Below are 228,487 nucleotides of genomic sequence, written 5' to 3' on the forward strand. Positions count from 1 at the left end.
TAAGGAGTACCACAGGGCAGTGTACTTGGGCCACTCATGTTCCTTCTGTTTATCAACGACCTACCTGACTACGTACAGTCATCAACAGTTCGTTTATTTGCAGATGACTGCGTTTTGTACAGAAGGATCCAAAATGATGCAGACTCAAAACTTCTACAAGAAGACATGAACATCTTACTTGGCAAATGGAATTCCATCCCAGTAAATGCCAACTTCTACGCGTAACCAACAAGCGCAAACCACATCCCACAAGTTACAACATTCATGGGCATAATTTAGAATTGGTTGACTCAGCAAAATACCTAGGCGTAACAATCCATAAAACCATAAATTGGAACACACACATAGAGAGCATTGCTAAAAAGGCAAATTCAACCAGGGCCTTCATCCAAAGAAACATGCACCACTGTCCCCAACAAACAAAAGCTGTATGTTACACAACGCTAGTTAGACCATTGCATGAGTACGCATGCTCAGTTTGGGACCCGTTCACCAACCTTAACATACAGAAACTAAAAAGTGTGCAAAGGAAATCAGCCCGGTTTGTAATGAATGACTACCAACAAACCAGCAGTTTACCAACCTTAACATACAGAAACTAGAAAGTGTGCAAAGGAAATCAGCCCGGTTTGTAATGAATGACTACCAACAAACCAGCAGTTCACCAACCTTAACATACAGAAACTAGAAAGTGTGCAAAGGAAATCAGCCCGGTGTGTAATGACTACCAACAAACCAGCAGTGCAACATCAATGCTAAAAACTCTAGTGGCAACCACTAGCCGAGAGAAGGGCCAGATGTAAAGCAGTAATGATGTACAGAAAAGTACATGGCCTCGTAGCAATACCAACGCTAGAACCACTTAATACATCATCAGTAGCTAGAGGACACACAACACGATTTCTTGTATCGTATGCCAGAACTTCAACATACGGGCATTCCTTCTTTCCAGACAGTATGCGAATATGGAGGAACAGCCTTCGGTGGATAGTACCTCACTAGATGCTTTCAAGCAGGGGGTGCTGAGCTGCAGCATCCCTTAATCGCACCATCAGACTGTTTTTAACTTGCACCTGTAAATATTTTCTTGCACCTTTGTTGTCACACTCAGCATGGGCAATAGAGCAACAATACTCAATTATGCACTGTATTGGAAGAAGAACACCCGAGATCATCCCGTTTTGGTGGGGTCTGTGTTGCTCAATCTTTAGTTTTTTGTGAAGTGTTTTGTAGACTATTATAATAAGTTGCTTTTTTTCTTGTCTTTTTTTTGGCCAGGGTGTTGTCTGCTGGTTATTTCTTTGGTATCTTCTGTCTCTTTTTAAAGGGGCATTAGCTGCCATTTAGACAAAAAATTAAAATACGACTTTTGTATTGTTTCAAACAGTTATGAAAGCGGTTTAATGAAGTTATATTTCGCTGTAGGAAGTCAGTTTCCTTCAATTTGGTAAAAATAAAATCAAAAACATCGCTAATGTATTATTGACTTGTAGTCATAGTTCAACCTCAGTTGAACCCGTGTTCATGTAACCCTCACTTGACCTTTAGCTGAAGATGGGTTACGCAGGCCCTAAGCGTGTTCAGTTCTTAAAAAGAAAGGAATGTCAGCATTGAAAAGTGAAACAAGGGAGCCACCATAAAAAAACATTTCTTTGACCGATTTGGCCCATTAAAAATCATTCATATCCAGGTAAAACCATGATGTTCGATTTTATAAATGTACGACATGAAATCAAACAGACCTGGAAAATCGTATTTACACAACTATACCTGCTTCACAGTATATTCATATTCACGTTTATATCGGGTCGAATGACTATCGGCAGTCTACGGAGGTAATCTCGATGGTTAATAAGATGCCGTCTAGTCTGAAATACGCATGGAATGCTGATAGATTATAACGTGTTCATGCATTGTTACTTTCTTTTAGTCTCTTTGTAATTTGGATTTATGTTTTAGAATGTTATGAATCAAAATATGAGACTTTAAGTCAAATCGGTGATCACGAATTTAGCAGGTAATGCCCTTTTAATGTTGAACATTGAATCACGAATTGTGGTCAAGATCATGTGAACCTTGCCAGACAGAAAAGTACACCTTTCAATCTTTTCATACATCAAATATAGTTGACCTATTGCTATAAGTATTTGAGTAACGGACCTAACCACAAAAGCTCAACGTTGTCCAATAAACCATGAAATGAGGTAAAGGTTAAGTGAATTCTGGCTGATCAATATGTATACCTTGCAATAATATATACCATATAACAAATATTGTTGTCCTATTAATCAAAGAAGTGATTAAATAAAAAGCGGTTGCTGAACCATGAAAATGAGTTCAAGGACAACAGACATATGCTAGATGGAAACTTCAGAACATGTGGCATCTGAATACATATGAAGTATCCAGGTCTTCAACATGATCAAATATAAAGCTTTATACTAATAGTTTAAGCTGTCACCTCTGCTGCCAAATAAGCATACCTATGTCTCACATTCTTTAAAATTCAATGCAGACAAGACAAAATTTCTATTTATAATTTTTCAAGCAACTGCACTAAAAGTTGCACTCAAGTTTACATTTTTCCATCAGAAAGTAATGTAAGGGGTCAGATACTTCTTCTTGTTACTAAATATTTACATCATATTGTTTTATAAATGTAGATCCAGTAGAAGTAAGGATCATCAATTATGATGTGTATTTACAGACCTCTAACATGCCAGAATATCAGACAAAGTCCTTTATCTAGGATGTGTGTATTTACAGACCACTAACATGCCAGAATATCGGACAAAGTCTTTTATCTAGGATGTGTGTATTTACAATCCTCTAACATGCTAGAATATCAGACAAAGTCTTTTATCTAGGATGTGTGTATTTACAGATCTCTGACATGCCAAAATATCAGACAAAGTCTTTTATCTAGGATGTGTGTATTTACAGACCTCTAACATGTCAGAATATCAGACAAAATCCTTTAACTAGGATGAATTTATTATTGAATAAAGTCAAGATCTTAATTACTTGTCATAAACATCATAGTTTACTTTCAATGTTTCAAAAGTACAAATTTGCTTTTAAATGCAGAAGGTAGGATTAACCCGCTTCACAGATCCTTTGGCGATAATAAAAGCTGAAATTTCTCAAATATTCATTTTGGCTATTTTAAAATCTGGTAAAATGTGCAAATGTTCATGGACTGTATACCAGAACATGTATAGAATCAAAACAATTTTATGAACAACTTTTAAAATAAGGATTGTGTGTAAAATAGTGCTTATAAATTCCTGATTTTCTTACTCTTCAAGATATGTCCTGCCATCTTATGAATGTGCGAACACATAAATTGTATTTATCAAAATGTGGATAGTTAATTGGAAAATAGGTATAAATTTGCTAGCTAGTAATACTAAGCTTTAAACAAATATGTATGTCATATTGGATTTATTTTACTTAAATACATGTAATTCTCAAAGAGTTTTCTACACATATCTATTTGAGTTATGTGTTAAACTAATTCCCTAATAAAATATTTCTTAAAGGGTGATATACACTTAATTCTGACTAGTGAAAGTCCATCAGAGGGATCAGGTCCATGACTGAAACCTTCCTTTCAAATTAACCTTAATTGTTTCAGTGGTGAGCAATAATTTGAACTATTAAATTCAAGTTTGGTTTAATTAGTCCAGGAAATATCAGAAAAACCCTGCACAATGTGGTAAAAGCATGAAACTTGGTATAAAAGTATAAATACCATTCTAAGCAGAATAAGATATGGAGCCAACCTAAAAAAAACCAACTTCCGGTTTTTTCCAAGATGGCGGACAAAATTCTAAGCTAAATATCAAAGAAACCGTTCACAAGGTGGTAAAACAATGAAACTTCATATATTATCTCTTTAGACCCTTCTTAACAAATAAAGATATGAAATCAATATGAAAAACTATCAACTTCCGGTTTTTTCCAAGATGGCGGCTGAAATAACAAAAAAACCCAAAAACAAGTCAATAGATAAAGGCAACAGTAGTATACCGCTGTTCGAAACTCATAAATCGATAGAGATAAAAACAAATCCGGGTTACAAACTAAAACTGAGGGAAACGCATCAAATATAAGAGGAGAACAACGACACAACAAAAACACAACATTAAAATGTAACACACACAGAAACGAACTATAATATAACAATGGCCATTTTCCTGACTTGGTACAGGACATTTTAAGAAAAAAATGGTGGGTTGAGCCTGGTTTTGTGACATGCCAAACCTCCCGCTTTTATGGCAACGTCAGACACAACACCAAGACGACAACATCACATGACAGGACCACAATACAAATAAAAGGGAGAACATATATAGGACGTTGCAATATTTACCAAAAAAATATATCAGATGAGTACAATTGAAAGTAATATATATACAGTAGCTGTTATATGCAATAACACGTTCATTCATCTTGTTTGTGTCGGTAAACCCTATACTCTGCAGTCCATCAGGCACAATCTCCACCACACTTGCCTTAAGCTGTATTCGGAAGGGCGGATTTGAAACCCTTGCATTGTCCTCGACAACCTTTCTTGCATCAACAGTGAACAAGTACCTGTAGTGAAGAGGTTGCCTCTGTCAATATTGTCAAGAACGGGTTCTTACATGCCGTTGTCTTGCTTCTTCCAACCATACAAGTCTGGGGATGGAAGAACAGACTGTAAAAGCAAACACTGTATCCAAATCAATCCAGCTTGGTACACAGAACGTTTGGCATGTTGGTAAAGTGCCTCTCGTGTTGGTGGCACAGACTCGATTGATCTACCTGTATGTGCAAAGAGTACTTTTCTAGCTTCATTTACACTGTTGGATTCACTTGTCCGATGGTACAAAGAACAACATATCGCTCCAGCAATGGTAGAATTGAATCACGGCATTTTGTACTTGGTTGGTCTGTCATCTGTCTAAAAGCAGCTGATATCTCGGGGAAAGTATTCCATGTATCCCAAGCTGTTTTCTTTCTTCGTCCTGCAAATGAAGATACAGTGTCACAACCTGTAAAGGCGTGGATTATCGGTAAAAGCATGGATTCAAGAGGACCAAAAGATTGTGCAATATCATGAATAGGAATGTTTCCCGGTTGCAAATGCTATTCATATCTCATCAACTTCTGTGTCCATAAATACAGATATAGCGATCACAATTACGTCTGTATCCACAGTTTTAATGTTGATCCTTTTAAAACCATCCCTGACTGCATCTACAACGTGAATCATAACTATCGTATCTGCTTCTTCGTGTGTGAGCGCTTGCAGTTTTGACTTGTCTATATGTGCCTGATTTGAAATCCCATTCTCTCCAACTGTACAGATAACGTTCTTTTCAATATTTGTTACTTCTGCCAACTTTTCCGATAGAAACTAAAACAGCTCCCTTTTATTCTCATAAACCCGTAGAAATTCATGCCAATTCTAAGGGATATTTGTTTGAGCTTGAACTCGCCTTCGAATTCCTTTCCCTCTATTTTCTCTAGTTGCACTTTTGAGGCTGTTTTCTACATATGTGTCCAATACTACATCAACGCGTCCAACATCGCTATTTCGGTTTACTATGTAGGGAACAAACACTTTTACCGCATAAAAGAAATAGCATTTGTCCAACCTGACGCTTCCAGCCTATTGCCAATAGTTTTTAAAATGGCCATCTCGATATGAAGACCTCCAAACAAAATGAAGAGTTTATCTTCGCCGTAACCAGAAGAATCCGCCATCCTGAGTCAAAATGAGACCATACGTCAGTGTGATAAGTCAGATCTATTAAGAAAATGTCTTGAGCCGTTAATATCTAAAACAATAGTTGACCCTCAAGTGAATGCAACAATAATTCACGGTGCAGCAGTAGTCAATATGCTCAAGCCTGGTGCAGCATATCATTTCATGATTATGCGTTAAAAGTGTTCTTCACTACATAGTAAACCGAAAAAGCGATGTTGGACGCGTTGATGTAGTATGTAGCAAACAGCCTCAAAAGTGCAATCAGAGAAAAAAGAGGGAAGGGAATTCGAAGGCGAGTTCAAGCTCAACAAATATCCCTTAGAACTCGCATGGCTTTCTACTGGTTGGTGAGAATAAAAGGGAGCTGTTTCAGTTTCTATCGAAAAAGGTTGGCAGAAGCAGCAAATACTGAAACGAAAGTTATCTGTACAGTTAGAGAGAATTTGATTTCAAACCAATCACATAGACAAATGAAAACTGCAACCGTGCAAACACGACAAAACTGTTACGAGAGTTATGCTTTACGTTGCAGATGCATTTAGGGATGGTTTTAAAAAGATCAGCATTAAAACTGTGGATACAGACGTAATTGTGAAAGCTAAATCTGTATTTAAGGACACAGAAGCTGATGAGATATGGATAGCAGTTGCAACCGGGAAACATTTCCGTTACAATCCTATTCATGATATTGCACAATCTTTTGGTCCTCTTGAATCCATGCTTTTACCGATAATCCACGCCTTTGGGTTCTCTTAAATATAGGATTTTACCAATATTCCACGCCTTTACAGGTTGCGACATTGTATCTTCATTTGAAAGACGAAGAAAGAAACAGCATGGGATACATGGAATACTTTCCCCGAGGTATCAGCTGCTTTTAGACAGATGGCAGACCAACCAAGTACAATATGCCGTGATTCAATTCTACCATTGCTGGAGCGATATGTTGTTCTTTTGTACCATCGGATAAGTGAATCAAACAGTGTAAATGAAGCTAGAAAAGTGCTCTTTGTAAATAAAGGTAGATCAATCGAGTCTGTACCACCAAAACGAGAGGCACTTTTCCTACATGCCAAACGTTCTGTGTACCAAGCTGGATTGATTTGGATACAGTGTTTGCTTTTACAGTCTGATCTTCCATCCCCAGACTTGTATGGTTGGAAAAAGCAAGACGACGGCATGTAAGAACCCGTTCTGGACAATATTGGCAGAGGCAACCCCTTCACTACAGGAGCTTGTTCACTGTTGATGCAAGAAAGGTTGTCGAGGACAATGCAAGGGTTTCAAATCAGCCCTTCCGAATACAGCTTTAGGCCAGTGTGGTGGAGATTGTGCCTGAAGGACTGCAGCGAGTATAGGGTTTACCGACACAAACAAGATGAATGAACGTGTTATTGCATATAACAGCTACTGTATATATATTACTTTCAATTGTACTCATCTGATATAATTTTTTTGTATATATTGCAACTTCCTTTTGACTTGTTTTAACATTTTTGTTATTTCAGCCGCCATCTTGGAAAAAAACGGAAGTTGATAGTTTTTCATATTGGTTTTATATTTGTATTTGTTTAGAAGGGTCTAAAGAGATAATATACAAAGTTTCATTGTTTTACCACCTTGTGTACGGTTTCTTTGATATTTAGTTTAGGATTTTTGAAATTTTGTCCGCCATCTTGGAAAAAACCGGAAGTTGATTTTTTTCAGGTTGGCTCCATATCTTATTTCGCTTAGAATGGTGCTAGGAGCTTATATACCAAGTGTGATGCTTTTACCACATTTTGCAGAATTCTGATGAAAAATTGGACTTAGCTGCTTGACTAAATTGCTTTTGAGGTAGGTTGGTATTTGTACTTATTGTTAACACTGAAGATCAAAGGATACAAATATAGAATGCTACATCACAGGTTAAAAGTCTTAGATTTCCTCTGTAAAATCATTGGCAGCTGGGGACATTTATAGGGAATGATGAGACTTAATGAGAGTAATTGTGTATTCTGGAAAACTTTTTAAAAATTACTAACATAAAATTGTATATAAATACTTCACACCATTCAAGATCTTCAAAATCAGTCAAGTGTCAGTTTATCAGAATCCTACAGACCATGGACCTAACTTCTAACAATAATTCAAAAGTGAATTCTTTTCATTTTATTTATAAAATAACAAGTTCTTGCCATTTCAATACCATGACAGTTTTGAAGACTATAGAGATCAGCATTCAATCAATAATAATAAAAGATTGAGTTACACATTATTACAGAGCAGACAGGCCTGTCTATACCAATGTAAGCATGTACATGCCTAAAAACTCTCAGTTTATAGTACATTAAATATATACACATTAAAACACAGCATGGCCAGCAGTCGTACATTCAAAATTAAAAAATTGTCCACAAAAGTAATTTAAGAATGTTCAGAATTTAATGTCAATATTTAAGAAAGAATTTAGCTGACTTTAATGAAATTGTTCAATTGTTCCACCCTGCATCAGGTTCGAGTTTTGGTTTTAGGTTATTTGTAGTCAAATCAACTTGAGACTTTGTACACATTTTCATTATGAGGTAAACTTTTAAAATTATATGTCAAATAAGGGTTTTGACACAGTTTATGGTTCACTGAACACGGAACCGCCTGATCTAATTTTCTTCTAACCTAAAAGTGTCTTCATATAAATGTATATAAAAAGGTATGGTGTAAGTGGACCTTCAGATTGAAATCATGTTTATTGTAAAGTGTGAAATTTTCCTGATTAAGATAAATTGTCAAAAAATAGCCCCTCGAGTAAATTTAATTTTAAAAGGAATTCAGTTTTAGAATAAAAAAAAATTAAACTTTCATGAATATAGTTGGCTCTTGGAATCATGAAATATAAACTGCTAAAATGAACCACATTATGGTATTAACTAATGTGGTAAATAACTTCATTTAGCAAATGAAAAATGTGTTCACTTGAAAAGAGAATATATTCACCGGTCAACAACTGATAATGGTTGATGGAAAATGTCCTTTTTAAATCAGGTGATTTGTATTAAATAAAAAAAATATCTTATACTTAAATCAACTTTATTTTTCAATCTTTAAATTAATAAGCTACCACTTACAACAGTCAAAATGATTTCCCTTTTCTCAAAGAAGGTTCATTCAATTAGTTATTTATAATTCATAAAAAATGTAACACGATACTCTAACAATACACTGCTGGTTTCATATGTGTCTGACCTGGAACTTCAGCTTTTTCAAGTTAAATAACATAAATAAGTGAGAATGTACTTCAATTTTAGAATGCCAATTTCCCATGTTTTGAATTTTCAAACTTTGCGCAACACAAATAAATTATAAATGTCCTTTTGTTGATAGCTTAATTTTATGGTTTTCTTGTTCCACGTACACAACAAAAACTCATTTCATTTCGTTTCAACAATTCTTGTATAAGAAGATTTGTACCAGCCCAGCAAATCTTTTTTAAGCTAAAATGTCAATAACAGGAAAGATTGAGATATCATTAACGTATGGTATGTTGATGGGACACGCCCTGCTGCTATTTTATAACAGAAGGACAAATAAATAATGAACATAAGGTTATCACAGACACAGAATGGGGGTTAACATGCTCCTTTATCTTTCTTCTACCATTAATGTCTCCTGAGGATAAAGTTTTAAATCTTGTAATGTCCTTTTATCATCTTCTTGTGAAATCTGAAAATAGACAAGCAGAATAAGTTTAATAATTAGATTACATTGGATTAGAGTTTCTATTACAGTTTCTGACTGATGATTTTGGCCATTTTAAATTATTTAAATAATGCCTAGCTGATTATTTTTTTTTGTTTAAAGCATTTCGCTATCTATTTTTAGTTTTCAAGATAAAAGCCAAAAAAACATAACAAAATTGGTAAAAGAAAAATTACTAATGGACAATTACTCTTATAAACTATTAATTCTGATCTTGCTGCCTTTTGAAAATCTTACCTCACTGATTATTTTGTATTTTTAAGATTCTCTCTATTTAATATAATTTTCAATATTATAGCAAAAAAAAACCAAACAAATAAAACCAACAAAAATAGGTAAAAGTATAACTCTAACTTATGATTTAGGTCACTTTCACTCTATCGCAGAATGCTGATAATTCTTGCTGTTTACAGTGTCTCTTTATCTACTATAGTTTCCACCTTAAATGCTTAAAAGGGCAAAAATTCTCATTCAAGGGCAATAACTCATAAAAAAGTTCACTGATTTAATTTCTATCTATCTATTATAGATTTCAAGAAAACATCAAAAATGGGTAAATATTGTTCTTAAAGTGCCATAACTCCTAAAAGATGTTGACTAAGGACTTACAAAATTTTGACTCATCTGTAGATATTATCCTGATGATCTTTTTCCTAGTTTTCAAGATAACAGCAAAAAAATCATAATAACTGGTAAAAATTGTCATTTAACAGTAAAATCTCCTATAAGGAGTCATCTGACATTTTTTTGTAAAAACCGACAAAAGCTAGACCTTAACATTATGAACATTGCCAATGCCAGATTTTCTCTATCTATAGCAGATTTCAAGATTCAAGCAATAACTTACATTTTAATTTTTAACCTTGTTGGTCATGGTAGTTGGCAGGCAGAATAATCATACTTAATTTTAAACTAGACACTGGAGTGTGGCCAAATTTGGTTCCAAATATCCAAGTAGTTTCAGAGAAGATGTTTGTAAAGGCAAAAGGATGACAGACCACAGACACCAAGTGACAGCAATAGAAAAAGAAAAATCCTCCATTCAAAACATTTAATTATCTGAACCTTGATTTGCTGTCAGTAAACTGTTCTACTTAACCTTCGTCCTAAACTGTGGATTCATTTATTTTCCAGGATTGAAGAAAATTTGTATTTTTCGTGGATATTTGATTTCAGGTTTTTGGCAAAGTCTGCAAACAAGCCTATAAAAAATTTGCACATGGTTTAATATTTAAATTTGTGTTTCACTTGTACCCACAAAATCTAACAAAATGAATGAATTCACAGTATTTTTCTTATCTAAGCTTGTGTCATTTTGACCATTTTAAAATGTTACTTACATCTTTCCTTGGGAAAGTGGTTAACAGTTTATATCCCTCTGTATGAAAGCCTTTTGACGTAACATAATAAATAAGGTGCTTCAATGGTTCCTCAGCTCTGAATCTCCGAGATAGCGTCTCTCCGTCTGGTGTTCGTATCCGTAACACTGTAATGGGATCTTTACAGTCTTGGCTTGGTTCGTCTGGCATTGCAATTTCTGCTGATAATTTAAGAGCCTAAAAAGAATTTCATTGAAATCAATTTCCAACAATTACATTACATGTATGTTTTATTAGAATTGGTAATATTGATTGGCTGACAACAATCGTGAGGCACTCCAATAACAAATATTATTTCTGTATAAAATACAACAGCTGTGGGTTAGCCGTAACAATGTTAAAATAATGCATTAAAAAACAACGAAACGACTGATCTAACTCTTAATTTCATGGTTGTAGCACACTAAAGTAATTATAAGAATTGAATGCTTCTTTTTATAATTTTACAGGTTTGTAAAAGCATTGATTGTGCCCACATTTATAATATGAAGCGCTTTCACGTTTCATACGAAATGTGCTTCGGTCAACACTTTTACACCACAATAAAATTATAAAAAGAAGCATTCAATTCTTAAATGTATGATGCAATGTCTTTATTAAGGTAAGTAAAGATTTCCAGTCACCATATAATCATTTGTTGATATTTGAACATTTAACAAAATGATGCCATATGATAATTATGATATAGTATCAGAATTTTGAATATAGAAATTTGACAATAAACAAATATGAACAGGTAGATACAAATGTCAAGGAAATGTGTACATGTGAGAAATACTTAAAACAACACTGGTGTTATTGTACAGTCTGTAAACCATATTTCTGATAATTCTATATGAGTTGGCTTTCATAATAATTTTTTTCAAATAAATACATAATTTTTTTTTAACTGAGCTGATTCAGAGAAGACTAAATTAAAATTTGTATCTTGAGATGAGTTTCCCCAACTGTTGGCTTCTTTTTTGCAAAGAAAATCACTTTTGAACATTCGTAAAAGTTTAAGGTTGTCTCCCACAAAAATTCTAAATGCAGAGCTTAAAATAACCTGGTAGAGACTAATACTTGTCTTCTGTTTCATATCAAAATTCAAAACATTTCTTTTGTAACTCTTGTGATTGGTAAATCTGGGATATTTTTATTTTCTAAGATTTTCTAAGAATTATCTCCCCTGAAACTGTATTGAAACCACTTAAGCTTGTTAAAATGGTTAACAATTTATGGTACTGTATAAAAATACAGAAGGATATTATTACCTTGAGTACAATTTATTCAAATTGCAACAACTCACATGTTATATAATATTAATTATTTCAAAGGTAACATTCACTTTTGGAATGATGAGATAAATTGTTCTAACCAGAACTTTTAAGCAGGCATGCATTACAAGTTTGTGTTACAAACTAATCTGCAGATAAGTTGTAGTGGAAGTACTTTTAAGTTAATATATGAAAAGTTTATTTTAAACACAAATCTTTTACTTACTTCTTGTTTCTGTTCTTCCTCTATTTTTTGTCGTTGTTCTTCAGCCTGTTTTTTCATCTCCTCTTCTCTTTCAAGTTTTAATGCTTCTGCCTTAAAGTTTAAAATAAATAATATGTTAAAATGTTTTCAATTCTAATGAACAAAGATCTGCAGTGCCATAAAAACCACAAATGAAAATGATATTGTTTGTGTGTCCACATGTATTTCTGAAATAACCTTCATCATAATATTCGTGACCAAAAGTTTGGAAAGCCAAATAAATATAGTATTTGAGAGTCAACTTTGCCTGAAGTAGTTGAAACCATAGTTTTAGCACAATAACAAAAAATTACAAACAAAATGTTTCATTCAAATCCTGCCAAATTCAGCTGCTGACCAAACATGAAATAATTGAGTAGTTTTTGAGAAAATTGTGATGAATTTTTTTTAAGTTCATTCAATATATTGAAAAATACAAAGATTCAGCTAACAGGAAGTCAGTAACAGACAAATCTGAAAAGTGCTGACATGTTACAACTCATCACAGTCATGCTGCTGACCAAATACGCAGTCATTCTGTTTGTAAGTTTGTGAGAAAATTGAGACAAAACTAACCGATAACAAACCAATGGACGGACAAAAAGCCTGACAGACAAAGTGATTTGTAATATAGGCCCCCACTTAAGGGTATAATAATGATAGGACAAAAATATGTGCTATGTCAACAAAACTGGAGGCTCTAAAGAGCCTGTGTCGCTCACCTAGGTCTATGTGCATAATGATAGGACAAAAATATGTGCTATGTCAACAAAACTGGAGGCTCTAAAGAGCCTGTGTCGCTCACCTAGGTCTATGTGCATAATCAACAATGCACTCTCTCCAACATATTGTAGACAAGAATAGAGTTCATGACAAAAATTTCTTTTTTGTTGATCTTGTATTGCTGATCATTTTGTCTGTTTAGTTTCTCTCTATCTTCTTTAGTTTTTGGTCAAACACAAATGAGGGTAAAAAAAATCCTCATTTAAGGACAATCACTCCTTTGAAGAGTGACAGTCTACTAACTATATCGGCAACATTTGACTTGTATGTTGATCTTGCCTTGCTGATCATTTTTGTTATTCAAAGTTTCTATTTATCTATTATAATTTTTATCATATAAGGCAAAATGCAAAATAAACTGTTGACACCTTTTTTGTAATTTTGATACTGCAAATGTTGAAATTAAATTACCAATACTTTAGCATGTAAGATATGCAAATATTCAAAGTCAATGAACCATGACTGAAGGTACATGGCTAAACAATCTCCATGGAAATGAGATGTGCCAATGCTAATACAACTGCATATCAAATACCATTGGCTTATCATAAGTCGTTCCCTTTAAACAAACCTAAACACAAACATTAACTTGTAAACTATGTAAAAGTTTCAAAGTCAATGAACCATGATGAGGGGGTGGGGCTATATAATCTCCATGGAAACAAGATTTGCAAATGCCAATACATTTGCATACCAAATATCATTGACTTAACATTAGCGGTTCATCTTAAACTGATCTAATCACAAACTAATACATGTAAACTAAGCAAAAGTTTCAAAGTCAATAGACCATGAATGAGGGGGCGGGCCAAATATTCTCCATGGAAATGAGATGTGCTTATGCTCATACAACTGCATACCAATTAATATTGGCCTACCACAAATGGTTCCCCTCAAACTGACCTAATCACAAACTAATACATGTAAACTAAGCAAAAGTTTCAAAGTCAATAGACCATGACTGAGAGGGCAGGGCCAAATAATCTCCATGGAAATGAGATGTGCCAATGCTAATACAACTGTATACCAAATATCATTGACCTACTACTAGTGGTTCACCATAAACTAAGACCTTATCAAAAACTAATACACTGTTGATGTGGCCTCGCTTTTTGACTCCATCAAGGCCAGGCAAAAATTGTAAAATCGTTATAAAAGGGCAATAACTTCAATAAGGAGTTATTGAAAAAATTTTCCTCCAAATGTTTTTAAATGTAGATCTTGTCTTGCTTATCATTTTTGCTTATTTAAGTTTCTATCTATCTATTATTATTTTTAAGATATAAGGCAAAAACACAAAAAATTGGTAAAAATTATCATCAAAGGGCAATAACTCTAATCAGGAGTCGACTGATAATTTCAACCATGTGCATATATTATTAGATCTTGTCTTGCTGATCATTTTTGCAACTAAATCTATTATAGTTTTCAAGATAATAGGCAAAAATGAACAAAATTGGTAAAATTTGTCATTTAAATTCAATAACTCCTATAAGAAGTCGCCTGAGAGTTTTGACATCGATGAACAATTGGTAGAGCTCAACACACTGAACATTTTTGCCCTTGTCAGATTTCTCTATTTATAACAGTTTTCAAAATAATAGACAAAACTTGCATTTTACTCCTATGTTCTATTTTTAGCCATGTCAGCCATCTTGGTTGTCAGGTGGGGTGATCGGACACATTTTAAAACTAGATACCCCAATAATGATTGTGGCCAAGTTTGGTTAAATTTGGCCCTGTAGTTTCAGAGAAGATTTTTGTAAAAGTTAACAACTACGACCGACGCCAAGTGATGAGAAAAGCTCACTTAGCCTTTCAGCCAGGTGAGCTAAAACAACTAATAATGAAACACTGACATCATGACTTATGTGAATATACAGTACCCGCAAGGTATTTCTGTTATTTACCAACCTTGCTTGTAATCAGTAAATCAAATTGACCCACAGTGATCACTGGCACTGATTTCAGGTGATAAAATTTACTAGCCAGGTCATATATATTGAACAAAGCAAAGAGGTATTTCTGAGTGAATCATCCACTAGGCAACAACTCCCAAACAGCAAAAGTGAAAATCTTAATAATTAATCTTGAACTACATTTTGTTATGAGAAACAATACATTAAAATTTTGACAAAGATTAAATCAAGCATTCTCAAGTTATCAAATGAATGGACATAAAGTGTCATTTCCAATTAAATCAAAAACCATATCCTAAAAGATAACAAGATAAAGATATAAAGATAAAACTTGACCTCCATTTTGTCATATTTACCTGGAATTGAAATCAACAGCATTAACATATCATTTAGTGTGAAATATATTTTTTCTAAATATGAATATAATGTTCTGCAATGCGCAGCTTGATACGACAGCAGAGGTCGAACCCTGAATAGTTGGAGCAAGTATGGACACTACATTCAAGCTTGATACAGCTCAGAATTTAGATTGTGATTAAATATAGGTTTCTGACACAGAATGAATGTTGTCTAAGCATTTAAAGATTTGAAATTAGACATTTACCTATTATGGTCCAATATCACAAATGTAAATACATGGTTAGATTCAGCATATCAAAGAACCCCAAGAATTCAATTTTTTATGAAATCAAACCAAGTTTAATTTTGGACCCTTTGGACCTCAATGTGGACCCAATTGATAATGAGACCCAAAATCTAAATACACAGTTAGATTCAGCATATCAAAGAACCCCATAAATTCAATTTTGATGAAATCAAAGTTTAATTGTGGACCCTGATTTTGACAAACTTGAAAACTGGGCATAAAATCAATAAAATGCTCCGCTGGGGCGCAGCTTGATACGACCGCAGAGGTCGAACACTTAACAGTTGGGGCAAGTATGGACACAACATTCAAGCTTGATACAGCACTGAATTTGGATTGTAATTAAATATTTGACACAGCATAGGTTTCTGACACAGCATAGGTTTCTGACACAGAATGAAAGTGGTCTAAGAACTTAAAAAATTTTAATTTACCTATTCAAACCATATCATTATTATTTGCTTTTATATATAAATCAGAAATAACCAATTTAAAATGGAAAATTTTAAAGAAAAAAAAATCCCCCCCCCCAAATTTTTTGAACCCCCTTATGATTCATCACCCCCAAACTCAATCCCAGCCTTCCCTTTGAGGTATGGTACCTTGCAGTACAATTTCAGAGAGATCCATACACTTGAACACAAGTTATTGTCTGGAAACTAGAAAAATGCTTATTTTTTTACCCCTTTTTGACCCCAAATTCCTAAACTTTTAGGGCAATTACCCCCAAACTCAAAGCCAGCTTTCCCTTTGTGATATGGAACCTTGCAGTACAATTTCATAAAGATCCATACACTTACACACAAGTTATTGTCTGGAAACTAGAAAAATGCTTGTTTTTTGCCCTTTTATGGCCCCTAATTACTAAAATTTTGAGGAATTACCCCAAAAATCAATCCAAGCCTTCCCTTTGAGGTATGGTACCTTGCAGTACAATTTCAAAGAGATCCATACACTTGAACACAAGTTATTGTCTTGAAACTAGAAAAACGCTTATTTTTGGCCCCTTGTTGACCCCTTATTCCTAAACTTTTTGGGCAATTACCCCCCAAACTCAATTCCAGCTTTCCCTTTGTGATATGGAACCTTGCAGTACAATTTCATAAAGATCCATACACTTACACACAAGTTATTGTCCTGAAACTAGAAAAATGCTTGGTTTTTTTGCCCCTTTTTGGCCCCTAATTCCTAAATGTTTTGAGGCAATTACCCCCAAAATCAATCCCAGCCTTCCCTTTGTGGTATGGAACCTTGTAGTACAATTTCATAAAGATCCATACACTTACACACAAGTTATTGTCATGAAACTAGAAAAATGCTTGTTTTTTGCCCCTTTTTGGCCCCTAATTCCTAAAATTTTGAGGCAATTACCCCCAAAATCAATCCCAGCATTCCCTTTCTGATATGGAACCTTCTGATACAATGTCAGAGAGATCCATAGACTTACACATAAGTTATTGTCATGAAACTAGAAAAATGCTTGTTTTTTGCCCCTTTTTGGCCCCTAATTCCTAAAATTTGGAGGCAATTACCCCCAAAATCAATCCCAGCATTCCCTTTGTGATATGGAACCTTGTGATACAATGTCAGAGAGATCCATAGACTTACACACAAGTTATTGTCATGAAAACTAGAAAAATGCTTGCTTTTTGCCCTTTTTTGGCCCCTAATTCCTAAAATTTTGAGGCAATTACCCCCAAAATCAATCCCAGCATTCCCTTTGTGATATGGAACCTTGTGGAACAATGTCAGATAGATCCATACACTTACACACAAGTTATGTCTGGAAGTTACAAAAATGCTTATTTTTGGCCCCTAATTCCTTAACTGTTGGTACCATAACCCCCAAAATCAATCCCCACCTTCCTTTTGTGGTTTTAAATCTTATGGTAAAATTTCATTGAGATCCATTCACTTAAACTAAAGTTAGAGTGCGAAAACTAATGTGTCTTCGGACGACGACGACGACGACGCCAACGTCATACCAATATACGACCACAAAAATTTTTTTGCGATCGTATAAAAATCTATATACATGTTTAGATTCAGCATATCAAGAAACCCCTTCATTCAATTTTTGTTAAAATAAAAACTAAGTTTAATTTTCGACCCTTTGGATCTAAATGTGGACCATTTTGAAAACCAGGCCCAAAATCAAAAATCTAAATTACACAGTTATTTCAGCATATCAAAGAATCCTAAAAATTCAATTTTTGATGAAATCAAACAAAGTGTCATTTTGGACACTTTGGACCTCAATGTGGACCAAAATACACATAAGATTCAGCGTATTAAAGAACCCCAAGAATTCAAGACTGAATTAAACCCCATTGAAATTGGTCTGGAAATAAGCATTTATACAAAGTATTAATAGAGAAGTATTGTTTTTTCGCCCCTTTTTTCCTAAACGTCATGGGCAATTAACCCCAAAATCAATCCCCACCATCCTTTTATAGTATGGAACCTTGTGGTGCAATTTCATAGAGATCCATAGACTTGTACTCGTTATTCTCCGGAAACATGAAAATCCTAGTTTTTTTGCCACATTTTGGCCCCTTATTCCTAATGGTTTGGGCTATAAACCCCAAAATCAATCCGAACCTTCCTTTTGATGTATGGAACCTTGTGGTACAATTTCATAGAAATCCATACACTTATACACAAGTTATTGTCCTGAGATCAGAAAAATATTTGTTTTGGCCCCTTATTCCAACAGTTAGGACAATAATCCTCAAAATCAATCCCATCCTTCAATTTGTGGTATGGAACCTTGTTATAAAATTTCTTAGAGATCCATACACTTATACTCAGGTTAATGTCAGGAAATCAAATGTCTTCAGACAACAACGATGACACTGACAACATCATAACATTATATGACTGCAAAAATTTTGCAGTCCTATAAAAATAAGTATAATATGTACTTACTTTAGCTTTATCTGCAGCTAATGACTCCTGGAAAGCTGTTTCTTGTTCTTTCCTAATCATTTCTCTTGCATCTCTTTCTGACTAAAATTACAAAAACATAGCTTTACAGACAAAACAGAGTATATTTTGTATTTTGACATGTTTGTGTCATGAATTAATACACTATATTCCTATTCCTTCTTTTTCATTACAATATCATTTTTAATGTTAATTTTGCTTAACCCACATTTCATTTTGCATGATTGCTTTTAAATGATATATTTCTATTTGATTTTTAATTTTGGCTTACAAATAATTCATGTTTTGTGTATTTACTTTTGGCTTGCAATTATTCATATGTAGTTTGATCACTTTTGTTTGACCGACATTTAAGGTTGCATGTTTTACTTCAGATTTATAATATTTCAATTTGCCTGTTTACTTTTTGTGGACTGATCCTTATAAGGCTCACTGTTTTGCTATTTTGTTTGTTTACTTTGATGGAATAATATTTTGTTCTTTATGTTTACTTTTGGTGGACTGATATTTTGTTTTAAATGTTTACTTTTGGTGGACTGATATTTTGTTTTAAATGTTTACTTTTGGTGGACCGATATTTTGTTCTAAATGTTTACTTTTGGTGGACTGATATTTTGTTTTAAATGTTTACTTTTGGTGGACTGATATTTTGTTCTAAATGTTTACTTTGGTGGACTGATATTTTGTTTGAAATGCTTTACTTTTGGTGTACCAATATTTTGTTTTAAATGTTTACTTTTGGTGGACCATTTTATTTCTTTATTGGACCTATAATTTATAGTTCTGTATGTTTACTATTATTTGACACATCATTTGCATGTATACTTTTAATAACTTAATTTTAGTTCACCTATAATTCATTTTACATTTGACCTTTGTATTACTTACCTCTTCTTCTATCTCCCTTGTTAGCTGTTGATAAAATACCTCTACTACATTTAATACTTACCTCCTTCTCTATCTCCCCTGTTAGCTGTTGATTAAATACCTCTACTACATGATTTACTTACCTCTTCTTCTATCTCTCCTGTTAGCTGTTGATTAAATACCTCTACTACATGTATTACTTACCTCCTCCTCTATCTCCCCTGTTAGCTGTTGATTAAATACCTCTACTTCATGTATTACTTACCTCTTCTTCTATCTCCCCTGTTAGCTGTTGATTAAATACCTCTACTACATGTATTACTTACCTCATCCTCTATCTCCCCTGTTAGCTGTTGATTAAATACCTCTACTACATGTATCAACCTAGTCATTAATTCATCTAATGTCTGTGAACCTAAAATAAAGCATTATGATCACTTGTTACAGTGCAAACTTAATAAAAACAATAGCAAATGATCATGCATACATCCTAGTTCAAGGGGCTCTGCAAATGATTAGAATATATTTCAAATTAGTGGAAATTATATAAGATTACAATTAAAATGACTGGATATCTTCTGACATTTGTAATACTTCTTTTGTTGGTTAATCTAAATATCTCCCTCTAATTAATATATTTGAACAGCTCTATTTGGCACTGATTTCTTCATTCTTTTGTCCTAACAGTGAATTGCAATGTTATCCCATTCTTTAATGACAATGTTTAAGATGATGATGATGATGGATGGCTGCTTAACGTCTGACAATATTTAAAAATGATTCTTCAAAAACACCATAAAGTTGTTTTGAGTCGGTCCTGTAGTAGGTTATTATATGAATACATGCTCATTGTTGAAGGTCATATCTCAAGAATATCTTTTAGTTCAGAGCTGCTGTCTCAAGGAATTTAACCCAATCTCCATATTTATAATCCACATGAGAGCTAATTAAAATTATGTGATAGTAATCACAACCAAAGTCAAAACTTTTCATTGTAAAGTCAATATATAAGACTAACTGAGCTGAATGTATTTCTGTTATAATGCTCATTGAACTACCAAACTGTTTTGGCACAAGACTTGTGTTGTAAAAAATCATTATTGTAGCAGACCTGTTTACCACATTATTTCAGTAAAATGTTTCCTATTTTGCAAAATAATTCTTAATCACAAGCTCAATATTGTAGTGCATCATTTCTAATCTGCCATGCCGTGTGACTGTTACAAAATGATTCTGCATTAGTATTGCATTTTTACTTAAAACTTATGATACCAGTCTATTTTCGCTCATGCCAGAAACAAATTGGTCAAAGATGCTGAAATGCTCCTCTATATATAATAAAGCCAAAGTAAATTTTACAGAAGATTATAACTACTACATGGCTATTTAAATTGTTAAATTAAGCTATCAAAGGTTTTTGTATTTCTTATATCTTTAAATATTAGGTTTAAAAATAACTTAATCACAATTACACATACATTTTGCAATTCATTTTCGTGTAAGAATTTACTAAACATTTTTAATATATCAATGACCTTCACTCACCATGTATGACATCAACTACTTCATTGGACGACCTTGACCTTGAGATTATATATAAGACAGGAAGTTGATCAGGTCTGTAGTTGCGAATCTGTGTTGATGCAATACTACCAAAGTGTCTTTTTGCTAAGGTTATTAGTCTGTAAAAATATGTTTAAACTTTACATGACTTACTTCACTTGACTTACTTCACATGACTTACTTCACTTGAATTCAAAACACATTGCTGCATTTACTTGAGTGGTGGTTGTTGTTTGTTGTTGTTTGTTGCTGTTTATCATATTTATTTTTTGTTTATTGTTTTGTTTAGTGTGTTCTTGTGTTGTTTTGTTGCACCACAGTCCCAGGTTAAGGGGAAAGTTTGGCGCCATCTAACTAGTTTAACCCAGCCACATTCTATATGTGCCTGTCCCAAGTCAGGAGCCAGTAATTCAGTGGTTGTAGTTTGTTGCTGTGTATCATATTTGTTTTTCGTTCATTATTTTGTACGTAAATCAGGCCGTTAGTTTTCTCGTTTCAATTGTTTTACATTTGTCATTTTGGGGCCTTTTATAGCTGACTACGAGGTATAGGTTTTTCCATTGTTGAAGTCCATACAGTGACCTATAGTTGTTAATGTCTGTGTCATTTGGTCTCTTGTGGAGAGTTGTCTCACTGGCAATCATAACACATATTCTTATTTTTATATGATGCATCTTCTTGGCTTTTTTTTATTTCAGTGTACAGGAAGAGGAAAAAGAATTGCTTCACTCTAAAAATAAGTCTAAGGTGTATGGTCTTCAAACTCTTTAACAATACATAAAGATTCTTTCAATTATTATAATTACATTATGAAATTAGTATTAACTCATTTTATATATAATAAATAATTCTATCATGTAATACATTATCACATGTCATGAAATAATTGTGTTATTTTTATTTAAATGCAAAGAAAGGCAAATAACCCTAAAATTAAGAATGTGTTAAGAATAACTCTATTATTCACTGGTGAATAACCTTTCTAACCTCTAGATTTATACACAAGTTATCCCCCACTAAAATGATGTCACAGACATATGTAAACAGAATGGTAATGGTCAGGTTATAAGTCCATTCAGGGATGTAAATTCATCAAGAGTTGAGCATTGCTTACACAAGCTTCGCTTTTCATGGCCATCAATATTTTACAGAAAGAATCTACCTTTGTTCTTCATACAGGGCATTCTAAGATACAAAATAATTCTCTAATGTAAATAGTTTACCAATCTAATATAATAGTACGGCATGTGCATCTTTACAAGGTATCTTCAATGGTTCAAAAGGCCCTTCTACTTTTCACAAATTTTCTTGCACATCTGAAGAAACTTGTCATGTACTGTGATCTTATTTAAGCGAATTCTTTGATTCAATTAAATGAAGAAATACTGGTATATTATTCTTCGACAGGAAAATACTTTGCACTTGCCAGATAGCCATTGACTCAGGGTTTGTAAATATTTACAAAATTCCAACCAGTCACAAACCAAACTTCGATATATAATTCACTCATCAAATAAAAGCAGACAGATTTGAAAATTCCATTCAATATGTTTTTTTCTCTGTATGGTTAAGATATTAGAATCAAAATGCCTTCTTGATTCAGTAATGGTTCTTATCCTGAGTCCATGTATCAAAATTTAAACCTTTCATTATATGTTTCTCATATAAGATTTGATGTAGAAACACACTGAAAATGTCTGCTTTCCATACAAATAAGACATTCATGAGATTTATAAATCATATCTACCTTGCATTATTTGTTTCTAACGAGAGATCCCAGGCCCACGTAACAAAATTATTACTGAGATAATTAACAATACTGTCACTACACAACACTTGTGAGCAGAACACATTAGATAAAATACTGTTGTCATGATGTAGATATATGGCTAATAATTTTCTCTGAAAAAAAACCAAAAAAACATTAACACATAGTTTTCATATATTTGCAATATATACAGAAAGATAAAGCAATTAATTCATATCAAGTGATATTTAAATAAAAAAAAACATATGGTGGAATATTTGCTACTTTCAACATTAGTTTAAAAAAGTTTTCTGAGGGTATTGCAGATGCGATACAATTTCACCATCAGGCAAGAACATTGGATGAGTTTACACTTATGTGGGTCACAAAATTGATTATCAGGGAGGTTTTGGGAAATTAAAATTGTTTAGCAATTTATGGTGACCATAGGCAAAAACTTCCACAAAAATGTCTTAACCACAATGAACTCAAACTTAATCTTTAACTTCCAATGTTATGACTATGTATCAAATATCAAATCAACAGATTGAAGAATTACAGAAACAAGAGGCTCTTAAGAGCCTGAATCGCTCACTTGTCAGTAATTGAAATAGTAACCAATGCTAATACAACTTGACTCATTATATATAATTGACCCACCACTAGTAGTTCCCTTTCACTGACCTTACCAATTTTAACAATTGTTGATACCAAAAACACTTAAAACAGCACTTCCAATTCCATCTCAAGACAAAAACTTAGTGCATGAATATGAATAATTTCCAAACAACATTTTTGGCAATAAATTAAATGTGAAATAACAACTTACATCTTTTGCTCTCCCTTGTAAAGCTTCTTTTAATGCATTTTCTAGGGTTCCAACAAAAAATACTGGATGATTTTCTCCATATCTGTAATATTACATAAATACAAAGCCTAATTTTCACAGCAAAATGACGGTATAAGGCCAACAGTGGCAAAATATACATTATTCAACTTCACAGTTTCACTGATTTTTACATAAGTATTAATGATGGATAGTTGTTTTACATCCAATGGGAAATTAAATGCAATGCATATTCATGGAGAGAAAATGATATTGTCATACGAATCCTGCTTTGTACTAGACAGAGAAGATGATACTGATACTTAATTATGTGCTAGTTTACAAGATAACAGTCTACAGAATATCATGTCACCTTACCTGGAAATTTATTCTGACTCCTGGGCAAAAAATTTGAAATGAATCAAACTCACGACCTCCCACACTTGAGTCAAGAATGCTATCAATATCATGAGATCACAGAGGCAGTCATTAATATTGATAATGTGTCTCTTTTTCATAAACAATTTTGTCCTGATTGTATGTCATATTTTTACTTTTTATGTGGTGTCTTGACTAATAAACAGCTGCACCATGAGCGCATGATATGCCCGTCTCATTTTCAAAGATTAAAGTTCCATTACTTCTGAATGTCATATCAGAAATTTATAAAAAAATAAAGGGAGGTTATCTTAAAAGATATAAATCAGTCACCAAAGTTTAATGAAAACTGCTCAAAGCACTTTAGAGATATTGTCAGAAAACTTGAAAATCACCCCTTTTTATGAATAAAATCCCTTAACTCGGAAACTTAAAATCTAAAATTTATAAAAATCGAATGGGAGCTTACAACAATAGATATAAACAATTTACCAAAGCTTCATGAAAACTGCTTAAAGCATTTTTGAGTTTTTGTCCGAAAACTGGAAAATCCCCCTTTTTATAATGCTTAAAACCCCATAACTCGGAAACGTATAATCTGAAATTTAAAAAAATCGAAAGGGAGCTCATGCCAGTATATATTAACAATTCACCAAAGTTTCTTGTAAATTGGTGAAAGTGTTTTTGAGTTATTGTCCAAAAACTGGAAAATCCCCCTTTTTGTAATGGTTAAAACCCGAAAACTCAGAAACGTAAAATCTAAAATTTTGTAAAAAACGAAAGGGAGCTCATGTCGATAGATATAAACAACTCACCAAAGTTTCATGCAAATTGGTTAAAGTGTTTTTGAGTTAATGTCCGACATGTTGATGACGGACAGACAAATGGACAATGGTATACCATAATACGTCCCGTAGACGAGCGTATAAAAATGAAAATAATAACTTCCCAAGAAATTATGAACCACAGAATACACAAAAAATCACTTCTTCACTGATATTTAAGCATATTTTGAAATCCCTTTATATAAAAAAGGAGATGCGGTATTCCTTTTCTTCTTCTTTTCCTAGAATGTTTGTATCATTACAAATATCTTACCTTTCACGAAATTCTCTAGTAAAATGTTCTAAAGCTTCTGTTTCGTCTTTGACAGTTTCAGGTACTGAAATGTTTTACTCACACATATAAATAAATGTATTACTGATATATATAAATCTGTTTTAAGTCCAACAAAGAAAAACACATGTATAGATTATTAATGTATCAATCTCATTCTTTCAACATATATACAATTATCCAGAATGTTTTGACACTAAAAAATATAAATACCAAGTAATAGATGTTTTGTCAATTCCCAAATGTTAGCAATTTGTCATTGCCATAAGCCCCCATTAAGAGGTAATGAGATCCCAATATTGAACATTTTTTATAAATTTTTTGTGGTATATTAACTTAATCTCTGACAGAAATTGCAGACCAATTGACAAGTTATAGAATTTCTCTATTCATGGAAGAAATCAGAATCAGATTAAAGGACCACTAGCATCCTTTTATATATGTTTAATTTAGATTTATTGGTGTAATTATTGGGTTACTGCCTCATTGGGAGTCATTGCAATTTACTCCGTACTTCCTTATCTTCACATATGAAAGATTTAAAAGGACAGTTCATGACCTAATCAAATGAACTTACTTAACGCTGTCATTTTTCGTGTCATTGAATCTTCTGATTCAAACATATCATCATCAGGTTCTGTATGAAAGGAACAACTTTGATAATCTTCTTCTTCATCACTTATATCTGCTATAACATCCTAAAATATACAAATAAGTTGAAGACTTCATAAGTTTGTAAAACTGGTGTGATTCTTGTGTCTCTTTGTCTCCTATTGAGCAAATAGTATAGATAAAAAAGTTGAACTATGAGCTTCTGCTCACAAATGACATCCCATCAATAACTAATCTGTAAAAAGGAAGTTGTTGAGCCATGCATCTAAAAAATGCATCACATAGTGTAACCCACTCACAGGAAGCGTCCTATCAAATTTCAGGCTGCTTTGATTTATACATCAAGAAAAAAGTATGACGAAAATTTCATGAGACGGGCGGACAGAGGGAAGGATTGACAGACATTAACTGGTATATCCCATCCTTTCAGTACAGGGATATACTGTAGATTTATTAATATACGTTGGATACCAATTTTCGTGGATTTCGTGGGTACAGGGGAACCACAAATTTAAATGTTCAACGAAAAACAAAATTTCTAAAGGAATGTATGCAGACTTTGCCAAAACAACAAAATTAGATATCCACGAAAATGCAAGTTTTCCTCAATCCATGAAAGTAAATGAATCCACAGTAATTAAACAAACATATATCTACTACATTTAAACTTTGGTGGATAGTAATTGTCTCGTTGGCAATCGTATCACATCTCCTTATTTTTATATGGTTATTAAAAAAAATTATGATAATATTCTTTTTCATCGTTTATATGTGCTGTAAGGTACTTAAACAAACATATGGTGAGTAAAATAAACAGACATATACTTAAACATGAAAACTTTTAAACAGTGATAATATTACAATTATTTCATAACAATAAAGTTCAATTTCTAACAATTCTATGTCAGGTGTAGTATGTAACATACTGATATATACAAAAATGTTGATATCTTTATCAAATACTTTATATGCTGTCTTGTGATTAGATTATTTTGTACAGTAGAATCTGGTTAGTTTTTTTACATCTGTCTTATCCACTTATTCTTTCTTGTTTTTTCAATACAATATGTTCTTCCTGTACCATTTATGACATTGTCTTGTCGTAATGAAATCATCTATGGTTGATTGATTGATGTTTGCTTTATGTAGCACCATGGCAAAAAGGCTAAATTGCAACAAGAATCATTATGGAGTACATCAACTGATATTAAGTATAGGATATCAAGACTTCTTATCATTAGATTAAATACTATAAGCTTCCTTTAAGTGACTGCTAGCATTTCTTTATATGGTATAATTTGTTATTTAATTGTGTTTTTGCATCTTTTTTCACGCTATTTTAGAGTTAAGAGCTTTCCGGTATTGTGTTTTTAATGTGCATTTTTTATTGTACATTTTGTTAATCTACTGATCAAGGTTAAAAAGGGTTAGGGTTGAGATCTAAAATAAATGGGGAATGTGTATATGGAACACAGATGATGCCCCCGCTTGCATATAACCTTATAAAGGGACATAACTCAAAAACGGTAATAGTGACACTACCCAAATTTGTACTTGATCGTTTTGTGGTAATAAGCATTGTGTATAAGTTTCATAACATTTGGTAAAGGCAAACTTAAGTTAGAGAATAAAAACGAGGATTTGGCAATTTTTCCATTTGTAAAAGGGGCATAACTCTAGAAAGGTAATAGTAAGGCTACTAAAATTCATACTTGATCTGTATTTTGTGATAATAAGCATTGTGTATAAGTTTCATAACATTTGGTTGAGGCAAACTAAAGTTAAAGAACGGAAACGAAAAATTCAGCAATTTTTCCATTTGTAAAGGGGCATAACTCTAGAACGGTAAACGTGACGCAACCAAAATTCAAACTTGATCTGTGTTAAGTGGTGATAAGCAATTTGTATAAGTTTAATAACATTTGGTTGAGGCAAACAAAGAGAACGGAAACAAAAAATTCAGCAATTTTTCCATTTGTAAAGGGCACAACTCTAGAATGGTAAAAGTGACGCCACCAAAATTCAAACTTTAACTGAGTTTAGTGGCATTAAGCATTGTGTACAAGTTTCATAACATTTGGTTGAGGCAAACTAAAGTTAGAGAACAGAAACCAATTTTGGGATGTATGGACGACGTACGGACGTAGATGGACAAGGGTGAAACTTAATGCCCCTTCCACTACATCAGGGGCATAAAACATAGTTAAAGTTTAACCACATAATAAAGTATGAAAAGATTTTAAACGAGCTAATTCACAAGATAAAAATCTGCAGATAGACATTTCCAAATTCAACCTACATTATTGAAAAGATACCAGAGACAAAACAAATGATGGAAAATGGTTACATATAATGCCTCACCCTTTGAATATATTTTAAAATATATAGAATGTGAATATTTTAAAATACAATTTTTTTTTATACACAGCTAAGTATGCAAATTATATATTTTAAAATAGAATGTGATTATATTTTAAAATACAATGTTTTTTTATACACAGCTAAGTATGCAAATTATATATTTTAAAATAGAATGTGAATATATTTTAAAATACAATGTTTTTTTATACACAGCTAAGTATGCAAATTATATTTCAATTGTAGGAAAGTATGATTTCATATCAACTGATCCAGTACTTTTTTTTAGCATACATTGTATATCGAAACACATGTCTATTGTTCAGCTAGATGTCTTATGATTTTTATATCATTTGTGTCATTTACTTCACCTCAAATCTTTATTTATAACTTTTCCTAGTTACCTCAACAGTCTTTTTGGCTTGTGGTCTGTGTGTTATATTTGATTTAGTGAGAGTTAATTTGTGTTCTGGGATCGATAATCCAGCACATCCTATAGTCATCTGGAAAAAAAAAAGATCACTTGTATTACCACTATAATTGCTAGCATGCCCAGCTTACTGCAGGAGCTAGAGCATTCATCAACCACTCAATAGTTAAACCAGAAATAGTTGCTTCTCCTCAACAAAAAGCCCATTATAAGGTTAAAAGTATATGTAACTGGCTTGGACTAAGGAGATATCAAATTTACAAATTTAGGAATGATACACCAAGTTTGTCAGTGACTCGCCAAAGGTGGGTGGTACTCTGGGCAACAAGACTGTGAGAAGCGTAACTACATGTCCAATAAACAGTGGGTAAAAATTGCGGCAGGGGGATCTGGGGCCGCTGAATGCACCCAGCAGGTCTAGGGTAGATTTGAGAGTACTCGAAGTTGCTGAAAGCTAGTTGATTGATTGATTGATTAATTGCTACAAATGGCAAATAGTTCATGATTGTTCAGGACAAAAACAAATTTACAATAAATACAACAGGTAGCTAGGTCCTGATCGTCGAGGACTAAGGTCTGGAATTTTAGAAATGCAATGCATAGAAAATGTGGTTTTCTTGGATAGGAACATAGATTTTGACTTTCAGTAGACCACCTACGAACCCCTCAAAGAGTTGTTGCAAATTGCTTAACTTGTGGAGAGCTTGGCATTCTCTCTCCACTAAGCGGCATCGGATTTAACGTCCCCATTCTGACCAGACGTGACTGCGTAATTATACATAACGCACAACCAAAGGAACGCCTAACTTCGACAAGGATTTTATTGTAGGTCGGATAAGGACCAAGTGGAAGGCTAGTTGAAAGTCAACAACAATTAATAATAAATGTGGATAGTGTCCACATGTGGACACAGATGATGCCCCCGCTTGCATATCATATAGTTATAAAGGGACATAACTGAAGAACGGTAAAAGTGACACTACCCAAATTTGAACTTGATCTGAGTTTTGTGGTAATAAGCATTGTGTGTAAGTCTCATAACATTTGGTTGAGGCTAACTTAAGTAGAGAACAGAAACTAAAAATTCAGCAATTTTTCTATTTGTAATGATGCATAACTCTAGAACGGTTGTGTATAAGTTTTACAACATTTGGATGAGACAAACTAAAAAATTCAGCAATTTTTATGTTTATAATGGGACATAACTCTAGAATGGTAAAAGTGTTGCCACCTAATTTCGTACTTAATCTGTATTATGTAGTAATTAGCATTGTGTATAAGTTTCATAACATTTGGTTGAGGCAAACTCAAGTTAGAGAACTGAAACAAAAAAAATGTACTTGATCTTTACTGAGTTTTGTTGGAATGAATATTGTGTATAGGTTTCACAATCTTTGGCTGGGGAAAACTTCAGTTACAGAATGGAAACTAAAAAATTTTGCAATCTTTCTATTTATAAAGGGGCATAACTCAATAATGGTTAAAGTGACACTACCCAAATTCAACTTGATCTGTGTTTTATCAGTGGTAGTCAAAATTAAACATTGCATTGTATAAAGCATTGATTGTAGTTGATTCAACTATAATCATGGTCAAAGGAAGATAACTCCAATTTTAAAAATATATTATATAAACTTGATATTTAGAAGAAAATAAAAATTTTGCAATTTTTCCTTTTATAAAGGGGCATAACTCTAGATCGGTTAAAGTGACACCACCAAAATTCAAACTTGATCTGTGTTTTGTGGTAATAAGCATTGTGTATAAGTTTCATAACATTTGGTTGAGGCAAACTTAAGTTAGAGAACGGAAACTAAAAATTATGCAATATTTCCTTTTATAAAGGGGCATAACTCTAGATCGGTTAAAGTGACGCCACCAAAATTCAAACTTGATCTGTGTTTTGTGGTAATAAGCATTGTGTATAAGTTTCATTACATTTGGTTGAGGCAAACTCAAGTTAGAGAACGGAAACCAATTTCGGGACGTACGTACGTACAGACGGACAAGGGTAAAACTTAATGCCCCCTCCGGTACGGCGGGGGTATAAAAAATAAATCATGTATATAAAAAAAGGCAGGGTTTTGAGCATGATGAGGCTAATTCAAGTGTTTGTTGATAGAAATGAAATGATCTGGGAGCTTATTCACAAAGCATCCATTAACTAACGGACCCGTTAACTTAACGGAGATATTAACGGGTCCGTTAGTTAACGGATGCTTCGTGAATAAGCTCCCTGAACCAAAGATCTAGTTTTTAGTTTATATAAGGTGGAATATAATGACATTCTATCCAATACTCAATTCACTAAGGATGATAGACTAGTGTACAAATGTCATTTGATAATTAAAGTGTTTTACCGAGTTCACATGTATCTACAGATAATGTTGTTTCTATTTTTTGTATATAAAAAAATATTTGTGAAAAAATATGTGTATAGGTACGTGCCTAAAGTGCCTAACGGCAGCTACGCCCCTGACTGGCATAAGATTATATTGAGAAAAAACGGATTACATTTGATATGATAAACAAACAAAAATTATTTATATCCCCATCACACTAGGACCACGATCCCACTATGATCTCAGAAATTATAAAATTTTGAAAGTCATAGTACGATCCTGGTAAGGTCGTAATAAGGACATGCCAAGCCTTCATGATCGTGGAGCTTTGAATATGCTCAAAACATTTGTAGTGTAGTCATGGCCAAAACTAGTTGAAGTAGAACCGTATGAACTCAGTTGTAGTAAGGACGTAGTTAGATCGGGATAGGCGTAGAAGCATCGTATTGGAAACGTGGTGCAATCGGGGTAGCCAATGGAAAATATTTCGCTGCAACCTTAGGTAGGCCTGTATGATTTCTCTGCGACTATCCCGATGTCTTAATTACGCTTCTGCAATATTGATTCGATTATTCTACGATGAGGAAGACAATAATGCGCTGCTACTTTGCCCTTGTCGTCCTCTTCCACTTCACTACGATTCTACTACGAATTGTGTTATATTTCCTAATTTGCAAATTGGAAATTTAAAAATTGCATACCTTTTTTCAGACCTCTGCTTTTTATTTAGCACCCCGATCTCTAAGTGTTTTTAATACCTTTAGTGGAAAGCTATCTCCAGGAAACTGATGTGCACAATGGGAAAGTCAAGATATTTATAGGGACTAAGAGCGTAGTGACAACGAAGTGGAGTCGTTTTTCGATCGTATTAGACATGAATTGAAATCGTAATGCGATCGGGAAGGTTTTGGAAGAAGTGTTCAGAGATAGTGTAAGTCGTGGTAAGGTCTTATTAGACGCAGCAAGAGCGTGACAAGACAGTAACTATAGAACATGTTATTTTCGTAGTGAAATCGTAGCAGGATCTTATCAGGATCATAGCAAGATCGCAGTATCAACGTGAAAAGTATGAAATAAATTAATGAATATTCAAGCCAACCATACCACGATCTCACTGCAATCTTATCTATTTTAGTTAGTAAATCACTCAAGTATGAGGTCAACTCCTTATTCATGGTCTTGGTCTAGTGTGATAGGGGCTTTACATCCACATTATTTGAACTTTGGTGGACATCTGTCTCATTGGCAGTCAATCCACATCCCTTTTTTCATTTTTTGACAACAAATTTTGATTCACGCTTAATAAAACGATGATTTTCCCGGATTCCCGGCTCATTTTTTTGTAATTTCACGTGTCCCGTCCGACTTTATTTCCCGTTTTCATGGACAATAATTTGACTTTCACGTGTCGCGCTTACAAAAATCGGCCAATCCCGCGTCACGCTTAGACCCCAATGAGACCCACTCAATAAACTAAAATTTATCCTTACATTTGAGAAATAATAGATATATATATATATATATATATATGTTGATATTTGTTAACATAATAATCTTACAGTATCATCATCAGCAACAGGAGGCCAACCAGACCATATCTGATGTCTGGCTGGTACATTGGTTATAGCATACACATCTCCTTTAATCTGGAAATAATTTGAAGCAATTGGAAAACATCAATAAATACTATCAACAAAATTAATAGTCTGATTTGGTATTCATTTAATACAAAGAAAAGAACAAGTGAAAAGCAATAGAAAGTACCAGGAAAAAAATATTGAGGAATAAATAGCCAATAATAATTGCTATTAACCAGAACTGAAGACAATGCAGCTACCACCAAATATCAGAACAAGATATAAATTGATTTCTATTTCTGAACAAAAATTTAGTAAAAACCTCAGGTAGTGAGGTTTCAAGAATATGTGTTTAGGAGGAGTTGCACGTACAAAGGAACATGAAAAGACAGACAGATAGACGGTGATTCCTATATACTCCCCCAAAACTTTGTTTGTTGGGATTATAATTACACTGAACAAAACCTGTACAAACAGTTCAAAGGAGAGTTTTTGAATTTTGAGAGCAATTTTACTTATGTCAGAAGATATATTGGATCTGACTTTTTTGTCTTTGTATTCTTGATATTATTCTCTGTTGACAGGTTGATACTAAAAATCTAAAGTTAAATGATGTAGTTATTTGCTTACCTCTCCAACAGTTTTGATTCCTGGGACATTTAAATTAAATTCTTTGGAAGTGCCATTATCTGTAAAGTTTATTACAAGTTTGTATGTTCTATTCAAGGATTCTGTAAAGCTGAAATAGTAAAACCAGACATAAGTTATATTTCTAATTTACTCATTAAAAAATAAGGACAATGAACAATTAGCGAACCTTTTTTTAAGGGTATTTAGAATGCAAATTATGACCTTTGACATTTGAAATTAAAATCTAAACCTTTATTCATTATGTATACTAAGTTTCATGGCATTTTGACCAAACTTCATATTACCTTTTTATGATGTTCACAAGAGCATACAAGACCAGACACACTGTTTACTTTTTTACTTTGCTGTCATATCTAAGCTTACATAGAATTAAAATTCTAATAATAATGTCACATTTTAAAAGATGCTTTCTTATGAACAATATCTGACAATGATAATGTTAAGTGTTTTATGGCTATAAACATACACTGACCATCAATATCTTTTCAGCAGTTTGAGAGATGACAGTATGGACTTGTAGGGGTTTAATGAGTATATGTAGGATTCATAACATAACTGTATCAAGCCAGATACAAGCACATGTTCATATTGAACTTTTGGAGTGTCAAAGCTGAACTGTAAATGTTTACTATCTGTTTTACCTTGTCTCTTCTGTAACACTTGGACAGAGATTAAAAAGAAATATTTTGCATGCTTTATAGTAAACCCCTCCTCAAATCATTGACCTTTGCTTTATAACGTAGCATTAAGTAGATTGTAGGAGCATATGAGCTTTCAGTATATAAGCAGTAACTAAAAGTAGGCAGCATAATATAATCATATGGTTTCTCTTGTCTAATCATGCTAATGAAATAGTGAGATTTATAATAAGTAGGATAATTAATTAGTTGATTTGGGTTCTAGCTAATAGTAGCCATTGATATAATTAAATGTCTATCATACCTTCCCTCAAGTTCTTCACTGTTCGTTTTCACAATCTTTTTGTTGTCTAAATGTGGTGTTAGTAAAAACAGAGTATTTTCCTGTGGCAAATGCAAATCTCGTAGAATTTTCTGCAAAAAAGGATATATCCATGAAAAATCCATTAACCTAAGAGCAGCTCTGCCTCGAATAAATAGCAATTGTGTTCTTATATGTAATTATGCAAAACTAGAAGCTTCAAGAAATATATGAACAATAAGTACGGTACCATAAGTTCAAATAAATGAGGAATGTGTCCATGGGACACAGACGATGCCCCCGCTTGCATATCATATTAAGTTATAAAGGGACATAACTGAAGAACAGGAAAAGTGACGCTACTAAAATTTGTGCTTGATCTGAGTTTTGTAGTAACAAGTATTGTGTATAAGTTTCATAAAATTTGGTTGAGGCAAACTTAAGTTAGAGAACGGAAACGAAAAATTCAGCAATTTTTCCATTTGTAAAGGGGCATAACTCTAGAACAGTTAAAGTGACACCACCAAAATTCAAACTTGATCTGTATTTTGTGGTAATAAGCATTGTGTATAAGTTTCATTACATTTGGTAAAGGCAAACTAAAGTTAGAGAACGGAAACAAAAAATTCAGCAATTTTTCCATTTCTAAAGGGCATAACTCTAGAACGGTTAAAGTGACACCACCAAAATTCAAACTTGATCTGTATTTTGTGGTAATAAGCATTGTGTATAAGTTTCATAACATTTGGTTGAGGCAAACTTAAGTTAGAGAAAGGAAAGGAAAAATTCAGCAATTTTTCCATTTGTAAAGGGGCATAACTCTAGAACGGTTAAAGTGACACCACCAAAATTCAAACTTGATCTGTGTTTTGTGGTATTAAGCATTGTGTATAAGTTTCATAACATTTGGTTGAGGCAACTAAAGTTAGAGAACGGAAACCAACTATGGGACGTACTTACGGACGTATTGACGGACAAGGGTAAAACTTAATGCCCCCTCCGCTACGGCGGGGGCATAAAAATATCCTGACACTTTGTACATTTTTTTTAAAAACTATTTTAAATAACTAAGAAACTATTCAAGTTTTTTGAAACAGATGTGAATATGGTTACTTATGATGACTTGTATTCAAGATAGTATTAGCATTTGAACCGCATGAGCAACTTTCTCCTGGTGGTATACAGAAAACAAAGGGTGATGCCAAGAAAACAAAAGTTTGATGAAAAATTTCTAGTCAAAAGGGCATTATTTCATTATTTAAGCAGCCAAACATTATTTTCTCTTACTGAATCGTCAGCTTTCATTCTCTTCCAGCCTTTTAATTCCTGATGTTCTGGAGGAACACCCAACCTTGAATGTATGACTTCCTTTATTTTACCTGAAATACAATTAACACAATAAATTTTAATAAAAATCCATTTATCAGTCAATATCAAAATCATTATTTTGATATTTTCACACCAGTAATCAGTACAGCATGTAAAGTCACATAAGTCTAAAAAATAAACTACTTCGCTGAGCTCAGCTGGATACGCCCGCAGAGGTCTAACCCTGAACAGTTGGGGCAAAAATGGACACAATATTCAAGCTTGATACAGGTCTGAATTTGGATTGTAATTAAATATTTGACATATTTTAGGTTTCTGAATAAATGTAGTCAAAGGACTTGAAATTGGTTATATGAATTGAATTTATATTCAATTAAAGATTTCTTGCTGTTGTGCAATACACTGTGCTGTTGCACAATACTTAGTAAATCTGTTGTCAGACTATAAACAAACAATAACTTCTCGATGTTATATCAGAAATTTATAAAAAACTAAAGGGAGGTTATCTTAATAGATATAAATCAGTCATCAAAGTTTAATGAAAACTGCTCTAAGCACTTTAAGGATATTGTCCAAATACTTGAAAATCAACTTTTTTTTTATGAATAAAATCTTATAACTCGGAAACGTAAAATCTTAAATTTATAAAAATCAAAAGGTAGCTTACAATAGATATAAACAATTTACCAAAGTTTCATAAAAAATGCTGAAAGCATTTTTGAGTTATTGTCCGAAAACTGGAAAATCCCCCTTTTTGTAATGAATAAAACCCTATAAATCGGAAATGTATAGTCTAAAATTAAAAAAAATCAAAAGGGAGCTCATGTCGATAGAAATAAACAATTCACCAAAGTTTCTTGCAAATTGGTGAAATTGTTTTTGAGTTATTGTCCAAAAACTGGAAAATCACCCCTATTTTAATGAATAAAACCCCATAACTCAGAAATGTAAAATCTAAAATTTATAAAATTCTAAAGGGAGCTTACATCAATACTGAATAGATATAAACAATTCACCAAAGTTTCATAAAAAATGCTGAAAGCATTTTTGAGTTATTGTCCAAAAACTGGAAAATCACCCTTTTTGTAATGAATAAAACCCTGTAAATCAGAAACGTATGGTCTAAAATTTATAAAAATCAAAAGGGAGCTCATGTCGATAGAAATACACAATTCACCAAAGTTTCTTGCAAATTGGTGAAATTGTTTTGAGTTATTGTCCACAAACTGGAAAATCCCCCCTTTTTTAATGAATAAAACCCCAAAACTCGGAAACGGTAAATCTGAAATTTATAAAAAAACGAAAGAAAGCTCACATCAATAGATATAAACAATTCACCAAAGTTTCATGCATATTGGTTAAAGCGTTTTTGAGTTAATGTCCGACATGTTGACGACGGATGGACAGACGGTCAACAGTATACCATAATACGTCCCGTAAACGGGCGTATAAAAATAGCAATGCATTACATTTCTATCACTTCACCTTTGTTTTTACATTTTTAATATTGTCTACCTTATTATCTTGCCTGGCCTAAACGGTTATGATCTTGTCATCACTGTGTGTAATACTGAATCAAGATAAGTACAAATATATGAAATTTAACTTAGGTATAACTTGAATCATAAAACTGACCAATTGTTTGTTGCCTAATGACAGTGGCGTAAAAAATATCATAACCTGGCAAATATCTCACGAACATTTAGTACTTAAAATCCTCTTAACTTACCAACAGTTTCTGAGTCATTTAAAGACACTTCAATGTTCTTTTCTCTGTATTCTATAGTGAAATGTAACATTCTTGTTTTCTGTCCTGCCCGTCTAGTACCAAAACTAGTTGAAGGCCCAATATCAAAATTTGAAGGACCAGATGCTGACCCTGGATCAAAGGCTGCGAAAGAATCAGCCACATTATTGTCAATAGGTATAGGCTCAGGGAATACACCTGGATGGAAACTATTTGATATGTCCATAGGCGATGGATCTCCTGGTTCTATATCCTGGAAAACTGGTGAATGTTGTCCTTCTGTTCCAGGCATTACATTTCCCAAGGCTCTCTACAAAATGATAAAATACCTTTATAAAATAAATAACATCTCTACCAATCAATAACTGTAAACCAACTAATTTTCATGACTTTCACAAGTATAACAAATAACAGGAAAACAAATCGTTGCAAAAAGGTCATACTTGAATTTTATTGGGAGAATACACCAAAAATTATGAAAATGAATCGCTGTGAAATTGTCTACAACTGAAACGTGAAAATAGTATCCACAAAAAATCAGTTGTTGTTATCAAACAAAACAACAACTAATGTTAAATTATCCATGAGATGAAATGCAGAATTTTAGAAAAAGGAAGAACTTTACGCATCAATCCAAACTGCTCATTTAACTAAAATTAGGTCATGAACACTATATGTTAACTATTTTTTTATATCTACACCATGCATACAAATGTGTGACATAAATTCAAGTTCATGATGTTCAGGCTATTTATAAAGAGATCACATGCATTGATATATAAGTGCAACTTACCATTAAATTCCATTCATTCTGATCTAAAATAGCTATACAAGTTTCCACATCTTCTAAATTTGAACAAGCCTGAAATAACAATAAATAGGATACATCATGTATATTTTTAATTATTATATCAGGATTTCTTGGTTTAAGATGTATATATGGACAATTATGCCATTTTACAGTAAACCATGTATACAGGTAGGACTGAAACAATATAACTGCTAAACAACACACTTGTGATTTTTTAGAAATAGATTTTCAATTGCAATAAACACAAACAATAAAATACCTAGCACATTGTATTCTAAATTTATTGTGAAAATTTAAAATTGCTTCCTACCTGATCTCTTTTTTTTTTTATTGGACTTTTTCCTACCTAAACCAAATGTGTGACTTGTTTTATATGAAATATATAGGAAAAAATTGTATGTGACGAATACTTTGTGCCATGCACTGTACCTCAGTGATTTTTTATGTGAAAGTAAATATACAGTTTCCAGCTGTGTGCAAGTTTAGAAATTGAAACTTAAGCCATAACTTGCACTTGTGTAATCTATATTTTATAAGTGATAACTTGAAGTCGCTTGTTTCTATCAAAATGAAAAAATTAATTTAATTGATTTATCAGATTTCTAGATTTTGCAAGGAAAGGTATATTTGATATTTTAGAAGATTTGGAAAGGCTCATGTCTTATTCTTAATTCTTAACTGCTTTGGGTGAACGGAGTGGTGCTGTAGACTGTAAAAAGTCTGAGGTAATTTCTAAAAATTTTCCTGCATAAGAGTTAACAGGGCGCTTTAATATTGATTCACTTATAGGGTCTTTGCATCGGAATTAAACATATTTATTCTAAAACCAGTTGTTGGCATGACACGGGTTATGTTTTTCTCATATATTTTATGACGATATAATACTAAACCCCTAACAGGAGGGATTGTGCCTGATATTCATATGATGAAGACATAATCTTTCAATCAGTTTAATTGAGGTCTGGAGCTGGCATGTCAGTAACTGCTAGTAGTCTGTTGTTATTTATGTATTATTGTCATTTTGTTTATTTTCTTTTGTTTCCTATTCTGACATCGGACTCGGACTTCTCTTGAACTGAGTTTTACTGTGCATACTGTTGTACGTTTGTTTTTTCTACATTGGCTAGAGGTATAGGGGGAGGGTTGAGATCTCAAAAAACATGTTTAACCACGCCGCATTTTTGCGCCTGTCCCAAGTCAGGAGCCTCTGGCCTTTGTTAGTCTTGTATCAGTTTTAATTTTAGTTTCTTGTGTATAATTTGGAGTTTAGTATGGCTACCATTATCACTGAACTAGTATACATATTTGTTTAGGGGCCAGCTGAAGGACACCTCCGGGTGCAGGAGTTTCTCGCTGCATTGATGACCCATTGGTGGCCTTCGGCTGTTGTCTGATCTATGGTCGGGTTGTTGTCTCTTTGACACATTCCCCATTTCCATTCTCAATTTTACTTACTATATATGGGATTCTGAAGGGCGGTCAAATTAGAAACCTCACAGAATCTAATAAGGGATTACCTGAAAGAATACTTTCACCTTTATATACATGTGTAGATAGAATTTGTTACACCAGGACTAAGATAATAACTTTTGGGATTCTGGAGTGATTTTCTGATTTGGCTGTCTCAGAATCCCTTATCAAGCCCTTTATTATATAGTCTATTCAGGAAAATTGTAACCAACTACATGTACCTCTCCTCGACCAGGCGACCTTTATGCTTATATCACCATTCTGTACATCTGGAGCAGGTTAGAATTGAATAGCAGAGATATCAGCCTTTCAGAATCCGTGGACATTTTGAAAATACCTTACCGTAAATGATAGTTACAGGTCCCGGGGAATAAGCTTTAAAATTTCACTCATGGGGCCCAACTGACAAAATGTGAAAAATTTTCCCATATGGGAATATTCTATTAAAATGTTGGCCTTCTTTTACTTTAGGGGTCCCAACATTATTATTAAATAAAATGCTCCGCAGGGCGCAGCTTGATACGACCGCAGAGGTCGAACCCTGAACAGTTGGGGCAAGTATGGACACAACATTCAAGCTTGATACAGCTTTGCATTTGGATTGTGATTAAATATTTGACACAGCATAGGTTTCTGACAAAGAATGAATGTGGTCTAAGAACTTAAAAATTTTAAATTGGACATTCACCTATTATGGTCCAATATCCAAAATCTAAATACATGGTTAGATTCAGCATATCAAAGAACCCCAAGAATTCAATTTTTGATGAAATCAAACAAAGTTTAATTTTGGACCCTTTTGACCTCAATGTGGACAAAGTTGATAACGGGGACCAAAAATCAAAAATCTAAATACATGGTTAGATTCAGCATATCAAACAACCCCATATATTCAATTTTTGTTGAAATCAAACAAAGTTTAATTTTGGACCCCGATTTGGACCAACTTGAAAACTGGGCCCATAATCAAAAATCTAAATACATGTTTAGATTCAGCATATCAAAGAACCCTAAGAATTCAATTTTTGTTAAAATCAAACTAAGTTTAATTTTGGACCCTTTGGACCTTAATGTAGACCAATTTGAAAACGGAACCAAAAATTAAGAATCTAAATACACGGTTAGATTCAGCATATTAAAGAACCCCAAGAATTCAAGAATAAAACCCCATTGAAATTGGTCAAGAAATAAGCAATTTATACGAAGTATCTTCTTTTGCACAATACTGTGCAATTAAATATTTCTTGCTATTGCGCAATACTGTACAATTGACAATTTCTTGCTATTGCGCAATATTGTGCTATTGAATATTTCTTGCTATTGCGCAATACGGTGCAATTGAAGATTTCTTGCTATTGCGCAATACTGTGCAATTGAAGATTTCTTGCTTTTGTGCAATACTGTGCAATTGAAAATTTCTTGCTATTGCACAATACTTATTATATAATAATTTACACATCCTGTTTGGTGTGTATCTCCTACCATATCATTATTATTTGCTTTTAAATATAAATCAGAAATAACCAACTTAAAATTGAAAATTTTAAAAGAAAAAAAAAAGGAAAAAAAGAAAAAAAAGAAAAAAAAAAATCCCCCCCCCCAAATTTTTTGAACCCCCTTATGATTCATCACCCCCAAACTCAATCCCAGCCTTCCCTTTGTGGTATGGTACCTTGCAGTACAATTTCAGAGAGATCCATACACTTGAACACAAGTTATTGTCTGGAAACTAGAAAAATGTGTTTTTTGGCCCCTTTTTGGCCCCAAATTCCTAAACATTTAGGGCAATTACCCCTAAACTCAAACCCAGCTTTCCCTTTGTGATATGGAACCTTGTAGTACAATTTCAGAAAGATCCATACACTTACACACAAGTTAATGTCATGAAACTAGAAAAATGCTTGTTTTTTGCCCCTTTTTTGGCCCCTAATTCCTAAAATTTTGAGGCAATTACCCCCAAAATCAATCCCAGCATTCCTTTTGTGATATGGAACCTTGCAGTACAATTTCAGAGAGATCCATACACTAACACACAAGTTATGTCTGGAAGTTACAAAAATGCTTATTTTTGGCCCCTTTTTGGCCCCTTATTCCTTTACTGTTGGTACCATAACCCCCAAAATCAATCCCAACCTTCCTTTTGTGGTATTGAACCTTGTGGTAAAATTTCATAGAGATCCATTCACTTAAACTAAAGTTAGAGTGCGAAAACCAATGTGTCTTCGGACGACGACGACGACGTCATACCAATATACGACCACAAAAATTTTTTTGCGGTCGTATAAAAATGGGAGGGTCCCACAATATATAGTGTATTTAAAATTTATACTGTTGTATTGATTGTTTATATAGTATTGGCTTGTACATAGGTTATGGGACAAGGGTCTGGAAACGGTCATATTTGCCAGTCATGACCTAAACTGAAAGCTTTTTGTCCTAAATGGAAGATTGGGATTTAGGACAAATTTATTTTTTTGATAGAAATAATTTCGGTCGTCTCATTGAGATCGGGTTTCATAATCGCCATTTTGCACTTGCTTTTGTTTTGTAATCCCTTTCCTGTAATAAAACTGCAACTCCAGTATTGTTTGATAATCCTTAGGGCCCTCCTAATAACTATATTAATGCCTCAGGGAAATATTGGCTAATGATACTAATCACTTTTTACCTGTGTTTTTAATTCAAACCTGACATTGATCACAAGCCCAGAACTAATATCATAAAGAAATTAAAATTTCATGACAATTGTCTTCAATCTTTAATTGCTTTTCAGCAAAGACAATCATCAATACTGATTTTAAAAATTAAAACTTTATTTAATTTACGTTTTCACGAGTTACATGTGAGCTTTATTTACTTTGTAATACGCATGCGTGAAATTGTCTTCAGTAGATTAGATTAGACACTTAATCATAAAATGCAAAATGATTTCATACTAAATTAAACAAGTGCACATATTATCTGTTATATTCAAACACTTTGAAAGGTAATTAAATTAAAAAGCCGGTGAGTTCCTGTCAATTTGATACACAAAAAGAATTCCGGAAATGAATCCCGAATTACTCGTACTTTAGTATTGTCGCAAAACTTCCAGTTTTAATTTCGTCTTCAAAATCGAAAGAAACGTTAGCGATGTCTGAGAAATTTACCATTTAAGAGTCATTAAAATCATTTCAATTTTAAACTGTTGCCTTCCCTAAACTGCTCTTGAACGTTTTTAGAAAAATGGTGAGAAAATTCATGAAGTAAATGCGATGAAACAGTCAATACAAGTCCGATGATGCTATGAATCTAGTGTGATTTCGACAATTTGAAAAAAGGGCACCAACATCTCAAAAAAATTTCCCGATGCTTGTTATGGGGCATTACAGCACTCTTTTACTTTAGGTAAGTGCTTCAGCAACCCATTACTTCTCATTTGTACTTTTATGGACTGGGAACCCGAAAGTAAAATCCAAAAATGTCGGGTCCCCTAAAGTAAAATCCAAAAATGTCGGGACCCCTGAAGTAAAAGAAGACCAAAAAGTTAGGGCCCAGCCAAAGTTCCAGTAGCATTGGCTACTGGGCCACTGTTAATCTTGTTCCCTGGATCGTCCATTTTGTAAAAAATATTATTTTGTTGTTCATGTTTACGGTCATATTGTTTTGTGACGTTTATCTAATTTGAATAAGAAAAAAATATTCCAAAAACTCTTAATGGAAAATCCTATAAATTTTCCTAAAGGTATCCGGTCGTTCCGGCCCCAAACCAATCCGGCCCAAGTCGATCCGGCCCCATAATAAATGATAAGGAATAAACTATATAAACATTTAATCAGTATAAATGGAATTTGTAAAAAGTATCAATGATGGATGACAACAGGTCAGTAAAGTATGAATATATTGGAGTACCAGTAAGATGAAAGATTTAAATTTTTTAAAGTCGATTCGAAAATGTTTGTGATTGTGTCTGTTTGTATAGCAGATTCAGCATAATAATATTAAGGTATTTTCCTTGATAACTTTGATTGTCATGGCGATTTTTAATTATTTAAATCACACTTAGAAGAGATAAAGAAATATTTACAATCCAATGAAACCTATAAAGTTTAACTCGTGATAATGACTTGTTTAATCAAATCATTAGTCTATAATAATTGGTTTGTTTTTTCAACTATTGTCTGATGATTGTGAACTAAGGTAATGCAACTTGTAATCACTTAATTCAATCAAATCCTGATTGATTAAAGTTACATAATCAACAAGGCCTTTATAGTTTTATCTTTTGTTTGGTGTTATGTTTTATAATAATTACTTGCCGGTATTTTTTTTTTTGGGGGTAACATCAGAGGCTTCTATAACACTTGTTTTTTTTGTGTAATATCGAATGTAGTCAATATATTTTTTTAAAGTTGACAATATTTTGAATAGTTGTGTGTAGATAAAATAAAAACAAGTTATATGAGTATCCATGATTCTTTATTGCAAGATAATAAACAAACAATTACACTGAATGCACATTTTCAGAAAGGATTCGGCAAATCAAACAACGTTTCTCAATTTGAGAAATTTTAAGAACAAAGTTTGTATGTATCAGCTTCGAGATCGTCTAGTACCATTGTATAACTATTTGTTATTACACAGGATGAAAGACTTGTAAAGATCACAGTCAGTTGAAAGAAAATGCTAATTACTGGTGATTAATGTTGATGTCTTTTGATTGTCCTAAATTCTGTTATATACGTTTTTAATATAATTATACCCAATAATTTTGAAAACTTGTAATGAAAACATAATCAACCTAGTTGTTTTATACTCATGTAAAGACAATATTTGTGAAAGGCCTTTTTTTTTTACCGTACTGCAATACACCTTTAATATTATAATAAAATTCTATAACATTTATGAATTACAATTAATATATATCTTTATTTTTATTCCTTATAAATATATTTTTATTGGGGCCGGATCGACGTTGGGCCTGATCGACGTGGGCCGGATCGACGTTGGGCCTGATCGACGTGGGCCGGATCGACTTGGGCCAGATCGACGTGGGGCCAGATCGACATGAAAGCTTCCTAAATAGTGATCGTCAACGACTACGGAAAATCAGTTTGTTGAAATACTGACGGAAGAGATCTGTGTTTTACAGTACCAATCTAATGAGAAAAACTTGAAATAACAAATTGGCTGGTTTTTTCATAAATATTCTGACAAAATGGATCTATATCTACCTTTCAAGGTTAGGTATTTTCACAATTCACAATCTTGAAAGGCTGATATATCTACTATTCAATTCTTACCTGCTTCAGGTGTAACAGAATGGTGATTCAAACATAAGAGTCAACAGCTCAAAGAGAGGTAGTTGGTAAAACTTTTCCAGAATAGACATAATACGGCTTGATAAGGGATTCTGAGACCGCCAAATCAGAAAATCGCTTTGGGACTAAGAATCCCAAAAGGGATAATAATACTAAGATAAAATTATTTGAGGATTTATGTTAATTGCAGTAATTTTATTATGCCCTCTACAACTCAAGTTATTAGTGTGTTGTCATGGTTGTTTCGTTAATTTATTTGTAGAAAAAATTATACAAGATGATTCCTGTTGCACAATCATGACTTGCTTTTTCATTTCACTGGAAAATATTCAAACGTATAAATGTGCTTCTGCCTAGTCCACTCATTAAAAAACTGATCATGATTTAGTTTAGGAACTGAATAAGACTTTTATTGTTTCCATGGGATTTGGCGAGGAGAATCACGTGTAGATTCGGATACACAGATATATAGTAACCTGAAAATCAGCCAAGATCCGTTCTCTCTCGCCATCTGCCATTGTTGACTATTTTTCTGGTTTTACGCGCATGTCTTTATTTACTTCCGTTTTCACTTTCAAAACAATTTAGCTAAATAGTATATATTGGGAATATTTAGATCAGTCAAAAACGATTGCTTTCAAAATGATATTTCTTATTATAAAAAGATAATTTTCTATTTAACGGGAAAATTTTATGATATGCATCACGTGTCAGTCACATGTCTAAAGTTTGTATAGGCATAATTTTAAATTTTCCGATTGTATACTTTCTATATTCATACATTTAGTCAATGATTTGTATAGTGTAATTTAGACCATGTTTTTATTTCAGACTACTTTACTTAACGCCAAACTTTTTTATGATTGACAGTTATTCAAATCTATTCCTTTAACTGTATCAGAGACATATGGACCCTAATCATCGTGACAAATGTATTATATGTCTCTGACTGTATGGAGGAGGCCAATTTATAGTATAATCTACTTTACTGATTACATGTCACAGGCACTTGTCTCTGACAAAAATTACCTATATACTGTTATATCAGAGACATATATATATATGTCTCTGGTTATACTTAAAGTATAAAGATCATTTCTTTTGTCGGAGACCAGTGCCTGTGTTACATGGGCGTGCGTGAGATAGCCGTAAACATGAATAAGTGAGATATATGATTTTATAATTAGATTGGGAGGAGGTAAAAAAGAGAAAACGATTTTTGCCGGGTATCCCTGAAATTACCGTCACGGTTTCAAATGATAAGAAGTCAAGAGCGGTCATCTTATGTTCATATATTCCCATCTTTTTTTTAAACTGTAGACATCTATAACATTTATACTCTATATATGTATCGATCGGTAGAACCCCTAATGACACTTGGGGACACTTGGAAGACTGAGATGATTTATTTTTTTATTTTTTAGGTTTTGGTGTGCCTGTTGAAGGTTAATCGTTACGATTACCGAAAGCGACTTATTTCTGGGTTTTACTTTCTCATGGAGTACCACGACAGGTGCCACATGTAGAGCAGAAACTGCTTAACTTTTCGGATCACCTTAGTATAATTCCCGGTTTTTTGTGGGGTTCGTGTTTCAGTCTAGTTTTCATTGCAGTGTTTGTTATTGTTGTATGTCCTTTCGTCGTATCTATACTTTACCATGGTGTTGTCTATTTTTATTGGACTTATTATGATTTTCGAATGCCCCTCTGCATGGTATCTTTTCTCTGTTTTTTCGAATCCAGCCGTTAAAGACGCTTCAGCTGTATCACAGGATAAGGTTCACTTTCGGCAAAGTATGGCCTTTAATTTCAACTTTATCATAAAATATATAAAATCCACGATTTGGTACTTGAATTGATTGAAATTCTAGGTAAAACTGACAAAACTCTTCTGGAGTACAATAAAGACCCCCAAAATCAGCATATTTTGGAGATGGTGTCAAATTACAATCTGTCACGATGGTTTTGTCAAATCTAAAGAAAACCCTTTGCCACAACCTACGATCCATGTGTTCTGTAAATATAAGGTGCTAGTCTACGGTTCTCTTTTAAACCGTAGACACAAACAAATTCTGAGTCAGGGGTTGCGAAGTTTACGCTTAAACCTGTTATAATTTATTGAAAAATAGGACCAAATTCGTATTTTATATAGTTGTTTAAACGTACTTTAAGAAAAATCGATTCATCAAAAGAGAAGTTTGAAAGTTGTGATGCCAAGTGTATACAAATTGCGGATCCAAATAGTTCAGTTTCACCGTCATACGCGAGTATTTTCAAAAAAGTAACAATATTGTTCTTGTTTCAACGTAATCGAAGCCAGTACATATTTCATTATTACCTTTCAAATCAAAATATCTATTTTTCTGGGTTTAAAAAAAAACTTATATGATAAATAATGACTGCTATGCTGCATATAAATATAACTACAAGTAGAAGTACGAGTTAGTAAAAATCGGATCCACAGATTATACTTAGTTTTGCCCAAATGCAAGGATAATTTGTTTTCAATTAACCATTGATTGCAAGACTGGAGATCTCATTCAAGTTTTTCGGCTATTTGCTCCGGGTTCCTTTGCGAAAATACAATTGTGCTATCATCTGCATGCAACAATAGTTAACAATTAGTACTAATGATAATAGTCATGCCATTTACATAATATAAGAATAAAAGTGGACCCCAAAACTCCCTTTGAGGTACTTAACAATTAAGTACCTGTTTAGATACAATATGAAAATAAGAAGATGCATGTGGTATAATTGCCAATGAGACAATTCTCCACCAGAGACCAAATGACATAGAAGTTAACAACAATAGGTCACCGTACGGCCTTCAACTATGAGCAAAACCCATACCGCATAATCAGCTATTAAAGGCCCCGAAATGTCAAATGTAAAACAATTCAAACGAGAAAACCAACGGCCTAATTTATGTAAAATCAATGAACAAATATGATATACAGCAACAAACGACAAGCACTGATTTACAGGCTTCTGACTTTGGACAGGCACATACAGAATGTGGAGGAGTTAAACATTTTAGTGGGTGCCCAACCCTCTTCGCCTAACCTGGGAAAGTGGTGTTACAATACAACATATGAACAAACTATAAAAAACAGTTGAAAAGGACTTAACTCATCAGATCGATACAAAGCAGAAAAATAAGTATTCAATGCACAGACCGGACGTGGCAGGGTATTTATACATCCATACAACAACAAAAAAGACACTAAGTACAGATCTGAGAGTACTCTCAGTTACTGATATATATATATATAGCTAGTTCAAAACCAATAACAACTAATAAAAAATCATGTATCTGAGACTAAAGTATCAATCAGCACACATCCAACATTCAATGGATTTAGTGTAAAGACGTCATTAACAGCCAGAGAAAAAAACATGACCTTGTGCAATGCCAAAATACAGGTATTGACAGATTGTAGAACCATTAAAAAGGCTGCTTTCTCTCTGTCAAATATGATTCCAACCATTCGATGGATTTAATTTTACGCCCATAGTTTATTACATAAAATAGAATGATCAACTGTACCAAACTATTTGTAGATCTAATGATTTTGAGGAGAAAAATATATAGTGATCTTAGTTTTCTCGGCCTTTGCTTGAAATATTTAGATATATACTATTCATCCATTCTCATAAGATTTTTAAGTGATGACATGTCCTAAGCATACATTTTACGGTCGAAAACTCAGTTGAGGGGACACAATAAAACCCCAAAGTATCAGCGTCTGGTCTAACTGTGAGGGGTAACGGATCTAAGCCAAGGTCCGTTTGAATGTTTGATACGGAAGCTTTATTCTCATGCTTTAGCGTCTTAAGATTTTACTACTCATATGTTCATTACACCAACATGACATGTCAGTATGATCAAGAAAAGATGCGAGAAAAACGTTAATTCGACAACACATAAAAAAACCTAAGATATAAGGTCAACATAGAATGTTAAAGTTCTAAACTGGCCAGAGTCTAGAATTAATCTAACAGAGTCTAAGCGAGACAACCAATTGTTTCATATTTTCAAATTACTAATAAAATGCTTGTACAACCCAAAAATGACAGAATGTTATATACTTTGTCAAAATGTACTTTTAATTGTTCTATTTTCTATGATAAACATTATATATATTATCAAGCATGATTTAAAGCTACAGGTTGTGAAACATTTACACATTTTAGGAATGTAAATATTGAGGTAGTATGTATGGTAATAAAAGGATTTTTATAGTAAGATTACTATTAAAACCCTTGTATTGGTGTATGATAAAAAAAAGAAAGAATTTATCATATTTTGCCAAATGTAAAGGTCATTGAGCTTGCTTTCAAGCTGCAGACAGTGAAAAATTGACACATTTTAAAAGGATCATACATAAAAAATATATTTGTATGTCAATTAACAGAAAACTTTGAAATAAGACGTGAGAATGAAAGCTCTTGCAAAATTATTTCTTAAAAAAATGGAATCACCGTACCTTTTTCTTGCTATAATGATAAAATAGAAAAATTTAAGTACTACATTCCCTCTATAATATTTTTCTTTCAATCGGCACAAAAATAACAAATTTAAACAAGGATCATTGTTGACTTCCTAATGCGATTTTTCATTTTATGATCAATGTCTTTTTAGTTGATATTTGAATACTGGTCTTAATTTTTTTGACCAATCAATACACATCCGATAATTTAAATTGATTACCATTTATTCGGCTGCTTGAAAAAACTCAACCCGGACCAGACCATTTCACCCCACGAATACTGAATGAATTTCCTCGTGAAATAGCTCCAACAGTAACTTTCCTGTTCTACAAATCAATGACTCTGGGTCAAATACTAATAGACTTGAAAAACACATTTTGGCTTTAGAAGGAAGCGACCATGCGAGACACAACTTAAAGGCCTGATACATGATCTTACACGTACAATGAACATAAATCTGGCACTTCTTAGGAATCAGTTACCGGTATTAAACCCGTAGAGGGAGATAGTAACCCCCTAATATGGTTCTCATCCAACAAAATACAAGTAAATCCAGACAAAATCCAGGCAACTGCAATAGGTTTAAACCACATTCACAAAATACAGTCTTCAATCTAAACGGAATCAGTATTCAGTGTGAGGATGAGGTGAAACATCTTTATGTAACCATAGACTTTAAACTGGATTTCAATACACACATCTCAAACATTTGTAAAAAGCTGCACGACAACTAAACGTATTAAAAAGGTTAGTTCTCATCCAACCAGACTTTCTAAACTTACCATTTATTAATCATTCGTCCTCTCAGCTATTGTCCACTTACATGGCATTTTTGCAGTGAACAACAAACCAAACCAAAATCGAAAAAAACAAGAACATTGTCAAGCATTTATATTTATTTAAGACGACTACAAAAGCTCTTACATCACAGTACTCTACTTGAACAGTCTAAATTTCCAGCACACAAAAAAAACAACAACCAGAAGGTTGAGAACTATGGCATTGGAGACATATAAAATAGAAAATAAGCCCAGTACTGATCTTTTTACATAATTTGATAAACTTTTAAGATAATGCATATAATTTTCGGTACAAAGGCATGGCTGATAAACCACGACTGAAAACAACAAGGTATGGTAAGAAAAGGTTTAGTTGTAATGCAGCAAGACTATGGACCTCCTTGACTAATAGGGCTAGAAGTCTATCAACATTTGACCAGTCCGAAAAATTTTATTTCTACCTAGTGTCCCCCCCCCCCCCAGAAAACTGTACTTGTAGCTTATGCAAGAAATATCATCTCTTGATGCCCTAGAACTAAACTTTTAATCCTACTTGAGCTTTATTTATAGTTTTTTTTAATTGTTTTTATACTTGATATATAATAGTTTGCTGTCTTTAGCTATAACTAATAAGTCATTTTCATTATGCATTAATTGTGCTTTAGCTGCTTATCATTCATATGCATGTGCTTCTACAAGTCATTTTATTTTTTGGCATGTATATTTTTTTTTATTGGTATTTCATATTTTTAATCCTGTATGTGATTTATATTATGTGACTATGCTGACCTTCTCTTTCTAGTACATGCACTTTGTTTTCTTTGATATATTATGCTTTTTTATTTCTGTGCTCGTTTTATATGCATATGTTGCATGTTGTTTTTATTTACTGTTATGTGCTGCTTGTATTGATTGTATATGCTATATTATATATACACAAGTCTAAATTGAAAACAACATTCAAACCTATGATTGCGTTGGATAAAAACCGCAATTTTTATACGTGTGCATGCAAAACAAATTTCTTGATAGAGGGGTCTAAATACAGCACAAACAACTTTATAACTTCTGAAAGTCTGAAGCTTCAAACGGCTAATAGTTTAGTAGTAAGTCAGTGTCCTCTATAATTTGAAATTTTTGGTTGCAATAAACAAACACACAGTTTTGAAAGTGGGGATAATTAAGTTTACGTGGTTAAGTCCGTGTCTCAGATACAATAAGCAATAGGTCAACTATATTTGGTGTATGGAATGATTCTAAGATGTACATGTACGAGTGGAAAGTTTCATCTGACCTTGACCTCGTGGACAATGTTCAGTTTTTGTGGTTTTATCTATTTCTCAAATACTATAAGTTATAGGGCCTCTATATTTGGTCTATGGAATGATTGTAAGGTGTACAAGTCCGATCGACTGGTAGATTTTTATTTGACCTTGACCTCATTTCCATGGTTCATTGAACAATGTTTAGTTTTTGTTGTTTGGTCTATTTGCAAATACTATCAGCAACAGGGCCACTATATTTTGTGTATGAAATGTATTCTAATTGTATAGTCAGTCTGGTAGGTTTCATATGACCTTGACCTCATTCTAATGGTTCATTGGTCCATTATAATTTTTTCCATGCCGGATTTTGTCAGCTTATCCTGTGAACAGTATATTTTACGTCAATATATAGGTTCCTGGCTTATCAGATATAGGTCAAATACATTTGGTGTATGGAATGATTGTACGGTGTACACGTCTGTGTGGCAGGTATCATATGACCTTGACCTCATTTTCATGGTTTATTGGTCAATGTTAAGTTATTTGTGGTCATTTTTGTAGGTACTATCCATGGACAGTAGGGTCACTATATTTAGTGTATGGAATGATTCGTAACTAAGGTGTACATGTCAGTCTGGCATGTCTCATCTGACCTTGACCTCACACCTTTTCATGGGTCAACTTAAGTTTATGTGATACTTAAAGCAACACCTTCATATTACAGACTGTAATAATTCAATCATAAGTTGGGCAGGCGAGACATTTCAGCGTGAATTAAATAGCGAGATTTTTTTTTAGATTTACCGTTTCGAAAACATTTTAATTTTTAAAATTATACGCAAAGGGAGGTAAGTTCAATGTTGATGAAATTCTCTAGTCAGAAGGCTAGAATCCTAAGAAACTGATTTGGACGACCGACAGTCTGTCTTGCTTATTTACCTGAGAATTATTCATTTATATCATGCTTGATGTTGTGAATTTCTTTAATAATTGTAAGTTGATAACTAATCTGCTCTTATAGCATCATATAATATTATGCGAAAATTTTGACGACAGGAAAAGTATGCCCAACTCAACTGCCTGTCTCTGCCTCTGGTTTGTTCTTGAACTATTAAAGACATGTGTGTAGTGAGTGATAAGATCGACATGTTCACCATCTGAATATGAAAAGTATTAAAAAAAAGAAATGTCTTACGATCATATAAGGTTGTGAATGACTGTATAAATATTGACAAGTAGCCTACAGATGGCATTTACAATATTTCTAACTGGAAAGTATCAGACATATAAATTCAAGAAATGAACAGTTTTTCTCCAATAATTGTTAACAGGAACTCTTTGGGGAAATATTCTTTTAACTTAAAAAGGGTTACCAAAAGTTAGGTTTAGCACCATAAACTTGTAGCCCCACCGGACGCAATTACGACTGGACACAATTACGAACGATTTCAAATGTTTGCCCTCTGAAATCATATTTATATATGAAAATTAATAAATGTTTTTATAAATAAAAACCCTACTCAAATGCCCTTGTTTTCATGAACAAATAATTCATGTGGACTTGGTGAATGTTGATGACATTGACAAAATCATTCTGAAAATATTAAAAGAACGACACTCTCGCCTGGAAATTTAAAAAAAAACAACATAAAGGTAAGTGCATATTGCCTTCTTTTGTTTATATATAGAAAGAAAAATATCTCTTGATTCTGTTCATATGAATGATGCCTTTTATCTTGCCCAAATAACCCCAAAATTAACGTTTTATCGACTCTTGTGACCCTAATCATTGTCAAAAGAAAATACGGTAACTTTATTGAAAAGTCCCGAGAGCTCCGAAAGTAATGTTGAACTATATAAAAAATCATCTAGGCGAATGCAGGATCACCAACCGAATGGAGAAATTTGAATTTAGTGCTCCTTAGAAGGAGGAACTAACATAAAAACTAAACAATTCCAAAATCTTTCCTTTACACATGACATACATTTCATCTGCAAACACAGCTGAAGTATTTGAAGTAAAATACAAACTTGCGCTTCTTATTTTCCTCTGGAAATGTGTTTGAGATTAGATTAATGTATATTTTATCAATCTAGATTGTTTTCATTGATTTCTTCTGCCCGATATATTAATATAGTGCTGTTTGGAATTGCGTCCATATTTGGCTCCCTTGACCCGTAAAACAAGGTCTCGCAAATCTTACTAAAGTATCCTAGCATGAATAGAAAATTAAGTAGGTTAAGATGCAAAATGAAAAGCCTTCATACATCATCTTAAATTCTATGGTATAAACAATTCAAGAAAAGTATTCTATAAAAAAAAAATATTAATCAAAGTTCAAAAATCGTTCGTAATTGTGTCCGGTGAGGCTACTTAAATTTCTCTTATAAACAATGAAAAAATTGGTTACAAGTATGCCGATTTTTGTAGGAAATTTTATAGATATAATGGGTTACCTTCACTTTTGAATCTTGTCATTAACTGATAAAAGATTTAATCATGACAGTGATGTTGCAAAAACAGAAGATGGTACGTCAGTGCACGAGATTCCAATTTCAATTTTACGATTGCACTGCCTTTGTTGATGAACTTTACGTGGGAAAAAACGTGTAATAGAACATTGTGAAAAACAGATATTGCTTTGTTTTGCTTCCAAAATCGCGCCGAGAACGTCTGATAGCTGTATCTTCCCACAATGCGTTTAATTTTCCAAAAATTAGGCATTTCCCTATCTTAATCGGATCAAACAAAACAGAATTTTTTCAAATGAAGTAAACATATTTGTATGAAGATAACAGCGGTCTGTTGTTTTTATGCAATGTTTCCGTTATTGAATGAAATGGCAGGTGACGATAACAGTTAATTGACGGTAACTGGTCCCCAATATGTCTATTTGCAGCCTTCTGACCAACCCTTAGGGTCAAGGTACAATAAATGGGCTCTGTCACAGATTTTGATAAAAAAAACCATCTTAAACATGTTTTAAGATCATCAAATATCCCGTTACCAATTCATATATTTTTCTGAAAAATTGATATATGGACATAATGGTTGATACAACCTTTTTTGTTTTAATGATGTAAAATAGGCATAGGATTTATAGTATACATGTACATCATTCCCAAATTCCCCTTGAATACTTGACTGTCATTTCATGGCTGTATGTTTTCAATAAGAATAGGTGTGTTATATACATATGCATGTAAATTTGAAATATTTTATTTTAGTCTCACCCAAAATTATACCTTCTCTTTGGGATGAAAAAGTCTTGGTTACCATCCTAACAAATATCATATGTATAATATATAAAATACATAAACCAAAAGACCTTTCTTCACTTTGATTTGTCAAACAAACACCTACCTCATGTAAACAGATACTTTGAATTATGAGTGTGGGTATTCTTAGCATGACTAGGCGTGCATTCTTGTTTCTCAATATTTAACATTCATACATTAGGTTCTATATTGTAACTTGTTTTCAAGATATATAACATTTCTTGCTGTTATAGATGTTAAAATTGATGCAAATGTGAATAAACAGAAGTAAGGAGCCATTACTATGGCAACAGGAGGCATTCCAGCTCCTGGACATTCAAAGAAATTACCTGAAGTCCCACTTAGAAAAGGAGGAAAACAAAAGAAACCTGTAAAAGTTTTCATCACAACATACTCTGATGAATTTTATACTGAGAGAGAATTAGTAAGAAAAGAGGTATGTAAATTTACAGCAATCACAAGAATAAAGAATAGTATATTATACACACCTTACTTTAATGTAACAAGCAACTTGATTTCATGTTAGTCAACAGTTTCCGTTATTTATACCTTTATCCAGTGGGAAATCTAGTGATCGAAAACAAAAGAACCTTCACTCTTTTTATGATAGAGTCGAGAAAGTCAATAATAAAACAATGCCTGTGACGATACTGATTAAAAGTTATTTCTAAATAATAATTGTACATATTAAAGAAATTATTTGTTAAACTGTTATTAGAAATATACATGCAAATACACAATGTTTTCTGTTCAGTATTTATCGAGATAATTGCATTAGAAGCTTGTGAAATTGAAATTTGGAAAATGCCAATCTTTGCTGCATATTGATAAAAAAAATTGGAAAAAATCATGTACATACAAAATGTAAAAATCTTTCGGGTCATAATTTTCGGAGTGTTCCACAAAGTCCTTAGCATGTTTCAATTTCCCAAAGTATACTTATTTTTGTGACCCAAGTTATGGAGCACACCGTTCTGCTCTTGTCACATGTACATTCAATAGAGAAATAGTGTCTTTTCGTGAATATAAAAATTTAAAAGTCTGTCTGTGCAGGTTAAGAAATTAAAGTTAACTATTCTTATAAAGTATGTATCTTTCTACAATTTTTTATACAATTTTAAGAAAAGGTCGTCTCGATTTTTGTACATGTATTTTCGGTCTTGATCTTTTCACATTCAATGTTTACATCGAGATAAGGTCTGTTTGAATTTGCTTAGTAACTTAATTTCAAAAGTGCCAATCTTTGCTGCATATCAATCGATTCCTTTGGAATTTTTTCCCTGACTTTCTCTGATCTAGCTGTATATATATACAAATATTTAGCATGTTCCAGAGAGGTATACAGCCAGTAAAAAAATGAGTTGAAATTGTTACTCTAGGAATTTATTTGCATAGCAACATTTTAAATCAATTTTACATCAAGCTTCTATAGCCTGCTGTACTCATTGTTTGCTACTTAAGAATGGAAATGATAACATTAAATGGAAGTTTTGTTTTTATTTCAACTTATATCTATTTTTACTATTTACCAGAACGTTTTCCCGTGAATTCATAATTGATAGCGTCCTTGCTAAAATCGGACAAACATTGAGAAGATCTAGTTTTCAGTGTTTACAGGGGAGGTAATATTTTGTCACTAGGTTTCCTACTGTATCAGTTTAAAATTATTTGATATGCCTAAATATGCAAAAATGATGAGACAAAAATAAAGCAAACTTATGTCTTCTTCTGTACACAAATTAAAGCAGTACAACATTTATACACTGTAGCATGCATACAATACAGTACAGTATATGGTAAATGTACTTGTATATTGAATTATGACATTATTTAAAAAAAATTATTTGTGATGATGTGAATGGTTTAACATAAAACAATGTAGAATGCATTTTATTATATATAGAGTCTACCACACCATCCTTGGCATACTTCGATTCATCCAAAACTCCAGTTAGTAGAGTTTGTCAAGTTTACTCAAGTTTCAATAACTCACATTTTACCAAATACAGTCAAAGAAGGGGGCTGTTAAGAGAGATTTATATTTTGGTTGTATTTTGGAATTTACAAATATTTTTCGTGTATAAATACTGTTGGTGATGTTAATCAATAGAACAGAAAGATATAATTTCGGTACTTTGAGTTACTAAGAGTAAAATGTGAATTTATAAGGAAAATCCCTTCCCTTTACCTACGGGACAACGGGGCAGGAGGATTTCAAAAATGAATATACTGGTCTGGTAAGAACTGAAAATGAATAAATGAATTAATTTAATTATGTTACAAATTTCAACATAAAGTTGTTCATTGTCGACTTCCATAAAAAGAAAATTAACAACTGCTGCTATATCTATATCTTCCATTTTGAGAGTCAACTAGAGTTTTAACTTTGATTCAGGAATAGCACTGATTTTTTAACTTTAGTTGGATGAATCGAAGTAGGCCCTGTTGATTAAGATATTTATCCACTGGAATTAGTTGAAATTGAAATTTTTACTATTGATAGTGGTTACATATTGTAACCAATGTGATAAAGTGGTACAATCTAACTGATTTGAAGGAATAGGCCAAATGCAATGCTCTGAATAGATATGGGCAGGAATTTAAATGCAAAAAGTTTAAAATATGTGCAGTGAATTTAAATTATCAAACTGGTCAGACCAGGTTACAATAAGACAAATGTTAGAAAAAACAATTTCCTCTTTGATCTGTTGATAGTTTTATGAATTTATATACATGTAGTTCTTTGAAAATGTTTTCATTTTGATCCTTAGCTAATGACATGTGTCTGGTGGAGGTTAAGACAATCAAATTTAGTGAGCAGTTCTCTGGTAACCAGATGATATAAAAGATCATTTAACAGTTTATTTCTTATACAGACATAAACAGTACTTGCTTAACATAATAATTCCATATTTTACTTTTAGGTGCTGCCTGAATTAAAGTCCTGGTGTGAATCAAAACATCTTACAGTTAATGAACAGTTTGTGAAATGGGTATGGATTATAGAGTGAAAGAAAAAGGGAAGGAGTGTTAAAGAGTACTATTGTATGAATTGTTAAAAAATGAGAATATTTCATCACACAGTGGACTGAAAATTGTTCTTTGATATGGAACATAGAGTTTTAATTTTTTATCCAGTTTGGATCAGATGTTTTTCATAAGATTTTTCTTGTTGAAGGCTTTTAAAGACATTATTTTTTGCAAAAGTAATGGGACAGTCACATAAACATGAGGAGGATTGAACTAGTTTTGGAGTACCCAACTCTAGCCCCTATACCCTGTCAGTGTAATAACAAGTGGTAAACAGAAGAACTGTCATTAAAATGTCTAGCATTTAATAGACAGTTTGCGAAAAGCATGGATTATATGGGGAAAGAAGTTTGAGTGATTTATAAAATGAGAAAACAGAAATTTTATTCTGTCACAAAGTGAGTTTCAGGAATTGCAGACATAAAAAAAAACAGGTTAAAACCTGTACAAGTAAAATAATAACACTATCACAGAATACTAACTGAAAAGCTTTTTAAAAGCACTTATCTGATTTTGTAGACATCACGCCTACTCTCTGCTATTGGCCTCAATATTTCAGAGTAGATTGCAAAAAAAAAAAGCATCATGAACACAGAAAAATAAACAGAAAAGGAACTCATAACACAGTTTAGTCATCTTTGAACTATTTGACACTTTTAATAGGTATGCTTTCATTCAGTATTTGCATTTAAGACCATATCATTCTACAATTTAAACTTATATCAGGCTTAGATATTGAAATATAAAACGATTTCATCCATGTTGAGCATGTATACATTTGTATACTTTTTCTTTGCAGGGATCTAAACATCCAGACAGACGAGATGTTACTGAATTGGAGAAAATACAGACTTGTATAGAAACTTGTTATTTCCAAGATGTAATGCCTATTTTTATCAATATAACAAGGTTAGCAAAACAATGCAATAATAAATAGATAATATATAACTTATGTAGCACCACATTTACATAGAATGATAGATAGTTCGGTTTCATCCATGTTGGATCCAATATTTTTCTTAAGATTTTAAGTAACATCTCATGCTATAAACAAATTGATAATATACATATTTTTATATATATATATTAATCCACATTTACGAAAATTTTCAAATTTGAATTACATTAGATGAATAAATAGAATTAAGAAGATGTGGTCTGAGTACCAATGAGACAACTCTCCATCCAAGTCACAATGTGTAAAAAGTAAACAATTATAGGTCAAAGTACGGCCTTCAACAGGGAGCCTTGGCTCACACTGAACAGCAAGCTATAAAGGGCCCCAAAATGACTAGTGTAAAACAATTCAAACAGGAAAACCAATGGTCTAATCTATATAAAAAACGAGAAACGAGAAAGACTTAAGAACCACATCTTAATCAACAAGTTATTGTTAAAGAATCTTTAGATACATGTATTTCAGTCTTCCTATTAAAATTATTTAATTTGTATGATATATCAGTGAGTCAGTAGGATGGGTTCCAATGTGGGATGAATGTCCAGATGAAGTTGTAGAAAATTACATTGAAGCATATGGATTAGTTGTAGAAGATTTAGAAGTTATGAATGGAGCCTTTAGGCAAGATAATCAGAACTGTAAGTCATTAATGACTAAATGTTTATTTGTTTTCTGTATGATATTCATGTGAACCACAACGTTATTAAAGCATATGTGTAGTTAAGGTCAATGAGACAGTAAACTTACATCTCTGCCATACCAAAAAACATAGGGTATGAAAAAAGGAGTTATTAAGTGTATTTCAATGAGAAGTTGACTCTATGACATTTTTACATATATATTTTTCTGTCAATCATAATACATGTATCTAAAATAGTTCCATGTCAGATGATCTATTAGAAACATATATACACAAGTACTTGATCTCTGACATTGTCTTTTCAAATGCCACTTGATGTGTCAATGATACTTTTCTTGATTGGAATATTGTTAAATATGATCAATTACTGTTTGAATTACAAAAATCAAAGATGTCTTATTAATAGCATACAATGCATTTCTTTCCTCACACGAATGAAAAAAAGAGACCAGTGATGTTGTAAAATTAAATTTATTCTATTTGTTTTATTTTATTCAAAAATAGCTTTGTTTATGATGAGGAATGACGACTTTCTAAAAAACATTCCTTCAGATGACCAAAAATGTTTTGTACAGAAAACTCCAGCAAGTGAAACAGTCATTAAAATGGGAGATAAAATTTCACAAAAGTTTCCTGTAAGTTATAACTGTATCGTTTATGTAGGAACACTAAAAAAAAGATGTAACATAACATAACACTGAAAAATTGATTGAGTACTTTTCTGTGACTATGGTAATATATGTAAATTTGAAGAATTGACTGGGATATGAATTACAAATGAATGCTGATTTCTACACAGGGTTACTACAGACCAAAAATTTTAATTTCTTACGAAAAGCTTTGAAATGTCTTGTCTGAAGTATCAAATTCAATCTGACAAAAATTTCAGTTGCGTCATTTCAATTTCAGGTTGAAATTGCCTAACAGATATATTTTTCAATTATGGGTTGTTTGCCTGTGAGAGAGCTTTCACATGTTTATTTTGCTGTTCGGTGTGAGCCAATGCTCCGTGTTGAAGGCCGTACCTTCACCTATAATGGTTTACTTTTATAAATTGTAACTTGGAGGGAGAGTTGTCTCATTGGCACTCATACCACATCTTCCTATATCTATTTACTGCAGGGTTTGTTGCTCGTGCTGTGTGGATGCAGTAGAATGTGTCCCCGTGCTTGTGGTGTATGCCCTTATATTTTTCAATTATGGGTTGTTTGCCTGTGAGAGAGCTTTCACATGTTTATTTTGATGTTCGGTGTGAGCCAATGCTCCGTGTTGAAGGCCATACCTTGACCTATAATGGTTTACTTTTATAAATTGTAACTTGGATGGAGAGTTGTCTCATTGGCACTCATACCACATCTTCCTATATCTATGTCTTTTCCCCTTCCTTTTGAATAGCCCTCATGTGTTTACAGTAATTCAGCTTCTTAATTGTTTATTTGTTATTTGTTCTTGCTACTTGTTTGATTCTTTCTCAGATTTTTATTATTATGTATTTTCAGATAAACAGAGTAGTAAAATATAACTGTGAAGAATACAAAGGTTTAAGTTCAAAGAATAAACCTAAATTAAAACTAAGTGATTCTTTCAAACAAAAGGTAATAGATCCGTAAATTTAGTATAATATGGAATGTATTTTTTCTGTTAATTAAGTCTCCCAAACGAAGTTTGGGAAGACTTATTGTTTTTGCTCAGTTCTTATTATTATTATTATTCTTCTTCTTCTTCTTCTTCTTCCGCCGCTTTTAAATTTGAACTTGTCCGCACCTGTTCTCCAAAACCGCTTGTCAGATTAACTTAGGGTTTCACAATATGTTAGACTAACATGTCTAGTGGTGCAATCAGGGTTTTGTTTGTGCAATGGGGTTATAAAGGGGTACTTTGAGGGGCAAAAAGAAAAGAGGGTTTTACTATAGAACCCTATGGGATTTTATTTTTTAAAATTTTCAAATGATTATAAATTGAAAACCGTTTGTGATAGACACAATCTTTTTAATTGAAAATGTTCTAAATGATAAAGCCCATTAAATGAAAAACAGGGTTAGTCCCCAGGGGTCACCCCCACCCCCTGCCATTTAAGAAAGTTCTAATATCTAAGTGGTCAAGATCCCCACCCCTAAACCATATATATTCTGGTTTGTCATGCTAAGATGGTTTGAATGATATACAGGGTTAGTCCCCAGGGGTCATCCCTACCCCCTGCCATTTGAGAAAGTTCTAATATCTTGTAAATGGTCGAGATCCCCACCCCTAAACCATATATATTCTGGGTTGTCATGATAAAGCACATCAAATGTTATACAGGGTTAGTCCCCAGGGGTCACCCCCACCCCCTGCCATTTAAGAAAGTTCTAATATCTTCTAAGTGGTCAAGATCCCCACCCCTAAACCATATATATTCTGGTTTGTCATGATAAAGCACATCAAATGTAATACAGGGTTAGTCCCCAGGGGTCACCCCCACCCCCTGCCATTTAAGAAAGTTCTAATATCTTCTAAGTGGTCAAGATCCCCACCCCTAAACCATATATATTCTGGTTTGTCATGCTAGGATGGTTTGAATGATATACAGGGTTAGTCCCCAGGGGTCATCCCGACCCCCTGCCATCTGAGAAAGTTCTAATATCTTGTAAATGGTTGAGATCCCCACCCCTAAACCATATATATTCTGGTTTGTCATGATAAAGCACATCAAATGTTATACAGGGTTAGTCCCCAGGGGTCACCCCACCCCCTGCCATTTAAGAAAGTTCTAATATCTTGTAAGTGGTCAAGATCCCCACCCCTAAACCATATATATTCTGGTTTGTCATGCGAAGATGGTTTGAATGATATACAGGGTTAGTCCCAAGGGGTCATCCCGACCCCCTGCCATTTGAGAAAGTTCTAATATCTTGTAAATGGTCGAGATCCCCACCCCTAAACCATATATATTCTGGTTTGTCATAATAAAGCACATCAAATGTTATACAGGGTTAGTCCCCAGGGGTCACCCCCACCCCCTGCCATTTAAGAAAGTTCAAATATCTTCTAAGTGGTCAAGATCCCCACCCCTAAACCATATATATTCTGGTTTGTCATGCTATGATGGTTTGAATGATATACAGGGTTAGTCCCCAGGGGTCATCCCGACCCCCTGCCATTTGAGAAAGTTCTAATATCTTGTAAATGGTTGAGATCCCCACCCCTAAACCATATATATTCCTGTTCGTCATGTAATGAACATTTGAATGACGTATAGGGCCAGTCCCCAGGGGTTCCTCCCCACCCCCAATGTTCTAGTATCTTGTAAATGGTCGAGATCCCCACCCCTAAACCATATATATTCTGGTTTGTCATGCCAAGATGATTTGAATGATATACAAGGTTAGTCCCCAGGCATCACTAATGCATATAACTTTACTGGACCAAACCAATTTTCACTGGACGTTGCCCAATGTCAGGCGACCCTGGGAATTACGAATTATGGGAGCTTCGTTTGGGAGACTTCGTAACAGCATCCTGTTACAATCATTTCTTGTTTGTTATGTTTTTCCTCAAGATTTGAATACGAGTCAAAGGAGATATTATGTAAATGTCACTGAGTAGTGATTTTCACACGGTTTTCAAAAGGACAGGGGACCTTTAATGAAAGCTTATGGATAAAAAACAAAGGGACGTACAATGAAGGATTTACCTTAAGATACATGTATATAGTATGAATAAGGACAGAAATGGAACTGCATAAGACAATTAAACCTTCCTCCTAAAATTATGAAAAATAATTACTTATGAGTGACAGGAAAGCAATAGCACTAGTTCAGGCCACCCTTAAAAATATGTTTGTTTGCATTTCCCGACTACCTTCAGACTGAAGGGTCAGTTGGTAGGAAAAATATTTTATTTTATCAGCCAAAAAGTTTAAACAAGCAGTTACACAAACCAAGTTTCTTGTTTATGAAAAACAAGAGGCTCTCAAGAGCCTGAATCGCTCACCTGTAATTTTTTGCTTAAATCTTTCATCAATGATTATTTTTGATTTTTAATATATATTAGTGAGTGGCTTAAAAATTCCATTGAGATGTTCTTTGTATCTGTCATATTTTCTTCAAAAGCAAAGAAATACATTTTACCCCTATGTTCCATTTTAGCCATAGTGGCTATGTTTCTTGACGTACAAGAAAATAAAATACAAAATTTATACTAGATAATTCTGAAACTCATTCAGCCCAAGTTTGGCTGAAATTGATACAGCAGTTTCAAAGGAGAAGATTTTTTAAAGTAAGCAAACTAGATGAACAAATTGTGAAAAATTGTCTTTAAAGGGCAATAACTCCTTAAGGACACACTTGACAATTTAGGTCATGAAACTTATTTGCAGATCTTACTTTGCTTAAAATTACCAATTTAGTGGCAGCAACCCAACAATGGGTTATTAAATTCATCTGAAAATTTCAGGGCTGATAGAACTTCACCTAATGAACACTTTTACCCCTGTCAGATTTGTTCTAACTCCTTTGGTTTTTTAGATATAAGCCAAAAACTGCATACTACCCCTGTGTTCTATTTTTAGCCATGGTGGACATGTTTTTTGACGAATCAGAAAATAAAACACAAACTTTATTCTAGATACCCTAAAGATCATTCAGCTTAAGTTTGGTTGGAATTGGTTCAGTAGTTTCAGAGGAGAAGATGTTTGAAATAGTTTACACCAGACGGACGATGACGACGTAAGACGACGGACGCCAAGTGATGGCTAAAGCTCACAGTTCCTTCGGAATGTTGAGCTAAAAACCTATTTTAAAACAACAAGCACTGAAAACCAACATGAAATGAACAGGCATTGTCAAATAAAAAAAAAACTTTTTAACTAAAACTGAAACTAATTCAATTTATGACATAAAATATGGCATGTATGGTATTATTAAATACTGAAACACTTATAAACAAGGAATGACTAGAACTGTTTTAAAGAAATATATTCACTGACATATATGCTTTAATTGACTAGAATGTTTTCATGAGTAGAGTATTTTCATCAGAAAAATGTAGATATTAAAGATTTATCATCATGTTTAAAAGACAATGTATTATAGAGGGTATTTTTAATAAAAAAAATATCAGCCATTGAATCTTCCTCAATTGAAAATAGGGCAACTTAAAAAAGACTGTTTTCATATTTCTAACAATATTTAATTATATGCAATAAGATTATATTTTGAAAGGTATGTTGATGCCAGGCCTAAATGAAAACCAAAGAAAACTTACTAGTTTGGGGTGAAACCCTAGCACCCCATTAAAGTACATGTAAATGGTCTGTACTGAAATGTTTTAACTGCAGAAAAAAAATTGGCACGTAGCTCCTAAGAACATGCTTTAATTCAATTCACACAGTAACTGTAACAGGCCACAAAGTTTGGGTATATTTAATATTGTAAGAAAGAGAATAGTTGCAATGAGTGGGGCAGCCCCCTTATCCTAAAGGAGCATATATACTCATTGCAATCGAAGATAGATTTAATATAGAGAGAGTATATTTATTTTTCAAGCTAATCATTCATTTTCTCTACATTGTGTATTTTTGGGTTGCTTCTCATTGATTTGGCATGGTCTCTATCCATTTACATTTTTAATGAGCTCTTTCTCCGTACAGGCATGTTTACAGGTATCCATATATTCACGGAGGAGTGGTTTCATCTTTGTCTTCTTCACAACGATTTATAGAAAATATGACATACTTCAAACTGCTGTCGAATTGTTTAACCACTGAAATTGGTTCCCATAAAGTCAGGCTCAAAAGATTCTGTACCCGATTTGTTTGAGACAGAAAGTTGACAAAGATGAATATCGTGTCGGTTGTGAATATCCGCTGCATCTTCTTCAATGATATCATCAAAGACATCATTCCATGTGCCTGAATCTGTATAAACAGTTTACTATTAAACTTTTTTTGTTTGTTATTTGTCATAAAATTGACAGAAGTCGATAGCGTAAAGTACTCCTCCATAACTTCATGGATACCTGTAAACAATTTCCATGTGCTTTATCATTAAACGGTCACATGAACGCTTGACGGGAAGGCAAGAAAAACCGAACTTAAAACGTGTAATTGACCTGGACTTAAATCAATTCCGGAAAGGACCTGAATTTCTGGATCTCGGCAATAGAAGTTTTAAAAATAATTTCTTAAAATGTAAAGCAATAAAATTTTCACAGTCGGCAGGATTTTCAAGGGTCGGTCGGTAAACTGCAAACAAACAATATTTTAATTTAAGCCTCAACCAAAAAAAGCCATTTGATTTCAGTGATTAACAAGAGCCCATGTTATGATTGATTGATTTTTGGAGTTAAACACCACATTCGGCACACAAAGCAATCACAGTGGCCAGATTTTATTTGGCAGAGAAAGGTAGAGTACCAAGAGAGATCCACAAACCTTCAGCAGGAAAACTGCCAATCTTTGTCAATTAAGATTTAAGTTGAACACTCCTTGCCCAACCTTAGTTTTAACAGGCTAGTGACCATTTTAGATGGACTACTTAGATCACTCTGCCACCTAAGCTCCTACACAACCTCAGTGTTGAAAGGCTAGTGATCATTGTAGACGGACTACTTAGATCACTCTGCCACCTAGGCTCCTACACAACCTCAGTGTTGACAGGCTAGTGATCACTATAGATGGACTACTTAGTTCACTCTGCCATCAAGGCTCCTACGTATACACAACCTCAGTGTTGACAGGCTAGTGATCACTGTAGACTGACTACTTAGATCACTCTGCCACCTAGGCTCCTACACAACCTCAGTGTTGACAGGCTAGTGATCACTATAGATGGACTACTTAGATCACTCTGCCACCTAGGCTCCTACACAACCTCAGTGTTGAAAGGCTAGTGATCACTGTAGACTGACTACTTAGATCACTCTGCCACCTAGGCTCCTACACAACCTCTGTGTTGACAGGCTAGTAATCACTGTAGATGGACTACTTAGATCACTCTGCCACCTAGGCTCCTACACAACCTCAGTGTTGACAGGCTAGTGATCACTGTAGACTGACTACTTAGATCACTCTGCCACCTAGGCTCCTACACAACCTCAGTGTTGACAGGCTAGTGATCACTATAGATGGACTACTTAGTTCACTCTGCCATCAAGGCTCCTACACAACCTCAGTGTTGACAGGCTAGTGATCACTGTAGACTGACTACTTAGATCACTCTGCCACCTAGGCTCCTACACAACCTCAGTGTTGACAGGCTAGTGATCACTATAGATGGACTACTTAGATCACTCTGCCACCTAGGCTCCTACACAACCTCAGTGTTGACAGGCTAGTGATCACTATAGATGGACTACTTAGATCACTCTGCCACCTAGGCTCCTACACAACCTCTGTGTTGACAGGCTAGTAATCACTGTAGATGGACTACTTAGATCACTCTGCCACCTAGGCTCCTACACAACCTCAGTGTTGACAGGCTAGTGATCACTGTAGATGGACTACTTAGATCACTCTGCCACCAAGGCTCCTACACAACCTCAGTGTTGACAGGCTAGTGATCACTGTAGACTGACTACTTAGATCACTCTGCCACCTAGGCTCCTACACAACCTCAGTGTTGACAGGCTAGTGATCACTGTAGACTGACTACTTAGATCACTCTGCCACCTAGGCTCCTACACAACCTCAGTGTTGACAGGCTAGTGATCACTGTAGACTGACTACTTAGATCACTCTGCCACCTAGGCTCCTACACAACCTCAGTGTTGACAGGCTAGTGATCACTGTAGACGGACTACTTAGATCACTCTGCCACCTAGGCTCCTACACAACCTCAGTGTTGACAGGCTAGTAATCACTGTAGATGGACTACTTAGACCACTCTGCCACCTAGGCTTCATCCACATTATGAAACAAGCAATACATTCTGAATTAATTCAACAGAGAAGACTGTAAATCTGATATCTAAAGCAAATTCTTTGTATCAACTACTACATACGAGTATTATTGAATTTGAATGGGATTTTCTTTTTATCATTTAATACTATTGTTGAGTATAGTGAACCAACACCTTATGTTGGAAAAATGCAGAAGGGCAAGACTGGGTGGATACCTATGTAAGCGAGAACATATTATGAATAAAAACTAAAGGTCAACAACACCAATAGTTTATTTATAGGTTTACATGTTCTATTAGGTTCTAAGAAAAAATGCTTTCCTACTTACATGACTTGTGCTAAGACACTTTTGTTATTGATGTTCAAAGATAAACACAGAAACAGAGTATGCATTGGTGAAGCAATCATTGAAAAAAATCATAATTGTTGATTTCCTGCATAATGTGATAGCTGAAAGTATTTAATCTAAACTTTCAGATATAAATGCTTTTAAAATAGACTTTTGATGCAGTACTATATGAAGACATATAACACAAACACTGCTTCAAAGTTTACGGATGGCACAATCTAAACTTAAAAAATACTGATTCCTAATTTGCAAAAGTATGCGTCCCTGGATCAAGATGTAATTATACCCAAACGGGGTATACCATCCATCTGTCCCATGAAACTTTTGTAAGATTTTCCTCTGAAGCTACAAATCAGAGCGCCCTGTGAGCATGCTATTCCATGTAATGCATTTTCACATTAATCGCTTTATATCAACATATATATTCTTACACATAATGGCCATGTATGAAATTTTTGTTGATTCTTTTTGTTAGGATCTACAAATCAGAACATTCTGATATTTGGTATACTGTGTAATGCATTTTGACATCCATGGCTTATCAACTTTCTTTTTACAAAATACTTATATAGAGGATGTATCATTTGTGAGCAAAGCTCACTGTTCAAATTGTTTCAAAAAGATAACACCTTTTTTTTTAATGACAATAGATTTTTAAAACATTGTTCTGTACAAGTTCATGTTATGTATGGTATAGTAGAAGAGACATATCTTGTTTGTTTCAGATATTAGAATTCTGTAAACAAAGAATTGGTTGTGATTACTGTGGTGATCATGTGACATCTTACAGTCCTGTTGATAATACAGTATCTCAGGAACATCTGACGTTCATGAAGAATAAAAGTTCCACTGTCATAGGCAGAGATGATATTATTAAAGTGGTCAGTATTATATTTTTTTTCCTGTTTACTGTTAGAAAGTGGCTCAAAGTAGATAGCCTAACCAAGTTTCATAAAGAAAGTATATTACAGCCAGGAGCCTGTAATTCAGTGGTTGACGTTTGTTGCTATATATCATATTTGTTTTTCGTTCATTGTTTTGTACATAAATCAGGCCGTTAGTTTTTTGTTTGAATTGTTTTACATTTGTCATTTTGGGGCCTTTTATAGCTGACCATGTGGTATGGGTTGTTGAATACCGTAAGGTGACCTACAGCTGTTAACTTCTATGTCATTTGGTCTCTGGTGGACAGTTGTCTCATTGGCAATTTACCACATCTTCTTATTTTTATAATCAAGTTGAATTTGAAAAAAAATATAGGTCATTGCAGGGCTTCCAAAATTTCCTGACGTCAGCCGGACATTTTTCAAAGAAATATTTTTGACGGTCAATGATCAGCTGGATACTTAAATGTAACTGAGAGGATGCATAAATTGATATATGTGTCTAAATAATTAGTAGTGTTATATGCAATAAAATTATTTATAACTGTTTTGTTTTCTTCATTCTAAAAATAAATAAAATATTATCCTCGGTATTGTGTCATTTTTCTGTGTATCGTAATACAGTAACCATCATTGCATCAATCAGCTTCAGTACCTGACTGTTCTCATGTTTTTGTTTCTGTTTATATAATCTATCTTCTCTCTGTGAGTACTTAACACTTTGTAAATTAAGGCCATCTTATTTGAAACTGTTGATGTTGGCTTTAATTGCAGTACAACTTGATCATCAATACACGTGATACTTTTCTTTTTGTGTATTGATTACCTGACCACGTGACTTTTACAACTGATGCGGTATTTATAGATAACATTGAGGAGGCCCAATGAAGGATATTGTTTTAAACCGTGTAAAATCTACTGAACAGTGATAACATTTTTCTTTGTACAATTTCCCAACCTGATTTAGAAAATAAGGAATAAATAAAAACATACTCAGTTGATAAATAATTTAATGAATAACAACATGATATTTTATGTAAGCATATAACAACAATAAAATATCAGAAGAGCACAATGTTGACAAACACACGCAATAAATATTACAATGAGCACATTGAAAAGAAGCACAGATCACAGCACAAGATTAGAAGTTCATTTAGTCTAATTTAAGATTTTACATTCATGAGCTTGCTAAATGCATTGTTCTGATAAACATGGCGGTTACGAACGGATTGCCATTTGCGGATAGCAGGAACAGGGTCAAAGTCTTTAACATCTACACCTACTAAGCTTATCCTCATAAGTTGATCTAAAGCGTCAATACCTAGACTACACCTTAGTTTTGTCTTGATAATGTTCTGCCTTGAAAAACCCCTTTCACATTCAACACTAGAAACCGGCAAAACACGTGAAATTTCCATTAGCGAAATTGTATTTGGGAACTGGTCTTTTCTTGAAATAATTGCAGTCAACAGATCGGCAAACGAAAGTCCCTTGTAGTTGTTGAAGATCAAATACTTAAGTATGCCCCATTCTATTTGTAGTTCTTCTTGGTTGACTATACTATAATGGTCTCCGAGACACTCTAACTGTTGTTCACCGTAGCGAGGAAGGTCGTCAACACTACTTGGAAAGTTCGACGGTTCAAATACAGAGAATGCTTCGAAAATTTTGTTGTCTGGAAATCGGTCACGAATGTTATCATGTATCAATTGGGCACATTGCACGGCTCTTGTCTTGAGATGAATGTCACGGTTGTTACGTTTAAAGGTGATAGTGTTGAAGCTGTCAGATTGGTCTGTTGATTTTAGAAATTCGGCACATAATGGTCCAAATGAAGGAATCTCGGTTAAGTACTCGGCCTCTATTGCCATAAGAAAAGAGTCAACTAATTGTTTCACTGTGGCATAAGACAAGTCACGTTTTTGAAGTGATTTGCTGAGCTGATTAATTTTACCAAACAGGTCGGATAAAAAGTAGAGCATGAAAAAGAACTTGTATGTTGTCATACTGTTGTGAAGAGAATTAGCCACGATGTCGGTGTCACTCTGGTCGCCTAACATGTTTACAATGGAGACAACAGAACGGCGGAGATTGTCTAACCATAAAAACAGTTGTAACCATTTATGAATAAAGCTTCTAGCATTTTTAGCAGATTTCGAGTTTTGATCGGAATCGTCACGTTTACGTTTGCCCATGATGGCAGATTTGTAAAGTTCAATTTGAGACAAAGTCTTTATAACAGTCGGAGATTGTCATGATTGGATATTATTCTTTATGATTTTAATTATAAAAACAGTTTTTAATATGAAAACAAGAATAGAGAACGCCCCCCTTATTTATTGGACAACTCAGCTTGGTATACCCAAGCGAAGCTATTCTCGGTGTTTTTCCTATATATTTTAGTAAATTTTCCCCTTGAGAGTACCCCAGTATTTAACACGATGTACAGTGTTAAATAAAATAATATATATCATACTTATTCATTTATAAATATCCTTATTTGAAGAATAACTTTTAAATATCAGGATACTGTTTTAAACTGGATGCTCATTTAAAATAATATCTATAAATCGTAATTAAATAGGATGTTGTTCCATACACGCTTACATGTTTGACCTCGTTTACCTGATTACCTTTATGTACATTGTTATGCATCATTAATTCTATTGATAAAGACAAGCTAAGGACACCTCATCAAAGGTAACAAACCTGTAATCAGTGAATGATTTATGGCTTCAATATAACTTATTGAAGGGATAATTGTTTGACAGCTTGTTGTTATTTAAATAAAAGAAAACGTGTTTTTTCTACTTTTTATTGATGTACACAAGCTAAAGACCAAGCCGTACATTTATGTACCCAGAGGATTAGACTAACTGAGACACTTCAAAGTATCTGAAATATGCTGCTTCTGTTTTATTAAACCCAATTATGACCGAAATATCTTTGTGAAATAGATTGCCACAATTATAAACTAAAATGCCCAAACGGACATGCCCAAAGCCCCAAACGGACATTTTTATCGATCGATAGTTGGTAAAAATTGAAATGACCGTTTCATGAAAATGCCTTGAATAACAAAATGTGGCACACCAATTCTATTTGACCGTTTGAGGCTGAGAGCAGCCGGTCATTTTATGAATGTTTCGGTCAAGTCCGGAATATATGACCGTTTTGGAAGCCCTGGGTCATTGTACTAATTTGTAACAGTCTGAAATGAATTTATCATATAGTTTATGTGAAAATCATTCTTTGGTAGAACTTATGGGTAAAACAAAAACGCCAATATGAAATAAAAGTCTGAGTTTCATAACAATGTGATTAGGTATTAATGTTTGCACAACTCATTTCCATGGAGATTATATCACGGTGTAGAATGGTAACGGACTTATCGGGATTTTTTCGGCGTTTCCGCACTAATCGGGTTCGGCAACGGACTTATCGCGTATTTACCAGTATATACCGCCCCGGACAATACTCCCCAAGTGGTCAATACTGGCAAATACTGGTCGATTGAAATTTTCATGGTAGTTTTTACTATTTATTGAAGTAAAAAAATGATAAAAAGTAAGGTAAATTTAAACTTTTATATTTTGGCATGTTTCAGATGATAAAAATGAATGAATTTGATAAGTTTTATTAATTTTTAACACTTTTACCTACTAATTTAGTCCTTATAAGTTATGATATTGCATATTTTAGATATATATAAAGAATTGAAAAATTAATTATTACAACATTTTTCAATCAAGATATTTTTTATTGAAAATGCATAATTTTTACAGGTACATAAAACTATATATAGGTAAATGAAGTTACAGGTGTCTTATTACCTTTCACCTGGCGTTGCTAGGTGTGATAATTTAATTACTATAAAAACAACAGCCCCCAATAAATGATGGCAAAACATGGTTGAAAGTAATAAAAGTGATATTTGAAGACTCACTTAAACAATAAAATATTTCCTGTCTATTAAATGTGAGACAAAAATCATCTTTATGCAGGAAATGAAAGGTATCAAGGACCTTTACTCTTATGGCTGAACTGTAATTTATGTTTTAAACCAAAAAATATATAATGTAGTATAGATTTTACCTTTACATAATCAATTTTTACATACACATAGTACAACCATCTTGACCTTAAGCACCAAACTGAAACCTGAAGACCCTATTTGGAACTTCTATACAATATAAGACAACAACAAATCAGTGCAAAATGTAATGATTGCAATGCTATAGTCAGTGCAAAAGCCACCTGATGAGTTTCCTTGCCAGGGACGAAACATTTTTATCTTATGTACTATTATAACTAATAAATCATTGTAAATCACTGTTTATTAAGAATTTACAATAAAATTAGAAATGAGAACATTTAAAATGACTATTACACTTTCATTATTTCATTACTAAAAGTAATTGACCAGGTAGAGAGTGGTTTTTATAGTAATGTCCACTCAAAATTTCAATCGACCAGTATTTGCCAGTATTCGCCAGTATTTCCCGGTATTTACCGATATTTACCACCGTCATGGTCAATACTAGTATTGACCGCTTTTTTGCCAACCTTCAGTATTTGGTATACAGTTGTAATAGCATTGGCATTTCTCGTTTCCAGGGAGGTTATTTGACCCTACACCCTCAGTCATGGTTCATTGACTTTGAATATTTTGTATAGTTTGCATGTTAAAGTATTGCTTTTTTAATTTCAACATTTGTATCATACTATCAAAATTGCATAAAGGTGAGACAGGTCTAGCTGTGTTAACAGTTTATTTTCATTTTTATAAACGATTGAACTATTTGTAAAGAAAATCAGTAAAAATCATGAAATTGTTTTCTGACAAATTAATTTGTACTGCATCATAAAAAATAACTTCAAGTAGATAGAGGAAAACATGACAAACCAAAATTCTTTTGAACATTTTAACTGTTATAACGTAAACATATGTAAATCTCTGTCACTGTGGAGGGGCCTCGGTGGCCGAGTGGTCTAAGTAGTTACTACTGTAATCACTAGCCAACTACTGTAATCACTAGCCAGTCAACACTGAGGTTGTGAGTTCGAACCCTGCTCGTGCGGGTGCACTCGACTCCAATCTTAATTGACTAGGATTGTCAGTTTTCCTATCGAAGGTCGTGGTTTTCTCCGGGCACTCTGGCTTCCTCCACCAATAAAAACTGGCCGCCACGAAATAGCCCAAAAGCGATGCTTAAAAGTGGCGTTTAAACACCAAAAATCAAATCAAATCAAATCTGTCACTGTGGTCTTTCTTTTTTAGATTGAAGATTACATATTCAAAGAAGAAAAGGATGTTCCATTATTTGTTATAGGGGAGGCAGGTATAGGAAAGTCTTCTGTGATGTGTAAAGCAGCTTATACTATTTACAACAATCTTGGACATATACCCTGGTAATTGATTCTTGTAATACATAACTTTCAATTGCTACTTCCAGAAGAAATTATTCAACTCCTTAACTTGGATGGATTTTTCATAGCACCAATATGATATAATCAGTTCTGAACAGATATATCATGTGCATGGGACCGTAAAAAGTTTCCATTCTATGTTTATATTGTAGATGTGTCCTTACTTACTATACAGTTCCACAAATTTAATTTTTAATCTATACAAAGTCAAAGAAAAAGCCCTAAAAAGTAAGTAATGGACTCCTTCTGTAAAATAATTTTCTCATCTTCAAGCATAGTCTTTGATCTTGTTTTATGTAATATTTTCAGCCCTGGAGGTAAATCTTGGACTTTGTTTTTCCATTTTGTTGGTGCTATTCCTGGTTCTTGTTGTTTAGAGACTATGTTGAAGAGATTGTTAAAAGAAGCAGACCTAGTAAATGTAAGTATTTATTGTACTCATTTTCATTTATGTACACCTTTTATAACAGTATAATTTTTGGCACTTGGCATATATATACATACTGAAGTAAAAACTCAAACTAAAAACATTGTTTCAATAAGATTTGTTCCTTTAAAAAAGAGAGAAATTAATAAAGAAATCTATGTTAGATATAGATATTTGTCTCATATCAACACAGCTGGTTTTTGTTTTTGCTGTAATGAATGGCAGTGATGGCAATGATGGTGGAAGTGGCCTTTACATGTCTTATAATGATTTTTATACTGTAACCTCAGTGTTTTTAGCAGTCAAGTATTACTTTTGTAATATACAGTCATTAACCATTTGAAGCCTTGTATGTGACGTTAACCATATGTTTGCTCAGAATTTATTGGTTGAGTTTATGTGGAAATACAAGTTCACAATATTTTGACACTGTATTTTTCAATTAAAAAAATCTGAGTTTTCAAGAGGAAAAAAAGAATTCGTAGGGTTGAATAAACCTAAACTGCCTGGGATAAAAAAAAAGAATTTTTGCACTCTACACAAAACAGGAAAAAAATGTTCAGTAATCCTCACATTCCTTCCATTTTTTTAAACTGACTTCTGATACAGGAATGATTAAAAAATATATTTATTTCTTAGTGAAGCAGCTGTGGAAATAACCACTGCACAATAAATGCACTGTGTGCAGGCAAAAGATTGTTTTTTATGTTGTAATTTATATTGCACTTTTATAGGAAAGCTGGAAACATTCTGCAAAATTGTTAATTTCAGTTAAAGAATAAATTTTCAGGGGTAGGAGGGGGCTTATGTCTGATGGGATAGGTAGCTGTAAGACACAACAAAAGTGTTTATGGACAATATTGATTCTTTCCTAAACTACATGTATCAGTTTGTTAATCTTTGTTATTTTCATTTCAATTTGATTGCCTAAAATATCTTGTATGCAGTTCATTGAATGAATGACCAGTTTTATAAATTATCTTTTTTGTTTCAGGACTCCAGCATTCCAAGAGGTGTGGAGGCAACTGCCCAGTCTTGTTGTAGTATGTTAGCTAACCCCAGTATTAAGCCTATTATTATATTTATAGATGGTTTAAATCAGGTGAGATACTTTTCTTATAATCAAGTGTAATTTCTCACACGAATGTTTACATTTTGGACATTTTCACAGATTTTATGAGCTTTAAATACTTTTACTTGTCAATTGCATGTAAGTACCAGGGAAAATGATAAGCAGGGCCCAATAACCAAGGCTACTTGATTTTGAACTGGTCCTTAGATTATAGCTGAAAATTCCATAGTCCTGATTTTAATCTTTCATATTGTGGCAGATTGTTGAAAAACAGGTCACATTCACTTTGACTTTGACAGGATATTTTTATGCCAGATGCTATGACTTCTAAAAAAAATAATCCTAAACTATGAAATTACTGGTATTAATAAATATTGTTTTGTCTCTCCCGCAAGACATAATTAAGGTTGCTAATCAGGTGGCAGGAACATTAACTATTTGTACAAAGCTTTATAGTTCAGAAGGTAGAAGATCTGGATGCTCCATACCTTCTATACAGATGCCTTATGTTCTGATGTTATAGTCTGTAAATGTCAATTGTCATTGACTGCATTTTCATTGTTCAGCGTCTGCTTAAAAAACTGTATTTTTCACATGGATTTTTCACCTATATGAATAATAGGATAACTATATTTTTCAAGATCTACATGTCCGTCAGACAGAGTTCATTTGACCTTGACCTCATTTTATGTATCAGTAATCAAGGTTTAGTTTTTCACGATCAAGTCCATATCTCAGATATTATAAGAAATAGGTTAATTATATTTGTTGTATGAATGATTGTAAGATGAACATGCCTATCTGGCAGGGTTCATTTGACCTTTACCTTATTTTCATGGTTCATTGGTAAACATTTAGTTTTAGTGGTTATGTGCATATCTCAGATACTGTAAGCAGCAGATTAACTATATTTGGTGTATGGAGTCATTGTAAGGTGTACATGTCTATCTGACAAGGTTCATCTGACCCTGACATCATTTTCATTGTCCATAAGTCAGTGTTAAATTTTGGTGGTTAGGATAGTTTCTCAGATACTATAAGCAATAGGTCAACTATAATTGTATGGTGTATGGAATGATTGTAAGGTATGTGTGTCTGTCTTGCAGGGTCCATCTGACTGACCTTATACTCATGATAAATTTTCCTTGTTAGGTCCACTTCTCTGATACTATAAGCAAATGGTCAACTATATATAGTGTATGGAACAATTGCTAGGTGTACATATCCATCTGGTAGGATTCCTCTAACCTTGACCTCCTTGGTCAATGTTAAGTGGTTAGGCCCGTTCCTCTGTACTTTACATCTACCTTCACCTCATTTTCATGGTTCATTGGTTAATGTTTAGTTTTTATACGACTGCAAAAAATTTGTATATTGGTATGACGTCGGCATCGTCGTCGTCGTCCAAAAACACATTGGTTTTGTGAATGGATCTCTATGAAATTTTATCATAAGGTTCAATACCACAAAAGGAAGGTTGGGATTGATTTTGGGGGTTATGGTACCAACAGTTAAGGAATTATGGGCCAAAAAGGGGCCAAAAATAAGCATTTTTGTAACTTGTGTGTTAGTGTATGGATCTCTCTGACATTGTACCACAAGGTTCCATATCGCAAAGGAAATGCTGAGATTGATTTTGGGGGTAAAATGCCTAAAAATTTTAGGAATAAGGGGCCAAAAAAGGGGCAAAAAACAAGCATTTTTCTAGTTTCATGACAATAACTTTTGTGTAAGTGAATGGATCTTTCTGAAATTGTACTACAAGGTTCCATATCACAAAGGGAAAGCTGGGTTTGAGTTTGGGGGTAATTGCCCTACACGTTAAGAATTTGGGGGCAAAAAAACAAGAATTTTTCTAGTTTCCAGACAATAACTTGTGTTCAAGTGTATGGATCTCTCTGAAATTGTACTGCAAGGTACCATACCACAAAGGGAAGGCTGGGATTGAGTTTGGGGGTGATGAATCATAAGGGGGTTCAAAAAATTTGGGGGGGGGGGGGTTTTCCCCTTTTTTTCTTTTTTTTCTTTAAAATTTTCCAATTTAAATTGGTTATTTCTGATTTATATATGAAAGCAAATAATAATGATATGGTTTGAATAGGTAAATTAAAGATTTTTAAGTTCTTAGACCACATTCATTCTGTGTCAGAAACCTGTGCTGTGTCAAATATTTAATCACAATCCAAATTCAGTGCTGTATCAAGCTTGAAATACTATAAGCAAAAAGTAAAATAACAAAAATACTGAACTCCAAGGAAAATTTAAATCGGAAAGTCCCTTATAAAATGGCAAAATCAAAAGCTCAAACACATAACACAAATGAAAAACAACTGTCATATTCCTGATTTGGAACAAGCATTTACTTATGTAGCAAAGGGTAAACTTTATTTGGTGTACAGAAGGATTGTAAAGTGAACATGCCCTTGGCAGGGTTTATATATCATTTACATGGATCATTGATAATGTATAGTTTATGTGATACTAAAGTAAAACCTTTATCATAAAGACTTTCAACATTAATTCAATCATGATTTGTATTGCTTTCAAGACATGTCAGCATGTGCACTCTTGTTTAGATAAAATAATGAATAGATTTTCTCTTTTTTTATATAGTTTTCTGATGATCAAGCCTCAAAAGTAATGAGTTGGTTACCTAGGAAACTAGCTCCACATGTTAGATGTATATTTTCCTCTGTTATGGACTCACATCAGTACAAAACAGTGATCAGTAGAGAATCAAAGCCTATAGAGTTACCATTAGAACCTCTAGACAGACAGTCTCGCAGTGTAAGTAAAAGTTTACAATATCCATCAATTGTTTATGGTTAGAATTCTCGACAAACAAGTAAAACATACATTACTTCAGCCAACATGGTCTACAGTTAGAACCTCCAAATGAACAGTCATGCAGTGTAAGTCAAACTTAGGTTTATAATATCCATCAATGGTTTATGGTTATTACCTCTTGACAAACAAGTAAAACACACGAAACTTCAGCCAACATAGTCTATAGTTAGAACCTCTCATTGAATAATCTTGCAGTGTAAGTAATACAAATGCTTACTACAGCCATCAGTTGTTTAATTTTGTAAAGGTTTTGAATTGCTTGAACTAAAATAAGATTATACATTGAACAACAAATTATATTAGTGGGCGTACAATTAGAATGGACTACTGTAAATTCAGAAATTATTGCGATGTTTTTATTATTGCGAAAAACAGGGTTATAATCGCAATAATTTAAACTCACATTTTGAAATTTTTTATATGAATTAAACAGGATTTTTCTCAATATCGCAAAAATTAAAATCGCATTTTAGTCTAAAATGACAAAATCGCAATAATAAATGCACGCAATAATTTCTGAATTTACAGTATATAATGCTGTCAAACAAATTATGATAAAGTGCAAAGATACCAAAGGGGCTCTAAAATATTCAGTTGTTGATAAGGCTTCATATGTATATCATCTTAATAATGTGTAGAAGGCCTCATATTTTACTGCCTGTCCGAAGTCAGGAACATCATCAGTATTTGGCCAGTGTCATATCTTTATGTTAATGTTATTTGGTTAACTTGGTGCTAGTGGCTGAACTTTTTGATAGTTTCCATTATTTATCAACACATTTTTCTAATCTCTGGACAATTTGGGCTTGACATTGTATAGACAACTGTTTACTGCTGAAGATTCAATGTTGACCTTTAAATGACTTTTGGTTATTTACTTATAAGCTGTCTTGCCCAACATTTTATTTTATTCACATTTATCCGATAGTCATTCATGAGATATTATAAGGTATATTTTATATCAGTTACTTTGCTTATTCCAATGGTTTTTACCCTTTACAATATCAGTTTGAACAGTTTTTCCAAGTTGCAAGTTCTGGGATGAAAAAGATTCGTATTGATTTTGAGGTCACTAAATCTTAATGGACTTGCAAGTGCTAGAGTACTGGTGCTTTTTAGTCCCCTACTGACGAAGTCAAAGGGGACTTTAGGTTTCCACTCTGTCTGTCTGTCCGTCAGTCCGGCAAATCAGTTTTCCACACTTTTTTTCTTCATGCTTGAAGATATTGGTTTGATATTTGGTGTATTGTTTTATCATGACAAGTTACAGGACAAGTTTAATTTTCACGATTTTAGCTTTTCTCTTTGTTCAGTAAAAGCCTTTTCCCTAGAATTAAATTTTTGATGAAATACTTATTAATTAGTAGTTTTCTATTCAAAGGAAAATAACTCATTTTTTAAAAGGCAAAATAACATTTTGAACTTTTTTCCTTTTCTTTGGTAAATTGTTTAAAGAAAATAGTGGTAAGTTTGTTTGTCATTCTTGAAGATATTGATTTGATAATTAGTATATAGTTTTATCATGACAAGTTACAGATCAAGTTGGAAGTTTGTTCCGGTCTGATGATTTTGTGCAGAGTTATGGTCTATGGACATAGAAAATTCATTTAAATAATCAGTTTTCAACAGTTTTTTTCGTCATGCTTGAAGATTTTGACTTGATATTTTTATGTAGTTTACACCATGACAAGTTATAGATCAAGTTAGAATTTCGTTCCATTACAATGAATTTTAAACCGGTAGGGGACTATGTATTGCCATGCAATACTCACAGAATGCTTGTTGTTTTTATTTTGAAAACTTTTTAATCGCCAAAAATAGAACATAGTGGTAGAATACAAGAACAATTTCTTATCTTGTAAATCATAAAGTGTGAAATCTGACAGAATCTTTCAGTATTTCAAGATATACCTACTATCTATATGTACCAAAATTATCAGATGACTTTTTATGGAATTTGTTGTTCTTAAATGATAATTATGCCCCTGCCGTAGCGAAGGGGGCATTAAGTTTTACCCTTGTCCGTCTGTATGTCCGTACGTCCGTCTGTCCGTACATACGTCCTAAAATTGGTTTCCATTTTCTAACTTTAGTTTGCCTAAACACAATGCTTATTACCACAAAACACAGATCAAGTTTGAATTTTGGTGGCGTCACTTTTACCGTTCTAGAGTTATGCCCCTTTACAAATGGAAAAATTGCTTAATTTTTCGTTTCCATTCTCTAACTTTAGTTTGCCTCGACCAAATGTTATGAAACTTATAAACTATGCTTATTACCTTAAAACACAGACCAAGTTTGTATTTTGGTTGCGTCACTTTTACCGTTATACATGTATGCCCCTTTACAATTAGAAATATTGTTGAATTTTTCATTTCCATTTCTCTAACTTTAGATTACCTCAATCAAATGTTATTAGACTTATACGCAATGCTTATTACCACAAGACACAGATCAGTTTTGAATTTTTGTGGCATCACTTTTACCGTTCTAGAGTTATGCCCCTTTACAAATGGAAAAATTGCTTAATTTTTCATTTCCTTTCTCTTACTTAAGTTTGCCTCAACTAAATGCTATGAAACGTATACACAATGCTGATTACCACAAAACTCAGATCAAGTACAAATTTAGGTAGCGTCACTTTTACAGTTCTTGAGTTATGTCCCTTTATAACATTATATGCAAGCGGGGGCATCATCTGTGTCCCATGGACACATTCCCCATTTATTTTTTACAAATTTTTGTATTTTTGGTTATCAATTTGAAAGCTTTAACAGCCCTGCGATTTTTTATTTCATCTGGCGACAAAATACAGCTGCTGGCGATATTTCTGGCGCCAACATTTTCCTATGTCAAAATTTTCATTTCTTGAATGTAACGGTAATATTATCGATCTTCATTTAAATTGGTAAAAGTAAAAAATGAATTGTACGAAATTTTACCTGGTGACAAGTTTATGACTTTTTTTACAACCACAAGCTTATCACAGTTACAACAGGTGTCATAATCTGTTGTTACAGGTAATCCGTTTATCTGATAGGTCATTAATGATCACCAACATTAATTAATTCAAATAGAATTGGTCAGTCGGCATTTGTCATTTCATTATAAGAAATTTTCATATGGCAACACAATTTGCAACGTTTATCGTAGTTTCATGAAGAAAACGTAATTGACAGAAAGACGAAAACCATAATAAACTTGTTAAATAACATCGTTTTACTTGTTTTCCGTAAAAAATGGTAAACTCAGACGTAATTTGTCTTTGCTTGCCCTCACTTTTGATACGAAAGTAACAAAACAGGCCGCCATTGTTGATCCTATCTACTTCTACTGCATTCTGTGTATTATCCTGCGAAGAAAGATAAGTCAATTTTTTTTTTCCTAGTATTGAGATACCTACTCAAGATATGTCTACATACTTCTGACTTTAGAATTTATAGGTTTAGGTCTTTTGAGTTATGGGCAAAGTTAAGAAGGTCTTGGTAGCGGGATGGATAGTGTGCTAGGGTCATCATTTTCTGTATTCTTTATATTTTTTACAAATTTTCACTGTTCTATATATCTTAACACCCATTTTTCTCTTTTCTTCATTTAATTGCTCTATTTGTCTATTCTTTATTTTTTAATTTTAAAAACATTTTCTCTATTCTGTAGCATATACAGACCATAAGCTAATTATAAGGACAGGAACATTGATCAATAATCATTATATAAGTCCCATTAGTCACTGTTTGGAGACATAAACATTCAAATAAAAACATACAATATGCGGTTTTGTGGAAAATCTGCTGCTCTGTTTTAATCTTTATTGTTATATGTTTATTCGTATACTTATGAAATACTGACAAAGAAAATAAAAGTACACATGTTTTTTTCCCATGTATATAAACCCTATGCAATAACTACCTTAGTCTATCATGTTAAATGATGTACAATGCATAACAAATTTAAATTGAACATGGTTTCAATTTTGGTAGAGGAAATCAAGACTCTAGCTAGCTCTAAAGTTGGCTCCAAGTTTTCAAAACTGGCAACAAAATATAGCAGCTGGCGATTTTTCTGGCTCCAACTTTTTTAGAGAAAAAACTGTAAACAGCAAAAATGATCAGTAATAAAAATTGTTAAGAAAGACACCTTTATTAATGTAGCATAACAAATTAGCTTTAGGTATCAGATTTATACATTTTGGTATTTTAGTGTAGAACATACAGGTTAAGTTAGTTCTAATAGTAAAGACATTATAACTACAATTTCTTCTTTCAGATTTTGGCAAAAGGTTGGTGCAAGAAATTTGACAAAGAATTAACGGGTACACAGTTGGATGCATTATTGTCAAAATCCTCTTCAGAAAACCTTTTGTGGTTGTCATTAGCTTGTGAAGAGATCAAATTGGTCTGTGACCCAGACCAAATTGATAAAAAAATCAGTGACCTGCCAGAAGGTTTACCAAAGTAAGTGAAGAAAACTATCAAATGAATTGAATTGTAGAAATTTATAAGTAGTAAGAGAGGACTAGAACTGACAGACTAGGTTATGACAGAAAGACAGAAAGAATGATGATAATAGTTCAGAATCAGATAACAAAGAAAACACATGATTGGGTGACATGAACCACTATTTCATTTATAGATGACCTATGGTGTTCCAGAAGAGTGAGCTGTTCCCCTTCTTGTAGCACTTTTTATTTACTCATGTTAAAAATTTAGTAATAAGACTTGAACATGGGGAAAATACTCAATATTGCAAGATACTGAATATATCTTTGACCATCTGTTATACGCAAATATTTAAGTGCAAAAGATGCGAAATTTATATTTTTGATCAATTCATCTTTGAGCCTTTTTTTCAAAGTAAATTGTTTCAAAGGACCAGTTGTGCGTTCATGTTCATGCTGTATCTGATGTAGCCTTTTGATTATAATTTCAGTTTATTTGAATACATGTTAATGAGACTGGAGAATGAATCTGGTAGTAACCTTGTTATAGGTACTCTGTGTCTTCTTGAAGCTTCATTTGCTGGATTATATGAGCTTGAATTGCGACAGATATTAGGTCATGAAAATACATTGATGCCTCCATCACCATTTGATGAAAAAGGTATGGAATATTTAAAAACAATCATAAGTATTATTGTAAATATGTTATATTCCAAGCATGTAGATGAAACATAATGTACATGCTTTTTCATCATTTTGAGAATAATTCTATTTTTATGCCCTTATTACAATAAAAGGGGGCATCAGATTATTTCTACTTTAGAAGGTTTACATCATAAGCCAGTCTTGCCTTACAGCAAAAACCACTCATGTGTTTACAGCATAAACCACTCTTGCATTATAGCATAACTCAGTCATGTGGTACATCATAAACCATTCATGTACTACAGCATAAACCAGTCATGTGTTATATCAGAAACAAATCATGTGCAACACCATTTACACCATAAACCATATATCTGTTACTGAATTAACAAGTTATGCATTACAGCATAAACCAGTTATGTGTTACAGCATAATCTCTTCATGCATGACAAACATTAACAATTCATGCACTCCAGCATAAACCAGTCATGTGATGCAGCATAAACCCTTCATGCGAAACAAACATAAAGCAGTCATGCATTACATCTTAAACCAGTCATGTGTTACACCTTGAACTGTTCATGTGTTACAATCATAAACCAGACATTGGTTTAAGCATAAATCATTCATGTGCTACAGCATAAAACATTCATGTATTACAGGATAAATCAGGCATGCATAACAGCATAAAACAGTCATGCTTTACAGTATAAACCAGTCATGTGTAACAGAATGAACCAATAATGTGTTACAGCCATAACCATTCATGCATTTCAGCATAAACCATTCATGTGTTATAGCATAAACCAGTCATACATTACACCATAGACCATTCATAGTCTACAGCATAAACCATTCAATCATATGGAACTGAATGATGGCAGGAAAATAGTTTGATCTATGTGAAAAATTGTTATCCACAATTTTTTTTTTACTGGAGAACTGAATAGTGATCTCAAACTTTATTTCATGATATACATAATTGTATGAAAAGAATCAAAACTGATCGAAGTAACTGTTATTATACCCCCGCTTTAAAAAAGTGGGGTAATACTGTTTTACCTCTGTCTGTCCGTCAGTCCGTTTGTCCGTCCCATGAATATTTTTCGTCGTATCTTTCTCAGGAACTACATTACAAGGATTTCTGAAATTTGTTTTCAGGGTTTATATGAGTCAGCTGTACCGTGTGATGCGTTTTCAGATTCATCACTCAACAACTTCCTGTTTACCTTATACTTTTAGCAGGGCGAGGGTATCATTAGTGAGCAGTAGCTCACAGATTCACTTGTATTTAACTATTTTTAGCTGATTACAAATTTAGATTGTTATTGTACTGATTTGTATTTTAGATGAAAAAGAATCATCTGAGAAAGAAGTTATTAAAGTTATGGATCCTGTTTCATCAAGAAAATGGAATGCTATTATGAAAACATTACAGCCCTACTTACGCTATAATGGTGAAAGTAAAGATGGCAGATTGGATTTCTATCATAGAGCACTCAGTAAAGCTGTTAGGAGAAGGTAACTTAAATATATTGTCATGCTAGTATTGATTGACTATTGAAAATTATTATAGAATTCATAACAGTTTTGACATGGACACCTGGTTTTTAAATGTTATCGTGTCTGCTACTGGCTGACGGCAACAAAGACTTCACGTAATTACAGTATGTCAGGGGCCTTTCAATGTGGATGTACATGATAACTATCTTTACACATGTCCATTCATAAAATAAAAGTTTGTGACTGCAAGTTTATAGGAATTTGTTTTGAATAGATTTATATAATCACGACACAAAGTTTCTTTTGAAAGAATAAGTATATTCAGAGGTGATATCACAGCACATTTTTATTTTATTTTTCATATTACTATGCAAATGTATTCTGACTTCAAAATTCTTGTGGTATCGACCTGTTTGAAGCAAAATCTTTTCATTTTTACTATTTTTACATTTAATTTTTCTGTATATTTTTCTCATAGAATTTCTTTTGATTATTTGTGTCGCTGGGATGCTGTCATGCTCATTATAATACTGGTCCATAATATAGCTGACATCTTTAATATCATCCTGAACACGCATGAAATATTTGCCACTGGACGTAAAGCAACCAACAACCAATCAAGCAATCTCTTTTGATTATATTCTACAGTAATCAAAACCCTAGTTCTTTCCCTAAACTTTATATACCTATATAGAGTTATTTACTTTCATAACGATAGGTCTTTCTTTTGAAGAATCAACCCGGATAATACCAAGTTTCAATGGAAGTTGCTTCAAGGCATAAAATAATGACCTGTGTAAGGTCATTATTGTTCCCTGATTAAAATGCAAACAATAATTTACTTAATTCAATTCATTTGATAGTTATTGTGTGTTGTTGCCATTTGGGATTTTACTTTTTAATTTTCCGTCTGCGATAGGTTTAAGGCAGAAAATATCTTTTCCCCCGTTTATTAGACTGAAATACCAAAAGTCGTCTTGACACACATTTTAATTTTCTAAACAATAATGTGCAGTTTTGTTAATTTTTCGCTACAATAAAGGAACGTTATGTGAGATGAATTTAATAATACAAAACTTTTCAAAACTCTTTAAAAACCAGCCAAATTTTAACACATTGAGTGTGTAAGACTTTTAAAATCTCATTGATTCACACTGTATTAGAAATCATACTTTGACCAATGGATGTTCGTTTTTTTGTGTTACATCTACATCACGATTTCTTGTTCTCTTCCTGTCAGTTCTTAACTTTTTATATTTATGTATACCTTTTACTCTATCAAATGATCAATTGACAAAGTATTCTCATTTTCTATACAATAACAGTCACTTACTTTACATGGGGTGCTCAGGGGAGGAAGGGGAGATATAATATCCAATCCTGATACTCATTAAAAAAAATTGTATTGCCAGACAAAAGTAAGAAAGCAATGATAGTTCATTAAAAATTGACATAGGGATTGCTTTTCCAGCGATGACGACAGCTCTGGATCTGGCATCAACAATTGTTAACTTTTCTGCTTAAGTTAGTTTGATAGGAACTACTTGTGATAGATCAATGAAGTTTAATGACTTTTATGAGGCTGTGCCCACTATGTCATGGTCCAGTGACTTTAAATTTATTAGCTATTTTCAATGTTAAGTTTTTCTGCTTAAGTTAGTTTGATAGGATCTACTTGTGATAGATCAATGATATTTTGTATGAAGTTGCATTACTATCAGTTCATATCAGTTTAATGACTATTATGAGGCCGCCGTGCCCCCTTTTTCATGGTCCAGTGACTTTGAATTAATTAGCTATTTTCAATGTTAAATTTTTCTGCTTAAGTTATATTGATAGGAACTACTTACAATAAAAAAAGATATTTTTTATAAAGTTACATTACTGTCTGTACATCTCAGTTTGTCGACCGTTTTCAGGCCCTGCCCTCTAGATCATGGTCCATTGACTGAATTGATAAGCAATGTTGCTGTCCATCAGATTGTCTTTTTCTGAATTTTAATGCTGATAGGCGAGACATATCTCTGTGTCAACAGTTTATTTTTAGCTCACCTGGCCCAAGTGAGCTTTTCTCATCACTTGGCATTCGTCGTCATTCGTTGTCCGTCGTCCGTTAACTTTTACAAAAATCTTCTCCTCTGAAACTTCTGGGCCCAATTTAACCAAACTTAGCCACAATCATTATTGGGGTATCTAGTTTAAGAAATGTGTCTGACAACCCTACCTTCCAACCAACATAGCCGCCATGGCTAAAAATAGAACATAGGGGTAAAATGCAGTTTTTGGCTTATATCTCTGAAACTAAAGCATTTAGAGCAAATCTGACATGGGTGTAAAAATGATCATCAGGTTTAGATCTATCTGCCCTGAAATTTTCAGACAAATCAGACAACCTGTTGTTGGGTTGCTGCCCCTGAATTGGTAATTTTAAGGAAATTTTGCAGTTTTTATACGACCGCAAAAATTGAAAATTTTTTGGTCGTATATTGGTATGACGTTGGCGTCGTCGTCGTCGTCGTCGTCGTCGTCGTCGTCGTCGTCTGGCGTCGTCCGGCGTCGTCCGAAGACACATTGGTTTTCGCACTCTAACTTTAGTTTAAGTGAATGGATCTCCATGAAATTTTACCATAAGGTTCAATACCACGAAAGGAAGGTGGGGATTGATTTTGGGGGTTATGGTACCAACAGTTAAGGAATTAGGGGCCAAAAAGGGGCCAAAAATAAGCATTTTTGTAACTTCCAGACAATAACTTGTGTGTAAGTGTATGGATCTCTCTGACATTGTACCACAAGGTTCCATATCACAAAGGGAAGGCTGTAATTGATTTTGGGGGTAATTGCCTCAAAATTTTAGGAATTAGGGGCCAAAAAAGGGGCAAAAAACAAGCATTTTTCTAGTTTCATGACAATAACTTGTGTGTAAGTGTTTGGATATTTCTGAAATTGTACTACAAGGTTCCATATCACAAAGGGAAAGCTGGAATTGAGTTTGGGGGTAATTGCCCGAAACGTTTAGGAATTGGGGGCCAAAAAGGGGCCAAAAATAAGCATTTTTCTAGTTTCCAGACAATAACTTGTGTTCAAGTGTATGGATCTCTCTGAAATTGTACTGCAAGGTACCATACCACAAAGGGAAGGCTGGGATTGAGTTTGGGGGTGATGAATCATAAGTGGGTTCAAAAAGTTTGGGGGGGGGGATTTTTTTTTTTCTTTTAAAATTTTCCATTTTAAGTTGGTTATTTCTCGTTAATATTTAAAAGCAAATAATAATGATATGGTAGGAGATACACACCAAACAGGATGTGTAAATTATTATATAATAAGTATTGTGCAATAGCAAGAAATTTTCAATTGCACAGTATTGCACAATTGCAAGAAATCTTCAATTGCACAGTATTGCGCAATAGCAAGAAATCTTCAATTGCACAGTATTGCGCAATAGCAAGAAATCTTCAATTGCACAGTATTGCGCAATAGCAAGAAATATCCAATAGCACAATATTGCGCAATAGCAAGAAATTGTCAATTGTACAGTATTGCACAATAGCAAGAAATATTCAATTGCACAGTATTGTGCAAAAGAAGATACTTCGTATAAATTGCTTATTTCTTGATCAATTTCAATGGGGTTTTATTCTTGAATTCTTGGGGTTCTTTAATATGCTGAATCTAACCGTGTATTAAGTTTTTGGATTTTGGGCCCCGTTTTTAAATTGGTCCACATTGAGGTCCAAAGGGTCCAAAATTTAACTTTGTTTGATTTCATCAAAAATTGAATTATTGGGATTCTTTGATATGCCGAATCTAACCGTGTATTTAGATTCTTAATTTTTGGTTCCGTTTTCAAATTGGTCTACATTAAGGTCAAAAGGGTCCAAAATTAAACTTAGTTTGATTTTAACAAAAATTGAATTTTTAGGGTACTTTGATATGCTGAATCTAAACATGTATTTAGATTTTTGATTATGGGCCCAGTTTTCAAGTTGGTCCAAATCGGGGTCCAAAATTAAACTTTGTTTGATTTCAACAAAAATTGAATATATGGGGTTCTTTGATATGCTGAATCTAACCATGTATTTAGATTTTTGATTTTTGGGCCCCGTTATCAACTTTGTCCACATTGAGGTCAAAAGGGTCCAAAATTAAACTTTGTTTGATTTCATCAAAAATTGAATTCTTGGGGTTCTTTGATATGCTGAATCTAACCATGTATTTAGATTTTTTATTTGTGGACCCGCTATCAAATTGGTTCATATTGAGGTCAAAAGGGTCCAAAATTAAACTTTGTTTGATTTCATCAAAAATTGAATTATTGGGGTTCTTTGATATGCCAAATCTAACCGTGTATTGAGATTTTTAATTTTGGGTCCCGTTTTTAAATTGGTCCACATTAAGGTCCAAAGGGTCCAAAATTAAACTTAGTTTGATTTTAACAAAAATTGAATTCTTGGGGTTCTTTGATATGCTGAATCTAAACATGTGTTTAGATTTTTGATTATGGGCCCAGTTTTCAAGTTGGTCCAAGTTGGGGTCCAAAATTAAACTTTGTTTGATTTCAACAAAAATTGAATATATGGGGTTCTTTGATATGCTGAATCTAAACATGTATTTAGATTTTAGATTTTTGGCCCAGTTTTCAAGTTGGTCCAAATTGGGGTCCAAAATTAAACTTTGTTTGATTTCAACAAAAACTGAATATATGGGGTTCTTTGATATGCTGAATCTTACCATGTATTTAGATTTTTTATTTGTAGGCCCGCTATCAAATTGGTTCATATTGAGGTCAAAAGGGTCCAAAATTAAACTTTGTTTGATTTCATCAAAAATTTAATTATTGGGGTTCTTTGATATGCCAAATCTAACCGTGTATTTAGATTTTTAATTTTGTGTCCCGTTTTTTAAATTGGTCTACATTAAGGTCCAAAGGGTCCAAAATTAAACTTAGTTTGATTTTAACAAAAATTGAATTTTTGGGGTTCTTTGATATGCTGAATCTAAACATGTGTTTAGATTTTTGATTATGGGACCAGTTTTCAAGTTGGTCCAAGTTGGGGTCCAAAATTAAACTTTGTTTGATTTCAACAAAAATTGAATATATGGGGTTCTTTGATATGCTGAATCTAAACATGTATTTAGATTTTAGATTTTTGGCCCAGTTTTCAAGTTGGTCCAAATTGGGGTCCAAAATTAAACTTTGTTTGATTTCAACAAAAATTGAATATATGGGGTTCTTTGATATGCTGAATCTTACCATGTATTTAGATTTTTTATTTTGTGGGCCTGCTATCAAATTGGTTCATATTGAGGTCAAAAGGGTCCAAAATTAAACTTTGTTTGATTTCATCAAAAATTGAATTATTGGGGTTCTTTGATATGCCAAATCTAACCGTGTTTTTAGATTTTTAATTTTGGGTCCCGTTTTTTAAATTGGTCTACATTAAGGTCCAAAGGGTCCAAAATTAAACTTAGTTTGATTTTAACAAAAATTGAATTCTTGGGGTACTTTGATATGCTGAATCTAAACATGTGTTTAGATTTTTGATTATTGGACCAGTTTTCAAGTTTGTTCAAGTTGGGGTCCAAAATTAAACTTTGTTTGATTTCAACAAAAATTGAATATATGGGGTTCTTTGATATGCTGAATCTAACCATGTATTTTGATTTTGGACATTGGACCATAATAGGTAAATTAAAAAAATTGAAGTTCTTAGACCACATTCTTTCTGTGTCAGAAACCTATGCTGTGTCAAATATTTAATCACAATCCAAATTCAGAGCTGTATCAAGCTTGAATGTTGTGTCCATACTTGCCCCAACTGTTCAGGGTTCGACCTCTGCGGTCGTATCAAGCTGCGCCCAGCGAAGCATTTTATTGGTTATTATCTTAAATATTATTATAGATAGAGATAAACTGTAAACAGCAATAACGGTCAGCAAATTACGATTTACAAATAAGACAATATGACCAAAATTGTCAATTGACCCCTTAAGGAGTTATTGCCCTTTATAGTCAATTTTTAACAATTTTTCCTAAATTTTTGTAATCTCTTTACAAAAATCTTCTCCACTTAATCTACTGGGCCAAATAGAATTAAACCTGGCCACAATTTTCAATAGGGTATCTGGATTGAAAAATGTATCCGATGACCCTGCCATCCAAAAAACATGGCCGTCATGGCTAAAAATAGAACATAGGGGTTTACTATAGAAGTCTATGGGAAAATTGTAAAAAAACAATTTCAAATGGTCACAACTTGAAAACTAATTTAGATAATGATAAGGGGTCTTCAGTAACTATTGTAGGACTACAATGGGATGACCTGCTTTTAATTTAACTACAGGGCCAAATTAAACCAAACTTGGCCTCAATCATATATTAGGGTATCTTATACTATTTATTATGATTTTAACCTTATTTTACGTGATTTCCAAAACCTCAGTAGATACAGGTGAGTGACACAGGCTCTTAAGAGCCTCTATTTTATTGTAACTGGTAAATGATTTCAGAAAAGAATATCCCATTTTAGTTTGATCGGTAGAATAGGATGCAAATCTTTGCAGATAAATACTGTAAATTCAGAAATTATTGCGAGGTTTTTATTATTGCGACAAATGCGACAGAGTTGTAAACGCAATAATTTAAACTGTATTTTAAAATATTTTATATGAACTAAACAGGATTTTTCTCAAAATCGTAAAAATTAAAATCGCATTTAAGTCTAAAATGACAAAATCGCAATAATAAATGCACGCAATAATTTCTGAATTTACAGTAGTATTTTTTGACGGTATATAAGTCAGATAATGCATATATTAAGGTTTTTCTTGTCGTATAACACACCTAGGGGTGTCAGGATTTCCTAAGAAAGACTGACCAGAGAAAGACCTCCATTTGGTCGGTCTTTCATTTGATCAATCCAGACACCCCTCGGTGTGTTGTAGGACAAGAAAAACCTTAAAATATGCAGTATCTATAAATTATAGTTATTACTACAACGTAACACATTCAAAATTAGGAACCTCGATTTATGTTCAATCAAAACATCAATATGTTTTTTTTTATTATTTAAGTTTTTTGCACACTAACGATTGGATTCATATGCTTCTTGAATGATATTTCCATGAGTAAAATTTTGTTAGCATGATATTTAAATGGCCAGGAAAATGTAATCATTGGAATTGTCTCTATGTTCCGTTCAAAAAATTATCTAGACCAGGGGACTGAAATGATTTTTGTGATTACAGGATCAGGGTTCTTATTACTAATAAAAATTTAAGAAGAAAATTGAGAGTAGGTTTCTCTAATGTTAAACTTGTACGAATAGATTTTTTCGTATTTTTTTTAAATGACTAATGAACCATAAAAAAAGTTTTGTGCAAGAAAAAATATATCTTTTTTTCCTGATTACATGATGATATGACCTCTGAATATAATATTTCAAATTAAACTGTTTTGGTGTGATTATATAGATCATATTAAAAAAAAAATTTATAAATTTTTATGTAAAAACTTTTATTTTATGAAAGATAGTAATTATGTACCACCTTATTAAGAGGCCACTGGCATATTATAATTGCGTGAAATCTTTGTTGTCCACAGCCAGTGACACACACTTTAACATTTAAATAACATGTGTCCATGTCCATGCTGTTATGAACTTCATTCTATATATTTTACTCTAAATGAATTTATATTTTTCTAATTTTCATCCTAATTTTGATTAAAAACATGATTACCACAGATGATTTATTGAGTGTTTTCTTATTTCTATGTAAGATAGATCGAAGAAATAAGGCTTCTTAAGACTGTCTAGCTAACTGACTAAGTGACACTGCTGAATTGTTTAAAATTGCAGTTGAAATTATTACTCAGGGTCACAAGATTTGCAGGTTGTTTTTGAGCTTTGAACAGTATTTGATAAAAGATAACTACATTATTCCGACTTTCTCCACTTCTGTGAGAAATCCAATATAATTTGCCATTTTATATTCTTATTCTAAAAGCTTGCTAGTAAATTTGTAAAAATATATGAGTGACTACTACTAGGGCTTTAGTGTAGACAGCTTTGAATGATCTATGCATATTGATTATTGTTGATGACTTGGTGATTGTTTCATTATATTTACACATCAGTCTTGTACTTTGGGATTGTTTTTATACACAATTGTTTCTGTAGGTATTTTGTGAAGTCTGAAGATAAAGGAGCAGCTGAAGAGCATTCAGAGGAATACTATTGGTGGCATAAAAAGTTGGCTGAATCATTTGAACATTCCCAAAATGATGAAAGATTTGTTGAGGTATTGTGACTTTTTAATTAAACTTAAAAGCTAAATCAGTAGTCCTTATAAACTAATTGCTCAACTGTTCAAATAAATTTGGCATTCAAAAAGAAAGAAAGAAAAACACCAGTGATTTTAGCATACATCAGTTGTCGTAGTAATAATAGATTGTAAGTGGCAGACACTGCCAAAAATCTTGTTTTGCATCTTAATTACCAGCCATGCATACCCCAGGTATCTCCATGACCTGTTTTATGATGGCACATCGCCATCGTTAAATTATCTTCCGCCATCGTCAAATGATCTTTGCTATTGTTAAATTATCTTCCACCATCGTCAGATGATCCCTGCTATTGTTAAATAACTACACTGGGATTGAAAGGTGTAGTCAAAAATTTTTTCGTTTCGCTAACCGCTCCCATTTTTGTTAGCAATTATGATTAATTTTATGTAACTGCATAACCCTTATTGTATTATAATCCAAAAGGTCCTCCTGATAACTGTTTTAAAGCCCTGAGGGATATCAAACTAACTAGCGCTTATCACTTGTACAGGTAGATCAACACACCTGACAAGAGAACACTTGATCAAGAGAAACGATAAGAGCTATTTTCCTAATGCTTGTATTTAAAAGGTATGGTTGGCTTGCTTGCTTTGTTTGTATAAATGTTTGTTCAAGCATTATAATTAAGATTGACATCTGCAATCAATAGATAGGTGGGGCTTAGCTTGAATACATTATACTTAACATCCAATAACATTTAAATATAATGTATACAAGCTGAAGCCCCACCTATCTATTGATTGCAGATGTCAATCTTAATTACAATGCTTGAGCAAACAATTATACAAACAAACAAAGCAAGCAAGCCAACCTAAACTACAAGCATTAGGAAAATAGCTCTAATTGCATAATTTAATTAATTTTCAGCAAATGCTGATGAAAATTTAGATTCAAAATAAAATTTAAATTCAATCACGAAGAAAAAAGTTTAACAGGTGGAACATATGCTTTTATTGATTAACGCAATCCGAATCCCCCTTTTTAGGTCACCGGGGCCCTAAGGGACTCATGTGAGCTTATGCCATCACTTGGCGTCCGTCGGCGTCCGTCGTCTGTCGTCGTCGTCTGTCGTCGTAAACTATTTTAAAAATCTTCTCCTCTGAAACTACTGGGCCAAATACCTTCATACTTTAACTAATGTTCCTTAGGGTATCCAGTTTATAAATTGTATCTGAAGTTTTGATCCATCAACAAACATGGCCGCCATGGCTAAAAATAGAACATAGGGGTCAAATGCAGTTTTTGGCTTATATCTCAAAAACTAAAGCTTTTAGAGCAAATCTGACATGGGGTAAAATTGTTCAATTGGACAAGATCTATCAGCTCTGAAATTTTCAGACGAATCTAACAACCCATTGTTGGGTTGCTGCCACCGAATAGGTAGTTTTAACAAAATTTTGCAGTTTTTAGCTTTTCTCATCACTTGGCGTCCGTCGTCCGTCGTCGTCGTTAGCTTTTTACAAAAATCTTCTCCTCTAAAACCATTGGGTCAAATTTAACCAAACTTGGCCACAATCATCATTAGGGTATCGAGTTTAAAAAATGTGTCCGATGACCCCGCCAACCTACCAAGATGGCTGCCATGGCTAAAAATAGAACATAGGGGTAAAATGTAGATTTTGGCTTATATCTCTGAAACCAAAGCATTTAGAGTAAATCTGACATGGGTAAAACTGATTATCAGGTCAAGATCTATCTGCCCTGAAATTTTCAGACAAATCTGACAACCTGTTGTTGGGTTGCTGCCTGTAAACAGCAATAACATTCAGCAAAGTAAGATCTACAAATAAGTCGTCATGACCAAAATTGTCAGTCGACCCCTTTAGGAGTTATTGCCCTATATAGTCAATTTTTAACAATCTTTCGTAAATTTTTGTTATCTTTTACAAAAATCTTCTTCTCTGAAACTACTGAGACAAATTTAACCATACTTGGCCATAATCATTATTAGGGTATCTAGTTTGAAAAATTTGTCTGGTGACCCCGCCTTCCAACCATCATGGCCGACTTGGTTAAAAATAGAACATAGGGGGTAAAATGCAGTTTTTGGTTTATATCTCTGAAACTAAAGCATTTAGAGCAAATCTTACAGGTGACAAAAAATGTTCATCAGATTGAGATTTATCTGCCTTGAAATTTTCAGACGAATCCGACAACCCGTTGTTGGGTTGCTGCCCTGAGTTAGTAATTTTACAGAAATTTTGCAGTTTTTGTTATTATCTTAGATATCATTATAATATCTAATATCTAATACTATTAATTATGATTTTAACCTTATTTTACATGATTTCAAAGCATCAGTAAATACAGGTGAGCGACACCCGCTCTTGAGAACCTCTAGTTTGTTATTATTTTGAATATTATTATAGATATATATAAACTGTAAGCAGCAATAATGTTCAGCAAAGTAAGATCTACAAAAAAGTTAATATGACCATAATTGTCAATTGACCCCTTAAGGAGTTATTGCCCTTTAAAGACAATTTTACACAAATTTGTTCATCAAGTTTGCTAACATTTAAAAATCTTCTCCTCTGAAACTACTGGGCCAATTACCTTCAAACTTTAACTAAATGTTCCTTAGGGTATCTTGTTCATAAATTTTATCCGAAGTTTGTATCCATCGACAAACATGGCTAAAAATAAAACATAAGGGTCAAATGCAGTTTTTGGCTTATATCTCAAAAACTAAATCTTTTAGAGCAAATGTGACATGGGGTAAAATTGTTTAATTGGTCAAGATCTATCGGCCCTGAAATTATCAGACGAATCGAACAACCCATTGTTGGGTTGCTGCCACCGAATTGGTAGTTTTAACAAAATTTTGCAGTTTTTTGTTATTATTATAGATATATATAAACTGTAAGCACCAATAATGTTCAGCAAAGTAAGATCTACAAAAAAGTTATTTTGACCAAAATTGTCAATTGACCCCTTTAGGAGTTATTGCCCTTTAAAGACAATTTTACACAAATTTGTTCATCAAGTTTGCTAACATTTAAAAATCTCCTCTGAAACTACTGGGCCAATTACCTTCAAACTTTAACTAAATGTTCCTTAGGGTATCTTGTTCATATCATAATTCCGAGTTCATTTTGTAGTTTACAATCAAATTTATACATCTGCTTTAAATTTTTTTTTGTTGATTTGTCGCACATATGGAATATTTTGTGGTCTGTGTATATGTGTATCTAAAACAGAATAAATAATTTACTTTTGATCAGTCCAAGCTAGAGATAAAAAAAATGATAAAAAAATGATAGAAACCTTTCGTAATTACACAATAAAAGAAAAAGATAATTTACTATGATACAGATATTGCATAGGAAAAGCATCGAATATATAGAACATTCAAATCAAGATTTAATGTTTGATGTGGTCTAAAGTAGACTTTTTCTGTAGTACTTTTTCCTGACCTTCTGTACAGTACTCTAAAGTGTATGGCCTTTGATAAAATGATTTGTTAATTACAGGAATACTTGTACCAACTAGTATGTACAGATGATACCTATAGACTGACAGAATGTTTGTGTGATTGGAGAGTATTCGATAAACTTTACCATGAAGAATATAGCTCTAAATTGCTGGAATATTGGAGAAAGGTAGGGAACAACCTGCACTGTAAATTGTAAACTGTTAAATTGTTAGAATATTGGAGAAAGTCGGATAATAAACTTTGCCATGAAAATAGTTATTGGAAATTCAGAAACTATTGTGATGTTATTATTAATGCGAAAAATGCGACAGCATCACGCTCGCAATAATAAAAATTGCATTCATAATTTCAGTAGTGATTTTCATTCACAAAATGTTTTGCAATCACATTAATCAGACCTCACAATTTTACCAGTAATGAGTAATCGCTATAATAAATGCACACATTAATTTCTGAATCAACAGTAATCTATAGAAGAATATTAGGGTGATGCTTTACCAATGAGAGCATAGCTTTAAATTGTAGAGGAACCATAGGGATATACTTATAATATCAGGGAGAGTAGTGTAGGATAGACTTAACGGTTCAACTAATGAATGGTAAAAATAAAGAGTATAGGTCTAACTTGTTACAATATTGGAGAAAAGTAGATGGTGTTCTTTCCAGTGAAGAATATAGTTAAATTTTTTTGAATATTCTAGTAAAAAAAGGTGAAAAGCTTGGCTAATATGGCTATACAGGATAAATGTGAAGCAAAACATTTAGAACTAATGAACCCTTATGGGCCTAAATAAAAAGTTAGAGGAAATGTCATGGAAGGTAATCTCTGACATGTAATATAAATTTTGATAGACAAAGGATTATGTCTTATCAATGAGCATATAACAATATATTTAAGGAATGACTGTAATATTTTTTCTGTCTATGAAGAAATAACATAAAAAATGTGGTGCACACTGAATAACCCGTGTAGCAGGTTATTTTAAAGTGTGCACCACATTTTTTATGTTATTTCGAATAGACAGAAAAAATATTACAGTCATTTCTTATAATTTAATTCTAAATTCCATTTTAAACCGAAGTAAACCATGAAAAAACGTTGATGACGTCACGGTCACATGACAAAATTATGTCTATGAGCTGATAAACAAAACAACGCGTTACATCCCAAATTAAATTATGTTGAAATATTGGTGATTGGTATGAGGTCAGCTGTACCATACTTTGTATCAAAGAATGTTAGGAAAAATTAGACACAGAAAGGAGATTTTTCTCAACAATTGTTTAAGGTAGCTGGGGTGTCTAAATGTTCGACAGTAGATTTTTCTTAAGCTTCTGTAAAAGGCTTATGGGTGTATGTACTTTACTTTTTGGTTAAAATACATTGAAATTAATGAAATCCCAGATATTTTATATGGGTTATACAGGGGAAACTTATTTTTCCTTATTGAGGAAACATTAAATGATAGAATTGGTTAAAATTCAATGAGAGAATTACTTTTCACAAATACTTCTGAAATATCAAATAAAAATAGTGGTCACAGGCTTTATTATCTTGAGAAATCAAAAAACTCAAATTGTCCTATCAAATTCAATATAATTATCTGCCCTTGATTTTAAAAGGATTTATTTTGAAAATTTTAAATACACTCAACCTTCATTTTTAGATAGTTTACTCTATAAATTTCGAGTTTTAAAGATCCTATTATTACTATATAAACAGCCAAATGCCTTAATATAATATTAATGTTTTGCAATAGTTAAGAAAGCAATTATGTGTGTTTATAGGTAGGAAGTACCCATGTTATGATAAATAAATATGGTGAAGCATTACACGGACTAGAAGCACATTCAGCACATAAGGAGGAAGCTGTATCTATAAGATATGAAAAAGTCTGCAGGGTCATGTATGTTACTTTATCTTGTTTCAAAGTTTGTGATTAACTGTACTCACAAAGATAATTATTAGAAAAAAAAACCAACAGCAACCAATAAATTTGAAACCACTAAGGAGAGACAATATCAAATTATGTACTTTGAAAATCCTAAAGATAAAAAATATTGCGCTTTTGCTGTTTTTCATGTTAAAGTAATTTTATACACTACAACAGACATAGTATGGTTTACCATTTACCAATTTGTTCGAAGAGTTACCACCATCAAGTGGTTGATGTCAATTACTCTGACCGTGAACTGTGGAATAAATGGCAGATGACACCCAATCAAAAGTAGTGTTACATATAATATTGCATTAGAGTATAGCATATATATGAAAGACCCATTGGTGGCCTTCGGCTGTTGTCTGCTCTATGGTTGGGTTTTTGTCTCTATGACACATTCCCCATTTCCATTCTCAATTTTATTACTTTGGGAACTACTGAGCAAAATGAATTCATATTTGATCTGTGGCTTGACAGTGATGAGTTGTAACTTTAAAGGACATTTTGGATCTGGCAGACACATAGTTCCTGTTTTCTGATTCTTTTCATTGTAAATTGGGGTATGCACAGCACAACAACATGTGCAACGTCTTGTTTGATAATGTAAAATATATGAAGTGATATACATGTATATTATCTAGACAAATAATTTAAAAAAAGAGATTTAGCACTAAGCTTGACTTTATTGAATATAAGAACTAATTTATTGTCAGAAATTTACTTAATTGTTCAGCAGCCAGCAATTAATCAAAACTGCAAGAAATGAATATTATAATTTATAATTATTAACATTTAAAACAACTTGTAATATGATATTGTAACAATGTTCTTCCTTGAAAATTAGGGCAGAGGGGTGCTAGATGACTGAGAGGGCACTTTATGGCAATCTTTCATATTTTAGGACACTGTTATACAATGTACATGACTTGAAATATTCCTTTATATGAATACATTAAAAAAATAGAAGATCTCAAAAACAAATTCGAAAAAATCAGCTGGAAAGGGCTAAATGGAAAAAATAAAAATAATTGTAAAACAAGTTGGTTTACATTAACTAGATCTTTTTTTGTTTACTACCAATAGAGTCCAATGTGGGAAATACCATGATGCACTAGATCTGCTAAAGACAGCCATGAAGATTGAAGAGAAGGAACTTGGAGCTCGTCCACATAGAATGGTGGAGCTTTATGCACTGATGGCTGAAATTTATGATGAGGTAATTGGAAAAGTTTATCACCAGAATCTTTGGACAGATGTTATCGGATATGAAATGGTTTAGTCTTTAACTAATAGTCAAGCTTGTTTACTTACAAATATTATTTAAAGTTTTAATGAAATCAGAGTAAAATTTTGTGGTTAATGAAAAATAGGAAGAGTGTGCAAGAAAAATTGAACAATCACAAAAGTGGTAATGATGTTTAAATTATCTTTGAATGAACTGTCTGAAATGTGGTTCAGTCATATCAACTGTAATGATTTATTTCCCTTTTACTTCTCTTTTAGTTAATGTAGAATGCTGATTCAAATTCATAAACTTATATATATTGTAATTTTCATTGATGATCAACACACAAAAATTTGATGTGAAAATCAATGGTTAGTCTATATGATAATTTTTATCTTGTAGAAATTAAAGTTAAATGATTTTGTATCTCCAAGCCAGTTACCAGATCTGAGGAAGACTATTCACTATGGAAAGAAATCAATAGCCATCAGGAAAACTCTGCCTGGCACCTACCATAAAGTAAGAAATACACAAATATCAAAATGAAAAGAAGGAGATGTGGTATGATTACCAAGGAGACACATTTACACCAAAACCGAAGTCATAAGAACTTAATGCTTTCAAACTGGTTTAACCACACCACATTTTGTATGTGCCTGTCCCAAGTCAGGAGCCTGTAATTCAGTGGTTGTCGTTTGTTGCTGTTTATCATATTTGTTTTTCGTTCATTATTTTGTACATAAATCAGGCCATTAGTTTTTTTCTTTTTATTTGTTTTATATTTGTCATCTCAGGGCCTTTTATAGCTGACTATGTGGTATGGGTTTTACTAATTGTTGAAGACCCGTATGGTGACCTATAGTTAATTTCTGTGTCATTTGGTCTCTTGTGGAGAGTTGTCTCATTGGCAATCATCTTCTTATTTTTAAAATTAAAGCAAATTTTAATTACCATATTATTTAGTAAAGGACCTTAATTCCTTAATTGCCTTCTTTTCATTTGCAATCAGCTGTTTATTATGAAGATTTCATTTCTGCTTTATCATTTAGATTGAAACTTTTGTTTCAGTTTAAACTTGGGATGAGTTTAATGAAGCTAGCAATAAACTTAGAAAGTTGTGTAACTTCTGTTTCAGTTTAAACTTGGGATGAGTTTAATGAAGCTGGCATTTAACTTAGAAAGTTGTGTAACTTCTGCTTCAGTTTAAACTTGGGAAGAGTTAAATGAAGCTAGCATTTAACTTAGAAAGTTGTGTAACTTCTGTTTCAGTTTAAACTTGGGATGAGTTTAATGAAGCTGGCATTTAACTTAGAAAGTTGGGAAGCATGTGGTGGAGGACCCGAACTGACAGGGTCATCAGCTTTAGAGGAAGGCAATAGATATATAGACAAGGCATTAAAAATATTTCAGGAGGTATGAATATAACATTTTTTGCCTTGATTACAATTGTCTGCCATTGGAAAATAGTAGTTTATTGTGTATACATGAAATTGGTTTACTCGTACTGAATTTTTTATGGTTGTTCGGAACAAAGAAACTATTGTCAAAACAATAACAAAAAATGTTTCATCTGTTTTTCTTTGATAACCCAAACCATTTTTATAATAGCTCAAAATTATGTTGTGTTTTCCTTGTGCTTTTATTATGACCATAGTTTGCAAGAATTCATTAAAATAATTTGATTTAGATGAGCATGATTTCCAAGCAACATGGCTGTGATTTATTGCACATAACAGAATAAATACACCAACATATATTTCTTTTTCTCTTCACTAACAAATGTTTTTTCTATAATTGATAAAACTGTTGTTGAGCTGCAGTGCTTTTACTTGACGCCAGTTGCCCTTGAAATTCTACATCTTCCTGACCTTCACTTACTTTTAATTCATTAGAAGTTAGTTTATGGTTAAAACTCTAACTTACAAATGTGTAACAAAATGGGTCAATAAACCATTCAATTTTGATATAAAAATTTCACTTTTCTATTGGTTTGCTTTTTAGTTCACCTCAACAAAGTAAAAGCAACCTTTAGCATAGTTTTACCTCCTTTTCACTCTGAAATTGGATTTCACTTTGATGAAACTGATATTTTGTCTGAATACACATGAAATATTTGCCACTTGACATTTACATGTAGTAATCAGCAATCATTAAATCATTCTGATTACTGTTTTTACAGTTTTTGGGGCGAAAAACAAAATTGAATGCTGTATAAGGCAAGGCTAGATTACTTATGTTTTTAATCATGTTTACCTAAAAAAAGTTTTTACACATTATTGTTTATTATATCTCTCACATTGACCATAGAAAACTGAAAAAAATCAAGCTACCAAATAGTCACCAGTCTCTAACCTTACCATAAATATTTTACTTCAATATAAACAAGGTGTCAAAACAAAATAAAGAAAGTGGGGTAACTTTTACTGTAGAAACTGATTCACTAAAGGATGAAATTAGAAAGTGTCTATGTTTTTCAGTTAAATGATATGGGACATTACGCAGAAGCTTTAATGACTAAAGGTGTTCTTGCTAAGAGAGGAAGTATGGAACAGTTGAAGGTAAATCTCTATAAAATATAGCAATCCTTTTTATACAACTCATAATCAACTTCAAGGCAGAATTTTTGCAGTTTTACATACTTATCTTCTAATTATTTCCATGAATTTCGATAAAAATAACTGAATTGCAGAGGTGTTTTTCTGAATAGTTAGCCCAGTATGTCAGTATATGCAATTTGTCTTTTTCACATTTATAGCTTTTATGTGCTTCAAAATTTTGATTTTAGCCATGGACAAGGATTGTGGATGCTGATAATGATACATGTAGATAGAAAAGCAATTAAGATGTGGTTTACAATTTTGGGCCTTCAATAAAAAAACTTGTTCAAAGTATTTTTTTGATTTGTCTAAGGTATTTCATCTAAAACTTGCATACAGTTTGACATTTTAACTCTTTTAAGCAGTTTCTAGCCCTTTGCTAAGATATTTTTTCTCTGTTAAATCCCAATACAATGAATTACATATAGCAGTTTTTGTTTTCCTTCTTTTTCAGTTGTATAATGAAGCAATGGACTTGTGTATGCAAATGTATGGAGAATATCATATTTTGATGTCAAGACTTTATATAAATATAGGTATTGTTTACGAGGATAACTGTGATTATAAAAAAGCTTATGAATATTTCAAGAAATGGGCTAGAATAAGTGAGGAAATTCTAGGACCTGATCATCCAAAGACAAAGCGTGCTAGAGGTGTGCTTAGAGAAAGTAGATACCAAAATATTGCTAGGAATTTAGATGAATGGGAAAGAACTGGCCATGATTCCTCACCTGGGGAAGAAAATGCTGATGAAACAGAAAGACGAGATTTAGAAAATTTTTACGATGATTCTTCTGACCAGAATGATATCAATTTAGTGGTCAGTGACTGTAACCAGAATCTTGTTTCTCTTGGCAATTTGCCAAATAATGAACAAGATGCATTACATAGTGAAGAGGAAGTGTCAAATGGTTATTTTGAGGAAGCATCTTCACATGATGGTAGTAGCAGTAGTAGTGACAATGAAAGTGAGAACTCCGATCATGAAAATTTGTATGACGATTGTTTAGACGAGTATGCCGAACAGTATGCAATGATTAACCCAATAGATGACAATTTAATGAATGAATTAAATATTAATATAGATGATAATGACGATGTAGATGATGAAATTGAACAAATTACTTCACGTGAAAATTACGATAATGAAGCAGAGATGGACAATAGATATGCAATTTATGCTGGTGATAACAATAGTGAAAATGAATCTGATAATTGTTCTAATACCAGGCAGAGAGTAAACCAGTTATGATTATTAGTTTGTCTTAATAAAATTAAGGTGGTCTATTTAACTATCCTCTGCATTTATTCCTGTTTTCTCTACATACACATCCAAACATAAGTAACAGGGTCATTTTGTTTTGCATGTAAATGTGACATTGTACTTAAGTTTTGTTACATTTAAAAAACCAATCAAAACCAAATTTTTCTTAAATTTTGATTAAATAAGGTAAAGTTTTACATCAAAGTCTAAATGTGTATTGGGTATAGAGATGCACCAGGTATGGATGTCAACATGCATATATAAGTAAACTAGTCTTTTGTTTACTAGTAAATGTTTGCTTCAAAATATTAAGCATCTTAAATCATTGAAAATTTAATCTACATCAACCTGAAATAGTAGTAAAATGTACTTGGAAATAATGAGTAGGTTTAAGGTTTCTCTGACCTACTTTTTATGCATCCTGATTCTTCTTATATTGGTGTTCATATCTCAGGTATTTAAAGATGTAGGATTTTTTTTTATTTCGCATTGAAATCTATTACCCTGGCTTCAGTAAGTGTTGAATGTGATAGTATTGTTAGGTATTAAGGATATTCTATATTAATAGTTTTAATTATTTATGATGACATCATGACTATGTGAACTTTGTAATTTTTGATTATCTATCATGCTTATAGTTTATATTGTCTTCCCATAGAGTTAAATCAGTGCCATTTTGAATGGCTGAACTAGAAAAATCTTGCCAGTGTATGAACATGTAATTACAATAAGGCAATAATTAGTAAGGTTTTGTTACAAGGCAGAACCCATCCAAACTCCTTAAGATATAAACTCAACAGAAAAGTAATTAAATGGACACTTAATACTTTCTTACTGATCAATCCTTCATGAATATTAACTGAATATTCTATGTATATTTCCTTCTAGAACATTTACTCGGGGTAATTTCTTATGGCCTTTTTTTAACTTGGTGTTCAGTTACCACGATTCACATTGACACTTTTATGCGCCTTCTGACTACAATCTGAAATAAATTTAAGGCATGTCATTATATCTTCTTTTGTGAAGTAAAAGTCTAAATTTATTTAGTCTGGTCTTATTTGTTATGGTTTTATGATCAACTTATATTCAATGCAAGTGAGAACGAACCATGAGATGAATCACAACTTCAACATCTTTCATATTAATACTTATATGGCTCCTGCATGTGCTGGATATTTTCTACTTTTTCTATGTATTTACTGATTTTTGTTTCCAAACTTTGGCTTTGAGTTTTCCTGTTGAAGTTTCAATTAGAAAGGAGCTTTAAATGCCTCAAATTTTTGATTTTAGATTTTCACTTTACATTACTAAGGAAGCTTAAAAAAACTATGAAATATGTCAAAATAATGTGAAATTGTTGATATTTCTTCTTTAATTTTTGCAAAATTGCCTGATTTCGAATGAAAAATAAAAACCCGGATATTTATGAATAATCCTGTTCTGTTGAATACAGTGCTTCCAGAAATCGATAATACTAGAGAACACACAAGCAACATCATAGGTAAATGACGGATTTATTTGTCAAGTTGCTGGGATTTTTAGTATCAGTATTATCACCTGATAAAGTCCTGCAGCTAATCAGGAAGACACCTTTCTCTGCTTGGAATAGCTTTCTATCTGTACCTGTCCTTTTTTATGATACTTGGTTTCCTACTATTGGACTTAACAGTAAGAATTTTTGTAGATTTTTTAATCATAATTATCTATTGGGGTATTAATTAAATATGTTGAGCCTTGGTATTAGTTAAAGTGCATTTTCTGGAATTGTATCCCCACAAGCTAGTCGATTTTAAAACCAGATTAGAGCTTGTGTTGTAACTATATAATTTATTGACTCTAAACAAAGCTCTTTGTATTTGTATTTGTATAATCCCTTCAAAAATTACCCCCTCCCCTCCCCCTTTTTTACATGCTATAGGTTTGAGGTCAACAACTAATTTCAGGGGCCAGCTGAAGCCCGCCTCCGGGTGCGGGATTTTCTCACTGTGTTGAAGACCCATTGGTGGCCTTTGGTCGGGTTGTTGTCTCTTTGACACATTCCCCATTTCCATTCTCAATTTTAATCATGTTTACTTGTTTAGTTGCATTATGCCATGAGTTAACAGTCCTATTAAGCTCTAGAAGTTTATAAATAACAAATGTAGGGTTATTTGTGAAAATTTAAACCTACCCAAAAAAGTAATGTGTCTGCTCATGAAGGTAGTGGTACTCCAGATAGTTGAGAGAAGAAGGGTTTATCTCAATATTTCATTTGCACTGTTCCTTTAGCAGTAAGCATTAATAGTTGTAGATAAAGACAGCAAGAATCAAGTTTAAGCAACAGTATTCAATTGTCTGATAAACCTTTTTGATTTTTGATTATTTAGTTGGTTTGATTTAATTTTCAGTAATATTTCAACAGTACTGTAAATTCAGAAATTAATGTATGCATTTTATTATTGCGTTTTTTTAAGAATGGACAAAAAATAGAGATAAATCATTACAATTTTAGGAAAATCTGCATAAAGATACATGTATCTGATATCAATTATTGAGTTTGATTTAATTTTCAGTAAAAATCATATTAAAAGAGTTTTCTCAAACTCCTAGCAAATACAATAGGATGAAGTTTCAACCTGCATATTTTTAACCAGATTATCATGTGGCTGCAGATATAAGATGTATGTCTTTAGGAAAATCAGCATGAAGTTAATAAATGTTTGTAAGTTCTGTCTACTACTGCTGCAAATACCTCAACAATTAAATGAAATAAACTACATTTGAAAATTATATCAATAATACTATTACTACTATTACTACAATGTTTGCCACAATTGGTGGAAAATCATTTTGGAATAATTCTGTATTGTAATAAAAAGCAAAGGAAACAAATGTACTTTACTGACCTTAAGTTTTCATTTGGTTGAAAAATAAGAAAGGCTCAGCATGTGTAATGTGATGTCTCTGAGGTCACAAATAATATAAGTGCATGTTTAAGAGACATAACCATACAAAGGCAATTAGTTTTTTTAAAATTTGGGCGTTTTTTTTTATATTAATTTATATATTAGGGTGGGATAAATTTGTATTTTTTATACAAAATGTGACACAGTAGTCATTATACTATTGGAGAAGAAGGATTTGATAAGTTGAGATGAAACCCTTGATTTCAATTAATTTTCTTGTCCCTCTAAGATACTAATGCATTTATAAAACTGAAAGTGCTGAATGATGTATCAAATGTATTTGTTTTTATTAAATGCTTATAAAGATGAATTAAGAGTTTATTATATTTCTGATGAACCAATGTATATTTTGTGTTGATCTTATATGTTTGGTAATGTCTGTTAAATTTATTCTAATAGTAGACTTAATATGCTATTTGACCTTGACCTAGTTTTCAAAGTATAAGAGTCAAGATAAGTAGTAAATAAAATACAGTTTTTGGGGACATACTGATCACAATGCAAACCAAGCTACATGCTTTCCTTGTGCCTGTTTACAGTCACACACCTACATGATGAATAGAAGGGAAATAGTTTCTGAATGGAATCTGCTGCTGTCCAAAGTTTACTAGCTATTAAATAACAAATCATTCCCAAAACATCATTAGGTTTGTGAATCACAAGGTTGATTCATGGTTTGAAAGAACAGCTTTTGATATGCATTTTTCCTATATAGTATAAAAAATGATCTTCAGAAATATTCCATTTGCATTTATATCAAACAGGAACATCTTAGGATAATCTTTGCCAAAACTATTATCAATTAGGCTTAACTGTTGTTTATTGACATTTCCAGACAAATTTATACAAACCATCATCTTACAGATCTTGCATCTTCCTGCAGAACACACTATAAACCATAGTCAAGACTACAAATAGATACAAATAATCCTCATTTGCTTAAAAATACTGACCTGCTCAAAAGATTTTTTCTTCACTTACAGCTGCTCAATTATTTTATTTAATTTTAAATATGAATTTCAATACAAAATATTTAAACAAAGTTAAAAAAAGTATGGTCAAACAGAATATTGTTTTTTTTAATACTGACAAACTAATGTGATGTTGTTGTGTTGCTATTTCATTGACATGTATCTTTTTATTACCTCACCTGGGCCATATCAGCATTTCCCATTGCTTGAAGTTCATTGTTGTCATTAGTTAGTGTTCATTTTTTTGTGTCTGTAAACTTTCACATTGTTGCCTTTTCTAAAACAATATTTCAAACTTTTACAGGACTGGTGTTTGGAAGGTTTTCCACAAATGATCCTCATTTCATGTTTGGATTAAAAATGTTACCACCAGATGCAATTTTTGTCTTGCTTATGATGAAAGTTGCAAAGGGGAGGCATAGCAATCCTACATTCTGTCTTTGTCTTAGGTGTTGTCGGATAATCTATATATATATATATATATACTGGTTAAATTTTTTTGAGATATTTTAAATGACTTTGACAAACCTTTATAAGAATTTTACTATTCTTGAACAGAAGCCATATACTTCATATGAATAACCTTATGCCTTATATTGTTGTTGTACCATTCAAAGTTACTAAGGAACTGACTTCATCACAAAAGATGTAATACCACCAATACAAAGTATGTCACATCAGGTTTCATGTTGAAATAGACAAACAAAATAATCCCCTTGAATTTGAAAAAAAATTTCTGAGTCATAAACATATATCTTGGGTGTTTTCAGGTATCATCCTTTTTTGTTTGTTTGGGGTTCTTATAAAGTATTTTTTGAAACATGCTATGAAGTAGTTACTAATGCTTGTAAACACCAAAAAGAAAGTTGAGAAATTGCCTTGTTTACTTCTAAGGTTTACTTTCTTAGATGCAATGAAACATTGTGTGAAATTTTTACTAAAGTAATGAGCAGGAGAATTTTTTTTCATGCCAAGTATCTCTTTATTTAAAACAAAGGTAAATTCTGCACAATTTTTAAAAAAATGCCAATTTAATAAAAGACCAGAGTTCCAATGTCCCCCGCATTGCACATATTTTATCTATCCAAGGGCAATAAAAAAAAATTTTTGTTTGTTTGTTCTTTATAACTTTTTATAAATATCTTAGAGAAATGAAGGCTTGAGAGCAAATACAATGCAATTTCCAATATAAGTAATATTTCCAAGGGCATGATATAAGTTCATATAAAAATCTGGCAAGAATTGTACACATGATAGCACTTACAATGCAATTTTTCATACAATTAATATTTCAAAGGGGTACAACTCTTTTAAAAATAATTAATCGGCAGTGATTTTCCAACATTTCTAAGATATTGCTGATATAAAACTATGAAATGAGTTTCAGAAAAATCTGGCTAGAATTGTACACATGAGAGCGCTAACAAGGCAATTTTCCATATAATTAATATTCCAAAGGGGCATAACTCTTTTAAAAATAATTGATCAGCACTGATTTTCGAACTTGTCTGAGATATTGCTGCTATAAACCTATGATATAAGTTTTATAAAAATTTGGCAAGAATTGTACATGTGAAAGCGCTAACAAGACCAGACGGATGGAAGCCTTTCTATGTTCCCCGCAATGCATCGCGCAGGGAACAACAAAGACTAATAGAGGAAAACAATGGTGGTATTACCATATTTAGGGAAACTGCATATGCACCTTTAACATTGTATGTACTCACATTTTTATACACCCAAACAAGACCGCATATATAATGGTATTCCAATGTCCGTCTGTCCATCCATCCATCAACACTTCATACGATAACTCAAATTTGCTTTAACCAAATCTCATGTCATAGGATTGACGGAAGAAAGCTCCCTTTCAATATTGGAAATGTTTGGCTTTGTCATTCCAGAGTTATAGGACTGTTACCCTTTGAATCAAGGCAATTTTTGTCTCGCCTTGACGAAGTCAAAAAGCGAGACATAGGTATGCTGTTTCCAGCGTCGATGACGACGACAGCAGCGGCGGCGTCAACAATGTATTAGTTTATGGTGAACCCATAGTGGTAGGTCAATGATATTTGGTATGCAGTTGTATTAGCATTGGCACATCTCATTTTCATGGAGATTATTTGGCCCCGCCCCTCAGTTATGGTTTATTGACTTTGAAACTTTTGCTTAGTTTTCATGTATTAGTTTGTGATTAGGTCAGTTTATGGGGAACTACTAGTGGTAGGTCAATGATATTTGGTATGCAGTTGTATAAGCAATGGCATATCTCATTTCCATGGAGATTATTTGGTTCGGCCCCCTCAGTCATGGTCTATTGACTTTGAAACTTTTGCTTAGTTTACATGTATTAGTTTTTGATTAGGTCAGTTCAAGGGGAACCATTAGTGGTAGGCCAATGTTAATTGGTATGCAGTTGTATAAGCATTAGCACATCTCATTTCCATGGGGAATATTTGGCCCAGCCCCCTCAGTAATGGTCTATTGACTTTGAAACTTTTGCTGAGTTTACATATACATGTATTAGTTTGTGATTAGATCAGTTTAAGATGAACTGCTAATGTTAAGTCAATGATATTTGGTATGCAAATTTATTGGCATTTGCAAGTCTCGTTTCCATTGAGATTATATAGCCCCACCCCCTCATCATGGTTCATTGACTTTGAAACTTTTACATAGTTTACAAGTTAATGTTTATGTTTAGGTTTGTTTAAAGGGAATGACTTATGATAAGTCAATGGTATTTGGTATGCAGTTGTATTAGCATTGGCACATTTCATTTCCATGGAGATTGTTTAGCCATGTACCTTCAGTCATGGTTCATTGACTTTGAATATTTGCATAACTTACATGTTAAAGTATTGCTATTTTAATTTCAACATTTGCATTATCAAAATTACAAAAAGGCAAGACATCTCTGTGATAACAGTTTATTTACATATGTTCCCTAACTCCAGTATGCCTGGATTGATTTCCTCAAAATTGAGATTGATAAACTTATTTTGTCTCACCGTAGTATGCGAGACATAGGAATTACTATCCGGCAGCGGCGGTACAAACTATTTGTATAAAGCTTTATATTTCAGAGGGTAGAAGACCTGGATGCTTAATACCTTTGATACAGATACCTTATGTTACGAAGTTTCAATCTTTCATACGTCCATTGTCCTTGACCTCATTTTCATGGTTCATCAACTGGTTGAAAAATAAGTTTTTTTTGTCATGTGAATTTCTCACTTATTATGACTATCATAATGCTGACTTGATACAGGCATTTCCTTATGTAGAAAATGGTGGATTAAATCTGGTTTTATAGCTAGGGGTGCATGTCAGTCTGGCAGGTTTCATCTGACCGTGACCTCATTTCCATGGTTCATTGGAGTGTGTTTTGGTCTGTTGTTCAAGTGATATAAGCAATAAGAACTATATTTGGTGTATAGAATGATTCTAAGGTGTACATGTTCGTCTAGCCGGTATCATCTGACCTTGATGTCATTTTCATGGTTCATAGGTCAATGTTAAGTTTTTGTGTTTTGTCTGTTTTTCAATTACCATTGGCAATAGGTCAACTATATTTGCTGTATGGAATAATTGTAAGGTGTACATGTCTGTCTGACAGGTCTGACCTCGACCTCATTTTCATGGATCTTTAAAAATGTTCAGTTTATGTGAAACTTTAAATAAACTATTACCTTTAAGACTTTGAACATAAAATGAATGGTCAGTAAAGCAGGAGAGACATTTCAGCATGTGCACTCTTGTTATTTTCCAGTTTAGTCTTTCCAGAGTTATTAGACCTTAATTTTCAGATTTAAGTAATTGTTTTACATATTGTACCGTAACTTGAGTTGTTTTGGTTGATTAACTGGAAACTTAACATAATGGTTGGAATTGGGGAGAGAACACTCAGTTTGATTTTTAAAAAAATGGATATGTCATTCTAGAGTTATGGGACTTATGGACTGTCAGATCAATAAAAGGCATTTTTTAAATGTCATGCACTAGCTATGCTTAGATCAAATTACTACAAACTTGACACTGTTGCTCGGATTGGTGAAAATTTTCTGGTTTGTCATTCCAGAACAGTTATGTGGGTGGTTTTACTAGAATTAAAAAATATGCTCAGTTAAATGGCCTAAGCAATGACAATAGCTCAATTTCACAAAAAAAGGCTATGCGAACAAAATATTCATATGTCTTCCCTCTAATGAGTTTAAAGAATTAATACAGAAGTAGTTAGAAATTCATTTATTATGAGAAAAATACACAGTAACATCAAAACTCTGAAAAACATAACAAAAATAATTTGTGGTTGGTCATTTGTAAATACATATAAAAATGTATTGCTCTATTGTCAAAAACACTAGCTATTTAACAACACAGGGTTTTGTGTATGAACTATGAAATTACTAATACTCCTGCAGATTAACAAGACAGACTTGGAAGTAATATTTCCTGTCTTCCCTATAGATAGGTTTCGAATGATGTTATTTGAGTTTGAGTTATTTCAGTTGGCCGCCATTTTGGAGGGATAAATTGTTGATTTCTTATTTGACTAACCAAATAGAAACATGCTTTACAAACAAGTCTGATAAGCGATCCTTACTAGATCTTAGTGATGAAACAAGCAAGTCTAAAAGAAATTGTTCAGAAAAAGTTCAAGTCTAGTGGTCAATATTTCAAGTTGAATTTGGCTGATTTATGAAGAAATGTGCGCACTTAAGACCTCCAATATGGCGATAAAAGGAAAGTAACTCTTGCTCAAATTGTGTCAATCGAAATCTATCAATAACAATATTCATCTTTAATGCATCCTGTGTACAAATTTGATGTCCAAATAAATTACTATATACTCTCATTAGGTTACAGATATACATGTAAAAAGTAATCGAAGAAATATAGTAATTAAAGTAAATGTTATCTTCAGAAATCTGGTTTTAGATATAATGTTTACAAGCAATTTTTTTTTATAAATTAAGAGTTAGTGTAATATTCTATGTACAAATGAAAACTTTATTCTCACTGAGAACTGTATTAGTAATGATTAGAACTCCCAACATGTGTTCGTATAGCATTTTTCAAGATATACACACACAATTATTTACAGATAAAAACTGATTACAAAATATAAATAAGTAAATTGTTCATAAATATTTAGGTGGGACAAGTAAAAATACTAGTAACAATAGAGTAAAAGATAATATATTAAATTTGTATTTTTACCATGTCTGATTTTGGCCAATTTTAAACTGCTCTTTTAGACTGTATTTTATTTAAACTTTATGTAATGCCATTCATTTAACAAAATAATGGCAGTATCATGATAAAGAAATTAATCATAATGGAAATTACATTTACATTACAACAATAAAAATATTCTAATTATCACGAATATACTTCTAATCATTACCTCCTACTTACAAATTATTAACAGAAAAAACTGAATCATGCATGGAAGTAATAGCAATATGCTAGTTTACTTTCACACATTATTTTCTTGATTCATTGAAAATGGGGGAAACAATCTATTACAAAACTTACTATATGCTTGAGATTTCAAATACAAATTCAAGCATGATTTGCGTACGTTTTTTCATGTTAATTTAATATATTAAAAGTATGTGGAATGTTTATTCATATCACAATTATTGGAATAAATAGTACAGGTATCAAATTTTGTTTGTAAAAAGTTTTGTACACACCAACAAATTTACAAGCAAATGTTATTTCTTGAATAGTAAACACACTGGTAAATGCTGACAAAATTCTCAATCAAGCCAGTATCCAGAAATGATTAAAATAAGCTGCATCACATGTTTAAAAAACAATATGAATCCTTTTATGGTAACAAATCAAATCTATATAATTCTTTTTTATCCTATTGTGACTTTTTTTAACAACTAATATTCTCCATTGCTTTTCTCAACAGTTGATCATGAACATTTCAACTGATATAATACAACTTATGAATAACTATAATAGAAGGTCATGTAATGAGAGAAAAGAGAGGTTTAATGCACAAAAAAAGTTGTTTAAAACTAATTTTACAAAAATTAAAACAAAGTTTAATTCATTACAAAAATCATACTATCATACAAAATTCTCAGTTACAGTTTGTATCATACAAAAAGTTCTTTTGACTTATTGTGAAGGAAATGAAACTTTTTCCCAGAATCAGTTGGTGTTTACTTGGCAACTTTAATTTTTGCAAATTGAACTGTCCCATTGGATAAATATTATTACATGTATTTTCATTATTAGAAGTTTATTTGTTTTACTGCTGAATTTATCAATGAATGATTGGTTTTTCACGGAGAAATTTGAAGCTCCCATTTAATGAACTCCACAGAGAACAATAACTATTGTATTTATTCAATGGGGCAGTTCATTTTGCAAAAATTTAAATGGAATGTAAACACCAACTGATTCTGGGGAAAGAATGTGTTTCCTTCACATAACACTTTAAACATATGAACCATTCATATATTATTATGCACCATGAAAAAAAGATTTGTAGAATGAAATATAATATCCACAAGCCAGCATGTAAATGGAATATGAAAATGGCATGATATGACTGCTTTCGTAGCACCAGGAATAAGGACACAAAAAGATATATAAAGAAAAAGTATTATTACAAAAAAAAAAAAAAAAAACGTAAGTGTCGTAATCAAACAGTTTAAATATCTGTTTTTATAAAATGTAACCACTATCTGCCATTTACGTTATGACATTATAACATACACAACATTTTTTTTATCCTAGCTCCTACAGTTTATTTTAGATAACAGCCAAAACTGCAAAAATAAAATGTAAAATTAACATTTCAGAAGCAATAACTACATAACAGGATGTCAAGTAGATAGATCTTGACATGCTGGTAATTTTGATGCTTACACTTATAACATTTAAAATAATAGCACACAAATTTAAACTATGTGATCTTTTCATTTCTCCAAATTCATCTAACCTAAAAATAAAACATAAATCCCAACAACAAAAAAACTGATGATAAGACATATATATCTGATTGAAGTCTTGAAGAGAGATAAGGTCTGAAAATTCAGGAAACGATTACTTCTGCTTTAATTTGATTTTATAAAATAATTGGTGCAATCACAGCAATTTAAAGTGTCCCCCCCCCCTTCCTCCCTCAATCTTACAGTGCTGAGACAATTAACTAATTTTATGCTGAATTCAAAACGTAAACTGACATTTTTTTATATATTTTGTACAGATGAGTGTTTTATACAAACATATATATCCTTTCAGATTTTACATGGATGTCAACATAAATCATCCCTCATTTACTAATAACCCCAATATCATAAATAACAAAATTTGTAGTCATTGTCATTAAGGCATATAGTTCTGGCAAATTTTTACAAATCACTTACAAATATTTTCTATTTGCAATAACAAAGATAAACAACTAATTACCATGTAAAGTTTTAAACATTAACATTATTGGAACAATACTGGTAGGATCTTATTCAATTGATTTCTAAAAAAAATCACTTTCTTAAACTCAGCAGTCTCTGTTGTTGATATTTCATCTTCTGGTCAATTTCTTCAAACGTGGGCCGATCTTTTTTACTAAAAACACATTAAGAATACATTTAAAATTCAGCTTGTGAAGAAATTAATAGATTGGACAATTGGAGAAGATGTTAATAAGCTGTAAAACTTGTGTCTGAGTCATTTATCACTTTGAACAATAAAATATGTTTGAACTATATTAAGATATATATAGATTCCACCACTGCATCAAGTGTGTTACGATATTTCTCCACTCACGACAGTTAAATTTTAATATTGCCTAGCTTTTTAAATAATTAGTGGAGAAATGTCGTAATACACGAGTTATAGTGGTGGAATCTGTTTCTCTAATGATTTTTAGACAATATCTGAACAAAGTTTATTCTTCCTTTTGAAAGTTTTGCAGAAAGTTGTGTTCTTTATATGCAACGTCATAAGGCATGGTTGCCTTTTTTCATGACGTCACAATAGGAAATTCAGAAGAAACCAAGAGAAAATTTGACGTCATTATTAAATTTTGACCAATCATTTGCTGAGAACAAAGTTGTCTCTAGAGATGAGAAATACTTTTCTCACACTGATAGAGAAATGTGAAAAAAGCATGAAAATTAGAGAAAGCAGTTAAACAAAAAATTAGAAGCTTAACATTTAAGTGTGCAGTTTAATGAAATGCTTTTTTTAAAAATCGTCTACCTCTTAAACCTTGTTTCTTTCTTCTTCAACATTTAACCTCAAGGTAAGGAATAAAACAATAAAAGAAACTTCATTAAGCAAGCTTAAATACCCAAAGCCCCATATAAATGATATAGGATATTTTTAGAGCCCCCTCCCAAAAATTGGTTCCACATTTCAGTTTTCTGGTTTTAACTAGAGAAAATGTTCATTTAAATTTGACAAGAATCTAACAAAAAATAAAGACCCTATTCTTGCAGTGACAATAATTACTATGGGAATTTTTCATATACATTCTGATTATCAAACTCGTCCATGATTATGATGGGTTGAAACCTTCTTTAAATTTTGACAATGATTCCACTAAAAATGAAGGTGCTTTCCCTGTGACATTACTCAATATGAGATATTTTTACATATACCCTTCCAAAAAAAAAAAGATTTCCATTTCATTTTTTTTTTTTTATCGACTCATTGATGATATTGACCTTTACACAATTTTGAAGAGGATCAGAAAAAAATAAGTTTTGTGGTAAAAAGCATTATATATACATTTCATTACATTAATTTAAGACAAACTCAAGTTAGAGAACGGAAACGAAAAATTCAGCATTTTTTTCATTTGTAAATGAGCATAACTCTAGAACAGTAATCAAAGTGCTTGTAAGCACTGAATGGTAAAGATTGCTTTAATTTATCAGTAGGAAGTAAAATTGAATATTGCATTGTATAAAGCATTGGTTGTAGTTGATTCAACTACCATTATGCACAAAGAAAGATAACTCCAATTTTCAAAGAAGACTTTAAAATATTTTTAGAAATGAAGGGTAAAAATTGCTTTAATTTATCAGTGGAAGGTAAAATTAAACATTGCATTGTATAAAGCATTGATTGTAGTTGATTCAACTATAATCATGGACAAAGAAAGATAACTCCAATTTTAAAAATACTTGATATTTAGAAAAAAAAATGAAAAATTCAGCAATTATTCCATTTGTAAAGGGGCATAACTCTAGAAAGGTAAAAGTGACGATAACCAAAATTCACACTTGATCTGTATTTAGTGGTAATAAGCATTGTGTATAAGTTTCATAACATTTGGTTGAGGCAAACTTAAGTTAGAGAACAGAAACGAAAAATTCAGCAATTATTCCATTTGTAAAGGGGCATAACTCTAGAAAGGTAAAAGTGACGATAACCAAAATTCACACTTGATCTGTATTTAGTGGTAATAAGCATTGTGTATAAGTTTCATAACATTTGGTTGAGGCAAACTAAAGTAAGAGAACGGGAAACCAACTTTGGGACGTACGGACGGATGTACAGACGGATAAGGGTAAAACTAAATGCCCCCTCCGCTACGGCGGGGGAATAATAAATGGAGAATGTGTCTATGGGCCACAGATGCCCCCTCTTGTAAATATGCATGAGTCAACTTCCCCTAAAGTTTTATAACATTTGGTAGAGGCAAACTAAGGTTAGAGAACGGAAATGACAGATTTAGCAATTTTTCCATTTATAAAGGGGCATAACTCAAGAACGGTAAAAGTGACGCCACCCAATTTCAAACTTGATCTGCGTTTTGTAATAAGCATAGTGTATAAGTTTAATAACATTTGGTTGAGGCAAACTAAAGTTAGAGAATTTAAACCAATTTTGGGGACGTATGGACGGGAAAGACAGACAGACGGGATGGACAGGACGGACAAGGGTAACACTTATGCCCCTCCACTATGACGGAGGCATAAAAATGAAGGTGCTAGCAAGGCCACAAACAAAGTGAAGACTTATTTCAATGACTTAACAAAATTAACTGATATACTGTATATCAAAATTTCCTGTATGTCTAATTTTGGCTATGTTAGAAGTTGGCATTTTTGCAAAAAATTAACACTACACTACATTTCAATGTCCAATAAATGCACTATACAAGGCTGTGAAATGTGAATGATGAGCATAGCCATAGTCTAATTGACCATTCTAAGGCCTAAACTGTGAACAAAACTGGACTCAGATAACCTGATATATGGTATACTGTATATAAAAAAAAGGGAAATGTGGGGTATATGCAACTAAAGTCACTGGCTACAGATTTACACATATATAGAGTTCAAGGTCAATGACTCCTAGAAGGTAGACATGTTCACCATACAACTTTTCTATAGATTAAATAGGGGTCACTTATTACTTCTGGTAAATGCGAAACTGATCTTATTACAAACATTATTGCCTTACATTATTTTTCAGGCCTTTAAAGGTTTTGAATTTAAACAAAAACAACAAGATTTGCCTCATCTGGAAATCTCCAGAGAAAATTCAGATATGAGCAACAGCCTTACAAAAAAGGGTATTTGGTAATATATGTCTTATACTAAGAAGTTTATGCTAGTCAAATTTCTGTTTTGGTTAAGGCTGGTATTAAATTTGTTCCCAAATAATATCTAACATGACTTTTTTTACTAAAACGTTTCTACAATAATATGCATATGACATCCCAAATCTCACTAAATTTAGAGTACATGAACTATTTCATACTATAAATTTATCAACAGTATTGAAGAAGATTACTGTTTTTGCTATTTCTGTCGCCAAATAATAGCTTTCATTGTACCTCCTCCTTTATCATAAAAATACTTGGGAATTATACTGGAAGTTACTTACTCATATTGCCAGCATTCCAACATAATTTCATAAACTTGTTCATCACAAAATTCTGGTTTCTGTAACCTCTTCTCGTCTTCTACTAAAAACTTTAATATCTCATTTCCTTTCATTTTCTGTGAAAATCAAAAGCATCAAAATTTTAAAAAATGTTTTAATTGTTTCACACTACAAAAAGAAGTATTCGCACCCAAGCCAGTGATTATCCCTTTCCTTCAGAGTGTCAGAAAAATCACCTTTACAGTTCATGATGGTTTTATTTAAAAAGTGTAAGTTTTAAAGTTCTCTGTTAAGCATCAGAGTTTCATCAAAAGACAATTTTTTGGTATCGAAGTTGAAGTAATTGTTCAATTTACTCAATTTTCTTTCTGTGAAACATATATGCTCTGATTTTATTTATGTCATTTTTGACAGCTTTACTAAAATATACCCGAACTCTTAAATTGTGAAAACAGATAACAAATATTTTTTTCCTGATTTACTGAAGTTCAAAGTAACGTTATGGATCTATATTTACTCCATATATTTTCAACTCTTATTGAAAAAAAAAAATTGTAGCTGAATTATTTAATAAGAATTGTTCATCATTAAAAACATACAAAAAATCAACCTTCATGCAACAGATTTTTTTCTTCTGTTCTGTAATCAGTATAAAATTATATTTTAGCTGGTTTTGCACGATATCATTTTTGGCAAGTCAGATAACCGGCTGCCCATTTTTCTTCAAGAATCAAGTATGCCCAACTGGGGACTACAAAATCATTATCAAAAGCATTGCAGTAAAAGTTAGACATATGGTTCAAAAGATAACAGTTGAAAGCCAAAATTTCAGTATATAGATAGTGTCTGTGACTTTGGATTTTGACCTTCCCCAATGAGGTACTATGGTAACAAGTTTGGTAAAAGCTGGACAAATTTCAGTTTATCAACAGCTGCTGTAACTTTAACCTTTGACATATTGATCCCAAAATCAACAGGGGGTCTTCCTCTTCCATTGGTGCATTATCTAACAAAGTCTAGTAAAGACATTCTAAAATTTATGACTCATAAGATTATGTTTTGAAACAGAGATGTTGAAGTCAAGACTGCCAGACAGCTGGATAGCATTCATCATATTATAAGCCTAGTTTGACTTTGTTGCAACTCAGGTAGTATTATTAAACCAATGCTAGATTTTATCATAACATTACCACCTACCCTGTAAGGTTTTTCACCATACGAAGCTGCCTCCCACAGTGTAACACCATAACTCCATACATCAGATTTTGCATCAAACTTCCAATAATATACACATTCAGGAGCATACCACTTTAATGGCCATTTACCAGCTTCTTGGGCCTGTTTAAGATATATCATTTAAAAATTAATTGGTAGATAAAAAGACATGACATTTCAACTTTAAAGAAATAACAGACAACTATCCATCTTTGTTTACATTTTTCAGTAATAAAATTATAAATCTACATAAAAGACCTTAACCTCATTTTAACAATTTTCCCTTCAAAAAAATAAAATTTAGCTGCATGGTAAAAGGGCTTCATTTTAAAGGGTATAATAAGTTAAAACTATAAAACTATAAGGGACAAAAAAAACATCTTTTAATTTTTAAATCAGTAAAACATGAAATAACTGTCAGGGTAACCTACTTTTAATGGTAGGCATTTATGTTCCAATAGACCCGAGTTTTATGCTAGTTGGTCACTTGGTATATAAGAAGAAGACTACTTCTATTCAGATACTTAAAATGTCAATTAAAAATATCCAACTTGATTATATTCAATGAGACAATAAACATATATTCATTGAAGCTCCTTCATTAATGAACTTGACCTAATGCTGAGATGTTATTAGCTTTGACCAGTGCTATATAAAAGGTTTAGAGATATTTCTTTCTTTTGTTTTGGGGCTACAGCTGCAAGTATCTGTATTTGGGTATTTTGATACAAAGTTTTTAGTCACTCTCGATAAAAATTTATTTCAATCCCAAGTTTGAAAATTTAGCTAGAGTTGTCTCCCTTTGCATGTGGAGACAGAACATTATACATTATTGTTTTTTTCTGTGCAGTATAAGTCCCTAGTTGCCATGTTGTAAATAAATTAACATGTTTATATTCTTTGAATAAATAATAGTTTAGTACTTAACTTTTGTATACATATATATCAGTACACTTCTCGTCTTACTTAGTTTATTACTAACTGCAGACATGTGTTTATTAAGAATTGAAGTTTTGGTTTATGCATATGAGACAGAAACTCAAAGAGAATTATCAATACTATTTTTTAAAGAGTAGATATGGGGTAAATGAAAGAGACACCAACTTGTCATTAAATATAAACAATACTTGCTTCATATGCAGTTTTTATACCTTATTAGTTGAAATTCTGGAAGGGTCATGATCAACACCTTGTAAATTGTATGTGCCTGATTCTAGCTTTTGTTTTTTCAAGATTTTATAATTTGTCTAGAAAAAGTGAAGTCATTTAATGTGTACTAATTGATATTTTAGTCTGGGAATCATAATTTATTTATTAGTAATTGACCTTGAACTAGCTTTCAGTAACTGTGAGTACTTCTAGGTTGTTACTTTGTGTTTTTAGTCTCTTTGTTAGTTGGTGTTTATGCTTTATGTCAATCTGATGAGTCAAGCTGTCTTCAACTGATGTCTATAGTTTGTTTCTTAAGTTGTGCTGTTATACCACTGTCCCAGGTTAGGGGAGGGGATGGGCTCCCAAACATGTTTAACCCTGCCTAATTCCTTATGTGCCTGTCTAATATCAGGAGGCTGTAATTCAATGATTGTCCTTGGTTGCTGTCAGACATATTAGTTTTTTGTTTTTGTACATAAATCAGGCTGTCCATTTTCCTGTAGAGGGCTTTTACAGCTTTCTACATGGTATGGGTTTTTCTCATTGTTGAAGGCCGTAAGGTTGCTAACAAGTATGTCATTTGGTCTGTGGTAGATAGTTTTCTCATTTGAAATCACAACTTCTTAGTTTTATATCAATAAACACTCCCCTCCATTATCATTTCATACTTACCTTGTAATAATCATTTCCGATGTTGAGTGCTTTAGACATACCAAAGTCACTTATTTTAGCAGAATTTTCGGACACCAATAATACATTTCTTGCAGCTAAATCTCTATGTACATAATTTCTAGAATGAAGATAAGACATGCCTTGTGCTACCTGCCACATTAACTGGACAACTGTGGACTGTTTTAGTTCTCTGTAAAGATAATCAATTTATTAAGAACATACCATAAAATAATACACCTGTAAGAAATACACAATATACACAACAAATGTTTTATTTTTGATGATTTCTGTCTTTCTACAAGTGTTACAAATATCTCATTTATTCAATGTGTTTTATTTCAATAAATCAAATGAAGTATACTATATTAGCAATATTAAAGTGATACAAGCTCCCAAAATAATAAATTATTAAAATGCATTATTTTGATTGGCTTATGAAACAATGTTGGAACATTTCCATTGGCTATTTGTTAGATGATTGATGATTTTCAAAGGTCAAAACGATGTGCATTTCCTTCATGTCATTGAAGATATTTGATTTCTTCCATACTATACAAACCACTGACATCATATTGAGGCCAAGAATTGTATATTGCATTGATTATTCAGCTGTGTTCTAAAGCGTCTGCTTAATTATGTAAGACTAACACTAGGTTATTTGATCAATATGATTGGCAGTTAAGAGGATGGGACATTCCAAAATTGGCTCTACCTTATCTCTTGATCAATTCTTGACCAAATTATCTAGCAAATTGACAAAACTAATGACATACATACTTGAATGAACTGCTCTAAAGTTATAACCCAAATATTTCGCAGTTCATTTGTGCATATGTACACAGACATGAGAATTATTGGGAACTATATTTCAGTGTGTATATATTGAGTAGCTAATCTGGCTACTTCCTGTTTTAGAGGCCGGCACCTTAGGAAAGAACTGGAACAATAGCTCAAATATTTCTAAAATGTATATTTTCAAATTTATTTGTTTGAAAATGAAACACAATAATTTTGATTTTTTTCTAAAATACTGTGGATTCATTTGTGAGATAACAATTGTTCGTGGATTTTGTGGGTAAAAATAAACGAGGTATTTGAATTTTCAACGAATTGCACATATTCTATAGGCTTGTATGCAGATTTGACCAAAACCATGAAATCAAATATCCACGAAAACACAACTTTTCTTCAATCCACAAAATTGGTACCCATGAAAATAAATGAATCCACAGTATATTTAAATTAGCTGCTTATTTAACCTTAAATTCCTTGAATAACAATAGAATAAACAAGTAGACTATCTCTTTTTTCACCTGTTGGATTTTCTTAATTTAGAGTATATATTTTCTATGGATACATAAAACATTTTCTGATTCTACTTACTTGTGCTTAGCTAAAAACGCATTTAAAGGTCCACAGGGACATAATTCTAACACTAACATTATACAATCTGCTCTACATAGACCTAAAATAATCAATAATCTTATTTTAATACAAGATTTATAAATCTGCTATAAATAATAAAAATTCTTAAGGGTTCTGCGGAACCCAGTGTCTCACCTACTTTTGCTGTTAATCGCAGGCTCAACAAAAATGAGAAGAGGAAAAAATTTAATAAAAAAATTCCTCTCGATACAATTTTTTTATTGTAAGAAGCTTCTGTCCAAGTTTGGTAAAAATCCAGGATAGTTTATGAATCTAATAAATGTTTTAAAAAATTTAACTGCAGACTGTAGGTAATGTTAACTGGAAAAAAACTAAGTCCATTTATAAGTAAAATATGGATAAACAAGTACAAAATTTTAATAAAAATTTCCTTCTAGATACTAGCTTCTGATCATAAACAAACTTCTGTCCATGTTTGGTACAAATCCAGGATAGTTCAAGAAAGTTATTAAAATTTTAAAAACTTTAACCACAGAGTGAATGTAATGTTTCCTGGCAGAAAAACTAAGTCCATTTATAAGTAAAATATGGGAAAACAGGAATTTTTTTTTTTAAATTTACTTCTGGATACTATCTTATGATCATAAACAAGCTTCTGTCCAAATTTGGTAGAAATTCAGGATAGTTTGAGAAAGTTATTAAAATTTTAAAAACTTTAACCACAGAGTGAATGTAATATTTATGGCAGAAAAACTAAGTCCATTTATAAGTAAAATACGGAAAAACAGGAATTTTTTTTTTACAAAATTTACTTCTGGATACTATCTTATGATCATAAACAAGCTTCGGTCCAAGTTTGGTAGAAATCCAGGATAGTTTAAAATTTCAAAAACTTTAACCACAGAGTGAATATTTGTGGACGCCGCCAACTACGCCGACGGAATGTAGGATCGCTATGTCTCGCTTTTTCGACAAAAGTCGAAGGCTCCACAAAAAAGACATCATTTAACAGATGCAACCAATTAATTAATTTCAATGGTTGCAGAAATAAAAATATTAAATACATCTAATAAATCAATTATTAATATTTCATTATAAGCTGTCAGTTTGGCCCAAATTTGTTAAAATAAGCTAGAATACAGGTAAGCTGCAAGTCGATAATTCAATCTCCATTGAATTCGTATTCATGTGACCTTCAATTTAACCCCTTTTCTGGTGATGAATTATGCATTTCTAGGCATGTTCACCTATTAAAAGGAAAGGAATGTCAACATTGAAAGTGAAACAAGGGTGAACCATTTCGTTGACTGATTAGTTCCACAAAAAATTATTCTTACACAGGTAAAAACGATGATTAACATATTTTTCAAATCTATAACATGAAATCAAACAGACCTAGAAAAATCCCAATTGCACGTGCTTGATATCTATTTATATTTATATTCATGTTTATATCGGGTTATATGACTTTCGGCAGTCTTCAGAGGCCATATCGATGGTTAATTAGTTAAACACATGGCGTCAATACTGAAATACACACAAAATGCTGATACATAATATCGAGTCCATGCATTGTTAATTGTTTATTTTAGATTTTTTGTAATTTGGATATACGTTTTAGTATGTTATAAATAATATGAGAATTTGAGTCAAATCAGTGACCATGAATTTTACAGCTAATGCAACTTTAGGGAACAGTTTTGTTCAAATAGTATATCATTCTTAAATTGATTTGTTGAGATTATTTTGCAAAAAAAACAAAAAATCATTCGAGTACATATATTTTAACCACTCCACATTCTGTATGTGCCTGTCCCAAATCAGGAGTTTGTAATTCAGTGGTTGTTGTTTGTTGCTGTATATCATATTATTTTTTCGTTTATTTTTTTCTAACTAAATCAGGCTGTTAGTTACCTCATCTGAATTGTTTTACATTTGTCTTGCCTGAGCCTTTTATAGCTTGCTATGTGGTTAAGGTTTTTCTAATTGTATAAGGTTTTAGGGTGACATATAGTTGTTAACCTTTACATCATTTGGTCTCTGGGTGAAAGCCGTCTCATCGGCAATCATACCATAGCGCCAAAATTTTATATTTAATTCCAATCCTGGACTTGTTATATTTTTCACTCACCTATCATGCGAACAATTCTTTGATGAGTTAAATTTCTCATCAAATCAGCTTCTTTTAACATCTGAAAAGGTAAGTTTCCACTCATTAAGGAGTTAAAAAAAAACAATAATTATAAGAGTAGATGGCTAATGATGATGAATAAAGGCTGCTTAATGTCCAGCGGCAAATTAAATGCATATTGAGGACGAGAACATGTTAATTTACCCTTTTTTTACTTGACGGACACATTCAGGTGGATTTTTAACGTGCTAGTTCCCAAGGTTTCAGTCTGCAAGAAGACCTGTTACCTAGAGTAGATCGATCAACTGTGGATCCTTTGCATTTCCTTTGAATAACAGACTAGAATTTTCAATAAAAGCACACACACTGAAATTTCACGCCTGCTTTACTGATCATGATTTAATTTTATGTTGAAAGTATGTAAAATAAAGGTTCTACTACAGGTATTACATGAAGTTTACATTAATCAATGATCAATGAAAAATAGGTCAAGGTCAGATGAACCCTGCCAGACAGACATCTACAACTTACATTGATTCCCTACATCAAACATAGTTTATCTATTGCTGATTGTATCTAAGAAAGGGACCTAAACAGGAAAACTTAAAGTTGATCAATGAATCATGAAAATGAGGTCAAGGTTGAATGAACCCTGCCCGATGGACATGTGAACCTTACAATCATTCAATACACAAATATAGTTGACCTACTGCTTTAAAGTATCTTAGATACAGACTTGACCTCAAAAACTTAACCTTGATCACTTATCCAAGAAGTGAGCTCAAAATTGCTTCATTTGGACTCTGTTGGATAGTTGTCTCATTGGCAATTATACCACATCTCCTTACTTTATATCAATGTCAACTATGGTATATAGAGTCATTATTGTAAGGTCTACATGTTCATCAAACAGTGTCCTGTCACTCTTAATAAGTGAAAAAAGCATGTAACTATGGAAGAAAAGACAAAAATGGGAAAAAGAATAGTCATGAGATGCAAATACATCAATTATAATTTGGAAGATCTTTCCATTAATTAGTACGCTAATAACCCCTGCTTGACTGGTTACTGGTACATGCACAGACTATTACTTCAAATTTTTACTTAGTAACAGAATCATACTTTGATAAGTTCTTCAAAATTTGTCCCAATCTAAAAAAAATTTTTTTTATATACTTTAACCATTCATATGTAACGGTATTGTGACCTATCACAATTTGAAAATCTCCCCATCATCTATTTATCATAAAAAAGATGATATTTTACACCATTTGACTCCAGTATATGCTTTACAGTTTCTGTGATTCAAGAATTATGATTTCTATCTAAATGGTAACATAATTTCTCTCTCTCTGGGTTTTCGGTTGCCGAGTAGTCTAAGTGGTTCATCTACTGTATCACTACCCTATCAACATTGAGATTGTGAGTTTGAACCCCACATGTGGCAGGTGTGTTTGACTCCAATCTTAATTGACTAAGATGGTCAGTTTTGCTGCCAATGGTCATGGTTCTATCAGGGCACTTAAGCTTCCTACACCAATAAAAACTTGCCGCCATGATACAGCCAATAATGCTAAAAGTTGCATACAGCAACAACAAACAATCTATCAATCAATCATAATTATTCTCTCTCTGATATTAGTATTTTAGATATGAATATTACCTCCTCCTCTGCTGACTTGTCTTCACTTTTCAGTTTCTTTACAGCTACAGGAATTCTTCCTTCTCTCTTTAATGTACAATATCCCTTCTGTACAGATCCAAACTGCCCAGATCCTGTTAATAAATCAAATTTAAATATTCATAAACAGTGAATTTCCTATATATAAGTAGTAAAGTTCATTTCCGAATAATACATTTCATTATAATATCCTTGAGTTTATCATAATATAAATCTAATGTGCCTTTCTTTTTAAAATTGTAGCCTTTGTTACACATACCTTTATTTATTCAGGTCCTGAATATGCATGAATACATTAATACAGAGATCCAATTACAAACTTTTCATGGATGCCATTACGAGTTGGTTGATCGTTATGGAATTTCTGTTTCACAGATGACGAGGGATATGTTCCAACCATCTTAAGAACAATTCTAAGTACAATTCTGTCCATTTTTCCTTGAATATTACCTACCGAATTAGACTTATCATCAGGTTTGTACTTACATGAGCAACACAACGGTTACAACATGTGTAGCAGGACCTGCTTACCCTTCCGGAGCACCTGAGATCATCCCCAGTTTTTGGTGGGGTTCTTGTTTCTCAGTCTTTAGTTTCTATGTTGTGTTTTGTATAATGTTGTTTGTTTTTTATTGTTTTCTTGTTTTTTGCCATGACATTGTCAGTTTGTTTTTGAATTATGAGTTTGAATATCCCTTTGGTATCTTTCCCGTCTCTTTTAACAATTGTTGATGCAATAAATGCAGGAACCGGCATAGTTAAGTCACACTTCTGCAATTTTATTGGCACATATTAATGTTTTATTTGAATGTAAATAACCTATGAGAGTCAATGGTTTGCTTTCATTCATAAATTATTTCTTGATGATTTTCACAATATCATAATCATTACCAAGTTCTTCTTCCAGTTCAAGCTGAGATTGTCTAATGCTAAATGTATCCTTTGTTCTCGGAAGGTCATCATAAATCTTTTCTAACTGTGAACTGTCCATATCAATTTTAATTCTTCTGTCCTGAACATCCTCTACAAAATTGAATATAACTTTAAGTAATTACATTTTTCACAATTGAATACATCAAGTTTATCAAATAATTTACAAGAAAAAAATATGATGACAACTTTATGTTAATTTTCTATATATATAATTTTCTAGTTCAATTGTATAACATTATATCATACTCTGGACCTTTGCACTATTCTAAAATTTGTGAACCTGAAGATTAAATAAACTTTTGTAAGGCAACAGTCTTAGGATTGCTGTACTATCCACTTACAATTGAACAGCTGCTTGCATTTCATTGCATTCAACATCATGTCAAATAAGCTGTTTCTTCTTAGAACATGGTATACATATATACCGGTATATATTTATGGAAAGGAAAGGAATTTTATTCTTCAGGAAGCATGCATTCAATGTAAAAACTTCCCTTATATTTCAAAGTACGCACAGTTTATTTGGTTGATGTCCAATGAGTCTGAACATGTTAATATATCAGTGTCAAGATTTATTAGTATTTGTTTTGAAATAAGAGAAAATTTTACATTCCAGTGTCTAAATATACAGTAGTAGAGATTTATGTATTACAAAGGGTTTATATTCTATATTCTATTATTTCCTTTTAAACACCATCTTGTATGGAGGATAGTTATTTATTCATTTTCAATGCAATATATCTTAAAAATTACTGTATAATTAATACTAGATATAAATATGTATATGCTTGGAACGGGTCCTTTAATTGGATTTAATAAAGTATTTGTATCCTTATTCGTATTTGTATGAAAAAAAACATGACTGAAAAAATTCTCAAACAACAGCTGTTTTGATTCATCTGAAGAACAAATGTTCATCCAAATACAGAGGCTGAGGGTAACAGTTTGGGGCTGATGGTAAAACAATACAGTTTTTATCCTTTAACCCTTTTTAATAACTGTACACTGTTTATCCTTTCAATAACCTATTAACTATGGTTTGGTTAACAGTCTTTATTCGTTTATATTATTGTTGCACGGTTTGCATATTTCAAATCTAAAAAAATAAAATAAAACAGATCAATCAGTTAGAGTTCTTTCAATAGTGATAAAAATGAACTTTTCTGTTGTTAGAAAATTCGTACCCTTCTTTATATATACTGTGGATTCATTATTATTCTTGGGATACCAATTTTCGTGGGTTTTGTGGCTGTAGGTGAACCACGAATTTAAATATTCAATGAAGAACACATTATCTATAGGTTTGTATGAATAATTTGGCAAAACCATGAAATAAATAATCTACGAAAAAGTATCTAACGGTTTATTCAATTTGACATCACTATGCATTTAAGTATATCTATTAAGTATTATGATTCAACATTTAATCATATCAAAATCATACATCTTTCAATAAAATGACTTAAAAGAACAATTAGTATAAATATATGACAAAAGGATTTTATGATTACCATATATATCAATATGTCATTTTTAAAGGACAGACCTTAAAACATCTTTATCATATCAACATCATATATTGTATCAATAACTAGATGACTGTACCTGGTTGTTCCCAGTTTCCACCTGTCCAGTTTGCCCTTTCTGCACCAGTAGGTAGTGGAGGTGGGGGTCTGCCTTTGATACCAGATCCAGTCCGTGAAGGAGGAGGTTGTGGTGCTGACTCTTCAGGAGGAAGAAGGGGTAATGCTCGATCTCGATTACTGTTAGCCCTAGATGGGACTTTCCCTGGGAAGCTATTAGCAGTAGGAGAAGTCTAAAATTAAAGTAAAAGTTTGTAAATTTTCTTTAACATCATTTGAACATTTCATAATCATAACTAACTCATATCATACTTAGTCTAGTTAGATTTTGAAAATAGCTAAGAAAAGTATTCATATATTTCACAAGTTTGACAACTAATGGGCTGAGCATTGATTCTAAAAAATCCATTGAACAAAAGAATAATGTCAGATATGGCAAACGAAATACTTCTGGGAAAATGAATAAGTTTCGTAAAAAATCTATATTCATTCAATAGCTGAATTTTTTAGTCATTGTGAAATATACATAAAAATAAAGCCTTATTTTAAAATGGAGTCTGATATCTGACCTGGGTGCCTCACTCTCATCCATACATGAGTATTAACCACCTTTGTCAATTTAGGCTCATCATTATATATACAAAATCAAAGACTTTGGTTAAATGAGTGCCATTGGATGGCTCATAACAGCACACAATATTATTCGTCTCAGACATAAGATGCTATTGGATGAATAATTCCTAGGAAACGTGTAAAAACTTACAGGTGAGTGCAATGAGGTGTGTGACTGCCTACGTTCTGGAATTTGATGATCAGAATAAACCATGTTTTGCCTTGTACTGCTTTCCATATATTCTGAAAAAAGTTTTTACATAAGAAATAGGAATTTAGTAATTTAAATAGTTATCTGAAAAACTGATCACCTAGCTTCTTAAAAACAATTTGATTTGTATATGAAAACTTCCATCATTATGACAGTTAAAAAGTTGGTTGTTCTTTTATGTTTGTAACATATCAATGCTTTCAGTATTATAGAGTTATTGCCTGTATAAGGATATGTTATAATGCTATGAAAGTAAAAGCACAATTCTTTTGAGTACATATTTAAATATAAGGATATTTTGCATCATTGTCATGGCCACAGGTAACCATCAAAGATTTCTTCACTATTCATTATCCCTGCTTGTAATTTCTAAAACATAATGAAGTCTGGTGGTCAAGATTTAATAGAAACTTCTTTTTGTGAACTAGCTCACATTGAGTATCAATGTAAATATTAAGATGATACACATAAAGATGACAAATTTCTTTTTCTTCATTTGATGTACTACTATAGTTTCAGCAAGAAAAACAAATTAGAGCCTGTGTCGCTCAACTAGATCTATGTGCATCTTTAACATTGGACACTCTCCAATATTGTGGACTAGAAAAGATTTCATTACAAAAATATCTTTTTTGTTGATATTGTATTGCTGATAATTTTTACTGTTTACAGTTTCTCTCTATCTCCTTTAGTTTTTTGCCCAAAACACACAAAAAAATGGTAAAATTCATCATTATAAAGCAATAACTCAAATAAGGAGTAGACTGACGATTTCTGCTATATTCACTCATCTGTAGATTTTGTCTTGCTGATCGATTTTGCTATCAAAAGTGTCTATCGTTGATAGTTTTCAAGATAATAATCAAAAGCACTAAAAATGGGTTAAAGTTGTCATTAAAGAGAAATAATTCTAATAAGGAGTTGTCAGACAATTACGGCCATGTTGGAGCTCTATCACTTCATGATTAGGCACAGGAGTGGATATATGATACTTGTTTCATAAACTCTTATCATCCTATATTTTGGGTACAGGACTGACAAATTGTTCTATATTTAACATACTCTGATATTCAAACTGAAACATACAGGAGTGGAATAGGAGGTTGCTAATTATTTGACAATATCCAAGGCATACTGAATAGGGAGAGAACCAACCTAGGCTAGCTGATACTTACTTGCCAAAGCACTTTTATCATACCTTGTACTGGTACCCAGTCGTTATTTGACAAGTTTGACAATACCCAAGGCATACTGAATATTTTAGGGAGAGAACCAACCTAGGCTAGCTGATACTTACTTGCCAAAGCACTTTTATCTTACCTTGTACTGGTACCCAGTTTATTTGACAAGTTTGACAATACCCAAGGCATACTGAATAGGGAGAGAACCAACCTAGGCTAGTTGATACTTACTTGCCAAAGCACTTTTATCATACCCTGGTTTAGGAACAGGAGTGGCTAGTTTACATAGTAACCCATCAGATTTATTATGATAATGGTCAATCAACTAAAATGAAAATAAACATATGATACTTTTGAATTATAGAACATGCAGTTGTATAATATGTACATAAATCATTATAGAAATGAAAACTATTCAAATTTGTTTATGTTATTTCCATGTATCATATCTTAAAATAAAATGCTTCGCTGGGCGCAGCTTGATACGACCGCAGAGGTCGAACCCTGAACAGTTGGGGCAAGTATGGACACAACATTCAAGCTTGATACAGCTCTGAATTTGGATTGTGATTAAATATTTGACACAGCATAGGTTTCTGACACAGAAAGAATGTGGTCTAAGAACTTCAATTTTTTTAATTTACCTATTATGGTCCAATGTCCAAAATCAAAATACATGGTTAGATTCAGCATATCAAAGAACCCCATATATTCAATTTTTGTTGAAATCAATCAAAGTTTAATTTTGGACCCCAACTTGGACAAACTTGAAAACTGGTCCCATAATCAAAAATCTAAACACATGTTTAGATTCAGCATATCAAAGTACCCCAAGAATTCAATTTTTGTTAAAATCAAACTAAGTTTAATTTTGGACCCTTTGGACCTTAATGTAGACCAATTTAAAAAACGGGACCCAAAATTAAAAATCTTAAAACACGGTTAGATTTGGCATATCAAAGAACCCCAATAATTCAATTTTTGATGAAATCAAACAAAGTTTAATTTTGGACCCTTTTGACCTCAATATGAACCAATTTGATAGCAGGCCCACAAAATAAAAAATCTAAATACATGGTAAGATTCAGCATATCAAAGAACCCCATATATTCAATTTTTGTTGAAATCAAACAAAGTTTAATTTTGGACCCCAATTTGGACCAACTTGAAAACTGGGCCAAAAATCTAAAATCTAAATACATGTTTAGATTCAGCATATCAAAGAACCCCATATATTCAATTTTTGTTGAAATCAAACAAAGTTTAATTTTGGACCCCAACTTTGACCAACTTGAAAACTGGTCCCATAATAAAAAATCTAAACACATGTTTAGATTCAGCATATCAAAGAACCCCAAAAATTCAATTTTTGTTAAAATCAAACTAAGTTTAATTTTGGACCCTTTGGACCTTAATGTAGACCAATTTAAAAAACGGGACCCAAAATTAAAAATCTAAATACACGGTTAGATTTGGCATATCAAAGAACCCCAATAATTAAATTTTTGATGAAATCAAACAAAGTTTAATTTTGGACCCTTTTGACCTCAATATGAACCAATTTGATAGCGGGCCCACAAATAAAAAATCTAAATACATGGTTAGATTCAGCATATCAAAGAACCCCATATATTCAATTTTTGTTGAAATCAAACAAAGTTTAATTTTGGACCCCAACTTGGACCAACTTGAAAACTGGGCCAAAAATCTTAAATCTAAATACATGTTTAGATTCAGCATATCAAAGAACCCCATATATTCAATTTTTGTTGAAATAAAACAAAGTTTAATTTTGGACCCCAACTTGGACCAACTTGAAAACTGGGCCCATAATCAAAAATCTAAACACATGATTAGATTCAGCATATCAAAGAACCCCAAGATTTCAATTTTTGTTAAAATTAAACTAAGTTTAATTTTGGACCCTTTGGACCTTAATGTAGACCAATTTAAAAACGGGACCCAAAATTAAAAATCTAAATACACGGTTAGATTTGGCATATCAAAGAACCCCAATAATTCAATTTTTGATGAAATCAAACAAAGTTTAATTTTGGACCCTTTTGACCTCAATGTGGACAAAGTTGATAAAGGGGCCCAAAAATCAAAAATCTAAATACATGGTTAGATTCAGCATATCAAAGAACCCCATATATTCAATTTTTGTTGAAATCAAACAAAGTTTAATTTTGGACCCTGATTTGGACCAACTTGAAAACTGGGCCCATAATCAAAAATCTAAACACATGTTTAGATTCAGCATATCAAAGAACCCTAAAAATTCAATTTTTGTTAAAATCAAACTAAGTTTAATTTTGGACCCTTTTGACCTTAATGTAGACCAATTTGAAAACGGAACCAAAAATTAAGAATCTAAATACACGGTTAGATTCGGCATATCAAAGAACCCCAATAATTCAATTTTTGATGAAATCAAACAAAGTTAAATTTTGGACCCTTTGGACCTCAATGTGGACCAATTTAAAAACGGGGCCCAAAATCCAAAAACTTAATACACGGTTAGATTCAGCATATTAAATACCCAAGAATTCAAGAATAAAACCCCATTGAAATTGATCAAGAAATAAGCAATTTATACGAAGTATCTTCTTTTGCACAATACTGTGCAATTGAATATTTCTTGCTATTGTGCAATACTGTACAATTGACAATTTCTTGTTATTGCGCAATATTGTGCTATTGGATATTTCTTGCTATTGCGCAATACTGTGCAATTGAAGATTTCTTGCTATTGCGCAATACTGTGCAATTGAAGATTTCTTGCAATTGTGCAATACTGTGCAATTGAAAATTTCTTGCTATTGCACAATACTTATTATATAATAATTTACACATCCTGTTTGGTGTGTATCTCCTACCATATCATTATTATTTGCTTTTAAATATTAATCAGAAATAACCAACTTAAAATGGAAAATTTTAAAAGAAAAAAAAAAGGAAAAAAAGAAAAAAAAAGAAAACCCCCCCCCCCCCCCCAAATTTTTTGAACCCCCTTATGATTCATCACCCCCAAACTCAATCCCAGCCTTCCCTTTGTGGTATGGTACCTTGCAGTACAATTTCAGAGAGATCCATACACTTGAACACAAGTTATTGTCTGGAAACTAGAAAAATGTGTTTTTTGGCCCCTTTTTGGCCCCCAATTCCTAAACGTTTCGGGCAATTACCCCCAAACTCAATTCCAGCTTTCCCTTTGTGATATGGAACCTTGTAGTACAATTTCAGAAATATCCAAACACTTACACACAAGTTATTGTCATGAAACTAGAAAAATGCTTGTTTTTTGCCCCTTTTTTTGCCCCTAATTCCTAAAATTTTGAGGCAATTACCCCCAAAATCAATTACAGCCTTCCCTTTGTGATATGGAACCTTGTGGTACAATGTCAGAGAGATCCATACACTTACACACAAGTTATTGTCTGGAAGTTACAAAAATGCTTATTTTTGGCCCCTTTTTGGCCCCTAATTCCTTAACTGTTGGTACCATAACCCCCAAAATCAATCCCAACCTTCCTTTCGTGGTATTGAACCTTATGGTAAAATTTCATGGAGATCCATTCACTTAAACTAAAGTTAGAGTGCGAAAACCAATGTGTCTTCGGACGACGCCGGACGACGCCAGACGACGACGACGACGACGACAACGACGCCAACGTCATACCAATATACGACCAAAAAATTTTCAATTTTTGCGGTCGTATAAAAAAGTAAAATGGGTGATGTAAATTTCATAAAAATATCAATTCAACAACAAATAATCACTCTCTCATCAATGCAATAAATATTGAATACAATTATTATGGATCATGTTATAGAGCATCTCTTGACCAATGTAGATTATAACCACCCTCCTTTGCTAAGAATGGATATAGACTATGTAAACAATTGTTTCAAAATGTGTTGTTCTGTATAAGGAATTTGTCATTTACTTTTATCTGAACCCTAAAGCAACACATAATAAAGTCACTCAACCACAAAAAATAGGTTAGATATAAGAAAACTATTAGATCTTTTTAAAAGGATTATAGTACTCAGTTTTCATATATCATCCTTGATTTCCCAAAATTTTGGACATCGGTCAGAATGGACACCCATATTATAGAGGATTGATGGGTTAACATAATCTTTATAATCTCTACATTTCTTGGAGGACTGTAAACATATACATTTATATGAAGTGTATTATCTTACAGAAACTGATTAGGAGAAAACTAATTATTTCATTGGTTGCAATGAATTACATTGATTTCCCAGTGAAATAAAAACCGATAATTTCACATGTGGAATAAAAGTGGTTATTTCACTCCTCTGACGTCACACAACAATAGGCGTTGTCAAGATGTCGATAACGTTGGATCAAAACAAATTGTGAATGCGTAGAAAAAGATATAGTTCCTGACATTTTCTACTTTAATTTCATAAAAAAAAGTAATTTGCCAATGTAATAAAAAGAATAACTAATCAAAGAATTCAAATATCGAAAAATATTCAACTCGTGACCGAATAACACTGATAATTAACTCATGCGCTATGCGCATTCATGAATTAATGTGTTGTTCGGTCACTCGTTGAATATTTTTCTCTATTTGAATTCTTCGATTAGTTATTCTATAATTATTAGTAGTTGAAGACTCACCATCATTAAACAATCAAATTTTGGACCATCTTGTATGGCAAATTTTTCTTTTTTATCAATCATGTAGTGTCTGGCTTCATTTCTGTAACTTAATGTTAATGCAAAGGTCTTTTTATCATCTCTTTGTCTAACTCTGCAAAAGAGGCAAATTATAGTTTGTTCATAATTTCAATTCTATGGAGAAAATTTTTAAGTTACTATTAAAATTAACTTCGATGACAATAAACACGGTGTTTCATATGAAGTATTTTTCATATTTATAAAAAAGTTCCCAATACAGGAACCTCATCAGTGGTTGTTAATTGATATATATCTTAAGATCTATGGTAGAATAGTGTAAGTTTAGCTTGACATATTGAATGGTTGTAAACTGAATTTTCCAGTGACCAGTGCTTCATTATTGGCAATATTGTGTGATACATTTTTTTTTAATTTCCAGGTCATATAAGTATATACTTGATGATAGCTATATATAGTTTTTCAGAAATATGTGCTGTGCAAAGTAAGGAATAACAGTACTGTAGTTGCAGAGTTGCTGTCATCAATTAGCGATTTGATGGTTGCAAATGCAGTTTTACTGGTGACCCGTAGTGGAGCCAGTAAAACAGATATTTGCGACCATCAAATCCCAATTGATGACAGCAACTCTTCAACTACAGAACTTTTATTCTGATTCTAATGCATTACAAAAAGAAACAATATGTTAGAACTTGAAGAATATCTATAAAATTGAAATAAAATAAAATACTGGAAAATTCATGAATGATTTTGGCACATAAACGTCATGGCTAAACGTGACGTCATACAAAAGACAATGTTGAAAGTAAGGCGAATATTGTGAAAATAATTGTATAAAGATCGAGATAGCATGTCAGTTACGTAAGCCTGTCACTGTTTTTGATATCCTGTGGTGTTTTTCGTTGATGGAATATGTTCGTTGTTGTTCTGTGGTTTGCATGTTGTGTCGACTATTATATTATTTGTTTGTGCGTTACTCTGTTATGAATGTTCTTGCGTGTGTTTGTGCTGTATTTCTGTCACATAGTGTTTTAGCAATATTTTTTAACATTGTCATAAAGCGAGAGGTTTGGCATGCCATGAAACCAGGCTCAACCCACCATTTTTTCTTAAAATGTCCTGTACCAAGTCAGGAATATGGCAGTTGTTATCAAATAGTTCATTTCTATGTGTGTTGGCGTTTGTTTTTGTTGAACTTCAGTGTTCCTGTTGTTCCTTTGTTTTCCTCTTATAGTTGATGTGTTTCCCTCGGTTTTTATTTGTAACCCGGAATTGTTTTCTCTCAATCGATTTATGACTTTTGAACACCTGTATACTACTGTTGCCTTTTTTTATTACGTTATTTCTACGATACAATTTTGGATAAAATCACATCAAAACGGAAGTTTTGGGGTAGATTTTGTTTATTTTTGATTATATAGTATTCAAACATTTATTGATCCAAGCAATTCAATATGCCGGCTCACTCCTTAGTTACGACATGTCAACCATGGATTTGATGGTAAATTTTAGCCAATGAAAAAAATTGTTACCCAGTATATAAAATTGTATTAGAATGGAAATTATATCGTTTGTTGGTTTTTTACCTCGAAATGCCATTTTATTTTTTGTATCATTGGGTTACTCATCGATGTATACCCTACATCTCCTTTTGTTCATAAAAGCTAAGATTTTTACAACAAAAAAGTAACTTCTAAATTTATGTTTATATCAGTTAATTTATATGGAGTAAAACTTACAGAAATTTTCCATCATCATGACCAGCTTTAGTCATTCTTTTATCAGCTTCATCTCTGGTAATTTTCCCATGATACCATGGTTGCTTTTTATGAAGATCTTTAGCCACTAACAAAATTAGGTGGTCCCTTTGTGCACCAAGAGCCCTCTCCATTTTGGCATTCTACAAAGAAAATGGTAAAATGTTATCAATTTAAACCTCCATTTGTCATGATAAACAACATATTAAAATTTGAAAAGAATAGGACTGGTGATTTTCAGTTATCCCATGAAAACAACATAAAGCACCAATTCTCAATCAATCAAAGACCTTTTTTAAAAGGGCATACATTACAGTTTCAAGGGAGGTAATGACGTCGCTAATGTAAAATGTTATTTTTCGTGACTTCAAACTGTGACTATCGAGAAAAGATGCATTTTTCGACTGATTTTTATCATTCAGACTGATTTAACTTGAAAACTAGTTCATGGACCCCTCTTTTTTAAAAATGACATTAGGCTTGATTATGTAAGAAGATTATTTGTGCCAATTTTTATGAACAAATCACCAATGATTTTTTTTTAAATTAGATAAATATACAGCCCAAAATGCTGTTATTTGACTAAAATCATGAAAATATGATAAAAATGAATTATTTCCGAAGAATCGTTACACAAACTCTAAACACACTTATGTAGAGAAGATATTCCAGCTGTTTATCTTTTGAAACAAATTAGTTAAGTGTGTCTTTCCATTGATCAGAAATGTTCAAGAAACCGAAATGTCCAGTAAATGGCTAAAATTAAGATCCCATTTATCTCTAAAAGTAAAAGGTAGATTTTTTATAACATATTTGAATTGACTAGGTGAAAAATAGCTTGTATGCAAACTTTCTTCAAAAATTCACCGTGGGATCTAAAACTGTATCGTTTGCCCCTAACACCTGAGAGCAAAAGTTAAAACTATAAATAGTAACTTGACCTCCATGCATCATAGAAAAAATTGATAAGGATTTGAACAAATCTCAAGTTATTGCACATGAACAGTTTCGAGATCTTCAAGTGGTACACACCACAGTTATGAAAAAAAGAGGCTGACGATGCCATGGGGACATTCAAAACTCGTAAGTTGAAGAGGAACTGACAATTCTTAAAAATCAGAGCTCAGACAAATTAAAAAGTTAGTAAGAACATTGAATTTAACTAGATATGTTGGGAACTTGGGATGACAAGAAAAATTAAGGGCTCATAAAAGAGGGATTTTTTTTTTAAGTTTTTAAAATTGTAAGAATTGTTGTATATTCATTTAAAGTGAGATATTCACTGTTTCCCTAAAGCATGAATCTTTTTTTATTTTTTGTATAAACAGAGATCCAACACATTCAATCATGCAATAAATAATGACACTTTCTTCCATTGAATTTTATTTTGTGTGATAACACACATGTTCTCGAGATATTTAAAAAGAAATCTAATATTTTTTGTACATATTCATTATCAAGGGACACAAAATATAAATAGTTATTTTTTACAGTACTTATGATGGCTTTTTAACATCATTTAAAATTGCTAAAAAAACATTATTGTCAATCACATAAAATTTGTAAATTAGCCATTACATTTATAATGATTAAAACAATATTTTAATACAATAATATATGAAACTTTTGATAAAAATTCTGTAAAATAAATTATTTTCAAAAATCATGTTAAAAAAGTACAAGAGTTACTTCCCATCACTGTAAAAGAATAACTTAGTAAAAACCAATTTAATTACAATTAAATTTCTGCACTGATTCACTTTTTTATGGTTGGTCGACCAAGCATAAAAAGTGAGTGAATATGGAGATTGATTTTAAATAGATTTAGTAAAAATCTTTATGAATATAATCAGGTTATTAAAGCTAATTCTTAGTTAAAATTAAATAAAAGATTTTTCCATCATTATTCAAGTTTCCTTCATTTCTTATCTCCTTTCATTATTTTTTTTACTATAATGTATATATTTCTGTTATACCACATAAAATGACACCAAAAATATCAGTCAATATACAATATGAAAACCGAGCTACTATTAAGGAGTTCACAGATTTTCACCCAACCTTGTATTACAGAGAGATAATGGCTGAATTCCTAGTCAGTATCGGTAAGATACTGGAATAGATTTACAAAACTGGCATTAAATATTGACTATGATCACTGTGAAAGTAATTTGTGAAGTCAACTATTGGACACTTTATACCAGCTTGATATGGGACATTATTATGAAATTAGAGGCTGACTTGACATTAGGTGAAGTAAGCTTTTTTTCGCTTTTACTGATATTTGGAGGAATTCTATCCAAAACATCTCAAAACTACAAACTTATAAGACTTTAAAAAATAAGTGTTTGAAAAAGAATCTTATATTAAGCTTAATTTGAATAAAATTGAACAGGCATTCTTAGCAGTTTAGATGTGGAATTTTACGATAAAGATTGGAAAGCTGAAGATATTCAAGCAAAACTCCAGATGAAAAACTTATGAAAGACGAAAGCGTATATAATGTAACAGTGGAGAAACCTAAATTTGAGCCCCAATACATCTATGATTGCCCTCTTTATATCAACTTTCTAAATAACATTTTTGGAGTACTTTAAACTGCAGAAATTTTCTTATAATTGAACCAAGTTGGAAAATTTTACATTTTAAAGACTTTTCATACAAGAAAATGAGCATAATACATAGTTTGTGCATAGCATATTAGACGTCAAGTGGTATTTAATGTACAAATTTTATATGTACACATTTCAATTTAAATATTTGAACATTAATTTTAAATTATTTGAGAAATATTAGAAATATTATATTTATATAATACAGTTTGTGATAGTGCATAAACCATCATATATTGTCAAATAAGTCAGTGCATAAACCATCATATATTGTCAAATATGTGACTTATAAGTCCAATAGACTGGGTGTTATATTGACTACAAACTTTGTAATTGTGGTATACATATTTATAAAACATATTCACAAGTCACTATACTGTATAATAAACAAATTACTTACTTACAGAGAGATTGAAAGATAATACATTTGTACCTAGGAAGCAAAATACTTCCTACATTTGCATGATGATGTCCCCATGGCAGATTTTGTTGAGGTTCACTTATGTGATGAATTAAAGACAATCACCCTGAGTATTAGGAGTAAAAGGACATATTTTGAAAAAAAAATGGCGGTTTTAATTTTTTTGGGGGTGTGGGGGGGGGGGGGGGGGGGAGGGATGCCAGGTGCACCCCTGTCTGAATTCAAGCCTGCACACTTTACTTTAAAAAAATTTTATTGACTGATGTCATAAATACCAGATAGTAAGTAGAACAGAGTGTTGTCAGATCCTTGTAAGCAAAGCATGGACAAAGGATCAGTATTTTAATCAGATTGGAGCTGTTAAAACATCATGCAGAATAGGCAATCAGCTTATAACTGTAAAAATGCAAAATGTTAACCATGCATAAAGAGAATCTATGCATTCATTGGTGAATATATTTCTGTCACTTTAAATTTGACACTTGTTAATTCAAAAAGTTTCATTCTTAAAAAGAGTAATTTTATGATTTTTATTGGAATCATACAAATTTTGAGATAGATAACATATTTCAACAAGCAGATCTGCGCTCTTACCTTGTCCAAACTTAATGAATGTCTATGAATGAAGTCAGTATATTTGTTCTACAGAAGAAAGTAAAATTGCATAAAGGATAAAAATTCTGACTTTTCCTGCAAGCTATAAACTCAGGTAAAAGTGATCCTCTTGAGATTTTATTTAATATTTTGTATATCTTCCTTTGTGAATTTCATAAACAATTAAAACCCGTTCATACCAAATGTATCCTTTTGGCACCCTCGTGCACATTATGAAATGATCCTTTTGGCACACCGGTGTAGAAACCGAAATTATCTTAAGGATACACAAGTTTCTATTTTTAGACAATTACAATGCAAATAGAAAAGGTGATCCATTAATAGTATAATAAACACTAAATGCATTCTATATATATTCGTTTCGGGCATAAATTTGATGACAAACACAATGATTTTTCATAGAATGTCGAGAGAAACCTCAAATGGCGGAATCAAAAACAATTAAGATGTAAGATGGTAAACTTATTTTTTACTGTATTTCATGTGTTATTGTTTTATACAGTTCTAGCATAATGTAGATGAAGATTAATTGGTAATCAGTTTTTTGAGAATGCAGTCTGGATAATAAATACCTCTTAGAAGTGTCTCAATTGGTTACTTAACAAAATTGTAAGAGGTTTCATGGCAATAATTCTTTTTTATTTCATCTCATAAGACATTTAATGTCTACTGAAAACTTACATAACAGAACAAAATACTAATATTCATGTACCTTTATATAGACATACATTATCTATTGTTATAAAGAGAGTAAGGAAAGTATACTGCTATTTTTTTGTATGAAAAGATGCTTGAAATAAATGAGTCACAAGGTTGAGAAAAAAAGTAAAATGATTTTTTAATAAGGCCAGGCATTATGAGCAGAATGTATTTTGTTATAGAAATAAGATATTCAGCATGGCCATGCATAATTGACAGAACATTGTTTTTTATCGTAATAAAATTTTCAACAAGGCCAAGTATTATCGACAGAAAGTATATTGGAATAGAAGGAACATTTGATAAACATACTAGGATGTCATATTAATTATTAAATGTTCTCCCCCGCCTAAACATCTAGTAACTTTCATATCAATAAAAGGAGGAGACTCAAAAACACAAGTTAATCATAAAAGACATCAACTTAGTCAATGATGCAATCTCCATCAATGACTACCTTGTTGGTTTTGTGGTTGGGGGGTAGGTAACTGCTTCAAGTGCTGGAGGTTGTGGGTTTGATTCCTGGCAGGTTCAAACCCAATACTAAAAAATTGTTATTTGCTGCTTTTCTGCCAAATATACTGCAAAAAGGAGTACAGGCAAAAGACCAATGAGCACACAGTCAAAAAATGTGGTGAAGGTTGACAATTCTTACTAATGACTTAAATTAAGAGGTCAGGTTGAACTTATTTTATGTACCGTATTCTCAATCTTTCACTTTTATTATAATTAGTAGAAGAAGAAATAAATACGGGTAGAACTTGAAGTATTGTGTGCTAAGCTAGACGGTCTACAATGGTATTATAATGTTAAGATTCTAAGAGGGTTTCATTCAATTCTTATAAGGCCCTAAGGAACTAGTGGATAAAAATTTATAAAGTAGTGTGCAGAAATGACAAAGTCCATATCATGTCAAAGAAAATCCGAAAAATAGTTCTGATGAAGAAGTGAAATAGGAGGTGCAAATGTACATCATGTAAACAAAGATTCTGTGAAAATTCACAAAATTATTTTAATTGTTTCCAGAGCAGTTGCAGATACAAAAGTGAGATGAATGGACAAAGAAACAGAACAACAGATGACAAAAGAAAGAAATGTCTACCCCATCACTATATGCTGCCTGCTTCAGAAAACCAGGGGTACACCATTAAGTGTAAACTAGAAAATACCTTAATTTCACAAAAATTACTACAAAAGATCAAAACAAAGTTAAATACTTGAAGCTCCAAAAAGACTGTATCATTCACCTGAAATTTACCAAAAATGCCAAAAAGAATCCATTTAGAAATTCAATCTAAAAGAAAACTTTTGTCTAAGATTCTCCATATGAAGACTAACATGCTGCTGATGGGGCATTCATAACTATAATGACATTGCTTAAAATAAACTAACATGCTGCTGATGGGGCATTCATAACTATAATGATATTGCTTAAAATAAACTAACATGCTGCTGATGGGGCATTCATAACTATAATGACATTGCTTAAAATAAACTAACATGCTGCTGATGGGGCATTCATAACTATAATGATATTGCTTAAAATAAACTAACATGCTGCTGATGGGGCATTCATAACTATAATGATATTGCTTAAAATAAACTAACATGCTGTTGATGGGGCATTCATAACTATAATGATATTGCTGAAAATAAACTAACATGCTACTGATGGGGCATTCATAACTATAATGATATTGCTGAAAATAAACTAACACGCTGCTGATGGGGCATTCATAACTATAATGATATTGCTGAAAATAAACTAACATGCTGCTGATGGGGCATTCATAACTATAATGATATTGCTGAAAATAAACTAACATGCTGTTGATGGGGCATTCATAACTATAATGATATTGCTGAAAATAAACTAACATGCTACTGATGGGGCATTCATAACTATAATGATATTGCTGAAAATAAACTAACACGCTGCTGATGAGGCATTCATAACTATAATGATATTGCTGAAAATAAACTAACATGCTGCTGATGGGGCATTCATAACTATAATGATATTGCTGAAAATAAACTAACATGCAGCTGATAGGGCATTCATAACTATAATGATATTGCTGAAAATAAACTAACATGCAGCTCATTTAGCATTCATAATATAATATTGCTGAAACAAACAAACTGCATAAAATGACAAGTAATTCACTGCTGTTTGAGATATGAACATCTTTTAAAGCCCCATTCAGACAAAATTTGAAAAGATGTGCTGTTCACAAAACTGTTGAAAGTATGAGGGATTGGATAGTATAGCATGTTCAACAAGTTTGGTAATTTTGCTTGCCTTTTTTGTGAGAAGCTATTGTAAGCAGTACAAATAAAAATGAACACTTGCAGACCACTACTTAGGCTGGGTTTCCAGATGGTAAATAACAATACTGAGAATTAATTAGACAAATCAGTGTGTCCATCTCAATTGCATTGAATTAAAAAACTTCTCAACAAACTCGGTAAGTAAACTGACCTTATTTTTGTTAAACATGCTATTGTGATAGCTTTAATACATGATTTATAACTATTGGAGTCCCCATAAAATTCCTTTTTGGAACCACACTCTCATAAACATAAGATATGGGGGCTTCAATACCAAGCCTAACTCGCAATAAGGTCAAAAGTAGACCTGCCATTTACTACTTAAATCTCAACACACAATAACTTTCAAGGAATCAACTGCTTATCTGCTAGAAAAGCTGACAACAAGGAAGACCTGCCATTTACCTACTTAAAACACAACACACAATAACTTTCAAGGAATCAACTGCATATCTGCAAGAAAAGCTGACAACAAGGTAGACCTGCCATTTACCTAATTAAAACTCAACACACAATAACATTCAAGGAATCAACTGCTTATCTGCTAGAAAAGCTAACAACAAGGAAGAAAATCCTATTTTTAAAAGTTTCTGAGTTGAAGGATTGTAATTAAGCTAAAAGTACATCCATTGGAACAAATTCATATGTTATACCTTAATTTGTGCATAACCTACACAAAATTATCTTCCACCTTTTTTTACTTGATATCAGCAAAATAATCTTTCAGAATGGCTGACATCTAAGCAGAAAACTGTCATAAAAATTATAAATTCCAATGGTCATAATTAAGTTAGAAATGAATCACCCAAATCAAAATTCATATGTGATACTAGTATGTAATATTACTCATTGAAAAGTTAAATAACAAATATTAATGCATTATCTACAAGGAGGAGAAAACCGTTATTATTCATAGATAATGAAATCATAAAAAAATCTACCATAGTGTTTGTTTTACCCTTATATGTTATAGTCATAAATACTGCCTTGTTAGTTTGTTGGTTGGTTGGGTGAAACCACTAATATAATTTTGGAGTTAGACACATAAATGTAATTGAATCCAATTAAATTCACCTGACCAATAAGCAATATAGAAAAAGTTTACAATGTTGCCAAAAAAATGAAAGACAGGTGATGAATCCCAACTTATGAAAGAGCTCATATTCACCTTCTGATTTAAAATATTCTAAACATTCATTCAAGTGTATTCTGAATTTACATGAATAAATCCTTTAAGGCCTCTTTCTCTGGTGAAGCTGTTATATTATCTGTTTAGTGTAAATAGGCAGAAATTCACAGTTCAACCTAAACATTACTTAATCATTCCGATTCTGCAATGTACAATGCCCTTTCACAACCCTCTTACTTTATTACATTTTGTATTTTAATTATTTCTTTGTTAGTTTATAGATATTTATAAGCACCTTAGCAAAACAGTGAACTCATTTATTCATTACCATGCCCATATACAATAGTATGATCACATGCATTAGGAAAACAGATGTTACTTTATTATCATAGGCATTGCTTTGTTATATCATATGATGAATATATTGACAAAGTCAAAAACTGAATCCAAGAAAAAGGTAGATAAAGACTGCTGTAGGATTTAAATCGTAGGTATCTACATTACTGTAAGTGTAAATATTTTCATGGAGATTAATTTTGTAATTTCATTTTTCAATTTGCACTGGCTTTTCTTTACCTAGAAGGTTGTCTTATTTCAGTTTTTACAGATAAAACTTCATGGGTTTAATATTCACAACATTTCTGATGGCCTTTCCAAAACATTTAGCTCATTACTTAAGCAAAGAGAAGCAAGAAAGAATTTTGGCAGGCAAAGTTACAGACAGCAAACAGCTTAGATTATTTTCTAATCAGCTTGACATTTAATCTGATCTTACCTTCATAGACTCTGCTTTAGATATAAGTTCATTCTCAAGCTCTGTATATGTCATCCCTCTAAATGCTATAGGTCTCTGGAATGGCTGCCTGTTACATTGGAACTTTGGATTTGTAATCATACCATCCAAATTATATTCATGATGTTGTATTAATTCTACAGGTCCAGGAAAGGGCCTACCATCAGATATTTTATACATGCCATCTTGTCTTTTCTCAATGTTGTAGTGATGGAAACTAAAATATAAAAAAGTTTATATAGCTACTTATATCATTATTTGTGACAAATGATAAACTCTGAAGTTCATGTTGCTTATGAAAAAAGACCTCTTCTGAATTAACCTTCATCTGGAACGTTTGTGACAAACACCATGGGAAACCAAACTAACAATGAATCCACAAACATGAAAAATAAATCAACCAGGTAATACATGTTCAACAGGAATAATGTGTAGGTAATTGGTACAAATTGCAACATAAAGGAGTGTTTAAAGCAAATACCCCTGTTTTGCTTTTGCATACAGAAAATACAAAAACAATATATGTCTTGGAAAAAAGGGAATAGAGAAGTGGTGAAATCGGAAAATGAACCACACAGTATAAATTAAAGATATCAATTGTGTTCCCAATCTCAAAACAAAATATTAACATTTGTACATAACATGTAATGAACATTCAGAGAAGCTATGGTATAGCTGCTAATATATAAAATGTGACAGAAATATGTGGAAAACAGATATACAGTGATGACAGTAGTTAATCAATTTAATGCCCCTCCAACAATGGGAAATGATTTTTCATTTTCTCATTTTCTCATTTACCAGCAAGATAAGTATTATTTTTACCAAAAAAAGATGATTGAGATGGTCCTTTTTATATTATTAAACAAAAATAACTTAAGATTGAAACAATACATTTTATTTGTCAACTATTGTATGTAAATATTGGTGATAAATATGTAATGAAAAGATGGAGGAACATATATAGGAACTGACTTAATCTATTTACATATTAATCTATTTAAGGCCTTCAGTTTCAGTTGTGAAGGAAATTTGACTCACCTTTGATGAACTTTTTTATCAAAGTAGATTAAGGGCACTTTGATAACTAAAGAAAGATTGGAAATACTACCCTGGTATTACTGATAGACTCAAGTTATTTTTAACAAGTTACTTCGTCCAAAGGACTTTCATGGCCTCCATGCAGAAATGTGTATATAATATATTGACATTATATATCTTTCGATTTAATTTTTGTCTGTTTCTGCTATTTGGATGCTTTGTAATTAACATATACATCTATCAATTGCTGCTGTGACCTTGACCTAAAATCTAGTGACCTCATTCCAAGGCTTTTTTCACCCCCAGGAGTAATATCCAGCAAATATTGGTAAAAATATGATTTATTGATGCCGGTAAATAGAATTTATCTGGAACAAATCTTTTCACAAAATTTCAGTTTATTTTGTCCTTCAATGTTGACCTACTGGCCAAAAAATTAAAAAAGAGTCTGTTCTTACGGGCATTCTCTAGCTAAATTTCATAAAGATTGGAACTATGGTTTAAAAAATATCATCCAGAAACCCAAGTGCAATCTACCATTTGCACATGACACAAGTCTATAGGAAAGTAGTATTTTGTCAAAAACTCAAATTTGTGATTCTCCAATGCTCATAAAATCAGCAGAATTAGTATACCTCAAATAAAAATGAAACTCAGTATTAAAAAGTCGTGTTTCCTTGTACATTTTTTTTAAGTAACTTCTTAGTTAAATTAAGTTTTCTCTTTCCCATAAGTTATGCATCTGAATTTTACATCAGTGCACTCATTGATAAAGTAGTCTAGAGGAAACAGGAAGTATTGATCTAAAAGGTCAAATGCCAAAGTCAAAAGGGAATAGTATTATTTGATATCAAAATATGTGTTCACTTCCTTATCCAAGTGAGTCAGCTATCAATAAAATATATACATTGTAATTTGACAGAGTATACATTAATTATTGATTTGTTGTTTTTCTATTAATATCAAGATGTGATGGCCCTGTTAAATAGCCTCAATGCAAATGCATCTATGAACTTTATTATCTGAAATAAGATTTAAACTATGGATTCTTTTATTTCCATGGATACCATTTTTTGTGGATTGAGTTAAAAAAAAGTATTTTCCTGAGTTTATGATTTTGTGGTTTTGCCAATATTTGCATACAAGTCTATAGAAAATGTGTACTTATTTAACATTCAAACTTGTGGTTTATCAATACCCACCAAATCCTCCATAATTGGTATCCCACAAATAATCCACAGTACAAGACGTAAATATTCCAAGAATCATCGAAATTTTCTAAAGTGGTACTCATATTAATATGTAAATTGGAATTTTTGGGAAGATAAATGTAGGTTTCCAACATTCATAAGTAAAGATTATTATAAGTAACGATTATCGTTAAATAGATAAATTGGCACATATATTATTAACCTTATACAATTAGAAGGATTAAAACATTAAATGATATTAAAATTTAATGATACTTCCTGATACAAGATCATTTAATTTATTGTAACAAAACAATTATTAATAAAGTGTTATCTTCAGTTGATCTACCATCACTTCTAATTATTGCAATTAATATGATCTGATTTTTTTAAATAACTCTTTCTACTTATTATCGTAATTGTGTTTGTTTTATCTTAATTTTTATTTTGCATATAACCGAGTCATCTACAACACTGAAAAGTGAATTAAAACAGATATTGACAGAAAGAACAAGAATTTGGCACCTCAGTATTGAATCAATAATATTTTGGTGTATTTCAACCAGGGGCGGGTCCAGGTAAGGGCGTAATGGGCATACGCCCCCCCTTTTCCAAAAAAAACAAAAACAAAAAAACTATCGTTATCTGCTTATATTGTATTGAATATGGCAATTTATCATATTCATTAATTAAACACATACTCTGATTTCTTTTATACTGATTCCCCCATCCGATGGGTGACTTGGACACCTTTTTTAAACAACCAAAGCGGTAAGTAAATCTATACATGGAATGGTTGTTTTGTGTGACACTTCCCCAATGGCCATTCTACATCTACCCGGGGGATACTCGCTATATATATGATACCAGGTATTTTCCAACAAACGGGGTTGCATTTTCAGCTATATTGTCTGAAATGGGGTTATGTTTTTTTCGCCTTGCATTGGAAGGGGTCAGATTTGACTATCTAGAACGGGGTATTATAAATACAATGTTACACTATTGTTTCAGATAAGGGTGAATGTTTGGTACCATTAAAACGTTTAAACCCGCTGCAACTGTTTGCACCTGTCCTAAGTCAGGAATCTGATGTTTAGTAGTTGTCGTTTGTTGATGTGGTTCATAAGTGTTTCTTATATAGATTAGACCGTTGGTTTTCCCGTTTGAATGGTTTAACACTAGTAATTTTTGGGGCCCTTTAAAGCTTGCTGTTCGGTGTGAGCCAAGGCTCCGTGTTGAAGACCGTACTTTGACCTATAATGGTTTACTTTTATAAATTGTGACTTGGATGGAGAGTTGTCTCATTGGCACTCATACCACATCTTTTTATATCTACTAAATTGAAAACAACGTTCAAACCTATGATTGCGTTGGATAAAAACCGCAATTTTTATACGTGTGCATGCAAAACAAATTTCTTGGTAAAGGGGTCTAAATACAGCACAAACAACATTGTCCAAAAGACCAAAACAGTGAAAAGGTATATTTTAACAAAACAGGTATATATATATATCAAAAGTTCAGAAAAAGCTATCGTTAAAGATTTATTTTCCATTTTTCATGCCCATTTCATATAACCTTTTAACTGAATTTATAACTTCTTCCAAAGATTTGATATCCACATGTTAATCAATACATAATTTGAATGATCCGAAGGCAGACTATTTTCACCAATTTGTCTATCATGGAGTCTGTTATAATACTTCATAATTTGATGCTAAATTGTTGAAATCCAGGAGCTTCTGACCTTCCCCATGGACCCTATACCAGGGCAACCGGAATTACGCCTCCTGTTCATAAAATCCTGGCCTAGGACTATTGAAATGTAAAGTAACGCCCTATACCCTAGAATTTGGAATTTCTCGTTATTGGTCTACTGCTGTTAAGATCCATCCAATCATTTTAATATACCATAGACAATTAATGGAGAGAATTTGGCATAAAAAATATCAAACCCTGACACTTTAACTATAATATATACATGCTCCAAGTCAAAGAACCGTTATATTAGTGCATTTCACAATTATTTTATGTTTTTTAGCCAAAAAAAGGTCCAAAAAAATTGTCGCCTAGCTCCGCTCGGCGACAGATTGTATTCTACACCCCCTCTTTCAAATATCCTGGAAACGCCCCTGGTATTTCAACACCAAAATACCCTGATTTATGGTAGAGCAGACCCATTTATTAAATTGGACCTAGGATGTGCAACTTCAACTTTTGTGACCTTGAACTAAAAGCTAGCAATTCATTTTTGGGAGAAAAAAAATTCCAAAAAGGGCAGACTGATGGCCAAACCAAATAAATTAAATGATAATACAAAAAAAGCAATCACTAATACATTTTTCAAAGGACAGAAAACACTACAATTGAACAAAGACATTCCTGAAATGGGACAGCATTGAACTGGTGGAACAACAAAAGAATGTTAAACACATCAATTTGGTAAAGGCTGGAAACTTTTTAACATCAAAATTACAGACAGTAGGTACAAGTGAAACCAAAGATGAAGCCCCTGCCATATGCACGAATATAGTTCCTGAAACATTAGATTTACCCAATAGTGATGTTGAAGTACAACTTGAAAATTGTTGTGTCTGTTATACACATTTGAACGAAGATTTATTCAATAACATAGCATCTTTGCAAGGCAATGATTTCCCTAGATGATCAACCCTTTCTTTTTAACAAAATTGGCCTCATCCTACATTGTGTACATGTATGCCTCTATATTTGTTGTTCTCTGATGTTGGAATGAAATGGCATGGGTGACAATATGTTGTCAAAAAAGAAGATATTTTTTGTATTTCTAGAGAAGCATGGCTATATTTGACTACATATCAAGCAAAATCATTTGATCATCAGCCTTTACATGTATGGTTTTCTTGTTTGATTTGTTTTACATTAGTCATTTTGGGGAATCAGGGCCTTTTATAGCTGATTATGCGGTATTGGTTTTGCTCATTGTTGAAGGCCGTACGGTGACCTATAGTTCTTAATTTCTGTGTCATTTGGTCTATTGTGGAGAGTTGTCTCATTGGCAATCATACCACATCTTCTTTTTATATAGAATCAATCAAATGTGCGCTATACCATATACATATAAAGGGGAAAACTATGGGAAATATGTCAATAGGACGGCAAACCAATAACAAAAATAAGGATATCTAGATAACAGCATATACTGTAACAACAGAATTTCACAAGCAATTTATTTCAACTACATTCCCGAGTACAAAAACCTTATTTAACTTCATCAAGTAGGTTTGAAAATCGTGAAATAAAATTGCATCGAAGTAGACTAGAAAGGGTTAACACAAAATAAAGTATCCACAAAAATAAGTTGGTTTACAGTATATTATGCATGACTTTACTGTTTTCCACTCTCATATGTAAAAACTAGATCTGTCAGAATGACATGAATCGCCCTGCTGGCAAAAGAAGCTTAAAGCCATTTTTAGGAGTGGAAATTTTCAAAGTCCAAAGCCCCTAATTTCAGCAAAAATCAGTGGAGCTGAACCAAAAGTAATCTGATCTGTAACTTATCATAGTAGCCTCACATACTAAAAGCCAGCTCCATATGTGAAGGCGTTTAGAAAAAAAATCTGTATAACTGTTTGTTGCAATGACGGAATGACAGAATGACGGATAAGGGTAACACTATATGGCCCCGACTTAAGTCGGTGGGGCCATAAAAAAATAGAATGATCTCAAGTTGAGAAATATTGATTGGATGACTTAATCACGTTTAATGGATAGCCATGAGATCACGGAATCCTAACCACTAGACTGCCTTGGTCTTACTTCTAGTTGGGTAACTTAACACATATAAAGAGCAACAATAACAGCACTCCTGCCTTTTTATATGTAACAATATCATTGGGAATGTCATCTGGCGTTAGAATGCAAATAAAGATTGTCAAAGGCAATGAAAGCCCTCCTTGATGTTGACCCTAAACACATAGTTTCCTCCCCTGAATTAACCTTTTTCTGACTGATGATGCCATAGGTATCCATAAAATTGTGACACATCCAAACAAAACCTTTGCAGTAAGAATCTAGTGTTTCCTGCAGCTTTTAAATAGGGCAGGGTAATTTTTTTCTCAGAGGGAACTCTTATCAAAATTGCAGATTCGCTACACTTTAAGGACACCCTTTGAGTTGAGGACTACACTTTTAAGGCACCCTTTACACAGATATAAAGGCACTGTTATGGATAGGGATTTTTAAAATTGAAATATACCATTGTTTCATATTTACTGGTAAGAAATAAGATATGCATATCCTTTTTGTAATAAAATTATCCCTTTTAAGACTCAGTTAATAGAATCTTGATAGTGCAACTGCCTCATTTTAATCAATAACTCCAGTTATAAACTTTAATACTGGATCCCTGATTGTCTAAGGATGTATTGTGAAAGTGTCAACACTTGCATGACCAAGAGCATATGCATTGCTTTTTAGCTGAACAAAAGAATTCGTGCCAAATACCTTTTGGATCGGACATGTTTATACCAATCAAAGCTACCATTACCTCAGTTCATAACTGTACACAACTTTTTAGGCCATTCATCTTTTTTCCTTAGTCTCAGTTCTGTGGTTTTTTTTTATTGAAACGGTGTTGATTTTATGTACTACATGTAATCAAAACCATACCACCTATTTTCTCTTAACTTTAATTTTAAATTGTCTATATTTTAAATTTGCAGAGGTACAAAGTTGATGTTGTCCTTTTAGATCTAATCATGAACCATATTTGTACTTGATCCCTTCAAAAATTTTCTAACATAATCATGAAATTCGATAAATTGTCGGCCTTTAAAATTTTGATTTTGTGTAAAGGGAAACAACTTGAAAATGTCTTATTGAAAGGTGAATCGCAGAACCCATCTTAAATTACGACAGGGCGTTATAAAATATGACGGAAAAGGATATGCAGTCAAATTTTTTTCCAAATAAGGGCAGGGTGTCAAGAAAAAATGGCAGAACACCATAACATGCCAAAACCTCCTGTAGGAAACACTAGAATCAGTTGCTATTCAATGAAGTTATCTTACTTGTTATTGTGACAGATGCTAATAGCATAGTTTCCTAGTGGGTTAATGCTCTCTCTTAGTAAATATAATCCTTCTTTCTTATCATAGCTGGCCAGAATTTGTTCTGCTTCCTCTCTTGTTATTCTACCATAAAAATATGGAACCGATGACGGTTTAATTGGAGCTGCCGTTGCCATTAGTTATCAAACCATTAATTACTTTTCAAACTGAACCATTCAAAAACAAATATTCCTGCAAATAAAGGAGAAGTGTAATAAATTGTCCTGAATAACCATAATAACAAGATATGAATCTGAAAAAAAACATTGATTCGCAACAAGGAATAGCATTGAGTGTAATATTTGAATAGTGTAAAATAACTTGTGTTAAAGATTTTTCCATAAAAAAATAACATGAATACAAATTATCTTGAATATGCATATGTCTAACAGCTAAGACCTTCTATTATGGAAATACTTCAACAAACTTTAAACATGTGAAAAAGTTATTGAGGTATGTCAGGTACAAGATATATGTCAGAGACATAACGTAGCCATATCTAAAATGTATGACATTGAATCATACTAATAGCCACCTTAAAATCATCATCTTAGTCCATTGTAGAAAGCCCTGATAAGGATAAACGTGGCTTTCGATATCAAATAATTCTTGTCCTAGACATATGGATATTGACATTTAGAGTTTACCTTATGAGTCTTTTCTGTAGATCAGTTTATTCAGTTGCTTCAGGTGAACTTTTAACTTATTTGAAGCATCTCATCTGAAAAACAATTTAGATTTTGAACTGAAGCTGTAGAGAACTGCAATAAAATTAGAAAATCTAATGACAACCCTTCTTCCTCAAAAGAGAAAACATTCAAGTAATGAAGTGTCTGATTAAAATTGCAGACATAAATAATTAAAAATTGCATCAAGGTTCTTTTTAAGACAAACTATTTTCTGTTCATCAATTCATTTTGTCTGTTGACAGATAATGTGATATTTCTAAATACAAGATGATGTAATTATACTTATAGCACATGAAGAAATAAATGAGTGACTTATAAATATTAAAATCCTGAAGATAAATTAAATCATCAGTGCAAATGCTGTTTGGAGACCATGGATACAATTGGTGTGTTGGTTTTAAAAAGGTCAGTGGAAACGATGAGACATTGTTGAAAATTGGTGTTCAATATTCAGTGTCCACAGGAAGTGGGAAAATGGAGTTGTTTTTGGCATGTCGAGTAATTGCCTTATTTAATAAAATATGTTGTTCTATACGACCATAGTGAACATGTTCAATGGATTTTTGGCCATAGGTTAGGGTTAGTTTTAGGACTAGTGTTCAAGTTGGTATGGGTAATGGTTAATGTTATGGTAATGGTTAATTTAGTTAAGGTCTAAATGGAATAGGTCCCTTAAAGTTAATGACGGCAGGTCAGGATTTTTTAATTTATTTGATTTCTTCCCTTTTAAAATATAAGCTCAAAACACAAAAGCTGAAACTAATATTAATGATAATTTAATATTGAAGCTATTCTATTTAGCATTAGGACTATTTTAAAATCAAAGGTGACACTTTTTTATTTATTTCAGGATAAACAATTCTTCAGTAGCTCAAATTACTATCAAACTTGCTTAAAACAGCAACGTCTCTTTAGTCTCTGCAACGTGATACATGTAAAACACTACAATTTAAGTGTTGCATGAATAATTGACAAACAAGACATCTTAAAATCTTAGCAATGCTTAAATTAAAATTCTAATCATTTCTACATGAAATTAGAAAAGATAGAAATGTTGGCGTGTTTTTAATCCTGCTTACATAAAATATTGTACATTAGGTGAGTTTTCTCTGAAGTTCATTTTGCATCTTGTTTCATATTAAATTGTACAAATGTATGTTGAATAAGTATTTAATTAATCTACAAACCGAATTCCATCAAAGTTGACAAACTTGAATTTCTAGATCATTCAAATCGAACACTCGGTAATTCAGGTCTATCAAGTTTTATGGAGTTTGGTTTGTAGATTTATTTTATACTCTCAGAAGTGAAGAATCTTGACAAATATTTCTTTAAGCAAAATTGGATCAGTCATCTTGGCTGGAATTGTGTACTTTTTCATTATTACTTTAGGATAATTTGGAGATATTCTGCATCAATACACCAATCTTGAGTTGTTATTTTATGAATGTGTTACACCTGCTGGGGTCAATCCAAGTAAATTATGTCATTAAACAATCGGTTCTTACTACGACGTAAATACATAAGCATACGGCAGTTCCGGGATACGGTTTTTAGTTGAATCTGTCATGTGACTTCCATCACCACGTGACAAAAATGTAGGCATCGTCACATCCAACACATGTTGAGCAAACGGGTGAAAAATTTGATTTTATTCTGCACAAAATATTTGGGAAATTATAGTCTAATAAGATGATCAACCTCCCTCAGTCGTAATTATCAACTACAAATCGTAAGCTCTAGAGAGCTTTCAACCGTAACCATGAAATTTCAAAAATGGGATTTTAAAGTTTGCCCATAAAGTCAAGCTGAAAATATGGCTTCAGTGTAATTATGACCTTGTACGAAGGAGTCAAGGCTAAAAATGTTTAATAAGCCTTACAAGATGTCATAATATCGGAAAAACATGGCTAGTTTACAGCTAGACTTTGTCCTTTTTCAAAGTTAACACCTGCCTCATACTTCATCTTTTATAAGTGATACCTGCCTCCAAATAAACCTATATATTGATGTGTTTGGTGTAAAAAATTGCTTAATCACTGTGTCATAGTTTTTGTGAAGCTCTGCCTCCGGCAATGTTGAAGTGATTGTATCTGATATAATTTCTTCTCAACTATCATATAGGTTTTACACTTCCCACTACATTATTCTAATTTTCACTTACAATATCACAAATTAAACTTGTTTGCGTGGTAATTCTTCTTTTTCATCTTTCATGTCATCGTCATTGGCTTTGCTGTCTAGGAAGTAATGCACATCTATATTTAGAAAAAGAAAGTATAGCATCTGAAAACCAAAAAGAAGTCGCCTTAGTAATTGGAGGGTATTGCAAACAAAATTGATTTCAAAATCATTATCAACTCTTGAAAGAAAAAGAACTTCAGAAAAACTGTAAACTAATATATTGATTTCACATATGCATATCCATATAATATTGTTATAACATAAATGTAGAAGGTTCATAGTTGGTTTTTAGTTTTATCTTTATTCACAGTAGTTTTTGCGTTTTATCAAATATGAACCGTCCTCATTTTAGAGATCAATATTCACATTGAATATTATTTTTACGCCAATCACATGACTGATATTGCAGTACTGGAGCACCAATCTGAAATGTAACAGCTAATTTTCGTTTAGATAGCGTCAATATCATTAATTGACTTAAATAATAGATGTTAATTTAAATTTCACTTTATAAAAATACAGTCACAAAAATGCACACTTAAAGTTGTAATGATCCTTTTTTCTGATGTTTACATAAATTGTGTTACTTTGACCATAGATGTATAAACACATCTATGCTTTGACACTTTTTTGTTTACAAATGAAAATGAAGATATGGATTTGAATAGCATTTTTATGATGGGAGATGCCCACATCATGTCAATTGTTGTCTTTTGTTAAAAAGTCCAAACGGATTAAACTCGGGAGAACAAAAAAATGTTAGGATGTCTCAAATATTTTTTTTAAGCCCTGAAGTACATGTACCAGAGGCTATATTTTCAATATCTACTGGGTTTTTTTTATGACAGTATTTGTCGATTCATTAATTGATTTATTTACATATCAAAGTAGACCTCCTCATTCTTTAATTCATGTTTGGCATTCGTATGTCAGAACTAGCAAGAAAGCAACTGCAAACACTTAAGACTGAATTAAATTATTTAATGTTATCTACACTAAGAATCCTTGTGTAAAAGTGCCCATGCATATATTTCCCACTAATATAAGCTCATGTTATATTATCTCTCCTACATTTAGAGGGTTTAGTCCAGTTGTTTGAACATTATTTTTGGTTACAAGGATTAAAACCAATTACAAAATGTTGAAATATGTTTGTTTGTTTAGTCCATATATCTTGTTTTTGTTTACTCTCCTGTAACATTATCAGTAATATCTAACCAACAAGATGAATCAAAACTACCATTAATTGGTGAATATTTTTTAGCATTTTGTCAATTATACATGAAAATCGATAAGAAAACCTGTGTTTATGTGAACAAAGTGAACAATTTTTGTTTGTTCATAAATATAAAAATAAGAAGATGTGGTATGATTGTCAATGAGACAACTATCCACCAAAGTTCAAAAGAAGTGGATGTAAGCAATTATAGGCAACCGTACGGCCTTCAACAATGAGAAAAACCAATATCATATAGTTGGCTAAAAAAGGCCCCAACATGAAAAATATGAAACAATACAATTGAGAAAACTAACGACCTAATTTATAACAAAACAATTTACCAAAGACAAATATGGCAGACATGAACCAACGACAACCACTATAAAACTACAGGCTCACGACTTGGGACAGGCACATAAAGAATGTGGTGGGGTGAAACATGCTTATTCCAAGTTACTAGTTCTGTCTTTAAAACCTGCTTAGAAAAATGTTGAATACATGTTCATGATTAAGACATTGTCTAGAGAGTTCTTAACTTCAGAAAACTGTATATACTAATGATGTTGCTACTTTTCCCACAGAAGAAGAAATAACTTGATAAAAACATTGACTTATGTGGCAAGTGTTACCTGTGAAAGAGGACTAAGTCAGTAAAAATAATTATTTTAAAACTGATTTATTTTTTTGCAAAATTTAAACTACAGAAAAAAAGTACAACTTAGATCATAACAAAAAAATGTTTTCTTTTTCATTTTACAAATTACAACATTAAAAAAAAAAAAAAAAAAAACTATAATTAAAAAACCATCCATAACTTTTGATATATCCTTCATCATTGACTTCATGAAAGAGGGTATGACAATAAATACCTCTTTCCCAAATTGCAAAACAATTTATTTCCAGTATAATTTCTTGAAAAAGTAGTCGAAATACAGAATCGTATCCCATGTTGATCCTGTTGTTAGGGATTTTATTTATGATGTCATTTTTAAAGTAAACAAAGAAACACTGTCTGCTTTAGGTAACATTTTTTTCATAATAAAGTATTATTTTAATTAAAAGTTTAATTTCTAAAATACCACATCGGCTTATCATTATTCTTTATGCATCATATAAGGGCACAAAAATCTGCCTGATGAGGTGAGCCTTTCCACTATGTCATTTTGTTTGCTATCTTATAAATCATATGTTGAATTAGCACTAGATTCATTTTATTATGACACAAACAGACTAAATTCAAAATATAAATCCTCATATTCTTGCTATTATTCTTTTTGGTAATCAGATATGCAACTTCGCGAAAATTATATGACTTCAATGGCAGCACCCGTCAACAGAACAGGAACAGGGTAATGCGCAAGAGCAACTATTAGAAAAAATTTAAAGATTTTGAGTTCATTGGTATTTTGATTTTACATTGATTTTTTTAGTTTTATTGATTTTCTAACTGTTATTGGGAACTTCATCCCCATATTAAATGAAATTAAACAACTACATTTGTGCAAGCTGACTTGTAAAAAAAACACAGACAATTACATGTAGCAAAGGAAAAGGACCGTATTAGAGCATTTTACATTTTGTTGGGAATTACTGTTAAGTTAAAATTGTTTTGATTTGTGTGGCAATAAAAAATTACCCTAACTGATTATATTGAGAATGGAAACAGGGAATGTGTCAAACAGACAAAAACGTGACCAAACAGCAGAAAACAGCCCAAGGCCACCAAAGGGTCTTCAACACAGCGAGAAAATCCTGCACCTGGATGAGTGATAGATTGATTGTTGGTGTTTAACGTCACTTTTAGCGATATTGGTTATATTGTGGCAGTCAGTTTTCGGGTAAAGATTGCTTGACTTGATATCTAAATCTTCCAAGGTTTATCACTACTTTTGAGATACACAAAATATAGTGCATTGATCATAACATTCTAAAATTCCTATCCATGAACATTTCCAGGAATTTATCAATGAAACATATGCTCAGATATTCAAGTTTCAAAATGATGTTATACTTGTCAAGAAAATTACATAACTTTTGACAGTTGCAGGAATCTAATATTTGTTCTAAAAATACCAATGATGTCATTGTTAAAGTAATCTTTAAATTTGGAGTTATCTTCCTTTGTTCATAATTGTGGATGAATCAATGCTTTATACAATGCAATGTTTAATATGACTTCCCACTGATAAATTAAAGCAAACTTTACCCTTCAGGTTGCACTTTGTAAATACAGCTGTTTCACAAGCCATGCCTCTTTTGGGGAGATATATAATATTCATAGATATGTTAATTTGTTAACGTACAATAATGTAAATGTTGAAAATATGCTGCACAGCCCTATATTATGACCTTTGAATAAGATAGTAATGCATATCAACTTTCCGTTCTGGGATATAATTTTTCACGAAACTTCACGGTAAAATTGGCACAGTTTTAGTCGCAAAGGGAGTTCCTATGGGAAATTGCATTGTCTATATTTACAGAATTGCAACCTATATAGGGTGAAAAAAGAGAACATATAGAATTTCACCAAATCTGGTTTATCTCAGAGATATAAATGAAATTAACTCAAATACAAAGTTTTATGAATACTTCATGAAGATTGAGAAAATTTTGGGCCTTAACTATGATGACTCAATATAAATTCACAGATTACAGTATGCATAGTTTACTTAAAGGCGTGAATTCAAAATAAATTCTTAATGTATGCATATTTGTAATTTGAATTGTTAAGAAGTGCTTATATTTACTCTTCACAGTCATTGAAACTCATAGATTCTTCCTGAATATTGTTTTTGGGGTGTTTTTGTTCTGTCAATAACCCAAAAGTAAGCCGTAACACCTGAATGTGCTTTTTTGTGACCGCGCCATAAAAGAATACAAGCTAGAAATACAAAAATACCTCAATAAAACAAACAATAGTGTGTTCTATCCTAAAAATGTACTTAATATTCCATATTCACAGAAAAAGCAGAATAATTTAGCAAATGTGAGGCCCCAGTGGCAAAAAAAACCCAGAAAAATGCCTACCCCCTGGGTCACAAAACAGATAATTTAACCTGTAAATACTATGAATTTATTATTTTAAAGTCTTTTGAATAGAAATCAATAACTGTGCTTTGAAATTGTGCAAAAAACAGGTGTTAGCAGTCAGTTCTATAAAATTTTTAGTGAAGTCATACATTAGACTGGTAACTTCATACATACAACTTTTGAAAATATGGCTTTGTTTAAACACTTCTAGTTCATATATTAGCTTAATTATGTTAGATATATGGTTAGAGATGATATTGTTGTGACAACATATCTGCACTGACCATTTGAGGTAAAAATTGTTAACTTTAATTGACAAATAGGCATACAGTAAGATGTGGACTGGAGACTAAGGCAGGATTGGATACTTTATATAATCTTGAATGTTGGAATGATTAACTACTAAACTTTACATTTATAGTATTCTGAAATGCTTTTAATTTGTTATAAGAATAGTTTCAAACAAGTTCTAGACATTTCATGTCAGAAAACATGCACATAGGGTGAGTTGACAATAATTAAAGTCTTGTTTTCAAATTCTTTAAAAAATTGAAACAGGGGTGGGGGTATAAAATGTACTATATAAGAAAAGTTAAGAGTATATGCAGTGATTTCTTCATGGCTATAATTCTGATAAATAAGTATTGTTGTGAGAAAAGTGTTTTTCAAGAGTTTTCTATTTGAATAAATGTTTGTATAGGTTGTACTTTGTAAATACAGCTGTTTCATAAGCCACACCTCTTTTGGGGAGATATATAATATTCATAGATATGTTAATTAGTCCCCTACCGACGAAGTTGAAGGGGACTTAAGGTTTGCACTCCATCCATCTGTCTGTCTGTCCATCCGTCCGTCCGTCCGTATGTTTCCAGACTTTTTTCTTCGTGCTTGAAGATATTGATTTGATATTTGGTTATTTGATTTATCATGACAAGTTACAGGTCAAGTTCAATTTTCACGATTTTAGCTTTTCTCTTTGTTCAGTTAAAGCCCTTTCCCTAGAATTAAATTTTTGATGAAATACTTATTTATTAGTAGATTTCTGTTCAAAGGGAAATAACTAATTTTTTAAAAGACAAAACGACATTTGGGATTTTTTTCCTTTTCTTTGGTAAATTGTTTGAAGAATTTAGTGGTAGGTTTGTTTGTCATCCTTGAAGATATTGATTTGATAATTAGTATATAGTTTTATCATGACAAGTTACAGATCAAGTTGGAATTTTGTTCCAGTCTGATAATTTGTGCAGAGTTATGGTCTTTGGACATAGAAAATTCACTTAAATAATCAGTTTTCAACAGTTTTTTTCGTCATGCTTAAAGATTTTGACTTGATATTTTTATGTAGTTTATACACCATGACAAGTTATAGATCAAGTTAGAATTTCGTTCCATTACAATGAATTTATATCCGGTAGGGGACTATGTATTGCCATGCAATACTCACAGAATGCTTGTTTGTTAACGTACTGGTTCCCAGATATGATCTCTGTGTTTCATCTCATAGAGACATAACTTGGGAATGTTACCAGTATAGAAAAACATGGTAGCTCCTAAAATTTTATTCTTAGGAGGTCCAAAAATGGAGGTAGGGCTAGTATAGAATTTTAGTATAAGTTTAAACTCTTAGAAGTTCATTGCTTATAAATGTTGAAAATATGCCGCACAGCCCTATATTATGACCTTTGAATAAAATAGTAGTGCATATTAACTTTCCGTTCTGGGATATAATTTTTCACGAAACTTCACACTAAAAGTGGCACAGTTTTAGCCGCAAAGGCAGTTCCTATGGGAAATTGCATTGTCTTTATTTACAGTCTTGTATTGTTTATCTCTGGTTTTCCAATTTATCAAACTGTTTAAAGTCTACTGTATATTCTCATTGACATTTTTCTTTTCAGATGAAGTTTTTATTGTTAGTTCTGATCTCTAGTGCTATGGCTGCAAAAGGTATTTAGCATAAAAATGTTAAAGAGTAAATAGCAGTTGAATCTTTACAGTTCTGAATATGAAATGTATACAATTTGTTTTATAACATCTGAGCAAACAAAAACACACTAGAAAAATATTCTCTATGACATAGATACATATATTGGTTAGGAAAATTAACCATCATACTGTCTTTGTCCATACACTCTCATAAGTAGAGATAGAATAGTTCATATGTATAGAGAAACTAGAATTAAAAAAAAATAGATTTGTAAGCACTTTTTAAGCCAGCTAGTCTGCTATATTTCATGGTCTGAATGCTATTCTAAAAAGTTTAAATTGTGATATAAACGATAAATGCCCATAGATTTTGGAACAGTTGAATTTATTTCTCCTGTGTAATCGCTATTGCACTTAATTTACCATTATTCCAAATATATTGCCATATATAGATACAAAACTTTTAATTAATTTCTTCAGAGTTTCATACACTGGATGTACTATACTCCAGAGTCCCAGCAGATGCACAGCAGAGGACAGTTACTGCCCTTATACAGAGAGTTGTTGGTGCCAGAGCCAGTCAGTTTAAAGCAATAGTCAATCCAGCATTAGGACCAAATAGAATTGATACTTTTCATGTATGTTAAAGGATTATTTGATATGACCAAATGCATACATAAAGCCTTTTATTTGTAGTAATAGTGATTATTAATATTTCTTCCATTTAGATTTATTTAATTTCTTAACATTCAATGTCAAAGATATCATATTAAGTCTTGATTCTAAAATTCAGTGTTCTCGAAATCTTTTTCCCCTGGTGGTCCTTGAAAAAAATCCGCTGGTCCTCACTATTATATCTGTTACAACTGTCAACATACCAAAGTAGTGTAGGTCATTTGCAAAATTTTGGTGGTCAAAACCATTGGACCACCACTTTTCGAGAACTCTGTTTTAAAATGTTGTTTCCTTAAAGAATGAGCCATTTGTATTTGTCTCTTTTTTTTTTTTGTTACAGTGGTGTAAGACGGAGCCAGGATTTTCACTTTCTGTTAGATTTTAACAACCATTTGATTCAGTGAAGCATTGAATATTGAAAAAATGTCTTTATCTAAAATTAATCTATTTTTCTTAGCAGCATCATCAATCTGAGAAGCTATCTTTTTCAACCACTATTTTTTTTTTATTATGGTCCTCAACAAATATTTCAAAGGCTTTAGCAATTGCTTTGTTTATCCATTGTTGTGTCAGAAACAAATGGTTTCCAGGATATAACCTTGCATGAAGGACGTTTTGCTGATTAAGGAGATGGGTAGTCATTTCTAGTAAATATCTTTAATTAAAAAATCCTATGCATTTGTCGAATTGGTGCAGTTGTATGCCAGTTTAATAAGCACAAATTAAAACGTTTACTTTCAAAGCAAAGTGGGGCAAATGTAGCATTGATACAAATAGATTTTAGAGCAAGTAAATGCAGTTAAAGCACAAACCAATATTGGCCGGAATTTGAATATATAGTTTTATGAGGAAATAAGTATTTAACTCCCTTAATGATGTTTAATGCTTTTTCTAACCAGCAGCTTTTCTAGATTTAAGAACATTAAAAAGCACTTTTTTTCTCTCTTTTTCAAGATTCACAAGAATGAAATTTGTCTCTAACAGTGGAATTTATTACTTAAATATTTTTAAAAGGAATTTTTATGATGTCCTGGATATGATTTTATTTGGAAGTGATACTTAAGTTTTTAAATGATATTTTACATATATATATATAAATATTGTATTAGATGAAATGTTATTGAATGATATATATTTTAATTTTAAGGAATGGGGATGTGGTCACACGGGTCCTCATATAACCATTAAAACCTACAGAAATTGAAAATTTCTTCCTTAGATGAGGTTGAAGAAACAAAACACTATTTCTATTTCATCTATAGCCATTTGTACAATGTATTTACAGCTTGTCAGTGAGAATGGTACTGTAACTATAGGAGGCAGTACAGGGGTAGCTGTAGCCATGGGGCTTTACTACTACCTAACCAACTTCTGCAACTGTCAAATAACATGGGCTGGACAACAGTTAGACATTCCTAAAGAACTTCCAAAGTTACCTAAATCTGGTGTTACAGTTTCTGCTAATGATAGGTCAGTATATCTCTAGTGGTGTCTTAACTATGCAAAGTGATGTGGCAAAGTAAATATTATTGATAACTTATTATACCTTGCTACCATTGAGACAATAGTCTCATTGTATAGTGACTTGCAGTTTGATGACTTCAATTAATTTTATGTCACCATACTTTGAATAGAAAATTAAATACCCTTTTGTAACTCTAACTTATACGGTTTTGAATATGCCAGTCTTATTGTTATCTTTATGAGAATTGATATTCAGGTTATCATATACATGTAACTCATCTCCATGAGTGTTTTATAAATGACTTTTGTATGCCCCCGTTGTATCGGAGGGGGCATTAAGTTTTACCCTTGTCTGTCCGTACGTCCCAAAGTTGGTTTCCATTCTCTAACTTTAGTTTGCCGCAATCAAATGTTATCAAACTTATACACAATGCTTATTACCACAAAACACAGATCAGGTTTGAATTTTGGTGGCGTCACTTTAACTGTTCTTGAGTTATGCCCCTTTTAAAATGGAAAAATTGCTGAATTTTTTCGTTTCCATTCTCTAACTTTAGTTTGCCTCAACCAAATGTAATGAAACTTATACACAATGCTTATTACCACAAAATACAGATCAAGTTTGAATTTTGGTGGTGTCACTTTAACAGTTCTAGAGTCATGCCCATTCACAAATGGAAAAAATGCTGAATTTTTTCGTTTCCGTTCTCTAACTTAAGTTAGCCTCAACAAATGTTATGAAACTTATACACAATGCTTATTACCACAAAATACAGATCAAGTTTGAATTTTGGTGGTGTCACTTCAACCGTTCTAAAGTTATTCTCCTTTACAAAAGAAAAAATTGCTGAATTTTTCGTTTCCGTTCTCTAACTTAAGTTTGCCTCAACCAAATGTTATGAAACTTATACACAATACTTATTACTACAAACTCAGATCAGTAACAAATTTGGGTAGTGTCACTTTTACCGTTCTTCAGTTATGTCCCTTTATAACTTTATATGATATGCAAGCAGGGGCCTCATTTGTGTCCCATGGACACATTCCCCATTTATTTTTATACGACCGCAAAAAAATTTTGCGGTCGTATATTGGTATGATGTTGGCGTTGTTGTCGTCGTCCGAAGACACATTGGTTTTCGCATAATAACTTTAGTTTAAGTGAATGAATCTCTATGAAATTTTACCATAAGGTTCAATACCACAAAAGGAAGGTTGGGATTGATTTTGGGGGTTATGGCACCAACAGTTAAGGAATTAGGGGCCAAAAATAAGCATTTTTCTAGTTTCCAGACAATAACTTGTGGAACGGTGTATGGATCTCTCTGAAATTATACCACAAGTTTCCATACCACAAAGGGATGGTTAGGATTTGCTTTGGGGGGTTATGGCTCAAACCGTTTAGGAATTAGGGGGGAAAACAAGGGTGTCCTGGTTAATGGACAAATACTTTAGTACAAAACATAATTTAGAGCAGTATAGGTAATTCAAATACATCATTTGAATTACCTCCCTTACACTGCTTTTAAATTATGTATAAAGTAATGGTTAATGAACTATTAAGACAATTTAAAACAGTGTAAGGGAGGTAATCCAAATACAACGTTTTGATTACTTCCCTTACACTGCTTTTAAATTATGTTTAAAGAAAGGCATATTTATAAAGGAAGACCAGTAATAATATGTGCAAATGTTGCATCTTTTTTTTTTTACAAAAAAATCCATATGAAAGATTTGACACCATATTTTAAATTCTATTATAAAATAGATTAAGTTAGCACTATGTTAAATTTAAATGGGTAATTATGGTTGCAAACTCCATTGGAAATTTCAATTGAGATTATGACCATATCTTGAGGGAAAGAATTTTTTTGGGGGAAAAGGGGGGGGGGGGGGGGGTAAAAAGAAATTGTGGGGGGTCAATTTTTTCTCATTTCAGATTTCAGAAATTAAAAAGAAATCTTCAAATATTATTTTTTTGGCAAAAAAAAAGTGTGTGTGTGGGGGGGGGGGGTTAATACGCAACAGCATAGTGTATTGCACAAATGCAAAAAAAAAAGGGGGGTAATTTTTTTATTTTTTTTGTGGGGGGAGGGGGGTTAATTCGCAACAGCAAAGTGTATTGCACAAAAGCAAAAAATTGAATATAAATTCAAATCATATAACCAATTCTAAGTTCTTTGACTACAGTTAATCTGTGTCAGAAACCTTTTATGTGTCAAATATTTAATAACTATCCAAATTCAGACCTGTATCAAGCGCGAATATTGGGTCCATTTTTGCCCCAACTGTTTATGGTTGGACCTCTGTGGTCGTATCCAGCTGGCTCGGCGAAGCAATTTATTTAAATATATCTAAATGTTTCATTCATATATATGAATGTTGGCACAGATTTATTTAACATCAAATTTCCTTTTTAGAATTTCATGCCATGTTTTGTGAAATAACATATTTCATTTTATTTATATATATCAACAGATTTCGATACTACCAGAATGTATGTACAGTGAGTTACTCCTTTGTTTGGTATAAGTGGGAAGACTGGGAGAAACAACTTGATTGGATGGCATTACATGGACTTAATCTACCATTAGCATTTACTGGACAAGAAGCAATATTTCAAAGGGTAAATAATTTTATTTAATGTTAAAACTAAAAGTGTGTTATATTTTCCCCATAAAGGTTTTTTAGAACTAAGGTTATTGAATAAAGATAAAGGATTTGCAGACATCTATAGATAAAATATGTAGCTTATTGGCTTTGGTCCAATATATGTACTTTATTGAGTTGCTCAGATTCGGTAATCTGAAAAGAAATTTCAGATCTGAAAACTTTGCCTGAATCAGCAGATAAGCTTGATTTTCAATGTTTGAGCTTCTAACATTGATATTTAAACATAAAGTACTGAAGTCATTAAAATTCTTTTCCTTTTTTTTTTACAAAAATTTAGTGCTATCAATAACATATAAATTCAATATAATTAGAAACAATTTCGTCTTTTTTCAATATGTATGCAAATAGCCTATATCTTGTTTTAGGTGTATATGAAAATGGGAATGACTATGAAAGATATGCAGACACATTTTGGTGGACCTGCTTTTCAGGCTTGGTAAAATATTTTGATTTAAAATATTAACTTTGTTTGCATCACAATACAGTAAATAGCTTGCTTATTATGAAAACAGAAGATTCTTTCTCAAATATAGTAGATTTGTCAATATATAATATACATTAATTAAAGCTGAACAGGAAGTTACAGCTGTTCCATATATGGACATATGAGGTAACAGGAAGGCACTTTAAAATCTCAATTATGGGTGGGTGTCAAGTTTTTTGTCAAGCCTGTGACATTTATGTTGTGAAAGCAAGACCTAGGGATCCTACATTCCGTCAGCGGCATCAACATTTAGGTTCAGTCTGTGGTTAAAGATTTTTTAGACATCAATAAATTTGTCAAACCCTCTTGGAATTTTATGAAATTTGACAGAAGCTTGATTATGACCAAAGGATAGTATCCAGAGCAAAATTTTGAAAATATTTATTTTCAGTTTTCCGTATTTGACTGATAAATGGACTTAGTTTTTGTCGAGCCTTCGACTTTTGTCGAAAAAGCGAGACATAGCGATCCTACATTCCGTCGGCGTCGTCGTCGTCGTCGTCGTCGTCGTCGTCGTCGGCGGCGTCCACAAATATTCACTCTGTGGTTAAAGTTTTTGAAATTTTAATAACTTTCTTAAACTATCCTGGATTTCTACCAAACTTGGACAGAAGCTTGTTTATGATCATAAGATAATATTCAAAAGTAAATTTTGTAAAAAAAAAATTCCATTTTTTCCGTATTTTACTTATAAATGGACTTAGTTTTTCTGCCAGGAAACATTACATTCACTCTGTGGTTAAAGTTTTTAAAATTTTAACAACTTTCTTAAACTATCCTGGATTTGTACCAAACTTGGACAGAAGCTTGTTTATGATTAAAAGCTAGTATCCAGAAGTAAATTTTGTAAAAAAAAAATTCCATTTTTTCCGTATTTTACTTATAAATGGACTTAGTTTTTCTGCCAGTTAACATTACATTCACTCTGTGGTTAAAGTTTTTAAAATTTTAACAACTTTCTTAAACTATCCTGGATTTGAACCAAACTTAGACAGAAGCTTGTTTATGATTAAAAGCTAGTATCTAGAAGGAAATTTTGTTCCATTTTTTCCGTATTTTACTTATAAATGGACTTAGTTTTTCTTCCAGTTAACATTACATACAGTCTGCAGTTTAAGTTTTTAAAACATTTATTAGATTCATAAACTATCCTGGATTTTTACCAAACTTGGACAGAAGCTACTTACAATCAAAAGATAGTATAGAGAGGAATATTTTTATTAATTTTTTTCCTCATTTTTGCTGAGCCTGTGATTAACAGCAAAAAGTAGGCGAGACACTGGGTTCCGCGGAACCCTTACGAATTTTTTTTACAGTTAACATTCAGATTCAGTCTGAGGTTAAAGTTTTTCAGTCATCAATAACTTTTTTAAACCTTCATGGAATATTATGAAAATTGGGCAGAAGCTTGTTTATGACCAAAATAGAGTATCCATAGCAAAATTTTGAAAATATTTGTTTTCAGTTTTCCGTATTTTACTGATAAATGGACTTAGTTTTTTTTACAGTTAACATTCAGATTCAGACGGGTTAAAGTTTGTTACACATCAATTACTTTGTCAAACCTTTATAATTTTATGAAACTTTGGCAGAAGCTTTTTTATGATTAAGAGATAATGTCTGAAGCTAGCTGGATTGTTATGAAACTTGGACAGAAACTAATCTTCAAGACCAAGAAATAGCATGTTAAGAAAAAGTCTGATTTTTTTTTTAAATTCTATATTTTACTGATAAATGGACTCACTTTTTAAGTCAACATTACACTTTTACACTGACAGCAGCAATCGTAGGCGAGACACAGGGTTCTGCGGAACCCCTTACGAATTTTAAAAAATAAAACCAGCCCTTACTATGATAATGATCAAATTATACATAAATGCTGAACAATTCTTTTAAATATCTTAGGCTGCACAAATGTGTCTATTCTTTGTTTATTGCCACATTAGTTTTGAGCAGATTATTTTTTTAATGAAGAATATATTTTTACTTTTAGCAATGTCTGGATGCAAAATTGCAAATTATGTCTTCTTTTGAAAAAAATAATTTTAAAAATACTATTTTAGTATTTTGAGTAACAATATGCATTATTTACATATGAAGCAAGAGATATAACATGTAACTATAGTGAAAACAATTATACATTCTATAAATACTGAAGGGTGTTATTTCATGCTTATTTCTTATAATATGCCAATAAAATGATATTTTGATCTAAATTCTAAATATCTTCTTTGTAACAAATGAAAGTATGTCCATTTTTAAAAAAAAATGTTTTAATATTTAATTTTGAATACAGAGATAAAGTTTTGTAGTTGTTTTTCTGTAATCTATTGTTTAAGAAATGCCAAATCATATTGGATGTTTTGCTAGAAAATTGCTAAACTGACATTGTGGATAGAAGATTTTATGAGTGATTGCTTTAATAAAATATTTTCTGTTACATTCATTATGCATGTTTGAATAAAAATCTCTATGTGTATTGAAAGATGAAGCCTTAAACAATAAATGATAATTTCAGGTCTAGAATGGGTAACATGAGAGGATGGGGAGGACCTGTCACACAAACATGGCTAAATGATCAGCTGATATTACAACATAAGATACTAGACAGGATGAGAGCTTTAGGAATGATTCCTGTTTTACCTGGCTTTGCTGGACATGTACCTGAAGCTTTATCAAGGTTAATCATATTTTTATGTTTCCTTGTAATAGTATATGCATAGAAGGACATGAAGGATCACAATGTGTCATTTTCATCAAACTTTACTAACATTTTCTCCTCTTTTCACACAGGACAGAATATATGAAAAAGTTTTCATATTCTTATCACCAATTTTTGATTTTATATTATTACTTTACCTGTGTTTTTATGCCCCACCTAGGGGCATTATGTTTTTCGGTCTGTGCGTCCGTTCGTCCATTTGTCCATCTGTCCCGCTTCAGGTTAAAGTTTTTGGTCACTTCAGGTTAAAGTTTTTGGTCAAGGTAGTTTTTGATGAAGTTGAAGTCCAATCAACTTGAAACTTAGTACACATGTTCCCTATGATATGATCTTTCTAATTTTAATTTTAGCTTTCATTTAGTTTGTGCTGTTGACAGTAGGTGTGGATTTTTACTTGCTATTTCTATGCTTAAGAGATTTTAAAGACATTTGCCATTTTGTTTTTGCATAAGTGTTTTATTTATTTCATTTATTTTGTGTGTGTTTTTTTAAGTGAAACAGAGGCCAAATGAGTTCTCCACAGAATTATCATCTTCACTGAAGAAATTTCCATATACGATCTTTTTTGCTTTTTTTTATCAGGGTGATCAAATATAATTATTAGGCCTTATAAATGAAACCTTATTGGTTGAAATATTATAGCATCAGTATTACTAAAATTACCTTGGGAGAATACCAGAGAAACTGTTGTCAAATCTGCTTTTGATTCGGAAAGCTATTGCTATATATATTTTTGTCTATTTCATCAGTATTTGCCAGGACCAGTTATATACATATTCAGATTCACTAATGCTTTAGTTATATTTTCAGAATACACCCTAAAGCCAATATATCACAGTTAGGAGATTGGGCTGGGTTTAGTAAGAAATTTTGTTGGTAAGTTTGACATTCATTTTACCATACAATGTTTTCAGATTACACCCTAAGGCTAATGTATCAAGGTTGAGAGATTGGGGCAGATTTAATGAAACTTACTGCTGGTAAGTTTGTTTACACAGGTTTAAAAAACTAACTTGCCTTTACTAATTCTTAGCATACAAATTTTCAGATTATACCCATTAGCTAATATATCCAGGTTATATGACTGGGCAGACTTTAATGATACTTTTTGTTGGTGAGTTAAGATTTACTTATCTCCTGTTAAACACATATCCCTAAAACCAAGGCTTTCACTGTTTTTATCAATTATTGTGAATATGCATATTTTAATGGATATGACTTTTATGATATATTTGTTAAGTTGCTTGATTTAAATGTCTTTTTCATACACATGAAGGATTCCATAGTTATGGAAACATACATGCATTGGGTTTGTTTAAAAAAAAAATCTACCATGGAAAAAGGCAAAATGACCTATTCTTTCTTCACAGAGAAATATAAAAAAAGTCATTTGAAAAATTTAAACATCTGATCTCACAAGATGACATTACTATCTATGAAAATTTATTTTTATATTTTAATATTGATATTAACATCACACTCCTGACCAACTTGGACAAACATGTTATTTCCTGTCCTTTGCTTTGCTTTTCCCTGTCTTCACAAGTTGTTCTGGTTTCAAAACAGTTGTCTGGGATTTTCTGTTTTGGGTTTGAGGTAACGAAATTTGAAGACATAGACGTTTTATTCAACATTTTTTTCGGAACCTCATTTCAAAGGTCACTTCTCTTGAGCGGTCACTTTTGATACTTCCCAAGAGTGACTGTACAGGTTTCACTGTATATCACTTTGAACTTATCATGCTTTGCATGGGCAGCAGCCCTTTTTGTCCACTATAGAACCAGTCTTAAATTGGCAAGGGGAAACAACCTCTGTTGTGTGTAATAGAATCAAATCGGTAACTGGCAAATAGACTATGGTAATTTGAGTGCTACCAACATTTTTTGATAGACAGATTTCATGTAACCTTAACATTAATGAAAACCAGTTCCGAAAAATGAAAAAAAAATCCTATGCCTAGTAAATTAAAGCAGCTTGTGCACAAAGGATTGACATACAAAACATATGAAATCTGATTTATTTAACAACTTTCAATGCATCTAATTAGAAAAACAAATCTAAGTAACTGACAGATACATGTACATGAATTATTGACGTGGAATTTACATAGAAGATTACAGACCCTAGAGCTATTATGTGTTCTTGCATAGTTTTTCTCCCCGAACGAAAATTCTTGAGGGGGGATAGATGCAAAATTTCATTTGATGTTTATCTGCCTTCAAACCCCAAATAGTATGTGTAGATTCAAAGGAGTTAAATGTTGTGATAAGATGAAAATGTTTTTTAAAAACCAATTATGAAGGTAATACTATTCTTCCATTCCCAACAACAGAAAAAAGAAAAGATCGGTTAATTGATTGGTTGTTGATTGCGTAAGGTTCAAGGACAAATATTTGAAGCATGCTCAATTCATGATAAACCTTTGTCAAATGGAGAAATTGATTAAACATCCAGAGACATTTATTTTTGAAATACTAATTCCGACAGGATAAAAACAGGTATCCAACCAAATTGACATTTGGAAAATTTATGGTCCTTTTTTTACATTTTGTTTAATTTTTTCATATTTTACTAGTCTAAGGAGACGGAACCAGACAGTGCATTAACAACTTCTGAGATGGAAGTTATAGCACTTGTTTAAGCTCCTCCCATTCTTTGCTATTCCTATGAAAAGCAGTCAAAAGTGGGATCTGATAGTGCCCTAACTAAAAATCGATTCCATTAACAAAGGAAAAATTACCATTCATGTTACAAGTTTGATTTAAATTATGCTTACCTCTAGATTAAAGAGTCAAAATCGCTACTTAAATGGTGCACAACCTTTTTTTTTTCATTCTTAGTTTAATGCATACCTGATAAAACCAGATGCTATACAGTTTCCTAGTATTGGCTAATCTTGATCTTTTCTTTATAGGATATATTACTGTACTGTTATAATAACTAATATCTTTATGATGCTGCCAATGAAGTCAGATAACCTATATTCTGACATTGTCTGACCTTTTAACACTCAATTGAGCATTCTACATAAGTAACTGACTTATTTTTTTATCACTGTACTATTCATTGCTCAGTTTTGAATACCAGTTATAGACATTGAGTTCATATATATTCATTGAAAGAAAAGTGGAAAACTGTAGTGAAGTTTAAGTCTTGTTGTCAGATTTTTTTTTACTATATTACTGTTATTGAACTCCAATAATTTCATGAAAATGTCATTTTTCTCTCTAGATGTCAACTGTCTATGCAGTATTGAGCTTATATTATATATAATATGGTTTCATTAAGTTGTTATAATTTTTGGGGGCTGACAATTTTGATTGGAAAGTCTTTGTGCTGTGAGTTATATAGGAGTTATTTATATGTTTGTTTTCTTTTGCAGTACATATCTCTTAGACTTTGGAGATCCATTGTTCAAAGAAATTGGTGTTAGTTTTATAAAAGAGGTAAAGTCATATATGTGTAGATAGTTAAATATTTATCAAACCTATTGAAGTTGTATGCAAATGATTTATGAAAATCGCATGAAACTTTCTACAAAAAAAAATGAGAGCAATTTGACTGAAATTTTGTAGACAATCTGTATGATGTGTTATAGATTTTTTACAGGAAAAATATATATAAACTAGATCTTTGATTTTTCCTGTTCTGAGACTCTGCAAACTTAACCCATTCATATTGATATATGACATTTGATACAGTGTGTCTCTTCTATCTACCTTTGTTGTTTGCATGCTGTTACTTCAATACTTTTGTTCTGGCAAAGATGTTTTAAAAATAACAAGCACAAAAAATGTTTCAAATATAAGAGTTTGAAAGAAGGCTTTTTGTGTTACCAGAATTTTTCTTACCACCATTTCGATGCAATTAATTTTTAGATTTTACTGATTTACATAAAACATGAACTGACATTATTCTGACAGATATATCTTATTTTTAGCTCACCTGACCTGAAAGGTCAAGTGAGCTTTTCTCATCACTTTGCGTCCGTCGTCCTGCGTCCGACGTCCGTCGTCCGTAAACTTTTACAAAAATCTTCTCCTCTGAAACTACTGGGCCAAATTTGACCAAACTTGGCCACAATCATCATTGGGGTATCTAGTTTAAAAAATGTGTCCGGTGACCCGGCCAACCAACCAAGATGGCCGCCATGGCTAAAAATAGAACATAGGGGTAAAATGTAGATTTTGGCTTATATCTCTGAAACCAAAGCATTTAGAGCAAATCTGACATGGGGGTAAAATTGTTTATTAGGTCAAGATCTATCTGCCCTGAAATTTTCAGATGAATCGGACAACCTGTTATTGGGTTGCTGCCCCTGAATTGGTAATTTTAAGGAAATTTTGCCGTTTTTGGTTATCATCTTGAATATTATTATAGATAGAGATAAACTGTAAACAGCAATCATGTTCAGCAAAGTAAGATCTACAAATAAGTCAACTTGACCAAAATGGTCAGTTGACCCCTTAAGGAGTTATTGCCTTTTATAGTCAATTTTTAACCATTTTTCGTAAATTTTTGTAATCTTTTACAAAAATCTTCTCTAAAACTACTAAGACAAATTTAACCAAACTTGTCCACAATCATCATTAGGGTATCTAGTTTAAAAAATGTGTCCGATTACCCCGCCCGTGAACCAAGATGGCCGACATGGCTAAAAAATAGTACATAGGGTAAAATGCAGTTTTTGGCTCATATCTCTGAAACCAAAGCATTTAGAGCAAATCTGACATGGGGGTAAAATTGTTCATTAGGTCAAGATCTATCTGCCCTGAAATTTTCAGACCAATCAGGCAACACATTGTTGGGTTGCTGCCCCTGAATTGGTAATTTTAAGAAAATTTTGCAGCTTTTGGTTATTATCTTGAATATTATTATAGATAGAGATAAACTGTAAACAGCAATAATGTACAGCAAAGTTAGATCTACAAATAAGGCAACATGACCAAAATTGTCAATTGACCCCTTAAGGAGTTATTGCCCTTTATAGTCAATTTTTTACAATTTTCATAAATTTTGTAAATTTTTGTAAATTTTTACAAAGTATTTTCCACTGTATCTACCGGGCCAAGTTCATTATAGATAGAGATAATAGTAAGGAGCAAGAATGTTCAGTAAAGTAAGATCTACAAACACATCACCATCACCAAAACACATCACCATCACCAAAACACAATTTTGTCATGAATCCATCTGTGTCCTTTGTTTAATATGCACATAGACCAAGGTGAGCGACACAGGCTCTTTAGAGCCTCTAGTTGTTTAAAAGTGGTATCTTTTTCAACTTTAAATTTGATTCTGTAGAAAATCTTATTTTGTAGTAAAAATTTACCTTATAACCTTACAGTGAAAGTAACTTATTATTATTTATTATATTCTCTTTTCAGATGGAATACGAATTTGGAGTAGATCACATATATAACGTTGATTCGTTTAATGAAATGAAACCAAAATCAGGGTAAGTATGAAATCAATCACACTTAATAGTCACATAAGCATATCTTTTGTTTTCTACAGTGCTTCTGAAGTTATTTTTATCCATTTTACAGCTTACTATCACTTGAATTTAAGACATATAAAATTTGCAATATTTGATCAGGACTGTAAAAATAAAAATTTTGGTCCATGACAATAGTGCTCCATTTTCCTCCAGCAAGATACTGTTAATAGAATAGGGAATGGAAACGGGGAATGTGTCAAAGAGACAGCAACCTGACCAAAGAGCAAAAAACAGTCCAAGGCCACCATATGTAAGCCTCAAATCAATGTCCAACCCCAAATCGGTGTCCTATTCTGTATTGCACCATAGACGTCACAAATCTATGTCCTTTTTTTCTGAAATCCGTGTCCTTTTCAACAAGGTTTGTACTGTCCTTTGGATTGACATAATAATTTTCAAAATGTCTTCGGGGGAAAAGTTTCAGTTGTCAAAGACATCAATATGACTTTCATACATATTCAAATTTAATCGACATATAAGTTAATGTCTTTCAAACTTGAGTTAGTATTTGTTGAACTATGCACATGGAGGGGTTTGACAGGGATAAGGGAACCTGTGAATAATATGGGGTAGGAAGCCAGAGTCAGGAGTCAAGAACCAAGGACTTTTTTCTCTCAATATAGACACATTCGGTGTGAGTCTAGGCTCCGTGTTGAAGGCCGTACTTTGACCTATAATTGTTTACTTTTTATACATTGTGACTTGGATGGAGAGTTGTCTCATTGGCACTCATACCACATCTTCTTATTTACATTAGTTATAATCCATTTTTTTTCTTTTTTGGGGGGAGGGGGGTTGTCAAAGAAGTAAAGAAGACTTGGAGGCCAAACAGTGGTGTAATAGATGTGTGTCTGTTTTCTTGTTTGTTTTTTTATAACATGTGGCAAATATTTCATGCATGTTCAGGATGAGACATGGATTTGAATAAACAAAGACTGTTATGATGTCACAGGACACAGTTTTGAGGCTGCACAAATGGTCACAGATTTGAGTGTCATGACATCATGGAACACAAATCTGAGGGAAGGACACAGATTTGGGGCTGTACATAGATTTGACTCTTACACATATACATGTATATTTTAAGAACAGTACATGCTATATAAAAATAAGGAGATGTTGTCATTAGGACATATATCTGCCAGAGACCAAAGCACGAGGATGTAAACAACTTTAAGTCACCCTATGACCATCAACAATGAGCAAAACCAATACCCTATGATCAGGTATTAAAGTCCCCTGCATGACAAAATGTAAAACAACTCAAAAGAGAAAATTAATGTCCTGATTTCTGCTAAAAACAAACATGATAGACAGCAAACAATGACCAGACCTGCTAAAAAAAAAAATAAACAAAAAACAAATATTGCAGATAGCAACCAAAGACACCTACTGAATTGGAACAGGCACCTACCGGTAAAGGTTGTGGTGGGGTTGAACATGTTTGTCAGTTTACTTCAGAAATTATTGTATTATATTATAATTAAGTTTTTAAAATTAAGAAGGTGTGTTTTGTGCATTATTTTAAATGCTTCACACTGTCTATACCGAACAAATCTCAATATAAGACATAAATGACTCATCTTTCATGAGATAAAGATAGAATACATAGGTTAGTTGTTTCATAATGATTATTTTCATGTACCGGTTAACAATTAAATTTATTGGTGAATCTTCATTTTATTTGCAGTTCTGCTGAATACCTACAAGAAGTTGGAAGTATAATATTTGATGTATTACAGACAGGTGATCCTGATGCCATCTGGTATGTAAAGACTAAATATAACTCAATCTCACTTAAAAACAAGAAGATGTGGTATCATTGCCAATAAGACAACTATCCACCAGAGATCAAATGACATAGAAGTTACAATCTCTCATGTTTACTTTTCAAAACACTAAATCGTGTGTGTGTTAATCTTAAGGGTTCAAAGGTCATATGAGGCACTCAACTTGAAGATTGTTGCAATACTCTTAACTTTAGAAACCTAAAGTATTGAATGATGAAAGAGAATTGATCCACTATTACCCAATTTTTCTGACATTCCTTTTCAATTTCTAAGTCAAAACTGGTTTGAATAGAGCAGTAAATAAAGTTGTTAAAAAAATCATTCATATATTGGATAAAGAATAATAGAGGAAAGAACTCATAAATTTTACCCGTAAAAAATTGATTATGTGATATCACATTTAAAAATAATATTTACAATCTACATAATACATTTTGATGGTGTATTTACTTCTGCATTTTGGGCAGATTTTATAGTAGATAGAGAGAAATTGTAAACAGAACAAGTTAGCATCACTAAAAGATCAACAGAAAGATATTTTAGTCATGAATAATATGCTAGTCTATAATGTGGAAAGTGGCAATTGTTGAAGATGCACAAAGATCAAGATAAGTGTTCTGCAGTTTTTTTAAGTGCCAGTCACTGCAACAATCTCCTAGGCTATTAATGCAGATTCAAAGTTTTTGACAATTTTGATACTGTGTTTACAGAAAATGAAAAGGGTATAAATGTATGATTTTTTTTTTATTACCTATTTTGCATAATTTCATAATTCTAATAGGAATATTTCTATAAAAAATATGTTTTAGGTTAATGCAAGGATGGTTATTTCAAGATAAACAGTTCTGGCAACAAGCACAGATCAAAGCAATGTTAACATCTGTTCCAGAGGTAAGTATTTACACTGTAACCGCTGCTACTTTTAACTAACGTTTGCATTTAACCCATTATTTTTTCAACGGATGATTTTGTCAGTTTTACAGAAAGAATGTGAAAAGTTACAGGTAGCTGTTTCATAATTTGATCTGGTAGCTCTCTATTCTTACAAATGTACAATACTTATTACAAAGATTTAAAAATGCAAGCCTTTATTATTGTGATATTCAGACTGTTGCAAGTTTTACTTCATTAAAACCATCACAACATTTTCTTAAAATACAGTATTATTATAGAATGCAAAATACAATTAATTTTCCATAGGCGACAATAGTAGCTTTATTCGAGATATAGACTTTAGAAAGTTGATTTTTAGAACAAAACCTTGCTAGAATTAAAGAAAATTTTTAAGACAGTATTTTTTAGTCCCAAAAATATAGGTTCCTGACACCCAACTCCTTAATAAATTAGACATACAAACAGCAACTACCAACACATGGTCCAGATGGCCTGACTTAATACAGACACAAAATGTGGTGCAGTTATCTCCCCCTTTCCTATCTAGACCATATGTCATAACAGTAAAACACAAAAAAGCATGCATTGAAAGCCACTTTAATTCTAAATGACACAGTTGATTTTACTATTTATTTTATTACATTCTATTGTAGGGTAAAATGATTGTTTTGGATCTTTTCTCTGAAGTGTCCCCTATATACACTTACACAGAATCTTACTATGGACAGCCATATATTTGGTGCATGCTACATGATTTTGGAGGAACTATGGAGTTATATGGAGCCCTAGACAGTATTAATACAGTAAAAATTTCAAATAGATTCCGCTTCTCATCACCTTACACATTTTAATCTTGTCCTGAACATGCATGAAATACTTGCTACTGGACATAAAGCAAACAACAGTCTATCAATGATTTAATTGTAAATTGTAAATGAAATTCTCAAGTCTTATAGCTAGAGTTTATAAATTGGAAAAATAAAAAAATTGTTTGCCTTTGACAAAAATTAGTATTCACAAATGACAGTATTTCACAAAATTTTGAATAACATTTTAAATAGTTCATTTGATTGGCTAATTTATGACAACTGTGAATGACTAACAATGAGTTTACATGTCAGTACAACTGCTTGAGCAATTGCATTTTTCACTTCTGAAGTAATCAGTAATTATGCCCCTGCCGTAGCGGAGGGGGCATTAAGTTTTACCCTTGTCCGTCTGTACAGCCGTACGTACGTCCCAAAATTGGTTTCCGTTCTCTAACTTTAGTTTGCCTCAACCAAATGTTGTGAAACTTATACACAATGCTTATTACCACAAAACACAGATCAATTTTGAATTTAATTGGCATCACTTTCACCGTTCTAGAGTTATGCCCCTTTACAAATGGAAAAATTGCTAAATTTTTTGTTTCCTTTCTCTAACTTCAGTTTGCCTCAACCAAATGTTATGAAACTTATACACAATGCTTATTACCACAAAACACAGATCAAGTTTGAATTTTGGTGGCGTCACTTTTACCGTTCTAAAGTTATGCCCCTTTATAAATGGAAAAATTGCTGAATTTTTCATTTCTGTTCTTTAACTTCAGTTTGCCTCAATTAAATATTATGAAACTTATACACGATGCTTATTACTACAAAACACAGATCAAGTTTGAATTTTGGTGGCATCACTTTTGCCATTCTAGAGTTATGCCCTCTACAAATGGAAAAATTGCTGAATTTTTTGTTTCCATTCTCTTACTTTAGTTTGCCTCAACCAAATGTTATGAAACGTATACACAATGCTTATTACCACAAAACTCAGATCAAGTTCAAATTTGGGTAGCGTCACTTTGACAGTTCTGGAGTTATATCCCTTTTAACATTATATGCAAGTGGGGGCATCATCTGTGTCCCATGGACACAATACCCATTTATTTTTAATATAAAAATAAGGAGATGTGATAAGACTACCAATGAGACAACTATCCACCAGAGACCAATGGATGAGGATGTAAACCACTATAGGTCACCTTCAGCCTTCAACAATGAGCAAAACCAATACCATATAGAAAGCTTTGTTCTGTAATCTAATGGTAATTCTTATCAGATTCATGAAGAGCTACACATTTTTATAAATCTGACATTGATAGATCCTGATTGAAAGGACCACCACTTGTTTAGTTTTTACATATTTTACTAATAGATGGACTTTTTTTACAGTTAACATTTAGATATAGTCTGGGGTTAGAGTTTTTCAGACATCAACTAATTGTCAAGCTCTTGTAGAACTTTACCAAACCTTTACAAATTCTTCTTCATGGTAAACAAAATTATAAATGGACTTAGTTTTCAACATTCTATATTGCATTTTACACAAACAGCAGCAATCATAGGTGAAGAACCTTCAGGATATTGTTTATGCTTGGTTACATATGTTATCTAGGGACCATTTGAAGGTAGAAATATGACTAACAGTACCATGGTTGGTTTAGGACTCACACCAGAGGGAATTTACCAGAATGAAGTTATTTATGAATTCTTCATGGAAAATGTATGGAGAAAACAACCAAGAGATATAACAAAATGGTAAGGAAGGGAGACTACTAACATGAATGGGGGGGACAACTCTTTAATTGTCATTATATTCTGGGGTAAATTTAAAAATAAAATTATTAATAGTAGAAAAAAGAGTATTTTAATCAATTTACTTTGTTTGATTTGATCGATGGCAATGTCTATGAAAAATCAGGAAAAAGGTTAGAAATCTTATAGATAGGCATCCAAGTTGGAATATAAAATTGCAATTTAAAATAAAATAGCACAATGTCTATTTAGGTAGGCGAAGGGCGTTGTGAGTATGTAAAAATGATTAACCCTACAACTTACGATGCCTGTACTAAGTCAGGCTATCATGGTCATGTGTTGATCACTGTTAGAAATGAATTATTTATTTTCTGACAGTGTAGGTATTTTGTATCAGCTATTTTTTAATTAATCAATTAAAGATATATTGTTTTATTTAATAAAGGATTTCAGACTTTACAAGGAAGAGATATGGAAAATATAACAAGTTTGTAGACTTGGCCTGGCAGTATCTTAAGGTCAGTATCTGGTTTTTATCCATCATCACTATAAAGTTCAGTAAAAAGCAGGGATTTAGGTTTCAATGTCAGACATTCTACAGTCATGAGTCTAAATGAAAATCATTCTTAATACATTGTTCTGAACCCAAAAGGGTGTTGTTTATGTGTGAAATCTCTTTGTAAGATTTTCATGAGTACATTTTTTTGATGAGGGTGGATTTTCCTATTAAAAACCAATCAAATCAAAATCAAATAATCAAATGGAAAGATACACAGTAATATGAAGCAATCAAATGTGTATTGTTGATACGTTGTAGTGAGACTGGTTAACATGACTTTACAATTCAACTCCTTACACTTTATCCACATAAACCAGGTATAAATATTTTTTTCAAATTTATATCACTCACTAATAATGTAAAGCATTATTCTTTAATTCTTTGTCATCCATGATTTCATACAGAAAAGTGTATTTAATAATACTGATGGCCTTAGAGACCATGATAAAAATTCCATTCCTACAAGTCGACCCAGACACCGACATCAATTGCACCCTCATGTGAGTACAGGGAGAAGGAATAAATGGAATGTGCATGCAGTCAAGTATATTTCTAGTTGAAAAAGGTTTTTAAGCAGTTTCATGAAAGGATGAAATACTTTTATTTTGATATTTAATCTGTAAGAAATGATATTCCCTTTTGATAAATGCTATTGTTTATGTTTCTTTTTTTTTTAATTTGCCTCTAAAACTATTGTTTAATATTTATCTTTCAAAGCACGAAAAACACTTTTTAATGAATATTTCTGTGTTGCCTTGAATAAAATTATCTATTTATTTTAATCTCATAAAACCCATAGATTAATGATGACCTGGTAGATGTCAGACTTTCAGTTTAAAAAAACTGTCTTGATACTTTGATAGGTGGGTTTTATTGAATTATTTACTTTATCTCTAAAACTGCCAAACTGTGTATTTGATCATACATTCTCATTACATTTTAATGAATACAATCATCAAAATATGTGTATTTCATTTAAATATACATTTACCATAACAGAAGAGTGTATATAATAGCACAGCTGGTCATGAGGACTTTAGTACTGATGTTATTGTCACAAGACGACCTAGATATCGAAACCGATTACGTCCACAAGTTAGTACAAAGCAAAAGAATGTGCATAATATGCATAAGCGGCATGGTTTTTTTATATTTTTGTTATTGCTTGGAAGATTTTTCAGCAGTTTCATGAAATGAATTAAAACAAAATAAAAACAAAAAATAGGAGACTATTTTCCTGCCCAAAATTTTAGATTTAGAATTAAAAACATGTAATTCCAGCTATTTACTTTTGCACATTTTGAAACAGGAAAGTGTATTCAATGATACAGATAGAATGTCAGATCATAGTGCCTTTGCAATTATTACCAGTTTACCAAGATTTGATCCCGTGTTACATCCTAATGTGAGTAATGCATTCTGGGTTATAATCAATTTAATCCAGACAGTAATTCCTTGCACTGCCTGTGAGATGGATGAAGTATTCAATTTTTTTTTTAATTCATTTTTAGCTCACCTGGCCCACAGAGCTTTCCTCATCACTCGTCCTCCGTGGTCTTCATCATTTACTTTTACAAAAATCTTTTCCTATGAATCTACTGAGCCAAATTTAACCAAACTTGCCCACAATCATCATTGGGGTATCTATTTTTAAAAATGTGTCTGGTGACCCTGCCTGCCAACCAACATTGCTGATATGGCTAAAAATAGAACTTCGAGATAAAATGTGAGTTTTGCCTTCATCGTGAAAACAGCTATAAATAGAGGAAAATCTGACGGCAGAAATGTCAAGAATGTTGATATCTACCTGTTTTTTTTACATTAAAACTGTCAGACGAATTCTTTATATAGGATATCTTTTTTTCATTTTTGCATACTATCTTGAAAACTATAATAGGTATAGAGAAACTTTAAACAGCAAAAAGTATCAGCAAGACAAGATCTACAAATAAGTCAAACACTGCAGAAATTGTCAGACAATCCTTATTGGAGGAATTGTGTTTAATAATGATGTTTATGATTTTTTTGCATTTTTGCCAATATTATAAAAACTATATTAGATAAATAAAACTTTAAAAAACCAATATGGAAAACAAAATCTTCAAAACAAAATCAGACACCAAGTGAGATAAAAAGTTTGTTTTTTTTTTCATCAAAGATTTTCCTTTGAATATGCTGTTAGATTCCTTATTGATTTTTTTTCCATTTAATTCTTATTTCATTGTATTTTTCAATGCAAAATTACAGAGAAAAAAATCCTATTTTTATAGCTACAGTTTATATTTCATCCATTTCATGAAACTGCTAGTTGAAAATGTACTTTTTGTTGCTTTTAATTTTATTCTGTGCGTAAAGATGGTTATTTCATGCTTTGAAAAAAATTGAAATTAAAATTGAAATTTAAGTTTTGCTTCTTTAATACAAATGTCATACTGATTTTAAATGACATAGCATGAAGTATCAATCTTTGGCTAACCTTACTTTTTAGTTGCATTTATATGGGAAATTTTACTAACACCTTTATTTTATCATAGACAAGTGTATATAATGATACTGATCATCTTCATGACAACAATATAGATATTATTGTAACCACTCGCCCTCGGATTTCTCCTGCTATACATCAAGATGTGAGTAAAGACATTATTATCAAATCAAAAGTTAACATGCCCAATGGATGCCATCTTTGCTTTTTGTTATTAACATCTTTTTCAAATTAAACATATCCTGCAATGTATCTATGTTGTGAATTCAAATTCAGTATTTCAGATAATATAGTTATAATAGATGCATTTAAAAATGCTGAAATTTCCTGTTTTGTAAAGTTTGTACATTGATTTTGTTTGTAGTAAACACCTCAGACTAACAGCATGCTCACCATATTGCTTTACCATATATACACCATATAAGCTGTTTGGTCAACCAGATAATTTGTAAATTGGTGAAGCCATTATGTGATTTTTCAAAATAACTTAATTTTTTTTTAATAAAATAAAAATAAAATTTTAATATTTATGACACTATAATAATATTTATGATTTTGTAATGATATGCTGTCTGAAGGAAAATGAAAATGAGTTTATTTGATAAGACTCTGACTCTCATCAGACATGTGCAAAGAGGGTCATAAAGGGAGTTATGTGCATAGGGAAATGTGAAATAGAAAGGGGGGTCATATGATGGAGGAAAATCATTTACAGGCAAATGGTTCATGTCTGCTTACTATTTGAATGAAACATAGCAAATCCCGACTACTGAGCATGAAAATGCAAGAAACAAAGCATGTTGCACAAACTTATCCCTTTTTAGACCCTCTATACAGATTTTGTTATATATTCCATTTAACTTTAAAATTAGTATTTTGTAAATTTACCAAAGTCCTTATATTTAGATTCAACTTAATTTATGTATTTACAATTTTATTATTTGGAACAACATTGATATATTTCATTTCATTTTCATTGATAAAAGAGTTGTTGACATAACTATTATATTTTGAACAAATCCTGTACTTTCCATTGAAAGAGTTATTGACAAAATTATATTTGATGACTTCTTCCAGGTGTGGTTTGATCCAGAAGATTTATATGCAGCCTGGGATCTACTGATATTGTCTGCTGATCAATATAAAAATAACACACTCTATCAGTAAGTTTGGCTGTGCTTTATATCACAATATTAGTAAAACAGTGTTTGAAAAATCATTTACAAAGTTGAAAGGAATTTTATTTAATGAAACGAAAGCTTTTATTTAGCTTGTTGTTTTCCTAACAAAGTTAAAATTAAAAAAACACTGAGAACTATGCAAAGTCAGTAACAATGTTTTTAATTACTACCATTTAGTCAATACCACTAATGGCAAACACATCACAAAGGTCTTTATCCACCATGCAGTCAGTCTTTCTTCACTGCCCATTGTTTATAGAGGGTGGTAAAGGGGGGGTGCTTGCACGGAAAAAAACGTGAAATAAGACATAATTTCACGTTGAACGTGAAATAATTTCTGTCATGAACGTTGCACGAAAAATAAAGACTGTTGTGAACCTTTTGTGAGGCTGAGTCACTGTCTTCTTGTATATATAAACTCTCTGTTTTACTTGTTATTCCCGATTTAGTATACACATTTATGATGTAAATGGTTTACGGCTTTTAAAAAAGTATTTCTTGACGATCCCTGCCAAGTATTTGAATTTTATTTGAAAAATACCGAGCACGCAAAATAAGCATTTGAAAATCATGATGCATGTAAAATTAAATAAGCAGAACACGTTGAACGAGGCACCTGTCTTGCACGAATGAATGTTAAATAAAAAAGTAAAAACATGTTAAACGTGAAATAAAAAACGGCGATCACGTTGCACGAAAATAACACTTTACCACCCTCTTTATAAGCTAACAAAATGTAGAAGACAGTAATTCATGAGACAACCTGTAGAAATAACTTAGGGAAAACAGAACATGTCAGCAGGTTTTATTTTTATGCCCCACCTACGATAGTAGTAGGGGCATTATGTTATCTGGTCTGTGCGTCCGTCCATCCTACCTTCTGTCCCTCTTCAGGTTAAAGTTTTTGGTCAAGGTAGTTTTTGATGAAGTTGAAGTCCAATCAACTTGAAACTTAGTACACATGTTCCCTATGATATGATCTTTCTAATTTTAATGCCAAATTAGAGTTTTGACCCCAATTTCACGGTCCACTGAATATAGAAAATGATAGTGCGAGTGGGGCATCTGTGTACTATGGACACATTCTTGTCTATTATGTCATTGGAAGTAAAAATATACGCATGTTTCATATGTTTGTACTGTTTGAGCAGTTTGTCTTAATAATTAAGGGTGAGAGATGCTTTACAAATGTCTGTGTACATTCAAGCTGTCAATACTATTTAGTATTTGGTAGATAGCCCTATGAACCAGAAATTAAACTTAATTATTTATGTTATAAATTATATTTCAGGTATGATTTAGTAGATGTGACCAGAAACAGTTTACAAATTATTTCAATAGAATATTATAATAAGATGATAGCTTCTGTTATGATCAATAAAACAGAAGATTTTCTGTAAGTATACATAACAACTTTACAGAAAACATCAGGCCACTGTTATGATCACAAAATAAAGAAAAAACAATAAATTGGCTTAGATTTGTTCAGTGGGAAATTAGCAATATCCATGCTAGACACTTCACCAAAGAAATCTGAAGTTATGTTTGCCTTCAAATACTACGGTGGTTAAAGTCTGACTGTTGCAGCTCTTACAGCACATAAATGATCATTATTCTTTAGGAGAGTATTGAATCAATGTGATTTCTATAGATATTTTTAAAGGATATTTCATGGGCCAAATCATCAGCATAGCATTGTGACAGACACTTATGCATTGTGACAACAAGATTTTATAATTTACTAGAAACTAGTATAAACAATAAGTATGTTTAAACAGATAATATTTGCTAAATTCAGTTTCTAAGAGACTAGTCAAAGAACTTGAAAATTTCTTTAAAGCAATAAATTATTGAGCAGTATTGTAGAAGATATGTTGCTACACATTATTAAAAGTGGCAGATGATGCTTTACAGCTGCAGTTTTTGCACCTTCATGCATTAGAGGCAGAACGATGTAGTGTTTTCATGTTCCTTCTAAAGTGCTTGACTGTTATCTGTTCAAGAAAATTTCCAATTGTAATCAAATGTTATTTATTTATCCATACAGGTTATTATTTAAATTGACGAATTTAAACATTTGATTAATGATGCTTTGTTTAAAAGGCAGTCTGTTTTTAATGTTTTTTTTTTTTTACAGAATAAACAGTCGATTATTACTAGAATTATTGAATGACATGGAAACATTACTGGCCAGTGATTCTCATTTCTTACTTGGGAAATGGATAGCTGCAGCTAAATCATGGGCAACAGACATATCAGAATCTTTTAATTTGGAATTTAATGCAAGAAACCAGATAACTTTATGGGGTCCCAGAGGAGAAGTAAATATTAAATTCAAATTTCAATGTTCATCACTGTTTACATTATTCATCCTGTTTAAGACATCTAGTCAAAGTTGGCCTTCCAATATAAAAAAGAAATAAGGAGATGTGGTATGATGTGAGACAACTATTCATTAAGACACATAGACAAAGATATGTACATTTACAGGTCATCATACAGACTTCACCAATGAGCAAAACTTATTTTATATAGTAAGGTATAGAAGGCCTTGTGATGGCAAAATGTGAAACAATTCTAACAAGAAAACCAAATAGCCTTACTTATACTACAACAATAAACAAAAAACAATCATGACACACAGCAAACCAATGCCTGTCACTTGATTACTGGCTCCTTCTCTTCTCAGCATGTATACTATGACAGCAGTAGTTCGCAAAGAATGTATAAAGGTTTTAGTCTTGTAAAAGGATAAGATTAAATCATTATATGGTATACCTTGGGTTCATATATTCCTCAAAATCTCTAAGCATATAAATATATCAGATCAGAATAAGTAAATTAAAAAAATGTTCACAAAAAAAATAGATTACGTCAATAAGTATATGTAAAATATAATTAGGCAAGAAAGAATCTGCATTTGGTATGTACCATTTTATAAGTTTTATGCATAGTATTAAAGTAAGCATCATTCTAAGATCACTGATATAGTCTTTAACTATACTTATGATTGGTAAAATATAATCTACATTATAAATATCACTACCTTCAGATATAAAATGTGGAATAAAACATTAAGAAAATGTTCCAAATTTTAAAAACTAATTGTCTTTTGTTGCAAGTTCAATAAATAAAATTTATATTGCATGTGTGTTACTTGTAGATACTTGATGAATCAGCTATTGTTGCAGATTGAAAAATTAATAAACAATCATAATTTAGGAGATTTTATAACTGTATTGTATTTTAAGATAGGCCTATGTAAAAAACAGGTTTCACTGTCGCAAATTGATTTTACTTAGAAACTTGTAGTGGTGCTTGGTTAACAGATAGTTGTGACAGTAAAACAAAGTTTTAAGTAGGCCAATCTTAAAATACAATACAGTTACATAATCTCCTAAATATAGCAAAATGTACTGAAATTCAAAATTGCGACTAACCTTAGTTACAGACTGGTAGAAGGTGGAGTTTATCCCCTCAAAATATATGTCAACGACAAATAAAAATCATTGTTGCTAAAAGAATTAGATTAGAATTTGGGATTATCATTCAGATTTATGTTATACCTCTTGTATATTTATGATTTATAATTTTTTCTATTATTCAGATTTTAGATTATGCTTGTAAGCAGTGGTCAGGATTATTGAAAGGGTAATTTTAAAAGTTTCAACATTTTTAAGAGAACAAAATCAGACATACACCAAAAACAATATAAATGTTCATAACAAAAATATGTATTTCATCAAATATCTTAATTCTTGGTTTACCCCTACACACAAAATCTATAGAAAAATTAGTATCCAGCAAATATTAGTGAATCCACAGTTTGTCTTGTTATTCACAGTCTTATATTAAACAGTCATACAGAAGAAAAAGGGGATGGGTTAAAACTTATGATGCAGAGTCATTGTCATCCTAAATATATAAAAGTCAACCAATTCAATAATTTGAAAGAAGATTGAATTACCGGTAGGGATCAACCATAAAATACATGTTATTATGTAATTTTTAATCCCCACCTTCTAAGTTCTATAGTAGGGGGCATTATGTTTTTTGGTCTGATCATCTGTCTGTCCATCCAAAATTCCATCCTTTATTCTGTTTGTCCCTCCTATATCAGGTAAAAAGTTTTTGGTTAAGGTAGTTTACATTTTTGGTTAAGGTAGTATAAGTTGTGGTCACATCAAATTGAATTTAAGTACACATGTTCATTATGATTTGAACTTTTAAAATTATATGCCAAATTACATTTGTGACCCTGATTTTGCTGTTCACTGAACATAGAAATGTGATATTTTGAATCTAGTACATTCTGAAGTAAAAGTTTGCCATGAAGTTATGGCTAGATTAACTTAAAGCTTAGTACACATTATAAACAAGAATGTGTCCATAGTACACAGATGCCCCGCTCGCACTATCATTTTCTATGTTCAGTGAACCGTGAAATTGGGGTCAAAACTCTAATTTGGCATTGAAATTAAAAAGATCATATCATAGGGAACATGTGTACTAAGTTTCAAGTTGATTGGACTTCAACTTCATCAAAAATTACCTTGACCAAAAACTTTAACCTGAAGCGGGACAGACGGACGAACGGACAGATGAACGGACGGACAGACGAACGGACGCACAGGCCGAAAAACATAATGCCCCTAGTTGGGGCATAAAAAAGTTGTGATATGATGACCATAGTCCAAATGACCTGGATGTAAACAACTATATCTCATAATGATGTGAACTTTTCAAATGTTATTCAAGATTATGGTTTTGACCCTGATTTCATGGTTCATTGAACATGAAATTGTGATAATGTGAGTGGGGCATGGTGTTGTATGGACACATATTCTTGTTTTATATCAATAGAAAAATGGATTAAACACAAAAGTTTTAAACTTAGGTCTCTTGAAACCGATGCATGAATATTTTTTTTCGTAACTTAGCATCAATGAACAATTGCCATAAAATAAATCAAAAAGAACAGATGAAATTTTACTCAAGTAGAATTTTTATGCACAAATTTAAAAAAATGTTTAATCCTCTTACAATGTAGTTTTTTTTTGCCAATCACTTAACTATATATAGTTGTAGAAAAATGTAATAATACAAAGCAATATTTTCAGATATTACATTCCAAGATGGCAGCTATTTGTAGAGATGTTGCATATTAGTGTGATTGATGTAAGAAAGTTTTAATTCTATTTAAACAATTAAAACTTTACCAGAACATTTCTCTAATTTAAATCTTGATAACTATTTGTATTATCTTTTGCTTATCTTTTCACAAACAAGTAGTTGACAAAAGATGTACAAGTCATCATACCACTTACTGCAGTAGTGACACAAATTGATACATGATATAGTTATTGCTCATAATTTTGGAAAATACTTTCATAATTCTAAGTTACAAATCAAGTTTGTAAGCCAGTCTAGTGGTCACACTTTAAATGTAATAACTACTTTTGGACATAAAAAAAATTCATGAAAATGGTATTAATTCTGTCTAATTTATGGCTGCAGATATTGCCAATATGTTCGTTATGTTTTTGCACTTTAACAGCATTGGGAGCATAAAGGTTATGATGTTGAATCTATGCACAAACTTGTATTTAAAGCAGACTTCATAGAATATAAGAATTGAAATTCTAAAGGGGAAATTTTAAGATATGGTCAACCTGAATTACAATTTACTGATAATCCATAAAGCACTGGATATTGCTCAGAGGAGGGACGACAAACTAGGTGCTGTTTGCAAAGTTTTTCAGGTCACATGGTACGATTTCAGCTTCTGTTTGGCAATTTTAAATATTGATTTGTTCATGTTTTGATATCAAATGTACTCTATTGCATTCATAAAAAATATAGCAAGTTTTCTCATAAAAAGATTTATGGATGATAGAAAATGACTTTTACATAAAATATTTAATGATTTTTTAATCTTTTTGATAAATTATATCATTAAAGATTATGTCCCATAATGGCGGGAATTTGTATTCGATCTCTGTAAAAATACAAGGCACAAATTTTTGTTAATATTTCGTTAGTTTGCATGTAAAAATCATTGAATTTTATACTTAAGAATATTGTTCATTCAACCTTGAACATAAAAGGTCTCCTTAAGTCTCCATCCATTGCTGCATAGTAAATCGATATAAACGATGATTGTCAAATAAAATGTCCAAATATATTTGTCAAATCCGTGAATAAATACATAAACCTCCGGCACAAAAACCATTGTTTTGTGTATTTTTATTATATTAGAGACAAAATGAAAACGTTCACCAGAAAAACATGTAAAATAGCTTTTTATTTTTTTATTTTGTATTTTTTGTGTATCGGTCGGCTCTGAGGCATAATAAAGTCCTTGGTCTTTTGTGTTTTCTCGTTTTTGGTTGGGTTTTTATTGGTACTGATAAAAGAAGAAATGCCAATATTGATAATTTTGTATTTATAAAATTGTCCAGATCAAAAACTGAAAATCAATTTAATGAATTCAATAAACGAGTATTAAATTGATGTACATGCCGTACGAAATAAGTCCACCGGATATAGCAGTTTAATAACAGGATTAATATGTATATTCCCAGCAAAAAATTACAATTACCAAATTCGTTTATTATATATGAATATTGTATAATAATTACAACTGTATAATACTGCTCATGTTTATAATCTCATTCAACAAATTTCAAGTGTCCAGGTGATGTTCAAAGTTCAAACCATGACGGGCTTGTAAGAAATGACATATTATCACTGCGACCGATCGATAATATAAGACAAATCTGCATGCCATGTGCAGATTGTCGTCCCTCCTCTGGATGTTGCTGTTAGCCTTAATAAATGTATTATATTGATTACATAATATATTTTTTAAAGGGGTTCATCTATGAACTGTACCAGTTGTATGTTGGTTGAACAATATTTTTTTTAGATCTATCTTTCATTAGTTAATTGCAATACTCAAAGAAGAAGATCATACCCTAATACTGATTGAGTAACAATAAATTGAAGAACAACAAATAAGAGTTGTTTGTTTGCTCTGATTTTTTTTTTAATCCTGGACTGTTGTCTGAATGCTATTACATTTTCAAGAGTTGTCTCTCTTTGCTTGTTATTATTGTAATTCACAAATACAAAAATTAACTGCATTTTATATAAATGTATGTACTGACACAATTGTGTAGTCTTTTCCACAATAATATAGGAATACCACTAACAAATATTACAATATAAACCAAAATTCATTATTTGACATATATTTTATTGCACAAACTTGCATTTACATTTTAATGACAAGCATATATACATTTTTCTGTGTGGCATAAATTTGGCTGCAGAGTATTCTATACTAGTAATATTTTGTTGATGTGCAAGGGAGGCTACTGATTACCTACACAATAGCTATCAGCTGACCTATGTTGACAGTGTCATAAAAACCATTGGTAGTTAAACACCACCACTTACCATGGGGAGTGACGACATAAAACACTTGTATTACCAATGCTCCAGTTTAAGTGCCCTACCTGTTAGCAGGTGTAGGCTATCCTTTAAAAAATTAGGTGTAGGAGAACCCAGACCAGATTATGGAAAAAAATGAAATTTTGCTACCGGGTAATCTCTATTAGTTTTTTTTTTATCTAGTTGCCTCTCATATAGGGCATATACCTTTAATTAAGAAAACATGGAAAAAGTTGTAAATATATATAACATGTATTTCATTGCAGCATACAAAATTTAATGAAACACTGTTTGCCCAGATTGTTTATGAGAAAGTAGAACTGCCATTTTCTAACCAGCTTGATGACTACCCAACAGAACCTATAGGTATGTATACATAAGCTTTGGAATTTCCATGCAGATACAGAATTTCAGTTCATCCATAAAGAGATATAGTGTGTTTGTTTATTCTACATTGGCTAGAGATATAGGGGTAGGGTTGAGATCTCATAAAACATGTTTAACCCCACTGCATTTATGCGCCTGTACCAAGTCAGGAACCTCTGGCCTTTGTTAGTCTTGTCTGTTTTTTTTAATTTGGTTCATTTATATGTTTCAGAGTTTAGTGTGACGTCCATTTTTGCTGAACTAGTACACATTTTTGTTTAGGGCCAGCTGAAGCCTGCCTCCTGGTGCAGGATTTTCTCTGTGTTGAAGACCCTTTGGTGGCCTTGGGCTGTTTTTTGCTCTTTGGTCAGGTTGTTGTCTCTTTGACACATTCCCTGTTTCCATTCTTAATTTTATAGAACCATTGCCATTGTAAATATTAATCCAAAAAATGAAAAAAATTGAAAATTCATTGATTTAGAGGTGGTCTTTGTTCTCCTAGTATGTAATGTTGGTAGAATTGTGGACCATTTCCTGTGGTCAAAAAGTTGTCCTTGTATTAGAATTTTGGGGTACTTTAAATTCAGAAATTTTAGCTATGTTTTTATTCTAAACTTATAAAGGAGTAGGTTCAGTAAGACCCCTTTTTGGCCCCAAAATATATCAATTTTACAAAATTGTTATAATGTAAACTTTTAGCTATTTATTGGAAAGTAGAATACTTCTGCTACATAAATATGGGCTGTTTTTTACAATACAATGCACATATATCGGGTACTAGCATCATTAAGTCATGCTAAATTACTGAAATCTTCACAATTTTAGCATTTGAGTTAAATTTTAGTCGGTTTTCGTCTTAAATGGAAGTGGCCGCATTCGTGTTCATTCTTAATATTTAAATGTAAGTTGTATTTGATGATCATACATAACATATATAAAGGTTTAGGGTGAACACGGATGCGGCCACTTTCATTTTTGACAAAAACTATCTGAAAAGCGACATATTATGGCATATTTGATAGATTTTTCATATTTAAGCTTGAATATGAGCGTCTAAAATGACTAAATCAGTTCAAATCTTTCACACAAACTAATTGATTCGACTGAGGTAGACATTTAAGTGTTTAAAAAGTGTACAAATTTTTTCATCTGATGAACCTGAAATTTGAGGCCAAAATGGTCCCTTACCGGACCTACTCCTTTCAGAAATTGAGATAGTAATGTAGAAAAGACTAAAAAGCTAGATTAATTATTGGGTTTTCAGGAAACTCTGCATACAGTTATATGTATCAGATATAAGAATGCAAGTTCTTATTATTGGGCTACTCATTCAGTTGCATTATTCGCATTTATAAAAACCTCGCAAAATTTTTTGAACTTACAGTACTTTATTTGTGTTAAAAACTGTGTTATCTATATATTGTATATTGGATTTAAGCCTTTGCCTTTGTAATCAATGACCTATGTATTCAAATCAAATTTTATCACATTTGTAGGAGATGCATATGCCATTGCAACATCGATACATAAAAAGTATAGAAATATGATAGATAAAGAATTTTTCCAAGTTTATGCAGCACAGAGTAGAAAAGTGAAAGACAATCGTAACATGATTGAAAAGAAGTATGGACTTAACCCTCCAGTTTATGATATACTTGTGAAGACTTAATTAGTTATTTAGTAATGGTAGTAGAAATCTTATATTGTAAATTGATACATGCTAAAGATTGATTTTACGATACTTTTATACATAAATATAAACATTGATTGTGTTACATATGTTTAAAGGTTCACATTGATTCATTTTTGCTTATTACTTGAAATATAAAATTGGCAATTATAAGATCAAATTGTACATTTGCCCATATACTTCAATTTCTTATTGATTTTGCCCAGTTTAATCTAGTCATTCTGTATGAGGACAGAATTTCAGTTCACACCAACCACTTCATTATAGATATATTATTGATACATTGTGTAATTGTACTTATTGTTTACATAATTAAAGTGATACATTCCACTATGGCAAGCCATATTAATATTTATTCTAACTTCAAGATATCTCATATAATATATAAGATATCGTATACAGAAAATTATATGAGATATCTTATAATTTATATGAGAGTTCTTATAAATTATATGAGAGTTCTTACAAAATATATATAAGACATCTTATAATCTATATAAGATATTGTATAAACTATATGAGATATCTTATAAAGTTTATAAGATATCTTGAAGTTAGAATAAATAGTAACACTATATAGGTAGTACTGATATTTTTATACAATAATCAACTTTAAATGTTGTATAAAATTGAGAATGGAAATGGGGAATGTGTCAAAGAGACAACAACCCGACCATAGAACAGACAACAGCAGAAGGTCACCAACAGGTCTTCAATGCAGCGAGAAATTCCCGCACCCGGAGGCGTCCTTCAGCTGGCCCCTAAACAAATATATGTACTAGTTCAGTGATAATGAACGCCATACTAAACTCCAAATTGTACACAAGAAACTAAAATCAAAAATAATACAAGACTAACAAAGGCTAGAGGCTCCTGACTTGGGACAGGCGCAAAAATGCGGCGGGGTTAAACATGTTTATGAGATCTCAACCCTCCCCCTATACCTCTAGCCAATGTAGAAAAGTAAACGCATAACAATACGCACATTAAAATTCAGTTCAAGAGAAGTCCGAGTCTGATGTCAGAAGATGTAACCAAAGAAAATAAACAAAATGACAATAATACATAAATAACAACAGACTACTAGCAGTTAACTGACATGCCAGCTCCAGACTTCAATTAAACTGATTGAAAGATTATGTCTTCATCATATGAATATCAGGCACAATCCTTCCCGTTAGGGGTTTAGTATCATACCATCATAACATATATGAGAAGAACATAACCCGTGTCATGCCAACAACTGGTTTTTAAATAAATGTGTTTAGTGCCGATGCAAAGACCCTATAAGTGAATCAATATTAACGCCAAAATATGCAATTTTTAATGACCTGACAACAGTATCGTAACTATATCCCTTCTTAATAAGTCTATTTAAAGGTTTTGTTAGCTTCAGAGGTGAATACTGACATTTTTGTGCTTTATAAAGAATATTTCCATAAAAAATTGGATGTGAAATACCTGAACGTATAAGAAGTCTGCATGTTGAGCTATATTTACGAATGATGTCCTTATACCGATGATAAAATTTAGTAAATGTTTTGACTAGTTTGTGATATCGAAAACCCTGGTGTAATAATTTTTCAGTAATACATAAATTTCTCTCGTTAAAATCTAAAACATTGTTACATACACGAGCGAATCGTACAAGTTGAGATATATAAACACCGTAAGATGGTGACAAGGGAACGTCACCATCTAAAAATGGATAATTAACGATAGGAAATGAAAAATCATCTCTTTTATCATATATTTTAGTATTAAGCTTTCCATTAATGATATAGATATCAAGATCGAGGAAAGGGCAGTGGTCATTGTTAGTATTAGCTTTATTTAAAGTAAGTTCAATATATGTTTAAAACACATACATGCTGCAGTAAAATTTGGTTAAGGTCTAAATAATTGTCAGGACTTTTCAAGCTCCATGTAACAGCACAATTACATAATTAAAATAATAATTTATGTTTATTTCTTTATTATTAACTGCTTATTTTGTGCCATAGTACATGTATTAAAGTATTTTGTGCCATAGTACATGTATTAAAGCATTTTATGATCATTTGTATGATCTGTGATATTTTCATATTTTGTAATGTTGTTTGAAAATTAAACTTTAAGGATATTTATCTGAAAACTTTGTTGTATTGAAATGTCTGCCTTTCAAAAAAATGAAAACAACACTTATAAATTTAGTGTGTCTGAAGCGCTTTTCTGGATTTACGTTCATCAGGAAACACTCAAAGCTGAATATTTGAAAGCCAAGGATGTATAAGAACCGAAGCTGTTGAAGAGCTTTATGCCCATAAAGGACTTATCTAATTTTAGAGAACTATTTTTATATCATTTATTCATTTTGAGTTATTTTCCTTTGAACAGAAAATTAATAAGTATATGGATAAAATTAAACTGTGTTTCATTTCAACATAAATTGAATATATATAGGGTTCTTTCAAATGATGAATTTAAACCTGTATTTAAATATTGGATTTTTGGACCCAGTTTTCAAGTTGGTCTAAATCAGGGTCCAAAATTAAACTTTGTTTGATTTCAACAAAAATTCAATTAATGGGGGTTCTTTGAAATGCTGAATCTAACCATGTATTTAGAGATTTTGGATTTTGGGCTCCTTTATCAAATTGGTCCACATTGAGGTCCAAAGGGTCCTAAATTAAACTTTTGTTTGATTTCATCAAAAATTGAATTCTTGGGGTTCTATGATATGCTGATTTTAACAATGTACTTAGATTTTGGATATTGGACCGTAATAGATATATGTCCAATTTCAAATTTTTCAGTTCTTTGATCACATTCATTTTGTGTCACAAACCTATGCTGTGTCAAATATTCAGTCACAATCCAAATTCAGAGCTGTTTTAAGCTTAAATGTAGTGTCCATACTTGCTCAACTGTTCAGGGTTTAACCTCTGCAGGAAATCCAGTCTGCTGTCACTCTGACAGCCTCTTGTTTTTTGATGGGGTAAGTATATTAAAAATAATACATTTTTTCGTACTTTGACAAATTGTAGTTTATATATGGCTATTTTCAAGTATGTAATAAAAAGTATGAGTCACAGAGCTACAGATTGCAAATTTGTCAGACTTTGTATAGATTATACATGTAAAAAGCTCTTTTGTGAGAATAGATAAACAGCTGCGCCATGAGTGCATGATACGCCCGTCCCTTTTTGTCGAAAATTCGACTTTTGTGGAAAAAGCAAGACATATCGATCATACATTCCATTGTCGTCATTGTTGTCGTCGTCGTACGCGTCCACAAATATTCACTCTGTGGTTAAAGTTTTTGAAATTTTAATAACTTTCTTAAACTATCCTGGATTCCTACCAAACTTGGACAGAAGCTTGTTTATGATCATAAGATAATATTCAAAAGTAAATTTTGTAAAAAAAAAAATCCATTTTTTCCGTATTTTACTTATAAATGGACTTAGTTTTTCTGCCAGGAAACATTACATTCACTCTGTGGTTAAAGTTTTTGAAATTTTAATAACTTTCTTAAACTATCCTGGATTTCTACCAAACTTGGAAAGAAGCTTGTTTATGATCATAAGATAGTATCCAGAAGTAAATTTTGTTAAAAAAGAATTCCATTTTTTCTGTAATTTACTTATAAATGGACTTAGTTTTTCTGCCAGGAAACATTACATTCACTCTGTGGTTAAAGTTTTTAAAATTTTAATAACTTTCTTAAACTATCCTGGATTTGTACCAAACTTGGACAGAAGCTTGTTTATGATCAAAAGCTAGTATCTAGACGGAAATTTTGTTAAAATTTTGTTCCATTTTTTCCGTATTTTACTTATAAATGGACTTAGTTTTTCTTCCAGTTAACATTGCATACAGTCTGCAGTTTAAGTTTTTAAAACATTTATTAGATTCATAAACTATCCTGGATTTTTACCAACCTGGACAGAAGCTACTTACAATCAAAATATAGTAAAGAGAGGAATATTTTTATTAATTTTTTTCCTCATTTTTGTTGAGCCTGCGATTAACAGCAAAAGTAGGCGAGACACTGGGTTCCGCGGAACCCTTACGAATTTTTTTTAAAGAATACAGTTCAATAACTTCTCAATGTCATTTCAGAAATTTATGAAAAACAAAGGGGAGGTTAGCTTAATAGATATATACCAGTCAACAAAGTTTAATGAAAACTGCTCAAAGCACTTTAAAGATATTGTCAGAAAACTGGAAAATCGCCCCCTTTTCATGAAAAAATCCCATAACTCAGAAACGTAAAATCTAAAATTTATAAAAATCGAAAGGGAGCATATGTCAATAGATATAAAGGATTCACCAAACTTTCATGAAAACTGCTGAAAGCATTTTTGAGTTGTTGTCCGAACACCGGAAAATCCCCCTTTTTTTAATGAATAAAACCCCATAACTCGGAAACATAAAATCTAAAATGAATAAAAATCGAAAGGGAGTTCATGTGTCAATAGATTTAAACAATTCACCAAAGTTGCTTGCAAATTGGTGAAAGTGTTTTTGAGTTATTATCTGAAAACTGGAAAATTCCCGTTTTTAGCTCACCGGACCCGAAGGGCCCCATGTGAGCTTATGCCATCACTTGGCAACCGTCGTCGTCGTCCGTCGTCGTCGTAAACTATTTCAAAAATCTTCTCCTCTGAAACTACTGGGCTAAATACCTTCAAACTTTAACTAAATGTTCCTTAGGGTATCTAGTTTATAAATTGTATCTGAAGTTTTGATCCATCGACAAACATGGCCGCCATGGCTAAAAATAGAACATAGGGGTCAAATGCAGTTTTTGGCTTATATCTCAAAAACTAAAGCTTTTAGAGCAAATCTGACATGGGGTAAAATTGTTCAATTGGTCAAGATCTATCAGCTCCGAAATTTTCAGATGAATTGAACAACCCATTGTTGGGTTGCTGCCACCGAATTGGTAGTTTTTAACAAAATTTTGCAGTTTTTATACGACCGCAAAAAAATTTTGCGGTCATATATTGGTATGACGTTGGCGTCGTTGTCGTCGTCCGAAGACACATTGGTTTTCGCACTCTAACTTTAGTTTAAACTTTAAGTGAATGGATCTCTATGAAATTTTACCATAAGGTTCAATACCACAAAAGGAAGGTGGGGATTGATTTTGGGGGTTATGGTACCAACAGTTAAGGAATAAGGGGCCAAAAAGGGGCAAAAAATAAGCATTTTTGTAACTTCCAGACATAACTTGTGTTCAAGTGTATGGATCTCTCTGAAATTGTACTGCAAGGTACCATACCACAAAGGGAAAGCTGGTTTGAGTTTGGGGGTAATTGCCCTAAACGTTTTGGAATTTGGGGCCAAAAAGGGGCCAAAAAACAAGCATTTTTCTAGTTTCCAGACAATAACTTGTGTTCAAGTGTATGGATCTCTCTGAAATTGTACTGCAAGGTACCATACCACATAGGGAAGGCTGGGATTGAGTTTGGGGGTTATGGTACCAACAGTTAAGGAATTAGGGACCAAAAGGGGGCCAAAAATAAGCATTTTTGTAACTTCCAGACATAACTTTTGTGTTAGTGTATGGATCTCTCTGACATTGTACCACAAGGTTTCATATCACAAAGGGAATGCTGGGATTGATTTTGGGGGTAATTGCCTCCAAATTTTAGGAATAAGGGGCCAAAAAGGGGCAAAAAACAAGCATTTTTCTAGTTTCATGACAATAACTTGTGTGTAAGTGTATGGATTTCTCTGACATTGTACCACAAGGTTCCATATCACAAAGGGAATGCTGGTATTGATTTTGGGGGTAATTGCCTCCAAATTTTAGGAATTAGGGGCCAAAAAGGGGAAAAAAACAAGCATTTTTCTAGTTTCATGACAATAACTTGTGTGTAAGTGTATGGATCTTTATGAAATTGTACTACAAGGTTCCATATCACAAAGGGAAAGTTGGAATTGAGTTTGGGGGTAATTGGCCAAAACGTTTAGGAATAAGGGGCCAAAAATAAGTATTTTTCTAGTTTCCAGACAATAACTTGTGTTCAAGTGTATGGATTTCTCTGACATTGTACCACAAGGTTCCATATCACAAAGGGAATGCTGGTATTGATTTTGGGGGTAATTGCCTCCAAATTTTAGGAATTAGGGGCCAAAAAGGGGAAAAAAACAAGCATTTTTCTAGTTTCATGACAATAACTTGTGTGTAAGTGTATGGATCTTTATGAAATTGTACTACAAGGTTCCATATCACAAAGGGAAAGTTGGAATTGAGTTTGGGGGTAATTGGCCAAAACGTTTAGGAATAAGGGGCCAAAAATAAGTATTTTTCTAGTTTCCAGACAATAACTTGTGTTCAAGTGTATGGATCTCTCTGAAATTGTACTGCAAGGTACCATACCACAAAGGAAAGGCTGGGATTGATTTTGGGAGTAATTCCCTCAAAATTTTAGGAATTAGGGGCCATAAAGGGGCAAAAAAACAAGCATTTTTCAAGTTTCAGGACAATTACTTGTGTGTAAATGTATGGATCTTTATGAAATTGTACTGCAAGGTTCCATATCACAAAAGGAAAGCTGGTTTGAGTTTGGGGGTAATTGCCCTAAATGTTGTGGAATTTGGGGCCAAAAAGGGGCCAAAAAACAACCATTTTTCTAGTTTCCAGACAATAACTTGTGTTCAAGTGTATGGATCTCTCTGAAATTGTACTGCAAGGTACCATACCACAAAGGGAAGGCTGGGATTGAGTTTGGGGTAGATGAATCATAAGGGGTTTCAAAAAATTTGGTGGGGGGGGATTTTTTTTTTTTTTTTTCTTTAAAATTTTCCATTTTAAATTGGTTATTTCTGATTTATATATAAAAGCAAATAATAATGATATGGTTTGAATAGGTAGATTAAAAAAATTTAAGTTCTTAGACCACATTCATTCTGTGTCAGAAACCTATGCTGTGTCAAATATTTAATTACAATCCAAAATCAGTGCTGTATCAAGCTTGAATGTTGTGTCCATACTTGCCCCAACTGTTCAGGGTTCGACCTCTGCGGTCGTATCAAGCTGCGCCCCAGTGGAGCATTTTATTTGTTATTATTTTGAATATTATTTGTATCCATCGACAAACATGGCCGCCATGGCTAAAAATAGAACATAAGGGTCAAATGCAGTTTTTGGCTTATATCTCAAAAACTAAATCTTTTAGAGCAAATGTGACATGGGGTAAAATTGTTTAATTGGTCAAGATCTATCGTCCCTGAAATTTTCAGATGAATCGAACAACCCATTGTTGGGTTGCTGCCACCGAATTGGTAGTTTTAACAAAATTTTGCAGTTTTTTGTTATTATTTTGAATATTATTATAGATATATATAAACTGTAAGCAGCAATAATGTTCAGCAAAGTAAGATCTACAAAAAAGTTAATATGACCATAATTGTCAATTGACCCCTTAAGGAGTTATTGCCCTTTAAAGACAATTTTACTCAATTTGTTCATCAAGTTTGCTATCATTTAAAAATCTTCTCCTCTGAAACTACTGGACCAATTACCTTCAAACTTTAATAAATGTTCCTTAGGGTATCTTGTGTATAAATTGTATCCGAAGTTTGTTTCCATCAACAAACATATCCGCCATGGCTAAAAATAGAACATAAGGGTCAAATGCAGTTTTTGGCTTACATCTCAAAAACTAAATCTTTTAGAGCAAATGTGACATGGGGTAAAATTGTTTAATTGGTCAAGATCAATCGGCCCTGAAATTATCAGATGAATCGAACAACCCATTGTTGGGTTGCTGCCACCGAATTGGTAGTTTTAACAAAATTTTGCAGTTTTTTGTTATTATTTTGAATATTATTATAGATCTACATTAACTGTAAGCAGCAATAATGTTCAGCAAAGTAAGATCTACAAAAAAGTTGATATGACCAAAATTGTCAATTGACCCCTTAAGGAGTTATTGCCCTTTAAAGACAATTTTACACAATTTGTTCATCAAGTTTGCTAACATTTAAAAATCTTCTCTGAAATACAGGTGAGCGATTCAGGCTCTTGAGAGCCTCTTGTTTAATGAATAAAACCCCATAACTCGAAAACTTAAAATCGAAAATTTATAAAAAATGAAAGGGAGCTCACATCAATAGATATAAACAATTCACCAAAGTTTCATGCAGATTGAGTAATTGTCCGACATGTTGACGATGGACAGACAGACGGTAGGACAACGGTATACCATAATATACCATCATAGAATTTTCAGCTAATGGGTACATGCAAAACTCACTTTCCCCCTTTAAATTTTGTTGTTGGAATTTTTTTTCCCACCGGAAACCCCCACCCCATATATTCTATGACACCAATTAAAGAGTAGATTAAAGCAAAATCCATTAACAATTATTTGGATAATTGGTGTTTATATAAAGGATTATCTCAGTTTTAGTCTTAAGATAGGTTTTCCACTTTTTGTACCTCTAGATCATGTTGGCCTCATTTTCAACTTAGTTTGGGATATACGTCATCTATTTTGCTACTTTCAGATCAATAGCAGTGCACTTATGTCGTCAGATATTTTCATTACGTTTTGATTGGATTTTCATATTTTAAATTTATAAGTACATGTATATACAACAATTAATAATGAATACCATATAATCCCCAGAGGCACTGGCAACAAAAGGAGAGAGGTGGGGATGGTGGAGGAAATTTAAAATATGAAAATCCAATCAAAACGTAATGAAAATATCTGACGACATAAGTGCACTGCTATTGATCTGAAAGCAGCAAAATAGATGACGTATATCCCAAACTAAGTTGAAAATGAGGCTAACATGATCTAGAGGTACAAAAAGGGGAAACCCTATCTTAAGACTAAAACTGAGATAATCCTTTATATAAACATCAATTATCCAAATAATTGTTAATTTATATTCATCCTTAAACTTGACAGAGAGCGAAATAACTTTATTGTTGAAGACTGTATTTGACCTTAATAATGTCTTATGTTTCCAAGACAAAACTATCTCACTGATGTATACCTTGCATCTCCTTTGATATCCAGTATTGTGATAAGTGACCAAGTATATATGTGTTGTTTTTCAATGTGGAATAATTGTATCCTCAGACTAAATAAAGATCCAGTGCTAATAAAACTATTTATTAAAACTAATATATAATATGAAAATAGAAATATTACATTGGAAAAACTGGGGACTAACAGCTGCATACACATAATAAACATTAAGAGTTATCCCCCTTTTAACATATAAATGAAAATTAATATACAGAAAACTTGGGGGATAAGATAAAATTTGATGATAAAAGTATACAATTTTATCGAAAAGTCCAAATACAGATGCATAGATATAAACAATTCACCAAAGTTTCATTCAGATTGAGTAATTGTCCGACATGTTGACAATGGACAGACAGACGGACGGACAACGGTATACCATAATACGTCCCGTAAAGGGGCGTATAAAAAAAATAAAAGATTAAAGTTTTAAAATAAAATATGAGAAGATAGCACTTATAGTTTATAATTTCTCCTTTTATTGCCAGTACAACAGTTTAAGACAAGGAAATTGATGAAACTAACTGATTTTGAGCTTGTTGAATTACTCTTGGGCTGGTATGAATATACCTAGTATAACAATCTGATGACCACCTGCCTAATGTTTTAATCAAGTGGTCTTCTAATCTTACTTCCTGTGCGGTTGTTGCTGCTCCAATTCTGAAAGAATGTCCATTATAATTTTTGCTTTGAAGACCTAAATTGTCTAAAATAATTTTGACATGTTTGATGAAAAATTGTCTACTTAAAGGATTGCCATCATCAGAGACAAACAGAGCATCAGATGTAATACTTGACATTTTTCTCCGAAGAGACCAATAATTTTTAACAGCAATGCAAGGACAAATAAAATGTCCACTTTTGTATAAGGGTATAGTCACACCCTGTCTGAAAGGATCTGTTTTAGATTTTTTCAAATGTAACAAAATGTGATCTTCAAAAATTTCTAAATCACCAACACACAAATGTGTTTCCGAATCAAAATTGCTTAATATAGTGAACTCTCCACAACGCAAAAAAGCAAAAAAAAAAGCTACAACACAAGCTGCCTCTCACATTACATTGTTAAAAAGACTGAAAAAATTGCTTCTCAATAGCATAACCATTTTGTACAACAAAGACATAGTAATTGGCAATCAAGGCCTTTTAACACAACCTTTCTGCTTCTTTTTTAAACCATTTAAAATTGTTTGTAAACATAATAATGGCTTGCCATATTGAATTAAAGGACTAAATCCTGAATATTGCAGATAATACTATCTTATACCACATAAATACAGTTTAATTGTGCTATATTTTAAACTTTTATGTTCATTGCAAAAGGCAACAAATCGCATTTAAATAACAAAGTTTCTGAAACAGGCGGCATTTCATTTGAAGTCCAGAATGATCCCTGCAATAAGGAGAACTTCTTATATAGATCAAAACCTGTAGTATAATGCGATCTTGTACTATCAGCTACTGAATATTTCCATAACGTGTCTACTGAGCTGTCCAAAGAATGTCTGAAAGCTTTGGGCAAGGAGTGGCTGTTACTTCTGCTAAAGGTGCTAAAAGTCTGAACTTGTTCATCTGAAAACGAGACAATGCATCAGCAATTTCATTAGATTTTCCTGGTAAATGTTCACTATAGACAGCAAAGTTATAAGTTGCAGCACACATTGTAAGTTTACGCATTAATTTCATAATGTTTGTTTCTTTCGATCGACCTTTAGCAATAATGTAGAATGTTGCTAAATTGTCACAGTAAAAAAGAATCCTTTTACCACACCACTCCTTACCCCATAGAACAGCTGCAACAACTATAGGATAAAGTTCCAAAAAGGCCATAGAAGCAGCAAAGTCGGATTTGCATGGTAAATTTTCAGGCCAACGGTCACAAAACCATTTATGCTGGTAATATCCACCAAATCCTATCGAAGAGGACACATCTGTATAAAGCATCATATCTGCTGCTTTAGTTAAAGTCTTTTCATAAAAGAAATTGATGCCATTCCAATTTTTTAAAAAAGATAACCACATGTATAAATCAGCTTTGCACTCTTTGTTTAAATGAACATGATAAAAACTCTCTTTGACAGATGACATTAACTTGTACAAATAACTAACAAAAGAGCGTCCTGGAAGAATAACTCTAGTTGCAAAATTTAAATGTCCAAGCAACTGTTCAAGTTCTTTCCTAGTACAGGACTTTTTACTTAAAATTAAAGTTATAAAATCTGTAATTCTTATCACTTTGTCTTGAGGCAATCTAGCTTGCATATATACAGTGTCTAATACAATGCCTAAATATTCTAACACACAAGTAGGACCAACAGTCTTTTTCTTTGATAGAGGAAAACTCAATTTGTTAAAAATTAAAGAACGTAAAGCCATTGTTCTTTCTCCACACTCAGTAGGCCTATCAACTGTTAAAAAATCATCTAAGAGGTGAAAAATTACATTAATGTTATAATTATTTTTGGCTATCCAACATAATTATACTTCTTGACAACATATCAAATAATTTGGGACTAGATCGACAACCAAAAGGAAGTCTTACATAATGATAATAAAAATTGTCTCATTTAAAACAAAATAAATGCCATTGGGTAGGTAAAATAGCCAACTGTTTGAACGCATCGCAGACATCTACCTTACAACAGATACTATTTAAACCATATTCTTGAATTGCATTGATTGCATCATCAACTTTAATGTAACTAAGTGAACATAAATCTTTGTCTATCAAATCATTCACATTATCATGATCACAGCTGTTGTGAGGCGAGGAAAGATCCAATATAAGTCTTTTCTTAAAAGAATATTTATGTACTGCTATACCGATTGGACACTTTTTTTACATGTAAAAAATCGCCCCTGAAAAACATCCTCCTCTTTCCCCCACAGAAATTCAAAAGTTGTTCCCTTACTTGTGAAAACAAAAATTGCAAATGCTGACCTCGTACAGGCGTAGGATAAGATTAGATAAGATAAAAAATACCTGGTAGTTTATTTAAGTGTCGCATATTGATATATAATAAAATTACAAAACAACATCATAAAAAAGGGATCAATACCCAGCCTATAAAGACTTACGAGACACTGTATATACAAATAAAAGCTATAATAATAATACTAAGGGAAAATATTTTTTTACCAAAATGCATAGTCATGTTTACATCATTTAAAATTGATTGAATATGTACATGTGATTATAAACTATCTATTCATGAACGCTTCTTATGTGGAACTTAATAATATAAATCAACAATAAAACAAAAGAATTATCATTACAGTTAAATTTATTTAAAGGGGCATTAGCTACGAGATATAAAAAAATTAAATTATGATTTTTTTTGTTCAATCATTAATGAAAGTGATTTAGTGAAGTAATAATTCGCATTCAGCAGCCTGTTTGGTTCAATTTTGTCAAATTAAGGTAAGAAACATCGCTGGTAAATTATTCACTTGCAAGTGAACAATTCCACCTCATTGAATCCGTATTCATGTGACCTTCTATTTAACCCTTGGCCTAGAGATTGGTTACGCATGTACAGCTATTAAATGGAAAAGAAGGTCAACATTGAAAGTGAAACAAGGGAAAACCATTTGGTTGACTGAATCGATCCAGAAAAACTCATTCTTCTACAGGTAAAAACTATTATTAACATATTTTTTTTAACATATAATATGAAATCAAACAGACCTAGAAAAATCCAATTGCACGAGTTCGCAATCTATTTATATCTATGTTTATGTTTATATCGGGTTATATGACCGTCGGCAGTCTTCGGAGGTCACCTCGGTTGTTAATTATATGGCGTCTAGACTAAAATACACACGAAATGTTGAACATACTATCGAGTCTTATGCATCGGTAATTGTTTATTTTAGACTTTTTATAATTTGGATATGCGTATAAGTCGAATATAAGAATTTGAGTCAAATCGGTGGACATGAATTTGACAGCTAATGCCCCTTTAAAGATAGATTAAGACAATTTTTCAAGAGACAGAAGAAAACACGTCCGTCTACCTGAATTACATAGACTAGTAGGCAAGCACCTTTGGTGCGGAGATTTAGATGGAATGGCGGACCAGTTTAACAAGTCTCTTGACTAATCAGACTGAGATTCTTCAATAGAACGGCTCTGACCGGCTGTCTATGAACAAAGTGTAGTAGTCAGTCGAGGACCAGCTTAATTATTTTACGTATACTTCGTTTGCTAGCATTCCAGCCTAACGTTTATGATACTTTGTTTATTGCATACATCGAGTACGTCCTTATGCTGCCTTATACCACCTTCATCTTTCAGATCCATATGCTAGCATTCTGACCTCGTGTATGCTGAACATTGGTTCAAAATATCGATCCATTTCTATCAGAGCTGTACATGCATTAAAACCAGGAATATATGATGATGTGTAAGACACCCAAAACAGGGGTTACTCGCTAAAATTGTTTGCACCTAGGCTTGTCACAGAAAATCAATTACATCCCCTAAAAATAACAAATTTCCCCCAAAATCACCCCAAAAAAATACCTGTTGAATTTAACCTAAAGAAAATACCTCCACAGAAAATTTCTGGTATGCTCTATTTTGGGTTAAAATATTATTTTAATAAGGAAAAATAAAGCAATTAAAAAACATAAAATGTGCATTTAAAAAAAAAAATTCTAGGAACATTTTGTTGGTTACAAGATTGTTGGTTTTTTTCTGTATTTTTGTTCTAATAGGCATCAAACGGGAGAATTGCATATGGACGGATAGGCTGGATTGCCACTAGAAAAGGAGGGTATAATGGACAGGGGAAAATTTATCCTTGCAACGGGGCGTCTTCGGCCAGTCATAAGAGCTGTTTAAAGGGTTCTTAAACTTTTTAACGTGCAAAGAGCGTGGCATCTCCCAAAACGAGTCACCATTTACTTCCCATCCAAAAGACCCGTTCCGAGATGGAGAAGCTATGTCCTTATTTTATATCCAATGGTTTCCTCTATGGAATAATCACGCCGGAACTGAGTCCCATATCTCAAGGTTTGAAGAAAATGTTTTAATGAACAAGCTTTACAGAATAGATAAAAAAATTATGCTAATAGACGATGAGCTTTAAAAAAAACTTGTTTCTATGATAATTTTGAGCAATATTATAGGGATGTCTAATAAAATTTAGGTCCCATCTTTTGGTAAAAGTGATATTTTCATTCACTTTTTAAATCAATTATTGATTAAGTACGAAACATGAAACATAATTCACGGACATAAATACTGAAAACTATTCTGATGAAGCTAAGATTTCATATTTTGTTTCCTTTTTTGAAATTTTACATTTCATTTATTATTCATTCATTATTTACTGGAGTCTGGCCAGATAATAACCCTTCTATAACCTCTTTTTTGAGCCGGTCTCTCATATGTGACAATGATTACAAAGACGTGGTCGAAGGGAGTTATAATATTTCCAGTCGCTCGCTGTTATATTTTATATAGGAAAACAACGCGCATGCTTTTTTCTTAGGTAATAAATATTTAAACTTTGTAAGATCATTTTTTTTACAATTTTTGATTCAGCCATGCTGGATCTATGCGATCACTCTGGTTTTGGAGATGGTGCAGAATACTAAGTTGAAGACATATCATGAAACTAATTATGTGTTTTTATGACTTGCAGAAACTTTTTACACCATTTTAATCATCAACTGCCAACTTTTGACATGTTATTTGCCCTTAAATTAAGAAAAGATTGGTCGAACAACCCGTTTATTTTAGATATACACTTGCATATAGTTCCTTTGTAAATCAAAATTTATAATGATTTACTATTTATGAATTAATTTGAAAAAGTATTTGTACATCAATTGAATCAGTTGATAAAAAATTTGAAAGTATTTTATTAGTATCTTATGGTTGTGTAAGTTATTGTTCAATGAAATTTGGGTCAACAAGTGTATTAATATATCTAAGTTGATTCCCACACTTTTTTGAAATGGTATTACTCCAATTCTTTCCATAGGCAAGTAAGAGTCAGTATGATTATCAACTGTCATGATTTTCAAATAATTACACTCAAAGGTGTAAATATTAATTGGAAACAACCCCAGTCTTAATTCACCACAGTTAATATCTCATGACCTGTTACATAATTAAATAGACACAATTTATTACACGCCTAACTGAATACACACATTTTTGACCTCAGTAGTAAACCTACAAATGTATTATTTATTTTGATCTACACTACATTAAAATATTCTGTTAATTTTGCTAGCTAGCTGAATGATTAATCAGATGTGTATTTTTTTTCAAAGAAAAGACGAAAAATGAAAAAAATTATGTATAAAAAATGCAAGCAAATTTTATTTCACTTGTAAAATCAGTTTCATTTTCATCTGACATAAGTCAATAATCAAGTTCTAATTAATAAGTTACAATTAGCAGACATGTGGTTGAAACAATAAACAAAATTGCATATCTCTTACCTGAGCATTTTCTGCAATAAAATTTATTTGTTTGTTCTACATTTATATCCCATTATATTGCTATTTAACAGTAAATGGAAATATCTCAGCATTAGGTAATTGTAGATTCAAGATTCAATATTTTATTATTGTACATTTAAATTTGAATACAGGAAATGTATTTTTATGCCCCCGCTGTAGCGGAGGGGGCATTAAGTTTTACCCTTGCCCGTCTGTACGTACGTACGTCCCAAAATTGGTTTCCCTTCTCTAACTTGAGTTTGCCTCAACCAAATGTTAGGAAACTTATACGCAATGCTTATTACCACAAAACACAGATCACGTTTGTATTTTGGTGGTGTCACTTTAACCGTTCTAGAGTTATGCCCCTATATAAATGGAAAAATTGCAAATTTTTTAGTTTCCGTTCTCTAACTTAAGTTTGCCTCAACCAAATGTTATGAAACTTATATACACAATGCTTATTACCATTAAACACAGATCAAGTTTGAATTTTTGTGGTGTCACTTAAATGGTTCTAGAGTAATGCCCCTTTATAGATGGAAAAAATGCAAATTTTAGTTTCCGTTCTCTAACTTAAGTTTGCCTCAACCAAATATTATGAGACTAACACACAATGCTTATTACCATAAAACTCAGATCAAGTTATAATTTGGGTAGCGTCACTTTTACCGTTCTTCAGTTATGTCCCTTTATAACTATATAATATACAAGCGGGGGCATCATCTGTGTCCACGTGTGGACACAATCCACATTTATTTCTTAATGAAGATGGACACCAATTCAGATTGAATTTTAGTGGTGTCACTTAAATGGTTCTAGAGTAATGCCCCTTTATAGATGGAAAAATTGCAAATGTTTTAGTTTCCGTTCTCTAACTTAAGTTTGCCTCAACCAAATATTATGAGACTTACACATAATGCTTATTACCATAAAACTCAGATCAAGTTATAATTTGGGTAGCGTCACTTTTACCGTTCTTCAGTTATGTCCCTTTATAACTATATAATATGCAAGCGGGGGCATCATCTGTGTCCACGTGTGGACACAATCCACATTTATTTCTTAATGAAGATGGACACCAATTCAGATAAAAAATAGTTATTATTTTTTTTTATTTTTGTAGTAGAGAAAGTGCATCTACAACAAATATATTACTTGTTTGACGATTTCCCTTTCCATTCTTGTCAATACCATTAAATTGCAAATATTTATAAAAAAAAAATCTGACAGAGTCTAAAATTGAAATATCAACATATATATCAATATTTGCATCAATATTGCAAAATTCCCTACCTTTGGACATTAACATAGAAATTTTACAGTAAGATTGGAAATGAAAAGAGAAAAATAATTTTGAAAACAGTAGACTCAGAAAGAATATCAGACTAGCTCTGAATATGGCTGGATCACAACATCGACGATGCTTTGATTGTCGAACTAGTAAACCTTGAAATTATCAGTTATTCAAAGCAATAATTGAAATGGTTTATCAAGCGCACATCTGAAGACATTTTTTTGTTATTAAAGACTATGAATTTTCACGTTATTCCAATTAAAATAAAGTTAAAAAAAATTACAGCCAATAAAACTTCAATATCTCTTACTTTTCACGATTTTGAGCCTCTCTCAAATGCAGATGTTGGTCCAAGTTTGCCTAAACGAAAACGAACAAATGAGCTCGGTGAACATTGTTTACCGAATTCATCAAATGACAAGTAAAGTCCTTTCTAACTGTTTTATAGTCAATTCTTATTTTGTGTTTTTACACCACCGTCTTGGGTTGGGTATAGAATTGACTTGCAAACATTTTAGACCCCGCAGCATTTTTTACCGGTATTCTTGACAAGGGCGGACCCATAATTTGCTAAGGGAGGTGTCACCAATACTGACTTTCAAACGTTTCACTTTTCTTTGACAATAAAGATCATATATATATTATTTTTAGGTAGCAACAAAGCATATGGTAACCCGTGGTTTACAAAATTGATTCAAATTTAATTTGTCTTTGATGTCTGCGAGCAAAAGTGTAAACCCATGAAATTCTTAGTGTAAACATAATGCAAGTGCAAACCAAAAGGGTTGCCTGAGTTATAGAAAAATGGTCATCCCTTGGTCTTTTTCCGAACGGCAGTAAAACGCTTATCAAAGTGGGGCGTCCGTTTGTCTGTGTGGGATGTATAAATTCCCAGCCACGTCTGGTCAGAATTGGGACGTTTTACAATGGTAGTCCAACCCCTAAAATTTATCCCGAGCAACCCTTATTATAGGACCTACATATTGATTTTATTGTTAATCTGTTCACGTCCTGAACATGCATAAAATGTTTGACATTGGACACTAAAAAAACAACAAACCATTCAATCATAATGCATGTGCATAAGTGATAATCCATTAAGTCGTTTCTGTCCTATTCAGTTTTTAAGTTGAACAATGTTCAGGAACCTGAGCTTCCTAATTAAACGCTGACTTCCTTTTTTTTTGGCCCTCCCCCTTTTTTCCAAAATTCGTTATTTTTTCGTTTTCTATTAATTTCAATTGTTTTCGCGTTTTTCTGTATTATAAGAACATAAATATACTACAAATAACTTGTATTTGTTATTGACTATCAATTCCAAGTTTACTATCCACAGCGGTCACTGATATATAATATAGAGAGAACGAAAAAATTACGGATTTTGGAAAAAAGGGGGAGGGACAAAAAAGATTGTCCTGTCCCCAAGTATCTATGGCTTTTGCAATTCTTTACGGTGCATCGCCATGAAGTATAGGGGATATTTCAAAGCGAAGCACCGTAAAGAATTTCAAAGGCAGGATAAACGTGTTGTATCGATATGGAAAGGAAATCCATCGTTCACTTTATATTTTTTAAGATGTGCGTTGACGCAACTTCACAAAATGACTTAATTTATATTCAGTAAAATTAGGAAAAAGAATACTATTTAGTCTTCAATATTCGCAATAAGAATGGAGAATGGAAACGCAGAATGTGTCAAAGAGACAATAACCCGACCAAAGAGCAGAACACAGCCCAAGGCCACCAATGGGTCTTCAACGCAACGAGAACATCCCGCACCTGGAGGAGGGCTTCAGCTGGTCCCTAAACAATAATGTATACTAGTTCAGCGAAAGGACGCCACACTAAACTCCGAAACATACAAATGAACCAAAAATAAAAAAACACATAAGACACAAAAGACAGGTGCAAAAATGCGGCGAGGTTAAACATGTTTTGTGAGATCTCAAACCTGCCCCTATACCTCTAGCCAATGTGGAATAAACAAACACACAGTTGAGTTAGATTTTTTATAGGCCACCGTAAGTTACATGTATGTCTTTTAAGAGCTAACGGGATTTCTCATGATCACTTAAGGATAATGTACCATTTTCTTGTTTCAATGCTAAACATATGGAAATTTTATAAAACAAATCTCTGCCTTTCCGCTTGTTCTCCTAAATTTGGCAATTCGGTGCTTAATAGGCAGAGGATTGTTGCATGCAGTGCTAGCAATGATTTCCCTGAAACAAGAATATAAATAAAGATATTGGTTAAAACAAGTATAAAAATGGACTTATTCAAATACACCTTCTATGGTGCGCTCGACTTTAGTGACTCAGCACAATGTTTTTATACGACCGCAAAAAAAATTTGCGGTCGTATATTGGTATGACGTTGGCGTCGTCGTCGTCGTCGTCCGAAGACACATTGGTTTTCGCACTCTTTAGTTTAAGCGAACGGATCTCTATGAAATTTTACCATAAGGTTCAATACCACAAAAGGAAGGTTGGGATTGATTTTGGGGGTTATGGTACCAACAGTTAAGGAATTAGGGGCCAAAAACGGGGCCAAAAATAAGCATTTTTGTAACTTCCAGACATAACTTGTATGTTAGTGTATGGATCTCTCTAACATTGTACCACAAGGTTTCATATCACAAAGGGAATGCTAAGATTGATTATGGGGGTAATTGCCTCAAAATTTTAGGAATTAGGGGCCAAAAAAGGGGCAAAAAACAAGCATTTTTCTAGTTTCATGACAATAACTTATGTGTAATTGTATTGATCTTTCTGAAATTGTACTACAAGGTTCCATATCACAAAGGGAATGCTAAGATTGATTATGGGGGTAATTGCCTCAAAATTTTAGGAATTAGGGGCCAAAAAAGGGGCAAAAAACAAGCATTTTTCTAGTTTCATGACAATAACTTATGTGTAATTGTATTGATCTTTCTGAAATTGTACTACAAGGTTCCATATCACAAAGGAAAAGCTGGAATTGAGTTTGGAGGTAATTGCCCAAAATGTTCAGGAATTAGGGGCCAAAAAGGGGCAAAAAAAAAGGCATTTTTCTAGTTTCAGGACAATAACCTGTGTGTAAGTGTATGGATCTTTATAAAATTGTACTACGAGGTTCCATATCACAAAGGGTAAGCTGGGTTTGAGTAGGGGGTAATTGCTTTAAACGTTTAGGAATTTGGGGCCAAAAAGGGGCAAAAAAAAACAAGCATTTTTCTAGTTTCCAGACAATAACTTGTGTTCAAGTGTATGGATTTCTCTGAAATTGTACTGCAAGGTACCATACCACAAAGGGAAGGCTGGGATTGAGTTTGGGGGTGATGAATCATGAGGGGGTTCAAAAAATTGGGGGGGGGTTTCTTTTTTTCCTTTTTTTTTTCTTTAAAATTTTCCATTTTAAATTGGTTATTTCTGATTTATATATAAAAGCAAATAATAATGATATGGTTTGAATAGGTAAATTAAAAAAAAATAAGTTCTTATACCACATGCATTCTGTGTCAGAAACCTATGCTGTGTCAAATATTTAATCACAATCCAAATTCAGTGCTGTACCAAGCTTGAATGTTGTGTCCATACTTGCCCCAACTGACTAGGTTCGACCTCTGCGGTCGTATCAAGCTGTGCTCAGCGGAACATTTTATTTGGATTGGAAAGGCTGTTAAGGACTTTTTGTAGACAATAAACGCTAAAAGAATTGGCTTTAATTGCCACCAAATCCCCATTTTCGATAAAATGCAATGAAACAATTAACAGTATTGCTTTTAACAACGTTTCCTTTTTATTCGGTATATTTACTGTTTTGATATTGTAGCACTAATTTCATGATACACAGGCCTACAGAAGGGTGTCATTTACCTGAATATAATTTGTAAGATTCAATTTGAAAAAATGTAAAGCTGTCTAAATTGTATATTCTGCTATGTCTCAACTCCGTGGTACACGGTGTGTTCGATTAATGCATGCAAAATTCATTTGACAAATACAATGTTTTCGCAACGAATCGTTCAGTATAAAGAATTGTACCCGCTATTTTCAGTCATTCAGTGACAAGGTCGTGCATTTTTTTAATATTTGCCTATAAAAATATCAAATATTTAAAAGACCTTGCAGTAAGAAATGAGTAATACAGCAAAGAATATATTGACGCAAAATATTCGAAGAATAAATATTATATTGGAATTTCCTTAAAATTGTAAATTCTGCTATGTCTCAACTCCGTGGTACACGTTGTATTCGATTAGAACGCGTCAACGTCCGGATTCATTTGTATCGGGGTTATACGGGGGTGTTCATGGGGAGATCAATAGCTTTTAAAAATGTTTTAAGCATTTACGGCAGTGATTTTCAATCATGTCCAAGATGTACCCAGATGTCGATATCGGCAATGTCGACACGATATCGAATCGATATCGATTTTTGCTTAAGACATCCATGACAAACCCAGACATACCAGATGTCGATATGTCGGAGGCAGGGTAACAGTCGTTTTTATAAAGACTGATATGTCGGATGTTACAATGGACATTGCGATGGAGTTTACAGAAAAACTTAACTTATTTGGACTGAGTAAAACTTGAGGAGTATAGGGACGCCACAGAGAATATGGAAAATAATTTGTGCCCTTCAAAGAAACAGAAAACAGTTTACATTGATAGTTTAGAGTGGTAAAGATCTAATAACAAACATTATCATTTGTACATTGGATTTGTATTTATATTTTGATCACTATATATGTTCAAAATATATGAATACTTGACACGAAATAAAACTATTTAATTGAAAAACAGAATATGTATATATGTTACTAAATAGATTTTTTAATCCATTATGAAAAAAATGTTTTAGAAAAGAAATAATACAAGTGACCACAAGTATTACTTTCTCTCACAATGTTTATTGAAAAAATTAAAGGACAGTTCTTTTAATTATAATAGAGATTACAACAGAAAAGAGACATTAACCAGTGGCACATCAATTATTAGTTGTAATTGCTTTGAACTAGCTTTCGGTAACTGCTACTACTTTCAGATCTGTACCTTGTTTCTTTTGTGTTTTTTAAGGTGTTTATATGCTTGGTATTGATTTGATGAGTTAGACCTTTTTAATTGATCGTATATATATATGTCGTACTGTAACACCACTGACCCCCCTTTTTTTGGGAAAAAAGGGGGGTGGGGGTCGGCTCCTGCAAACATGATTTATCCCGCCGCATTCTGTAAGTGTCTATACCAAGTCAGGAGCCTGTAATTTAGTGATTGTTGTTTGTTTATGTTTATTGTTTTAAACATGAATTAGGCCGTTTGTTTTCCCGTTCGAATTGTTTTACATTTGTTATTTCATGGCTTTTATAGTTTACTATACGGTATGGGTTTTGCTCAGTGTTAAAGGCCGTACGGTGACCTATAATTGTTAACTTCTATGTCATTTGGTCTCAGGTAGAGATTTGTTAATATATACCAATAACTGAAAACGACGAATATACCAAAACATGTAAAAAGGTAAACTGGTAAAACATTTGTTAAATTTTTAACTGATGACTTGTGCATTTTAGACATATACGTGGAGATTGAATGTAGAAGGAAATATTGGTCTAAATATCAACAATATCTTTATGAGTATACTCTTAATTTTCGTCATTAACTTCTTAAGATGAATTTTTTATTACCATTAAACCATTGCTATCACAATGAATAAGCATTAGATGTTTCAGTTTTAAAGTTTATCGATATCGACAACATAATCAAAGGAATAATTGAAGAGGGAAATTGAAATGTCGATATAGAGTCGATATCGTCGATATTGACATCTACAAATAAACAAGAACAACTTACTGTTATTCATGAAGTAGATAAATTGGTTTTTTTTATAGTAATTACGTGAACATCGATATCGATACGATATCATCGATATCGATACGATATCATCGATATCGACACATACTGAGGAACCAGTGCAATTGGTAAAGTAGATGAATGGAGTGTGTAGTGATTAACTTGATATCGATACTACATCGTGTCTTTGGACATACCTCGTGATTTTAATTACATATGTAACAAAATATCGACATCTGATTAGTTTCAGATTCAATCATCAACCTTGTCTTATATCACAGCTCACAGGCACTTGTTTCTATCCATGGGAAGGTTGACTATCCATATATAATAGAAGAAGGTGGCTAACGAAATTTTTTTCATAACACGACCGTCTCCACTTCGGACGCTTTTTGTTACCTCAATCTAATTAAAATATAGATCTCGGATTTCGTTATACTACGTTATACTACATACGAAGATCTAACAAGTACCCTACAAGGTTTCACTTTTGTGACCTTATATAACGTAATATTTGACCCCAGAAAGTATTTATATCGACCAATCAGAATGCTCCTTATAAACGCGACCTAGGAACATGTTGAAGATGGCGACGTAGAAATGGAAAAACAACATAGAAAATGCATTAACTGAAATTTTGCCTTAGTACAAAGTGAAAGAATTGAAATTTGAGAAGAGACAAATTTTGGAAATCAAAGATTGCATGGTCAGGCTTCCAACATGCTTCAAACGGGCTATGGAAGAGTTTACATACCAGATATCTGCTACCCGATAATCAAGTCAGCATACACCTTATCGCTATTCCCGCTTGACCCGAGAATCTGTCCCGCTCGAACTTTTGACGTCATACAACAATCACTTTTCCATTGTGGCGTCAGACATTTTCTATTATGACGTCAAAATTTTACGGGAACTTGTGTGATGTCCAGTAATGGCGGACAAATAGCGATAAGGTGTATTCAAAGGTAAATTCTCGAAAATAAGAGTATTAAAGGTTGACATTTTTCTATCATTGGGCAACTTCTCGAGTGTTTATTAAAAAAAATCTTTGTGGAGGATTCACAGTGTACTTTAAAAAAACATGACAATATCCCAGAAAATACATTGCAAGTCTTCATTCTAATTCTCCTACCAAAAAATTATAATTTACAAAGTCAATGAAGATATGGGATCAGATAAATCTAAATTCATTGGTAATAGTATATAAATCATAATGTCATCTTATTAATGATATTCTAATGTGTACTTGCAAAGATATACATGTATACTTATGCCAGCACATGCAGAAGAAGTTTTAATATCAGCATACTTTTTTTACTTCTGTCACACACTGATACATGTTGATATCATGTGGTGCTCCAGATAATTGTTAGGGGAAATTTTCTGCCAAGAAAGAAATTAATTGTTCACTATTCTTGGACTCGGCTACAGTGGGTCAGAAAGGCAATTAGTGTTTCAGTGTTCATTAAATATTAGCTTAATGCTTTGTGAGAAAAATAACTTCATCCTGTTTATGTACATATAAAAAAGAAGATGTGGTATGATTGCCAATGAGACAACTCTCCACAAGAGACCAAATGACACAGAAATTAACAACTATAGGTCACCGTACAGCCTTCAACAATGAGCAAAGCCCATATCTCACAGTCAGCTATAAAAGGCCCCGAAATGACCATGTAAAACAATCAAAAGAGAAAATCTAACGGCCTAATTTATGTTAAAAAAAAATGAACGAATAACAAGTATGTAACACATAAACAAACGACAACCACTGAATTACAGGCTCCTGACTTGGGACAGGCACATACATACAGAATGTGGCGGGGTTAAACATGTTAGCGGGATCCCAACCCTCCCCCTAACCTGGGACAGTGGTGTAACAGTACAATATAAGAACGAACTATAAAAATCAGTTGAAAGAGGCAAAAAGTGTTACTTTAACCGTTCCAGAACAAATGGTAAAATTTCTGAATTTTTCGTTTCCATTCTCTAACTTTTAGTTTGCCTCAACCAAATGTTATGAAACTTATACACAATACTTATTACCAAAAAAACTCAGATCAAGCACAAATTTGGGTAGCATCACTTTTACCGTTCTTCAGTTATGTCGTTTTATAACTTTATATGATCTGCAAGAGTGGGCATCATCTGTGTCCTATGGACACATTCCCCATTTATTGTAGTCTTTTATACTCAAATATTTAGCTTTAACTACATGATTGAGTAACTTTGCAGATGCGGATTTAGAGGGGGAGTTCAGGGGGCTCAGGACCCCTTTTTGGAAAAATTTGGTTGTTTATATAGGGAATCACTGAAGCATGGCTGTACAGGCCCCCATTATGAAGAAAATTTCTGGGTTCGCCACTGCTTTGTTTTCATTTGTAACATTACTAGTATAAATAATTTTGAAGACTTGATTAAGTAATTATGCTCTTGACTGATAGAATACTCTATCTTTAAATTCAACATGTCCAATACATATACTTGATCAATATATAGAAAAACAAGACAGACGAGGCTATCTCTATCATAGTACATACATGTATGTTAAATTGTTCAGAAAACAACCAACCATCAAACAAAATCAATAGGTATCTTATAAGATTAATGTCTGGAAGTGATGATGCTAAACAAAAAGTAAAAAATGTGAAATGAAATGAAATACAAGTTTAAAGATTTGTGTACAGATTCTGATAATAAATACATGTACGTACAAATTTGATTAGGGAATCCACACCTCAAGGACTAATCCCAAAAAGGATTACTCAAGGGCCAGTGTTTTTATTTCCCCAAAAAATGTTCAAAGATAAGAAGATGTGGATCCTAGAAATGGATTCACAGTGTCAATTTATAAATTTACTTTTAGATAACCTACATGTATATCTGTAAGTAACATTTATTTAAGGACAATAAAACATTCTGTCATTAACCAGAGGAACATATCAATTAAAATGTGTTTGAATAAACACTAGTATTAAGTAACAGGGTACATGTAGGTAGGGAAACCCTAAACAAACATGCATGTACATTTTTTCTTCATCTTTTAGTCTGGAAAAGCTAGTAATAATTATTAAAGAAAAAAATTAAATGAGTTCCTCTGAAACGGATGTTAAATAATCTTAAATAAGCTTTATAATGGAGTCAGCATTGTTTTGAAATCAGAATATTCCATAAATATATTTAAATTGATATTTCAGGAGCAGACATTCTTCCCTGGGGTATATAGCTTTATTGAAAGGAATCAGACACAGAAAGTTTGGGGAAATGAAATTGAGAGTCACTGTGAATAATTCACACACATGCTAGACATAAAGAAATGGCCAGACACAGGCTCAGCTATAGAATCTGTATCAACTGGAAGCAACAGCATTTTCATCAGAAAACTAAAAAGGATGTGAAAAACATGAAACATGCATTTGGAAATGTTCAGCCGCCAAACAAATAGATATGCCAGGAAATGCAAATTGTTTGCTAATATAAATGTCAATGATGTCTGTACAAAAGCAAAGATATAAAAGCCTTTTTCATTTATACATGTAACAGTCATATACAATACAGATTTAAGACCATCAGACAATCTTTAAATCTTTGGAAGCCACAGTACCTAGTCTAAGACATTCCATATTTTCAACTCGTTATGAAGACAAATTTGACCAATTTGGTTTCCAATAGAAGTTTAAAAATAAGTTCTACATGTACATGACATGATGATCACCAGCAATGAAGGTGATATAGGATATAATATTCAAAGAAGAGAAGTATAAAGTGAATTTGAACCTCCCACCATAATAGCATTCTGCACATTTTGGATCACATATGGATCAAGCTGTTGTACTTGTGAACTAAAAGATTGTTGCTTGTTTGTTGTCAGGTACATTGTACATGTTGACAGTGCTATACGTTCATTAAATAAAATGCAGTTCAGAACAGTTATATTTTAGTAATAGATAGTTTTCTTCTGTCTTTATTTGAACGGATAAACCAGATAATTAAAAAAAAAAATTTCTGACAACTATGTCTGTTCTGGAACTGAAGACTACCTTCACTTTTTGTATCTTCCTTGTTCATTTTCCTCCAGATAAATTACTGACTATCACCATGAGGCTTATAACATGTATAAGTAGGCTTAATTCCTCCAAGGTCTCCAGTTATGTCCTGTCTGTGACAAAAGTTTCAGAATACAAGACATGCAAAACATGAAATGCTAATCGGACAACAACATTTACTATTTATATGAAGTTTTATATTTCAGAGGGTAGAAATCATGGATTTGTCATTCTTAAAATCATAATCATGATAATGTATAAGGAATCCTTATGTTTAGAAGTTTCTGTCAAGACATTTGTCCATTGTCCTTATTCCCTTTTCATTGTTCAGTGCCCCTTAAAAAACTACATGTGTAGTGATTTTATCAAGTGAATTTGTGGCATATTATAAGTAATACGATAACTATATTTGGTATACATGTATGGGATCAAAGGTTTACATGTACATGTGTTGTCAGACGGGGTTCAACTTGTCTCAATTTTTTGTCGAGCCCCGGGTTCTCACTAAGGCGAGTCCTGGACTCATCATTTTCAAAACTTGCGAGTCCCAAGATGCATGAAAATTGTAAAATGTTGTATCAACTGAGCACATACATGTATATCACCATTTTATCACAAAAGTTAAAAAATAATCTAAATTTTGTGTAATTAGGGATAGTGATGCGGCGGCGTTAACTCACTTCTTAAAAGCTTAATATTGCAGAAGGTAGAAGATCTGGATGCTTCATACTTTGTATATAGATGCCTTATGATATGAAGTTTCCGTCAGTCACATGTCTATTGTCATTGACCTCATTTTCATGGTTCAGTGACTACTTGAAAAAAAAGTTCAGATTTTGTTTCATGGATCAGTGAATAAGGTTAAGTTTTCATGGTCAAGTCCATATCTCAGATACTATAAGCAATAGGTCTACTATATTTGGAGTACATGTATGTAATGATTGTAAGGTGTACATGTCCAGCTGGCAGGTGTCATCTGAGACCTCATTTTCATGGTTCAGTGTTACTAGTTTAGTTTTTGTGTTTTGGTCTGTTTTTCTAATACTGTATGCAGTAGGTCAACTATATTTGGTGTATGGAAATATTTTACAATGTACATACATGTATCAGTCTGGCAGGTTTTATTTGACCTTGACCTAATTTTCACGGTTCATTGCTCAATGTTAAGTTTTTTGTGTTTTGGTCTGTTTCTCTTAAAATTTAAGCAATATGTCAACTATATTTGGTGTAAGGAATGATTGTAAGGTGTATGCATGTATGTATGTCTGGTAGGTATCATCTGACCTTGACTTCATTTTCATGGTTCATTGGTCCATATGGAATTTCCATGGTTTGGTCTGTTTGTTTTATACTACAAGCAATAGGTCATCTATATTCTGTGTATGGAATGATTGTATTAAAGGTGTACATGTATTTCCGCCTTGGTTGATCCGACCTTCACCTCATTTTCTTGGATCATAAATGTTAATGTGATACTTGTAGTAAAACTTTATAAGTAGGACTATCAACATAAAATCAATGGTCAGTATAGTAGGCGAGACATTTCAGCGTGTGCACTCTTGTTTCAACTTATAAGTCTACAGATATCTAAATAAAAAATTAAGGTATATACATTAGGTAAAAATAAAAGACGGTGTTCATGTGACCCCAACCTCATTTTACCCATCAGTGATTAAGGTTATTTTTTGTGCAAATTAATATATATTGTGGTTAATTCCATTTCTCAGATTCTACACAATGTATATAAAGCAGTAGGTCAAAGTTTACATATGAACAAGAAGAGATACTATACATGAAACGTTTATATATATGTTAATGATGATGATGATGATGATGGATAGCTGCTTACAGTCCAGTGGCAAATTAATATGCATATTCAGGACAAGAATATGTTTATGTGATGTGAATAATAACCCTGCTTTGTAATAGACCGACAGCAACTAAAATAGCAAAAAATAATTAAATGACATCTAGAATACAACCTACATGTATATATAAGGCTTCAATAGAAGGAAAGGCAATTGTCTATGCAATATGTCAAGCTCTAGTCTTTAATGTGTCTATAAAAGTAGTGAATAAATTCAGCAGAAATATCTTGTTCATTGTGTCTGTGATAATCATTCATGTACATGTACATCACATCACTGCATGTACAAAAATGTACCACATCTATTTTATATAGATCTGTCGTATGCATTTAATACACAATTCTAAAAATAAAAAAATAAAAACTATAGGCCATGCAACATGTACTACAAGTATACAACAGGGTTTATACTTGGTACAGGCACATGAAATGTGATTGAATTTAATGAAATAGTTTTTGTGTCACCCGAGACCATTGTTGTAAAATGTGACACTTAGTGATTACAATCAGCATAATCGTGCAGCAGCATAAACTATTTGAATAAAGTTTGATATTTCAGAAGATAGATGACCTGGATGTTTTATACCTTGTACACAGATACATTTTTGTGTACCTTATATGTGTAGTCACTAAGTTTCTGTCCAACAAATGTCCATTGTCCTTGACCTAATTTTTATGGTTCAGTGACTGCTTGATTAAAAATTATGCTTTTTTTTCTCATTTGAAATTTTCACTTTACAAATGTATTATGGTCAAGTCTGTATCTCAGATTCTATAAGCAATAGGTCAACTATATTTGGTGTATAGAATAATTGTTAGATGTACATATGCATTTTGGACTAGCAGTTTTTCATCGAACCTTGACCTCTTTTTCATGGTTCAATCTTTAGTTGTTGTGGTTAAGTCTATTTCTCAAACTAGCAATTAGGCCTCTACATTTGGTGTATGGAATGATTTTAAGGTGAACATGTCCGACACAGGCATTTTTTTCTGACCTTGACCTTTTTCATGATTTATTATTTATGATTTTGGTCTATTTTGCAGACACTTTGAAGCAATAGGGCCACTATATTCTGCATATGACTTCTGCAGCCCTTCTATGTCAAGTATATATTGATCTTAAAAAATGACAGGTTATTGATAATTTAGTTTATTGCTTTCAATTTTAAAAATTTGATTAAAAGGTAAAAAAAGCTAGAATTTTCATTTTGGACTAAGGGAGCTACCATTTGATTTTTATGGGGGGGCTAGGATGAAAAATTTTGTTCTGCATTTTTTTTAGTAGTAATATCTGTCCTGCCTTTTTATTTTTCACTCTATTTGGTCCTGCCTTTTTTAAAGTTTATCCTGACTTTTTTTTTTACCTAAATTGTCATCCTGAGGCCATGTTTGTTTGCCCATACCCTATCTACCAATATAATAGCTGCCTACTCAAAATCTTTTATTGTCCTGATGTGAAAAAGTTTTTTTTTTAATCAGATAGGCATGAAGACTAAAAATCATCTGACACTTTAATTACTCTTTACTGGGAAAAAAGAAAATGCCTACCTACCTACCCACTGTCTCTACCTTTGGGTAGGGTTTGGGCAAACCAAAATATTTTTAAGTGTGGCCTGACTTTTTTTTTTGCAAGTGTCTCATCCTGCCTTTTTTTTTACTCAAAACTCCTGTCCTGCCTATTTTTTTCAAATTTCATCCTAGCCCCCCCCCCCTAAAAATAAAATGGTAGCTCCCTATATAACTTTTTCAAATTAACTTGGATTTGAATAAAACTCTACAGCTATCTCAATCATATATTGATCTTACAAAATGCAAGGTTATTTGGAAGTCAGGTTTATTGCTAGCTGTAAATGTAAGGATTTATTTAAAAGGTAAAAAAGCAAGAATTTTCAGTTCGAGCTAAATTCACAGCTATCTAAATCATATATTGATATTACAAAATGCCTGGTTATTAGTCCCCTACCGTCAAAGTCGAAGGGGACTTTAGGTTTGCACTCCATCCGTCAGTCTGGCAAATCAGTTTTCCACACTTTTTTTTTTCTTCGTGCTTGAAGATATTGATTTGATTTTTGGTGTATTGTTTTATCATGACAAGTTACAGATCAAGTTAGAATTTTATTTATCAATTATTATGTCAATGATAGACAAGGATTGGTTTTTTGTATATATGTATCTGCTACAGCATGGGAATTGTATAGGAAATACACATGTATTTAAATATATAGCCTACTACTTAAGATTTTTTTCTTACTAGATACAAAATAAAAGAGCCCCCCCCACCTGACAGTTCACAAAAATTCGTACAGTAAGGCACCTCTCTAGTAGACTCGACCAACTGAGCTAAATAAAACTTCACCAGAGCAGCTAATAGAGGACTGTTTTTTTTCTTGTATGCAAGCCGGGGGGGGGGGGGGGGGGGGGGGGTGGTGCTTGTGGCGCTAAACATATATATGTATGGTTTATCAATGCTTAGACTTTTTACATGTCCAATTCAAACTATGCATAGTTTGCACCCCCTTATCAAAATCCTTGATCCACGTCTGGCAGAGGGAAGCAGTCAGGGGCGGATCCAGCCATTTATAAAAGGGGGGAGGGGTTCCTAACCCAGGATAAAGAGGGGGGGTTCCAACTATATGTCCCCATTCAAATGCATTGATCGTCAAAAAAAAGGGGGGGTTCCAACCCCCGGAAGCCCCCCCTCCCCTGGATCCGCCTCTGGCAGTGCTATAGTGTACAGTTTAACAGTGTTTACTGTACTCTTTAATTTCCACGATTACGATCCGACCTCAAGTCATAAAGCATATGAGGCACATCTGAAAACTTTGACAAACGTCACATATTTGAAATATTCATGGCTATAGTTACAATATGACGACGAAAGAGATTTAAAAACTATTTCCAAACGATTAACAATCGAAGCGATAAATTTTAAGTCCCATTGTTTTTATTTTTTGGATACCCTCGGGACTTTTCAATGAACCTCATTCAAGTAAATATGTTCCGCGTGCGCTGTTCAGATTGGATAACTAGAATTCTGATTGGTTGAAAAAGTCACATGCAAAATCTTTCAGAAGTGAAACCTTATACGGGTAGTTGTTAGATCTTCGTATGTAGTATAACGTAGTATAACGAAATCCGAGATCTATATTTTAATTAGATTGTTTGTTACCTTTAACTCAATGCAAAAAATCTCTACCTTATATGAATCGATTCTTTGAATATTTTCCTTTAACACTAAACATATTTTATATTCCCTCAGTGATCCTCTTCATACTAATCTAACTATTATTCACTAAACCATGGACGGACATTTTGAACTAGCAAATTCTTACTCTATTATATATGGATAATACAATGGACAATATTTTAAAATTTGAATTCTCTCAAGTCTAGCTATAATATATAGAATAGTTGTGAATACATGTAAAAAAAAATATCTTAACAGCAAAAAATGAATTCAGACACTACGTAAAACAATGAGCAGGGTCAGGAACAAACTTCTAATATTTGTTTTGAGGTTTGTTGGCCCTCTATACAATACATGCTATATGAGAGAAAGAGAAATAAAAGAAAACGAAATTACTGTTGGCATTTTAAAAGATTCCGTTAATTGTATGCTTTCTACAAGAATTGTAAAACAAGTATGAACATAAATATACTATGATCATAAAACAAAGACATTAATATGACAACATACGAACAGTATCCCACAAAAGATTATGTCAACCCAGTATGTTAAGCTTTGAAGGGTAAGTACGATAAGGACGTTTTTCGTCTTCCAACATTAACGTCCAGCGACAAAGTAATATGCATATTCAGGACGAAAACATGTTAATGGTATATGAATATTAACTCTGCTTTGTACTATACTAACAGGCTGAGTCAATCTAATTAAAATGTAGTTCTCTAATTTCGCTATAATGAAGTATAGCGAAATCAGAGAACTATATTTTAATTAGATTGACGCTGAGTCGGATTTTTAACGTGCAGTCCACAGGAGGACATGTCATCAACCCGGGCACACAATTCTGACTCCGAGCCGACCAGTCTTTGCTCTTCACTGACTCCTTTATGCCGCGTTCTTAGCCGAGAAGCAAAAAATACCAATTTGAAAGTCTTTTGTTTGACACGCGGCCGGGGTTCAAACCCACGACCTCCCGCACTCGATGCGAACACGCTACCACGAGACCACCAAGGCGGTTCTCAACATTAAAAGTTATAGCTAATAAATATGAAGACATGTCATGACAAATAAAACAATAACAAATTAACGATACAGTATCAAACTGTATGCTTAATACCGTTTTTGGTAAAATTTGTTGATTCTATTATGTCGATGGCCTCATAGTGAAATCTAAAATAGCATTGTACAATCTAATTAAAATATAGATCTCGGATTTCGTTATACTACGTTATACTACATACGTATGTAGTATAACGTAGTATAACGAAATCCGAGATCTATATTTTAATTAGATTGAGCATTGTAGAACCTATCCCCTTCTTTATAACCAATGACACTATCATAATTTGAAAAAGAATGGCGAAACTAGTATGTTTTGAATTGCAGGCGCTTACAATAGGTCTTATATAACAAATTATCCTTTTGAGTATTTTTCTCAAAAAAGTATATTCAAGAAGTCCAATAAAACTAGATAATCTCAAAAAAAAAAAGAAACCATGATTCAACTGTAAGGATACTCATTATTCAAATATAGAAAAAGAGGCGTGGGCCGGGCATTCCACATTGCAGTCCAACTACAATGAATAGAAAAGATCTTCAAAAAAAAATAACCATACATATGTCATAGTAAAGCCAGAGACATATATATGTGTATATATGTCTCTGGTAAAGCTTTACATTTTAAGTATCATTTTGAAAATATGAGAGATACCGTTGGAAATATATAATTTGTGTTCTTCAAGGATTTGTATAGTACAAATCCTTGGTGTTCTTATATATATGTTTATATTTTACTAGTACGTTTCATTCTCTGCACTTTAAGTTTTCGATGCCTATTATAAACG

General features: G+C 32.3%; 4 protein-coding genes and 1 long non-coding RNA gene across 10 annotated transcripts; 3 read left to right on the top strand and 2 right to left on the bottom strand.

Moving 5' to 3' along the window:
• Positions 1 to 8,807: 8,807 nt before the first annotated feature.
• LOC127728666 (FAS-associated factor 1-like) lies at positions 8,808 to 45,274 on the bottom strand. The gene is made up of 18 exons (XM_052236278.1): positions 45,206 to 45,274; positions 37,942 to 38,010; positions 37,131 to 37,458; positions 35,360 to 35,451; positions 34,076 to 34,185; positions 33,113 to 33,221; positions 32,465 to 32,551; positions 28,538 to 28,636; positions 25,741 to 25,861; positions 25,146 to 25,209; positions 23,673 to 23,754; positions 22,844 to 22,998; positions 21,079 to 21,215; positions 19,860 to 19,948; positions 18,649 to 18,729; positions 12,355 to 12,444; positions 10,834 to 11,049; positions 8,808 to 9,457 (listed from the first exon to the last, which is right to left on the bottom strand). The coding sequence occupies exons 1-18, from the start codon at positions 45,245 to 45,247 to the stop codon at positions 9,377 to 9,379; spliced, it is 2,052 nt and encodes a 683-aa protein (XP_052092238.1). The 5' UTR covers positions 45,248 to 45,274; the 3' UTR covers positions 8,808 to 9,376.
• Positions 15,693 to 41,683, top strand: LOC127728891 (uncharacterized). Its single transcript, XR_007994403.1, has 2 exons — positions 15,693 to 15,988; positions 39,963 to 41,683. It is a non-coding gene; the product is annotated as an uncharacterized LOC127728891 (long non-coding RNA).
• Positions 45,275 to 52,150: 6,876 nt separating the features above from the next.
• On the top strand, positions 52,151 to 104,501 carry LOC127728614 (TPR repeat-containing protein DDB_G0287407-like). The gene is made up of 23 exons (XM_052236161.1): positions 52,151 to 52,259; positions 54,780 to 54,982; positions 57,471 to 57,539; positions 58,376 to 58,485; positions 59,039 to 59,172; positions 59,679 to 59,809; positions 60,674 to 60,769; positions 68,127 to 68,282; positions 73,570 to 73,700; positions 74,028 to 74,139; positions 75,140 to 75,247; positions 77,831 to 78,004; positions 82,331 to 82,518; positions 82,994 to 83,163; positions 84,497 to 84,668; positions 92,828 to 92,948; positions 96,468 to 96,596; positions 98,219 to 98,337; positions 99,454 to 99,586; positions 99,998 to 100,114; positions 100,865 to 101,008; positions 102,073 to 102,153; positions 102,647 to 104,501. The coding sequence occupies exons 2-23, from the start codon at positions 54,830 to 54,832 to the stop codon at positions 103,442 to 103,444; spliced, it is 3,546 nt and encodes a 1,181-aa protein (XP_052092121.1). The 5' UTR covers positions 52,151 to 52,259; positions 54,780 to 54,829; the 3' UTR covers positions 103,445 to 104,501.
• Positions 104,502 to 111,608: 7,107 nt separating this feature from the next.
• LOC127728654 (tyrosine-protein kinase SYK-like) lies at positions 111,609 to 156,320 on the bottom strand. 2 transcript variants are annotated; one of them, XM_052236258.1, is made up of 18 exons: positions 156,214 to 156,320; positions 154,008 to 154,081; positions 153,322 to 153,552; positions 146,019 to 146,253; positions 141,064 to 141,111; positions 137,419 to 137,579; positions 135,662 to 135,794; positions 131,236 to 131,329; positions 129,764 to 129,855; positions 129,023 to 129,233; positions 127,376 to 127,507; positions 126,467 to 126,579; positions 124,804 to 124,864; positions 122,670 to 122,751; positions 121,287 to 121,476; positions 119,445 to 119,585; positions 118,248 to 118,363; positions 111,609 to 114,971 (listed from the first exon to the last, which is right to left on the bottom strand). In XM_052236258.1, the coding sequence occupies exons 3-18, from the start codon at positions 153,495 to 153,497 to the stop codon at positions 114,890 to 114,892; spliced, it is 2,067 nt and encodes a 688-aa protein (XP_052092218.1). In that variant the 5' UTR covers positions 153,498 to 153,552; positions 154,008 to 154,081; positions 156,214 to 156,320; the 3' UTR covers positions 111,609 to 114,889. The 2 variants fall into 2 exon arrangements, with proteins under 2 accessions (XP_052092218.1, XP_052092227.1); XM_052236267.1 differs by lacking the exon at positions 141,064 to 141,111.
• A 288-nt stretch (positions 156,321 to 156,608) lies between these two features.
• LOC127728651 (alpha-N-acetylglucosaminidase-like) lies at positions 156,609 to 195,539 on the top strand. 5 transcript variants are annotated; one of them, XM_052236222.1, is made up of 23 exons: positions 156,609 to 156,664; positions 162,384 to 162,432; positions 162,892 to 163,049; positions 164,372 to 164,556; positions 167,029 to 167,176; positions 167,589 to 167,659; positions 170,226 to 170,387; positions 171,240 to 171,305; positions 173,812 to 173,875; positions 175,817 to 175,887; positions 177,620 to 177,694; positions 178,529 to 178,610; positions 179,267 to 179,416; positions 181,044 to 181,186; positions 181,629 to 181,701; positions 182,742 to 182,837; positions 185,305 to 185,390; positions 186,700 to 186,804; positions 187,546 to 187,729; positions 189,016 to 189,059; positions 190,529 to 190,586; positions 193,130 to 193,229; positions 194,726 to 195,539. In XM_052236222.1, exons 2-23 carry the CDS (start codon positions 162,384 to 162,386, stop codon positions 194,896 to 194,898), a joined length of 2,343 nt encoding a protein of 780 aa, XP_052092182.1. In that variant the 5' UTR covers positions 156,609 to 156,664; the 3' UTR covers positions 194,899 to 195,539. The 5 variants fall into 5 exon arrangements, with proteins under 5 accessions (XP_052092182.1, XP_052092203.1, XP_052092193.1 ...); XM_052236243.1 differs by lacking the exon at positions 182,742 to 182,837 and adding an exon at positions 182,147 to 182,242 and having other exon boundaries at positions 156,617 to 156,664; XM_052236233.1 differs by lacking the exon at positions 182,742 to 182,837 and adding an exon at positions 183,052 to 183,147 and having other exon boundaries at positions 156,617 to 156,664.
• The last annotated feature ends 32,948 nt before the right edge of the window (positions 195,540 to 228,487 follow it).

This window comes from Mytilus californianus, unplaced genomic scaffold (assembly GCF_021869535.1).
Source record: "Mytilus californianus isolate M0D057914Y unplaced genomic scaffold, xbMytCali1.0.p SCAF_1, whole genome shotgun sequence".
In the NCBI taxonomy this organism is placed as follows: domain Eukaryota; kingdom Metazoa; phylum Mollusca; class Bivalvia; order Mytilida; family Mytilidae; genus Mytilus; species Mytilus californianus.

Coding starts and splice junctions, on each gene's coding strand:
- LOC127728666 (XM_052236278.1), bottom strand. CDS start 45,247: ATGGCAGATGGCGAGAGAGAACGGATCTTGGCTGATTTTCAG. Junction 32,552..33,112: donor GAATCAAAACTGTTGGAGAG/GTAAGCAAATAA, acceptor AATTATTTCCAG/ATTAAAGGAGATGTGTATGC. Junction 9,458..10,833: donor CCACTTTCCCAAGGAAAGAT/GTAAGTAACATT, acceptor GTCTATTTTCAG/ATTTCACAAGAAGATGATAA.
- LOC127728654 (XM_052236258.1), bottom strand. CDS start 153,497: ATGGCAACGGCAGCTCCAATTAAACCGTCATCGGTTCCATATTTTTAT. Junction 126,580..127,375: donor TGAACTGGAAGAAGAACTTG/GTAATGATTATG, acceptor ATTTATTAACAG/GATCTGGGCAGTTTGGATCT. Junction 122,752..124,803: donor AAGAATTGTTCGCATGATAG/GTGAGTGAAAAA, acceptor TGATTATTTTAG/GTCTATGTAGAGCAGATTGT.
- LOC127728614 (XM_052236161.1), top strand. CDS start 54,830: ATGGCAACAGGAGGCATTCCAGCTCCTGGACATTCAAAGAAATTACCT. Junction 60,770..68,126: donor GTGATTCTTTCAAACAAAAG/GTAATAGATCCG, acceptor TGTTTGTTTCAG/ATATTAGAATTCTGTAAACA. Junction 100,115..100,864: donor TGCCTGGCACCTACCATAAA/GTAAGAAATACA, acceptor CTTCTGTTTCAG/TTTAAACTTGGGATGAGTTT.
- LOC127728651 (XM_052236222.1), top strand. CDS start 162,384: ATGAAGTTTTTATTGTTAGTTCTGATCTCTAGTGCTATGGCTGCAAAA. Junction 175,888..177,619: donor GAAATGAAACCAAAATCAGG/GTAAGTATGAAA, acceptor TTTTATTTGCAG/TTCTGCTGAATACCTACAAG. Junction 185,391..186,699: donor AAAAATAACACACTCTATCA/GTAAGTTTGGCT, acceptor ATTATATTTCAG/GTATGATTTAGTAGATGTGA.